Source organism: Denticeps clupeoides, chromosome 20, assembly GCF_900700375.1.
Source record: "Denticeps clupeoides chromosome 20, fDenClu1.1, whole genome shotgun sequence".
NCBI lineage: Eukaryota > Metazoa > Chordata > Actinopteri > Clupeiformes > Denticipitidae > Denticeps > Denticeps clupeoides.
Window position 1 is genome coordinate 8,044,402 of NC_041726.1, and position 240,783 is coordinate 8,285,184.

General features: G+C 45.5%; 4 protein-coding genes and 1 long non-coding RNA gene across 16 annotated transcripts; 3 read left to right on the top strand and 2 right to left on the bottom strand.

The window, feature by feature from the left end:
- Positions 1 to 8,023: 8,023 nt before the first annotated feature.
- Positions 8,024 to 116,274, bottom strand: runx1t1 (RUNX1 partner transcriptional co-repressor 1). Of its 10 annotated transcripts, XM_028963163.1 has the most exons (13): positions 116,170 to 116,274; positions 49,350 to 49,794; positions 22,231 to 22,900; positions 21,809 to 21,946; positions 20,585 to 20,826; positions 18,718 to 18,807; positions 15,708 to 15,889; positions 13,460 to 13,710; positions 12,876 to 12,970; positions 12,404 to 12,653; positions 12,040 to 12,108; positions 10,507 to 10,718; positions 8,024 to 9,541 (listed from the first exon to the last, which is right to left on the bottom strand). In XM_028963163.1, the coding sequence occupies exons 3-13, from the start codon at positions 22,232 to 22,234 to the stop codon at positions 9,263 to 9,265; spliced, it is 1,812 nt and encodes a 603-aa protein (XP_028818996.1). In that variant the 5' UTR covers positions 22,235 to 22,900; positions 49,350 to 49,794; positions 116,170 to 116,274; the 3' UTR covers positions 8,024 to 9,262. The 10 variants fall into 10 exon arrangements, with proteins under 10 accessions (XP_028818996.1, XP_028818993.1, XP_028818999.1 ...); XM_028963160.1 differs by lacking the exon at positions 22,231 to 22,900; XM_028963166.1 differs by lacking the exons at positions 22,231 to 22,900; positions 49,350 to 49,794; positions 116,170 to 116,274 and adding exons at positions 32,464 to 32,530; positions 33,388 to 33,693.
- On the top strand, positions 67,523 to 94,700 carry LOC114769866 (uncharacterized). 2 transcript variants are annotated; one of them, XR_003743277.1, is made up of 4 exons: positions 67,523 to 67,703; positions 68,197 to 68,256; positions 68,402 to 68,572; positions 94,548 to 94,700. It is a non-coding gene; the product is annotated as an uncharacterized LOC114769866 (long non-coding RNA). The 2 variants fall into 2 exon arrangements; XR_003743276.1 differs by lacking the exon at positions 94,548 to 94,700 and having other exon boundaries at positions 68,402 to 69,027.
- A 257-nt stretch (positions 116,275 to 116,531) lies between the features above and the next one.
- On the bottom strand, positions 116,532 to 132,783 carry triqk (triple QxxK/R motif containing). Its single transcript, XM_028963169.1, has 4 exons — positions 132,707 to 132,783; positions 128,666 to 128,737; positions 123,309 to 123,394; positions 116,532 to 116,844 (listed from the first exon to the last, which is right to left on the bottom strand). Exons 2-4 carry the CDS (start codon positions 128,724 to 128,726, stop codon positions 116,743 to 116,745), a joined length of 249 nt encoding a protein of 82 aa, XP_028819002.1. The 5' UTR covers positions 128,727 to 128,737; positions 132,707 to 132,783; the 3' UTR covers positions 116,532 to 116,742.
- A 70,928-nt stretch (positions 132,784 to 203,711) lies between these two features.
- On the top strand, positions 203,712 to 209,558 carry cibar1 (CBY1 interacting BAR domain containing 1). Of its 2 annotated transcripts, XM_028964192.1 has the most exons (9): positions 203,712 to 203,873; positions 204,929 to 205,163; positions 205,253 to 205,321; positions 205,491 to 205,592; positions 205,705 to 205,710; positions 205,789 to 205,893; positions 206,373 to 206,486; positions 208,026 to 208,145; positions 209,100 to 209,558. In XM_028964192.1, the coding sequence occupies exons 1-9, from the start codon at positions 203,845 to 203,847 to the stop codon at positions 209,202 to 209,204; spliced, it is 885 nt and encodes a 294-aa protein (XP_028820025.1). In that variant the 5' UTR covers positions 203,712 to 203,844; the 3' UTR covers positions 209,205 to 209,558. The 2 variants fall into 2 exon arrangements, with proteins under 2 accessions (XP_028820025.1, XP_028820024.1); XM_028964191.1 differs by having other exon boundaries at positions 208,026 to 209,558.
- A 22,680-nt stretch (positions 209,559 to 232,238) lies between these two features.
- Positions 232,239 to 236,620, top strand: trib1 (tribbles pseudokinase 1). The gene is made up of 3 exons (XM_028963995.1): positions 232,239 to 232,896; positions 233,299 to 233,591; positions 235,021 to 236,620. The coding sequence occupies exons 1-3, from the start codon at positions 232,615 to 232,617 to the stop codon at positions 235,484 to 235,486; spliced, it is 1,041 nt and encodes a 346-aa protein (XP_028819828.1). The 5' UTR covers positions 232,239 to 232,614; the 3' UTR covers positions 235,487 to 236,620.
- The last annotated feature ends 4,163 nt before the right edge of the window (positions 236,621 to 240,783 follow it).

Here is a 240,783-nt window from a genome sequence, read left to right on the forward strand (position 1 = left end):
TTTGTTGGAGCCAACTGCGGTCACAGTGACTGGAGGTAAAATCACATTAAAAGTGAAACACGTCACAGCACACAGTGACACAGCGAAACATGTCCTCTGCTTTTAACCATCACCCTTGGTGAGCAGTGGGCAGCCGTGACAGGCGCCCGGGGAGCAGTGTGTGGGGACGGTGCTTTGCTCATTGGCACCTCAGATTACAGGGCCACTTCCTTAACTGCTAGGCCACCACTGACCTCATTATATATTTTGCTAATATAAATGACAGCATTGTCTATGGCATTGGAGTGTGGCATTAGAGAGACCAGATGAGATACAGGGAGTGCAGAATTATTAGGCAAGTTGTATTTTTGAGAAATAATTTTAGTATTGAACAACAACCATGTTCTCTATGAACCCAAAAACTCATTAATATCAAATCTGAATGTTTTTGGAAGTAGTTTTTAGTTTGTTTTTATTTTTAGCTATTTTAAGGGGATATCTATGTGTGCAGGTGACTATTACTGTGCATAATTATTAGGCAACTCAACAAAAAACAAATATATACCCATTTCAATTATTTATTTTTACCAGTGAAACCAATATAACATCTCCAAATTCACAAATATACATTTCTGACATTCAAAAACAAAACAAAAACAAATCAGCGACCAATATAGCCACCTTTCTTTGCAAGGACACTCAAAAGCCTGCCATCCATGGATTCTGTCAGTGTTTTGATCTGTTCACCATCAACATTGTGTGCAGCAGCAACCACAGCCTCCCAGACACTGTTCAGAGAGGTGTACTGTTTTCCCTCCTTGTAAATCTCACATTTGATGATGGACCACAGGTTCTCAATGGGGTTCAGATCAGGTGAACAAGGAGGCCATGTCATTAGTTTTTCTTCTTTTATACCCTTTCTTGCCAGCCACACTGTGGAGTACTTGGACACGTGTGATGGAGCATTGTCCTGCATGAAAATCATGTTTTTCTTGAAGGATGCAGACTTCTTCCTGTACCACTGCTTGAAGAAGGTGTCTTCCAGAAACTGGCAGTAGGACTGGGAGTTGAGCTTGACTCCATCCTCAACCCGAAAAGGCCCCACAAGCTCATCTTTGATGATACCAGCCCAAACCAGTACTGCACCTCCACCTTGCTGGCGTCTGAGTCGGACTGGAGCTCTCTGCCCTTTACCAATCCAGCCACGGGCCCATCCATCTGGCCCATCAAGACTCACTCTCATTTCATCAGTCCATAAAACCTTAGTAAAATCAGTCTTGAGATATTTCTTGGCCCAGTCTTGACGTTTCAGCTTGTGTGTCTTGTTCAGTGGTGGTCGTCTTTCAGCCTTTCTTACCTTGGCCATGTCTCTGAGTATTGCACACCTTGTGCTTTTGGGCACTCCAGTGATGTTGCAGCTCTGAATTATGGCCAAACTGGTGGCAAGTGGCATCTTGGCAGCTGCACGCTTGACTTTTCTCAGTTCATGGGCAGTTATTTTGTGCCTTGGTTTTTCCACACGCTTCTTGCGACCCTGTTGACTATTTTGAATGAAACGCTTGATTGTTCGATGATCACGCTTCAGAAGCTTTGCAATTTTAAGAGTGCTGCATCCCTCTGCAAGATATCTCACTATTTTTGACTTTTCTGAGCCTGTCAAGTCCTTCTTTTGACCCATTGTGCCAAAGGAAAGGAAGTTGCCTAATAATTATGCACACCTGATATAGGGTGTTGATGTCATTAGACCACACCCCTTCTCATTACAGAGATGCACATCACCTAATATGCTTAATTGGTAGTAGGCTTTCAAGCCTGTACAGCTTGGAGTAAGACAACATGCATGAAGAGGATGATGTGGACAAAATACTAATTTGCCTAATAATTCTGCACTCCCTGTTCATTCACATTTACAGCATTTATCAGACACCCATATCCAGAGCGACTTGCAGTCAGTAGTTACAGGGGACAGTCCCCCAGGAGACACTCAGGGTTAAGTGTCTTGCTCAGGGACACAATGGTAGGATGTGGGATTTGAACCTGGGTCTTCTGGTTCATAGGCGAGTGTGTCACCCACTAGGCTACTACCACCATGTACGTATGAGAAGAGCTGGGTTCCCAGAGGTGGGTTCTCAACATGTAAATGCAGACTTAGTGACCAGACTAAATTCTGTTCTTGGATCAGAGCTAAATAAAATCTCTTAGCTACATAATTCTAGTCAACGTGTGCAACGTGCATGAATGTTGACGCAATTTTAATTCACATGAAATAAGCCGAGCACAGACCTCTAACTCGAACGGGAACCGTGCCGCTGAAGGAATAATCAGATCATAGGTCACCACACTGTTCTTCTATGTCGAAAGGGCTTCCTCATAAGCGCAGCTACTTTTTTCCTGCGGCGAAGCAGCGTGTTTTTTTCTCCACCAGGTACGTGGCCTTCAGCTTCAGCTCTACTCTGCCCTACCTGACACTAGCAGCGTTCTGTACACAGACCATTAAATGACATTTACGAAGTGCCAGACTGAAGCGTTCTCTCTCTGTCTTGCACAGACACACACACACAAACACACATCCTTTATATTTATCTCTTATATAAAAGCATATACCTATTTATCTTGCTATCGCTTTTTAACTTTTGGTCACATACTTAAACATGCATATAAAATAATGTCACAGTTACAGCACTGGCAAAGATGTTATAAAGATGTTATAAACAAATTAAGAAAATACTTTTGGAATACATTAGCTGCAATACAGAAAAAAAAAGCATTTAAATCCTTCTGTGCTCCCATGTGGATCATATTCTTAATCTTAAACTATATTTATGATGATATTTTATTCATGTATGCATTCATTTCTAACATGTGTAATAAATGTATGGTAAAAGTACTCTGAATACACAACCATTTATGTACTGTAATGAAATATGCGTTCAGCGTCCAGCCAACACTGGTATTTTGCTCAGCACTTCCCACGTGTGCATGCGTGCATACCCACACACTCCCTCTCGCTCGTTCCCTCGCTCAATTTTCCTCTTTTCTTGCACCGCCGGTGGCTCCCTCACTCCATCACTCCCGCTCATCTATTCTGAGACTCTGTGCAGGCCGACGCGGGAGCAGCAGCTACATGCATCATCCGGCCGCTGAATGGCCGCCGTCCCGCCACCTCGCCCCCTTAATAATGTCATTTTGGCTGAACGCTATTAACAGATTACCCCGGGCCAGGGCCGGCGGGGCATGTGCGCGCCCAAGATAACCTTGCATTTGATCGTCGTTTCATACAAAGTGTTTTTTTTTCTTCTCCTCTTTCCTCTACCATGCAAACTCCCGCTTCTGCAGCCCCAGCCGTGCCACCAAGGAGAAGAAGAAGAAAAAAAAAAAAAATGGATTACAAGATAGGGCGTCTCGACGATTTCCCAATGAAGTGTTACGAATCACTCAGGACTCCATCCACCAACATAGAAATGCAAACAGGCTTTAGATTCGATCAGCTTTAATTCTGTAAATTCGGCTCCGCCGCACATCAAAGAGGCACTTTCCTCTAAATGCCCAGGGGAGGGACCTTCTCCTCATGGCCTGCAGTCACATTCCCACCAGGTTTAGTCTTGAAAGCGCAGAGAAGGTGGGGGGACAGTTTTAAGAAAAAGGCAAAAAAAAAAAAAAAAACAACAAAAAGCAAACCATTTATGGGCCGGCGCTTCGTGGCGTTATGAATCCGGCAAGCCGAATTCATAGCGCGCATTAGCTATCATCACGCCGGAGTGCTGCTCGACTGTTCCGGGGCAGACCGCAGCCCTATCATGCACGAGCACACACACACACACACACACAGGCATTCCGGCTTTATCTCATCTCCCACAGCCAGCGCCAGGCCCGGCTCGACCCGCTCCGCTCCTCCGGGCTACTTTACTAATAACCCGCCTCTTATCAGGCGCGCCGCACCTCTGCCTGTGATCAAAGACCCAATTAATGGACCGGGGAAAGGTGAGGCATTCAAATAATGGAGACAGCTGTTTTTCTCTGTTTGAGAAAATCCATTTGTATTGTTATCGGTGGAGAGCAGTCCTCCAGACCCCACTTAATTCAAGCCCTGTCTATTCTGGCAGTTCGATAAGGAAATAAAAAAAAAAAAAAACACAGGGAGGAAGGGAGAAAGAGAGGAGACGGGAGGCGACAATGAATCTCGGCGGAGAGTGGCAGAAGTATCACGCCGCTCCAACTCATCCCGAGGTTTTATCGGCTCAAACGCGGTAATACGTGAAGATAAAGAGGAAGGAAGTCCGGCGAACGGCGGCCTTTTAGGGTTTAAAGGAAGCTTCTGGAATAGACATCTCGCTGGGTGCCCGTCAGCCGGGGGGACAGGGCTCTTCGCTCGCCTGCCATTTTGTGTCGAGGCCACGCGGTCACGGAACGCGGAGGTTAATTGCGATTTGGTCGAGGGGATCGCGTCTAAATACAGCTTTTAGAGAAGCCCGTCGGCAGCGCTAATCTAATTGCCTGTAAATGTGTGACCTGTCAGCGTTACCTTCACCTTTCCGGGAGGAATTAGACTGCAAATTGCACATTATTAACATTTTTTGTGAATCCGGTAGAAATAATCAAAAAAAAAAAAGTTGCCAATGAAAAAAATTAAGTGACAATTTAAATGCTGGCCTTTTCGCAATAAGAGAAGCAGTGCATGGAAGTTGGGCAAACATCATTTAAAAGAGCAAATTTAAATAATTGACAATTAACCTGACAAAACAGACACATTTTTTTTCTCCGGTAAAGGGCTTGAACAAACGTTTAACGTATAAAGATTTTTCTCTCCCGGAGTGTCAGCACTTGCACATTAGTTTTGTAACTATGCTAACAGAGGCGGTGAATGTACGACGGGTGAAGTACAGTAATCTCGGACATGTGATGCACTTTTCCACACTAGCGATGCACTCTAACGTAATTGCAACACTTTGGAACATCGCGGTAGAATCAACCAACGTCACAGGTCTAGTGCCCCCTGTTGGCTGGCTGACTTCAGTACAAGTCTTATACAAGAACAGAAGAGGACCAGGCTACTAAGCCCTGAGTGAAGCAGATGTGGATCACCTGATACAACAGGGGAAAAACAGCAAGCAATATAATTCCAAAGGACTCCTTAAGAGTCTTCACCATGGTTCACTGCCAAATGCTGCTGAATGGTCATGGAGGACCTCATCATTTCAACTAGGAAAGGCATGGTGGTAGTAGCCCAGTGGGTAAAACACTCACCTATGAACCAGAAGACCCAGGTTCAAACACCATTGTGTCCCTGAGCAAGACACTTAACCCTAAATTGCTCCAGGGGGGGACTGTCCCTGTAACTATTGTAAGTCACTCTGGATAAGGGCGTCTGATAAATGCTGTAAATGTAATGTAAATGTATATGGTGCATGTCCACCACAACATGAACACAAGCAGAACAGTCATGGCTTCAATGCAGGTATTAACATCTTTATTACACAGTAAAGAGTACAACAATACCAGAATCATACTGCAAAGATTCACAGAGTGACAGACCATATATTACAGCCCAAGAAATAAAGAAAAATAAAATTAGAATAGTAAAAAAAAAAAACAATAAACAGAAGAATAAACAAGGAACCACAATTCTGACATCGCAGACTCAAGAGTATACCAACAAAGCGTGATGAAGGACCACCCCCAGTGTCACTCTACCATTTGTCTGTGGTTCATGTTTCAATTAAGTATTGCACAACGACTTTTAATTTAACTTTCGAGTCTTTTTCACAAGAAAAAAACGAAAAACAAACAGAAAATTCTCAGAACCCTGTGCCCACCCTCCCTGAACAACACCCTCTGGACGTATTTCCCCTGTACACGCAGGCGAAATAGGCATGCGCAAGTTCACCAGTCTTTTTTAGATTTAAAAAATGAACAAAATGAAAGCATTATTTTCCTGTATACCCAATAACATGAACCTAAAGAACATCGACAGGTGGTCGAGCAGGTCTTACACCGGAGAGAAAGAAAAAGGGTGAGGGAGGGTGGGGTTTAAGAGAGGAAGAGGTGAGAAAATGATCACATTTTTTTGTATCTTCAACCACGGCTTAAAATCATATATATATATATTATATATATCAAATGGCGTCAACACATTCCCTAACATTTTACAGTAACGTTACTTAATTATTTTTTCATTCTTAGGTTTGTTATACCTACAAATCGAAACTGTCAATGTGACCTGTATATGTGGGAAAAAAGCAGAAGGTAACGTAACAAAAGTTCTTTTTTTTTTCTTCTTCTTCGTATTATTCTATTCATTTAGCTTTATGAGGTCTGCATTGTTACCAAGTAGTGATATGGTTTTGCAGCTGTATGAGCTTTACAACTTTGGGTTTTCTTTCCTGTTCTCTTGTGCCCATTTGGTTTGACTAGACCAGGGTCTGCTCAGCGACCGGTGCTCTTCAGGTACAGTCCGAGGTAGAAGTGAGACTTTTTGCCACCGAGAAGCTTGTAGCAAAACATACTGGAGAGGAGGAACCAAAAAAAAAAACAATACATATATAGATTCTGTTCTCACATTTATATTTTACCCAGAATGCTCCAGACCTATCACTGATATTTCACTACATCATCTGACAGACACGTCTGCAGACACTGCCGTGTCTCTCGTTTTTGGGACTTAAGAGAGAGATGGAGGGAGGCAGAAGGGACACCTGCCGAACCGAGGTCGCGGCACATTTGTTAGCACCATTTTGTTATTTGATTTATTTTTTGGAGAAAAGAGCTTTTTTTTCTGAGTGCAGGTGGATAAGTGCTCATGAAGACGTCCCTTCTCATTAACCAAAAAGGAGGTTATTCTGTTTTTATGTCATTTTTCACGAAACGAACAAATGATTCAGTTCGGTTTCACATGGCTTTGAATCACGTGAGTGTCTCTGTTGTGTTGGAGGACAGTCTGCTGTCACACCGTCCTCTCATGCCCTTTCTGGGGATCAATACCACAGATAAAAAACCTACATAAAATTAAACGTGTCGAATGGGGGAATGGGGGGACCTCACGTTTTTCTTTTGGATGACATGAGGATTTCTGCTGCTGTAGCTTATTATTGCTATTTAAAAAAAAAAAAAATTTTTGTTCACACTCCCTTATCCAGATGACCATTAAATTAATGGAATACTGCTCTCAACCAGTGGCTTCCCCTCCATAAAAAGAAGCTGAGCAGGGCTGGTCTGGGTGGTTCGGGACACTCGAGGGTTAAAGGTATTTCTTTACTATTTAAAACATAAGACATAAGACTGGTTTCCCCTGAAAAAGAATGAAAAAAAAAATCCAAAAATAAATAAATAAGACAACAATTAAAACCACTGTGCATTTGATTATTTTTTTTTCTTTTCTATTTTGTTAAAATCTTGGATAAAGTCAGATTTTGGTCCTTCGTGTCTGTCTTTGGCTGTCGTCCATGTTTTACGTTTTTTTTGTAATACTGTGTAACCTGGAACTCTGCAGTGTTAAAGCTGTCCATCAAAACCTCTGCATTTGGAAAATTAGTTTCTTGGTGTTTTTTGTCTGTCTTTTTTGTCTTCATTTTGTTTAGTTTTTTTTTTTCGTTTTTTTTTTTTCCGTTTTTTTTTATAAATAAAACAACATATACGTCAATGTTCAGCAATGTGCATGCACTGTCTGTAACTACCCAAAGCAAATGCGACATCTTGCTCTCGTGTTGTGGGAAAATGTTATAGAAGCAGTTTGTGGCATATTTACCTTCTTCATTTTACAGAAAAAAAAGGATTATCACAGATATGCAGATAAGCTCTACAGCAGAAATAGGTGAAGAATGGCTCTTTTGGGGGGCAGGATAGAGAGAAAGAGAGATAGATAAAAAAAAAAGACAAAAAAGAAGCATGCCAAGATCTGTGACAGTGCAAATACATTTATGTACGTCTCTTGTACAAAACATTTATGTTAGCATTCCATGTTAACATGCTAGTTCTCAGAAATATTTGAATTAGTGTCGAAGTAGCAGCTCTGAGAGATAGCTTGTCTTCTGTTGAGGACAACCCGAGAAAAAAAAAAACAAAACAAGAAAAAGATATTCATCCACTAGGGAAAAACTACCACAAAAACACATACAAATAGAAAAGCAGCGTAAGAAAGACTGTGATTTTTTTTTTTTTAATGCGCTTAAAGAGCTGTGGCCGTGATTTTTTTTTTTTTTTACTAGTATGCATTGTCACAACTGTCCAACACATGTACAATAAATAACCATTGAGGACCATACAGGACACGAGTGTTTAACACTATGAGAGCTACGAAAGGACGAAGAAAAGCGGGTAGGAGGAAAGAATGAAAGAAAAATCCAGAGATGGATGGCAGCTGGAGTCGGGCGGGGCTGTGGGCGGGGTCTGGATTCAATCCAGATCATTTTTCGAAAGGATTCCATCCCAGTCGCTGTTTTATAGTGTAAGCGCCTGACAGTCTTTAACTGGGAAAAGGGGTTGGGGCTACTGACTTCACTTCCTGTTTAGTTTTTTTTAAGGGGGCCAGTGGGTGCTTTTCGGGGGCTCGGGGTCAGAGTGCGTCCTTCGTCACCTGCGTGACGCAGCATTTGTGTATCTTTCGGCCCACTGACCTGGATATTATGAAAAGAACATCTCCAGAGGAACATCTGGGCTCTTTCACCACCTGGTGCACATCTTCGCGCCACGTTCGGGGCCGCGCCCCCGCGTTTCCGCCCAGCCCCGGGACAACCTGCACAGCGTATTAAGTTCATGTGATCCCCCTCATTGGCCGCCATTGTCACGCCTCTGTCTTTGTGTACAAGAAGCAATTTCCTTGGTTTTTGTTGTTGTTTGGTAAAGTGTCTTTCAATGAGGTCACCTAGTTTATCCCAGCTACTGGAAGTTATAAAAAAAATGAAGAATAATAATAACGAAAATAAAAATAGGGGGAGGTCAATGCAATCATCCGGAGGTCTCTGCTGTCTACTTTTTCTTCTTATTTACAAAAACATAACGTAGCAACGACAACGATGACAACGTGAACAACGAGCGATAATAGCTATAATAACAACAGTGACACTGAACGTTAAAAACAAAGAATATCTTTGCGTTCTTTATCATGGCAAGTCAATATGACCCGATATGGACTTCCTGCGCGTAGTCGCCACACTGACGTGAGTCCCATCTCTGGGTTAGTGCGGTAGCCATCTTTGAGTGGGCGAGGCGAGTCACGTTTTGGGGGCGGGGAGGAAGGGCGATGAAGGTTTGGTTATCTCGGCGGCTGCTGAAGGAGGGAGGAGTCAGTCTAGCGCGGCGTGGTTTCTATGGTGGAGGGCGTGCCCGGGGTGGCCGAGCGGGGCGTGGCCGCCGCGGGCGTGTCGGCAGGGCTGCCGGCGCCGCTGCTGGGGGTGGCGGAGGAGCTGACGGTGGCGGGGGTCTCGCTCTGCTGCTGGGCCTGCAGGGTCTGGCCGCAGACGTGGTGATGTTTTTCCCAGTCTTTGTGCTGACAGAAGGAGCCGCAGTAGCGCGCCGTGTTGCAGCCGCTGCACGTTTCGCTCGCCTTCCGGCCGCAGTTCCAGCAGCTCTGCACGGAAACAAGGCCAGATTTAAATAGACACACTGCGAATCAGTCAATATCCCATAATACCACCTCTTTAGCTCTTTCCTACAACCAGATGTCTGCAGACGAGCATTAACTAGAAAATGGCCGCGGCTCAGGTTTCTCGCAGGGCCCGTCTGTGTACATCGCGGCTTCCAAACAGGCCCAGAGACGGAAAACAGAGTTCTAAACAGCTACCGACGCAACCCACCAGGGAGACGTGGGCATAAGCACGACTGGAGCAATCAAAGGCAGATGTCTGCTGTGTTTTCCCAACGACTTGATTAGACGGCGGGGACCCCCACAGCGATCAGTGACTGTGCACACCCTACGCCAATTTCCCGCTCCTAAATTGGTACCACCATGAGGTGGAGGAAGGGCCCGATCAGGGCGGTTAGCGACGGAGTCTCCTTTCTGTATCGCCATGCATATACCTTTAATAATGCATAAAAACAATCAGTTTTTTTTACAGATGACTCCCTTGACAAGTACAGCAAGTCATTTGCAGCCACTGTCAATTACACAATTATTAACCTTTATCCATGTAAGATGTATTTTTTCTCCAAAAAACATTAGGAAAAGTCATCTTAAATTCAGAGTCTAGATGCCATCAAATAGGATATAAAAAAATCCCATCCCATGACACAATACACGGGTACAGTGCATGTGAGTGAAATTCTTGTTCTCACGTAGCAGTGGCGTGACAACAGACAGTAAACATATATGTATAGAAATAAACTATGTGCATATGTAGAACAAATAACAGTAACATTGACAATCTCTGACTTGTATTCAGCCCAACATGGTGTACAGTTAAAGCTATTATATTGTAGGAGTAAATTGACTGGTACAAATATATGAAGTTATTAGTAAATATAACAATTTTGACTAATGGCAGATAAATAATGTGATATATAATTTTTTGACACATCATGGTGTGGGGCTTATACCTCGCTGGAATCCTCCTGCTGGTTGATGACGGACAGTGCGTCTTCGGCCGCCTGCCGCTTGGCCTCGGCGACCGTGCGCTCCATCTTGGCTCGCTCGCTGCTGATCATGTCGTGCGCCTTGCGCTCGGCCTCCGACACCGCCTTCTGCAGCTCCGTCATGGCCTGGCGCTTCACCTCGTTCACGGCCTCTTCTGAAAGACACGCAGAGCGTCCTGAAGAATCAGATCAAGTCCTGCTTTACCCGGCCAGCCAACAGAAACACCATCATCAACAGTGACTGCTAACCTAATATAATGTAATAATTAAATATCAATTTTTTTTTTTTTTTATTGAACCAAACATCACATCACATTTTTTACAGGGGAACAGCGGGGAATGAAAATGTTCTTAATTCATTAGAATTCCAAAGCAAAGTAAATCTAATTAACGCTAATCATTGGCTTTTGTAATTCTGCCAGTAATTAAGCAAAACTTTTTTTGATATGCACCAACAGATGCACACTTTTAGATCTAATTAGAAGCTGCACCTCCGTCTGAAACCGAAATTGGCATCATTTCCAGCATTTGAAGGTAAATATCAAAAGACTCATTTTCAAAGTAGGAAGCAGGAATCGGAGGGTCCCTTAGAAAACTCATTATAATAATGAGATATTAATAACACTAATGAGTCATCATGCTCGTCGGTAGATGCGCCTCGTATGATTAAGACGCATGAATTCGGAACGTTTTCGACTCCGGTGCTCGTCCGGGCAACCAGGCGAGGCGAGAGTCTTCGCGTTTGCTCCGATCGAGGCTGGAGCACGACTAATTGTGCATGCAAATCAGGCAATTTATATTTAAATGATGTATTTCTGTTGTAATCCCAGAGGCATGTGGATCGCAGATCAGCATGTGAGAGACGGCTGTACGCTGTGCAAGAGGCTTGAATATTTTTCACAGACTGAAAAGGCGGTGTTTGCAAAAAGAAAATAATGAGAGGGAGAAGAAAGGTTTTTTTTTTAATTAAGGAAAGTCTCCAAAATAAGTCTCTGGAGGGTATTCTCTAAAAATGGGGTCTACGGATGGATGGATGTGGTCTGTGTTTATAACCCGTGTCAAGATGATTCTTGGCCTAAAATAATATGGAGCGTGGCAATGGAAGCAGAGAAATGAACAATACCCAGTATTTTAATGATGAGGGGGCGGAGCAACTGAGAAGGGGGGGGGGCACAAATATGCAGTGACAGAAGGGCTGATATTCCCACACTCTAGTAAAATAAAAAGTGGTATTTTCGTATTTTGTGCTTTTTCACTCTGTTAAACACTCTGATGATAGTACACACAGTGAACTATATTGATAATGCAAAAACATTTTTGTACTTTTTTTTTGTTTAGTGCCCCTAAAAACAAGAATATTTAAAGCATTTTGTCATATTCTATCCCTGATATGTATATCTCAGTTTTGCTCAAAATGTTTCTTATTTATAAGATGTTATATTTATATCATGATGTTATAGACATGCAGTGAAGTAAATTTTTGTAAACTGCACTCACCAGCTTTCTTCCAGATCTCCTCGGCCACGTAGCCAGACACCGGCCGGTGGAGGAACTCTCGCTGGATTTCTGAGGGAAGGGAGAACCCAAAGATCAGAAGATCAGTTGAATCAGATCATCACCAACTAATAAGCTGGTCCTCTGCATGTTCTAATAACGGGCTACTGTACTATACTGCTTTAGAACCCTTCGATTGTTGCCATTAAAATTACTGATCATCAACCAGCAGTGAAAACTGTATATTGCATGAACATTATTGAGTAGGTGATGTATGAGAACCTGGTACTACTGGTTCCTGAATCTGGATGAAATTACGGTGATTTTTGTTATTGATATTCTGGGCTAGTGAGTTGTTGTGTCTAACCTGGGGTGGAGCCCTCCTGGCTGGCTGGACTCTGCTGTCTGGACTGGCTGCTGCTGCCACCGCCGCCGGCACCACCACCGGCACCGCCGCCGCCACCGCCACCGCCGCCGCCGCCCTTCTTCAGGTCCTCGGCATCACTGTAGCGGCGGATCCAGTAGTTGAGCTCCTCACGGTCAGCCTCCTGGCAGCGGCGCAGGACGGTCAGTGACCGCCGCGTCTTCTCCACCATGTCCATGATGCAGTTCAGCAACTGTGGATGGCAAACATGCTGAGTACAGGCTCAAATGATCTATCTATCTATCTATCTATCTATCTATCTATCTATCTATCTATCTATCTATCTATCTATCTATCTATCTATCTATCTATCTATCTATCTATCTATCTATCTATCTATCTATCTATCTATCTATCTATCACATGCACACACACTCACACACAAAACCAGATTTAGTAATAAAAATGTTATTACTTTTCTTACATGGTCAAGGTGCTTCCATTCCTCTGCCCATTCCCGATCTGTGAGCCGATGATCGATGACCTCTTCCTGACGAGCCCCATGCATTCCTGGCCAAAAGAGAGCGAGGGAGAAAGAGGTGAATTAATAAGACATCAAGAAGTCTTTAGTTTGATCTCCCTCCTTTTTTCAGCAATTGCCTTGGGCGGCGAGGTCCATCATTGCAGCGTCATCATCATTCCCCCGGACCCTGACACCACATATCCGTCAGCCCACCCCCCCATACCCGAAATCATTCACAACTTCTAAATCCAGCTTAACCAACCCCATCACTATTACTTACCCATTTACCCCGCTTGCCCGTTTCTTCCTCCACCATCAATCCACCGATCTAATATCTCAGCCCCACACTCTCCCTCCTCCTGTTCCCGCTGTGCATTCCTCACCCCGTCACCACCCTCATCCTCATAAACATACATCACTGTGCTCCCATCGCCTGTATTTTTAGAGTGCAGCTCAGTGCCGTCATGAAATTTCTCATCCTGTGAACCCCCCAATAATAAAATATCAGAACCCTGATCTGTTTAACTAATTCCTACCCATTGGCCGGGCGCGCTCCCTGAGGTCTCTGTGGTTGGGGTGTCGGTAGGAGTCCCTGTAGTGGTGGGCGATGGCCATGTCGTCCAGCCGATATTGCTGTGGTGGAGGCGGGGTGGGGTGGGGCAGGCCGTTGGGTTGGTACGAGAGGCCGTTGGAGGGGCTGAAGCGCTGGCCGGGACTGATGGTGCAGGGCCTCTTGCTGGGGTGTTCCGGGTGCAAGGGCTCCCTCTCGAATCCGTTCTCTTTGGTTCTGAGAAGAAGAAAAATACAAAAAATAGGATTTACAGACGTAATAATTAAGGGACACACTGGAGAAGACAGCATCACATCAGGATGCACCATTAGATGGAGCTGAAGATGGTGAATGTCCCTCTTCCAGTACTCATGGTAGCCAATTAAAATGTTTTAAAGCGTTTTATACCTCCCCTCACAGAAAGCTTTTATTCTAAATTAAACAGAAGGATAACTGCAAGAACAAGGCTCATTTTAACATTGTTGTAATTGTAATGGTCACATGTAACACACCACAGCGCAGCACCCAGTGAAATGTGTCCTCTGCACTTAAGCCATCATCTGAGGGAGCAGTGGGCAGCCACGACAGGCACCCGGGGAGCAGTGTGTTGGGACGGTACTTTGCTAGGTGGCACCTCAGTGGCACCATGGTGGTTCGGGGATTCGAACCGGCAACCTTCCAGTTTTGGGTCTGTTTTCTTACCCGGTAGGACCATCACTGCCCCTATGTTTCTGCATTTTTTTTCTTAGGAGCTCGTCAAATTTCACGCCTAATATCCCAGAACCTTTATGTCAGTTTGGCATTTGAGCAACATTCACTGCATTCAGTTCATAAATATATGAATGTGTGTGTGTGTGTGTGTGTGTGTGTGTGTCAGGATCTTCAGAATGTTCCCTTTCACCGGCCACGCTCAGTCTCAGCATCAGCCATTTTCCCTGATCTTATAGCTTTCTAAGTGTATATGAAAGCCCAAATATTGTTTACATTATTAACAATCCCAAACAGTATTTTACTATGCATGCATGGTTGGGCTCTAGCCTGAAAAGGGCGGGCGCTTCTACTGACACGCCCAGTGAGGGTGCGGCTCACGAGCCATTCCAACTGCACTAAAATGCACAACTGTGATCCCGGAGCGGATCCCTCTCACAGGAAGGGAGGGAGGAAGGAACGGCCGCTGCAGATCTGATTCTCTGGTTTGTTCCTCTTTCCCCCGCCCCCTTCTCTCCGTCCCGCGATAACAAAGGTCCGCAGAGCTAAGCAGAAGCGGAAAGGCTTAGCCAGCTGATCTGGAATTGGAGCTCATCTGTAAGTGTTAACACCCTTTTCCCCAGGCACTGCCGGCAATGCAAAAATGCAGGTATTACAAAAAGAGAGAGAGAGAGACAGAGACTTTCCCATTGCCACAGGGAGCTGGAGGAGATGTTTATTAATACTGGAGTTCTCTTTTTTTTTTGTTAATAAAAGAAGTAAAATTTCTTGCGCCCACTGCAGGAAAAACAGAACCTGGTGGGATTTAATTCAATACAGACTGCAGAGGACCTTATGATGTGCCAAGAGGTTTCAGGGGACCGCGTTCTACTTCATCATGGGTCCCAACGTCTCACCGCACGACCGGCTCTCAATGTGTGTACGGCCTCTATCCACCCCCTGCGGGGACCAGGTTCTCCTCCATTAAACACAGTAGTCCACACTCCATCACACACACACACACACACACCTGAGACCTACGCGCTCAGACGGGATAGCCAGTGTCCACTGGAAGCTTGGACATGCAATATAGAACAGCACAATGACAAAAATGGAGTGGAGTCTTGGCGTGCGCATATGAAGGCAAAACCGTGCAGAAGTGTGTAGATGAATGTGTGCACATCTGCATTGACATGCTTTTCTGTGCGTATGCGCACATGTATGCATGCCTGCACTTGCATGTACAGGATTGTGTGTGAATGCATGTTTTTATACATATATAATGTGCACACATGGGGTGGTAGTAGCCTAGTGGTTAACACATTCGCCTATGAACCAGAAGACCCAGGTTCAAACCCCACTTACTACCATTGTGTCCCTGAGCAAGACACTTAACCCTTAGTTGCGCCTGGGGGGGACTGTCCCTGTAACTACTGATTATAAGTCGCCCTGGATAAGGGCGTCTGATAAATGCTGTAAATGTAAATGGAAATATAATTTTTGTGCATGTCTGCATGTGTCTCATTTCATGTTTGCGTGTGTCTCACCTGTCTGGCGTCCTCCTCTTGCCGTTCTCGTTGACGTCCAGCAGCAGTTCGGACGAGTCGACGGGCGAGGTCGTGCTGGTGTCCAACAGCAGCTGCTCATGCTGGGCCAGGTACTGCGCTGGGTTCTGCTTGGCCAGCCGGGCGCAGAGTAGCAGCTCGCGCTGCAGTAGCGGCAGGTTGGCCTGCAGGGGGAGACGGCGTGCGGTTAAAAAATCGCTCCGAGGAAGATTCGCTCGAGGAGGGATGTTTTTAACTCGACACGCAGGCTTTTGTTCGTCCATTAGCCTCATTCAGGATCAGCTACAGGCAGAGCTTCGCGGCTCTCTGTGACCCGAAGATGCATTAGCGCGTCCGAGCTTTCCTGACTGCCGAAAAACAAAACATCAAAAAAGAAAAAAGAAAAAGAAAATCAGAAATAAAATTACTGACCGCCTGGCTTCAAAGCATCGCCCCTCCTTTTCTCTGTTCCTTATTGCCTCTCTACCTTCTCTCTTGCTGCTAACTAGCGAGGCCTTTGCTCTCTCCTAAGACACACGGAGTCGGCCGTCACTTCAAAGACCGAGCGAAGCCGAGGAAGCGCATTTTGCGGCAGATGAAAGGTTTCAGTAATCCCCCCTCCGACACAAGCAGCCGGAGCCATTACTGCACAGTAAATGGCACGATTCGAGTGTCCCGTCCCGAGGCAACACTCAGGCGCTGTCTGATAACCTCCAAAGAAAGTAAACAAAAGTACAAGCATGCGGTAAATGTAGATTTTTAAAAAAGTGTCATACGCGGAAGCACCACTAGATGGAGCTGTCTGAATGTGAATGAGGATGAATGGATTTTACATTCATCTTACTATTACTCTAGTAATAGTAACCTATTACTCTAGGCTAATGTCTAGGAAAACCCACACATTAGGCGTCTAATTTTTTAAATTATCTGACTTAAACCAAATTATATTTATATTATAAATGATTTATTTTTATAAAAAAAGTATAGAAATATAAAAGTGAAAAAAACATATGCATCCAAATACGAAATGAGGTTGGTTGAAGAGTATCAAGTTCAGTACTGATGCCTCTGGGTTTAGCCGTAAATATGACAGACGTTAGTAATGATAATTGGCTGCGAAGCCCTGCATTGGTCACTGACTGTCTTGCTTTCTGGTTAATGGCCCGCTAATAGTTTATGATGTTAATTGCAGAGACAGAAAGACAAAGAGTCAGCGACCCCAGCTTTCATTAACTGGAGGTCATTATAATTACCCACAGTTCACTCTGTGTGGCAGCTCCGGCACTGCATTACGCATTTAAGCATAATGAGCCCAAAAAGCCGATTGGACCGAAGCTCTCGTCCCGCCGACCCCGACAATTTATCACCACCAACGTTTCTCAACACGCAATGCTAATTTCTCCACGAATCACTTACTCGGTGACATTCAGCAGTCCTATTATCCCGACCGCTTCCTCCTGGCCGTGCGTGAGTCATTAACACACACAACCATATTTCCCATAACCGTTCCAAACACAACACCAAAGCTATATTTCTTACACCAAATAGGCTAAAGCATATCCATGCTGAAGATGTCAGAAGATTTTTTTTTTTTTTTTTGCAGAGAATGAGTAGCGTGGCCGGATTTACAAATAAAAGTATTTGGTTTAATGTCCTAAGAAGTTGCACTGAATAAAATATATAGAGATATATAAAGGGCTCACCTGACATCCTTTATTTATGGGCTAATGGAGTGTTGGAGTTGGGAGGGATTTTTTTTATTAATCAGTGAATTAGTATAATTATTTATGTATCTATAGACACACACACACTAGAGATTGTAAATTCATCGATGGCGGATGCTGGTATTGTCCGCAGTACAGTGTACACAGCTTCATATCCACGTGTCCGTACGTCCAGCGTATTTTTTCCGAACAGGAAGGAGGGAAACCAATGAGAAGATTACATCATTGGCTGCGGGTGTAATGCACTTGCGGGGAGAGCGTCTCCACGAACGCACGCCGAGGGGGGAGGCGTGGGGGTCGCGAGGTGATATTAGCCTAATGAAAGAACAACGCTAATGCGCGCCGTTGCAGCTGCGTTTCGCCGCACTTATAAAAGCCCCCGTTCCCGCAGCCATATGGCATTTGTCATTAAAGACTCCTTTGAGGAAAAGCACTAAAATTAGATGATAGAAAGAGAGAGAGAGAGAGATATTGAGGGTGAATGAAGAAGAGGAAAATGGAGAGAAGAAGGGGATTACACACACACACACACACACACACAAGTTGCATCTTTGATTCTCCCTCTATCTCCAACCCCCACCCGCCTGGATGATACAGTAACCATATGGCGAGGACACAAGCGGGAGCCGGGGAAGGGTCCCCCGTACGCCTCTCTGCATCCGTCAGCGCCGAGTGCAATCCCTAACGGGACCAATTTCTGCAGCGCACAGCCGCCAAGGACTTCCAGTGGACAAGATGAAATGCCCGGCGAGTGCCACTTGGCGAAAAAAGGGACGCGCAAAAGGACCTCGTTCCACCGTGCTGCGGTACAGTGGGCCGGATAACACCAGAAATAATGCGTAATGGTTTAAAGCTGGTCTGCAAGAACAACGATACGCGAGGTTTGCTGTTACGGTCGTCGTTTACGCCCTTTTCTTTCATAAGTTGGACAAGGACGACTCGAGAGAAAGGCGGCGTGATGACGAATGGAGCTGGTGTTCTTCCACGGGGCCACAGCTGCTCGCGTTTCAGCGCTAATGGTTTAAAATGCGTCCTGAGCTCCGAATTCGAGCTTGCCAGAAAATCAATGGCTAAATCGGTGGAGTCCATCAGCCTCTGCCGACAAAAAGCCCGACTGGGCCGAGGCTGGGCGGGACCGGCGGCCCACTTTCCAGCAATATGAGGGGACGCGGAAGCAGGAACCGAGGAAATAACGTGGAATCCAGACCCAAGAGGCTGACAGAAATCTGCACAACTGCACCTTGGCCACGGAAGTGGATACACACTTTCGGGCCACGCCCGCGCCTTACCTTCAGAAAGGGGATGACAAAAGGTCGGAGTGGGAAGTTGGTGGCCTCCTGTAGTTTGGAGTGGAATTCCTCTATGGTCAGAGTGGAGTTCTGGGGAGAAGGTAGAGCGGGAAAGGCACGTTCAAATGCATGTGGAACACATCAGGCTGCATGTTGGAAAGAGAGCTACATCCTGCCAAAGTCAGAGTGGTTTTAGAACCTTAATGAGTGTCACATGGAGGCCGATGGGTAAAAGAAAAAAAAAAACTGATAAAAGACGCTGCTCGGTAACCGGACTGGAAGTCTGCAGATTCAAAATTCCAGTTTTTTACGATGGCACCGTAGTTCCATATGCATTACATATCTTGAAAAGCATATGCTGGTTGGCAGTAGCCTAGTGGGTAACACACTTGCTTATGAACCAGAAGACCCAGGTTCAAATCTAACTTACTACCATTGTGTCCCTGAGCAAGACACTTAACCCTGAGTGTCTCCAGGGGGGGACTGTCCCTGTAACTACTGATTGTAAGTCGCTCTGGATAAGGGCGTCTGATAAATGCTGTAAATGTAAATGTAAATCTTGGAAGATATTAATAATGTGTAAATTGACATTACTGATGCTTACGCAGATTTTTATTTATTTATTTATAACCATTTATGAATCTTTTTGGAAGTAGTAGAGTAATAGGTCTTTGTACTACTGTGATTTCCTCTTTCAAGCATTTCTCTTTTGAAGCTGTTAATAAACTGCAGTTCAAAACTTCTTCTTGAAATATTAGCACTTTTTTGGGTCACTAAGAACAGCCAATCGAGATGGTTTGGCTGGAACAGAGGCCTCGGAGCTCCAAATAGAGCCGCCACCCCTGACCTGCAGCAAGGTGACGCCAAGGAGAGCCACGGAGGGGCCGCTGCGAGATAGCGGGCGTAGCGCAGCGTGCGTTTACCAGCCGATCGTCTGTTTAACACGAGTGCGGCTGGGGTTGGGCCGGGTGGGGGGGCATTTGATCTGTTTAATAACGATAGCATGTGCGCCTGGATCTGTTCTCCGCCGAGCTGGCACGTATCTCGCCTTCCAGCTGGTCGGCGCCTGACTTGGCCCTCGTATCATTATGTTTCGCGAGCGAGAGAGAAGTGGGGGGGGGGGGGAGAAGACGGGAATAACTTCCATCTTTCCTCCTCTGCTCTATCGCGTTTTAACAGACTGACAGCGCGGTGACACTATTTTCAATTTCCGAGATGTTATTTTCCAAGATGAGGGCGGGAAAAAGAAAAAAAAAAAAAAAAAAAAAAAAAGCGAGTGGGGGAGTCGCGGTGAGAAACACACAGCCCTCTCCTTATTTCCCAGACCTGAATTTTGTTACATTAGGCTTACATCTGTTCGCCCAGATTGCAGCGGCCTGTTTTGACAGCCAGAAAGCCTCCCGAGCCTTTCGACTGCATCGCGAGTGCTAATTAAGTGTGTCACTCTTTTCAATAAGGCAGAGAGGAGTGGGGGGTGGTGGTGGTGGTGGTGGTGGTGGTGGTGGGGGGGGCGATTTAAAGAGAGGTACGGAAGCCAAGGGGATGGCGAGGAAGACTCGGCGTGTCGACACTGCGAAGAAAATAAACAAACCCCGGCCCAAAAAAAAAAAAAAAAAAAAGGGCTAATTAAAGCGGCCCTCCTTCATTAGCGGCGAGCTCGCCATCTTGAACCGTAAATTATTCCGATGAACGATGGCGGGTTCATCGGAACCCGCCATCGGCAGGATGCGCCTGTGCTGGCTTCTCATTGTTATGTGGTCTTGCTATTTCCATGGCAACCACTCCAATCAAAGTTGCACCCCCTTTTTCCCTGCCGAACCCTTTAAAAGTCTCACGGTAGGTCCATTTGTTGTTTTATTTCCCTTACCACCAGCCCGAGCACCAGGGTGCGCACCCGCTCGCCGATCTCGGGCGAGATGTCGTTCCCGAACTGCTGCAGGGTCGTCAGGAAGCGCTTCAGCTTGCTGAGCTGCCGGGCGCCGCACGCCGGCGGGAGCTGCTGATTGGCCAGCGAGGAGGACGAGGAGGACGACGGGCCGTTGCTGAGCCCGTTGGGGGGCGAGGGGGCGCCGTTCAGCGCTGTGGGAGAGTGGCTGGTGCCGTTGGTTACTGGGAAGAAGGCAAAAAAAACCCCACTCAACACCGTGCAAGCTGATGCTCTCACTCATTAATTGCTGGCTCGGCCCTAATTAGGAAATCATTTGACTCCGCCCTCCCTACGAAAAACAACCACGCCTCACACAAAACAAACAAATAAACAAACAAAGAAACACAAGGCGAGGTCGTTCGCTGAGGCGACCCCTGGAGATGCGACAACAAACCCCCGCATGGAGGGACACAACACAACTCCCTAATGAAATTAGGCCGATAACACACACACACACCATACCTCCAGCTCTGGCCTGTTTCCAATACTGAAGAAACGAGATACTTCACTTGCATCTGGTTACAATTACACAGGGCTGGAAGCCTGGGGTGTGTGTGTGTGTGTGTGTGGGGGGGGGGGGGGGGGCAGAATCAAAGCTCTTGCTTTGTTAAACCTTCAGCATGTATAATTAGAGGCTGCCTTTAAAGGGTCCTCCCCGCATCACAGCCACTTTTATATGTGCTAATTGCAGAGTCCAAGCGATCTGCGTGTTTTCCTTCTCTCCTTCTGTCCCCCCTCCCCCTCCCGCTGCGTGATTTCAGTCCCGCGTCCCGTAGTGCCCCTGCTCGAGGACGAGTCGGTTTTCCGGTTTTCCCAAAGGTCCCGCTGCTCCGGACAATCGCGCATTATTTGTTCGATGCAGAGAAGCCCACCCCGATGACTTCATCACAGCAGTGGTAGTAGCCTAGTGGGTAAGACACTCGCCTGTGAACCAGAAGACCCGGGTTCAAATCCCACTTACTACCATTGTGTCCCTGAGCAAGACACTTAACCTTAAGTTGCTCCAGGGGGGACTGTCCCTGTAACTACTGACTGTAAGTCACTCTGGATAAGGGCGTCTGATAAATGCTGTAAATGTAAATGTAAATGCAGCGCGCACATACTGTCCCAAATGTGCCTGCACCTTTTCAGGCCTGCACAGTGAATGATGTGTCCTGTACTCACGTGTGGTGGGGGTGAAGGAGCTGGTCCGGGGGGCTCCTTGCGTGGTTGGAGGGGGCGGCATGGTGGGGGGCGTTAACCTGGACTGCGTCTTCACGTCCGCCGGTGAGTCGGGCATGGTGGAGCGCTTCTCAGTACGATCTGCGAGGAGGGGAAAATGACAGAAATGACGACCTGCTTCCTCCAAACGTTCCCACCACTTCGCCCTGCGTCTGACAGGACGTGAGTCGACAGACGGAGACACACAGAACGGGGTCATTCTGAGCCAAAGTATTAAAAAAAATCGGATTTAGGGGCTCCTTGTGGCCCACAGGTAACGTCTTTTACGGAGCAGACGTCACGCCAGAGCCGGCGAGGGAGATAACTCAAGACGGCGCGTCTCCTTCCACATCCTCGCAGCGAGTGCGATGTGATTGATGACCCACCCATGCAGCTGGAGCGAAACTGGAGCAGTTCTGGAGAGACCTCCTCCAGATCCCAGCAGCTGCCGAACGCAGCCGCCGCGGGCTCCTGCCCGGCCCGAGCCTCGACCCAGCTGCTCTCCCTCCCGGCGCCGGGTGGCCATCGCTCCCGCCGCCGCCGCGACCCGCTACCTGCCTGACAAAACCCGGGAGGGGGGGCGGGTACAGAGGGAGGGACAGCAGGAGAGAGGTGAGGCCATCTGTGCCGCCCCCCTCGTCATCCATCCGTCCCTCCCGCGTTTTCGGCGCCTCCTGCGCCCGGAGATATGCTCTCACATCTGCTCAGGGTGGGGTGTTGGCGCGCTCTAATAAGCCCCCTGATTACCAACACAGCCCGGCATGTGACACACAATCAGCTTCGTCCAGGAGCTTCCTAACCAAAATGACCCCGGCAGCCAGAGTCTGGGGCGTTGGCGTGACCCGAGAACAGCCAGACCCCCTCGTGGTATCTCCCCACTCCTAACTCTATCTCCAAAGTCAACAGAAGATCACGACAGGGTCCCGGAGGTCTTTGAACCAGAGAGGGACGGGCGGGAGCGGGGACACGGAGCTCAGGCTGGAATCCGGGGATGAAAAACACGCCGTTCCCACAGCAGGGCGAGGTGGGGGGTCAGCTGTGTGTGTGTCTGTTTACCTGCAGATAAATAAGGGCAGTCAGATAAGCAGGGGCTGGGATGTCTGGCCAATGAGAAAGACCTCTGGTCAAACTACTGCCAATTCCACTAATTTTCACAATTATTTGTTCACAAACAATACTGCAATTATCTACATTAATATCGTCACCCATTTGAAAATGATCAGGATGGTGAAGGCAAAATGTGATTTCATGCTAAACTGGCAGGAATAATTCCCCAGTTTGTACCCAAATTCCACAAAAGTATGCGTACATCACAATAAAAAACGTAATATATAAAACGTACAGAACAATACATGGCTCTAAGTGTATGAATCTCACTAATATAGAATATTATCATCTTTACCCTGCTGTCCAACTTACTCTACAATAGTTAAACAACATAACATCCTTTACAACCTGTTCTAAATTCTGAAAGAAATATTCCTGATACATTTGTAAACTCTGTGATATTCTTAAATGTATCTAAAAGTACATTTAGAGGATCCTGTATACTATTATATAGGTCATTACGTAGTGGTCGTATGAGAAAAAGCGTCAGGGTAGAGGTGTGCTTTAAACTCACACGTATTCCTGCTAATGCATATCATCATGTAAGAATGTCGATTACAGACCACAGCAGCTCCACGCTAGCGGGGACCGGAATAGTCTGGGCCGTGTGGCAGAGGGCCGGGCAGGGCGCTGTGGTCGGGCCCTCCGGAGCCCAGCAGCAGGAGAGTACAGATAAAGCAGGGTGGGAATAGGCACGGCTTTCGGCTCCCATTTTCCAGGTCCCCAGAGCTCTGTGTGTATATGTGTGTGTGTGTGTGTGTGTACACATGTGTAGCCACAGCAGGCCAAATCAATTCCATTCCCTCCCTGCAGAGCTGAATCTAAGCTGCCTGCATCTCTTTAGCTCTGATAACACACACATGTACACACACGTTGGTGCACATTTATGCACCAACAAACTTTGGCAGACTTAACAGCAACATCGAGAGGTGGACAATACATACAAATGTTCCTGGTATGGTCATTATAACAAAATATAACAATCAGATGATCAATTATGCTGATTTATGTCTATATAATACATTTAATAATAATTATGGACATCATGAGAGTCTGATCACAGTATACATTTTTAACTAAATGACCAAACACTGGCAACATCCTAATCCTGATGGAATGCCGAACGTATCACACTGGGCCGAAATTGCGATCTGAAGATCCGGGATGGAGCGCGGGGAGGTGCTGAAATTGGGGATCAATGCCTGTGACTGAGAACGTGGAACTGGGACCAGACAAGTGTCCAGCCTCACAAATTCAGGTGACAATAAAATCTGTCATCACTCACTTACACACATGGGTTCATTTCTGTCCTGCGGTTTATTTTTCTCATCAATAACCAACAGAACTAGTAACAAAACCAAAACGCATGCATCAAAGAGCCAAACTCCTTACATCCCAGCGACGCGTTTGCTTGAGAGCATCAACCCTTGAAAACACTTCGCTTAAAGCCTACATCCATAATGCAAAGCCAGTGCATATATAATGAGCTGTAATGCATTCTTTATGAATTATTTCACTTGAAAGGATGAGTAATGTTTAATGACTCCTGAAAATTGGCAATGAATAATAAATTGATATAAATACACACTTTAAATAAAGTGTTACCAGTCCCACTGTTCAATAGTACTGCCAGAGCCCATACACCGTAACACAGCCTAATAGCCATGGATAATATTTCATAATGTTTTAAGAATGCACTTAGGATCCATTGTGGCAGCAGGCGGCGTTGCCTAATTTTCCCTTCGACGCACAAAGCCCGGGAATTGGAGGCTCTGAAAACTTGCGGAGTGCGGAGGCTGTGTCACCATCGAAATGATTATAATGCTCTTCGCTTTTAACAAAGGCCGTCGAACAGGCAATCGGCACAAATTCCGAAGACTCCACAATAGCAAGGGCCTCCGGAGAACAGAGAAGCCGTGGCGTATGGTGGCTTGACGACTCGTCAATCGAAAGCCTTTTTCCGTACGCATTACGCGCTCAAGTTAGGAAAATAATTGTCATTTGTCAACGGTGTTTTTACAAAAGGCTGGAAGCCAGAAAGCTCCAGTGTCATTAGTATTCAGGGAAAAAAAAAAGCAACATAAGTGTCCAGTGTCCATCCATACTAACACGCAACTTCTGTTCTCCAAAGTGGCTTATTAATAATCCATTGGCAAAATTCATTATTCAGTGGAAAAAAAAAAGAACATAATGATAGACACTAATAGTCCTTGCAAATCTCGACACATCAGACCGCAGAGGCCTTAGACCAGGTGTGAGGAACCTGATCCATGGAGGGCTGGCGTGGGTGCAGGTTTTTGGGATGACTGTATAGAGCCATGTGAGGAGCCTCTATTATTGGCTGATTGAAAGGTTGCCCCCGCGGATCATGTTCCCCTTAACCCCAGGAGTGTGTTTACACATGAAAATTGGGGCGAACAGTTCAGTAGGTGGGGGATAAATACATTTCCCTTTTGCCTTTTATTTTACCTGAAATGAAACCACTCGAGCGGCTTTGATTCCAAATCATATCTCTCCTTTTTGAAGGCAATATCAAGAGAATCAAAGGAATAGGATCATGGTGACCATGTTTCATGGAAAGATCCTGGTGAAACACCCCTCAGACTAGCTATTGCGTTCTGGGAGACCCACAGCGCTGACTCAGATGAAGAGTTTGTGCGGCAAATCAAGACCGAATGTGTGAATATTTGAAAACATTCCAAAACATTTAGTTCAATAAGAAAAGCAGGGCTATAGCGACCCCACTAGGACTCGAACCAGGACGCTTTTGATTACGTAAGAATGCCACAGTGCTTCTGTGTTGTCTTTGTCAGACTCCCCAGCACCCCCCTTTACGTCAAGGTCGATCGTCAGTGACTTTGAGAAAACACACAGTGGCGTTTGAAGTCCCTCACACTCCATCTAGTCTAAACACGCTTGCGTTTCGCAGTATCTGCCGCAAGATTCTGGGCTTTGGCTTATAGCTTCCAAAGGCTTGATCTTCTCCAGACTCAGGTCTAGACTGTCACCAAAGAGACGGCGCTGTCCAAAGGTCCCGTCTCCGCCTTGCTCCTTCACACCGAAGACACACTCATTTCCGCAAGAACAATGGGACTGGCATGGATCCTCGAGAAACGGAAAAGTGGGCCACTCCCCGCATCAACCGGCGCGCAACAAGCCCTGTTAGTTTCATCATCCTGGAATTTGCCGGATCCGTTCCCTTTACATAACGCCACAAGTGTTGCCGCCGTTCTCGTTTCGCGCCGCCGGCCTCCCTCCCTTCCCAACATGAAACGGCGAAACCCAAGACAGCCGCCGTGCCGCGCGCCCGCTCTAATCCCACGCTCCTGTACAGTTACACGTCAGTTACATCACTCAGGACCAGAGATGCCATCGCCGCCGCGGCTCTGATGATAATCATAGGGGACGAACAGGCAACTGCCACCGCAGAGAAAGGCATTTTGGGTAGAAGGCAGGCCTGACACGCACTTAAAGAAAGGGGACGGCAAAAGCATCCGAGCCCCGGAGGCCAAAGCCGACTCCTCGCTGCGTCTCATGTTGCCAAAACGTTGCGGGGAGATTTATTTTGGTCGTGGCCATGCGCTTCTCAAATTAGGCCCGGCTGTTTTTTTCCTAAACCCCAACGAGTTTCGATTTCCTTCCAAGAGACCCGAGTAGTTGAAGTCGTTTTTCCCCACAAACATCTTGTGCAGAAAAAAGCCAACGCATGATTTATAGAGGCGCATTTCCTTGACCCCCTTCCAGCCCTCGACACGGGGGTCACCCGTTGCTCCGTTGAGATGCGGCGTGATGCGGGGAGGCCACAGGGAGCCGACGAATGAGGAGCGAGAGAGAGGGCGAACTCATGATGACCCGCGCCACGGTCAGATTGGCAGAAACTGGGCTCTGGATGAGGAGACAGATGGACTTAACTTTACTTTACTTTATTCTGCAGACGCTTTTATACGACTATATTCTGATCAACCGGCTTAGACACTCCAAATCGATTTAGATTTTACATTTGCATTTACGCCATTTATCAGACGCCCTTATCCAGAGCGACTTACGATCAGTAGTTACAGGGGACCTGTAGCAACTCAGGGTTCAGTGTCCTGCTCAGGGACACAATGGTAGTAAGTGGGATTTGAACCTGGGTCTTCTGGTTCACAGGCGAGTGTGTTACCCACTAGGCCGCTACCACCACCAGATGACATTTCAATCGACTTGATCAGAACCATCTGACCTGAATCCATATCAGAATCCACGTAAACGTTTGCTATTAATTGGAATTCCGCTGATGTCGGTGAATCGGCATCATGCAATCAATCATGCCAGGCGGAGGCCGATCATCAGACTCTCCAGCCCCTGCCGAATCTGCCCACCAACCCCCCCAATTACCCCTCGTACGCACGTATTCATTTCAATTTCCCATCAGCAGGACGCATCCCTTTGGACCGCTCTCGTTCTCTCGCGTTCTTCGACGAAACCCTTGGTTTGTTTCCAGGCCGGTCCCCAGGCGCTACTCCTTCGCAGGCTCTGCTTCGCCGGCGCCAGGTGGTGCGCCAGCGTTCCATTCCATCCCACCAAATGATGCGCAGGCCGGGGGGAGGGCTGGCGTCGGCCCCGCGCTCACTCGAGGGTTTACCGCCGAACGGCAACCTGCGCGCCTCAATATTCCAAGCAGCTCAGCTCCGCCGCGCCGCTGACAGGGGTTCCTCTCCTTGTTTACAAGGCCGCGTCGCCAATGCGACGCAGCCATCTAATGACGCCGTCAGTCAGGAAAGTTGATCGCAGGAAACGCGGCGCGTGTGCGCGAACAGGTGTCATTTCCTCGCCGCAAAATCTGCTTGCGGCGCTAGATGCGGAGAAAAACACACACGCACTTTTCTGACTCGGATATGGAAGACAGAACCATCTGCTGACGAGTTTCAAAACGAGGTCCTCTGTTTGAGAGGGAGCGAGCGAGAGATTAAGAAAAAAAAAAAAAATACTGACCAATAAAACAGATGCAGCATTTAAGGGTGGAAGTCTTTTTTTTTTTTTTTTTCCTCCCTTCTCCCCTCCCCTCCCCTCCCCGCAATGGATTTATAGTAACGTCTGTTTTAACCATCTGTTGAAATAAGGCTCTGCTGCCATGAAGCACAGAATAGAAAAAACGAGTGTTGAGGAACAATAAAAAAGTGATTCAGAGTCAGAGTTACGCATCTGACAAAAAAAAAAAACGAGGAGGATATCTTCTGGCGTTTCGCCTTCCCTGGCAGAGTAGAAAACTAGAGAAATGACATGAAAAAGGAAGATGTTACCGACACCAAGTTCCACCAACATTCCGTAGAGAGGAAACTCCCCAATTCTGGGTTTCTGTGCTCGAACAGGAAGCAAATGTAAAAGTCTTATAATAATTATTTTCCCACATCTCATCTGGAGAGGCAGAATTTAGAGCATGTTGTCGATAGAAGCCACTTTTGTAGTGAGATTAGTGCTTTCAGATACTATTCTGATGCGCATCCAATGCTCAAGTCAGTGACTCACTCTGCTTTCTGGCAGGGCCAGCTGCCAAGCGAGGATGGTGGGGAGACGGGGAGCCGCGCCTGCACGCCCAGACACATGGCTTCGAGTCCGTCTCCAATTTTTATTGCCCGCGTAGGGTCCGATCACACGCTTTTCCGACCGGATCTGTGGAGGCGCCATCAAGTGCCTCCGTATTTGTGACGCCGCTTCCGTATAGGCGCGTGGTGCTGAAGTTCTGCAGTCTCGCATCAGCTTTAAACTGCCGTCTGTGTTCACGACCATAAGCAGCGGGCCAGGAAGGCTGAAGCACGCAAAGCTGACAGGTACTTGGATTACATTTCAAATACAAAAGTATACCACTCAAGACTACGTATTGTAAATAAACTCCTAATAAACTGTCCACCAATGCACTATAGGACAGTAGGGTACTGCACTACAGTACACAGCAACTATACTAAAGTACACAACCCCATTGTACAGGGTGGGCCATTTATATGGCTACACCTTAATAAAATGGGAATGGTTGGTGACATTGAACACATTTTATGTGGTCAGAAACTTGTAAATAACTCATGAAAGAATAAAGTTACGTTAAAACCAAGCATTGTTTTTCTTGTGAAATTACCAATAAATTTGATGTGTCACATGACCCTCTTCCTATTGAAAAAACTAAAGTTGGATCCAAGATGGCGACTTCAAAATGGCCACTATGGTCACCACCCATGTTGTAAAGTTTGCCCCCTCACATATACTAATGTGCCACAAACAGGACGTTAATATCACCAACCATTCCCATTTTATTAAGGTGTATCAATCTGTTGAAATATGGCTCACCCTGTACTGTACTAAAATGTACTGGTCTACGCTGCATTAAACAAAACTACATTAATAAACTGTACAGTGAAGTGTTGGGACGTAGTACATGCAATACACTCTAGAACCGTAGCACAAATCCAAAACCGGGGCAGTCTATTACACTTTTTAATTTTTTTTTTTTACTTCAGTTCTGTAGTACATATGCAGCAACGTACCAGACTGCACTGAGCACCGCCACTTGGTCTAGGGTGTTAAAATACTACGATATATTATAGTGCACTACTGTACATTACAAGGCCTCACTGTGCTGTACAACACTGTAAAACAATATAGCACTCTATCAATAGCAATATGCTGTACTACAGACTATACAGAACATGATCACATTGCAGGGTTACACTAAACTCCACTAAAGTACATCATAATACAGTACACTAAGGCAACGTACAATGCATCCTAGTACACACAACACAAGCACTGCTTTACACGGATCTCTGTTCTTCTCGTAGCACTCGACAGATCGATTTTTCGCGCCGCAGACTAGATACGCGGCGAAGGTCTGTCGCTCAGCAGGTGCGGAGTGGAATTACGCATCAATCGTCGGCGTCGATCCTTTGTTCCGCCGGCCGCGTTCGGAAGCCGGCAGCGGCTCTCCAGCGCCCGTCCTCTCGGCGCGCTCCACAGGCCGCAATTACGCCCCGCTTCTCGCGCACAACTTGCAAATTGCAGGCCGCTTATCGACCGCATTATTTCCCCGGCAACAATCGCGCCGCGTGAGCTCGGATGTTAAGAGGAGTCAAGTCCGCAGCAATAAATGCCAAATCAATCTTCGACAGATAATAAAGAGACTCGTGTTTTACATCAAGGAAATGCTATTTTACCACATCCAAAAAGTGAGCTAATAATATATTGGCCTCGCTAACTGAAAACAGAGCTTTGCGATAAAGGGAACCAGACGAGGGGAAGGACGGAGAGCGGGTGATAGAAATGGAAAGGGGGGGAAGGCTGTTTCTGCTGGGACCGAAACCCCCCCCCCCAAAAAAAAAAAACCATATCACATGATAGCAGCGGCCATGTGTTAAAAATTACGCCGAGTTAAGTCCTGTGCTCAGAAAAATATGTAGACAATTTATGAAATGTGGTCCAGAACGGAGATTTGGTAAGTAGAACCAGACTCTGAAAACAACCTCCTCCCCGCTGTTCCCAAACACACGCTCGCTCACCCGCCCTCCCGCTCTGCGAGGCCTTTAAAACGGGAAGGAAAAAAGAACCCGGCACATCTGGTGAGCAGGAGGGCACGTAAACGCTGGCGCGAGTGCGTGTTTAGGTGCGCGAGTGTGACCCGGCGTCGGGGCACTTCCACTCCGAGGGGGTTGTTCGCGTGGCCGTGGTCTGCTAATGGCTTCGGGCGGAGAGGGCACGGACCGTGCGGGTGGGGCGTAGCTCCGGGCGAGGGGTGCCCATGCATCAGGGCCCCGCTCCTTAATGACCAAACGTGCTCCGGAGACGCCGTCTTTCATGCTTAAACTCGGGTCGGCGCAGTCGTTTTCATTCTCGCCCGACCATTAAATGCGCCTGGAGATGCCTCCACTTGGAGAAGCTGACCCCTGGTGAACCTCAAGGTGAATGGCAACTTGGGGGCTGTGCAACCTTGTGACCTTCTGTCTTTCAAAGAAAAAATGTCCATTCCTCCGACTCTAAAAAAATAACACATGAGCTAATAAATGAGAGTAAATGTGAATGTGATTTATGATTTAAAACAAGTATACTACACTGTACTGCATATATTTATATGCTAGACTTCCATTTACTATTTATGCATAATAACATATTACTCCAACACTTTAGAAAGACTAAAATAAGTTGGACTATTCTAAACAACAGGACTATATTACTATATGGATGCTACCAAACTACAGTGTTCACTGCTACGTTGTCTGTACTGTATGTTTTGTCTACTCTGTGGCGGATATGGTGACTAAGATGGAGCCGTTCTGAAGAATCCAATGCAAGAAACGTATTTAGTATTCGTTGTATCAGGAGAAGGGGAAGTATGCTTGATGAATCTGTTTCTCTTTTTACCTTCATGGCTGCTTTGTTCACTATTGTCATCAAAAACCGCTTGATGACATGCTCATTAACATGAGTGAATGATAAGAAAGTGATCAGCATAATGAAAACTGTCACTGTTGTCCATCTTAAGGTGGTGGAGAGATGACGAAGAGAGTAAAATGCTGGCATCACAGCAAAAGCTCCCTGCTCTTGTTAGTTCATTGTCCTGTGATCTGTTCTATAGTGTAAAAAATGCAAGACCCATAAATAAGTAGGGTCTTTTGACAGGTAGTGTATATTGAGCTGTTTTATACTACACCACCCTAAATGTACCCATCATTGTATTGCCACTCTATTACACAGTAAGTACACTACAACAACACACTATACTGTGGAAGTCTCTAGAACTACATTGGAACTGTATTACTACCTGGCTATTGCTGAACTGCAATGGGAACCACTGCACTGTCTGGACTTAAACAGTATTATGCCACACTGCACTGACAACTACCCATCGCTGTACTACACAGTGCTACACTGCACAATCTGTGCGCTGTACTACGTTTCACTGTAGTACTCTGCTCTGCAGGGGACAAGATTGCACAACTGTATTTCAGACAGAGAGCTAGATCGATCAATAGGCAGATAGATGTATAGCTATATAGATCGATGACTGCATTGCATGCCAGTGATGCTAGGACAACTCTAGCAGCAAGAGCAGCAGCTCGCTCAGCTCTGGGAGCTGCGGTCCCTGCCACAGATGGACGCCACTGTCTCTGGAGCGGCGCCAGCCAGTGAACAGATTGGCCGTCGCCGGGGCCTGGAGGAGCGGTAGCTCGAGTGCAGATGGGTGTCCGAAATAGCCCAGTGTCAGTTCTGCTCAAGTGTCTCTGGCCTGGCACACACACCACCCAACAGCTGCTTCCTGCGCTGCTGCACCGTACACACACACACACACACACATTAATGCATAAACAACATGCACCAGTACACACACACACACCCACATCTGCATTCTTATACATATGCTCGCGTCTCACCATGCACTATTCAAAACACACATACACACGCAAACGCTCAAAAAAACACAACTGCATCAGCTCCTGCACTTTACACATAAACACACACACAGACAAAAAAAACATTTGGTCTGACACCTCACAGCTCCACCCTGCAGAACCAGAACTTGAGACCTGAGCAATGCACATTTCCATGGCAACGATTCTGCAACGAACCCCCCCCCCCCAAAACAAACAATCAAACAAACAAACAAACAAACAAAATCCAGTGGACAGAACTCAATACGATTCTCTAATGGAACTTAATGATGTACATTCAGAAAAACGTCAGTAGGTGAAAAAAATCACCAAAATGATATACATATATATATATATAGAGAGAGACACAACATGCAACAGAAGAGGTGGACATAGATGAATCACTTTTATGGAGTACACGGCCGGGAGACGGCGACGTAAACGAGCCATCATGCAAAAAGAGTTTCCGGCGACGCGTTCTCTGTTTCTTTATGCTCTTCTTGCCCTCATTGCATTATGGAACACTGAGTCCAAAATGTTCCCACACAGCAGGCTGGGAAGCCGGGAGAGTGTTTGTTTTCCGACTTTTCCCACTCCTCGGTGGCTTGTATTTGCATAGAGCGCGCTGTCCAGAAACGTTGTACAACGTGCATGTAGCCCACAACATGGAATGCGCAATGTTAAAAAATTACGTTACACATTAATGATCTAATCTGCAAATTTATTCATAGTCATACAAGGAAGCACTACTGGATGGAGCTGCAAAAACATTGTTGAGTGATCAAAGTAATGTAGCATACAAGGCCTATGGATTTTATATCGCCCCCTTGTGGTCTCCAAAAGCTACCATTTCAGATTGCATTACACAGGTCAACTGAATGAATTTGAAAAGATCATAACATAATTGCAGCATTAATGCAAGCAAACGTTATAAAGTAAATGCTGCTACTTTTATACTTTTTGTGACATTTATGCTTTTTATATTATTTATCATGTTTTCTTGTTATGATTTGAAATTAAATACATTTTTTAAGTGATACATACATAAAGAGCTGTTCCTCCTCAGTCCACATCGGACACGTTCTTCTTTCTTCTGTTCATCTCAGCCCTGATCCACATCTCCACAGTGGAACATTCAGGGGATAGAAGCCGAACGGACGGAAAACGAATGATAGCGAACGACAGAAGGAGCAGGAGAGAGAGCACGAGCGAGATGGTCACCAGGACAGGCTGGCACGGCTACAGTGCCCGCAACTCGGGGGAGAGCACCAGGGCCGGGCCTGCCAGCGACGCCGTCTCACAACACCATCTGTGCGGGGAGGAGGCCGAGCAGCTCCCCTCAGCCTTCTGCACCACTCAACACCGCCAGCCTGCCAGCTGCACCTCTCCCCCTCCATCTCCACCCACCCCCACATCTCGCTTTCTTCTCGCGCGCAACGTTCGCTTCCTCTCCCCGTTAGATGCTCACTTAGCCACTCGAGCGCCCCCCTTTATTTCCCCTCCTTCCCGCTCCAGCCTTTCATCACCCCCCCATTCACACCTTCATTCATTCATTCAACGATGCCGCGAGCCGCATTGATACTTCTATACAGCGCAGTGTGTATGTGTGTGTGTGAGTCTACAGTGTGTGTTGGATGTGTGCCATGTGTACTTTGTTTTTTACAATTCTGTTCACTGCTACAAGAAGGAAATCTTCTGGCATCACACCCGCACGCACGCAGCTACAAAAGAGGAACGAAAATCCCCAACACTCTCCATCGTCCTCTCTCTCTCTCTCGATGTGTGTAGAGGAGAGAGTCCCCATGTGCCCACACCCTGAGGCAGATGCCAGTGGTGGAGAGAGGTTGGGGGACAGATTTGTCGCAGGATTCTACCGTAACACACTCGTATGCACACAAACACAAGCCCCGCCCCCTTGCATAAACATGCCCCCTACCATGCACAGACATATACTGTCATGAATATTCATGATTGGAGATGCGCAGCAGGAGCAGGGAGGATGAGGTGATGAAAAAAGATGAAAGGTGTGGAAAGGAAACGAGGAAAGATGAAGGGATGTTAATAAAACGTGGGATGGGATGAAAAGAGAGAAGGGGCGGAGCATTAACAGCGGTGCTGGAACAACAACTGTTTATGAAGGCGCGTGACGGGTGGCTGCTCAGCACGACCTCTGACCCCATCTGGTTTAGTTTATCTAAACTCAACACACATTTCTGGTGCTGGACCTCAGCAGTAGCGTAAATACAGGGCATAGTTCCACTTCCAGGCACTAGACCCTGCGGAGTGGGTGATCAATAATATTTGATTGTTAATAACGGCAAATATCGGTCACAAGAATGGCTTTGAAACAATCAAAAGGTTAAGATGTTATCCCATGATATTCTGTCAAATTGAGAATGTGCTAGCTGCCGTACGCGGCACTAAAAACGCAACAGTCCAGTGTCTTTACAGCAGTTTAAGATTTCATTACAATCGATCTGATAATTATGGACAGAAAAGGAATAGCAACAATGCACACAATGGGATAGAGAAAAGTAAAAAAAAAATCTACTCGACTCCACTTTACCTTCCCGGCTCATTTATTCGGATGAAAAGATGGAATTTTTTGGTTTGGTGCCTGACAGCAACGGAAAATGATAATTGTTGGAAGGGAAAAAGTCGATGCCTCTGTGCGGCATTATTAAACACAGAGACGAGCTCCAAACAACGTGACGGTAAGGTGCCCGCAAACGGCATTCCGCCAGGAAACAGCATAGCCCTGCATTAAACACACAAGGGCGGAGGGCTCCTCGGCCCCCCCCCAACACACACAGCCGCCACCAGCAGCAAAAAAAAAAAAAAAAAATCAATTTGGAGAGTCCTAACAAAAGCATTCATCTACCTCAGCTGCAGTGATTTAGGTCTCTGGAGTGGCACTCTCCCTCCTCCTACACCTCCCTCCCTCCCTCCCTCGCTCCTCCTAGGCTGCCATCGCTGCATGTGATTAGCATATGTCTGGGCTTTCAGCTCCTGTCAGCTTGACGGCATTTCTCCCCGCAGCCCTAAACGGCAGATGAGCTCCGTCTGAGGAGAGAGCGCTGGAGACGGAGGGGAAGGGGGGAGGAGGGGAGGGGAGCGTTTTTTTTTATATATATTTCATTTATTTATTTTTTTTACTCTTCCCTTTGCTTTTAATGGCCTCCGTCTCTCCACCTCCCTCCCCTTCCCCATCTCTCTCTCTCTCTCTCTCTCTCTCTCTGGGTTGGTGGAACAGCATGTGGCTGAAAGACAAATGGTGTCACCACTCATACCAGCAGACCAGATACGGAGACGGATCACCCATAACGCAATGCAATTCGGACCGAGCCCTGTACTGACGTGTCTATTAATGTAATTAGTCCACACAATGTACTGGCTGAATACTTGATTGTGATTGGCCGGCATGTTCGTTAAAACTGTAGAACGTGCAGGTACCGCCGGCCACGTTTAATCACCGCTCGTCAGCTGTAAGGTGGTAAAGTCGACTCTGTAACCATAGTAACAACTTGAAAGAGCAGCAAGTGTGTGTCTGGAATTGAGTATTACATTTAATCAAAAAAAAAAAAGATGAGGGCCTTAAACAGACGCCTCGTCAGGAACCGCATCAATTTAATGTACTTCTGATATAAAATATCAAATACTATGAAAATAATGACATTTGTTGGAGACCAGGTCAAGTGCAATTACCTGAGACGTTTCTTCTGGAACGGCTCGTGACGCACGGTGTTGAACTGAACGCAGAGCAACGCCTGCACGTCCTGCCGAGACCGTGGGCGATGTGTGTGACACGCATCTGCGCACCACAACAGCGCATGCATATTTATTCAAGAGCACGCGCACACACTCAACCTGCCATGCACCCAAACCAGGGGGTAACGGCTGAGTTTAGTTTTGCTCATTACGTTTCCCAGACACTTTAACGGACTTCTACATTTTTACGGCATTTGCCAGATGACCTTATCCAGAGAAACTTACAATCAGTAGTTACAGGGACGGTCCCCCCCTTGGAGACACTCACGGTTAAGTGTCTTGCTCAGGGACACAATGGTAGTAAGTGGGGTTCTGTGACTTAGAGGTCTTTTGGTTCATAGGCGAGTGTGTCACCCACAAGGCCACTACCCCCCCTTCTGTTCTTGTCCCCATATAGAAACATGGGAGGAAAAGTATTACAAAAAAGCCAGTTGAAATATCTACGATCATGTGCATATTGTGTTTTTCTATCATTTTACATCACAGCCAAAAACGAGAGAATTTTGCTGTCGCCATGTTGGCACCATGTCCAACAGTGAACCGGAGATTCGAAAAAGATGCGCAATATTTCTCGTGGTTGTGGCATCAAAACTCACGAGGGACCTACGGGCCTCCATTTTGGGTCCAATAGAAGGTACACATGCAGGACTAGGTTAGTTTACATGCACTTTAAGAGATTCGTTTCAATTCAAACCGACACAACAATTCGATTTTCTTTGATTAACCCCAGTAAATGTCACTTTGCTGCCGCCCATAGCAGTGTGGCCAGGTGGGAGGGTCCTTGTTCCAGGTTCCTCCCTCTCCTGCCCTTTTGACCCCGGAGCAAGGTGGCTTCATGTTTTGTGGCCTCCATCAGCGCAGAACAAAAGGAAGAGGAGGAGGAATTAGCCGAGCCTTCCTCTCCCCCACCTCCCCTTCTTTCAGCTCCCTGTGCCGCTTCCCCTCCGCCGCCGAGCCCAAAGGGCCCGATTTTCCACGCAGCTGGAAGCCATTAGTGTTTTCCGACCAGCCGCGCGGCCGGGCGAGGGTCCTGGGCCGTGACAGAGTGGGTGGGGAGGCGACGCTCCGGCGGCCTGACAGGCGGCTCCTCACCGTCTCCACGGCCGCACAGCAATTTAGCTTATTTCCCTCCATGAATCAGGGGTGATATTGATCATAGGCTGTATCCTGATCATCTGAGATGCCATGTGTGATGCATGGAAAAAAGCAGTATTCTTCACATGTGATAATTAAGCGGCATTAATATGCGATGCTGGTGCTGCTTCACCTCCCAGTTAAATATAATTGCGGGCCTGAACAGGAGACAGCTTTCTGTCTCTGCCTCATGATGGACTAAACATCTGCTGTCTGATCCCAGACGGTCAGATTGTGTTGGTCTCAGCTCCACTGGCCAGATGTGTGTGTGTGTGTGTGTGTGTGTGTGTGTGTGTGAGATAGAGCCAGTACTGTACAGTCAGCTGTCTGTGTTTGGGTCTAAGTAAGTTGTTTTTTGCAATTGTCACAAGCAATTCAAATATTATAGTAATATTATTAAATATTATTTCAACAGTAATGAAATACAATTGCATGATATTAAAGCAAATTCCATGAATGCACATGTCCAGAGTTGGTATAGGTGATCATTAGAGCCGTCACCTTCCACATAAGTATTATAATAACAGTCTCGATTGTCATATCTAGGTAAGTCTGCACGACATTTTTTAATAATATGGTGCATAGTCTATCAAATGTAATTCTAATAAAAATATTGTTCTTTTTGGCAGTGGTGTGTGTGTGTGCCTGCATGAATCAGGCTACTCTATGCATGTGTCACGCTACGACTGTGTGTGTGTGTGTGTGTGTGTGTCTCAGGCCATCTGGTCACTCTGCTGTCCCTCGTCTGGTCTGCTATTTGCCTCCTCAGTCTGTCCTCTCACAACGATAAATGCTAATGAGGCCAACAAACGACTCCTCAGTCTGCAGGATGGGCGTTTCCCGCTCCGCGCCCTATGTGCCAGATCCTCCCCCACCCCAAGGTGACGCTTTATCAGTGTCATTGTCAAATTTATTAATGCTGTAATGTTGCGACTTGACCCGCTCATTTTTCTTTTGATTTAAGCGATTTATGGGAGCCCTTTATCTAATCACTCATAAATCAGCTCTCTCGTCTGAGCAGCAGCCAAGTCCCCGTCGTCATGCTGCTGTCGACTCGCGGCCGGCAGGTGACGGCGGAGCCCCGATTCTCTTTAAAACCGAGGGGGAAAACAGGGACAGGAAATAAAAAAATCTATTATGAAGCAAAAAAAAACAGAATTAAATGAGAGAGAGAGAAAATGAACGCTTCATCCCTTTTCATCTTCTCACTAGGTGGCACTAGCACGACGTCACTGTGCCAGTCGAAGGCACTTCCGTGTCCCTCGCCTGTCGTAGGGATAATGGCCCGAGTGTCCGTCAATAAGCCCTGTCTTCAACCCCGCTTCAATAATGTTCCACATTTTTACCTTCTGGGGAAAAAAAAACATTGTATGAACCAAGAAGATGAAAAAATTTTTTTCAGAAGTCCCCCTGACGGAAAATACTGAAAACAGGAGAAAATCTGTCAGTGTTGGGGGTGCGTGAGGCAAGAGAGCGACCTCAACAGGAACCAGCCATTCCTGGTCCAGCCCTGCGGCACACAATAGGCCGGAGAATGGAAGGAACCGCGGGCCCGGAGGAGATAGCCCGCTGTCAGGAACCGGGACGGGCAGGATGTCGCTGTGGCGGGGACTGGACGGGCCAGATATCCCCCGTTCACACACTCTCCGGCCGGGATGTTTTGCTGTTCAGGTAATTAAAGTCGGAAGGCCGGCGATGCCTGTGACCCCCGCTGTCCTGACGCCGAGGCTGGAGCCTCTATCTGGCTTCCTCCGTCCCGGGCCGGGGGGCATCAACAAGCCTCCATCGGCCCGGCGGGCAGTCCCACACCTCCGCTCCTGGGCGAAGAGGAACGCCCTGGAGCACTGACCCTGGATCAGGATTTCCCCAGCGCAACGCCTTCGCTCCCGAAAACAAGCCACTGTCCTGAGGTCAGGGAACCCCGCCCTTTCCCATGAAGCAGTGCTCAGGTCACCGCCATGCAAGATTCGGGGTGGTACGAACCCAAATTACATAATAACAATAACTGCCAACAACATACAGGGCAATCTTTCCTGTTTTTCTATCGTTTCAACAGTATGTCTAATAATAAGAAATAATAATAATAATAATAGTATTAACATATTAAATGGATCTGACAACCTGGCGGTATTCGGGTGGTGAAGGTGGTTGGGGGGGAAGGCGGGAGCGCGGCTAGTGGGGCCTGCTGCTGTTTCCATGGTGACCAGCACTGCAGATATGTGCGCCGAGCCGCCAAAGTGCAGGAGTAACATGCGGGAGCTCGCATCACACGCAACGAACGCTGCGAAGTTGCTGCAAACGTGCCGATTACGGTGAGAAACGCAGACCGCAGGACGAAGGAAGGAGAGAGGGAGACGTACGAGAAACGCGTCTCCATTAATAAAATATGGACGCGTGATGCAATGGATGAGTTATGCTCCCCTCGCCACAGTGCCGGTCCGACTCGTAAAACAAAGCCCTGGCTGAGAGCATACGCCGAGCATCAGCCCCCGCGGCCCCCGCTAAAAACGGCGGGAAAGGGATGGAGGGCGGGAGGACGGACTGCGAGGGGGAGACGGGAGAGGTAGTAAAGCGAAGATTTCGGGTTTCGGATTCCACCGGCCCCTGTTGTGCAGCTGCGGGGAACTCGGGACACCATGTGTGCGCTTTTCCAGAAAGGGAAATAAAAAAAAAAAGAACCCAAAACACACACACACACACACACAACACTGGAGCAGCTGCAGACACGGTGGTATGAACGCACAACACGCCCTCAGCAGTGCGGTAACAACGCCGCGCCATGCGCTGACCTGAAAGCTGCAATCCCACTGCACCCATGTTACAGAGTTACCATCAATCCATAACCTTTCGTCGGCATATTTTATCCATATAATCGATATGTCAAAACTAGCATCATGTTTAATTTAGTCTGGTAGCTTTTAAAGGCCGCAATATGGTGACGCCCTGTTCACCTGTCATTACACATATTTGTTGCACACTCGCGTCGATTCATGATGAATTCACCGCACGGAATCACTTGCTAGTGAATCAAGTTGAACAAAACCAACACACTGCAACATCACACATAAAACGTATATTAATCGTAGCGTAACCAATCCATAACCACGAACAATGAAAAGGAAACGGTGGAGCAGGGTTTAAAGCGGCGCTTGTGGGCCAAACAATCCCAGTCACGGTTCCTGAATGTCCAGCGAGAAGAGAAGCCCTTTTTCGCAGAATCAGCCACACGAAGACACAACAATCCTGTGGGATTTTTCCATGTTTTCCTAGAAATGTGCAGCGCAAGAAGTAAGAAGTGCACCCAACGACATTAAAACATGGTTTTAACAAATTTTCTGCCCGAATAATCATCATTTCGCACGTAATTCGTTTTCCCACTTGCTATTGCAATAGCCTGAATCTTTAGACCCCTGCAGTGATCTTAAACTTGCATGCGTTTAGAACACTGTGGGTCGGCTGGACCAGGACGTCGGTGCCTTCAAAACGACGTTAGTAGAAGAAGAGCAGTCCACAATGCCAAATGTGCATAGAGTCCACGGGAGAGTGGGTGCTCACGGGTTCATTGACATGCATTAGAAAGGCCGCAAAAGCCTAATGCTGATCCTGCAGCAATCAGGAAAGGCGTCCGATCAGACCCATCTGATTTTACTCTGACAGGGCTGCGTCCATCTCCCAGCAGCGAATCCCCCCATGCTCCACCTCAGCTGTTGTCCAAGCCCCTCCTGGCTGGTGTTGATGTTGCCTTGGCCAGCGGAAGCGGCCATCAATCTTTGCATTAGTGACAGAAGTGGACATGGCCAGGTACCACCCAACCTTACGCCCCCAGAAACTCCATTCGCTCGGCGTCTTTTTTTTTCTTTTTCTTCGAGGTGAGGTCTGGTCCTCCGTGCTCCGCTCGCTCCGGTCTCCATTTACCTCCTGTCATCCCCTCGCTCGGCTCGATTCGCGTCGATTTCCAGCCCTCCGTCCTGAGCCATGCGCAAACAATGGGCCCCGTCCAACAACCGTCCCGGAACAGGCTTTCAAATCTCCCTCTGTCCACTCCTCATCGACCCCTCTGTACCGGTCCATAACCCCGCCCCCCGGATCGCCATTCCGATATGTCTTCGTAATAATCATTTTCGGAGATGGAGACAGTCCTTTTTCTGTGCGCCGGAAAACAATTAAAAACAAGTGCGGGGATTTGCCAGACTGTACGTTTCCTTTCATATGTTAATTACAGACAAACAGTTGTTTTGAATAAAAGGCATTTTCGGCGACTAAGACCCCCCCCCCCTCGCCTTTCTCCCGCCCACCCCACCGCCCTCAAAAGCCCCATCCTGCAATCCTGCGTGGAGGGAAATGTGGTGCCAATCTGAGATAAACCCAACTCCGCATTGATAGCGGTAATCCATCACACGTCGGTGCCCTGGGCGCGGAGCCGGCGTCGCGCGAGGGAGCCCCGTTTTTTTTTTTAAAGAGTCTCGCTTGGCACGCGGTGGCGGCAAGGCCCGACGCCAGCCCCAAAAAAACGGGATCTTAATAACCGCGCGCCGTGTCCATCTCTTCGATCTTCAATCAGCCGCCGAACTTCTCCTTTCCCGGCGTCGTTAAAGGCCGTACGCCTTTTCTGGCGGACGTGGAGAGCGTGGCTTGAGAGGTCAGACGGAGGTCAGACTCTTTCGCGACCCTGCTCCCCAATGGACGTATGTTTGCGTGTGCGGCTGCGGTAGCGGGTGATGCGCGGCGTATCGGACAGGTATCGCCCACCGCTGGGACGCGGCGTTTCGCAGCGCGGAATGAAACCGTAATGAGGCCCTAATCCCCCTCCTTGCCGTATAGCGCGAGCGTTGCTGCGTGTCACTTCGTAACGTCAACCTATCAAACGGCAAAAAACAACCCGCCGCCGCCGCCACATGTGATGTTCAAAACGCGCGGCTCGGATTGGCAGCGTGTCCCATATGGCGGTGGGAAGAAGGAGGCGGCGGGGCGGAGAGAGGGAGCGAGAGCGAGCCGAAAAGAAAGAAAGAAAGAAGGTTACCTTCGTAAAAACACAAAAATTGCAGCTGCGCCGCTATATTCCGTCCCGCCGCAGCTGTGAATTATTACGTGGACAATTTAATACCGCCAAAGAGGAAATGGCAGATTAAGATTGTATCTCTGCGCCGCTGCCAGAGCGTACGGTACACCTCGGGAGCCGGGTGTACCGTACGAGCGGGCGGACGAGGTGGGCTACGCGGGCACCGGCGGGCCACGCTTTAGGGGGGCCGGAGTGAGAGCTCAGGCTGCACCGAAATGCTCTGCGAGGCAGTAATTTGTCCAGTCACCGGGGGAACATTAAAACCAGACCGAAGAAATTCTTTGCAGTTCTGGAAAAAGTGAAGTGAAGGGACGGGAGGAAGAGAAGGGGCGGGGGGTTCGGCGCGTACAAACACACGCTCGACTCAGAAAGTTATTACATTTTGCGAATGGTATGGAGTAATAGCAAGCACATGTGGGAATCTGCGCGGTAGTCCGGGAGAACCCGATAGCATGAACAGCGCTAGAACCCGGACCGTATAAAGGATACTTGTTACTGGGGCCCGCTGCACAAAACCAGATGTTGATAAAGAGACATAAAGACAGATGGGAAAGAGATTACTGGCACACACAAAAATGGCCTAAAACAACTTAAAACATTTCTGCCCTTATAAGGCAAGATGGATTTATACTCGTTGCTGGTTCATTGCTTGGAGACCCTGGCCTTGTTCTGTGCCGAGTCTTAATATTGCCATAGCCGAACCGTCCAGCCCACAATCTGTAGACATTTAAAACTCTGGCAGCGGCATGCGCTTTGAAACAAATAAATCAGGGTTTCAGCCGCCATGGCGTGACTTACCGCAGGGGGGATTCGGTCGAAAGCGCAAACTAAGGGAGCCAGGAACCGCCCCCCCCATTCACCAGGGACCAGTCGGCTGCAGACCCCCGGTCTCTTCATGAGGCCACAACACAACTATGGCAGCGAGAGCTGGCAACAACTTGGGGACAGTGTCCTGGTTCACATTAAGGAATGATGGTGATCCAAACCAGGAAAACTGGAAATGGGAGTCCTGCATCCTTCAGAGCGACTTTTAGTCTGTCCCCCCTGGAACTCCACGGGGTTCAGTGTGTAGATCGGAGACACGATGGTGGTAAAAGTGATTTCGTGGAATTTTCTTTCTAATCTGTGAAACTCGGCATTTGCAGAATTCTTAAAGGAATTGTTGTAAATGACAAAAGGTAACCAGGGAGACAGGAGACAGGAGGAAGCAGAAGAGGGAAAAACGGTCCTCCAGTCCACGAACCCTTCACGTATCTCACTGTTAACGACCACCACCAACGAAAGAAGCCAACATTTGGGCTAATACCTTCTTCTGTTTGGCTAATGAAGTAGGATTTGTAAAAAGTGTCCAAACTTTGTTAAAAATCCTATTTGGTTCCCACGGACACGCTCGGTCTCTTTGGTGTCTTTGACCAACATCCGTCTCTTCAGGTTTTGTAGTTCGGGCTTTGCAGGAATGGGCTTATTTGTGTCCACCAGGAACAGGGACCCTAGGAATAGCCGCTTGGCGACTCTGGGTATGAAGGAAGTGGCGGACGTTCGGGAACGGTTCCCAGCTGGACAAATTCCTTCCCATCCGTTCAAAAAAAAGCCGGTCGCTCGTAAACAGGATCCGAGATGGACTGCGCCCACGCGTCCCTTTCCACAGGGTCCGCGGCAGGACCCTTGAGGGGGGGGGGGGGGGGGCTCTTAAGATCCCTATCGGCTCAATTGCCTCACCTCGTCCACGCTGAAGTGGCCACATCTGTCAGGATCCGAGACGTCTGGTCGAGGACGGGGAGAAAGTGGGAAGTGTGTGTTGGGTGGCAGCTACGTGAAGGTATCCACCGCGCGGTCGCGTCGTTTGGTGCACGTGCGAGCGTGTGTGTTTTTCCTTTTTTGGACGGTGTGTTAAAATGGCGCCATTTAATCTGCCTCCGGAAGATAATGTTAACCAATTCGCCGTCTCCCCCCTCCCGTCCCCTCTCTCTTTGGCTACAAACACTTAGTGTTCGGCAGGGGTGCCGCGCCTGGTTCAACCCATTCACAGGCGGAGCTGCACTTTAACAAAATGCCTGCTATTTATTTTGTACCTGTGTTGAGAAGTGGAGGTTCCTCGCCCTCCTCCCTCCTTCATTCCTCCTCCATCTCTCGCCCAACGCTTTCATTTCTTTCTTTTTTTCTTTTTTTTTTTTTTTCGTCCCCTCTTACGAATCGTCTCTCCTTGAAATAATTGACACCGGCCATTTATCTCCCGGAACACCTGCTGATCACTCGGCAACAACACAATCTTCCGCCGGCTCGCTCGCCGCTGCCTTTGTCCCGCCACCGTGTCTGTGACACTAACTGCCCACAGCAGGGACCCCCATTGCACCCACAATACAATTTAAGTCAATAGAACGAGCGCGAGAGGGACGGAACGAGATGAAGGGAGAAAAACCACAAGCCCGGTCAGCAACGTCTTCTTACTCTTCTTGAGCATCTTGAGTATCTTGTAGCATGACGTCTATTGGCTGGCCACGCCCACCTCCATCCATGGCCATCCATGAAATGATACCTCCAGCTATTATTCCAGGTACCCGCGGTAAACGGAAAAGCGTCACGTGGCCCTCCGGCGCAGGCTGGCAGCAACAACAGTTCTCCCTCCCTCCCTCCCTCCCTCCCTCTCCGGCTGTAATTGACCGAACGTGTCGATACGTGAAGTGAAAACACGGGGCCCTACTGTCTCTGCCTATCGATTCCTGGGCTCTTGAAGGCGCCGGCCCCCGGGGCTCGAAACCAATCTTAATTACACTCCTCTTCACTGGGCTACAGAGGCCGCACTCGAGTGGGTGCCCTTTTCATAAATACATATCAAAATCCATAAATCAAAATTAATGAGAGGGAACGGCTCCATAAATCAAACGCTACCGAGCAGGAAAACAGAGACCCTTTAAAAAAAAAAATTTTTTTTTTCATCGCATGCAGAATAACAAGATTACAATTAAAACAGGGCGGCAACGGGCGGCATACAAGATGACCCCAAAAATCCATCCAATTCCTGATTGGGAATCTCAAACATATAACCGAGGCGTGAACAAAAAATGCGCTGAATGCACTGTCACTATTTTGCTTTACGTTATGGTCTTTTCTGGAACATCCAGATTTTTATGCATATCTGAAGGCTGGCATTCAATTCGACCTCAGCCATCAACGCCTTTGTGCCACGAACTTTTCGTTCATCTCTTCTCTCACCCGACAATGAAATAAACAAATATACTTCTTTTTATTGAAGGGTTTTATGAACTCCCAGCGAGCAGCTGATTCCGTTACTCAACAATTGTCACCTCATAAAAATGAGAAGTAACAAAACCCGTCAGTCACGCTAATCTACCGACACGGCGAAATGTAAGGGACCTCCACCGCTGCTCCTCACCTCCGTCCCTGCCCAGAGATGCCCCAGCTCCCCGGACAAAACCCAATTACAGATAACCGGCCCGTAATCTCCCTTTCCCAGGGAGCCGGGGGGGGACGCGGAGAGATAGCGCCGCCGCAAGGCCGGGGACCGCCTCTCCCTCCTCCTCCCCGGCCGTCCGCGCCGACTCCGGCCCTGCCGCCCTGCCACCTCCGCCGCCCCAAATCTTTTACCCTTTCGCGGCTAATCTTTAAATGTAAATTCTGTGACAGGAAAATAGAGGAGGCGCGAGATAACGGGTTACATCTTCACTCCGGCGCGGTTATCGCGGCTCTGCATCGCTGAAAAGCACCTATTCAATAAGATTACCTTCTGGCAGAGTGCGCGGCGACACGCCGCGGCTTTGTATTCATTAAACACACATCCCCGGCTTATCTGAAATAAAAAAAAGGAGGGGGCTTGTCAGGATGGCACATTGTGTGTGTGTCTGAGGGGAAGGCAGTGTGCATTAGGGCGATTACAATATCAGCCCGGTCCAGATGGAGGCAGGAAAATAAACAGAGAGGGAGCGAGGGAGGGTGTGTGTGTGTGTGTGTGTGTGTGTGTGTGTGTAGGACTGAAACAGACTGTGTGTGAATCTAAAACAATAAGGGATGTGCAGAGGGAAAGAGAGGGAGAGAGGAGTTAATTGGCAACTCAATCCAGGGTTGGAAAAAAGAAGGGCCGAGGGAGGGAGGGAGGGATGGGTGGATGAATGGAGGGGGGGTCGGTGCAGGAGTCAAGGCAGGCAGGCAGGCAGGCACCCAAGACACCTGTCAGCTGGACCCGGAGGCTGTTTGGTTGGTTAAGCCGAGAAATCTCGGCAGGAAGTCACACCCGGGCCTGGCGAACTCGCTCGTCTTCGAAAGCAGTTCGACGACGAACCTTCACGCCGTTTGATTATTTTTTTTGAAGACTAAGAAAAAAACGCCTTTGTGCCCCCCCCCCCTTTCCACAATTGATTTTTATAAATGCCGACTGGAGGAGATGGCGGCGGCATCAATAATTCATCTTTGGTGTGGCAACGTCGAAACAAATGAACGAGCGTCGGGGAGAGAGGGATGGGAGGTGGTGGCCTAGTGGAGCCGTATATCAGAAGGTTGCCGGTTCGAAACCCGAACCGCCATGGTGCCACCGAGCAAAGCACCGTCCCCACACACTGCTCCCCGGGCGCCTGTCACGGGGTGATGGTTAAAAGCAGAGGGCACGTTTTGTTGTGTCACAGTGTGCTGTGCTGCAGTGTATCACAATGACAATCACTTCACTTTCACCTCACCACAGCTCATTTAAAAGGGGGGTCAACTCGTCTTGCCAAACGTGGCCCTTCAATGAATACGGAACAAAGCCGAAATACTGATGCACCCCGCGCAAACACACAAACACACACACACACTGGAGCTCACAGCTGGAGGTCAACATAATGGACCACCTTCTAGGCAGTCATCGTGCGGCACGGCGAAGACGAAGGGAAAAAAAAAATACCCACGAGTCTCCTCGTCTGCCCATCTGGATCGATATCCATATAGATCTCCCAAAAGCTCTCCCCTCGCCACACGCTCGGCGGCACAGAGCAGACGGATAAAAATAACCGCAGAGAGAGAGCGGGGGTGGGGCGGAGGGGCGCGGTAGGGCTCCGGCGGCGGGGTTAAAGCCGGAGTGTCATCGCCGATGCGGCCGCCTGAGTTCCGCGCCGATAACACAGTTGGCTCTCGTCCAGGAGTCTGGAGTTCATCGGCTCGACAGAAAGAAAAAAAATACGGCACTCAATAATTATTCCGCGGCATATGTTTTCCCGCTACTCTGCCTTCTAGACTAAACGGCTGAGCCAATGAAGGGTCTACAAAAATAACACAAAGAATAATCTAGAAAGTTACTTTCCACTGTTCCATATGACACCTATATAACAATGTAATATCAATGTAATAGGTCATCATAACAGATCATCACTTCCTGTTACGATTTTATGTTAATAGTAACATCCACACACACACACACACACACACACACAGGTGTCTGGCTGAACTGTGTGTGTGAGATCTTCCCATTAGACCTTGGCCATGTCTGGTTTTATGTGTTTGACCTCACGCCAGCGGGTTCTGCGGCGAGGGCGGGGTGGCGAGGGAACAGGTGTGCAGCTGGCGGGCCGGTGGCCGTACAGATGGCCTCGACCGGAGGAGCGGCGGCACCGCAGAAGCCGCCGCGACGCAGAGCAAACAGCCGCTGGCCGCTGATAGCCCGAGCACACAGCACTTATCACTTACTGTACACCTCCACCTCCAGCCGCCCGGCCGCGTGTTTGCTTTTAATTAAGCCGCCCAGATCCCTGACCCCTGCTCCGGCGTCACGAAAAATTATTAAAAAAAAAACAAGAAAGCGACCAGATCGGGATGCCTGATGACATCACACCATGATAAACACAAAGAAAACTAGGATGAACTGTCACAGTGTTTCCATGGCGATCTGGCTTTCCTTGACCCCAGCCGGAGAGAACCTGGATCTGCCGGTACACACGGCGCCGGACCAAAAGGACAAAATGACCCATTCAGGTAGGTTTTTTTTTTTTTCTAAACGTGACTTAATTATATCATGCAGTGAAGAGTCGAACACAAAGAAGACCAGGATAAACCGTCACAGAGTTTCCATGGTGATCCGGCTTTCCTTGACCCCAGCCGGAGAGAACCTGGATCTACAGCAGAACCAGCCCCCTTCTTTCAGAGACATTCCTCATCAACTTCAGCCCCACTTCGGGGGTCGCACGAGTCTCGCAGGCTCAGACCGAGTACGCCGCGGACGGGCGGAGAGAGACAGGTTACGGTCGATGCTCCAGACCCGTGTGACACTTGGGTACCGATGGGTGTTTTATTATTTTTTTCCCCCCAAATGCAAAGAAGCCCTCGAAGGGCGCCCTGCCCCGGAGAACGAGGGGGAAGTTGAGGCCACCCTCGGATGTGACAGACAGGGGCCGGCTGAGAAGCAGGGACCAGGCTGTTCAGCGGTGCTTCCTGTGCCTATTAGTTCAGCTCTGGGGCCATTTAAAAAATAATTATCTATATATATTTATAACAATCTTCTTTTTTTTTCTTTTGCCCTGGGTAAAAAGAGGACAGATGACATGTTGGCTGAGATTCGGGGGGGTCTGCGGGCTTCTTATTAAAATGAATTCCAATTCGCATGGAAAGAGAAGTTGTAAGGCCCACCTTTACACCCCCCTGACTTCCTCATAACCTGCGAAAAACGTCTAAAAACATATGCAAATAGCAACAATCACGTTGGATAACCAAAAAAAAAAACAAAAAACGATGCATCTGAAGCAAATATGATTTCACCAGCAAGCAATATTACGCCAACAAAGCACGACTGAAAATACAAAATATCGCTGCAGACCATTTTCCTCTTTTTTTTTTTATTCTCGTAAAAATAACGGGACCCCAACGCGCACGTGAATCCCGAACCTTCAGCCTCCGATCCGTCGATTATTATAATTCATAATCCCAGCATGCCACTATTCAAGTTGAGGAGGAAAATAATAACGCTCTACAAATAATGTCGTCACAATAAAAGAAACGCGCCGGGCTTTTATTGTAATAATTAACGAGAAAAATAAAAGATTTTCTTTTTTTTTTTTTTACTTACACTGAAAAGAGGCAGAAATTCCCACCATGCGTTACGGTGTCGTGAGGGACAAAAATTAATTTCCTGCCGTGGACTCGGATGGCCGCGTCACAGTCCGGTGGAAATACTTCCCAACAAGTCCGGTCCGGTCCGGTCCGTCCGGGCTCCCGCGTTCGGGATGCTGCCGACGGTCCCCGCGGCGACTCGGTGCTGCTGTCGCGCCTTTCTCTCCAGGAGACGCACGGCGGCGTGTATCCCCGCGCTCGGAACCGGGAACCGACGCGTCTGCAGGCTGAGCTCCGCGAAGAGCGTCTCCTACGTCCGTCCGTCCGTCCGTCCGCGGCGGTCGGCTTGGAAGTGTGATGCGGCGGCGCTCCGCCCGCAGACGGCGAGCCTCGGGAAACCCAGGTGCAGAGGGGGCGGGGCGGGGCCTCGGCGGTGGGCGGAGTCCGGGTGTGGGCGGGGCCTGGGAGGGAGAGAGAGCTGTGTTGAAAACAAGGCAAGAGGTCAGGCAGGTAGCTCTATGAAGAGTGGATGGACAGACAGACAGAGAGAGAGAGAGAGAGAGCACAACCTAACCTACAGTAACCCAAGCCAAACACTTTCTGCAACCATCTGGAACCCATCTCGGCCTGCCGAGCCAGAGAAAGCAGAAGCTCCGTTTACAGGCCGATGATAACAGTGCTCTGTTTTCTCTGTCTTTACCGTTACACAGATTTACTGTATTAGTCCTGTATTTTCTCCTCAAGTCGGAATGTGGGGGGACAAAAGGTTAACCAAAGGTCGTGGTACCCCATGTTTACATTGCATTCATGTTTAATGCAATTTTTTACTTTGTTTAATCTGTCACTCCAGCTCATTTATGGGTCTTGTTTAACCAGTTGCCGCCTTTCCTTCGCTCATGTTAATCACCATCTTATGACCATGCTTATGAAGATGTGGTCGGGGGGACCGGGAACGTGAAAAGAGACCACTCTGATCAATCGGTTTCATCTTTCTGTTCAAAAACTGTATTAGTGGGGCAGTGGTTTGCCTAGCCGGTAAATATCTAGGATCAAATCTCGAACCGAGAGGTACTGTCCCCACAAGGTACTGTCCACACAAACTGTTCCCTGGGCACCTGTCATGGCTGCTGCCCACTGCTCACCAAGGGTGATGGTTAAAAGCAGAGGACACATTTCGTTGTGTGACCGTGTGCTGCGCTGCAGTGTTTCACAATGACAATCACTTTAAAAAAAAATAAAAAGAAAGATTCCATCATGGTCTGCCTTTGTAATTTTTTGGTTTAGGACTGTGTTCGGCTTTCATATGGAGGTGAATCCTGTTCGGTTGAGTTGAAAAAGTAAACAAGTGCCCGCCACGCTTATCACAAGGACCTCAGAACCGGCGTGGTTGGAAAAAGCCTCCTTGTGGCAATCAGACGCGAACATCTTGACACCGGAGGCGCAGGGACGGCCATTGAGGAAACCTGCAGGGGAAGAGACGGGCGCGTGAGCCGTTTGTCCTGTCCACTGATAACAGCGGGAGAGACCAGGAAGCGCCGCCGTGCTGTTTTTGCTGCTGGGGTTCCTGGAAGTGGTCCACCCTGGGCGACCAGCGATTCTCACACACACACACACACACACACACACATGCAGGATACCCCACCTCAGAGGGAGGAAAAACACACTGCGGCCCGACGTACACACACACATGGCCACAGACTTCCTCCATTTCCCCACCTACTGGGTGGCCACCTGTGTCACACTCTCTCTCTCTCTCTCTCTCCTCCACACACACACACACACACACACTCAAAACGTGCTCGAGTTCAAGCGACCACAGGGTCCGTCCCCACCACCAGCTGCCACAAAAACACCAATCTTCAGCCACGTAACATTTACTGCATCTGTGCCAAAGCAGCCACATGCTACAAAAATGAAAGTGGCATCAAGATTTTTGGGTGGTGAGCTTGAAGTTTTATTGTCATTTCCGCCACATGCATGATAGACGGTACACAGTCAAACGAAACAACGGGCCTCCGGAACCCGGCGCTACATGTAACATTTAAACAAAGCGAAGTACTGACGTAAGGGGCACGTGCGCGACATCGAGAACCCGGGCTACTTAAAGTGCACACATGGGATAGGTGCCATCGTGTCCCTGAGCAAGACACTTAACCCCGAGTGTCTCCAGGGGGACTGTCCCTGTCACTTCCGAGTATAAGTTGTAAATGTGAACAAGGCATGCGCAGGGGTCGTATGAGGACACTTAGGCCGGGAATGTACTTGCTGTTAAAGACGCATACGTGAACACGTCCTATGGCCGACTACGCATGATACCGCAGTTCACAGCAATCAGACCCGGACTTGTAAAGGAAGGCGGTCTTTCACCCTCGTCCCTGGCCCCTAAATCCAGGGTTAGGGCAGCTTCGTCCTGTGAACTCATCATCAAGGGCCCCTAGTGTTCATGTTTACATTTACATTTACATTTACATTTACGGCATTTGGCAGACGCCCTTATCCGGAGTGACTTACAACGTGCTTTCAAGTTGCCATCGATGAAGAGATCAATTCCGGTTCACTAGGACCCCCAACTATGAATACAATCTTTTTATTCACTCTGTTGTAGATTCTGTACAACGTTGCGTCTTTCGGACATTTTCTTTCTGGAAATGTATTTAACAGCGACGCACACCTCAAACGCACCAAAAAAACGTAGGCCGAGCATGGCAGCCATGATGAGTTGTTAACATCAAGCGAAATACATGATGAAGGTATTAGCATTTTGAGTGTTTAAACCCAGTTGGGACATTTTTCAATCTACCTTTCTGTCCCGATGGGAGGATTCACTTCCAGAATGATGATGATGATGTTGGTGCTCCCATCCATAAGACATGAGATGGTTAGTGTGTGTTTGAGGAGTGTGAATATGACTTCCAATCACCCATCATAACCCAAATCATACGGCTCCAGAGATTTTTGAGAAGCATCTCATGCTAAGACTTTCAAAATCTTCACTTCTCACAACTCTCTGAATTTTTCAAACCCATCTGATCCGTTGGGTCTCCAAAAGGTTTTGTCACAAAGAGAAGTGGCAAAGGAAATGGGGTGGTGTGGTTCACTTCCTATTCAGAAAGAATTGGAGGTTCTTCGTTTTCATTGGCTGCAAATTGCGCTAGATATTTGGTTGCAGTCAGTGACAGCACTACAATAAGAAATCGTGTTGGACCACGTTTGCATGCTGACTGGCGATTGCTGAACAACCACCAGTTTAACTCACTTTGGTTCCTCTCAAGGTTCCTCTCACTGGTTCCTCTATTATTCAGTTTTTTTTTTTGAGCTCTTTACCTGATATGACTGAAAATTAATCACGATAAAACCTGAGGTGGCGCCTAATCACTCACTATTCATCATCGCTGATTCCTAATCAGGGGCGCGGCTGCTAGAACCCATCCCAGGACATTGGGCGCAGGGTGGGGGACTTGCCCTCACCATTCTCTCACACACTGACACTCACAAATAGTTCACCCAGCGAGCAAGTGTGAGAATCCGCCCGCACAAGAGCCAGAGCTGGGATTCAAACTCACAACCTTGGATGAGTGAGGCCATGACGAACGTCGTCTCCTAATCTGACGAATTTATACTATCTGTCCCATCCTCCTGTTTTTATTCAGCGTTTGGCCAGTTTCACCTCTGCTGTGCACGTTTCCTATAGCACAATCTGATCAGGGGAGCGGCGTGAGCAGCCTCCCTGGCTCCAGTCCATCACGGGTGCAGTCAGGCTGCGCGGCGAGCCGGCGAGCCGTCTGATCGCTGTTTCTCCCATACGCAGGGTGCACTTTCAAACAGCGGGGGGGACATTTGTCTCATTAGGGGTCGTGGAATTGGCCCAATGCATTTATTTATTTACCCGCCAACATAGTGGCCGCTGATCAGTCGGCCAGTTTGGATTCTGTGGTGCATTATTCATCTTGACTACAGGGCAAAATACTAGATAGGTGGAAGCCGACAAGAGCAAAATTCCCACGCAGAGAATCATATGGAAATGATACGTAAGGATATGCATTTGCTGACCGATCACTTACTGTGCGAGCTCAACCTGACTGAAGATCTGAAATGATCGAAATTGAGCATGTTGAGTTGGGTTCAGGCCAAGATTTACAGCTCTAATCGGACGTGAAGATTCCTTTCTACTGCTAGACACTGCTTCTCTTTGTGGAATCGTATCTCTCCTCTGGATGCTTGTGGAGGCAGATCAGTCCGCAGTGGCAGAAATATGTCTCTCAAAGCCACAGTGGCGGGACCTGGGGGGCTCCCATGGCCCTCCGGGCCCCGGAGTTCGTAAAAAAAAAAAAACACTTTGTAGTGCGCGCATGTGAAAAACACATCTCGCCACCTCCCCGCCACCCCTGCCGATAAAAGATGACAGACAAGACACGTGAAGTGTGTCCGGGACTTGGCAGTCTGCCCCCTTTTTAAACCAGGCCCCCCGAAAACACAGCCTCCCCGACTACACATGGTGACGAGACAATGGATTAATTTGCAGAGAGCGGCGACAAGGAAACGGCTGGAAGTGCGCTCAGCACCATGGCTTTTCCACACACTGGTGGAAGGAGTCTGTCTGAGATGAATTAAGAAGCTGGATACACACACACACACACACACACACACACTTTCAAACACAGTAATAGACATGCACGCCCACAGACACATTACCTAATGTGTGTTATTATACAGATAATATGATTTGTAATGGAAATGAGAATTAAAAAATGTCTTTTTGCGTTGCAAAACATTGAGGAACAATATAGCATTTCCCATTATAAATGATATCATCAGTATAACATACAGAATGTTATACTCCTAAAGGTTGCGGACGATCCATGTTCTCCCAGCACGATGCAAGAATATTCCAGCGAGTTATGCTACTGAATATTTTTCAAAAAATGAAAGACAAAATGTCATTACATTAAGGTCACTGATGACCTCAGTGGGGCAGAGTATTCTAGAAAAGGGCCAGATTTTCAATGTGAACCCAGGTTTTGGACACCACTGTATGTGATCGGCCATACTGAAAAAAAAATTGACCTGGCAGCTTACAGGAAAATCCATCTTCGTCATCTTGATGACATTTGTCATCATCAAGAAAACACACGACCATAAAACATGTACGACTGCCGAGTCTACAGACCTCATTAAATCAGGCAACATAATTTAATCACTTATTTATTTTCGGAGAAGCAGCGCATCTTGGCTCTGAAACTAAATTTCAGATTTGCTGTCTACCTGCCTTCTGCTCAGTGGCGTCTTGTCATATTCAGCAAGCAGGTCTAAATACATATAAAAAAAAAAATCCCAAAAAACCAAACAAAACATTATATATATATAAACAAAACATTATATATATATAAACAAAACATTATATATATATAATAGTGACGTCCTACATTGCACATTGTTTCCATGCTAATTGTTCATTACATTGGCAGTGGCATTTATCGTTATTCCAGTTAATATGACACATACAATAAACATATTAAGAACATAGCAAGAAGAAGCTTTCATCAATGTTCGAGATGTTGTGACCTTTCTTTAGAAATACGCTGCATGGCTTCCATCTTTGGTCTATCACTGGCAACTTCAAAATACAATTAAGAAAGCTTTATTTTACTGTTACCAAGTAACTCCAAAACACACCAGTAACTGTCCCATTGTTACATTACATTTACAGCATTTATCAGAGCGACTTGAAATCAGTAGTTACAGGGACAGTCCCCCCCTGGAGCAACTTAGGGTTTGGTGTCTTGCTCAGGGACACAATGGTAGTAAGCGGGATTTGAACCCGGGTCTTCTGGTTCATAGGCGAGTGTGTTACCCACTAGGCCACTACCACCCTTTGTGAATAATAGATGCCAAGATAGCTTGAACTCTGTAAATATCTATACTAATTATCGCAGAGTTTAATAGTATCACTAGCTGGAAGTCGCTAGCTATACGGAAAACCACAAGCTTTGAATACTGGTGTTTTTTTTTCTATACCGCAGCGCTGAACGCCGGTGATTGAACAACAATGGCCGCCGGCCGTGTACAGGAGTCATTAACGGCAGGCCCTCCTGCACCCCAGGCACCAACCCATTGTGCGGAGACAGGCAAGTGATGGAGGGAACATTTTTCCGCCAGCGTATCAATTGCCCCAATGCTGTTTGTTGGCAAAACAGCAACGTCGAATCAAACCGAGGAAACCCTTTAAGTCGCTGGCAAAAAAAAACGATAAGACGTGGGAAATAAAAATCCTTATGGGCGTCATGTAATCAGGCTAATTTGTTGGCCCCTGGCACTGAGAGCTGCTGGCATTTCTGGTGGCAAATTTGCCAGATTTGGACTGAGCCCCGAGCAGGGAGGAGTAGGAGGACGGGGCAAGCGCACAGCGGCAGAAACCAGAGGCGGCGAAAGGTCACGGTGACTGGCAGCGGCGGTCCTCGCCATTCGTCAGCCCGAGTTCCCAGACTTCCCAAATCCTCGGGCAGATGGAGCGGCCCGCCCGGTTTAAACACCTGATACGGAGCCATCCGTCATGCGGTAATGCGGCAGTTGGGTCCGCAGCTGGGTCCCCGGCGCGGCGCGGCTCCGCCGGCTCGCCGCGCAGCCTGACTGCACCCGTGATGGACTGGAGCCAGGGAGGCTGCTCACGCCGCTCCCCTGATAGCATTCACAGCCCTCCACTGGACCATGGAACAGGTGGAGGCAGAGAGGGGTGGGGGGGACAGGGTAAGACAGAGAGAGCGAGGTGGGGAAAAAATTACCATGTGTTGCAGAGGGAGGCCGGTGACGGGGAGGGGGGGGGGGGGGGGGGGGTCTCAAAAGCCAGCGCCGCCCGCCACTTCGCATGAATACCAATGATGGCACAACCTTGAGAGCAGTGCAGCACCTTCCCTGTGATTTGCCCTCCAGCAAGAAAACCCGCGCCCACGTATTTTTCTGTCTTCTTTCCAGAAGTAGCGGCAGAGAGAATGAAATCGCGGAGAAACTGGAAGCGATCTTGACTTTGCGAGCCTTGAAATTGGAACGGTAGCGCAAAAAAAAAAATTCAACCTTCTCACACTCGGACACTCTCATTAGCTAACGGGGGCCTTAGGACCAATTTGTCAGTGAGAAAACAATTAGCGGGGAGCGATGCGTTACATTGCTTTTAATGAGTACAGTCGGGTCACTCGGCTAAAAGCGGCAACATGGAAAGGTCACCGTGGCGACTCCTCAGCCCACCGCCCCTCTCGCATCGACAACCGCAATTGCCACGAGACGGCCGATGTGCCACGCTCCATGAGACGTCATATTACTAAAACGCCATTTAACCGTTGTTTACTTCTTGTTTGCTTATTACTGGTTGCTCTGTAGAGCGGCTGCAACTACGGAGATGATTGGTGTCTAGGCCACGCCCACATACAGTCAGTATGGCGATTACAGGAAAAAGGAATTTCAGAAATTCAACTTTTGATCTTGGAATCTTTGATCTTTCCTCCTGCACGTATTTTGTGATTGGAATTGCTGTTGCTGTGGAAACCTTGTAGCGCAAGTTGGCCATTTATAAAGCGGGGATATAAACGTTTTACACATATTGCATTTGACAGACACTTTTATGAAGAGCAACCGAAGGCCGACTGCACAAATTATTACACGTTCCTGGAGCCTTCGCATGTCCTCAGGGTTCTAAGGTTTAACTCACATGACAGAGTGTCCATTAGTGCTCATGGCTTGAGTGCATCGTCACTCAGTCTTCGTCTACTGACCTGTTCAGAACTGGGAATAACCCCCCCCCCCCAAGCGCCAACCCCCTCCCATCACTTTTGCTGTCCTTGTCTCCCCATTAAGTGATGTCAGGCTTTTAACTGCGTGGAAAAACGAGTTGCTTCGACATGGGTCACTGCTTGACCTCCGTCACCATCTCGACTCCGCCCAAAGACCACCAGCCTTCATTCTGAACGTCCTTTCCTGCTCCACTTCTCTCTACAGACCGAAGCTGACAGTCAGTGACTCGTAACCCATTTTAAGGACCGTAAATAAAAACTTCACATCATTAACTTGTACAATTCACAGCTGGAACGGCACTTTTTTTTTTTTTTTACTCAAAAGTGGTGCTGGGGGCAAAATATGACAAACCAAAGCATCCAGCAAAGGCACCTTACCGGCCATGAACCATAGGTGTCAACACAGCCTGCGTGGCAACGGGCAGCTTCAGGCCCCAGCTGCGACACAGCCTCTGGTCGCCATGGCAGTGGAGGCAGCACTCAATAACCGCGGACTAGAGGACAATCAGAGCAAACGGTGCATTTCTGCTCATCCGGTGGTAAACTGCAATGTTAAAATGCGAATTACAATCAACTTTCTGCAAAGTTTCTCCCAGGAATTCTTTAGCTCCATGTATACTTCAATATATCTTCCACATACTGTATGTATGCAAAGCAAATTCAAATTGGTGATCAGTTATTTACAAAATAGTCATATACAGTATATATATGCTAGAAATGTATGTAATATATATATACACCAATGTGTTTTCTTTATTTTCATGACCATTTACGTTGGTAGATTCTCACTGAAGGCATCAAAACTATGAACTAACACATGTGGAATTATGTACTTAACAAAAAGAGTGAAATAACTGAAAAAACACTCTTGGCATTCTCTCGATGAGCTTAGTTTTTTTAACAGAATCTACCAACGTAAATGATCATGAAATTAAAGAAAACACATTGAATGAGAAGGTTTGTCCAAACTTTTTGGCCTGTTCGCTTCAGAATCACAGAATTTACGCTTGCTTGATACTATTTTACTTTCCATTTTTTTATCCATTAAACTTCTGTTCACATAATGAGATTTCATTTGATAATGCGTAATTATCTATATACGAATATAAACCTTGATGCATTTAAAAAATCAGCTACTTTAAGATAATAATTGTACAAAATGTGACACTCTAAGGGCAAAAAAAGATGCCTTGCAGTCTGCTGGCTTGAGCTGGTAAGTTCTGGATGTTCTATGCCTGACGCCAGTGGAAAGAGCAGGTTTTTAACTGTGCAGCAGTTATGAATTGCTAACAAATCATTGCCAAACAAACAGCGTTTTGAACACACTTCACAGGATGTGTGTGTGCTGTGTGTGTTTTGTTGGTAGTCCTGAGGTCCACCGCAGCCTTTTATGAACTTTTTTTACAGGTACCATTTATGACAGCATTATAGCAGCATTCTGCTGGATGTGGTGCCAAGTCTGGTGCGTTTGAGAGGATTTATTACGAAGAACGGGCCACACCCCGAGCCATCACAACGGACCCCCCACTTCCACACGACAACCCAACCGCATGAAGAGCCCCACCCACTGGAATTAAAAAGAAAAAAAGCCAAGGTTGTTAGTTGACGCCATGTCCCTGTGACGCCCTGGTACACATTATCCGCTGAAAGGCTCGAAAGGCAAACATGGCGAATTCTGCTCATCTGTGACCAACCCCGGCGGCGCGGGCTTGTTTATTTACGGGCAGTCGGCTCTCCGCAAATGAAGACACGGCTGGCTTGCCTGGTCAGGGAGTGTTGGAAGGGTGACTGGAGCTGTCAAACAGGCGGCTTAGCAATCTGAGGGGCGCAGCAACGTATGAAAAGACGTGTCATCGGAGCCCGAGAGAGGCCATTACGTGGCGAGGGCTGGGAAGTGCTTGGCGGTAATAATGCGCTCTGTAATTACGGGAATATCACTGCCAGGCACTCATGCCACTTTGAAAGAGTCGTTTGTCAAAAAAAAAGAAAGAAAAAACATAAAAAAAAGGATCATGCAATCATTGTCAAGCGAGTGCGCGCCGGAGTCAGCGCGTCGGTGTGAGGGAGCGAAGCGGGAAAGATCACGGGGCGGATCCCATCAGTCACTTCGCGCTCGGCTGCGGTCGCATCGCATGAAATTCCTTCCCGATTGCTCGACAAATCAACACATCTGATTGGTTACCGCTAATGCATTGTGCACGAACGCTGCAGGAAGATAAATGGCAGCAGCTGTCCTCGCTTCTTCTTTTCTTATTACGGACTCCCGTGATATAGGGAAGCAGAATTCCCGAAGCGCTCCAGAACGGGTTGCCGCTAGGTGCACTGCCAGTCAAGAGCTCCTACTCTGTGGCGGTGATGGTGACTAAGATGGAGCCATTTGGAAGAATCCAATGCAAGAAACATATTTAGCGTTTGTTGTATGAGGGGAAAGTGAAGTAGGTTTGATGAATCTGTTTTTTTTCCTCTTTTTACCTTCATGGCTGCTTTGTGCACTGTTATCATCATCAAAAGCCACTTGATGAGATGCCCATTAACATGAGTGAATGATAAGAAAGTGTTCGGCATGAACCTTCAGGACTGTTGTCCAAGGTGTTGAAGAGAAACAATGCTGCCCTCACAGCAAAAGCTCCCTTACTTGGAGGCTTTGTGCCTCGATCTGGATAAGGGTATCTACTAAACGCTCAAACAGTGAATCATCTGATTGGAAACTGGAGGAGAAAGCAGAAAGACATTTTTGATCCATTTGACCCCGTAAGTGTGGAGGGTCAGGATGTAGGTCAGAAGAAGGTGATTGTGATCCTATGATGGACCCTTTGAAGCCCTCCAGGATGCTGATGATGCCTTCATCATCCAGGCCATGAACATCACTTAAGGGTGTAAATACACATGGTATGACCTCCAGTCTCCAGATCTCAAGCCGACTCAAAACCAATATTTAGATAGATGGGTTCTGCACAGCCGTCATCACCGGATCAGTAGAGAAGCATTTGAAACGAGTACCAAGTGGGTTTTCTAAAGAACGTCGGAAGCTAATGCCCCTTTCCAGGAATGAGGAGCGCCAGGAGAACACGACAAAGGGAAACGTCTCCCCCACATCGGTCCAGTCCACTGGTAGTGACTGTTGTGAATGTTATCAGAATCGAGCAAAAGGCAAAACAAGAAGCAGACAAAAGCGGGAGGCGTTGTGTTAATGAGTGGCGCTCGCAGTGTGACAATGCCACCCTCCCGGTGTGATAATTTCCTCTCAAAATCACAATCAAGGCTCGGGGACCACTTCAGAAAAAATAACTCTATCCGCCATTAACACACCAGTGGCGTGCGTGTCTGACTTTTTTTTTTTTTTTATCAATCTCTATAGCTTTCTGATGCCTTTTATTAATATGCAAGCGATCTGTGATTTGAAGATGTCTTTACTGTTCTGGAATATTGCAAATTTATTTTCGTTTTTTAAAGGAGACGTCTGGACCTTCCAAGGTGCTGGTGGAGACAACTCCTCAGACAGACGGTGGATTTTAAATCAAGTGCTCTATTTGTCATAATTATGTGGTTGTGGGGGAAGTCTAGGAAAGGTCTAATCAATCTGATTTAATTAAGTGCAGTCAGTCATTTGAAATGAGCAGAAAGGAATTAATAAGCACACTTAAATCTGCATTTTAAACTCTGCTAATTATACCAATTCAGAGCACTTAAAGACCTTCTATTCTCAGAACATTTTTTTTTGAGAAGTAAGTGAAAGATTTATTTTTTCTATTGCCCTCGCCACAAAAATCTGAAGGATGCAATGCCTTAGCGTGGCTTGGATGAAGGAATACTCTCACATTCGCCACTCGGCCGTGCAGGAGCCCAGTGATCTTTGGCTCTTGGAGAAGAAGGGGAAGGGGAAGAGCGACTGGAAAAGGTCGAGTGGAAGCTGAGCGCGGCGGCGCAGAGGCGAGCTGCACGCACCATGACTAACCCGAAGAGACAGTGGATCAGCGGAGACCCCCCCGAGCCAAGCAGGGGGAGTCATGGAGAAAGGAAATGCTCACTGGCTCCCGAAAAAGCTGGAGAGTCAAGGTGACTGTTACAATATTGCCTGAGCAGGGCTGCCTGCCTTCCTGCGTCCTCTCCAAAAATGGATAAAATACATATGGAAAACGAACAAAATCAGTATAATTATGGCAGTAAATCAGTATAGTGAGAGTGATCATGATTTCTTAATTAATGAAGGGTGCCATTGGGACCAATATTGTTAAGATATTTGAATGGAGCCACCCATTTTTTTTTTTATTCCAAGATGATTATTATATATTAATAATTTCTAGACTAGATCATTGGGTCTAGATGGATTATTTTAGTTTACTTAGTTAAATATCATTCTGTTGATACACACATCAAATAGTAAAATAAAACAGAAATGGATTCTACTTTTAATGCAGCTATTTTTTTTTTTTTTTACAAAAATGGGCTGGATGAATACGACCCTTTACAAATGGTGCATTGTTAGAACCACGAGAACAAAGGTTCTCGAGAGAACATGTGAACCAAAAAACAAACCTGTCAGGTTCTAAAAGCATTTCATTTTCCTTTCCAACATGAGAATGTTCTAATGTTCTAAAAACTGAGGAACCTGACAGTCAGGTTTGAAGACACATAGATCTATTTGAAACATCCATTGCTCATGAAGAACAAGAGAAAGAAGAACCGGACCAGGATGATACAGTTGGACTAGTTTAGGATGCAAAACATATGCAGGTTTTATCCAGATGTTTCTAGAATGTGAAACGCTCCGTAATAAAGGAACATGAAAGGGGACAATGGGGAACATGCAAGCATATGCCCTAAATTACCAGATCAAGACATGTTTAGAACATTGTTGTCTAAAACCTAGTCTGTGACCGCTAAAAGCTTTTAAGGAACACTGCAGAATGTTCTCCGACTGTTCCGAGTGAGCGGGGGTCAAAGTGGCGAAAACAATGGCGACGGATTCTGTGTGCTAACCATTTATTCATTTCGCCTGTTTATTTTATTCCTCTCAGATGAATGGAAGGCGCTTTAATGCGCACTAGATTTCCCATGTGGCGAAAAAATCATTCTCCGCCGAGGTTCCGGAGTCTGAAACTAATCAGCGCCTTTAATTTGTTTTCTACTTTATTTATATGAATTCCCTCAGCAAAGCAGCATTCACAACTTAACAGTCACTTTTCTCTCTCTCTCTCTCTCTCTCTCTCTCTCTCTCTCTCTCTCTCTATCCCTCTCTTCATTATTACCAAAACGTCTCATCGTCCGATGCCCGCATCACCACTCCTCTTATCTGTGATGAATCTCGAGGCTCAGGCCTCCACCAGCGCTGAATGGCGCACGGCAGCGCTCTGCTGCCGCGTTCCCTAATGATGCGGGGGGGGGGGGGGGGGGGGGGGGGGGGTCACGAGACTGCAGTGATTAAATCAGTAAATGCAGAGCGGCGCTTGCGGCCGGCGAGACTTCTGGGGATGGAATTTATTAGAGAGAGAGAGAGAGAGAGAGAGAGAGAGAATGTCATTGTTGGTGATGTGGAGGCACGCATGCTGCCCCCCCGACCCCCCTCTCCTGCCAGCGCTCGCTGAATTATTGAGTGGAGTCCGATTGTGCCAGGGTTCCAGTTAACGGCACAATGCCTGCCAAACAGTTGTGTTTCTGTCTGTGTGTAAAGGCCCGCGCTCGACTTACGGTGCCCCGGCGGCCCTTTGAAGGCCGCGGAATCAAACGAACCGCGCTTACACAGTCGGTCGTAAATTGCGCATCTAAATACAAATCATAAAGGATCCAATAAACTAAAGAGCTCCTGGGCCCGTGGGCTCTTCATCATCGGCTCATGTTTGGCCCCCCAATAAGCCGAAGATGGATCTGAGGTAATTATCCCTGAAGCCCTGTCGGAGATGGCCAGCCTGCTGTACTGCTTATTAAACATAAGTACCATGTAACCTCCCCGCACTAAATCAACCAGCACCGTATTGGTCCCCGGAGACCCTGCAGAGGTCAGGGGGCTTCGCACTCCAAAGAGAAGAAGTGGTGACAGCTGCCAGAAGGACACAAAACACACACACACACACACACATGCACACACACACACACAGAAAATCCAATATACTCACAAACTCGAGGCAAATTTGCGCGGTGTGCAGGTGCAAACAGAGAACATGCACACAAACACACACACATTGACCACACTGTCACACACCCTTTAAAAGAATAAAAAAAAAACGTGGTCCCAGCCCGTCAGGCAGTGCAAGGTGCGGCGCTAATGTGGCCGATCGATAATCGTTGGCCGAGAGCAGCGGGGGGTGAATAATGAGGGGCGGGCCCGGGGGAGATGGCAGTGGACAGACAGGGGGGCGGGTGTGGGACCCCTGGGGCCCGATTCAGCCCCTCCCGTCGGTCTCCTGCTCTGCTGAATATTGCAGAGGTCCACTGCCGCAACACAGTCAGGGACTAGTTTCGGCTCGGTGACCCTTCGGCACAAATTCTCCCGTCCTCCTGGTATTTGTGCTCAAACATGGCGTTCGACCTATAATCTATTATGGATCAAATATGTGCATATTTGTTGCAACATTATCTTGCTTATTGTTCTTTCAGTATAGTTTTAAAAAACACAAATGTCTTCTAAGCAATACACCCTTCATTATGATAATGAATTATACGTTATCTTATCTTGTCATTTATATTTTGTTCACGTCTATCGACAAGATCCCATTTGTATATTGTATATATTACTCTCTACTATTGGTTGTATTGTATTGCAGTGTTTGGCTGGGGAGACACCAATAATTCAGACATGATGTGTAGATGGTGTTGGCAAGAATTTCATGGGAATATATTTTGCAATCACCTCGGGTCAAACCTTGCACCATACAGTCACAGGAGTGGATAAGCTTGCTATTAACTGACTAATTCTTGCAATTCCAACCTCCACCATTGTGTCATTATTTAATCGAAGTCACTTTGAATATGACCTTCAGCTAATTAAGCAAATTTAATTAAACATTTTTACGTTACAGCCAAAATAAGTGCATATGCACAGAGCACATATCAGTAGTCACTCTATTATTAATCATGAAATCATAACTAAAAAAACGTGTTTCCCATATCAGGAAAAATTTAAGTTGTGAGATTATTTAACATTAATACGAGTCCCCTGGCCTGTCTATGGCCCTGCAGTGGCTAGAAATGGCGATATGTATAAAGAGTGCTTTGGTCATTCTGCTTCGCCACTCAGAAGGTCGGATCTGGAAATTGCCCCCTTATGTCGTCATAAGGTGAGAGGTTACCTCCCCTTTCTCATGCTTCGTCCACCGTGAATAAAAAAAAAAAAAAATCAAGCATTCCTGTACTTGAACTAGAGAATGTGCCTTTTGTGAATGTGGCCCATGTGCTGGGCCTTATTTATTGGTGGGAAAATATGGCCCCGAGTCATGCAAGATGTTTCACCTGTATCAGGCTCTCTTTAACCAGGGTTGCCAGGGTAGGTCTCCCTCTCTTGGAAGGGCTCGTACCTTCAAAACCAAGCCTTGTCAACATCTGGGGTCATATAAGGTCATTGGGGGGGGTTTATCTTAAAAAAAACAAAACATCTAATGGTTTATTGGGGTTGGGGGCACGGAGCGAACACGCATGGGACATTTGTCCCAAGGATTCCTGGAAGCCAATTTTCGAATTCAAATACAGCCCGAGCAGCCATGGGATTTAACCGGAGTCAGAAAGCTCTTTATTAAAGCCCACTTCTGCGGTATTATACATTCCTAAATCAATTTTTCACAATGAAGGGTTGCTTCAGCACGGCCTGGTTCTCATTGCGCGCATGTGTGCGTCAGGGAAGGAAAAAGGGACCAAGGGAAGAGCGAATGAGTTCCCAGGTCGTGAGATTAGTGTTTTCTTGGCCTCTAACTGAGCACATCTGCACTCAAGACTCCACATCTGGTTCTCACATTTTTCGGCCGCGGCTGCTGAAGGGGAGAGGGAGGGTGGGAAGGGGAAGAGATTACCAGAGAGACAGAGAGAAAACAATTTCTCATGGCACTGGAGACCCCTCGCTTGTCCACCTCTTTCCTCCCTCTCGTATCCCAAAAGGCGTCCCTCTCACCTGCCTGACGGACCCGTCTGGCCACTTGTGAGCGCGGCAGCCTTCCCACTTCTCTGATTTATTGGTCAGAAAGTCAAGCATCCTCATGTGGGCTCGGCTTTCACCCCTCTCACCCAAAGCAGATGTTTTTAACCCTGCGCTCTCTTCGCTTTCTGCGGGCTAAGGCCCAGGACGCTGTGACCCCGAGGAAACTCTTTAATTGGTGAGATGATTTGCCCCGGTTTACATAAACAGTCCCTGAAATGCCGATTCGCCAAGGGATCCGGGGCTTGCGCAACTGCAACTTCCAACCAGGCTCACGGAAAAGTTCTGGGGGAGTAAGAATCGGGCCTTGCTGAAGAGCCCAAACCCCAGAAATCCCCTGATTTTCATTGGCTAAAGCAACGGCAACCATGTCCAGAGACCGAAGAACCGTTCTACTTGCGCTTCTTCAACATAATAGACAGAAAATGTAGGCCCAGAGGGTCAGGGCAAATCTGAATGGTCTGCTTCACTCTGTGCTACTTTGATCAAACTCTTATATTCACTTCCTAACTCCCATGGAAGTCGGCTCTACTTAAACCAGAGTTCAGACCAAAGGGCTTGGAGTCCTCATTACCCTACAGGTAAGAGACTAATGTGGCCTTGGTACCTAAAAGCTGGGTCTCCTGTCATTTGAGAGGAATTCAATTGGAAACTTAAGCCCTGTCTTGTAATCGGCTTAGTCTCTTGGACACATAGGCAGAGATAAGGATGGACAGATTTCTGAAGTTGGACATCTGACCAATTATTTCCGGGTGATCCTGAAAGTCCATATTAATTCCACCGATAGGAACGAGCTGTTCATATCAGTGTTTTCATTCAGATGCAGCGATCAGGCCGTTTATTGCCAGAACATTAGTGTCCATGTAGCCATAATGTGCGTTAGCTTTGATGGGATTCTATAAGTGTCCACAGCCGGGGAAGCATTAGAGATCTGGAGGAGAATGTCTTCCATATGGAGGAGCTGGGCCCAGACGCCTTCATGCTCTCGCTCTCTTACACTAATTACTGCAGCGATACACATGAAAAAGCTCCCTTCTCTGGAAAACTCGCATTGTGGCAGAAACATGCATGGAATTAGCCTCTGGAGAGGGAGGGAGAACAAAGGCATTGCAAGCTGCAGATCCTTAAAAATCCCCATCAAGCTTTGAGCCTTTTAGGAACTAAATTATAATTGCCTTAAAACAACATATCATATATAATATATCTAAATATATATTTACATGACTTTACTTTGTTTTAGTTTTTCGTCAAAAACTTATTTTAGTGTAAAATGTTCTAAATAAAGAAAGTAATTTTCTTAGAAAAACAATCATATATGTGAAAATTCAAATAGTTTAAAATAGATTTTTAATTTCATAATTTTATATTCTACAAACCATTTCATTTATTCCGCCATAGCACCACGATAACGAATGAGATCTGTGACTCTCTCCTTCGCTATTACCTTTTCCTTGATTACCCTTCTTTCCACGGTAGACGGCCCGACCAGCCAGTTCGTAAAATATTAAAGAGCCCCGGTGTCTATTAATGCTGCTGGGCCAATTGAAATGTGTGTGATGGATTTATGCCGCTGTAGCAGAGGGCCGTCTCGCAGTGGCCCCTGGAGACTTCGCTCCAGCTGTTTAAACCACGTCTCCATCATGGGCAGGAACGGAGTGGGGTCGACCTGCACCAAATGTCTTCATCTCCCCCTCCCCACCCGCTACCTCGCACTAATGGCTATCGAGGGCCGCTTTGGTAATAACGCTAAAACACAGAAAATAAACTCTTGTAGGAAGGAGGGGGTTGATGGTGAAACTAGTGATCGACGGCAGGGGCACATTTGTCCACTTCAAAACGATGAAGACACGCACATAAATATCTTTTATGGGCACTTTAATGTCTGAGCTGCCTGTTTGTGATTGACGTTGCTCAGACTTTCAATAATGCATCACAGCGATGGGATATTTATCTTATGTAAAAACGACGAGCTTTGTTCTAAAGTCAGTTTTTTGAACATTTTGGGTTGGCATTAATTCCGAACGATTCAGTTGGTCAGAACTATTAAATTTGCTCCTCAGAAAACTGGATGCCACGCCTGACAGATGGAGCAAACTTGAAACGACTTTAATAAGAGCAAGATGTTGCGAAAGGGGAAAATGATCAACAGCGATTTTCACATAATGACACATGCAACCACTTCCCATCTTGCTCAGTAAACACGAACTTTATGACTTTATGAACATGTGACTGTTGATAGAGTGCTGTCGTGGGTTCTGGTTTTGTCATCAGTCGCAGCACATCGGAAGTACAGCAAGCTGAATCGGCGTGCAGCAGGATAAGTGACAGAGCAGATGAGCTTGCCAAGAAACCGAGACACTGGAAAGGTACTACAGATCCCGAAACAGGGGGTACAAATAGGGTACTTTTAGTATTAAGGAAGAACAGCACTTCATAACGATAATGGACATGTCTGTTTCCAATGTTGGTGAGTTTAACCCTCTTCTTTGCTGACTGACACCGCATCCATGGATAATAAAAATAGATTAGACTGTCTCGTCAAAGGACAGCATTGTTGTTCTGGAATTCCTGTCTTACAACGAAAAAAAATGTATTCGATGGGAAATAGAAACTCTGTTTTAATGGTGTGGGAATGTAGCTTCACTCTTTTGCCTCACCGTGTTGTAAAGGTGATCAAAGTAAATGCTAGTTAGTTGTACTACCGCAATGGAACGTTGAACGTTTTTCTTTGCTGCAAATTTAATGAGTAAAATAAGGACAAAAATGCATTGATCACTGACTAGGTAATCTGGAAAATTAGCCTTGCACCAATGACAGAATATCAGAGCGAAATTAGCTAGACCCCTTTCCCCATTGTCTGGTATGTCTAAATAGCCAATAAAAGGGAATTTAATATTACACATAATTTAAACAAGTTTTTGTTTTTTGCCTCCACATTTCTTCATTCCTTTGTTTCCGAGGTGGAGAGAGCCGCGTCAGTAGCACGCAGTTAAGAGGACGCAGAAGGCCACGGCAATTAGGTGAGATTGATTTACCGGTGCGGCACCACCCACACTGGCTGTGGCAGAGGAGTCGAGGCGGGCAGCTGCGCCAGGCACCAGGTTAATTACGGGTGTGTGTGCACTGCACGCTAATAGAATCCCCCTCTCTCCCTGTGCATGGCAGATGTGCGCTAAATCACACAAGTTATTAATTCCGCACCCCACTCCTCCGGCCCGCCAGGCAGGGCGGCAGGGCTCCCATTGGCTATCGGCCCCTCGGCATTGTGGGGTCAGCGACCTGTGCGCGCCAAAGGAAGAGAGGGAAATAGGAGCACCTCGGAAACTCTAATCACAGGTGTGCGTGCAAGTGTGTGTGCATCACTTCTCTGTCTGCGCTGCAGCTCTTCCCCAACAATTAAACACCAATTCTGCATGTCATTAATCAGCAGGCTGCATGGCAACATCCAATTCATATCTGTCAGATGCAATGGGCAGAAACTAATAGGGGAGCAATTACACAAAAATGGGGAGCTCCCACTATCATGCTACAGCATGAGACCCGCAAACATAGGCTTACATGTGAACATAGGCATTCGAATATACATGTGCTTCCACTTCTTGCAGGCATGCACATAGATACTCAAACACACTTACAAGTGTATACTGAGTATGCATTTACGTGCATGCACACAAATACATTTGCACACAAGCATTTGATTATGTGCACATACTTGCATGCATTTAGATTCTCAAAGACACTTACATGCATGCATATTGTTTCAAGTACAAACTTGCATGATACACATTTGCAGGCACACAGTCAGTTTACATTTACATGCATGGACTCACACGTAAATTAATTTATATAATCATGCATATTACCATAAAATATCCTTTTACACATGTATAGTTTATATTTCAATGCATAAACAGTTAACATTGCAAAGTCATTGTGTGCAAAACACACAGGACTGAATTAACAGCTCTGAGATCTTATTTGTGTTTGTTCCTCATGAATGACAGAGTGAGGTAGAAAGGGAGGGTGAGGGAAATGGAGAGCAGTGGAAAAGGGGAGATGGGTTCCAGACCTTTGAAAAAACAGGAATAAAACGAAACAAGATGTTGACCCCTGGAAAAAAAGGGTTGGTCGAAACTAGTTGTTGGAGAAAAGCCAGAAAACTTACCATTAAAGGACAAAAATGCTTCTATGCTTTCCTCAGATATCCTTCTTGTGGCAACCCAGATTACCAGATCTTGCGAGCCTACACAACGTTTGTGGGTCGACAGTTGTGCCGAACCTCCGTTTAATTAGTGCTACGCGTGACGAGCATTTCATCTGCAGAGCTGTGCTCCACAGAAGAAAGGCATGCGCCAAAATGATGCAACTCCTATGCGGCCTGCGCCGGAGCTGTGGCGGAGCAAAGGGCCCATAATTGCACGCAGATGCTGTACAGTGAGCAGGGCGGGAGTGATTCTTCGCAAATAAACAGAGTTTATGAGTCGGTTCCCGGGGAAGACAAAGGAATAATCGGAAGAGTTCCCCTTTTGCACTTGGATAAGACGCTCACGGTAGCATGTGGTTTTTATTAGCTTAACAGCATTAAACGACCTTCCTTCTGAGTGACTGGGCGCTCCGCATTTGCCCGGGAGGTATTAACGGCTAATGGCGGCGTCCCGAGGATCTGAAACCCTGGGACATTTTACATGCGGTGGTTACCGTACGTTTCCATTAACGTCCAGCGCATTAGAGCATGCATTAGGGTCTCCCCGGACACCACAATGTTCTAAATAATGCATGGATTTTTCGTTCAAAGCGCAACCCTCTTCTCTCCGTCAATCAATATTCATGTATCATTGTTTTTTTTTTTTCTGTTTGGAGTGCAGAGAGACAGAGATGTTCAGAACGTTTCAGTCAATTTGCCGAGATTCAATTTTATTGGACGTGCAGGTAATGTTAAGTGATTGCCCTTGTTGGCCACGGCATTGTTGCGTGGTTAAAACAATGCAGCAGCGCACGTCTGATCCAGAAAATGCAATTATCTACTCCACCCCCATCCCTCTCATGAAAAAACGCAGAAAATGACATGCATGCCATCAGGTAGAGTTCTAACCAAGAACAAATTACAGCAATTCATGTGCGGATGGACAGTTGTTAGGCCTGAGAAGAAAGGGGAAGGGAAGGGAGGAAAATGGAATGGGAAGGTCAGGACATTGGCATCCTGGCATCCGTATGCACTGGGGAAAACTGAGAAGTGGACATTTTCATCTGATACATCTCCTCGAACATCATCTCTCTTTAGCAACGAGTTATAGCGTCACAGGCAAAACGTAATAATTGTAGCAGCAGTTGGCAAAAAATTCACAACCTAACTTTCAAAATCTTTAAATCCAGCTGCAGAGCCACAGTCCCAAGGTCTCAACCATTCATTCATGGAAGAAAAGGTCTTTTTGAATGGACCGATGGGCCTTGGAGAGAGTATTTTCAACAGAAGTGACTGCAAGCATGTTAATTAGGGGGATAATTCCTCCATTCAGAATAAAGGTGAAAACGTGAAAATACAATGAATCAACGTGTGTGCCCCAAAACACAGGAAAGGTGTTATTGTACAGAGAGATAGACACATTAGGGCTTAGTGGTTTTAATGTGGTGTTTACAACTATTAAATAAGATAACGTATGTCATGCCATTTACATTTTGCCTTGATTTTGAGATATGCAATGTACCCATACTTATTTAATCTAACAACTGTTTACTTTTGCTTTAAATGTTTTTCTCCAGTTGTGATGTTACATTAAGAGAAACTCGGTTAATCTGTCGTTTTAATAAAGACTGGATGTTCAATGAGTAATCATTTTAAATAACCTAGATTTTGGTAATCAAATTGTAGATTTTAGTTAGCAGATGGGTACAGATATAGAATTCAAAGTAAAATTTATAAAGTAACTGTAATGTGAACTTGACACATCATGCTACTAGAACCGTATCCTTGATCAAAATGCTGTTATAGAAGGTAATCTTGACTCCAGATATCCATCAAGTGTGTGTGACTGTAAATTATCGGGTCGTTGTGCATTTGGAGAAGGGAGCGGATCTCCAGACGGATCTGATGGGCCTGTGAGTGCTGAGCTAAAGCAGATGTCCTATAAGAGCACGACGCATCTGAGGAGTGGTGGAAAATAAAATGACACCAAGCCGATTGAGTCTCACGTGAGCCAGATATTATAAATCGGCACCCGCCACCTTGCATTAATCCGGCTGAGAGCGGACCTAACTCGTGGCCGGGAGCGTTTATACGATTTGAAAGTTTCACGCGCGTCCGTTGCCGATTGACACAACCTCCACACTTCCATTGACAAAAGCAAAATAATTATTGCTTAATTATTATATAATTATCGATCAATACAACATCATGACCTCGGTAGAGCAATACAGTAAAAAAAGAACTTCGCACGGTGCCGCCTGATAGGCCGGGCTTGGGAAGCGGAGAACCGGGGCCACGTTAAGATCTGTTATTTTGCCGTCAGGTGCCACTTTTGAGGGCACAAATGTAGCAGCATCAAATGGGAAACGAAACAACTCCTCAGGCTCAGAAGCACATCCAGCCACTGACAGGCGACAATTTTCCGCTCAGAAATGCGGCTTTTTGCCACGGGAGAGAGCAAGCAGCGAGGCGCCGGCTAGCGTTTTTCTCTCTCATCGGACTCAGATGCTTTTCACGGTAATGCGGTGGGTTTTAAATGGACAGGGCTCGCCTGAATGAGTTGTGTTTCATGGGTAACAGCCACTTAGCCAGTAGCCTAGAAAATAATAAGCGGTCTCGATCGGGCAACTGATATTTACATCATTCACTTCGCTTAGCTGGTTCACTTTTCTTTTTTTATTATTTTTTTTCCTGCTTCCTTTCTTCAATGCTCGGTGGCTTTTCCGAGAGCATTTTCAGCAAATAAGCAGTTCACCTGGCCAGCACCTTGACAAATTAATGACAAATAATTTCGGGGGACAACGTGGAGGCATTGTGCCGGGCCCGACTCCTGCTAAAGAAAGAGGAAAAGGAAGCGTTACTTATATAGTTCCTTTCATCCATAAGAGTGCTCTAGGTAAAAGATATGACCATGTCAAAAGACAAGCATAGCAGAAAATGGATAACTCAAATAAATCAGATACGTTATAAAATGAATAAATTAATTAATTGTCGCAATCTGACTTCGAGGGGGTGATGGGAAGACTTTGGAGGGACTCCGGTTCCGCGATTTGGCCCGGAGTTTTCGGATTGTCATTGATGTGTTCCTGATTGCCCTGATTGTGTCCAGCCGTAGTATTGTGGAAATGGATGCCTCATGTCCTCGTCGGGTCATGGAGCGTGGTCCTGTATTGGTGCTTCCTGGAATAGATACTCTGTTGTACGAATGAGTCCATTCCTGTACCCTGTCACCATGACATTAATAAATAGTGGCGCAGTGGTGGCCTAGCGGTTAACGAAGCGGCCCCGTAATCAGAAGGTTGCCGGTTCGAATCCAGTTCTGCCAAGGTGCCACTGAGGTGCCACTGAGCAAAGGTGCCACCGTCCCCATGCACTGCTCCCCGGGCACCTGTCATGGCTGCCCACTGCTCACCACGGGTGATGGGTTACATGCAGAGGACAAATTTCACTGTGTGCACCGTGTGCTATGCTGCTGTGTATCAAGTGACAATCACTTCACTTTCAAATAAAATTAGCAACATAAAGTAGAAACAATAGACAGTTTGGACAGATCTAAAATGTCTTGGTAAAAGATAAAAAAAGGAAATGCTTCTGTGTCTCTGACTTCTATAAGTAAAGTAGTTTTTAAACAAAATACGTAAATTGTCCCAGCTAGATTAACGGCATTTGCAAATCTAAAATTCCTTAAATGGACTGCAAAAGGTTAAAAGGTCAAAATACTGGGAGCCAGCAAAGCTCACGTAGCCTTCGTTCGCAAATAAAACAATAAAACGGGGCATCACTTGCGTCGGGGTAAACATGCATCGAAAACCCCGCACACAAGCGCACTTTCACCTTCCCTACGGTCACGTCAACACACAGCTGCGCGGCATATGGAGCCTCGCGGAGGGACGGCCTCCCCGGGCGGAGCCAGTGTGCCAGGATCTCCATGCTCTGATTGGGCTCCCGCGTGCTTGGCCGGGCACCAAGTCGCGTAGCTATTTTAAGCCGCTTCTCCCTCATTTTTTTTTTTTTTTTGGGCAGATCGCAGCAGCTACTGACGCAGATGTTGGAGAAGGGATTTCTCCGCAGCTTGCTCTCCCTCTTTTTCCCTTTTTTCCTCTCCCCCCCCCCCTTCCCCCCCTCATGTTGCACCTGTGCACGCTCGGTGCCAAACTCCTGTTGTGCCTGAATGGGAGGTCCAAAACATCCCACCCGTTTAAAGCGCGAGCGCAAATATCACATTATTACTTATTACGAATGGGCTCCGGGGGGCGGGCTGTTGGCCGTGTCCCAGACTCAAAGTAACGAGAAGGGGGCCACATACAGCGCGTCTCAAATTACGCACGTCTGTGCTTAATCTTGTTGTTCTGAGCGCTCTAACGGCAACTTGCGCCACACTCCGGTTAAAGTAATAAAAACAAACAACAACAAGGCTGCGATCAGGTGAACCACACCCTCCACATGGAGACATTGATGGCACTGGTGGTGACCGTTTCGGGTCAAACTTTGCCAGCTTTCTGTGTTGATAAAAAAAAAAAAATGCTGAAATGTAAGTTTTATCCAAGAAAGTTTGTAGTCTACTAATTGTACTACGGGAGGTGAGTACCACCTATGCCAGGCTACGGTTAAAAAAGCCAAGACTCTTGTGATTAGTGGCTGCTTTTGGAGATTTAACAAAGTTCATTCGAGGTGATTGAGATCCAGATTTACTTGACCACCATCACACCAACCAGGCCGGCTCTTTGGTGGATTTACAATATTTACAATATTTAGTTGAAGTAGCTTAATTAATTTTAAAGAAATGCGGTTCTATCTGGGTACCGACATTCTCTTAATCCCAGCGGACATTCAACTTTTTACGGGATGGACCGCCATGTTTAGAAATGCAACCAACCACAGGGCTGACCATCAAAGGCCTTCTCTTGCAGCATACGGATGCAGCCCAGCGCCTGATATATCGCTCACTGATAATAATTACATTGTTCTCTTTTTTTCTTTGCAAGGAGTCGCGGGAACGAACAGAATGCACACAGGGCGTCTGTGCCGTCTTTATACGATGCACAATATGTTGCGAGCTTCTGTGAGATAGAGAAAGGGACGAGGCAGGAAATAATGCAGCAGATGGACATCAGAGCAATAAAACACGATCGAGAGAAAAAAAAAAAATGTATATATACACATCCTTTGTTCTCCCTGCAATGCGTCTGCAGACGTGTTAAGATGCTCCCCTTTACCTCACTCTCATCCCTCTCTCTTGTATCGTCTGAATCAGATTCTGATCCGTAAAGCAGTCCTTAATCCCGCTCCCATGGGCTCCAGGACACAGAGCTCCCGCTCTGTGCAGATGTCCCAGGCACATTCCATTGCACCTACACGTCATTAAGCTTAATGCCTCACGCCCATGAACAGACCTCATCTGTGACGGGGAAATAGCCCCCTTTCCACACACGACCCACCGTAACCAACTCCTGGAGGGGAAGCTGGAGGGGGAAGCAGCTACACATCTTCAAAACCGTCCTGCCGAATTTACCCAATCGGGGCCTTGGGGTAAAACTAATGAAATTTGTATCGGCAGCGTACAGTCGCACAGTTCTCATTTAGCCCCTTATCTCCGCATTCAGTTCCATTTTCCTACCCGTGGAAGCAGAGTTGGAGGCATTCTAAATTTGCGGAGATAATGCTCATGATTATTCATAGCGCTTTCCGCCCGGCACACACCTAAGTGCAGCTGTCAACAGACGAAAAAAAAAAAAAAAAAAATCCCTCCATCCCCCTTTCAAGTGAGACAGGGTCTTGCTGAGTGTATGCTCCGCAGCAAACAAAAGATTAAGGATGGATCGAGGGGCGCAGGCAGGCGCTATCCCAGGGCCGCCGGGGCGCTTCCATCCATCCCGCCGCCGCTATCATCATATTAACATAGATGACAATCTGGCGAGAAGGTGCTGATCAAAGATACATTTCACACCCTGGCTCAGCTCCCTCTGATTACGCCATCTGTGGCGCATTCCTCCGAGGCGCGCCAGGCGCAGATCTGTCAAACGGCGCGTGCCGGCGGGAATGCACCGGAGACTAATCGCCCCTGAACCCGGAACCATGACACCCTGCTCCCTCATCAACCGCTCTGCCGCAGCGGCCTGAGGACGGGAAGGTCGGCCAGAGAAAGGCGAACTCGCGGCCCCCTGTTCGGAGATGGACCACTGGCTCACTGCTACCTCCACCCATTCCAATCCACCCCACATCCTAAACTGCCTATTTATGGCACAGGGATCCAATATATACAGTCTTAGTCATGCACATGTGGAACAGATCATGTAGCATGTGCACGTCTTTATTGAAACTTTTTAGTACAAAGATATTCGTAAGGTTGATTCGCATGTAAAGTTGACATCAGCTCTGTTGCTTCCAGTTATTGACATGTTATATTGTTTGACAGAGCTAGAACACAATAGGCATGTACTGGGTCCATCACATTCATTTCTGTGTTTATTTTAGATCATAGTATTATGAATTTATGAGTAAATACCTCTATTTTACACTCTGCATCCAATCTTCTGGGAATTTCTGTGAGCTTCTGTGTTACGTTTTGTATTACATTAAATACATAACTGACCCTCTTTAACCATTTTACATTTAGTGCAAAAGTGCAACAATAAATACATTTTATAAACTGTAAACTGTGTGGAACAATGCAATTATGCAGTATAAACAAATGCACATACGTTTAGAAAGTATTATGCAAAATTAATGTTTTTTGGGAGTTTGGGAGTATTGCCAGTTTATGCATGTGGAAAAGTCTATAGTCTACAAAAAGTATTTATACCATTAAATACTGTATAAAAATTGTACAACACAACACAATGTTCACAATCATCTACCACGAACCTTAACCCTGTGTTTTGCATGTGCAGATTGCGATTACTTTATTCTACTGAATACTGTAATACAGTACAGATAGACTGTAACAGGGCTCTGTAAAACAATGATAATTATATATTAGAGCAAGGATCGGGAACACACAGGCCGGGTTGGAACATGTGTCAAGAACATGATTTACTCAACATGTAGCATTTAGGCGGGTGTATGAACGTACTCGTGCTCACAATATGCAAATAAATGCGGTTGCCTGTTTTTCTCGTATGCATAGCTTTTTCCACAGTATTTTAATTCTGAAACACTCGTCACAAACAGCACTATTCATCAAGCCATCATTAAATCAACGGAGTAAAAGAACATAATTATTTTTTTGGTTACTTAGCAACCGTGGCAGTGCATCAGTGTATCTTTCGAGGACAAAGGGCTTTGGGTTTGAATCAAATAAATGACCCCTAAAATTAAAATTGTTCTAAAGATGCTTGTGGTTAATTTAGAAAAAGGTGGCTTTGTTCATGTCGGGAACAAAAAAATTAAAATGGAGCCTTCTAATGCGGTCACACCTCCCTCAGAAACACCTTGCTGTTAACCAAACCCCATAATGAAGAAAGGTGTGGAGGTGAGGGGGGGTATAAGCGTGCCACAGCCCTCCCCCAGCCTCCCCACATGCCCGTCACCACATCCTACGTCGAAGCAGGAGGGGTGCCAGATGTGTAGGGAGGGGTTTTTTTTGTCAGAGGGGACAATACAATGTGCCACAGCAGCGCAGAGATACAAGCCATTAATCCCCGGCCCTTGGGAGCTTCTTCACACCGGTTGGCTGATAGAGGGCGCGTGCCAAGGTGCCCCCCCCCCCTTCTAAACCCCTCACCCTACTGCACCCTCCTGCTCCCCAAGCCGAGGCAGCCAATGAAGTTGTCACAGCCTGAGAGCCGCGTAGTGGCCAATTCAGATAACACAATTGCGATTATTGACTAGATTAGCGAGAGGAGTTGCTGGAGTGGAGTGTGGCATTAACTCTGTTACTGCATGATCAATAGACCCCAGAGTGGGGCGGGGGGGGGTCGGAGGGCTTGCTCCACCAGAAGAATGGAGCATCTCAGGGCGGTCACGCTTCCAGCATGACACTGGACCAGTAAAGAGCCAGCATGAAACCAGTATTTGTTGGTCTGAAGACAATAAACCAGATATCATAACTACTCTAAATGCGTGTCTATCACGTTGTGCAATATTCACCTCTTTATATGTGCAACATTATTTATACTCACTCAGCATAAATAACTGTTTCATATATTGTAATTTGTTCAATTAATAATTATATCTATTGTCTACATTTGTATACTGCTATATCATTTTTGACAAACATACTATATATTTTATACTTAGACTTACGTCTAGACTCAATCCACTACTCGACATCAGTTGATCAAGAGAATAAGAGATGTAGAAGCAGAGCTTATTTAAACAGCGGGGCTGTTTATGGTGCTGATCCCTATTAAATTATCACAAATAATTATTAATATTAATATCGAACCACCAGTCATTTCACGGCAGACTTTTCAGACGGGTTGTGAACAGATTTGTTATTTATTTTATCAGGACGATCTCTACACATCTTAAAAATTCCCTGCTTTTTTCCACTTTTACGTAAAACTAGTTTCCAGTATTAAATATAAAAATGTGTCAGTTAATTAAGAGCGATATGATTTAAACATTTTTTTATTCTTTCCCCCAGTAAAGCATGTAACCTTGCACTCTAACATGATTATGTATTAAAACGCATTGTACTTCTTTAACTTCTTTTCTTTTTGAACTAAACTTCTTCTGTCCTCTATATGAAATGGTGATGAAAGGGTCACTGCATCTGCAGCGAAAGCGCGTGCACGGGAGGGGGAAAATGAACGGGTGTTTGTGATTATGGTGCAAACCCGAACCTGCTGATGAGTGTGATGCTCTCCCAGCATCTCCTGGAGATATCCCAGATGGCCCGCACCACTCCCCCATCCTCCGGGCGGCAGGCAGTGCCAGCAAACAGGGCACAGGCTTGGCACGCTGCAGGCCCAGGACAAAGGAGGAACTTTCTAGAGGTCAAAGCCACAAGTTCGTGTCTGAGCTACTTTCCCCGCCCTCCCCTGCAGGGCCTGGCAGAGGCCCGGAGCCTCGCAGGAGTTGGCGGAGTCATGGTGGAAATGAGCTCTGCGCAGTTATTAGCATTAACATTAGCATTCCGTTGTCTGCTCGCTCGCTTAAGTGTCAGTGCACGTTGACAGTCGCAGAAACTTTCCTCAACTGAATTTAAAACATTGTAGGCTACAAAACATGCGCAATTATGGGAATTATGGGACTGAGCTGAGTCAAGTAACTTTATGGCGACAAATCAGACCCCCATTCTGAACATTCCATACTAAATATGATCAGGAGTGAATTTGATTTGCAAATTTCTGTATTCATTTAAATGAGGGGGGAAATGGTTTTGCAAAAAAACGCACAGAATTGCAGAATTTGGGCAAAGTCAGGAAATAACTTTGCTCTGCAGAGTAGCATGTCCCGGCACAACGGTGACCTTAGACCCTTTCCTGTACTGTCTGATCGGGGTCGACAAATGATCAAAGCATTCTGACAAAGTGTCCACTCAGCGTCAACAGCACATTGTCCTGCCAGCCTTCCGACGCGTCCAGCTGGTCACAAGAGGCGGAGAGATGGAAGGAGATAAGGAGACGAGAGGCTGGGGGGACACTTCCTCACGTCTCTCCTACCCTCTCCGAGTCCAAGACGCTTGGCAGGCTGGACCGGGCGCACCTGTTGGACGGGCACCATCTGCTCACCAAAGTGCTTTCAGCGTCCCTCTCCAGGGCTCTGCTGGGCTGAGGGAACGCTCGAGAGTTTTGCCCCGGAGGCACGGCGCAGAGTGGCGCGGCGCGAGAAAAGAGGAGTAATGAAAGGGAGGAGGACATAGAGGCAGGGCGTCCGGCGAGGGAGACGCTAAAAGAGCATTCGGGGCCAGAGAGAGAGAGAGAGAGAGAGAGAGAGAGAGAGAGAGAGAAAACCATTGATCCTGGAGCTTGAGCGGAGGAGCGGATAATCCCCCCCTTTCTTTTCACCTCGACTCGATTCCTCCTTCTTAACCTGCCGAGGGCTTCAAAAACTCCAGAAAACGGACAGGGGAAAAAAATGGCAGCGGGAGGGAGAAATGGCCATTAAGACATAAATTAACACAGATAAGAGGAATGCTCAGTGTTTTTTTTCTCTGCGGTTTTGGCCAAAGATTTCAAGCTTTTCTCATGTGAATGTAGAAGCGTTGCCATTGTCAATCAGATCCCTCCCTCAGCAGACGGTGGCAAATGAAATGAAATTGAAACGACTGAGATTGTCCCACCTTACAGTACACTGGCACCCGGCCACACCCAGTCGAACTTTTGACCCTGTTGATTGCCTGTCCCTTGTCTTGGTTGTTTTATATCGGCCTTATTTCGTACTGGCCTGCCTTGTGTGTCTTGTATTCGCAATTTATCTTTTTTTTTATCTGCATACATACAGTACAGGCCAAAAGTTTGGAACCACCTTCTCATTCAATGTGTTTTCTTTATTTTCATGACCATTTACGTTGGTAGATTCTCACTGAAGGCATCAAAACTATGAATGAACACATGAGGAGTTATGTACTTAACAAAAAGTGGAGACCTGGCCTCCACAGTCACCGGACCTGAACCCAATCCAGATGGTTTGGGGTGAGCTGGACCCCAAAATGTGCTAAACACCTCTGGGAACTCCTTCAAGACTGTTGGAAAACCATTTCAGGTGACGACCCCTTGAAGCTCATCGAGAGAATGCCAAGAGTGAGCAAAGCAGTAATCAGAGCAAAGAAACTAGAATATAAAACATGTTTTCAGCTATTTCACCTTTTTTTGTTCAGTACATAACTCCACATGTGTTCATTCATAGTTTTGATGCCTTCAGTGAGAATCTACCAATGTAAATGGTCATGAAAATAAAGAAAACACATTGAATGAGAAGGTGTGTCCAAACTTTTGGCCTGTACTGTATATACATGATGTACAATTAGAATATTAGTAGGTTATATTAGTAGGTTATGTGCCATGATTATGATTATGATGAGGTTATGTTATGATTTTCGGTCAGTAGATATCAAATCAACTTTGGTATAAGGAGCATTTGGAGCAATGAAAACTGAAATATTTTGTTTCGTTAAGCCGACTGAGCCCTGAAGACACCAAGCACTCTGCTCCGGGCATAACCAAGGAGCTGAATAACTGCCCTGATAATTGTATTATCAAACTGCAAGGTTTCCTACTGGTTTCTATTATTTTCAAATTACGATCAAAATAGAATAATTACTCCTGCAACCTCTACAGGGAAAAAAGTTCCCAAAGTAAACGTTCCTGCACCCCAGGTACCCAAACCCCATAGAGCCTGAAATGCAGTGGGAGCCATTTTAATTACATCTCCCCTTTCCTGTTATAATACCTTTATTTCATTACCCTGATGAGATTTATATGCATATCTCTGACATAATTTAGATATAACAAATTCTTTCTTATCTGCAGTTACCATGAGGCGCCCTGCATGATCGCGCCTAAAATCAATTATCAGTGCTCATCCCCTGGTGAGTGTATGCAGGGACTGCGTGGATCTCCAACTTTAGAGCATCCACATGTTCCTCCCCTGAAGGTCACCGTCATATTAATGACAGCTATACTTGTTTGGTGAAGAGAAAAACAATATTTAAAAAAAACTGTGAAAAAATTCAAAAAACTTTGAGGCAGTTCAGTGGAAAAAATGTATATAAATACATGAAACGACCAGTTGCACTTTGAAATAAAAACTATCCAAATTAAATAAATTTAAATATGTATTCATTTATTCATTTTCAATTCATGTTTTACTTTTTCTATTATCTGTCCCTAGTAGTAGACCTTAGGTCTAAGATAAGATAAAATAAGATAGTAATCTTTTATTAGTCCCACAAGTGGAAAATTTGCAAAGACACAGCAGAAAGTGGACAGTAGTGAACAGCAGCAAAAATAAATAGAATTAAAAAAGCTATATTAAAAGTACAGTATCACACTATAAAATCAGAAAAACTGAAATGTGTAGGGATGTATTGAAAATATAAATGTACATAAGCGAATATAAAAACATACATAAATTAAAAAAAATCTGAAAGTATGTATATAGTGAAGTGAAGTGATTGTCACTTGTGATACACAGAAGCACAGCACTCGGTGCGCACAGTGAAATTTGTCCTCTGCACTTAACCCATCACCCTGAGTGAGCAGTGGACCTACTTCTGATTACGGGGCCACTTCCTTAACCGCTAGGCCACCACTGCCCCAAAATATTAGTGTGTGTGTGTGTGTGTGTGTGTGTATATATATATATACATACACACACACACAAATATATGTATGTATATATGTACAGAGTGTGTATATATATATATATATATATATATATATATATATATATATATATACACACACACACACACACACACACACACACACACACACACACACATATTGCACATAAGCAAACACACTATGTGCATTGAATGTGTGTGTTTGTTAGTCTATGTATGTGGGGTCAGCTAGTTGATCACATATTGTGATGAAGCAATATTATGGTATTTTATTGATTTCTGTTGTCACTAAGCAATCACGCTCTGATCAATCATGTTTAATATAATATATGCAAAATTATTTGATAATTTTCCTGCAGTGTTGCCACAAAATGTGTAAGAGGCAATGGCCACCATCTTGAAAAAAGTGCATACTCTCTGTTATCACTGAAATGCCCTGGTTGGCTAATGCAGGTTGTATAGTGCATAAAAAAATAAATAAAAAATAAACATAGGTGCATAGATTGTAACAAAGAGATTGCAGAATCATTTATTAGGGACAATTAAAGAATTAGACTTCCAGTTTTTTCCCCTTCCCCTACACCAGAATCGAGAACATGTGATGATCTTATTTGTTGTGTTTACCAATTAAATCCCCATTATGAATACAAAGCTATACACCGAGGTGTAATGACCTCACTTGCTTGAGCTGTGATATGGCAGCATATGGCTGAAGTACACAACATTAACCATTCTGGAGGCCTTGGTGGCACCGTGCCTTGCTAAGTAAACCGTCGCACATCCGAAATGAATTAGCGACTTGCGCGACACAGACAACGTTACTTCTGCCCTGCCAGCAAATTGTGCACTGCCCTATGGCGTTGAAAAGAGAGGAAGGTGGGGAACTGCCACCCGAAAACAGGAACTGGCGTGTGGCGCACCGTAGGTGACAGCAAATTACCGTGATGATTTACACCCGTCCCGGATACAGTTTCCTCTGGGCTTTATTTGTTCGTTCTCTGCGTGCAGATATTGTTCTCATGGTAAATCTTTACTGTGAATACGCCCTTCATTACGGTACACGTTCAGTGCATGGTGAACGACACACACAGAGCCATACAATGACAAGTATGATGTTGTTTTTCCTTTTTATGCTCTATGGATGAACTGCGGCCTTGAATGTGACTTCATGAACATCATAAGCATCATCGAGAGGCTTTTAGTGAAGCTGAAGAGCAGCCTTGAAACTTACATCCTTAATTGACCAAATTCTACTTGAATTGAACTTCTTTTTTGCGATTGCACAGCATGGCAAGATTCAGCATGTATCCTCCCCTTGTAATAGTCATGATAAAAAAAATAGTATGTGAATTTTAGGGCTGTCAATATTAATGTGTTAACATATTAAATATTTAATGTGTTAAAAATAAAGAATTACACAGAATGAAGTTCCTGGCATGAACTGTTCTGTAGAGTTCATGGGTGTGTAGGGTCCATTCACAATCTGTTAGCCTTCCTGAAGCATCTCACATGGTTTCATTTAACAGAAGAACCATATACAATGTTCCTATATAAACACTACCCTTTATACACAAAGTTCCTTTAAATGAGCAGAGTAATAGCGATTTTATTGGAATTCTCTTTTATTAAGGATAATAAATGGTATAATCAATAGAAAGCACCTCTAGGCTTTACGTGGGAAAACAAACATGTTTATGAATCTGAACAACATGTACAGGTCATTATAAGACTACAAACGCCTTTAATCTGCTTTATAATCTTTTTATGTGGAGCAAAATAATAAATGCTTCTAATGTTTTGTATAATTGCTTATTGAGCTTGAATGGGCAGAAAGAACGGAAGTCTGTGGTGGGTAAACGTCAGCGCGGTCAGATCGCCTCCGGAGGTCAACCAGTCCTACCTGCATGTCCCCCTCCCCCCAAAACGTCTTCCATCCCACCTGGTGCTGCATGCGCAAACCCCCGCACCCCCCTCCCCGCCCAACCCACACTCCTCAGTACCTAATTATATCCCGGACTTGTAAATGTATTCATATTCATGAAGGCACAGATGCTAAATTAACAGTGGCAGGGACACATCTCACTGTGCCGACTCTGCAATCTGCTTCCTCCAGTTACGAAGGGGGGGGGGGGGGGGGGGGCACAGAGAGAGAGAGGGATGAGGGCCAAACAAAGGAGGGTAGATGAAGAAGAAGAATAGGAAGGCGGAGGTATGGTGGGTAGCGGCGGTGTCAGAGGCGACAGGCGTGTGGTGATGGCGGTTATTGAAACTGAGTAGCACCTCGTGTCATGAGAGAGCAGCCAGGTCCTGCAGGAGAGAGAGAGGGAGAGTGAGAGGGAGTGAGGAGGGAGACAGATGGAGATGTGGGGGGGGGGGGGGGGGGGGGGGGGGTGAGAGAGAGAGAGACAGGGAAGGATATGGAAGCGGAGACCACAGAAGGAGGAAGAGAGTGAGAGAAAGAGGGAGGGAGGGCTGGAGGGAGCGGCCGCTTGGCTGAATCACTGATGAGTGACAAATCAAAAAGTCGGAGTGAAACTTCCCCAGCGTCTGAGCCGGTGCCACTGCAGCAGCGCGGGAGAGGGGCAGATGGAGGGAGGTGCAGTGGCGCGGTGCGAACAGATGGCCGTTCCAAACCTGATATATGAAATTAATAACGTTTCTCTTTTGGGGCGGGGGGGTATACATTTGCATGTCAATGAGGGTAGAAAAAGGAGAAACAAATCTGCAACGTTTAAGGAAAAAGAGAAATTCTCATTTGTGTATGTGGTCAGGTGTGAAATATTCAGGAGAGTGGGGCATTTATTCAGCATTTTATTCAGTATTTACAGAAATAAGCTACCCAGCCTTATTTTGTTGGTATCTTGTTGTTTCTGACGCCCCCAGAAGATGAACTTTAATGATGTTTTTATGAACAGATATGAGGAGGAGAACTGTGTTGGATTGACAGCTCTCACACCCCCTACTTCCTCATTCTGGAGGATTTAAATCTCCTCGGTCAATACGTCATATGCCCAGGTGTGGAGCAGCGTCCACCTCCTCCATGTCTCCTCCGTTTCCCTCGAATCCCTGCACTAATACCCCTTGTCCATAAACGTTACCACGGCCACTAAATATATAAACGGATGAATGTAAAATAGGAGAACATGTCCCAGGGTCTTCATTTTCACTCACTGTGCCCACTGATCACAAGCAGACAGGAGGATTTATATAAGCTTTTTAATGATGTGACGTCGCCAATCAGATGCAGCAAATAAGCAACCGTCAGGCTAAGAAAAAAAACCTTGACAAGCATCCAACAATCCAGACGTTGTCCAAATCACGTGCATCTGCACAGCAGTTGGAAAAATTAGAGACGGAGAAATAAAAGCCCATTTAAGTGATAGAAAGCAGAAGGTGGAGTAATTGAGAACATTTTTTTTTTTAATACTAGACAAGAGGCAGAAAATGAGGTCAAAAAGTCTAATACTGCATAGGCTGGTCCTGTGTGTCACAAACACAGTTACGGTTTATTTAAAAGTCAACATGGGGTGGAAAGGAGGTCACAATATTCCACGTCTGCCACAGCAGGAACTTCTTTCCAATTCGCTCTCAGTTGGAACCAGTTTCTTCTCTATGTCACTGGTGACAGCACTGATAGTGAACAGTCGTGAGAAGCCTGCCGGAGCTCAACTGTGGCAACGCAGCAAACCAAAATCAACCAATGGCTCAGATGTTCTCTCCGGATTGAGTGTCTTATTCTGGAACCACGAGTGTTTGATGTGTTAATGTATCAACAAAAGAAGAAAAGTGTGAGGATTGTGAGCTGTGAACCAACCCTAAATCTAACCTCGAACCCTGTCTTCTTGATGGAATACCAGGATGTAAAGCATCCCAAGGACATTATTTAATAAACCAAGAAACTTTGTGAATTAGCATATTCATGACCTTGTTGAAAGTGAAAGTGATTGTCATTGTGAAACACTGCAGCACAGCACACGATGACACAACGAAATGTGTCCTCTGCTTTTAACCATCACCCTTGGTGAGCAGTGGGCAGCCATGACAGGCACCCAGGGAGCAGTGTGTGGGGACAATGCTTTGCTCAGTGGCACCTTGGGATCGGGATTGGAACGGGGTCACTTTTTTAACTGCTAGGCCACCTCTGCCCCCCCACTGTTCATCTTACAAATGTTCACAAAGATTCATATAAAATGCAAAGTGCAGAGTAACATCCCCAATCTGAGCATTAATGTGGTTGTTGCAGTGCTTCAAGTCTGGCTTCCTCGTGTTCTAGGTCCAGGTTTGGCACTAAGTAGACTCAGGTCAACATTGATGGTGTCAGAAGTGGGAGGACATGGCATGAGGTTTTTACCATTTTTGAGTTGATCCCTGAATGATCAGGGATGAGTGAAGCAGTAGAGGGAACGATGAGAACTATAGTCAATCTTCGCTTTATGGGTTCGACACTTGCCTATGAATCAGAAGACCAAAAAGTCCCAGGTTCAAACACCACTTACTACCATTGTGTCCCTGAGCAAGACATTTAACCCTGAGTGTCTTCAGGGGTTAAATGTTTTAGGCTCAGTGCTGCTCTCTAGCTTCACTATTGTCTGGAAGGATCCATTATGTTACAAATGCCTAAAGCCCTTGTCAGAAATTTGACTGTGGATAGTGTAATAGAAGAACCTAAGCAAACATGAATTCGTGCTCTATAGTTCCTATCCTTTCTGTATGATTCGATGGTGGTAAAATCTGTTTTATTAATTTTTCATTTTTAATAAAACGTTATTTTGATTTGCAATTCTCGGCCTCCGTTGTTGGGTGATGCGTTTAAGTTAAATGCGAACGAGATGTGAAAATGGATGCTGAGGAGGAGAAATGGAGGTTAGCATCTGGTGATTATATTTTAAACCTGAACATTTTCCTGCACATTTCCTTTCTCACTTAGTCTAGTGCTCATAGCATGTGCAAAGAAAGCCAGGCTTTTAAAAAGCTGTACTTGTTGGGTTGGGATTGAGCTGAATTCTTTTGAATTCTAACTTTTTAGGCACGATTAGAGCTCTAATGTCACAGCAAAAGCGCCTTGAATATGAATGATTTCACTTTGTTTATATTGTTTTTTATCATCCTCCAAGTGCGGCTCCACCGTCAGTCGCAAGCAAGTGCGGCAGCATCGAGGTACAGCTCAATTCGCAGGGTACCATGCGCGCACCCGCCCTAAAAAAAGACAGAAGGTAAAGTTGGCTCGGTGCGCCTCGCACAGAGAGTGTTACTTACTGGTTATTGTGGTGGTCATACTGTGTCCCGTATGGCAGTGTATTAACGAACAGCATGCAAACACCTTCTGTTAAAACATCTGCGACAGGCACATTTTTAGGCTGCCTTCCAAAAGTGAAAAAAGAGAAGCGATGAGACATCCTCCCTCTGCCTCTCGCTCTCTTTCTCTCTCCGGCTGACACATCGTCCCTCACAATCTCTCCATCCATTTCACTCATCACCTCGTGTCCTTCATGCACTTCTTTTAAACCTCTTTAATCGAACGTGGGCCTCATGAACAGCAATTCTGTGACTATGGTAGCAAAATTCGATGCAGGGAAAAATAATAACGTCTGCCACAGCGGGGCCTTGCCGTGAGTGCCAAGTGACACAACGGAGGTGGCAAATCATAACGTTAACCACAGTCCCTAAAAAATAGAACGTTTCAAACTTAAGCTTTGAATCAATACACGTTAAAAAGTTAACTCAATAAAAAAACACGTTCAGCCGCACACTCCAATTGGTAAGGAAATTAGGGTTGACAGTTGCTTTACATCAAAACTGCCAGGCAAGCATTAATTTAGACACTCTGCTTCTGATTGGCTCAGATTCTGCATGAGAAAGCACACTCTGTCTATTTCTATTTCTGCGTAAAATACTCTGGATTTATAATTTTTTTTTCCAATAATATGTTACTTTTGTGAAGTTCACAGTGTGTTTCAAAGCTGAATGCACCATCAACACCCAAATCCAACCCCAGGCCCCACTCCCTTTCCCAAAAGTGTTTTTGTTGTCATGTTTCCACCCGGTGGTCCGTTTGCGGGGTCTGAGCGTGCTCCCCCCTGCAATGAACACATAGCGGGTTTGTTTACAGCCTGTTCCCACCAGCAGCCCTGGTGGCAGCAGACACATTGCGTGGTGTCAGAGAGAGTCACGCTTTTGGAGACACTCAGGCATCCTCCTGGCAGGGGACCTCGGCAGATCACTTTTATTTATTTATCGAAGCTGAAGCTGAGATCGCAGTGTGGGGAATCGACAATCTTGTTGGACTTCCTCCATACGCGGGGCGCCACTCGCTACTCTCCCTTCACTCAGCGTGATCTCGAAACCATCAATGCATACATTTAACTACAAAAACATTGGACAATGCAAGACATTACTGAGTAAAATTCATATCACAAGACAAAAGGCTGCTGATATCTAAATGAGTTATATTGAAATACTATGATATTCTAGGTTTAGATCTAGCTATCATCATCTTGAGATGTTTGTCTATATACTATATAATATTTCTTTGCCTCGACCCACAGACCATGTATATTATTTATTAGTATTTTATACAACTATATACAGAGAACTATACAGAGACCTTAAATAAATCTGAATTTGTTATGTTGTTACTTAAGTATTACAATGCAAGAAAGTGAGAAAGTAATTAGAGTTATTTTAGTTAAAGTTATGAATCTATAAACCAAAAGGTTGTTAAAATTTTATTCCTTCAGTGTACACAGTGTACATGTATGGTTGCTTTCGTCATAATGAATACAGGGTTCAGGCAGACCGTTGATGGCAGGGATCATGAGGGATCATAAGAGAACTTAACGAAACCAGACCACTGTTGACACTGGTCCTGTTTCTTACCCGAATTCTACAGAAACGTATCAAACATGGCGGTTCCACCATAGAACACTGTTCTTAGCGTTTTTTGCCTTGGGCTTGCCTATCTTGACCCACAAAAGAGACACAATTGTGGGTTTCTGAGGACCAGAGTCCCGGCAGATTTCTGAAGAACCTCTCTGAGTTTTCATTCTTCCATTCTGAAATTCATAAGCTACTCGACCTGCATGATGCTGTGTGCACAAGTACTTGGCACCACCGAGAGTAGCTGGCCAAGGAGGCGCCTGCTAGAAAAATACACAGTGCTGCTGGAGTGGAGTCCTTCTCCATCTCAGGGCATAACGTCATGCATTCCTTCTGTTTCGACTCATTTTCCAGGCCTCCGCGCTGCCCCCGAACAAGCCCTATAAAAGACAACCAGCGTCGGGTGATTATTTTTTACTTTGAAGGTCATAAATCAAAGCTGACTAATAAAAAACGAAGACAGCCAAGCACAATTTGGTGTTTGACTCTGACCGGACCCAAGTGAAACCAGATGGACTGGGACATGGCCACCGAACGTAGCTGGATCACTGCAGTAAAATGCCGGTCTTTTCCGTTTTTGTGCAAATTACAGAGTTACTAGGTTGTGTATGTCAAACCAAACTCAAAGGCTCAGGTTTTCTAAATCCGCATGAGAACAACTGACCTACGTTCATGCTTAACCCATCCTCACAACAACAGCATTAGATTTCAGCACCAGATTTCCCCAACACCTGTCTGATTTTTGGCATAATCCAAGACAAAATCCAGGCTGATCAGATGATTTACAAAGTTTTCAATTAGCTATGTCTTCGTTCTGCAAATATTGCAGTAAAATGACAAACTCCCTATTCATGAATTAAAGTGCTCACATTTGAAAGAACATGAAAGCACTTTTCAACTTTCATTGAAATGGTGGTTTTTCCACTGTTTTTATCATCTACTACCAAGGTTCCTGTTAAGGTTCCTATTTGTTCCTGTTCATCTTTGGAAAAAGTAATGCCATAGTAAGCTTTCTCTCAGATATGTGGTTAAAAAAAAGGCAAAAATCTAATCCAAAGTGCTGTTGGTTCAATTTGCTTCTGGTTGACCCCTGTTCCTGTGCAGTGCTCAGTCCAATGCTGTTCACCCTGCTTTGCAGCAATGTACAGCTCCGACAACATAATCAAGTTCGCAGATGAAACAACTAATGGACTGGTGTAAGGTCAACATTCTGTTTCAGAACGTGGACAAAATGAAATAGATGATTGTTGATGTCAGAAGAGATCGGAAGGGCCACACCCCACTGAACATCGACGGATCTTGTGTGGAGATCATCAAGAACACAAAGTTCCTTAAGAGAGGAAGGAGTTCCTCTCCTGGAATCTCAACCGCTCACTTGATCTTGAACTGTTATATTTCATATATAGTACAGGCCAAAAGTTTGGACACACCTTCTCATTCAATGGTGTTATATTCTTAACAAAAAAGGTGAAATAAGTGAAAACATGTTTTATATTCTAGTTTCTTTGCTCTGATTACTGCTTTGAACACTCTTGGCATTTTCTCGATGAGCTTCAAGAGGTCGTCACCTGAAATGGTCTTGAAGGAGTTCCCAGATGTGTTTAGCTCTTGTTGGCCCCTTTGCCTTCACTCTTGCCTTCACTCCAGCTCACCCCAAACCATCTCGATTGGGTTCAGGTACGGTGACTGTGGAGGCCAGATCGCCACTTTTTGTTAAGTACATAACTCCACATGTGTTCATTCATAGTTTTGATGCCTTCAGTGAGAATCTACCAACGTAAATGGTCATGAAAATAAACTTTTGGCCTGTACTGAGACTTTTGCCATTTGCGTCTTCACCTCAGGTTCTTGTGAAAGCTAAGGGATGGGATCAATGGCCGTCAAAGTGTGCGAGACCCTTTATAAAATGTTCATTTCCCAGTCTATAATGGCATCACAGAGTCTCCAGAACCTGATTTTCTCATTGAGCACTGAGGCTGAAACAGAGAGGCGGCTCTGTGGCTTCACAGAGCTTTCAGGATTTATGGCAAGTGACCGTAATATTTTTGTTCCCGGTCATTCTGGAGCTGCAGCCGAAGAAAAAGGCTAAAATAACAGCCCTTTCTGGATTTATTAAAACTTGGGAACGACTCAGGCCATTTTACGCTGGGTCTTGATGAATGTGGAGGTCGGGGGTGGCAGCGCTGCCAAACAAAACACAATTTCTCCATCTTACAGTTACAACAACGTTTTTATTTTTTTAAAGACTGAACGGTGTGCCTCTCATTTGGTAGAAAAGAAGCGAGCACTCTGACCTCTCTGCCATAACATTCCTTCAGGGAAAAATAGACGTTTTGACTGGCTCCACTTCTTGCCACATTACTTACAATTTCTGCAAAAACAGAGGCAGTAAGAAGAAGGTGAAAACCCTCTTATTCCAAAAATATTACAGACAAATTTAACACATACACATGCATACACATTGAACAAACAAATACAAAATGTATAAATACATTATAATTTTTCTTAGTCTAGCACCCAACACTCTCCGAGCATGCTCTTCACTGACAAGTCTAAGCCTTATCAGGGCTCTTAGTTTGTATACTTGATATTCTATAGAAATCGAACGAGAATTGCGGGTGTCTTCCCATTGTAAGTCGCTTTGGATAAAAGCATCTGCCAAATAAAGTAAAGTAAAGTAAAGTAAAGTAAACAGTCAGTCAGAGGGGAGGGGCATGTCCCTGTCAATCATCCATCATCAGAATTGGACTATAGGAAAACTTATGTACTTAAGTTGTGTATTTAATAGTATTAAAACTTTTATAAAAAAAAATATATGTAATTTTGTTTAAAGCAGCATTTGGAGGGAAATAAAGATGTTTCAGGGGCAGGATGTCGGTTTGTTTTGGACTGGAGTAGCATGAGAGACCCGCCCACTTCCAAAAAAAGTGAAATAGTCACATGATTTCAGCATGATTGAGCATTCGTGCAGAAAGTGGCCGTTTGTCTTCATTGCTCGGAGAGAAAATGCCTCTACTGGGGATTGATTATCGGGTGGTGCTGATTGGTTGGAAATATGTTGCGTTCCCTTGTCGAACAGTGCATTCCCTCTCCCTAATTCGGCTCAATGTACTGTAGCGGAGACAGTCTAGCAGCCCGCTGGGACTTCACATGAAGCTCGGCTTTCACGTCTCTCTCATGGAGGAACGTGATGCTCAGAAGGCTGGTTGGATGTTGTCGGGACTCATCGGGGAACCTCTGGCAAGTACTTCATCTTGGCCATTTTCAGACTGACTTTTGGAGGTAGAGTGGGCTGAAGGGAGGCTAAGTTGGAGCGGCCGTTCTGTGAACGTAAAGCAGAGAGACAGAACGGAGCCCAGTGGTTCTCAAAAGGAGAAAAAAAATTAATGAATTAAGACGACAAAGAAGCCAAAGCCTGCGTCTTATCACAGGGGACGGTTTAACACAAACCAGACCACAGGTCCGCACAGCAAATTAGGTCTGGGAGCCACAGCCAGCCCTCTGTATCACGGCTTCCTGATGAAGTCCAGCCCTGCTCCTTTTGTGTGCAGAACAGTGATAGGGGAGGAATGCCGGACAGCATGGAGGTGGGGGCTAGCAGTCACGGGGGGGGGGTCCCCACCCAAACGGTTGCCGTCCCTCTGCCGAGTCTCGTGGAAAGCAGAGTCTGGAGGTCAAACCTTGGTGTGGCTCCTGGTTTTCTGTTTCGCCCCCCCCACCCAACCCGACACCCACTGACATGAGCAAAAACATGCCCCGCCACTATCACAACACTGTACACGCCCTTCACAACACCGGCCTGCCATCACTCAGCGGCACGGCGCTCACGAAGCTCTGGACTCAAGTGTATTTTTCCAGCCTGTCTATTCTCCAACACTGAAGTCAAATCAGCAGCACGGAGGCCTATCCTCTCCATCATGCATCTAGAATATTCGTGTCCTGCATGTAATGCACCACTGCATTGGGCTGCGTCGCAACAATAAGGTTGCACACTTACTCAGTTTAGAGCCTTACACTGTTCCACTCTATGCAAAAAATATTGTATATGTTGCCTATTTATTAGTATAGGATGCTTTGTACAGTTTACATATTCAGCCATATGGTTTATACTGGTTAGATATTTTGCTACTGATCATATATTTTTTTTCATGATGATTATTGGCTCATTTAGCATCATGTGAAAATTGCCAACTTAATTTGTTCCTCTGGTATGCTGACAATAAAGAAATCACTTTAAAGAAATGTATGCACAGTCCCCATCAGGTTTTATGATTTCCTATAGAAAATGCTTACATTCACGGTCCATGACTGTGGACTAAAATGCCTAATGACTTCAAACATAAAGAACAAAAAAAAAAAAAAAAAAAAACAGATAATAAGTTTGTTTCTTATTTTGTTTGTTTAAATTTTTCATATATAAATGCATGCATTGACTATTTTAGGCTGAGCCGTCTACGGGCTCCAAACTTTAAATCTAAATAATTTAATTGGCTGTACTAACAGCATTAGCATTATGTTCTTTTTTGTTTTAATTTGCTACACTTAACACCCCTGGAACTATTTTATTTTATTTTTTTCTTCTCTCCATTCTCAAGCTGGAAGGATCAGAATGCAACCAGAGCGCAGGCTGTTTTAGACACGAACACGAGCCCCCATAAATCTCCGAAGCGCCGCACATTTGTTTGATAAGAGTGACGTTTAAACACCTGGTCCAGACCCGGTGAGGTTCCCACAAATAAAGCGGACGCGGACCTTGTGGCTGTAAAAGCGGCATGCCGACGTTCACGCTTAACGCCACGCTAACGGCAGATGACAGTGATGAATGGCCGCCACCGGGGAGCACAGCAGAGGCTTCCAACTCCGATTCCTGCAGACATCATTGTCCCTTAAACTGCGAGGCTGTATCACAAAAAATTCACAAAAAGTACTGCTTTGTACGTAAAACAACGGAATTTTTATATCTAATATAACATAATTATTTCCATGCAGGGATGCCCTGCTATTTCATGATGAGGAGTGCTGACGAGAGTCACGTCTGTCCTAAAGTCCTGAAAAAGTCTATTCTGTCATCAGATTTATAATTAAGATAATTTCATGACTTCTTTGATTGTGAATTCCTTTATGATGTAAAAAGGCACGATGATGAAGGTTCATACAGACCCTTTGTATTTTAATACTTTTGCAACTAAGAAGAAAGCAGTTTACTACCCACCACAGGTTGGTTGATGGGCGGTTAATGTTTCAGTGAATACATCATGGTGATGCTGCACATCAAATGTTTGATATCTGTATTCTAATCAGATTTGGACAAGGGCATTCCTCTCCCTCTTCAAGACCCTCTTAAGCAGACCCTCTTCCAAGACCCTCTTCCTTTCCCAAACTGAGCCTCCTACTTGACCTCCGTTCACCGTGTCCAAATGAAATAGATTAGCACCTTCATTCTAAAGTCACTGAGCATTATTCCTCATTTGTCCGTCACAACATGTTAGCATGTTGCGGGATGACGGGGACAAGAGGAACCAAGGACGCCAAGTACGGCAACTCCAGGGTGATCCATTTTAAAAGAAGGTGATGAGTAGGTGCAGGTGAAGTGCATGAACCGCATTTTTCATGCATCAAAAAATAAAGTTTGAGATGCTTTTAAAAATAGAAATAAAGAGGTGCAAATAGACAAACAAACCCTAAACTCTCAGATGCAAATGTATTCAGTGTCATTTTAGCAAGCGCCACTAGATGAAGCTGGATCTAGAATATTACAATGTATTACATATTAGATTTTATATTGTCACTTTTTTCATTGGCAAAAATATTAGTAGTAGTGGTAGTAATGGAAGGACAACTGATTGAATGAAGTGAATATATGGCATTTTATTTCATCGTATTAATGGCACAAAATCTATATATTAGATCACATAGTGAACCAGTAATCAATATGTATAGCTTTGTTAATGTAATTCAAATGAGCTGACTAGCTGCGTGGACTTTAAATGAGATCTTGTCATGATCTTGTTGACTTGCAGCTGAATGTGAGCCGGCACTCATATGACCCTGCCCGCCCACTCTATCAGGAACACTTTGTCTGCAGCGCCAGCCGCTCAGAGCCGCACGTCCCCACCACCTCCATATCGGCGGCCAAAATAAACCCTGTCCAGCGTCACAAGACCAAACTTCGCCCTCCTGCACCGCCTGTCATCTTCCCCTGCTCCTCGTCACCATCACCGCCCTGGATTCGCCCTCACCCGGGGAGCTCCTGGGCGTGTCTGCCAACCGGATGCCAGAGACAGGCCTGTTGCCTTCCCAATTAAGGAACCGGAGAAGACGAGCGGCGCGGCGTGAGGCTCCACGTGGCTCCTCGCTCCCTCAGGCTGTTTACACATAACGTGTGCCGACTGGAGGGCGCGGGTGGTGTCTGACAAGCAGACGAGAAGTGTGTGGGGGGAGGTGCCACGCCCCCTGCCTCTGTCTGCATCACTGACCAGGCCAATAAGCATTCGGGCGGGGGGGATGACAACTGTCTGTGGAGCGTGGAGGTTGCCTGGGGTCGGGGGTTCAAGGGTCGCGCTGCAGGCCTGCTGGGGCGAGGCGGGGACCTTGTAACCAGAAGCTGCGCCGTTTGTCCCATCCAGACTTCGCATGCGTCCGTGCCCTACCCTGCCCCGCCCAGCATGAGCCATATGCAGACGTGGCTGAGGTCCGTCGATTGTGGAGCTGCACTTCACATCAAATTAGAGCGGCGCCCAGTCATCGCCGAGAGAAGGAGCACAGCAGCACGTGGTGAGAACGGAGACAGTGGGATGCGGTAAACTCACGTAACCACACACACACACACACACACACACACTGAAACCCTCACAAATAAACAGGCATACTGCAACAGATACAAAATTCAGATGCATTCACAATCAAAAATATACACTAAGAACAATAAAATATACAATAAGAACAAGAAAAGAACAAGAATATAGATAATATTTAAACACATTAATATGCATACACACACACACACACAAAATACATGCAATACAGACATGCATAGACACAAAAATTAATAAAAGCACAATTTAGGGAATATGGAGATATTTAGGGAATTCCTCTTCCCACCCCACCACTGGATTCAGCATAGAACCATTTTCCCGCTTTATTGTAATATGTTGTGCATGCAGGTTCTGTATGATGCTCTACATCAACTCTGTATGAAGTAGCCAATTAAATCCCTTCTGCATTGTGTTTCATAATTGATTTCAAGAATATAAAAAAAATATATTGTTCTGATGCCCAAAACACTCCACGTTAACGCTGCATGTTGCCTTTTTAAAAAATATTTAATCAGATAAGTGCACCCAGGGGTAATGAGACGTTTTTTCTGATTTCCCACCACTTGCACCAAAATAGCTGGAAGCAGCAAACAGATTTTTTTCTACTCTCTCCATGTCGAACGCCTGCACCTCAGAGTCAAGTTACATTACGTTGGTTTACAATGCATCATAAACAAGCTGTCAGCCCACCTAATAAGCCAGACTTGTGCAGATGCATTCTGACCATTATTCTACAGCACAGGACCAGCAGGGAAAGAGCAGACTCAAACATGAAGACACGTGAGATCCAACACATGACACTGTCAGCGGATGAAACGAAGGGGGGAAAACGTAAAATGTTCAGTTTTTGCACCTCTGACACTAACCAGGCCGAGATAAAACACTGGCCGGCGGCCATGTTGCTCCGCCCAGAGCCAGGCTGCTGTCGTGCATCCAACATGCTTAAAGACGAGCGGAAAATGGAGGGAAAGCGAAATTGTGAGTGAGACGTTACGACTGCGGAAGCACCTGCGGCATGTGGAAAAGATCGACTCCGCTGACCCCAGAACAGCCGTTAAAGGGCCAGCGGCCAGAGCAGCAGCACATAGGCACTTTGGGATTGTTTTACACCCGTGATGTTTTCTTCAGGTTACTTTACCACTTAGAAAAGTTCACCGCAGTTTGTCTCTGCATGTTGTCTTTAATATGTCATTTCAGTGCTTTAAATTGAGAATGATCAAATAATAACTCAGAATAACTCCAAAAATAACTCAAATTTATATTTGCATGAATAATAAAGTAAATAGAACTACAATTCTGCAGATATTTATTCATTAACATGGTTTATTTCCTTTTTAGAATAAATAGAAGTCATTAAGAAAAAATAATCTATAACTGCTCAATTATTAATGACAAAGTCAAACAAAAGGGGCAGTGGTGGCCTTGCGGTTAAGGAAGCGGCCCCGTAATCAGAAGGTTGCCGGTTCGAATCTCGATCCGCCAAGGTGCCACCAAGCAAAGCACCGTCCCCACACACTGCTCCCCAGGCGCCTGTCATGGCTGCCCACTGCTCACTAAGGGTGTGCTGTGCTGCGGTGTATCAATCACTCAAATTAGTAGTAACCTATCATCAGGGGATTAAAACAAACTATTGTTCAATTAAAAAAAAATATATTTTATTTTCCAAAAACCTCCAAATTTTTTAATTTTATGATTTAATAATAAAAATGTATTATAAACTAGTTTATAATACATATAAACTGGAGTCAGGTCAGGGTATTAGTATTTAAAATTTATTTTTTAGACCTGTATCATTATCCTGTTGAGCAGGAATGAATCAGACATTCATTTGTCTTCGAATCGAGTTGCTACAGGACGGCGTCCGCATGAGCCACCTAGGCCAGTAAAGTGCCGGAACATCTGCGAAGACACTTCCAGTCATAATGTTTCAGCCCTCCGAGATAAAGCAAACATTGTGAGCATATTGGGAAGGAATTAAGGTCAAATCTCTGACGGCTGCGCGGCTAAGCCTTCACCAGGAGTTGTCTGTTCCAGTCAGCGTCTACAGATTCGGCGAGCTGGCAGGGGACGCCGCTTTTTTTTTTCATCTTCTTTTGTTACTACTTTGAAGGTCTCGGCGAATCGCCACGTGCGGGAACGGGTGCTTCTTTTTAGCGGGACGCCGGTTAAGGGCTAATGAGTTGTTTTTAAAACAGCAGAGGTGCCGTTCCTCAGGACGCGGCCTTCCTTCAGAGCCGCGGAACAGATGACAGTTATTCCTCGCAGCGCTGCGCTCATTCCACAAAATCGAGCCAGATGTCCCCGGGCTGATAAGCAGGTGGGCCCGGGCTGCTGTGCCAAGCCGTGCTGGCAGCGCTTCAAAACTGGTGGGTATAACCTTTAATTTGCATGCTTTTTCCTGGCACATGGGCAAGGGGTGCCATCTGCCCAGGCCGCGAGAGAAGCCTGTGTGTGTGTGTGTGTGTGTGTGTGTGTGTGTGTGAATGAGTGAGAGTGGCATACAGAGTGTTAGAGGCGTCCAGACCGTAGTCCAGACGGCCGCTGTGCACTGGTGGCCTGTCAGCTCTGCCCAGCAGAACTCTTCTCCCTGGCCCATATGGTCATGTCCACCAACACACACACACACACACACACACACAGAGAGAAGCACCAGCAGACGCACTCTTACCACTTGAACAGGTACGTAACAAATAACAGACGGGGCGGGGCTGGGCCCTGTGTCGTGTCCTTGGAACCCAGCAGGGTTCCTTTGTGCTGCGGAGAACCTCGGCACGTTGCACCACCGCAGACCTGGGCTTAATCAGGCGGCGTGAGCCTCTAGCACGCAGAGGAAGGTCAGGAGCGGAGCGTAATTAGCGCTCGGATGACTTGAGCCACGGAAAAACGGAGCTGCGAACGAAACCAAAAACCACTTGAGCTTTGCGCCGCCTCGGGCGAGCGCCGGCGTCTCCTTGGCATGGCCTCCGTCTGGATAGCTTACCCCTCGACCGCGCCCAGCCATTTTCCCGTCAACCGTTACCCACTTATAATGGCATTTGGCAGCAAAGTGGCCTAATTGAATCGCGGCCCTTTGACTCCTTTCGCTCGGATCTCTCCCACCTGCCAGAGCTTTTAATGGGGCACCGTGGTTCAATCATTCGGCAATATCCTCCGGTGCCAACTTATTACCACGCCCGGTTCCAAACCCCCCATCATTTCCACCAGCATCTCGTATTGTTTGATTCAGCACACGGCATCGTTCCTCCAAATTATGCCGAGCTTCCACACGTCCCTTACGAAATAGTCCCGTATGAAAACGTGCGTCCCATTTTTCCATGGTCTGCGGTGGCCTGGCAACTGTCCATGTCAATTTCATTATAGAATTTTTGATTCTGTTTATTTTTATGTCTAATGATAATAAAGTATTTCAAATATTAAGTATAAATGATTCTACTTTCTTGCATTATGATTTATCACCACTGGTACGTCGCATGTTTCTGCATGCGCCTGCGTCCCTTGGTGCAGTCAGTGGCCAATACCTGGCTGATATGGCGACTCTTCTGACTGCCAATGACTTGAACAACAGCCAAAATGTGAAAAAAGGCTGCAGACATAATGTTATTTTAGATTTAGACATGAGGCCAAGGTTCCACTGAGGTGCCACTGAGCAAAGCACCGTCCCCACACACTGCTCCCCGGGCGCCTGTCATGGCTGCCCACTGCTCACTAAGGGTGATGGGTTAAAAGCAGAGGACACATTTTGCTGTGTCACCGTGGGCTGTGCTGCTGTGTTTCACAATGACAATCACTTCACTTTCACTTTCAGAATGACTGCCACAACACACAAGGACACAGAAAGACACAATACAAGGATAGAATAAAATGTTATAAAATTAAATCTGTAGAATTGCACAGTATTTGCAAAAAAAAATGCATGCATCGTTTTTCACACAATGATACTTCAACCCATAAAAAAACAAAATCCACCAAAAAAGCAACAGGCTATTGCACAGAATATTGTGCGGGTGTGTGACTGAGGGAGGAGTCTATGGCTGTGGGCAGGAAGGCGCCGCCATAACCCAGTACCGATGTTTCGCAGCTATGGCGAGGCGAATCTGTTTTCAAACTAGGGCCTAATGAATGCAAATGGCAATGTTTGCTGGGCTGGTTTACACATCCATTCGGGTGGGGAGCGTCTGCGGAGCCACATTTGGGCATTGTGCCACCACTCCAGGTGGGGAAGCAGATAATCGGTGAGGTGATTCCACAACACGACTCCGGCAGACTCCCGAACGCAAGTGTTTCTCAGCTCATTTCTTAAAGTTGCGACAGAGGGATGCATTTCAACTCGTCAACCATGACAAATTGAGTACATGTTAGATACATATATGTGTAAGAGTGACACATATATGTACCAACTCAAGTGACTTTTTGGTTACACATATCAAATGAAATGTCGAGGCAGTGGTGGCATAGCAGGTAAGGAAGCGGACCCGTAATCAGAAGGTTGGCGGTTCGAATCCTAAACCACCAAGGTGCCACTGACCAAAGCACCGTCCCCACACACTGTTCCCCTGGCGCCTGTCATGGCTGCCCATTGCTTACCAAGGGTGATGGTTAAAAGCAGAGGACACTTTTCGTTGTGTCACAGTGCGCTGTGCGGCAGTATATCACAATGACAATCACTTCACTTTCACTTCTTTCTACTGGCTAGGAATGGATAGGAAAAATGTAAGTTATTAAACAAAAACCCAATGACTTAACACTAAACACAAAAAAGCAGTCAGTGCCAAAAAGGTTAAAAATGTAGACTTATATACATATAACACACACACACACACACACACACACACACACACATATATATATATATATATATATATTGGTCACTAAGTTATAGAAATTAGTTTTTTAAACAATGAAATCTACACACAGCACAAGTTATTTCAAAATAATTTTTTGCTTATGGTTCTTACCCCATGCATGCATGTTTGAACGTGGCATGACCTCGGTATTATGAAGTTACTTCCTGTTCCCAGCACGATAATTTACTGCACGCATTACTATACACTTTATTATGTATGCCCCGCGCTATAGATGTGCAGAAATTGCCCCCCAGGCACTGAGAGAGAAGAAGCGTCCTGTTTCCAGGGGGAGGAGTGAGGGAGGCGCGGCGAGAAGTGAGCCGACACCAGCCTGCTGTGCGGAGCATCACAGAGCCTCATCATCGGGCTAATTATGATGAGGGTTCTCCCCGCAGGCGGGTGCTGCTGGAAATGTAAAGCCTTTGTTCTCCAGCATCCTGATGGAGCTGATGGGGCGTGGAGAGACACAGATGAGCTCTCCACCCCTCCGCCCCTCTTCAAATGCGCGCCACCGGCGCACCCCCGCTACAACAGCACCGCCCAACCCCCCAGAACCACACCCCCTCCTCCTCAACACACACACACACAGATCATATAGTAATGTTGTTATCCCACCACTGTAAAGCAGCAGCTACAATTTATGGCTGTGTTATAGTGAGAATTCAAATTCAACTACCCTTACATACACACACACACACTCACACACAGTCTATTCATTGTTGCTTGCTGATAGTGTGAACACATCTGCCTTGTTATGGAGAGCTGGTCATGGTAATGGTGGTGATCTTACAGACAGCCCATCTACACACTCTCACAGGTGTATGTGTGTGTCTTTGTATGACTAACAGCACAAGATGCAGGATCATTGCACATCTTGAACAGCTCATCACCCCCACACACCAACACGGGAAAAAAATACCCCCCAACTCGTCTTCCATGTGAAACCAAATGATCGCGCCATGGGTCGTTTGGCGATAAAAGAACCGGAGCAATTAGAATAAAACATATGGAACAACATTATTTGAATGCACATCTGTCCTGTGCTCCTCCATCAGAGTCTGGTTTGAAGCAGCCACCAAGCAGGATGGGAACAGCCTGCGACGAACAGTAAGTACTGCAGAGAGAGTCCTTGGTGCCCCCACTGCCCTGCGTTCATGACTTGAACACTTCAAGATCCGGGACATGGCCTCACGCCCTGGACAAAAGCTTTTTGGACTCCACCCCTCCAGATAAAGAACCAGACACCAGAACCCTCCGGACACGGGAACAGCTTCTAAACAGCTAATCTATAAAACCATGTCCCATATCCAACGCTACTTGGTCTAAACTCCACACTTGCACCATTGTTATTGAACTTCATATGTCCTGTTCTGTCATCTGTAACTTGTGTACATCTGTAAGTAAGATTCCGATTGTATATTGTGTATATTTTTATTCTGATTTTGTGATTTAAACAGGGATCACAAACCCTGGGCCAATTATAATTACATTTTCGGGGTTCTTCCCCAAGAACAGAACCAGACCGTTTGATGAGCTTGTCCACCCTGTTGGTCTGAGCCATCACTCGTTACAACAGAATGAAAGAACGTGTGCAATGGTTCCTCAACCAGCTCCGCATATGTCCCTCTGATGGCAACAACAGAACAGTCAGTATGTACGATGTACAGATTATACACAAAGCGTACATGATTGTACACGTTCTGTTCAGAACGGCAGTTTTAAAAGGCACGACCCCAGTAAAGCACTGGCAGTTCATCACAATTCTGACAGTGGTGTAACCAATCACACCATCTGACATTTCGCTTCGAAACCAGAATTGTCAGTGCTTGACCTTGGTGTTATTATTTCAAAAACTAAATAGAATTTAATGAATTGCCAGCGCTTGCCCTTGAGTTGCACCATGTGACCTTTTTTCGATTACACCACATTGACATTTTCTTCAAACTGAGTGAATGCATTTTTTTTTTTTTTTGCATGGAAATCATGTCGAAACAAAATCTAGTGCTATGTCATGGGAAACCAACGTGGTATACGTTATTTTTGCATGTCAACTGATTTTGAAATGCAGTAAAAAATAAAAGAACATTTTGAAATCAGTCATGCTACAGTTTTGAAGATGTGTTCTTGTACAATTTTTGCAATAATAGTTGTTCTGCAGGAAAAATGTAGCACTTAGACAGTTGTTTGGCAGGCCACGTCTGGTTAACTCCTCTTCTGAGAATTTGCCTCCGCCGCCAATGTGTGCAAACGTCCCACAAGCTGGGCTCGTCACCTGCGAGAAGTAACACCGCGGTAGGAGCGCTGCAGCTGTTTTCACCAGCGCCACGCGGCTAACACCGAGGTTTCGCGCGAGAATATGCAAAAAAAAGAAAAAAAAAATACAGATGGCCCCCATGTTCACAACCTCGGCTCAAAACGAAGTGGGACGAGTGTTAAAGATTTTAGTGCTGCACGTGATTTTTGCAGCGCTGGATCGCACGGACGAGTCCGCGCCAAATGGACACAGCAAACGCTTAACAACCTGAATAAATTGCAGGACGAGAGCCAGTGGCCAATTGTCACGCAATCTAAGGCCCATATGCTGCAAATCAAAACCAGGTGTAAAAATGCGCTAAGCAGCTTAGCGGCACCGCCGGCCGCTCACAATGCGGTCGCCAGGGTCGTCTTTTGTCCCGCTGACTCAATAACGACTAAAGCCACATTCAAGAGCGACACTGTGAAGTTAAGTGTCTCTTTCAGCTCAGCGGCGATGGAGTCACGATGGACTGGGGCAACCATTCAGCGCCCGGCTGGCTTCGCTTCGATGGGGCGGCAGGTTTGGGGGGGGATTAGATCAATCTTGAATGGGACAGGCAGCTCTTTCTCAAGAGTGTCAATGTGTGCGTTTGTCCCAAGCGCCAGCTGCTATAGAACAGGCAGACAGGGTGCCTGGGATCGGCCATTCGTCCCCTTCACCCCTGCCCACCAGAACGTCCCGGATCCTTCTGCCAACTGCCAGTGCCGCTGTTCACGCTCTGTTGTAAGTATTGCTTACAGGTCTTTATATACCCCTATCGAACAGCTTTAATTACAGCACCCCCCCACAACAGTCCCATCAAATCCAGCCAGACGCATTTTAGATCTTATTTACAGACAAATGCTCTACAAAACTAACTAGACACATGAACGTTGAACAATAACGTACCATTGTACATCATGCTAAGAATCAACTACAGTTGCGGTATTATTAGGCTAATAATAGCGAAGCATCAACCAAAGACCAAAGCTTTTCCCGTGTTCAAGATCTGAGACAGTTTGGGTCCTCCTGATTGCACGTGTGTTGGTCATTGACTGAATGAACTCCCATTTTCAAAGCATTTTTCATTTTTTTATACCGCTGTGCAGTAGTCCATACTGGCTTCACGCCGACTGATCACAATGACGTATGCAATCATTCCCTCTGACCCCCCAGGAACGTGGTTTCTTCCAAAGATTCCAAAGGATCAACGGGATCTTGACTTCTTCCTCGGCGTGGGTGTCTTGTTTAAAATGACCCCGGCTGGGGTCCTTGGGCGGAACGCCAGTGTATCTGTTGCCCCCTACCTTTGTGCCGTCGTATTAAACTGATTTGTCAGAAGTCAGCCGGAGTCAAACCTCAGAGAGGCTGAAAGCGGAATAACGAGGCGCAATTGCTTTGCTTTCTTCCCCCCGCAGATCCCGGGGCCTTTTAAGTGCCTTTGTGTCTGAGCGCCTCGCGCAAACGCCCGTAATCCAGTTTCATTGAGGGATGCAATTGAGGCTTTCAGAGTAACAACATTAACAGAGATGAATAGGACATCAATGGCGCGCGGAAATTCGCGGCGCTCGCTCAATCGAAATTGCCTCGCGAGCCTCAATTGGGTAAACATGGATTTCATTTTCTTTCTTTTCATCCTCCCCATCTCTGTTTTTTAACAAAAGGCCTGGAAACTGTTAAGCAAAAATAAATACAATCCGACAGAAAACAAATTCAGTAAATATTTCATAGAAGCAAACATTTTGTGAGATGGAATAGCTGGAGATGGGAATAAATAGGGCTGAATGGCGGCTCAGCGGAGCTCTCATTGCCACTCGGCGGGAATCTTCTAGAACGCGGTGCGACGATGACGGAGCCGCTGCGTCCATGTCTGTCTGTGACTAGGCTGTAATAAATCCAGCCAAATGAAGGTTTAAATCGATTTCCCCGGTTTATTTCAGGTCGGAGATGTAACAGAGGGATGTAAGGCCAGGTGTGTATGGAACTTGTCTCGGAACTAGATTTTTTTTGGACGCCCGTGAAGAGGAGTTTATAATGCGGGGTGGGAAAATTTGTGCCACCTCTGGGTGTAGTAGCCTAGTGGGTAACACACTCGCCTATGAACCAGAAGAACCAGGTTCAAATCCCACTTACTACCATTGTGTCCCTGAGCAAGACACTTAACCCTAAGTTGCTCCAGGGGGGGAGTGTCCCTGTAACTACAGAGTCCCTCTGGATAAGGGCGTCTGTCAAATGCTGTAAATGTAAATGTAAAACAAGCAATAGTACGAAACACAAATCAGTCAGTGGATATCTAATCATAATCCAAAAAGAAGTGCAATATTTTGATAAATGCTTGCACAATTCTTTGTTCTACGTTCATGATGTTCACATGCATGCTCACAAGAGGGATAGTTTAATATATCCTTATAATCATAAATGGCCATATAATAAACCAATCAGAATTGGGGCAGTCGTGGGCTAACGGGTACGGAAGCAGACCCGTAATCAGAAGGTTGACAGAATCCCGAACCACCAAGGTTCCACTGAAGTGCCACTGAGCAAAGCACCATCCCCACACACTGCTCCCCGGGCGCCTGTCATGGCTGCCCACTGCTCACCACGGGTGATGGTTAAATACAGAGGACACATTTCATTGTGTCACCGTGAGCTGTGTTTCACAATGACAATCACTTCACTTTCATGTAACAAGGCACAAGGTCAATCTGGGCCTATGGCAGAAAAATAGGATGCGGATGACAAAAACTGGAGAAAAAAACACATATTGATGGTAAAACCTGCTTTTAATGCTCAAGGTGTCAAAGATGGGAAATTTGTATTTCGATTCTCTAACCATGATTTGTGAAGAACCAGGGATTTGATGAGTACAGTTTGAAGATGTTATATAGACATGTGAAATATTGGAATGTAGGACCAAACCAAAAAGGAGCCACCAGAACATCTCCATAGCAGCGGGACCCTTCCCATCTGACGATGGAACCAAAATGCAACCCAGATGTTTTTCTCCACTTCACTCATTCATATTTTTCATTTAATTTATCACTAATTGGTATATTTTCATTACGTGGACGAGTTCCATAAAACACGTATTTTGCCGGTTTTGTTCCATAGATTCATAATGAATGTTGGTTAGAAAAATAAAGCTCCACTTCAAACCCAGAAAAAGAAAAAAATAATAAACTGAGTGACATCAAGGCGAGAAAGAAAGAAAAAAAAGTGGCAAATTTGCAAATTATCAATGCATACTAATTAGAGTGCGAGAACATATGCTTGGGATTTAACCCTTTAGTGTTTGGCAGAGGTCTCATGCCCAGAGAACCGGCCCGCGGATAAAAGCCGTACAGTACGGAGAGTAACTGTCTGGTGCTTGTCGGGCTGGGAGGTGGTGTCAGAATTCGCATGGCTTCACCTTTAAGCGCCAAGGAGATTAAGAAAGCGAGAGACGAACGACCTCCACTCCCACTGCCCCGGCGGGTGAATCCCGGGGCAGGAATGCAGGGGACGCGCCCCGGTACCAGCGTGAGAAGAGGCCTGGGATCCGTCTTCCAAACCTAATCTTCAGAGGTCGGGAGGGAGGGTGGGGGTGGCGGGAGCCCGGGACTCTCCCAGGAGAGGGAGGCGGCGTCATGTCAGCCAAACAGGCCACACCGCAGGCTTCTGTTCTGCCGCTGGGTCACAGGTGGCAGTCTAGAGATGAGCCCTCGCTCACTGCTGATTGGCTCGCCGCCGAGCGTCTAGACGGAGAAGGAGATGCAGTGTTTTTTTGTTCTGCCGCCTTGCCGAGATTATGATTATGAGGCAAATTAAGTGAAATGAAGAAGAAAAGGAAAGATTCCAGCTGTAGGAAGTCTCACGTTAGAGAGATTGTGTGTGTGTGTGTGTGTGTGTGTGTGTGTGTGTCCCAGCGTTGCAGGGAGCTTTCACACGGTTAACGTTCTCGGGAAACAACATTCACACAATTCCAGGCGCTGTTGTACATCATGTCTAGCGTGAGGTCACGTGATCTGCATTTTGATAAACAAGGACGAGGAGAGATAAATAGCGGTGGTGGTGATGGGTAAACTGGTTGAACCCGGAGTCACGTAGCCTCTGCTGATTGGCTACGTGAGAACTAGTGATCTGAGGACAGATCAACAGCAGGGGCTGGTTGAACCCGGAGCCGCGTTATTGGGCGGAAGGGGGTCGGTCGGTCAGGAGAGTGTGATTACGGGGCCACAGGTGTGTCGTTGGCGCTCCCATCATTAGCCGGGTGCTTGGCACAGATAGATGCTCACGGTCTACCACAATGTCTGCTGCAGCTGTCAAAACACATTACGTCTGTGGCTGCGCCGCACACACACACACACACACACACACACACAAAGCACTATCTCACACACATACACTTATAACATACGTAACAATAATACACACATGCACACACACAAACAACTATCTCACACACATACACTTATAACATACGTAACAATAATACACACATGCACACACACAAACAACTATCTCACACACATACACTTATAACATATGTAACAATAATACACAAACACACACAAAGCACTCTCACACACATACACTTATAACATATGTAACAATAATACACACAAACACACACACACACACACACACACACACACACAAAGCACTATCTCACACACATACACTTATAACATATTTAACAATAATACACAAACACACACAAAGCACTATCTCACACACATACACTTATAACATACGTAACAATAATACACACATGCACACACACAAACAACTATCTCACACACTTACACTTATAACATATGTAACAATAATACACCCATGCACACACACACAAAGCACTACCTCACACACATACACTTATAACATATGTAACAATAATACACACAAACACACACACACAAACCACTATCTCACACACATACACTTATAACAATAAAACATATGTAACTATAATACACACACATACACACACACACACAAACCATTGTCTCACGTACATACACTTATAACAATCATAACAATAACACACAGACACACACATACACACAAACTACTGTCTCACACACATACACTTATAACATACGTAACTATAATACACACACACACACATACATTTACATTTAAGGCACTAACAACGCGCTTCCATGTTACCGATGAAGTGATCAATTCTGGTTCACTAGGACCCCAACTATGAATACAATCTTTTTATTCACTCTGTTGTAGTTTCTATACAGAAGTCAGACAATAAGAAGGTTACAAGTTCATCTAAATATTCTCTAAAGAGGAAGGTCTTGAGCTGCCGTTTAAAAATACTCAGTGACTGAGCTCTTCTGACATCAAGAGGAAGTTCATTCCACCACCGAGGGGCCAAGACAGAGAAGAGTCTAGATGAATGTCTTCACACTCATCTACACACACAAACCAAGGTCTCACACACATACACTTCTAACATATGTAACTATAACACACACACACACACACACACACACACACAAACCACTGTCTCACACACATACATTTATAATATACATAACTATATTACACACAAACACACACACTAACCATTGTCTCAGACACATACACTACGTAACAATATAACACACGTAACAATAACACACACATAAACACAAACCATTGTCTCACACACATACACTTATAACACTTATAGGGGCAGTGGTGGCCTAGCGGTTAAGGAAGCGACCCCGTAATCAGAAGGTTGCCGGTTCGAATCCCGATCCGCCAAGGTACCACTGAGGTGCCACTGAGCAAAGCACCGTCCCCACACACTGCTCCCCGGGCGCCTGTCATGGCTGCCCACTACTCACTCAGGGTGATGGGTTAAATGCAGAGGACAAATTTCACTGTGTGCACTGTGCTGCTGTGTATCACATGTGACAATCACTTCACTTCATACTTTACATACGTAACAATAACACACACACACAACCCACTGTCTCACTCTTATAACATAACATATATAATACAAACAAACACACACACACTCACACTACATAACAATATAACATTATATAATAACATATGTTATATATGTTATATCTATAACATTCACACACACACACACACACACACTCCCCATACATGCATTTATTCATATTGAAACACACACGCAGGTACACAAATTTGTTTTAGCAGCATTCTTAAGACCAAGATAATAACTATGTATTATTAATATGTAAGTAATTATTTGCAGTAAAATAACGTATATATAAGCTCTTTCGTAGTAAAATGTCACATGCACTAAACTCACACACACACACACACACTCAATTCCACCCGCCTCCTGCCCCCACTCCTCACACACCATCCAATGGTGTAATTATGGAGAAGGACAATGGCCTTCCTCCTGAGTCCAGAGGCTCTGGCCGCTGCCTGATGAGCTACCTGTCCACCCACATGGGGGAGAGGGAGGTGGGGCGGGGGTCAGCGCCAATCCCAGGAGGCTGTGGTCAGGCGTGGAACAGTTGGCTGCTTTCTCAGGGTCTCTATCCTCCAGTGTAATGAATGAATGTAGATGTCCTTCAGACACCTGGGGAAAGGTGGTAAGCGCACAGAACACACACGCACACACACAAACACACACATCCTCCACCCGCTTCACCCGTGAAGCTTGGCAGGGTGATGGAGGGAGATGAAATGTCCTGAATGAGTCTGATTGCAATGGTACAATAGGAGTTAAATGAGTTTATTCCACCACCGGAAGGAAGTTTGTTATTTCTGAGTCAGTGGGCCCTATTTTTTAACTGAGTAAAACATGGAACTCTGGGCCGAGTTACATCAAATTCACCCTGTACACATTTTGCATCACTGGAAATGAACGCATGCATGTGTTAAAGCACACGCTTTCCCATATCTGTTTACTCTGCAAGGGCTTGTTTGTGAGGTGAATGCAAATATTGGCTGCAGCTTTTCTTTTCTGTCTTTTTTTCTTCTGTTTTTTCAAAAGGATGGGACGAGACACCTGTGCAAACTGCCACGTCATCGTCACGCAGAGCACCCGGCACGGTCTCACACCAGCCCCCACCCACCCCATGTCAGCTGGCACCGCCACTTTGCCCGCTGCTCTGAAACAATGACCCCGCCCACGGCGGCCCACTGCTCATCCACTCGTCTGAGGAGATTGAGAGTCTCGCCGATGCCACCTGGCCTTTGATGCGTTTGCCAAATGCTCTTGCTGAACATAATGTGCATAAATAAGACCAACACACACAAACATACATAAATAACACATTATGCTTACCGTCAACAACATATAACCAGAATTGTCCAGAAACATGCGCATGTGAAATAATGTGCGTACTGCAATAAATGGCTATATTACAGCCATGAAACACCCAATAACAACCTGTAATGCGAAATTAATGCACCAACGAGGGCTTTTAAGTTGCTAGGCAGACGCAGTCTGTTAATGAACGACATTACTTGACAGAAGAAAGCTTAATCAATTGTTGAAATTGTCAAATATTTCATGAAAGCAATGTTTTACAAGAGGCCAGGAACGGGCTGCAGTTAGACGTGGCGCAAAGGAGGGTTTTTATTATCATTAATTACAACAAATAAATAAACAAATAAATGCAATAGAAATTTTTCTTCTGCCAAGCAATGAAGTGTAGTATTAGGGCAGGGTTGCCTAGCAACACTGGCGCTGTAACATATAGCTGTAGTGATGCATAGATGTGCATTCATTACGGCTTTTAATGTAATAAACAAAGTTTAGCACCAAAACGAAATATTTCTAGAGATGTAACGATTCCCAGATTTTAAGTTCATAGTTCTCATGATTTAATCAGGATGAGCTGCAGACAAGTTACAGAGAGAAAACACTTCCCTCAAACAAAAAAAACAACAACATATAAAACAGTGAAATAAATACAAAAAATAAATTGGCCAGACAAAACTAAAATATCCCAACTGGTTTTAATTCTCACACATTTCTATCGATTTATAAATGATTCACAGTGCATTGTTACAGCCATAATTATTTTATATATTTCCTTAAAATCAATAAACATCTTCAATGCGCTGTTCAGCCTCTTTACTCCGTCAGCAGTAACATTAGTAGCCGTCCTTAAGGCCATTTTGGGGCAGATGAATGCCGCTATTAAAACAGACTCCTTGAGAAACTTGCCCTTTTGCCATACATCTTGACCGACCGCCAAGAAAAAGAGGAGCGGGAAACCAGAGGCGTAAAAGAAAGCCCTTCATTCCCTCGCCTTTTCTTTCGGAAGGCTGGAGGATATCGGACTTTCTGACCTCTGCTCACCCCTGACCTGCCGGCGGCCTGGGCCGTTTGGGAGCAGGAGGGGACAGTGGACTTACTGTGGGTCACTTTCAACCACCAGTCCCCTCAACCGCCCCAGGCCAAGGTTCCTACGGACATCGAAGAGAGGCGGCCAGTGTATTTAATGCCATTAATTACGTGCTTAGTGCCGGGGTCCCGTCATGGGACAGTGCCCTTTCCTTTCATCCTCAGAGAGGTTCTCATGCCCTGAGTTCGGCCCCTGGGGACCACACAGGGCCACGGCTGAACTCTGAGGAGACCCTTGTCCAGGTGAAAGCTATGGCCCTATCGCGTGTCTTCTTGTATTTGTCTGTTGGCTCAGGCTTGTCCGAGGGCGGGGGGAGATTGATGCCCCCCTGCACCATCCATCAGCGACCCGACGTCGCTGTTGCCAAAACAAAGTATTCAATACTCCATCAATACTAAATCACGACACCAGCTCGCCAAAAGGAGCGTCGGCTGCTTGCTGTAGGCAGAGTGTTGTATCCTCCACCAGGCCTTCCAGGTTCAAGCTTTAGTGCTCCTTATGACAGATTCTCCAGGATCTTCCCTCATTTGGACTACAAAATCTCATTTGGTTGGGTTGAAAAATGGTGACTGAACATCATTTTGCAGCCTAGCAGGTAAGGAAGTGTCCCCGTAATCGGATGTTTGCCCATCTGAATCGCCAACCGCCAAGGTGCCACTGAGGTGCCTCTTAGCACCAGCCAAAGACCACCAAAGAACCAGCCCCAACCGGGCGCCTGTCATGGCTGCCCACTTCTCACTACAATGATGGTTTAAATGCAAAAAATGAATTATTTAAAAAAATGTGCCATAATGATAAAATAGAGTGTGCGATTCTAAATACTTACACAGAAGGGATATTTACTTGCAGAAAAAACTGTATCAATACACAGCCATTGATTACGAAGATGACGATTCAGGGCTAATCAATGGACTGCATAATATATTCAAAGACCTGGTTTAAAAAAAAAAAAAAAAAGCAGAATTTGATGATATATCTCAGCATTTTTGGATCCGCAGAGAAAAAATATGCAACGTATAAGTGTTTCAATATCACTGCTGTCTGGTTAAAAAAGATAGTTAACTAGCTAGCTAGCTAGACAGACAAATAGACAGAGTCAGAATCACAAGCAATTTCGTTCTGGCCTAGCAGGTAAGGAAGTGGGCTGATAATTGAAGGGTTGCCGGTTCAAATCCTCAACCGCCAAAGTGCCACTGAGGTCCCCTTGATCAAGGCTCCGTCCCAACACACTGCTCGCCAAGGGTGATGGTTAAAAGCAGAGGACACATTTCGCCGCGTCACCGTGTGTTCACAACGACAAACACAACCGGCTTTGACACAGATCGATTTTTGGTGTCTCCGTGGTTTCATGCACCCTCGGTTACTGCTGCCTGGCGTGTGGCTGGTCCCCGCGTTCGTGTGCGAGGCCCGCCCGCCCGCGGTAGGCGGCGAGACCAGGAGCTGGCGCCGTGCCACTTGGCGCCGGGCGGCCAGCCCAGGTGCGCCGAGCCCAGGTGTGCGTCTATGAATAACACAATGAGAGCGAGAGAGTGCAAACAGTGGGAGAAAAAAGATCTGCAGGCAAATGGAAAGCGACTGGTATCTCGCCGCACCTGTTGAACACCTGCAAGAACGTGACAGGCTGTCCTCACACACACACACACACACTTAACCACACACACTCTCATACTAGCTTCTGGTTTCGCATCCAAACAAGCGCTTTGTCGTTTCTTCTTAATGTCATACATTCTGTCTCCGTTTCACCTCTTCGCGAAAGGGACGGGTGGGATTACGGAGCCAATCAGAGGACGGGACTCAAGGTGCGACTGGCTAAGTCGGGAATTACCACACACCTCACAAAGCGCGGAGGCCCTTCTAATCCGTGGCGCTGCGAATCCCGCTAATGTATTCCCGTCATATTCAGGACGCGTACTCCTCTCCCGCCGAGTCCGCCCCGCCCGTACGTTCAGCATTCAGGCGGGAGCACACACACACAGGTAACACACGGAAACAAGCACAAATCTAATATGGGTTCGACTGCCGGCATTCCGTCTCGTACATTTCATTAAGGCCCACAGTGCGTCTCACACTCACACACACTCGAATTACAGCCGTCGCGTACAGGGTGCCGCACCACTAAAGACCCCGAGAAAGATGTTTATTAGCTGTGCGATGTGCATCGCATCTTTCATTTGGAGACGGTCTATACAGACATTCACTGTGCAGAGTGTGAGAGGGAAGAACGAGCACGAGGAGCAGAGCAACATGGTGTCCTGTAATGGAGGATGGGGGGGGTTCTAGTGCTTTTTTTTGTTTTTTTTTCTGAGATTCAGTGCGCTTAACTGGTGAGTGAGGGACAGAAGAAAATGGAAGGCAGAGAGGAGAGGGAGACGGAGACCTTCTGACTCGTCTCCTCTGTCCATCATCCACGCCTGCAGAGTCACTGAGAGGAAACGCATCATTGGAGCATGACGCAGCTCACACACACACACACACACAGCTCTGCATACTGAAAACCCACGGAGTAAAAAAAACAACACACACACACACACACACACATGCACATCAGCCTGAAAAAACTAAATATCCACCATAAAATCTACGCAACAAACACATTGAACCCACAGTGGGGTTGGTACGACTGGGTCCCCGCCTTTATATTACAGTTCTTCCTGCTGACAGGACGAACTGTGTACACTGATCCAGTAATTAAGGTGATTAGAGGGATTACATCATTAGGCCCGCGTACTAGAATCAGGTCCGTATTGATATTTGCACATCCTGTGCATACAGGCCGTAGTCCAATGCTGGCACTGTAGGTGTGTTTGTGTGTGTGTGTGTGTGTCGTAATGACGCTGGATCGAGATGTTAGCCATCTGAAAGGTCGATGGTTTGTAATCTGACTTTGACAAACTGGTAGACAAACGAGCGGCCATTTGCGGGAGTGCGGAGAGACGAAAGCGTGAGCTCATGTGGGAGCTCGGCCCGGGCACTGGGCGGGGCAGCGAAGGTGTAATTACTCTAGGAGACGCACTGCACATGAATTACGAGAAAGCCCCGGGCCGCGGCAGCGCGCTCCATTTGTCACCAGAGGCAAGATTTCGACGGCCCCGGCTCCGGTGCGGGGTCAGCGAGTTCATGCTAAACGCTACGCTGTTAGCCTCTGATTAATTCCCATGTAAATGCGCAGAAATAAAATTCGATAGATCACTTCCAATTAGCCCAGATCTGCAGGATGGCATGCGAGCCAAGGTCAAAGGACCTTACGTGAACCGCATTAATTACGGCAGAGTTTTTAGCTCGCTACTTTGCCTGCTACTTTGTTGATGCTCTGCGCAATCAATTTAGGCAGCGACGCACACGTATAATAGATCAAATCCCAGATTGGGCGGCCACTGACTGAAAGCTGGAGCAGCAGCATTCATTACCCGACTGGACAACAGAACGCAAGGAAGTAAAGCGGTCCACATTCCCAGGTTCAGAAGAGACTGCTCAGCTGCCTAATCCATCACTCGGAATTCTCGATTACGGCCTAATTCAAAATTCAGGATCTAACAAAATACTCCATAAATAGCAATCCCACGCATAAGACTGCAAAACAGAAAAAAAAAAAAAACGAGTGGTGGAGACCCAGAGCTGTAATAGAAACAGTCACCACATTCCCTTTGCATTGCTTGTGCCAGAAAGCCATTCATTTGGGCGAGTTGGCTGTAAAACAACAATTGGTTGCCGCTCCCGTGCTCCCTGCATGGCTGTAATTCGAGTGCGGACTCAGCACGAGTGAGCGTACACTAATGCATCTTTATTTGTAATGAATCACAGCAATTGTTGTGTTCATTTATAGATATGTTGTGTTGTGTTCATTTATGTTTTATATGTGTGTGTGTGTTTTATGAAATGTGTAAACCAGCTGTACTGTTTTTATATATATATTTATATATACATACATACATACATACATACATACATACACACACACACACACACACACACACACACACACACACACACACATATATATATATATATATATATATATATATATATAAAAAAAACCTTTTAAAAGACTCAGTTTTTGTTCTGGTACATACATTCTGTAATATTCCTGTAACGTGCATCGTTGTAATCAGTGTTGGCGGATCCAGATCAAACCCGAACAGCTACCACCAGGAAGCAGATAGTTGAACTTTTGTCACCGGGGTGGAAAACAAACCTTCTCCTCCTGCATTAATATTTCAGCAGCATTGAGAAGAAGTGTGAGCCTTACATGTTTCAGTAGCAGCGCATCATTAGTTTGACTCGAGCAATGCTGCTGCCTGTCTGCTTCGTCGGGGTGGGAGGCCGACACACTCCTGCCGAGTCTCATTTACATCGGCACCGATATGTGCTGGTGTTCAACGAGGGAGCCTCAGGGCTACACCGGACACTCGTGTGCTGGTCTCCTTTTTAAAGGACCAAATAGTCTGGCCAACATTATATTTTTCGTCATTTAAAACAATCAAACTTGAACTATAATGTTCATGGCCATGTTTGAGTCTGGGGACCGATTCTTGACAAGGCTGTCACAGAGAATTCCTTGGAAAGGAAGCATTGGCTGTGGAAAACACATTTAAACTGCATGTTTCTCCAGGATATGAGAAAATAGAAAATAAAGAAAATGATTATTTAATGCTTTATTGAAATTTGCCTGTAAGTTGCTCCCGACAGAATTTCAGATCGCCTCATTTGCCAAGGCTGTGATGGATCGGGAAAAATTAGAACCTCCTGTCAGTCAAGCTGAAGGTATGCAGGAATTCCGCTCAACATTCATATGCTCCCATAAATGAGCCGAAGCAGTACAGTGAATCAGCGACGCGGCGCAGCTTATTCGTCATTATTCGTCTGCACCGCCAAATGACCCGCACTGTTAAAAAGTCACCGACACGCAGTGGCCCTCGTCAGCATCCGTCATCCCACACACATTGAGCTGGATGCATTCAAACTCGGGATCAGACAGGGTGCAGATGTCGAACCGTGGGTGCATTTCTGTTCTGTAGAATGTATTTTATGATAGTGTAATGTAATAGTTATTAAGAGGAGCGCGGTTGACTTGTGCTCAAAAATGCTCCAAAAAAAAAAAAATAAGACACAGAGTGGACGAAAAACAGACATAGAGACAGAGAGATGCTCACAGGTAATCTTTGCTTTGTTCGTCTGAGGTCAAACTTTCACCCCGGTCCAATTTATTCCATTTTAAAACCCTTCTACTGACGCATGTGAAAAGCAACAGTTAAAAGGGCCCGAATGATGTCGAATCCTTTGTGTATGTGTGTGTGTGTTTTCTCTCGCTCTCTTGATAAAGACACACGTAGAACAGAGCGGCATCAAGGCCATCGCTGTAAAACCGGGACGTTCCGGGATTTTACCTCCAGCTTCTGTTCTTTCCGCCTTTCGGAAAAAGAAAAGAGGGAGACCGTGCAGCGTTTGCCATGCTAATGACGGATGGCGCTCGCTTGAGTATTCCGGACACACTTTCAATCAGGCGCCTGGCTTTCTGTCTCTAATCTCCGGTGCTGTGATTCCTGGCGCCGAAAAAGCAGGCGTCTGTCGAGGAATGCAGGTGGTGAGAGAAAAGTTCGTATTCTTTTTTTTTTTTTTTTTTTTACATATATAAATAAATAACAGGCGAGATTTACATATTTGCGTTTGAGGAGAAGAGGGAACAGCAGGAGACAGAGTAATGAGACGGGCGGCGCTCTCTCGGCGGACAATAGCACGCGCACAACAGCCAGTTCAAAATCCTTCATTCAGCCACTCCACATGCATCAAAATAGATTACACGGCATATTTCCCTGAGGAAAAATGAAAAGAATATGACAAGAAGGGAAAATTAAGTAAAACAAACTCCTGTGACACAATCCCTACGAGGGTAGGTTCTAAACAAGAATGCAAAAAGAGTTTGTTGGAGAATTGTTCGTGGCAGCGGCTCCAGCCATCTGCTAATCAGCATCCAGGTTGATCTCGGTGCTCAGGTTCAGGTAGAAGAACGCGTAGATGCAGAGTAAGAACAGCAGGACGGCCAAGATGACGAGAATCGTTTCCTGGGGAAGAAAAAAAAAAAAAAAAAACTCACATTGCATTCAATTGATCATTTAGACACATATTAACAGTCATTCCCGCTCAGGGTAGCACATTGGGATTAGAACACGCAACTTTGTGGTCATGGGGTTCGTTAGCAAGTGTATTATGCTCATCCAAAATTAACCCAAGTTTAGGATTTTGCCAAACAGTGAGGTAACTAGTTAAGTACTGTATGCATAGGAGAAAGGGACCAAGTAAGTGATGTACTATGATTGGCTCAAAGCCTTTCTCAACATCAGCTCTTTATGTTCTCGTTTACGCTCCCTTTACAAAAAAACCCCAAGAATTTCCTTTTTAAATGTTTCAATCTACACCGTCTATACAGTTGCATACATTGATTTTACATTGTCATCTATGTTAAGCAGTACAAGCATTAGAGGGCAGTTCTAAGTTCCAAATCGATATCGCACGGACCACCACCCCTTCGCTACCATCCAAGGGACATTTCATTCTCGCCCAGCCTCTTCATAGCTAGTCTGTACTTCTGTTTCAAACTTTTATTTGTCTTGCGTAACTGGTCTTCCAAAACCTCCCCCATTTCCTGTCCAGCAATGCTGCTTCATGCTTTCCATGGAACGTGCACAAATGTGATATTTTTGTGTGGATATTGTCACTAAAGGCCTGGCATTTAACAGTTTTCTATCTTATTTCACACATTATAGTACTTTTCTGTAAGGTTCTGTGATCTAATCGGGGAAGTTTCTAATATTACATTGCAACTGTGGCTATTAATCTCCTGCATTTATAAATCTATCTGAAATGTACCACTGACACGACACAAGTTTGGCACCAGGAGCAAAGCACAACTTAATGTCTTTATTTCCACAAGAGTTGCACAGCCTTTAATGGCGGAGCTGGATTGATGATGTCTGGTGAAGTGGCGTTCGGCTCTGGGTTGCATCTTAAACAGTCATTCATTACACTTCTTGTGGAATTACGATCCTCATCAGCTTTCGATTCCATTAAGCGCACTCATGTATTTAACCAAGCAATTGTTCTTCATCTTGATAACTCATTATCAAACTTTCTAATCAAAACTTAAATGCTTAAAGCAATCGTTTTTATGGGAATGTGCAATGAGCGCATAAGAGCGCTTCGGTCTGCAGTACTGCGCCCATAGCTGTAAACAGTTGCAGCGTAAGCAGAACCTGTTTCGAGACTTTTCCATAAAATGCCAAGAACAGTAAGGAAGAGGCAGACTGGAAGTCTTTTATTCACTGATCTCGTAATAGAACTAACTGCCCAGTCCTGTCAGAATTGCCCTTTTGGTATCCATTTTGATAACAGTAAGACACAATAAAGAAAAAATAAGAAGGATTGTCACCCCACACAGCCTCAAACCTGGGTCACCAAGTCTGAAATGTTAACATTGGAGTTCAGTTGCATGTTTGGTACCATGGAGCCCCAGGTTATGGGTGGGCTGACTGTTGACACCATTCTATACATAAGGTGTCTTTTAGTGTTTACCAGAGAAACTAAGAACAACAAACGTATTATAAACCAGTAAAGGCATATAACAGGGAACGTGTTACATATCACGTAACATACTACATACAGGTAAGGTAAATTATGTTCTGTTATTGGTTGTAACAGGTTCTCTGGTAAGTTCTCTGTAATATTTTTCAATTACAGGTTCTCATGTAAGTTCTCTGGTAGATACGGTACCTGATATGTTACAGCTGCATATATATTTCCTCTGTTATAAATGCTACCTGTCACATTGCAGATTCAAACATAGGTTCTCTGGTATATTCATTTCCTGATATGTTACAGCTTCATATGTAGTTCCTCTGGAAAAAATGCTTCATATATACAGCTTCATATATAGTACTTCTTGTAAAAATGTTACCTGATATGTTACAGCTTCATATGTAGTTCCTCTGGAAAAAATGCTTCATATATACAGCTTCATATATAGTACTTCTTGTAAAAATGTTACCTGATATGTTACAGCTTCATATGTAGTTCCTCTGGAATAAATGCTACCTGTTATGTTATACCTTCATATATAGTTCCTCTTGTATACAGTAAATGTTACCTTTTATGTTCCAGGTTCTTAGGTAAGTTCTCAGAATATTTTTGTATATTTTGAGGACACAAATGTTATAATTGGGCTCTCACGTATTATACACCCCTCTGGCATAATTATAATTTCTGCTTCAGAAATGAAAGAGAAAAAAAGACAGAAGGAGGCTGAGTGAGTGAGTGAGAGAGAGAGAGAGAGAGAGAGAGCAAGAGAGGGAAACAAATCGGAGAGCAGGAACGAGTTGAAGCAGACACAGCTATTAAATGAAAGAGTTCACACACATCAAATGAGTGGCGGCATAATTCGGCCTGGACCCCAGAGCCGCGCCAGAGATAAGGCCCACAACAAACAGTGAGCTAATAATAATTCTGCCAGATAAATGCGAGGGAGGCTATTAAAGCCCACCATGACGACCATGACTATCTGTGTACAAGCTGTAGCCACAGTCATCAGCGCGTACGTCCTCATTAGTGCACGCCGGCCACCGCATTTATCTTGTTCCAGGCAGGCTCCAAAGAGCTTAAGTCCCCCTTAATTGGAAAACTTCTACATTTCATGCACTTTAGTCTCGTACATTAGCACAGGCCCGGGATGAGTTGCTTTTCTATTTAGCCCCCGCCTCTTCTTTTTTTTTTTTTTTTTTTTTGTGGACACGCATAATTATTATCACATCAAACGGCAACATTTTCCCTGAGTCGTTTTTCTAATGGAAATTTCTCCGGCAACTTTCCATTTTAAATGTCAGCCATTAATCGAGCTCAGCCCACGAAAACCCAAAAAAGGTGACCTGAACTGGCAACATGTGCAGACGCGGTTGAGGTGGAGCCCCACGTTTAAGGTTATTGGAGAGTGTGCAGAGACGTCTGGAGATGTCTGTTCATGTCAAGTTCTAAGCCTGTACAAATGGAATGGCCGTGTTGTAAAAGTAGTGCATCAGCGGAGCTGCAGATCTACGCTCAGCACGGTGGGAATGGCCAGTTTTTTTTTTGTTTTGTTTTTTTGCCTTCCACATTCTGATGGAAAATTCTGGAAGGGACCCAACTGCATCATGTGGCTCCTAAGTAGCAGCTGTGGCATGCTGGGAGTGAGTTCCCAGTCATCTGGCGGGAGGCCACCAGTCTCTCTTATGCACACACACACACACACACACCTCATCTGTCCTCACTTTTGTTATCACAGTCTAAGTATTTCAGGGCGCTTCCTGCTACATTCATTTACATTACAGCAGACCTGTCATGTTGCGAGAGCCGCTCGGCGGCCTGGCCTGCGCTGAAGCAAGCCACACACACACACACACACACACACACACACACACAGAATGCACACACAACAGTGGTCTAATGGGCTGGTAACAGTAGCTCCGGGCTCCTCTGCACTTTAACGCTTGTGATAGATCTACTCTGACTGCTCTCTCAGCCTGGAGAGGGTCGCGCGCTCCTCTATGAGCGGCTGCTGTTTCTCATGATTCAGTGTAGGCAGGTGACTTTTCACACACACACACACACACACACACACACACACACACACACACACACACGGTGCTTATAAAGCGAAGAGGTGTGAATGGGCCTCATAAACACATCTCGGTTAACAGAGCCCACGCTGCAGCGAATGGCTCCATGACTACCGAAACATGACAACAGGACAATGTGCTGACCCGCGCAGTCATAACTCCCCGCCCCAGCCCAACAAATGATGGTAATACCCTCATCCAACACACTTCAACACCGTTCAACACTGTAGACATGCATTGGTGACCCACCATAGACCCACAAAACGGTAGTCAGTTCGTTCAAAATCCTGCACAAGTAGTTGCTCAAACATTTGAGTCGACTTCCTGCAGGCGAGGTCACAGTGACGTTGCCCTCTGACCTTTCTGACCCAGCAAAATTTAATCCGTTCATCCCAAGTGCCCAAGTGAGAGTCTGTGCCACCTCTCAGACAAAATTCCTTCAAGGTGTTAATGACGTGTGCCAAGAGGTCTCAATGACCCTCGACAAACAGACCACCAAAGTCTAATCAGTTTGTGTTTGAACCTTTGCACCAAATGCAATAAGTACATGAGGTCATAGTGACTTTAAACTCTGACCACAAAAACTGAACTATTTCCTAGTAAATCATGTGATTTAAGTGAAAATCACAGTGAACATGACTAGAAATCAGTTCATGTTTGAGTCTGAGAGAACATTTGTATAAAATTTCTAATGAACTTCCCTCATGGTGTTAACAAAGCAGAAGAACCTGTCGTAAACACACACATACACACACACACACACACACACACACACACACAGTATGCACAAGAACGTCCATCTAAAGGAAGCCCTAAGGGCTTTCTGCAGAGAAACTGATTATTTTTCTCTGCCGGGCTGTGCCCACCAGCTCCTGCTGACTGTGCCAGGCCGTGCCATCCGTTGAGCCGGGCGCAGGGGGGACACTGGGACCAGCAGCAGGTGGCGGAGGTCCCCGCACTGGGCACCAGCCTCTCAGCACCAACTGTGGCGCCGGCCAGAGATGCCAGGCTGCGGCGCTGGACACGGGACAGCAGGCGCGTGCCCGGAGAGACAGCAGGCACAGCTGCGACCGGAGAACCAGAGAGAGAGAGAGACAGATAGAGAGAGAGAGAGAAAACACTGAAATGAGAGAATATGACTTGTTTCATGTCCTTAACGTACCTGTTTTGCAAGAAATCTTGAATCTTGAAGGATAAAACAAAAGGACAAAGGAGTCAGAGGGAGAGATGAGAGGATGACAGAAAGATGGTGGCATTGCAGCAAAGAGGGAGAGACAGACAGGCATTGAGCATGAGGAAGAGAGAGAAAGTAAGACAGATGGAGGGAACGGTCAGAAGAAGGTGTCTGCAGTGAAAAAGCACCTGCTTACAATCCCACCACCAAATCTGGGCCAGACCAGAAAAAAAACACACAGCAGAGCGAGGTCAACCAGGTCCACACGGTCACCTGGGTCATGGGACCGTCCTTAACACACACACACACACACACACACACACTCAAAAAAAACCTGCCGCTCTGAGATAACAAATTATTCAAAACGTACAAAGACATATAAAGATGGAACTCATTAATGTTCTCATTTTAAATACTCATGAACATTCCTTTTTATATCTGCAGAAAAAAAAAAAAAGGCGGGACTAGAGTCTAATTGTTTTTTCCCCACTCTCTCTGTCCCAAAAGTGCATTTATACTGTTCTATAAAATCCCCTTTTTAACTGTCACACTGATGCATAATTCATGCAGAACTTCAATATTTTAAAGATATAAGCCGCTTTAATTGGATTAAAGAATTGCTATAAATGAGGCCCCCGAGAAAAAAAGAAGACCAAATTTAGGGCCGTCCAAATGGCGTGACATAATTAACCTTCGCTAATGCAATTTTCGGACTAGACCCATGATCTTAATTCGGCGGCGTGCTGACGACCTGCAGCGGTTTAAAAAAAAAAGCAAACCAATCAGCATGTACGAAGGTGCAATTCATTTCATCACAAAAGCTCTAGATCTGTACTGATGCCGTAAAACTGGCCATGATTCATTTCAGTGGACACACAGTCACGGCCACTTTATTAAAGACACCTACCCTGAAGGTATCCGTATATACTGCAGCCAGCTAGTGTCGTGTGCGGTTTGTGGTTGAAGGTGTCTCTTATAATGTGGCCAGAGAGTTAATGTGAATTAAGAAGCTTTGGCACTCCAGCCAAAAGCCTAACAATCCCACGGAAAACCAAAGTCGACATTCATTTCCTTACAGACCATCTGCATATCAACTGGAACCATAGGTTACTTTATTAGAATGTATAGAGACAGAGACTGTAGCCAAATGAATGAAATCTACAGATAAGCATCTCCTGTTTCATGATTGGTCATCTTTGAATTTTAAATAGTAAACAGAGAATATATTTTATTTTTTAAAAAGTGTCTGGAGAGTGTGAATTTATAAGCTTCACGTGAAGAACTGTGGGCCACCAAAGAGCCAGAGCCTCTCCTTGTCCATAATAACAAAGATCCTTGGAGGGCCCTGGCTCTTTGTTAAAACCAGGATGGATGCAGCATGCCATGCCGCAGCCGGAGCGGATACCCCGGCGCCATGATTGCCGAACCCACCCACATAAAGTGATCACGGATGTAGGGCACGGCGAGCGCTGGGGAGACGAGGGGGAGAATTTGGGCACCGACTCTTAATCACGGCGACTCCGGCAGCACGTCTCACCCCAGAGAGCGTTAAAGAGCGGGCCACAGCGCTGCAACTCATCAATATGGAGGCCTGCTGCGGCCGCCCCGGGTTCCGTGAACAATATCTCACTGTCCCAACATCTGTAGTTGGTGTTTGGGAGGTATGGCGATCAGGGTGACTGTTATTGTTGGGGTGGGATAAAGTTCTCACCCGGATGCCTGGGGCGCTTCTCTTTGCCTCTGCCTTCAGCCGGTTCAGTTTCAAAGCCACTTTGGTCTTCTTATAATCCTGCTTTCCTATTAAATTTTAAAAACAACAGAAAGAAGAATCACATTCACAGAATAAAAGTCACATTATTCACATTATATGATAAATTAACACATATATAGACTATTAACAATTTTTGCTTAAATCTACAATATAGCATTTTTTTTCATTTAAATGAAATGGATGTTAAAAATAATAGATTTTGTTTAAACATTGTTTTATAACTCATTTAAATAATCATTGAAATAAATTATTTAAAAGGGTTTTTAAAAAGCTTCTACATGCAGAACAGCCTTTTAAACACAACATTCATTAATACTTCATTAGGCTTCATTAAACTAATGCATTTGGCTTAAAATAAATAAATAAAATAACATACACTGCCAAGTTTTTTTTTTTTTGCATTTAACCCCTCCTAATTGGTTGTAATGTAAGGAAGTGACTGGGTGCATTTACCTTTTAAGCTCTATGAATAAGTGATATGTAGGCATTTAATTCACTGCTGATTTAAAATTCACATAAATGCACCGGCTTACAGTTGCACAAAGGTTATTTGCATTCTGAGTAAATACGTTCAGTCAACACACACACACACACACACACACCCCATATGACCAGTCTCCAGTTCACCAGAATGCCTCTCACCGGAGTCAGCGTACAGGCCAAAGCAGCCACCTGGCAAACGGTGCGTTGTGTTAAGAGTGTGAATGCGTGTGTGGGGAAAAAAAGGTAAAAGAGAGTGGGAGGTCTGTCTAATTAGAAACAAACAGATGAAGAAGAAGAAGAAGAGGGAAAAAAAAACAGGAGAAGGTAACAGCTTGGCTGTGTGTTGAGGCGGCTGTCCTTGGCGGCCGCTCCGAGCTCAGGGTCGAGCTCAAGGTTCTTCCTGAGTGCTGTCGACACGAGAGGGGCCATTTCAAGTGCAACTCCTGCCTAATTAAACCTCATTTCCATACAGGATGAGACACAGAGAGAAGAGAGCGGGAGAGAAAAACGTGGCCCTTATCCATCTGGATGCGAGAGGAGGCAGGAGGCGCAGAGCTTTTTCCTCCGGACAGCCGCGTTCCACGCGGAAACCCCTCCCCCAGGGGACCACGACTCTCCTCGCCATAAGGTGCACCTTCTGGGGGACACAACGGGGACAGGCCCTTATCAGACAGAAAGATGGTCCTCGCGTTTAACACTGTCCAACGGTGGCAAGTGGCCACAGGGGAAACAATCAGCGTGACAGGCGGCCATAGAGGAATCAGGGCAAAAGTCAGACTTTTGTTTCCAAGTCCACGTGCAGCTAGCACAGACAGGCCACTCAACGCCCATCCCAACCTACTCTTATTCCATAACTTCCAGTAAGGGTCCATCTCGTCTATCCAGAACAAGGAAGATTTACATCAGTAACCAACCAACCAATGCATCAACACTTCCAGGTCCCTCGGGACTAAGACAGCTGAAACTAAAAATAAGCAGCATTGTGTCCCCACCTCTAACAGAAGTTCCAGGAGTCTCCAGCATGCTGATAACATACTGACATCTGTGTTTTTAAATGGAAACAGAAACAGATGTCAGGGGCAAAAGTGAAAGTGGTCCCGTCAATCCATTTTTCTAAGCCCCTCCCATCCAGGTCAGGGCCAGGAACGCATTTCCCATTTTCCCAGTGGACCTGCGTACCTGTTTCTGGCCCGAACACGCAAGAGTCACATCGATTCCGGTTAGGGAAAAAAAAAAGATGGTCGTGTTGCTGAAACCGTGGCCTTTCTTCGAACACGGCTCGCCGCATTCCTGCTTTCCGCGTGAAATCCCACATTAGCGGCAGAACCTCTCGTTCTTGTCGGCATTATCCTGAGACGTTCCGCCAGTTTGCAGCATTTCGCACCTGCGCCTGAAATGATTTTACCGCGTGTGAAATGCAGTTTCCGAGTCAGCTGGGAAAGATTAGGTGTATGTCTTATTTTTATATACACTTCCCGCCGTAGCGTAAATATGCGCGGCAAACACACTCTGCCATCTGTTCCAAATGAATAGTTAATTGTTACCAAATCAAAGTAATTACTCGGAGTTGGTGAATTAATTGTTTACGCGGAGCGACTCGGTGGCCTTGTGCTTGTTTTGAACGACGGCACAATCAGATTCTTGCCTGGTGACGCGCTGCCGTGTTTTTTTGTCCTGGACGTTTTTGGACAGGCCGGAGGCCTTTAATGAGCCATCGTTACCTGGGGCCATTATGTACCTGCAGGGATGAAAGCGCGGACGTCTCCTTTGGACACGGACAAAAGCAACGCCTCTGCGCGCATTGTGCCGAGAGACAGGAGCCCGCAGAGAATCGTCCCGTGGGGCCCGAGGTTGGACCTTTCGGCGTTCAGACGATCTCGCTTCTCACCCACGTTTGTTTAGACGCATCTTGCTTTTCTCCTCCTGTCTTCTTTCATTTCTGTTCCGATAATTAGTCTCGATTGTCAGAGAATAGCTCTTACCTTAATCACAGCTTCCGAATAGTAGGGGAGCCGCATAACAACTAACTTACACCAAGGGCCCGTCCCAGTATCCATACTTGCATACTGATGTCGGGTGTTTGTCGATTGTTTTGCTCGTGAGATTAGAATTAGAAGTGCTAAAAGTTGCGATCCGTGGCTCAAATCAAGTGCAGTACTGCACTTATACAAGGGAGCCGAGGCCACTTTCCACAATGCATCATGGTTCTTACAAGAATGATCACATCTGAACAAAAGCTACCTGGGCTGTATTTTTCAGGCACGAATAAACTGACACAAATATGTTATAATGTTGAATCATGCAAATATGCTTCTGAAACATCAAATTGAAAGAAGACACAACCATCACCCTTGGTGAGCAGTGGGCAGCCATGAAAGGTGCCCGGGGAGCAGTGTGTGGGGATGGTCAAGGGGACCTCACCCACTAGGCCACCACTGCTCCAATTGCATATGTGAGGGTACCATTATGGCCTGAGCCTCCTTCTGAGACTTGTCTTTGTAATTGTTTCTGAATGGTCTAAAAAAAAAAAACCCTGATGAATTCTTGACAAAGTGAGCAATTAATTCGCTAAAAAAATATTTGATTGAAAGCCCAAATAATTAGCAATAAAAACTCTCAGTTTCTAATTTAGTGGCTCATTGATGGGCTGGACCCATGTGACAAATGTATAGACAGGCCACCATCCTGACACATGCAAAAAAAAAAAAAAAAAACAAGTGGGGAAAATGCAGCATGGCATGTGTTGGAAAGACAGCTCGACTCTGCAGTGGGGGCACGGCTCCACCGCACGGTGACAGCTCTGGTCCCCGGTGGCCCGGGCGGGTGGGCCTCATAAAGCCGCCAGGAGCAGAGAGCCTGTCAGAGATCACCAACACACGCCACGGGCAAACGGAGCACCGGCAGGCCGACTAGAACCATACGGGCATCATTTGCCACATCACGTCAAGAGCCTGCCGGCGAGGGGGAACAACATGGAAATACGCACGGAGCCCTTCTGGGGACAGAACACACATGTTCACACTCTACAAAAAGAAATTCAAGTGAAAGTTGGAGCTTTTTTCCCCCCCGCGGCCCAGCAGATAACAATTTTTTTCCCCTCACCGCGATCCTAACTCATGCAGATTGACCCAACACAACAGCAGCATTTCCAGCAGGTGACAGCGCACTGCAGTCGATTAGAAGTCGTAATGATAGTATTTACGGACGTTGTGTCAACAGCCGGCTAAAAAAAAAACTCCCGACCTGTCAGCACATGAATTACATTCCCATTACGCTTCAAAATTATAACATGCATTCCTCCTCTCAAAGGGACGGACACTATTTTGGAACTTTTTCAATATCATTTTTAATAACAGTATACTAAATTATACATACCAAATATATGATACAACTGGTTTGTCATTTGTGGTGCATATAATGTATATTTTTTGTATATTAAATAAGATAGGAAAAGGGTTGCCAACCGTTCTGTATTGTCCGGGACATCCTGAAATATGGGTGATTTTTCCGCTTCTCCAGTCCCAAATTCCACATCAGCCAATAATAGACTACTGTGAGCAAAACTCAGGCAAACGTTGTGTCAGGGGTGTCAAACTCACAAGTTTACTTTATATCTAAAACATATAGATCCTGCGAGATGATTTATATAGATCTATTATGATGACCAAACGATATGAAGTGCTGATAACACAAAAAAATACACGTCCAATGATGCAGTACTTCAGTTGCCTTGCCGAACACGACCTGTACACTGTAGCTGAATCTGTACAGGAGCAGCTTCTACTAGGAATGTACTATACCACTGATTTCCTTTTCGATCCGATACCAAGTCAAATTTAGGATGGTACAGGCGATACTGATAACTCATACAAAAAATACATGTGTTTGAAAAATCTAAATAAAAAGTTTATGGCCTGCGGGCCGTGGGATTTTCCGGAGGGGGGGGGTCAGCTGCTCTGCGCAAGCACCTGCAAGATAGTTTCCAGCATTTGGGGTTGAGGTAGTAACCCTAGATAGGAATAAGAAGTGAAACAGGAAATCGCTTAATGTGCAGTAGTCATGAAATTCCCAATCTGATGAAAACGTGAGGACAGCACAAAAATATGCCACAAAAGTGGATTATTTGGTCCTGTTTCTATTCCCTCGACTGCAAAACACTTGCCACGTAGCTCGGAATGCTTCAGATTGCATTAATGATCCTATACGCGCCGTCTGCCGCACGAAGTGTGTTTCTTCGAGCTAAATTGCGGCCCAATATTGGATAAATGTCAGCTGTACAAGCACAACAACAAGAGCTACATTTTCTGCCATGTGTTTCCAGCACAAGTTCCCAGTCGTGCCAGTGGCAAGCGCTGTGTTTTCCTTGATGAAGCCCACCGGTGCGCCCGCTACCACAGCTGGCACGCTAAAGGGGGAGATCAAGTGATTGATAGGCAGCATATTGCCTCGGTTAAAAGAATGGTGTTAAAAAGGGAGGGAGAGGAAAGGGAGCACCAGGCCGGAATGCAGCGTTCATAGAAAATAGAACATGGGGGAAAAAGAGGAGAGTGGAAAAAGACCTTCGTCAACGTTGACCTGTGGAGCAGGAATCTGAAAAGTTGAATGAAGCTACTTCAGTCAAGGGGAGAAAGCTGAAATCTTTTTTTTAATTAGTTCTCTCTCTTTATTTCGTCCAAGCCTCACAGCAACTGCTCACTAGACTGAAATTTTTTTTTAATACGGAATGGAACATGAAAATTTGATAAACACATGACTGGGGCTGAATTTTTCTGCGAGAGAAATAAAAATAAACCCAGCAGAGAGAAGGGACGTACCGATCTGTTTACGGTACTGATCGACCGGCAGCCTGGCTGTGCTCGCATCCTTCTTCCCCATCCTTTCTTCACCTGCAGAGGAGCCAGAAACAAACAGAACAGAAGAAGATACACGCTGTCAGTCAAAAGTTGTTTCTTTTCTTTTTTCTTTTAACTAGAACTCAGGTTTCTAAGGCCGCATTAGCCCAAAACTCTCCATTTTCTTCATATTGCCCCCTCAAGAAATCAATGGCAAGGATTTGTCCTTTTGTAGGGATTTTTCAACGCCATTAACTGCCATTCACTGCCATTTTATCTGCTTAAATAAGAGCTATGGGGTGGTAATAGCCTAGTGGGTAACATACTTGCCTATGAACCAGAAGACCCAGGTTCAAATCCCACTTACTACCATTGTGTCCCTGAGCAAGACACTTAACCTTAAGTTGCTCCAGGGGGACTGTCCCTGTAACTACTGATTGTAAGTCGCTCTGGATAAGGGCGTATGATAAATGCTGTAAATGTAAGCTATGTTTTAAATCCCAAACAACGCAACTACAAATAAAGATGCGACAAAACCACTAGCATGACCAACTCAAGCTGGTGAAGATGGTCAAAACACAACAACAAAACGTTTCTCTTCTTCCAGCAGACAGCAGAAATCTACCGAACCGTTCTTGTTTCATCCTGAGGACAACTTAGCTCACACTAGCAATCGCGTTGTGCACGTAGCGCTGTGCTAAATTAGCGCCCTGCGTCTTAATTGTTCACTTCAAAAATGAAGTTCAAGGTTCCTACAGCATGATCTTGTTTGTGTATTAACATACCATACAAACGTACCAAAAATGTCTTACGCGACCAAAAAAAAAGCACAGAACAAAGGCTACCTTGTACATTTGGGTGTAAAAGGCAAAAGTTTTACATCATGTGGCCGTATGAATCGTTCTGCGGTTCTGGTGTTAAGGCTGTTAGCAGCATTAGCCAAAAACTCTCCATTTTCTTTATATTGCCCCCTCAAGAAAACAATGGCAAAGAAGTCATTTTGTAGAGATTGTTCAATGCTATTAATAGTTTATTCCAAATAATGTAACTTCAAATAAAGTCACCACAGAACCAGGACGTTTTGCGTCATGCGGCCGTATGAATCGTTCAGCTCTCTGTTAATGGACTAGTTTAGCCGGTGACAGGTTAGCGCTGTAAACACTTCATCCATGATTGTCACTGATCCGAAATCTGTAAAATCTGTGACAGGCGCGCAGAAACCCTGTTTTCGCACGGCGGAGCCTCTGACGTGGTAACTTTTGAGATGCAGCGGTTTGATCTACAGAACAAAGCGCTTGAATAAAGCACACGCGAGAATACAGACATGCGGGGTAAACGTGTGAAGTGAACATGAGGAAAATTTCTTAGCACATGAAAGGAAGCTTTTTCTTTTTTAAATAATATTCCTGGCGGTGTCGAAATACTTCAAGGAATTCAATCAGCACGAGGTCACGCGGGGTAGGCCCGTAAAAATCGGCCCGTGCCTCCGAGCGAGCGTAACACTTCCTGTGCAGCCAGTCTTCGGTCATTTCATGGTTCAGCTCCTACAGTGACTCCGCTAAAGAAGAGCAGTTTGACGTAAGGCCGGCATTGCCTCAACCCCACAGGGTTTATTTGATGGTTTTTTTTTTTTTTTATTTACAGGCAAGAGTTGCAGAACTCGTTAACAAGCTCCTCCTGAAGCCGGTGAGTGTTGCCGGAGCGATTACGTCCCATCAGCAGCATCGGAAAACTGTCACTCTGGAACACTTTGATGATATTTAGTTCTACTGCGTGCTGAGCGTGATCTCAAGGCCAAGAACTCCTAACAAGATTCTGACTCCACCACCTTCACTGTAGAAATGTGCAAAACGAGCCCCAAAAAGAGCCTCCCAGTAAGTAACAAACCAGCATCTTTATTAAAGGATTTCTGCACAGCTGCAATATTAAATGCACATTAAACCATGATTCCAATGCGTTCATTCATTGGGTTTCTTGCCTCCTCACACTTTGCTAAAAACATAATAAAACAGGCAGAAATGCAGTCAAACGTATTTCTGTAACAGATTTCTGCAATGACACCGGAGTTGGGGATTAACATAGGAAGCCAGAGAGAGTGAGAGGGATTAAAACACGCACTGTAAGAGTCGTCTTATATTTAATGCAGCGCTGGCCTGCATCACCCTGGCCTGCTTTAACAGCGGGGCTACAGTAGAACAGATCAGCCTGTTATTTTTCCTCGGGCCACAGGGCTCATCCCTATTAAGATTCCAGCCTTGTTCTCCGCAATGCAATTCTCAATCAATACGGCTCCTTTTGTTAAAGATTGGGAAAAAGCAAGTGTGAGCTAAAGGGCAAGCCTGCGCCTCTGATGATGTTTAAACCTTTTCTGACCTATCCTCTCAGAGAGAAATCATGCGGCGGACCTCCGACCCGGTCTACTTTGGCTCATAAAACCTGCTCTCTCCAGAGGAGATGTCAGCGTGCTCCATCAGCGAGAACCCACCGGAGCTGTTTAGCATTAGAAACGGCGCGCTTGCACGGAGGCGGCGAGGTGAAGATCGCTGAGGAATTGCAAATGCCTGTTAGTATGCATAAAAAGCCTGGTGATGTTCACTGATAAAGCCCATGGACTTGCAGTGTGGAAATGAGCATAGAGCTCTGAGCCACAGAGCTCCAACCCATTTGTTGGTGCATTTATTTTACCATCAATGAAAATTCAGGAGGTTGCAATAAATACATGGATTTTGTAGCATAATTCTTTGACATTGATTAAGTACTATCTCGTATCATAGTCATAAAGAAAGCAAGCAGAAGAAACATGACATCATTATTACACCATAGTGACACTGGACATAAAACAGAGGAACTGGGAACTGGTAGTGTGTAAATAAAGGTCAAAGTATGAATAGAAATAAGTAAGTTTTCCTTTAAAGAAAAGCCTTAAAGCTTTTTCTAAATACAATCAGCTGTCTCTTTTGAAAATTGATATCGTCTGATATTGTCTTTTAAAAATGGATTAGATATCTCTATATTACCCAGACCCAATTACCTCTAATATTTAGACTGGTTTCTTAATTACTAAGCCTATAACAGGTAGGATACAGGACATTTCCATAGCTATGATCTTCAAGTGAATGATGTGTGATGGACTGTGTGATGTGTGAATACAAAAGGGAGAAGTTCAATATTTTAGTGCAGAAATGCTTCAGTACTGCGATGAATCATTAACTGCTTTCCAAATAAGGCCATTAGAAAAACGTATTGCATTTAGGTTTGCACTTTATACCAGCTCAAAACCAGATAAATCGGCAACATAAAAACCAGAGAGGAGGATTGCAGGCAAGCAGAAATTGCCAGGGGCCGGGGCTGTTCTCTTTTGAAGATTCAGATGGAGAGAGCTGCTTTTATGAGGGCTTCAGTGTGGGGGGAAAAATATGAAAGATTAAACAAGTACTCCTTGTAAAGAAAAAAAACTCTAGACAAAGTACACGGCCATGTACAACATTTTGATGTGCCATGTAGGAATCGGAATAAATAATAGAAACACAGAGAGCCATCTGAAAGATAAAATGAAGAACAACCCAAGACTGACAAGTTTTATAATACTATGGATTCATAAAAGTCATTTGTATATATCTCAACAATATATATAGTAACAAATCACAAAGACGTTTTGAGAAAACCGTGATAAATGACTTTTTTTTCACTAGGGTTACTTATAAGTAAATTAATATGATATAGATACATCAGTTAACATGCCAACACATCACTTGCACAGAATTTACTTCCTGTACCGACCACTTCAACAAGATTGATGTCTTTAGCGGCCAATCAGAACGACGGCCATGAGGAAACATCCAATAGAAGACTAAAACGCGGACGCGTCACAGCTTGAAAGAAAAACAGCGCGTCCAGAAAAGAAGACCAACTCAGCGACAACATCATTCTGTAACTACACAAAACAGAGCGCTGCGATGTTGTTTTAATCGATGATGACGAGTAAACATATAGTTTAAGACAGAGCCGTGCACGTTCACCTACCGGACTAAACAGCAAGCAGGCGCTTGGGCTTTGGTTCCTGTTTCAGTCGCGAGGCATGGTATGGTACATCGGCCAATCAGCGGGCACAACTGAATCCCCGCCCACGGATGCGGGGAAGATTTGCGCACTGATCTGAGATCAGGCCGTTTCAACTATAACGGGCATGATTAGGATCTGGATGGGAAACATATCTGATCCTGGTTCTGTACAGAAAGACTCTTTTACCGTGAATTTGTGTAGTTTTATAACCAAATATTACTGTCATTAAGCAACCGGTAATATATATACTGCACATATTGTTTTTTCACTAGGCAGCATTTTGTTTTTTAAAAATATTGCTTCATAAGACAGATACAACCAGTTATAAACAGGTAGACAATGCAAAAAAACAGCATTAATTATTTAAATCACAAAGTTCCATAAAACTAGCTACTGTCGATAGATTACAAGATCATTATCATCGTTACATAGATTTTATTAAAACCAATTCCAATCGCATCAATAAACACAGTAATCGAATATTAAAATAATAAATAAAGTTAATTTAAGAAATATCATTTTCTTAAATCTTTTAGTAGCTTTGAATACACGACAGTTGAATAAAAATAATATTTGGCTTGCTACAAAAAGTCTTGTGCCTCTTTATTTGTCTCTTTATTTAAAGAAGTAAAGAAAAATACTCCCAGAAAGGATTTATTAATACAATCACTTGTCTAAATCTGGTTGAAAATTGTCTTTTCAAGTTTACAAGTGGCACCCCATAGGTCCCCTTCCCCTCTTTTCTTCTCGTCCTTTTTGGAGCACTTAACAGTAATTTACATTTCCTTTGTTTACGGTGTGGAATTTTGTTGCTGTAATTGCATCCCGGCTTATTGCAGCCCTAGGCAGCCCGCGGATTACAGAGTGGTTTGCCACTGCTTGTAACTTATTGAAGTTTAAAATGATTTTCTGCTCTCCCACGGGCAGCTGATTTGTGAGGCGCACAGCGGTAACTAATAGATGTAATCTGCTTATAATGTGCCTGTGTAATGCGTTATTTACTCTGCGGAGGACATCGATATCGAGCACTTTAACACCTCGCTTGATGTGAAGACATGCGCCCGGCGACATTTGGCAGCGCCACGCGTCTTCTGCTTCTCTTTGAAAGGATGCCCGGGAGCAGCGTGTCACGGTCAGAGGGGGCACACATTTTCACGGGTGGAACGGCAGGGAGTGTCCAGATAACCGGATGTGTTTGAAAAAATGCAAAAAAAACCTATTTAAATGTTTCTCGTCACAATTGCAGGCCCCTGTTTGGCGGGAAAAGAGCAAACAAAGACACCATGCGGCATGGAGCTCCAAAATGCCTTCTCTTATCACCTGTTTTGCATAATTAATTTTCCTTTCATTTGCATTCCGCAGCCAATCTTGCTGCCGGACAGAAAAATACAAAGAACATTAGCCTAAATACATTTGCGTGGAGGATTTGCCTGCGGTTCCGTCACATGGTGATGGATACAATATTTATATGATTTAAAAAAAAAAGAACAGAGGGGGCTGATCTGTCTGAAGAAGGTGTGAGAGAAACTGCTCTTCAGGTGAATAGAAGTATTCATTCATTGGTTTGTTCATTTGTGTAATTACAGTCAAATCAAGGGCATCACTATCTTTATATCAGATCGATATAAAGTATTAATGAGGAAAAACATTTCCAGGACGATTCCGGACCGGTTCAGACGACATGAGCTTCAATGGCTGGCTAATGAGTATGAAGATAATGAAGATAATCTGGTGGTTTGACCCTCTGTCACCAGATCTCCGCTCATCTTAAATCAGCAACTAGAAATCAATCGATCCAGTAGAGAAACACAGACGGCAGAATCAGGGACAAGGTGATCTAAAGCTTTAATAAGATTGTCACCTCACTATAGGTGAACACTACTTCACCCCAAAAGGTTTCAGATCTTTAGACCAGGCTTCCTGTGCATGAATAGAAGAGCACTCAGTGTTCCTCGGCAGTTTGCATTTTAATTCATCCCACCCCCCATCCTTCCCTCCCTACCCCTCGATCCATTAGTGATGCTAAACTGATGAAATCCCACTGGGAAAGAATAGTCTGCTAATGACACACGGCGCATGCCGATGGAGCGCTCATCAGCCGGCGCACTTCTCTCTCTAGAACTCTTCATGCGCCGGACTCTTCTGTTGCCGGACTTTCTTTTACTCCCTCATGCTCCATGACTGGTGACATTGAAAAAAAAAAAACATGAAAATGGTCCCAGGGTGCACAGAGATGAGGAGCTTTATGTAGTAAATACATAAATAAAAATTCAGATTTGTTTAAAAATGTTTATTATACTGTTACGTCATAATCTGGTTATACAAGAGTCTGTAAATACGTCCAATTATACATTGAATTACTACATTTATACAGATAATAGGGATACGGCTGTGTACTACCTAAAATGTATATTTATTATGCACTTATTATTAAGTAGTATATTATTAATAAACCACTAAATATTTCATAACAGCACTTAAGGAGCAACTAATCTGATGATTGATGAATTATAAAATCTGTAACAAGATTGATTCTTTCTGTATTTGTGAATTTACAATGCTCCAGAGATGTTATTAAACCGGTCGATGCAAATTGCTTTTTTTTTTTTTATAATCCACTAGGACTGGAATGTTTAAGTTTTTAAAACAATCCAGTCCTGAGCGGCACTAAAGTTGGAGGATGTTGCTCGGCTCCAAACGCTCCAATCCCATCCCTGAGCGGCGCGCCAACACATTTCCCTGTTTAATGTCCTTATCTCCCCTCTGCGCCGCGCCCGGGGCCCGTGGCGAATCCTTCCCCTCTATCGGCGTGGCGCAGGGGTCCCTCATTGACGGCGGAATATCAGCACAGATAGCGGCAAAATGAATTTGGGTTTTGTCAATGGGAGCCGCTCATGAAAAGCCTTCTAACTGCGCGATGACCTGTTATCTGCCACCGGCCGCTTTAATGCTCTCCCTGTGCTGCCTTGCGGGCCGCTGAGTTCGCCTGTGATGCTGGCAGGTAAATGCATGCTGACATTGGCTGCTGGGTTACATAATGTGGATGTTTCACATCCACCAATAATAATAACGCTAATGGAAACTGGTGCCACGTACAAATCAGATACCGTTCAAATCAGAGAGCCTCTCTACTTTCCTATGAAACTACATGGACATAAGAAACCCGCAGAAGCAGAAAAGCTGGAATATGATGCACCCATCAAACGTGATTTCACCTGGTTTTATCTTGCCAAATATACTATAATGAAACCTACATCAACTAAATTACAACGGAAATCATACTGGTTCATCTGGTTCCATACATTCTAAACTTAAACCACCACAACTGGCAACTATTGTGTGTTGCAGTTTTTATGTAAATAGTTAAGAAGTAGGGTGGTAGTAGCCTAGTGTGTAACACACTCGCCTGTGAACCAGGAGACCCAGGTTCAAATCCTGCTTACTACCATTGTGTCCCTGAGCAAGACACTAAGTTGCTCCAAGGTGACTGTCCCTGTAACTACCAATTGTAAGTCGCTCTGGATAAGGGCATCAAATAAATGCTGTAAATGTAAATGTAAAAGTATGTGTTTCAAAGGTCCACCCAGACTTGGGCTGTAGAGATGAAAAATACCATTACAAATAATTTAAGGTATGGATGTTTAATCATCACAAACACAATACCTGCACCTTACAAGGGTGCTCAGGTCTGTCTCCAAACAATAAAAATGCTACGTCTACAAGTTTGCCGGGTCTTAATAAAGCATGCATTTATGCATTCATAATCCCACGGCCCGTTAAATTATTTGCTTGTATAAATCTTATTGGTGTTAATTAATTAAGAACACATTTTTTATTTAATTTTTTTTTATCATGCAGCGCCCATGTGGACAGTCGGCCTAATGAGCGAAGCCTCTGGTGTACCAGAGTGCGCGGTAGGAGCGCGTGTCTGTCTGAGATAAGTTGCTCCGGCTAATCCTGGGCAGCATGGGTTCTGGAGCTGCGCTGACGTCCTGTCCTCCCCGGACCCCCAGGCCCCGGTGTTTACACAGGTGCAGTCTGCAGCAGGGGACACCGCCATGCTGGGCGTCTTGGACTGACTGTTTGCTCTGGCAGATCGGCAGCTCTCTGTCGACCAAGGGCTTTTGCGGTGCCCCGGAGCCCCGGTTTAACCCAGCATGCACCGATGCATTTAAAAGTCCGATCATGAAAATGTACCCTTATACAAGCAAACCACCTTCATATGCAATAAAATTACACCGTAAAATCCATACTAAAATTTTTAAATAGTCAAAATACACATGAGCGCTATATAAATGTCTTATAATATTATTATTTCTATTATTACAAAATAATGAATACAATATAAACATACTTATCTTACAATAAGTAACAGATTAACTTTTTTTTAGGAATAAATGTTCTCATAAATAAAATAGGTTTACAAGACAAGTTAAAAGACAACTTTTAATTGGATTTATTTTTTTTGCATTGGAGTCTTGCCAACATTACCTATAAATATATACCTATATTTCAGAGTTGATATAAAGAATTAAATATAATTGAGGACTGCGGATTCCAGCTAAGACTAAAATAGAATTGAAATAGAAATTATATACATTGTTACACTTTTAATATCTTTATGTTTTGAATGACTCTATTATTGGGTTATTTCTGCTGTAAAAGACAGATTTCAACACAATGTGGTGTGTCCGTCTCTACACATGGTGCACAACACACAACACAGCTGTACAGCGAAGTTCTTTGCACATCTCATATAACAGATGCAACAATAAGCGTTGTGGCCATCTGGATCGATAATAGCAAATAATTTTTATAAGGTATTATATATGGTCAACACTGGTAGCATAAATTTGCGCCTCCCTTTTTAGCAAGTGTATATTAGCATAGTGTATATTTTTTAGATTCTCTTGACACCACTAGCCGAAGTGAACCATCAATCTGAGAGTGAAGCTTCAGTTCCGGCATTCAGCATCCTGTTGGTGGACCAATGCTTTACGAAACTCTTTTTTTTTTTTGGATAAGCACCAAGACAACAAAAGCCATTACTCTTCATTTCGGCTGCTTACTTTTTATATTGATTTGCAGAGCGCGCATCCGTTGGGGTTTCTTGCCAACTGCGCCGTTGCCAAGGGGAGCCACGGGCGCTGGGTCTCCTCGAACAGCTGTGGCACTTATGCCAGGGATCGATATAAACAAACATGGCCGCCCTTGTGCAAGACACGATTGACAGGTCTGATTCATCTCGTGCCACCAGAGGGGAGAGGAATAATAGGCGTGGATCATTTCCCATCGCGATTAGAACAGTTTTTGGGGGGCGGGATAGTGTCGGGCCGGGGGTGAGATCATTCACTTCCTACGGCACGCGGCAGGACTCCCCGTTCGAGCTGGCCCAGCGGGAGCTGATTAAAACTTTCGTTTCCGAAGTCGGACGCAGGAGCACCGCCGCTGAGATGGATTGATGCGCATCGCTAATCAGAGTCGAGAGTGTTCAACAGAGTCGGTGGGGAGGAGTGTTCAAGTGTCAAGAGGAAGCGGCTGCCTAAACATGCGGTTCGTCGCATAAATTGGAGGAGACTGAGCACGCCGCGCCAACACGTAGCCACCGACTGTGTGAACAGCGGGGGGATGGAGATTTTTGCCATGATGAGGAGTAATGGCTCGAAACGATATTCCCCCCAAGCCCAAAGTCACCGTGTAATTTGACACGTCAAAACAACTTCAGCAGAGATCATACGAGATTTCCAGTGAGATGCAATGGGCAACGGTGGAATTTACATTCTTTCAATTCCACTGGTCCAAAGATATTACAGATCCAGTCCATTTGGATCACCTTTCGGGTTGGGTATGTTGATCAGGGACAGAAATTGCAAACAGTCACTGGGTAAATCCCAAATGGATGGAATGCACCATTCTAGACGTTTCAGTCCTTCAGTTTCCACCACACCAGAGTCAACTGGGTGGAGAGTGAGTGAATTGGGACGGTTAGATGAGTTTAAATCCAAAGAATGTGCAGGATCAGTGTCCGCCAGGGCTTGTGACCCCTACCCTAAATGATTGCACATTATACATTTCCCAGGGCCACACATTGATAAATGTCATTAAAGACTATGTTCCTTCATTCAGTCACCCAATCTATTTACTGATAGAAACCGAATAAGAATGCTTTTGTCAATGCTTGTCAATGCAAGAATGCTTTTGCTATTGCTCAATATAGGATCAATACCACATCAGGTATCCCAGGAGGCTGGGGTCAGAGGGCATAGTTGGCCAGCTCACTCCTAACCATCCAATCACGAGGCCAATGCGCTAACCAGTGAGCCCCTGCCATTTATGGTGTGACCCATGATGGCTCAACCAAGTCCGCACCCATGGTATCGTCTTTGGCCTCCTTGAAGGAAGATGAGTGCATCTGGACACACTGTCAGAGGTCTGATGAATGGTCACCTACCACCAAATTATAATTGATTCCTAGTGCATCATGCGATCGAATGTGGTGAAAAAGGTCATTTGTTTTCATAATTTCATTCATAAGTGTAACCCTTGAACTCTTCAGCCCAAACTAAGTATTGACTGCATGAATGGGGACATTTTCCAGAAGTTGGACACTGATTGACATCGATTGATTGTAGCTACTGGCCACCAAAATCAGCATTTTTTTTAGATGCTCTACGAGTTTCAACTGCAACTGCACTGGAAACGTCTGTGTGGACTCGACAAATGCTAAACCACCCCCTGTCCCTGACCTGACTCAAGCACACACTGCTTCCCTTTGTGCCTGTCCTTGATTTTTACAGGCGTTTATTAACAGAGTGTCCCTCTCGGCTAAGATCGGTTGCATAATTAATGGAGTGTGGCAGTTAATCAGGAGGCATTTGGATATCTCTGATTAGTTGACTGAAATCAGATCCATTGTATGCAGGCTCTATCATGCCGCCCATCCCGACGGCTGGAGACCACCGACACGCTGAGCACTCATTGTCTATCTGGCGTCGAAACGGCGCCTTTGTTTGCGATGATGACACGCCGCAATCAGAACGCCGACGCATTGTGTCTCGCGCAGATGGGTGGCCCAGACAAGACGAAATGCGCTCTTATATCGACCGAGCCGTTGGGCTGATGATTACTCCATCTTGATGGACACATTCTAGGGCTCAACGTGCCTGAACATTTTCCGACCTGAGGGGTTGTGGACTTTTCTTCCTTTGTACATGTTTGTTGTCGAGGTTCTGACTCCGTTCCCAGCGTTCCTGCGGACCTTCTTGCCCACACCAGTAGCCCGGGCTTATAATGAGCGCAGGCTTCAGCATCCCCGCTGGCTCTTCGCTGCAGGTCAGGGCTCCGGCCCATCCAGAGGTGTAAACATCACCTCGGCAACGGCTGCGAGGAAGGCCAAGGGCTTCTTCTCTGACAGGGGAGGAGGTGCAGCATCTTGGCTACCTCTTCCCAACTCTTCCAGAGTTAACTTTCAAACCTCGGCCGCTTCTGAGCGCCCGTCTGTGCAGCTCGCTCATTGTTAATTCATCTGAGGGAAAGGTTTGTGCAGTTGTGTTGCAAGGTGTGCAGCGAGTGGAGGAGTGGATGAAGGGTACTGAGGGATCAGAACAATGCCAGGACTAACGCAGAACCAAAAGCAGACTTCACTCTTTATTTTTTTGCAAAAGGAAGTTGCGCTCTTGGTAGGGCTTTTTGGCCAATTTCCATGAAATGTGGTGGACAGGTTCAGCATGTCATGGGACATAAAAGAATTTCTTTTTCTTTCTCAAAGCCCTGCTTCTTTTGACATCGCAGTTCCATAGATGGCTGTTAAATGCAAGACTTTCACTCTGTATCACAATTCATATTCTATGACAAGGCCACATGTATCTCGGTCGTCTTGGAGCACTCGCTCTATTCTTTTTTCAAAATATACGCAGACGTATAGACTGGGCTTGCATATCAAGAAGGCTTTGTTCTGGAACCCGTGCCATTTTCTCCAACTGAACAAATGGTGGGGGTAGTGCAAAATTGGCACCAGAACTTTGCTGGCCTATTCTAATGGGCAAAAGAAAAAAAATCCCAACTCTGCAGTAGCGGTGTTGAAACTAATCTCATAATCGGGTTTCTGCATCGATGCAGTGCCGGTAGTGTCTGTGGCGGCACGATCGGAGCGCAGCACCGCTCCAGGCAGGAGTTCGGACTCGTCCACACGGGCATTTCAAATGAGCGCCTTCTAAATGCCATACATGTTTTGCTCCAACACGTTCACGTGACACCACGTATGCCAGAAAAACGCCTGGTTTGGGCTTCCACGTGAACAAGGGCTCAACGTACAGAATGTGAAGTAATGTAGAGAAATTAATGAGATTCACAGGCATCATGATGCATCGATGATCGAGACATCGATAATCGTAATAGAATCGAATCATGAGACCAGTTAAGGCACACACAGTTCATTGGGCCATGTCCACGCTGTCCCTTGCTGGCGGCGGTTGTGTTCCTCTCTTTCACCTGTGCTTGTCCCGTTGCGTTCAGTATCCCGACCTCATTTATCCACATGCATAGTGCATGGTCGACTGAATTTTACAGTCCCAAGTTCAAGACAACACGGACAGCATCTACGACAGACGTTTCGCATACGGCATTAATATTTAACAACGTTAAAATTTAACAGCGTGGTGCAATGTGTCCAGTCCGTGCAACAGACACAGCAAGCATACTTTAAAACAGCAGGATGTAATTACATTTTAATGCGCACTATATATGTGTCTTTATGTTTGTACAAGCTTTGTATTTCCTGTAACATTCTGCTTGAATGCGGCCACATCTGCTGCGTTGCACCTGCAACCGGGGCGCAGTGGCGGCCTGGTCGGTAAGGAAGCAGACCTGGAATCAGAAGGTTGCCGGTTTGAATCCCCGAACAGCCAACCAGTGAGGGGCCACTGAGCAAAGCACCGCCCGGCAAACAAAAATGTAGCTTGAAAATTGGCCACCATCACATTAAAGAATCATCATAACATGGTATCTTGGATTTTCATTTTGCTGTTGTTTTTGCACCAGGGGGCACGAGCAGAACGCAAAACTGCAATGTATTCCTTTATTTGCTCATCATTGTCTAATGAAACCACACCGATTACGCTTTAATGCGACTTAATGCACGCATTCTGTCTCCAAATCGGCTTGTGTAATGGCTGTAATATACATAAGAGACAGTTTAATTAGATGTCACTGGAATAGTCTACATGCAGTCCCCCATTAAACGACCCTTCGATTCTTTCTATCATGAGGGGAAGGTCTGACAACTCGTCTTCAGAAGGGGGAATAAGCTTAATGTGACCCCATTTAAAAAAATCCTGTGCCTATTGAAATAAACACATACAGTATTTGATTATAAATAAATGAACATTTTAATTACATGTTAGTTGCAATTATCGTACATTGGTCATTATGGGAAGTAGTTAGTAACCACAAATTACTCTAGAATTTTTACAAAACAGTTAATTCTAGTAAAACAAAATTTTATTTTATACACAGTGGTTTTGTAATGTTTATTATTAAAAATTATTATTATATTATTATTAAAAGCTCATAGAATAAATGTGTCAAGGTGCAATTGCAAAGACAAAAGATATGTTTACCAAACCAAAACCAAAAAAAGGTATACACAAAAATGAGTTAATCTTATGTGCGTGCAACCACAGTACGTGATCGCAATCAGGGTCAAAATAAGGCGTGGTCAGTCACTCCCTTAGTGTAGCTGGAGCACTCTTCAGGCATAAGTGTGAATAATTGTCATTTGATGAAGTTATCATATTATTATTTTACTTTGCTACTCATTAATGTTACTTTATTACTTAACAGTTTGCGTTAGCAACGGAAAAACATAATGTCCACAGTAAAACTTTCTATCCCTATTAAGATATAAATACAAGAATGGCCTTGAAGGAGTTCCCAGAGGTGTTTAGCACTTGTTGGCCCCTTTGCCTTCACTCTGCGGTCCAGCTCACCCCAAACCATCTCAATTGGGTTCAGGTCCGGTGACTGTGGAGGCCGGGTCTCCACTTAACTACACATGTGTTCATTCATAGTTTTGATGCCTCCAGTGAGAATCTACCAATGTAAATGGTCATGAAAATAAAGAAAACACATTGAATGAGAAGTTGTGTCCTTTGGCCTGTACTGTATATATACACATATACATATAATTGTTAATCTTATTCTTATTCTTATTATTATGAAGGCAAGGCCACCTTTGGGTCCCTGACCTCTGGTCTCATTCCCATCATTACTGCAACTGCCTTTTCACTCCTAAACCCACCTTTGTTAGCTTATTAAAGGCACATGAGCAGCAGCTTTTTTTTTTTTTTGCTTCTGCTTTCTCTCTCCTCCACATTCCGCACACAAAAAGAACAGTTCTGCACTGCTGGGCTTGTCCTTAATGCAGGGGTAATTAAGTCTGACCTTCTATTCGGATGGCGCCGACCATTGCTCGGCCTTTTAAAAAGGTTCATGTAGAATGAAACACACTTGCATGCTGGAGGATGTTTTTTAAGTGAAAAAATGGCATCCATCCCTGAACTTTCTTTAATTGGTGCATAACTGCCTGGAAGGATTCGGTGGTGCGGGTCTGTGTAATATGTTTGGAAAGCGGCGAAGACAAAGTCAGCCGTAAAAGTGCTCTCCGCGAAGAGGAGCCTCAGTCTGAATGTCTTTGTTGTGGGCTCACCTTGGCAATGCGTTGCGCCGTCCTCTTAAATCAGCGTCTGTGTATACACAGCCACAGAGTCCGGCCTCACAACCATGAAAACACACGGTAAACACACTGCTGAAAGCTACGCGCTCGCTGCGTTCCCCCATTATACTTGCACGAATCCAACAAAACCATCCATAGAATCGAAACATTGAAGGGACATTATCTCAAGCCAGTTTCTGGTTCAACTTTCTGTCCAGCCATTATTGCACTTAAACTGGTTAATTTAAGATGAGATGATCCTTTATTAGTCCCACAAGTGACACATTTACAAGAGATCTGTTTCTGCCCAGTATTATATTATTATTATTATATAAAAATATTTTTTTCTTCATCCTGTTTTCGAAAGTAAAAAAATTGGAGTGGAAAAACACACACATACACACACACTTGTCTTTATAGCTTTGCGAGGACCACTGTGTACTGTGTAAAGTCAAAATGTGTAACTCTCTACACTACCGGTCAGACGCCTGGATGCCCCACTCCATGGTGGTTATGGTGACTAAGATGGAGCCATTTAGAAGAAGCCAATGCAAGAAACATTTTATTTGTTGTATCAGTAGAGAGTGAAGTATGTTTGATGAACCTGTTTTTTTTCCCTTTTTCCTACTTTCATGGCTGCTTTGTCAAAAGCCTCTTGATAAGATGTCCAAGGTGGTGGAGAGAAGACAAGTGAAGAGAAGACTGTGAAATTCTGCCATCACAGCAAAAGCTCCCTGATTTCACTGCATATCATACACTGCATGTATGACTGTGTATGTGACAAATAAAATTTGAATTTGAATAAGGGCGACTGAACTTTTGATTGGTCGTGTATGTAGCAAATCTTTTGTTTCTTTCTTTTTTATTTCCAGGGAAAGATAAAATGTCTCAAATGTTAGTATTTCCTACAACTAAGTTACAACTAAGACCTGTCTGAAAAAGATCAAATATGTGTGCTTAAATTAATGTAATTTATTAACCTAATAAAATAATATAGATTACAGAATATCCTGTATAAAGACGAATAGACACTTCTTCATTGGAGCAGCACTATTAAACTCTTTTACTCATGTGGACTTTACATGTTTCAATTTGGGTTAATGTCATACCAAAACCTTTATAAATGCAAGAAGACATAAAGTTTCCTTCAGGCCCCCTTGGTAAGGTCTTGGTCCATCCCTACTGAGGCTCCTCTTTCGTCTCTGCGTGATGCCATTTATTATTCCAGTGTCAGAGACCTCGCGACTGAGGCCCGGCGCCTAATTAAACTGACATTTCCAAACATGCACATACACACACACACACACACACCACGGACATCACTGTCATTGCTTCCACCGGGCAGCAATAACGTAACTGTCCCACGGGTCCCCACTCATCGCTCGCCCCTCCACGGCCACCTCTCGCCAAACAGAGAAGGCGGCCGTCTGGCGCCGGAGGTCACATCCGACAAAAAAGAAAGATCGTATAAATGTACTTCACATGAAGCCATCCGACTCGGCCTATTTGTTTTAGTCATCATGTGTTTTATGGCCCGAAACGTCCTAACCCCGCCACCCGGCAAGACCTTCAGCCTTCAGCCTGCTACTTCCATCAAAGTGAGGAGGAATGGGAGGCTTCTTTCCGACTTCAGCGAGCCTGTTCAGCTGATCCTTGGTGATGGGTGAATTGCTGCACGCCGATAAAGGCCTGTGTGAAATAAGTGCGCTTATCACGCAGGCAGAAGTCGATGTCTGTGAGACCCTATGGGCTGCGACTGATAAGACACTTGGATTCATTTTTGAAATCTCGTTTTGTTAGATAGATTTATTAGAGAATGGAAAAGGCTGATGCAGGAAACTGGAAAAGAAGCGTGTCCTGTGCCTTCTCACAGCTGACGGACATGAAATACGGTAAACAGATGTCGCTGGGAGTTTTCCTGAAACGTATCTACCAATTTCAATGCAACTTTTGTGATGTCCTGGAAAAAAAAAAAAGTTTAAAATGTTCAACTTAAAGCAAAGGCTGAGTCACGTTGTCGCTCTGATTGAATCCTCTTGTCCTCAAAAACCTGGGACGTCACACATAAAAGGTGCTCAGCACCAGAGAGAGATTTGGACGGCGCTGGAAGGACCGGCTCAATCAACCTCCAACCGTATAATTAGTAATTAGATTGGGATTAAAGTCAGCGCGGAGTGGAGGAGCGTGGCCAATTCAAATCAGCATATGAAATGTGATTAAATTAATGCCGGTGAGGAGAAAAAAATTGAAATATTAATGTTTGGATTCGAAGCTGGGTCCCAGGTCACGGGCGTCAGTCATGACTTATTTGAACTCCCTCTAATTGTGGACACACTGGGAATACTGGGGAAGGGTGGATATTAGGATTTTTGTCTCTCTGTTGGACAATGTCAGAAAATCACCAGAATCACCACTGCAGGGTGGGTCACCGCCAGCTGGCTAGCATGCTAACTGCAGTAAGTATCCCAGCAACACGCACAAATCTTGACATCTTGTCCCCTGACCCCTTCATGCATTTCAGTTCATTTGGGGCGGTTAGTAAATGGCCGGATTTCGGATCCAGGCGTCATCTGCAGACATGCCAGACTGCGTTCCGTGCTGAAGAATCAAAGAATATTCCATCCGATCTTCTGTCAGTGTGTTTGATATCTTAATTGGACCAAAGATTTCATTTGTGTCGCGGCGTCATTGTAAATTCAACTTAAATTCGATTTATTAGCGTTGTGAACCTCCGGAATGTTCTTTGCTGGGCCATCTGCGGCGCTTTAGTGACTTTTTGTGACACGCCAAGCTTGCAATACATCACGGTCCTGAAGTTGCAATTGTTAGCAAATGTGCGGATCACAAACAGGAGCATGTACGGCAAACATCATTATTCAGCGATACTCCCCTGTTCCGGTTTCGACGCCGAGCTCCGACGCTGTTGCTGGAGGCCGCTGGTTCCTGCCCATGTTAGGTGGCGGCGAGCAGTGGCCCTTTCAGCGAGTGGACGTGGGGGACGGAGCACTAAAGCCCCTTTGATTCAAATCAGTGGGGGAGCGATCGGTGGAACAATCGGCCTCTCTTTCATTATTTCCAATCTGATATTAAGTTCCTGTCAAACACCGGCAACAGCGCAACCTGAAAGTTTCCCCGGCTGTAAAGTGCACCATGGGTGCTTTAAGATAAAAGGACTATCATTAACATATACACTTTCATTTGAATTAATACGTGGGCCTTTGAGCGAGTGAAACTTTTCACAAGTGAAAGTGACAACCATGAATTTCCGAATTGCCAGGCGGCGTCACTACCCGGATATTAAAATAACAATTTGTCATCTGATTAAATTGTGCTCAATGGAAAACTCAAATTTGCCCCTCCGGCCACAAATAATACAACACATGACAAGTTTTCAAAAAGACTGTTGGGCCTGACTGTCGAGTACAAAAAAAGAGCAAGACGTGTTGCGGTTCTCCCCCCATCTGAGTGATGTATTAATCGTGCGATAGCCAGTGGGAGTCTGTCCTTATGCGCACTTTCGCCTCGGCTCGCCTATTAGGCGGCGGTGGAAAACTGAGCCTTAAATGTGGTGTCACTGTGAGAAGAAGAATTTACGGTTGACCTGCAGCGTTGCAACGTGGTATGGAAGTTGAGGGGGCATGTAAAGACACAGCAGAACTAATACAGGTCCTGTTTGGAGATGGCCTACATTCTTTGACTATATTGTGTGTGTGTGTGTGTGTGTGTGTGTGTGTGTGTATACATAAACACTAACCGGCCACTTTATTAGGCACACCTGTTCAACTGCTCATTGACGCTCATTGATTGCTGATCAGCCAATCACATGGTGGCAACTCAATGCATTTAGGCATGTTGACATGGTCCGAATGAACCGTTGCAGCTCAATCTGAGTTTCAGAATGGGGGAGAAAGGTGATTTAACTGGCTTTGAACGTGGCATGGATGTTGGTACCAGACAGGCTGGTCTGAGAATTTCAGAAAGGGCCAAGGCCGAAAATCTGTTGTTGGTGAGAGCAGAATGGCCAGAGTGGTTCGAGCTGAGAGCCACTCATTACAACCACGTTATGCAGAAGAGCATTTCTGAATGCCCAACATGCCGAAACCTTGAGGCTTCAGCAGCAGAAAACCACACCGGGTGCCACTCCTGTCAACTAAGAACAGGAAACTGAGGCTACAATTCGCACAGGCTCACCGAAATTGGACAATACCTGGTCTGATGAGTCTCGATTTCTGCTGCAACATTCAGAACTTGACATCAACATAAAAAGCACATATTCCATCCTGCCTTGTATCAATGGTTCAGGCTGCTGGTGGTGGTGTAATGGTGTGGGGGACATTTTCTTGGCGCACTTTGGGCCCCTTAGTACTAATTGATCCTCATTCCAACGCAACAGCCAGTATTGTTGCTGAACATGTCCATCCCTTCATAACCACAGTGAACCCATCTTCTAATGGCCACTTCCAGCAAGATAATGCACCATGTCATAAAGCTCGAATAATCTCAGACTGGTTTCGTGAACATGACAATTAGTTCACTGTACTCAAATGGCCTCCACAGTCACCAGATCTCAATCCAATACATTTACAGCATTTATCAGACGCCCTTATCCAGAGTGACTACAATCAGTAGTTACAGGGAGAGTCTTAGGGTTACGTTTCTTGCTCAGGGACACAATGGTAGTACGTGGGATTTGAACCTGGGTCTTCTGGTTCATAGGCGAGTGTGTTAACCACTAGGCTACTACCATCCTGTGAGAGCACCTTTGGGATGTGGTGGAATGACATCCATCATCTCGCATCATGGATGTGCAGCCAACAAATTTGCAGAAATGAACAGATAAAAAGAAGCTCATAGAAAAAAAAAAAGTCCCATTGGTGTCAGGACAGCAAACGGAGAGGCGGCGCAGCTCGGTGGGGATAGCTGGTACCCCGTTGGCCACTCCGGGGAGTCCCGGGTGCGGTGACCTGGTTTGGCCAGACTGCACTGGCCCTCTCCCCCTGACCCAGTTACCGCGATGTGGCATGATGAAGTGTCGGGGCAACCCCTACATGTCCTCAACCTGTTCCGTCCACAAAACTGACCCTGAAAACGACCCACAAATGAACTTGCTCTACACTCGCTATATCTATATATATATATATATATACTAATCATTGCAATCTTTTTAGGAAATTAGTTTTTTTAATGATTGCTGCAGACCCAGTTCCCACTTGTGCGTCTCGTGCATCTGTTTTTGGATGCGATCGTGAGCCTGAAAGGCTCAAAAGCGGTCGTGGCCATGTTTTATTAATGAGCCTCGGAGAGGCAGCAAAGGGAAAAACGCTGCACCAGAGGCGCCTGATCGCTACCGACATTAAAATGCATGATACAGGGGAGCTATCTATGCAAAATAAAGAAGGGGGTGTGGAGAGAAAAAGGGGTAAATAAATATAGAAACTGTTTTATGAAATATTAAAGTCAACACAAACAATGAGAGTGGCGGAGGGATTTTAGCAGCGGCCAATTCGGCCCAGGGGGTAAATTTTCAGAGACGGCAAGGAGCTGTGAGGAGCGGGCGTCTCCGAGCCATTACTTAGCGCCGAGAATGAGTGCAATTTTCTGAAGCATCTGAGTCAGCCTCCTTCCCAGCATGAGAGAATAAACACTTCTTTTAGATCACCGTTTTTTTTTTCCCCTTCCCCACGAAACCGCGAGCCCAGTTTTTTTTTAACACCTTCGCCACCGTAGCACGTCGTTAAAATGTGATGGTGCGTGATTGAACCGTCCGAAAACTGTACTGAAGTGCCCTGCACACAGGCCTTTGACTGCTGGGTAGAGGTTCTGTCCTGCATAATGTGGCGTGTGCCGGTGACTCATTGACCATTAATGGGCTTTTAGCGTAGCATTAGAACGGATGCATAAGGCCATTGTGAGTTACAGGAATTGGCCACTGAAAAACTTATTTCTTCTTCCCTAGAGTATTTTTGTTATAGTGTAATACCAAATCAGTAACACCACAATCACGTTCTGGCCTTTACATCAGATTATTAGTGTAGTACAAATATTATTTTCCAAACCATGGCAAACTAAACTGACCTGGAATATGACACCACTTTCATTAAAGTAGCTGTAAAAAAAAACATTTTGCCATTTCGTGGGATTTTTAACATCCTCGCTGCGTGGAGTTCATGCTGAAGAGGCAGCATCACGAATGAGGGCATCTGAAGTGAGTAAACATCCTTTGGTGAAGGGCGCCCTGACATCCAGGGAGGCCAAGTGTGCCAGATGAGGGGACTTGGAGTGGCATTGTTCTAATTTGTCTGGGTCGCTTTATATATGTATATATATATATGTGTGTGTGTGTGTGTGTGTGTGTGTGTGTGTTATATATATAAAACCCCGCGCCTATATATATATATATATATATATATATATATATATATATATATATATATATATATATATATATATATATATATATATATATATATATATATATATATATATATATATATATATATATATATATATATATATATATATATATTTATTTATTTATTTGTTTATTTATGAGTCGGAAGCCTATGAATAATATTTTTTTGTACACAATTGTATTATTTAAGTATTTTGAACTTTATTCTTCAATTATGCTGGATACAGAAAATTTATATTATTATTATTACATATAGCACAAAGGAGATTTTTGATGGATTATGTTGTACTAGAAACAATGCCATTTAATTAACTGTACATTAATATTTTTTTACCTGGGAAGGGTAGGACACATTTTAATCCAATTCTCAACAGTGTGGTAACTCCAGCATTTCCCTGTGATTACAGAAAACTTTATCACGTTATAATATATTTGCAATCTTATATTTTCATTCAGTAAACACATTCATCAGTTTAATCTAAATAAATCTAAGTTTAATCTAATAGGTTGCACGATAAGCAATGTTCAAGCAAAGTAGAACCTGGACAGATCTAGTTCTAGCGGTATTACTGTAAAGAGGGCACCATTTATAAGTTTACCATCCTTGCACTACATGTACAAAAAAAGTTGTAGGCCCTTCACGACCTTTCTTTTCTAAACTCATGAAGGTTTTTTTTTTTTTGCCACGAGAGCCTTGAACGGCTTTCTTCACGCGACTTTGTACTGTCAGCGCAGGAGACAGAGATAATACAATCGATGTGTCCTTGGTCCTGCAGCGGTGGCGTTAGTTAGCGGCGGAAGAGCCGCCTGCCACTCGCTGCGCAACAAAGCTTCTGACCTGTGACACCACACTCTTACCACGCTGTTTGCTTCTTGGCAACGAGTCTCAAGATGACCTTTAACCCCTGTTGCTGCACATGCCTTGGCCTAACCCTTCTTTGATAAGCACGTTGTGTGCTAGGTGCACAAGGACAAAAAAGGGTGGTAGTAGCCTAGTGGGTAACACACTCGCCTATGAACCAGAAGACCCGGGTTCGAATCCCGCTTACTACCATTGTGTCCCTGAGCAAGACACTTAACCCTAAGTTGCTCCAGGGAGACTGTCCCTGTAACTACTGATTGTAAGTCGCTCTGGATAAGGGCGTCTGATAAATGCTGTAAATGTAAAAAATAAGGTTGTTTGGGGCAAAGAATTGGGATGAATTCCGACGTTGGGGAAGAGGGATCCCCTGAAACACCGCGGCTCTGACAGATCTTGCAACGTTTCGTCAGAACTCAATTTACCGGTTCGAGCATCCATCATTTTAATGCAATTTCACCGAGACACAAATAACCCCCCGCGCCTACTCCCCCGTGTGCTTTTTACGTTCCAAATCATCGTGAGGAGGTTCCCTCTCATGCATGTCCCCTCCACCTTGCGGTCCACTCGCCCGTCGGCCATGATTGTGTGGAGGCGTGTGTTTTGTTTACCTGTTTACTCATTTCCATACGAAGCCGCAGCCAGTGAGCAGGACACCTGTCCAGCCCCCCAGGCACCCCCTACCCGGGTCACATCTGCTATCGTCGCCACACTGAGTGTCCTCGTACTGGTTGGGAGGACAGGTGCTCTACAAGTGCACACGCGCACACACACACACACACACACACACACAAAGCAAAATCACTTGCACGGAATAGCATTAATAACACAATAGTTCACACACACAAGCAGCATAATGGTACTGAAAGCTATACTAGACTGCTAAACACGCATGCAGCACAACACAAATACACCTACACACAGCTCATGTAGAACTAGGGATACACAATATAAATATTCTACACAAAAATACACGAGCATTGAAATGCACATACACAAAATTAAATCACTTGCAAATTCATCAACAATCAGCATTAATAAAACAATACTTAATGCTAATAGTGCACATATGACTATGGATATATACACTCCCCCCGGTACAAATTGAGACAAACACACATAGAGGCTTATCTGCACTGTCTCCATGATGTCCCCGCCCTGAGCTGGTACTCGTCTCCCTGGTTACGAGCCAGCGCAGCCGCGGTGATGCAGCTGTAGATTCGGACCAGGCGTCCACACCTCCGCTACACAAACATACTCCTAACCCACACAGGCCTGATGTCCTTCAGGGGTGACTGGCCAGCATTTAATTACCGCTGATGATCCGATCAGTGTCGCCAGTGATGCACCCGCAGCGACCATTTCCACGCCGGTTTCTATTTTTTTCTTCTTTCGCTTATTATCATTATTATTATTTATGCAGACCTATTCTCTGGCACCCAGCATTTCCCCATAAATTGAGTCGAGATGCAATATTCATGAAGGAAACTCTAGACCGCTCCTAGGTTAATTCCCCTCTTCACCTGATGGAAAAAAAATTTTTTTTAACCTTTTCTTTCTGTTTCAAAATAGAGTTTTCAATTAGTTTTATATGACTGGGACACGATTATAACATTGTACTTACAAATCATTTATATAATATTGTGATATTTATTGAGTTATGCCGCATGTTACAAAATAGCACACAGTAGAATAGTGACAAATTACATACATTTTTCATTGAATATTCATACAATGGTATAATTTACTCAACGTAACACAAATCACAGCATTCACACCCCTATTTCCATGACAGTTTTTTGATCAACAAATCAAATTGATAAATAATCTTAACATATGGTGTAACCAATAACCTGTAGAATAGATTTTGAATAAAAAAATGAATTTGTTGGGGTGAAGCAAACTGAAAAATATATCATTATCATGCATACCGTTTGATTTATTTACAGCATCCAGTCTTCTTAGCCACTCACAAGAAAGGACAAGACAAACACAGGTCATCAAGGCTGCCAAGAGACATACAGCAGCACTGAAGGCAAGTACTGTGTTGTGAACTTGTGACTACAATCTCCTGCATTCTCCACAGTGTCTGCGTGGCCTCTTCTTACAAAGGAAAACATCTGTGCATGTGGTTTGATGAAAGCTAAAGGCTGAACTTTGGCCACATTGGCCACAATTCCAAAACTGTTCTGGGCGTGGAGCACAGAAGCAGACATAAGTACGGTCTTAGGTGGACGAGGAGGCTGGAAGACGCGGATGGGGCGAGCTGGCGCTGGCCTGTGAGGGAGGAGAGCTGGCGTGTGAGGAGGGAGAGCAGGGAGAAGTGACGGCCTTTACCTTGATGGCCCAGAAGAGGAACGTTGTGTGCTTCAAAAGGTGAGCGTGTTGCGAGCATGACTCGGCCAGTTGTGGGGTACAGGCAAGGGCAATATGAAGAGAAGGTCGAAAAACAGGTGAAAAGAGGTTCAGCAAACAGGCAGCAACGTTGGGAAATAAGCCACGAGCGATGAGCAGGCTTTGGATTCAAGATGGTGGCCGGAGTTTATAACACTCCGGTCTCCTCTTCTTCCTTGTCACCGTTTCCGGGATCGCCCCTGAGGGCGTGGCAGTGGCGCCGGGGTCGTACTTTGGGGGTTGGTTTTCTTCTGCTGGAACTGGGGATTTAGTCGTGGTGCAGCCATTTTAACAGGGGTTTTTACACTTTTGTATCCACTGTATGTTTAAAGAATGTGCCAAATAGGGCAAATTGAGATAAGTTATGCTGCTGATGACACTGGAAATGCCGGACTAAGCCATCCATACATTTCAGCTTGTTTCATTTCACCACATTTCTATTTACTCTGCCTAATACAACATAACCAGTCCACTATGAACATCAAAGAAGCACCATGCAAGTGCAAAAATGTTGACATCAGACTTGTACACGCTGTTCAAAATGATTGATTGCAACATTTAAAAATCCATACAATGACTTTCAGATCGATGCGTCCTGATTCATCCTCGACTCGCCGGTAATGAAGCTGCAGCCCAGACCCTATAGAAGAGTCTCTCTCTCTCGCTCTCTCTCTCTCTCCTCTCTTTCTTTGTCTGTGACAGAGCACAATGGGTAAAGGTAAAGTGCCGAGAGTAAAAGCGGACTGGAGTGCTTTCACTTACAAACAGATTGAGTCACCGGTGTGAGAGGGATGGAGTGACACGGGGGAGGGGGGGGCACACATACACTCTCTCGCCCTCTCTCTCTCTCTCTCTCGTCCAGGGGGCCAGGTTAAATGGAAGCGTACGAATGCAGCAAGGTGTTTGCCTTCACGGGCGGCTGCATGGTGGGGGAGGAAGCATCTGCAGGAACAGCAGCCACGCATCGGGTGGACGGAGACTGTTGCTAGGGCCGAGAGAAATTTCGCATTTCTGCATTCGGGAGGCGTGTGCGGGAAAAATGAAGTCTGTTGTTCGGTGCGCAGATAACACCTGTTGACCAAGCGGAGGTCAGCCACTCCGACTGCGAGCCGAGATGCAATTTTAACCTGTTCGAATTGTTTATGGACAGTTACATCACAGAGCATAATTATGCGCTAAATGGCGTCCCTATTGTGTCTCGTGATGCAGAGCTGTCGGTGCAGTGCCAGTAAATTGGCGTAAAGATGCCAAGTCCTGCAATCATCCCTTTATGCATGAAATTTAGACCCTCAACATATAACTGATTAAAAAGGTAGCAAACCGCTTCAGCGGTAATGGAATTCTAGTTCCCAGGAATCTTTGCGTTAAAATGACGGATTATGGTAATTGGTAACGAAGGGAATTAACATTCATATGGATAATGCTGCTCCACTGCATCTGCTGCTTTCTGGGATCTGCAGTACACTCTGTAAACAGATACAGCTTTGTTTTTTTTAATGGAAACGGATTGTCACAAAAACGTATTTTGGACATCATTTGAATGTGGACAAGGATGTTGAGGTAAAAATAGCCAGAATATGTGATAAGAAACATATGCATTGAATTCTGGTAACTCATGACAGCAACATGGAGAGCACTACATGTGCCAGTATGTGTCACTTTTACGTAATCTTGTGCATTTTTACTACATGTCTTTCTGTGTGTGTATGTGCTCGCATGCATTTGTGACCTAGCTGTCGTGTTAGTGGAGAGTGTCCATTTGCCGTTGGTTGATTAATTGAATTCAGTTCCTGAATTCGAGAGACTGATTCCAAATTTACGAATTTACATTCAGTCGTTACTTTTCATAAATATTTTTGTTCTACTTTTGTGGTTTTGTAGACAATGCAAGCAAAGCAGTTGCAATTTGAACAATTTGAGCCAATATTATTATTATTAAACTGACAATTTGTATCAATGCAAGACATAACCAAAACCATGTCAACATTACATACTGGTCAGGGGCATTGACTGTTGGTCAACCACCAGTTTCATTACAATCATTGATATATTATAAATATGACAATGGCCCTTTAAGAGACAATTTACCAAGAGTGTTACCAAGACAAATGAATTGATTTGAATGAGAACACAGAGACCTAGGTTCATCAAAACTTACCCTCAGATCTATATTTCATTAACTCCTCCATTCTTCCAGGTAGTTCATTTAACAATTAATGACACCAAATTGACAACAGTGTCGTGACACAGCAAGGGGAGGGGGTTCTGGTGTCGGCACTGAAGTCTTCTCAATCCAATCCCCGATGAAATCACGACACGTGGTGAATTTGAAACATGGCAACTTAAGATATTTGCATTACCATCACAATTCCAAATGAAGCTTCTTATTTAGCCGGTGGGGGGAAAACACCCCGGGAGGAGGGGTGATGAAGTATTGCTGTTCTAATGGAGCGCGACGTCTCATATAAGATCCCATCTTCTGACGGAGCGTGCCTATTTTCACAGCGCAAACTATTTTCTTCCTCCCTCATCAATCTGGGTTATGCAAATGGTGTTTTAATTCGGTTAGCAAAAGTCGCGGGAGAGGAGAGCGCCACAATCTTGTTTACCTTAATGGGGAATGTTTTCAGCGCAGTTAACCAATGATGTAGCCCCATTAAGCCCCATTGCCGTGTACTGTACAGTATCAGGTATATGCCAACATGCTTTTACAACACACACACACACACACACACACACAATGTGGCAGTGGTGGCCTGGTGCGTAAGGAAACGGACCCATAATTGCAAATCAAGGTGATACTGAGTTGCCACTGACCAAAGCAGCGTCCCCACACACTGTTCCCCGGGCACCTTTCACAGCTGCCCACTCCTTCCTAAGGTGATGGGTTTAAGGACAATTCATTGTGCACAATTTCATTGTGTTTCCACCATGTTGAGCAACTAACAATTAAACGTTGTCTACCAGCAATCAAACTCACTTAAAAAAAAGATTCTCTATATTGACTTTATTTTACTTAAAATTAGGGCTGTCAATCAAAATCTTGTGATTAATTATTGCGATTACTCATGATAAAGGTTAAGCCATTTTCCCTGCAAATGCGCTGGCCAATCAGTGATATTTATAAGCCTTGTCTAGTGATGCTACAGTCCTTTTTTTTTCATTGCATAAACATTACGTAATGTTACAGTGTGTATGGGGTGTATAGGGTGGTAGTAGCCTAGTGGGTAACACCTTCGCCTATGAACCAGAAGACCCAGGTTCAAACCGCACTTACTACCATTGTGTCCCTGAGCAAGACACTTGATATTATGTGTCTCCAGGGGGGGACTGTCCCTGTGACTACTGATTGTAAGTCGCTCTGGATAAGGGCGTCTGATAAATGCTGTAAATGTAAATGTTACAGTCTGTAACCCAAGACACGCACAGACCTAAAACAGCCAGAGTATTGTGTTATTGATTATAAAATGATTAAATGAATGGCAGAAGAGAAAAGGGTTGGAATTAAGAGACAATTTGGGGGACCACTGACCCCCGACCACACCAGACAATGACTAGGAAAATAATTAGATCCCCAGTGTGGGAGAAATTTATGAGTGTACAACAGCGTGTTACTCGCCTCGATTTCCCCGACCTATTCTTCTTTCCCACCTACCCACCCACTAACCCCCCATCCACCCCCACTCTTGCTTTATTCTCTGACTGGTGACAGACTCTTTCTTCTCCCTGACAGTTCCAGCAATCACACACGCCGCTCTCTCTCCACAGGCCGAAGCGCCGTGGGCTTTAGGTGGCCCAGGCTCCGCCCGGCGCGTTCACACTTCACTTGTCAGGCACAGAGACTCGCGGCCCATCATCAGCATGACCTGGCACCCGCAGACGTCCCCCGCCCCCCCATTCCCCGCTGACAGGTATCCTCTTTTATGGTGATTCATCATCCATACGATGGGCTTCATCCCTCATTGACGTGGCTGGGGGTGGCGGGGGGTGTCGTATGCGGATGGCTGGACAGTGTGAAAGGAAGGCTGGGTTGGGGAGGGGGGTGCAGGCAGGTGAATGGACAGCAAGGTCGACCCCCCCCCCCCAGTCAGACCCCCACCAAACATGAGCACTCAGGTGCCACTAGACTGCAGGCCTGGAGCAAGTGTCTGCCACACACACACACACACACATACGCAAACTGTCTTTTGCGATCAATCGTTCACAATTCAGTACACAACGACACACACAGTTCCTTGATCGCATACATGCACAAAACACACACAAACACACACGAACAGTGTCTTCTGCTTGAAGTTCACACATAATGTCCCGCGCTGAATAATGTAAACACAGGGAAAATAGCCTGTCATGTTTCATTATTCATTTAAATCCCTATTCATGTCTGAACACGGCTGCACAGAAACACACTCATGAACACACTCTATAGGTTCTGAGCGTGTGTGTTAAACTGTGTTTATTGGGTGAAATCATGGGAATTTAATAAATTGGCCCTGAAAAAGAGAGTAACCGGGCAAACGAAGTGAGAGCTAACAATGCATACAAATCCCCATGACGTCCTGCAAGTATTTTATTATGGAAATTGCTCCTCACAAGCCTGATCATTAAAAGTTGCTCCTGGTTCAAACCATGTTGAATTGATAAGTGTGGGATTATTTCCTCTGCGAGAGCATGAACGTTGGCGTGGAACGGCAATCTGCGGTCTATCAGAGTCAGAGGAACCTGCACACACAAATGCTTTCTCTCCAAACTCCAGGCAGGTGTGTGATACACGCTGGATGCAAATTCGCTTCTCTCCACACTCCAGACCTGTGAGGTACGTAGTACTGGTACGTGGTTGACCACGGCCAATGAATGAAGCAATCCTCACGTAATCCCACCAACACAACGTCCTACAAGTGCCGTCACAAGAGGGGGTCTGATGGTATTTTTGCACCGAGGTGTAAATAATAGGGCGGTCTAATTAATCACACATTTTGCTGTGAGTTTAGGCACTGGCCAACTGAATTGTGGGTCTCTCGCTTTGCATTGCCTGTGTCAGAAAGCACCAGCCAATCAAATCCTTAGATGCATTTCCCTGCAAATCCCATGGTCAATGAGTGGCATTTATGCAAATTTCCCAGCACAGTTGGCAGCCAATCATTCAGGTTTATTTTGGATTAAACTGCCATGTTGTAGCATGAGAGAAATGACAATCGGCTGCCTCTAGTGTGCATCTTGCTCCAGAATGATGAAACGAATATAATTTGGTGCATATTAAAACTGTAAGTTCACATATTGTAACGAACTAAAGGCACTAAGGCCCTTTGCACTTGATATAAACACCCAGGCTCCTTCAATTATGGAAGCATACAAAAATTTAAATTCGGGGAAGAAGAAGAAAGAGGGAGGAAGTCACGTTACATAGGGACCAGTTTATCAGCGAAAGCATCCGTTATCAATCTCACAGGACGTTCACTGAAAAATAACCAACACCATCATGGGTATTAAAATCCTAAAACTAAAAAGAACAATACGTCCATCTCACAGTGAAAATGTGTCTTTTATAAATATTCATCATTATCAGGCTGTTCTTGACACTGAAACTACCGTGTGTGTGTGTGTGTGTGTGTGTGTGTGTGTAAATGCTGTAATTTTACACAAGCTCGTTATTTATTTTGCGTGTTTGCGTGATTAGGTTAGCTCTGATTGGATGTGCCAAGGTCCCGGGTGACTGGTAGGAGCTGCCATTTAAGCGGCAGCCGCGGGGCAGCTCCCCGCTCCTCGCCCGGCGTCCTGCTGAGGGATCCGCACATTAACTTCCCTAAATGCTGGAGGTAATCAGACACCTGCCTCGCTCCGAAAATAAAAAATTAATAAAAGACGAGCAGTTAGTGCCGCTCGTTTCCATAAACAGCATCAGCAGCAGACGTCTGATCTGGATAATCAAAAGTTAATCAGATAAATAAAGAAATAATGCCCAGGCAGAGATGTGTGACTTTAGTGTCCCCAAACTGAAACCTGGGCATGACAGGCTTTTCAAAATGAGATTTTGGTATTAGCCTAGCATAGCAACCAAACTTCTGAACAGATTTTGATTGGAACTTGACTTCCTTTTAACTACTTATTAAATTGTTTTCAATTAACAGGAAGTCAAGTCATTTAGAAATGTACTTTAAGTGGTCTATTGAAGCGCTGCTATTCTATGAGCCTGATCCACAACAGGAACATCAAAATATGACCCAGAAGCATTTTATCACAAAACACTGAAACCAGCCACTAGGGGCACTAGACTTGTGCTGGCTTCATAGCATAAGAAAAGTGTACAGTACATGCTTCTTTACGGTCATTTCTGTAAGTGTAGTAGAATTTGCAATTATAATTCTTTTTTAAAAAAAAGATCAAATCTTTCAAGGTGTACCTTGAATTTCAGTCCTTTACTTCATACGTATTTCCGTCTTGGTCGTCTTAAGTTCAGTTCTAGGGCCTCCTCCTCTCATCTCAGCAACAGCTGGCGCCCTTCAGCCGTTTCCATCAGCATCACACCAGCTCTGGTCATAATGCGTCAGCAAACACACGTGTGGCGGATGCTGGGTGCCGGATGACACAAATAGACTGATCTGCACAGTACGGTGATGAGTTAGATTTGTTTGCCTCCATGAAATTTTCTGTTTCGCTCTGGGTTAAAGCACAATTACTTACTTGCAAAACACAAATCGATTAAATAAGCCGCTCCGGATCCGCCGCCACCTGCCCCTTTGCTTGCTTAAGTCGGAAGCAGCATGACGGAGCATGTGATTTGGTGATCAACGGCGAGCACGGACTGCCTATCCAGGGGTGAGGGCGCATCTGCCTTTTTTTTTTTCCCCCCCTGCAACTCGTCTCAATGACCTGAACCCTACGGTCAGAGGAGGCGGTTCTTAGCTTGATCCGAACGGATCTGCAGCGCCTGGAAAGCTCACTGGTTCTGCCTCTTCTTACACCTAGCTGAGGGAAATGTAATGCCCATGACCGTCCTGGGTAGAACAGGTGCAAGAGCAACAATTTTAGTACCAGAGAGGGCAACATTCTGTTTTAACAAAAATATCACCTTAGCTCTATACAAATCTGTGATAGCAATGCAACTAATGCAACTCGTGCTGTTAACTAATACAGGTCCAATATCAAAAAAAGCATGCTGACAGCCTGAATGTGCAGGAGATCAGCAAGCACTTGGCGGAGGAACTAAAAAACTTTTTTTATATTGCGCGCGAGATACCATTTTACACGTATTGTATTCTCATCGCACTGTGACCTGCATAATCTTTTGCTCACTCATGCCAGAAGTGGAGATTACTGTGTGGCATGGACGGTCATGAACATCTTTTTTTCTCTTTTTTCTTTTTTCCTGCTCCTCTCTTCAAATGAGACTGTTTGCTAACTGCTACAGCGGTTGCGGCTTTTCCACGTCTCCTTTCTTTTCTTAAATTATGCCTCGGCTTGCCTCGGCGCATGATGAAGCTAAATAATTACGATATGCAAAACCATGCTTAAGCTAATTAATGTGGGCAGAATCGGAATGAGCGCGGGAATACAATTAATCAATGGCTGTAGGGGGTTTGAGGGGCCGAGGCCGCATGTGGATCTTTGATGCTTTTTCACAATGTTTAAGCCTCTTGTTTTTTTTCTCGTCCATGGCTGTCAGAATAAATGCATATGCATGCAAGCATATTTTGCAGACTGATCAGAAAAAATTAAATACTCCACCGACTGGAGCGGCTCTTGTTATCCCGTTATTGATTTGTTCGATTTAGTTCGCAGTTTATGAAACGCGGTCATGGAATTACATCTTACAAGCGGAAAAATCCCGCACTTAATTTGACACTGAGTCAATAACACACTCGATTGATTAAGCCCAATCGGACTTCTTGGCAGGAGGCGAGAGTTGGTTAATTACCGAGCAGCAACGGGCGTTCGGCGGTGGAAACGGCCGTCTTGGCAAGTGATAACACTAATCTGTGTGTTTTAGCAAATACTCCCATGCCCCAAGAGGGGCCTTGGAAGTTGCTAGTCTACATGAACGGCCAAAATATAGACTTCTTGTGTCATTTGTGTGTTTTAGGCAGTAGAAAGATATATTATTCTGGATACACTAGAGTTTGCTAATGAGAATTCTGAATGGCTAAAAATTGCTGAAAATCTATTTACATGTTTGGGTTGGTTCCTAAGCTGATTGAAACAGAGGTTACATTTGTGATGTCTTATTACTAGGACAGAAACAGGAGGTAAAGAGACAGGTTTTAACATTATGCTATTTTGGGGAGGACAGGTATTAAACAACCCAGTCCTCATTTACATATATTAAGTAGATAAAACATAGTTTTGACTGTGTGAGCATAGTTTTGTGATACATTTCTGGACACTGTTTTTGCTACTTTGTGACAAATTGACCGGAGGGGGTTTAAGTCATCACAATTTATAGCTGTCAATTATGACTACATGCTCCATCCTTTTTAAATTTAATTCATAAAAAGAGATTAAAAGATTCTGTTCGGGGTGACAAAAAAACTTCAGTTTCCTTTATTCAAGTCAGATAATAAGTTACTTTCTTGCCTTTATCTATTTATTTATGTTAATCCCAAGGACGCTTTTGACCTTACACAGTCCCATGGACAAAAAAGTTCTAAATGCTTGAATCGCTGGAAGAGAAGTGTGGTGTTGATGAGGGTGAACATGCTGAGTGACCGTCATTTATGGGTCAGACCAATCTCTAAGGGTACTTCCCTGTCCAGAAAGGTGGGATGGTGGGGGTCCAAGCACATGCTTGACCTGTAGCCGGGTTGGTCATCAGCACACCGGAGTGCAGATGGGACTGGACAGACCATCATCTCGTCTCTAAAGGGATGCCGTGACCCCAGTGATTTGTCCCATTTACTCACCAAGGCACAGGTTCAAACCAATTCTGATGTCCCCCCTCACCTCAACCCTTCCAACTTCAATATATTTTTAACAGGGGAATGTACTACCTGTCTCTGCAAAGCACAGTTCTCATCATAGAGCTTTTGTTAAAAAAATGTATAATAATAAATTTAGCTTTTGTTCATCGGCCAATCAAATTAGTTGTCACTACACCCAGGCGTAGGTACTCTACGAAAACATCTTTATTCTTATACCGGACAAACAAACTAGGGCTCTACTTTGGGAAAGGGGAAGCGGAAATGTGAAAAGGGAAGGCTCACACTCACATGGGACACTCTACACATGACCATATCTGAAAACACAAAATCCATCAAAGTCACATCAACTCAGGCCACGACTGTGACCAAACTGACTTCCCTGTGGCCACACTGGAGGAATTCTGGCCGTGCCAGCACATTAACGACACATGACAGCAACAGAACAACAAGACGTTTTTACAACAGAAGGAATTCACACTGCTTCTGAAGGACGGCACCATCGAGATTTCACTTGCAGGACACCACTTACATGGTACACGCCTGATCCCGCAGGGTCATACATAGTTTTTATTGTGACAAAAGCATTTATTAATTTCACTGGCACGGTGAGGGCTCATTTGCATTTGACGTCGGTCCACAGCAATGCATAAACTGTGCTCTAGGCCCTAATAATAAACAAACAGCAAAATAAATAAAAAAATTCATACATTGGGGAATATAAGTGTTCATTCATAGCTTTTGTGGTGACTGCATTCCTACTCCGCCTTTTTGAGAGGAGGGTGGGGGTCTTCTTTCGTTTTTTACTTTTTAGTTAAGGTTCTTAGATTTGTCAAACGTAACAGACTTTCATGAGCCGTTAGACATTTACGAGACCGTACCAAAGCATTTTAATGAGATGAAATGACTCACGAAAGCAATATTTATGCCTCAACAACTTAATGTGGAGGAAGGTCGGTTCAGTGTGGCAGGCAGCACATGTCCAGAAGACACAGCAGGTGAGATGCAGATCCAGAGCAGAGGCCAGATGAAGCTTGGAAGTGCCATAAGGCCTGTGATGGGGAGTTCATGTTAATTACAAGTGTGATCTCGTGACATAGCTAATAAAAGTTGCAGAGACCATGTCCTACCTGCTAATCCTGACTTGGACCAACAAACAAAAAAAAAGAGCCACCGTTCAACCCATATAGACTGACACAGAAGCTACAGATGGACATGAGAGTTGTTGACTGGGAGATCTGTGGGTGAACATGACCCAGATAGACTTGATGAGCTCTCCAGGTTCACGGTTCCCTGGTAGGGTGCACCATGTTTCCCTTTAACTCTTTAACTCTTCACATCAAGAGTGACCTTCCTCATGGTGGATCTAGGTGAGAGACGCTGCCCTACATCCACTCTAGGAGTGGTGGACTACCTATTCTCAGATGGACTTCAAGGTCACCAACTTTATTTGCCTGTGGGAGTTCATCTTTAACAGGTCTTTCCACAAATAGTTGTCATACATCAACGTCCATCACAGGCAGCCTTTTTCCACCACGTGAGCCAATATAAAACCACCTGTGATACTAAAAATTAATCTGAAGTACTACCTTTAGGATCATCTAACCAATGAAACACAATGAAACAGGTCTCCATCATCGTGAACTTAGTTTGCATGGCCACCATAGACCAATGTCTTTTGTATAATGTGACCTTGCCAGCTGTTGGTTCTAGACCAGATTTGGTGGTAGAAATCCAAGATCCCGACTTGACGTTTGGTGTTGGACATCAAAATACCTTGGTGGAAAAAGAGGCACCGCAAATGGTTCTAAATTTGAGCGTTTATCTGTCTGGAAGCTGCTTAGAAACAAGTTTCACCATTTATCCAGTCCTTTAGTATGTTCAGCAATCACCCTTCTTTAAATTATCATGCCTTATCTGAGTCTGAATCAGTAAAGGTTTTCTTTTCTTTTCTTTTTTTAAATCAGTCACTCTTGCTGTTGAGCAATTTGTTCATTCAGGAAAGTAAATTTATTCCGTTTTCTTTTTTGTTGTCAAGTTTTTGCAATGGCAAACCGAGACGAGCTGAGTCACGCTGAGGTTCCGTTCTTACAATTTATTCCCCCGACCTTGTCCTCTGCTTCCCTTAATGAAATTAATTACCAACTGCATACAGGGCCTTTAATTTATCCACACGGCAAACTCGCAGTGAGAAGGAAAAAAATCATGCCGGGGAAACAAAAGGTTGTTTTATGCTGTTGGAATAAAGCATATCCAACTAGGTCTTCTCTTCCACTGCTCTCAAACTAAAGACTTAATTTGTCATAGTATGGTGGCAAATGGCTGGCACGGGCGAGGAAGAAAGAAAGAAATAAATCAGCAAATTCAGTTCATGTGAAAGAGCTGCAGCGGAGACGGTGAATAGAGGAATTAGACAAACGCGTCTTAATGGGCTTTTCATCCTGGAGGTTCATAATGGTCACTGAATTTCACCGGCATTGACAATTAGCAAAACTTTTTTTTTTTCTCCTCTCCATCCTTTTTCTTTCCACTCTTCCTTTAAAGTGCTGAAAGAAGCAGTGAAATTGCGACCAGTCGTACAAAAGCAAAGCCTTTTATCACATTTTTCGCAAAGTGTAGAAAAAAAACCTCTGCTTTAAAAAAAACGAAGGCAAAAAATAGTGTTCTGTTCACTAATTTTTCTCTGACTGAGGGCCGAAAAATGTCAGTGGGATGACTTGTAAAAGAGCCAGTGCCTCCTCCCTGCCCCAGTCCACCCATGTCCTGGCCTTTTTTTTTTAGGAAAGGGGGGCCTGAAGAACCCATTGTCCAGTAAAGACGGGTGCTTTTCTCCACGCGGATTTAAGCCATTGACGGGGAATAAAATGGTACTTAAAAAGATAGAATAGCCATCATTATATCTGGCTCCCCTCGTTTAACACGCTAAAAATGATTCAATTAAATTCAGTTTCTGGGTTGGCATTGGTTCTAGATACAGGGCTCTAGTACTGTTGAGCAAAGAATTGTCACTGAAAAATGTGAACCTGTAAAAAAATAAAAATTATTAGTGCAATTGTGATTACACCAATAAACAGTGTAGAAAATGAAATACATTAATTTATTATGCCAATGATATAATAAACATTTATATAGACAGATACACTATGGGATACTGGTGGAAAATTATAAATTTTAGCTGATTTCTCAATTGTATCATTTGCTGTGTTATTGGATATGAAAACATTACTAAATATTTAACTATATATATATATTTATTTAGACCAATCACCCAAAACAATCTCACAGGGCTCATATCATTCCTCAAATCTGTTCGGCAGTCCGTTCCCAGAGTCTCCCTCACAAAGGGAGCTCTGTTCCACTCTCCCATCTGCAGTGGTGGCAGCTGACATATTGTTCATGCCATATGCCAGCCCAAGAGAGAAACACACACACACACACACACACACACCATCCTGTATCGATACACCCACGGATGACCCACCTTCCACCCAGTTGTCAAGTCTTGTTATAGCACATCACCATGGAGAGAAAGCCACCTCTGAGCCACCATAATCTCTCTCCCCTCCTCTGTCTGTGAGTGGGTGGCATCTAAAGTGCGACCAGCCTGGGCTGTGGGTTGTCCTCGTCCTCGTCGTCGTTGTTGTTGTTGTCCAGTTGCCACTTAAGATGCAAAGAGGTACCAGGGGTAGAAAGGATGGCGTCCATTTGCTGCTCACCTCTGACCACAGAGTGTGCTAATGCACTCCTCTCCTCGACAGTGTCACGGCTGTGTTGGAGAGCCGTGCCAGGTATGCAGCCTAGGCTTTTTCACCTAGACAACTAAATCCACCCGGTTTCCTACCCAGAGACCACTGCACTCAGCTCCAGTACCACGGTTTCCTGGCGGGTGTAGTGGAATACTTTTACAAATATACTAAACTTCAAAGTAAACTTAATAACGTAAAGGTCTCCTATCATGAAAAGTTGACTTTGTGAGTTGATTTAACATTAATACGAGTTCCCCCAGCCTGTCTATAGTCCTGCAGTGGTAGGTATAAAGAGTGCGTCGACCATTCTGCTTCGCCGTTCAGAGAGCGGCAGCTCAGACGGTCGAATCTGGAATTTGCCCCCTTGTGTCGTCAAGAGGGGAAATTTCCCAGAATTTCCCACCCCTCCCCTAAAAAAGTAACTCCACCGACCGTCATGGCTTAAAAATGCATGGAGCCATCTAAGATGGAGCCATTTTGAAGAATCCAAAAACATATTTAGTGCTTGTTGTGTCAGGAGAATGTGAAGTATGTTTGATCAGTTTTTACCTTCATGCTCAGTTTTACCTTTTCTTGCTTACCTTTTGTGTGATATTTTATAGTCCTGTGTCTTCAGTTTTGTTCTATAAGGTAAAAATGCAAGATCCTCAAATGAGTAGAGGTGTCCAAACTTTTGACTTGTAGTGTTGTACACTTAAATGACACAATACACAAAGTATCCAGCAAACAGTAAACCCTGCACATTAACATTTGAGAAACGCTCAAAGAACATGAAGAGGAGGATGTTACCTTGTTGTGCATGTTTGGTCCTCACAATGCATTTTACACATTATCAGAAGTGAATGCAGCATGAAGATGTCTTCACCTGACGCGATGTGAGCAAACATGGTACCGCCACTTATTAAACACATTTACATTTACAGCATTTATCAGACGCTCTTATCCAGAGCGACCTACAATCAGTAGTAACAGGGACAGTTAAGTGTCTTGCTCAAGGACACAATGATAGTAAGTGGGATTTGGTTCATAGGCGAGTGTGTTACCCACTAGGCTGCTACCACCCACACCATTAAACACCATTAAAATACAGTACAGAGGTGGGAAAAAAAACGCTTTTTGGTCGATGAATGATTTATAAATGCCTTTGGAGACATCATGACAGATCAAATTCTTCTTAAATGCCAATTTCACATGGCAACAGTAACAATAAGAGCTTTTTTATTTTTTATCCTCCTCCTTTTCTCCGCCAAACGCACGCACACAGAGATCTCACAGTCAATGCAGCCCTTCTGCTCCGGCACTCGATAGCGGCGCATTGTAATTCCGATAATCTGTACAAAGCCACTGCCTTCCTCTACGATACCCCCCCCCAAATCCCTGCAGCCAGAAGCTGCACAGCTGCTTCCCCGAGCCGCGCACCGCAGTGTGTTTTAAGGCATGCGGGAGCAGCCCTGGGAGTCCTAGGCAGTGGTTAATGCCAAGCAGGTGCTGTTTTTCGCCCGGGTGTGTGTGTCGGGTGGGTAAAGACGCAGCTGGTCACCAGCTCTGGGGCCGCGGCTCAGCCCCAGGCCAGTGATGAAAGGCCCGTTTGAGCTCTTGGGAGTGCTAAGTGTCTTGTCAGCCATTGTGGCTCTAATGGTCTCCCGCCATCGCACTCAGCATTCATGGCGATCCATTACGGAGGGGCCGAAACCAATCGCTTCATTCCGCCTGTTGCAGTTTTCAGTTGTTTTTTTTGTTGTTTTTTTTTCTCGAAAAGAGCGAAAAGCAAGCCTGTTGAAAGTCAGGCTCACAGTTGCACATCTGAAGATGTTCTTGGGAGGGACGCCCGTGCTTTTTTTTTTTTTTTTTTTTTTTTTTTTTTATCGCCTTGCCCTACTCGTCTCTTTGAGACGTTCACAGAGCCCCATGCAGTGATGGAGCCAGCAGGTTCCTGCATTCCAGAACAGACGCCTGTCATCTCTCAGGAGAAAGCCAGTTAGACATGGGGAGCACCACCTAACCACATCCGTCATCCATGCTTGGAAATGAGTGACGCTGTTAAACTAACCTTTCTTTGTCTGTCTAGATCTTCGAAAGCTCTTTTTCCTTTAACATGCAAATGGGCTTTTATGATGTTTCACTTACGGTTTGTCGCGCAATACACATTACAAATGACAAATTTTAGGGTTCACTATAGTTTCTAGCCCTGGGATTTATGCATTTTTCATGCACTGATCATTAAAAAAAAAAGCTTGTATAAGGAAGCACCAGAACTGGTAAGTGTTCAGGTGCCAGCGGATCAAGATAATTAGTATATAATGACCATAGATTTTATATCGCCCCCTTGTGGTCTCCAGATGAAACTGAAAAGTAGGCCCTTTTATGAAAATATGTCAGTAATAAAGTGTTCAGGTTTTACGAGTATTGTATTAATTATTTGGAGACTACAAATAATCATCCATACACAAATTGCTGATTCTACTTAACCTGGGGCGACAATTTCTATTTCCCTGTTTTGTGATGTTCTGCAAAGTTTGGGTAACAAACTAACTTTGCACTTACTCCATCCAATGCTGGTGGTGACAGGCTGTGTGTATAATAAGACTGCGGGTACTCGGATGCTGCCACGCTGAAGGTTCTGAACACTGCAGTGTTGACGCATCAGTGGTTATGGAGGGAGCTTTCAGCCCTGTCTGGCGCACCTTTAAAACCAGACCGGCCGCATCAGCATCCCCAGTGGAGCATCTCTCTGTCTCTCTCTCTCTCTCTCTGCTTCTCTGACTCACTCCTTCCCTCATTTTTCTCTCTTCTAAAAAGGCCGGGGTTAAGTCAGCCTGTCAGGCACGCAGTCGAGATGTGGAGACAGCCTCTCCCCGTGTTTTGAAGTCGCGTCGGTCTCAAGGTGCCTCCGCCGCAGCATCCCCCCCCCCCCCGCCCGCACGCCAATTAACAACCGTCCTCTCTTTTTTTTTTCCGCGCAACTTTTCACCGCAGTGACCCACCTGCCCGTGTCAAACCGAGTTCAAAGGCCTGACAACGCGAGGCGCCACGCCCAGAGGGACCCATGCCACGCTGCACGTTCATCTATGCAAACAGCCTCCCGTATACCCCAGGGTGGAGGGGAAGCGGGGCGCGCGGAGACGGTGAATTTGAAATGCCTGAGTGCAAAGGGAGCATGGAGCACAAAAGGGGCGCAGTCATTACGCTGCCTGGTACGAGGAACGAAGGGAAAATGGAAATGCGCAGACCTCACATTCTCAGTGGTGTGTTGCTCATTAGTGGGGGTCCCTGACATTGCCGGACACACGCGGCGCTCCCGTCTCGACAACCTGGCCAGCACCTGCAGCCATTAAAATTCAACAGCCGCCCTCCCCGGCACTCGACACGGACGTTCTGACCAACTCGCCCTCGACCAGATCGACTTCCACCTTCTCCGTCCTGAACAAAGCACACCATCCTAATGTGAGTGCTGGACACAGGCGCGCGGGCCACCATCTCATTATGGCCACTGTAGCGTGCCGAACATGTGCCACAAACGGTAATGCATGAACCTGGAAGTCTTGTCGAGGACATCCGGACCAAAGCAATCAGGAGAATGGCGCAGAGGGCGGTGTTTTCTCTGCGCCGAAGGGAAACTGCTGAGCTCGTTCCTTTTGCAGGACGCCGAAGCGCCATTAGTTAAAAGCGACACGCCAGTAATTCAACATGAACGTGACGCAGCCGAGTGACAGGTGACATGGGGCGCAGCAGAGATAGAGCACGGCGTGATGTCAGGGCTGCCAGACGTGCAGAGAGCAGGGCAGGTGAGGGAGTGATGGCGAGTGCAGGGCCCTGATTATGAAAATGACTTTTTTTTTATACGTACCGGAATAACACGAAATAACTATACATTTGATTGCTAGATGGAAAAATGTACATCAGTGTCAGAAACTAATCCATCAGGAGCACCTGCCATGCTAAAAATGGCAAAGAAGGCTATCGGTGGAGGTGTCACATTGATTTTCCAGAAAGCTCCAAAAGTTAATTCCTTGTGTGTTAGGGTTCTTAAACACATTCATAAAGCTATTCATTCAGCTGCTTGCAAAAGCTGTAGTGTGGCTATAAAAGATCTTCAGATCAATCATGATCTTTTGACATTAGATGTTATTATACTTAAAATGAACCAATTAAAAAACCACAAAAAGGCCAATGCACTTAAACTTGTCTGTGGAGGCATACTGTCTGTTATCATGGTGGATATGGATGTGATATTGTGATATGGATGTGGTGCATTCTAGCCAGATTCAGCACTAAACATGTGCATGTCTGCATGTCTGTTCTTTCTTCTGAGTCGTGTTTATATTCTTCAGATTAAACCATTTGCACAGCTACACATACAGTAAATTGCACTATTGCTCAATGGCATTTCAAATATGTATATTTGATACATACGTGTGTGTGTGTGTATGTATATGTTACCAAAGATAAGTATATCTTACCATATTTTTATTTACAGGAGTTTGATGGTTAAGCTTTTTTAATTAAATATCCTGATGCCAGTACCATGACTCCATTTTAAAGTGTGACCCGCCCCAGCCATAGGAACTAATTAAGGTGTATGGGACCATTGCCTGTATTGCATGTAGGCGTTGGAACACTGACAGCTTTATGGTGGAAAGGCTGTCTACGCTGCTGCGATGTACACATCTGGCCCATAAGGGGAAGGGCCATCCATCTTGGGCACTGTCGCCAGTCTATGAAATATTTATGATGCTCGGCCATGAGCGCATAAACATGTCCACCGCATGGTGCATGCACCGGGGACGTCCCCGTCCCGAGCAGCAGTGTTCCTGCAGAGAGGTGGCATGCAGAACGCGGCGTACCGCGAATAACAGGCAGAGTGGAAGCAGCACTCCGAGACAAAAACAAGACAAAGGAGGAGACGCACTTTCCCAGAAGCCCTCAGTTCGTTATAGTGCATTGTTTTGCTTTTTTTTTTTTTTTTTGGTTCTTCCAGACAACCAAATCAAAGCCAATCAGCCTGAACACTTCTAATTAGTCCCTGTGGTCATGATTATGAAATCATGTCTGTGAAGGCTGCCTCTCAGGCAGCTGCACACAATGTTAATGACCCCACCCACCCACCCACCCAAAAAAAAACAACCCATATCCTCCCAACGAGGTCCCTCAAGGAGAGGACGAGGAGGAGCTGGAGGTCACGGTGCTCCACCATCCACCTCCTTTCAACTTCCGTCTCTTTCTTCTCTCTCCTGCCCGTACCAAGGTCGCAGCGCTCTTCACCAAGACCCCGGTGTCGTTTTTATGAGCTGCTGCACACATCTCAGACGTCGGCGTGAGAGGAATGCATGAATTAAAAAAAAAATAATTCCTTCACCATGGTGACACAAGGGAACGCATGGCCATCAGCACCTTCCTCAAACACAGGCCTCCCCACGGGCGTCGGAGAGCAGACTGGAGGGAGACGATTTCTGCGACGGACCCATCAGCAACAGGAAGGCCGTCGGTGTGAGCGTCACCGCACCTGCCAGCACCTGGCACACATCCCACAAACTTCCAAAAGAGTTTATCTGTGCGATGAATCTCAACAATGATCTGAACTGTCGCATCACTTCAAATAAAGCTGAAAAAAAATGTCAATTGTAGTGAAATTTGAGATTTTGTGTTTGTTCAATTAATCGTGATTCATTCTTAAAACTTCTTTCAATGCATTCATAATGCGAAGACACTGAGTAACATTACGCTCGCATAATACTTTTTGTCATTGTGAAATGCCTGGGAAGAAACTAATTCTGGTTGCACAGCAGATCCTCAGGTCGAGTTGATCTGCAGCCCTTGAATTTACAAGCCTGTAAATGTCAGTGTACAGTCAGGCCAACAGTTCTTTTTGTCAGTCGTTTCTGTGGTGTATTAAAGTATAATTACAAGAATTTTATAAGAAACAAAGGCAGTTATTGATAAATACATCAGGTTTATGCAATATTTGCCCGTTTTTTTTTTCTAGATCTATGCAATTTGCCTTGACATGCTGACAATCCACTTCTGATGATGGCAACCCATTCCTTCATAATCGGTGCTTGGAGTTTGTCAGACTTTGTGGGGATCGAAGTTTCCTGGCCATGGATCCAAAATTTCAATGTTGTGTACCGCAAGACACTTAGATCTCACTTTTGCCTTTTGCCACATTGCTCCCTCATGCTGGAAAAGGTCTTGTTCTTCACAAAACTGTTCTTGGACGGTAGGGAGAAGTCCGAGGACATTTTGGTACCATTCCTTATTCATGGCTGTGTTCATAGGCAAAATTGTGAGTGAGCCCAACATGACATGAAGTGTCTCATCGCTTAAAATAAAGCTGTAAAAGGAGTCACTCGAAGTGAAATTTGAGAATTTTGTCCTTGTTCAGTGTCAAATCGAAATACTACCACACAAAATCACACATTTGTTTATGAATTAATCACAATTCATTCTTAAGACTTCTTACAACATATTCGTATATAGTGCACATACTGTTGTGAGAAAGAGACGTTATGTATCGTTCGCCTTTGGACACATGAATGGCTAGGAAGAAATTTTTTGGAACGGACGAAGACATTTTTTTAGAATGGACCCAAATATTCTGCATATCGGTTTTGGTAGCAGGCGTGGTCACATTTGTGTACAATACAAGGGGTATTGCGAGTGTAGAGAGCCGAGAGAACCGGACGGGTAAGGGAGGAGATGTTGATACGACGGGGTTTAATTCGTTGAAGATGTAGGGTGCACGAGAGAGCTGTCAATCATACCTACAGGCTCCTCCCCCTGTACAAAAACCTCATTAAAGTTCATCTTCTGGCTGTCAGAAAAAAAAATTATACATCAACAAAAAGGGCTAAGTCTTTGGAAAACATTTCGAATCATGAAATGACAGACATGGCAGATACCGGAATATAAAATAAAACAGGGAGACGTTTGCGAGTCGATGTCGCGGGTTAACGCCCCCCATGTGAAGGCACGAACGAAAGCTCGCCTTACAATGCAGGCCAGCATGGGGGAGAGCGAGAGAGAGGGGGAGGAAAATAGGAAGGGCAATAGAGAGAAGCTGATCACAGAGTGTTCTACAGAGACGGGGGTGGGGAGGATGAACTGACAGAGACGTGTGTGCTCCTCATGAACATTTCAGGAGCCTTCAGTGCATTCGAAATTGTTCTTTCAAAGGAACCGCGGCGTGTTTCTATCCATATTTCATTTCTATCGCTCTGTGCCTGCTCTGCGAGGCGAAGAGAATTATTTATACGGTCCGGCGTGAGGACGAGCGAGCGGAGGAGGAGAGGAGGGCCAGACAGCTCTCTCTCTCCCGGTTTCATAGCCCCAGATTCCAGGGCAGAAGCCGTCCTGATACACATTAAACTAATTAAAAAGTCTAAATGAAATCGTTAGTTGGAAGGCCCTTTTGCCCCCCCCTCACACACACCTGACTCTCTAGCTTCCCAGAATCCCCTGCTCCGTGATGCAGTGGGCGACCTTTTCTTTTCTGTTCTTTTCTGTTTTCCTTTATACTTCTCCCAACCACTGGCCTCCAGCAGGGAGCGGGCGCTATATTTAAAGTGCGTAATTAAAACGGAGCGTGGGAGTAAACATTACTCCCCGAGTAATGTACAGATTGCTGGAACAGCATCTGGTGACATCCACTCCAATTTGTGTGTGTCACCACACAGCCGGCGAGGGGGGGGGTGCAGGGTGTGCGAGTGTGGTGTGTACATTTGATATACATCGACTTTGGCTGACTTTGGGGCTTGCGTGTGTGTGTGTGTGTGTGTGTGTGTGTGAGGAAGGGGGGTGCTGAGGGTGTAGGACTGATTGCTGGTTGTGTGTATGTGTGTGTGTGTGAGACGGAGGGGAGGAGGGAGTAGGACTGATTGCTGGTTGTGTGTGTGTGTGTGTTTATTGTTATGTGTGCCATTGTTTGAGTGTGACAGCGAGCTGGAGTGTATGCGTCACTGTGTGTGTGCGTGTATGCAGGTGCATGTGTAAATGTATGTGTGTATACCTGCATTTCTCTCCCTCTCTCTCTCTCTCTCTCTCCCCCTCTCTCTGTCATTCTGTGGTTCTTCTGCTTTATGAGAAATCGCCTTTGTGGAAGTGTGTAGAGCTACATGGGTTTATTTTGTGAGGTTTGTGTGTATGTGTATATAGCCAAGTATCTTACAGTAAAATGCATCGATTCTGCCATTCGTGTGTTTATTAGCATAGAGACACAAATTTTCCTGAAAGAGTTTGTGTGTTTCTGTGTGTATAAGAAGTACATAGATAAATGGTGGAATAGCCTTCAGTAAAGTGTGTTCAATGCATGTATGTACGTGTGTGTGTTTGTATATACCCTTAAAAATGTCTAGCCTATGTCAGTGTGTGTATGTGGTCCCTTATTAAAAGTCCCTTATTATGAGAGATGATTAATGACATTAATACGAGTTCCCCCAGCCTGTCTATGGTCCTGCAGGGACTAGAAATGGCAATAGGTGTAAAGAGTGTTTGGTCATTCTGTTTCGCCATTCAGAGATGAGCAGCTCAGACGGTAGGATCTGGAATTTGTCCCCTTATGTCGTCATGAGGGGAAAGGTCACGTCCCCTTTCTCATGTTTTGTCCGCCCAGAGAATTTCACACCCTTCCCCTAAAAAAGTAACTCCACCGACCGTCATGGAGTTACTGCACAAATGCATTTGTTTTGTCTCTTTTGTTCTTAAGAACCAGTGGGTTCATTTGATTTTTTCTGAAAAAACGGCAACACGACTTCCTGCCTGCGCCAAACATTGGTGAATGCTGTTGATGACGTCATTTTCGCGAATGGCCACTCATCATATAAAGTTACAGACACCGAATCGGCGCGTCCTGGGGAAATTCCACTGTGGGACTGGATCAAAGTGGCTGTAGCTCTGCACCATGGCTGAATTTTGGAAAGAGACTTCAGGGGAACACTAAGACCGATATATAAGCAAAAGAAATGTTCGTGTCAGGGGACCTTTAACAGTCTATAGGACAGCATGTGTGTGTGTGTGTGTGCGTTATGAGAAATTGTTTATAAGATTGTGTGTGTGGGAGCGTGTGCCAGGCCTTTGGGGCGGCTTGTTTTGCCTGCTTGACGTGTTTTTCCATTGGCTGAGCAACAGCCTTCGTAGCCCCACCCCCCCATCAGCGTTGATGATGCTGCACAACCAACACACCCTGCTCTGACTTAGTGGGTTGTTCATTTTAAATAAAGTTGCATTTGAATTGCTGCCATAATTTAATTAAAAAAAAGCAGTAGAGGAGAGTAGAGGGGGGAAAATGTCAATTAGTATGCAAATGCATGCGCACGACTCCTTCAGAAATCCAATCAGGCTGTCACCTCAGCGGGGAGCGCGGTTATGAAGTGTGGCTCGTGAATTGCCATGCAAAATAAGAGGCGTCCACAGATGAGCAGACACACTGGGACTGCCACCAGGGCGCTGGAGTTGACACCAGTCTCACACACGCACAGCAGCCTCAAACATGCACACCCACGCACATTCAGGCATGCATATTCAAACATAAAAACACACACATGCACATTTATAGAAAGCTCCACACACAGACCAAGCAGACACAATTCACGAATTATGGAACGGGTGCATACTGTCATTTAGCATGAACCCCACACATGTGATGAAAATAAATAGATAGAAATAAATGAATAAATCAGTGCTGACATTAAAATGCGAGGCAGAAATGCCGCAGAACGAGTCGTTAGGTTCCTAATGGCCCTTGCGGTGCGACATAAAACCGTCAGAGCTCCCCTCGAATCTGACGGTCGGCGTGATGGCTTCCCCTCACCCTGTCCATGTACAGAACTCATGGGTTGAGCATTAAAATGATACTTTTGGGTGACAACGCCTACATCGCATCCTCTGTCCATCAATCCAACAGAGGAACTGAGACTTTAAAAAAAGAGCCCCCCTTCCCGTGAATAAAACCCCAGACGATATCGCGGACGTGCGTTCATCAGCGTGCATTACCCAGAACCCTGCTGTGCTTGCCGCTTGTTTTGCCGTGTTTGTGCGACAGTCCCATTTTTCTGATGAATGCTTTTTCCCAAGGTTGTTTGTGCGACGGTGCAATGCTGACACACACTCGTTATTGTCAGGAGGACGGCATTAGTGTCCGTTCAAGTGACCCCCCCCATGGATCCTCTTCCCCCGGGGCTCTGGGCGGATCGTCGCTCAATAGGCCGGTTGTGGGAGTAACAACTCAAGTTGTTTACTTAAGTGAAGTGATTGTCATTGTGAAACACTGCAGCACGGCACGTGGCGACACAGTGAAACGTGTCCACTGCTTTTAACCATCACCCTTGGTGAGCAGTGGGCAGCCATGACAGGCACCCGGGGAGCAGTGTGTGGGGACGGGATTCGAACCAGCAACCTTCAGATCAGACCTTACATCAACAGCGAGATCGGCGTAGCGTTCTCCTCCAGGGTCAGTCGTTTGTCAGCCCAAAATTGGCCAAGCATGTAGCGGCATTTCACAAAGACGTAATAATGTGCCGAATGAAATTAAATTACATCGGCTCGACAAATGAAGACGTCTCACCCACGGCCATTGCCTCTTCTTAATGGATGAAATTGTGACAGTCAGTGGGGTGAGCGTGGTCTCCTTCCAGCCAAGCAGGAACCTCTACGGCCTCGCCCACAGCATGGCAGTGACGGCTGTGATTTGATTAAGGCTTAATGCCTGGTGACTAGAGGGGAGTTGGTCAGAGATGACCAACGTGAAAGCATCCGTCACGCCGGCGCGCTGACGGGGGAGGGGAGCGCAGAGGCGGGTCATGCTGCAAAAGGGGTTTTTATTATAATAATAAACAAATACAAATAAACGCGGCTCGGTGGCCGAAAACAGTTCAACTTAAGGGAAGAACGTAAACAAACCGGCAGGCTTGTGGCGATTGGCAGAACTCAAAACGCAAACCATTCAAGTTCATGACCGAGTCCAGAAGGGGCGGAGCCCCAGTCCTTTATAGGCTGTCGGGATTGGGCACAGGTGATAAGACCAGGTGCAGTCAATCCTGACAGCATCCCACCATCTCCTACTGCTCTTTGTCTTAGATTCCAAAGCTGCCCGATTTCACCAGAAACAATAATCATGATACATTTTTGCGAAATTTGAGTTTATTCCTGGTTTCTTTTTTTTTTAAAGATCATATTCTCCAGTCTCAGTTCCTCTGTTGGATTGATGGACAAGTCAGATTTTCCAAGTCAGTTGTGCTGTGATGTAGGTGTTATAATTGTAATCCTCGACCCTGCACATGAGGCATCAAGATAGTGCTTCTCTATAAGCTATTGATTGGAGAGCAAAAATTCTTATTGTATATGATTGTACATGATGCCTTATTTACCTACATCATGATGTTTGCTCCACACCTGATATCAAAAGGCACTATAGAAGAAATAAATGCACACTGAGCCAAGAGAACATTCCAGAACATATAGTAAACTCATGTTCTCATATGAGTTATTAAAACGTATAATTGTAATTTTATGTTCCGTGTAAAGGCTGCCTTCATGCTCTGTCCGTAACCCCATACCACAGCTCCCCCTAGTGGAAGCAGCCCATGATGTAGCCTTGTCTTTATCTGTTCCCATCTGAGAGGGCTTTCTGCCCTTATCTTCACCGCCTTCGCCGGAAGGCAGAACGAAGGCGTTCATCCGAACAGAAAGGTACAGAACAGAAACTCAGGTCTCCGTTCTTCTGAACAGACGTGTCTCTCTGAGACCCGGGCCTTCCTCACAGCATCTGGGTCGGTGGGGGTAATGAAGGTCGTCGGATCACAGCCCCACTTGCCGACCAGAACTTTTCTTTTAACCTTGATCCAGTTGTGCGGCATCGTCTTGCTGGCCTGTCGTTCCCGCCCCACCAAAAGCAAAGAAGGAGAATCCAGTTCTCCCGGCAAATCACAGCTCGCGGGTCTCATGGGCACCTGTGAAAACGCTGAGGCCGCAGCCACAGCTGCGAAGTCCATTCCCGCCTCACTCGCATCCAGGGAGGTGAGGCTGCGGCTCCGGCTCGGCTGTATTTCACCTCTGGCTGTGGGGTGGGAGGGGAATAAAATGGCAAATTTATATTATGGATTCTCCAGACCGCCCACCACAATGGCCGCAGTGTTGCTGGATGCCGCGCCTCCCTGGATAACCGCGGTCGGCCACCGCGATTTATGTGAAGGCCGGCGCTCGTATTTACTTAAAATTTAGACTAAAGACATATGAGGAGAACAGGAGATAAATATTCGCCTGATGACTCTTCTTTTTCAGTGACCTTTGAACTGGAGGGTCTTCTGGTTGTGAGAAGAGTAAAGAACAGAGAACAAAAACAACAAAGATTCTCATTTTTTTCATTCTCCATCTTTGTCTTCATCTCTTTCGCTCCCTCAGAGGGGGACCCCTGCCGTGACGGAACCTTGGCGTCCCCTCGTCTCCCCCAGGCTACGGGAGGAAGCAGCCTGGAAAAGCTGCAGCGAACCCTGCGCTCCCTCCCGCCCTGAATTCACCCCTCGGTCCTTCCTGCACCACCCCCTCTTTCAGCACTACCACCAGGAAGCGTGCGTAGATCGGGGCCTGCCGCAGGAAACAGTTCCCCACCGTGCCGTGCAAGGCATGCGCAGGGGGCGTGGCCTGATCAAGGTCCCGCCTGCAGGGAGGAAGCGATGCAAACAGCATCTTCCCTCAGATTCAGAGTTGGGTAGCTGGTGGTGGCTGGTACTAACATTATTAGCCCAGCTTTTGTACATTTAACATTTACATTTAAGGAATTTGGCAGACGCCCTTATCCAGAGCGACTTACAACGTGCTTTCATGTTACCATCAATGAAGAGATCTGTTCTGGTTCACTAGGACCCCCCAACTATGAATACAATCTTTTTATTCACTCTGTTGTAGTTTCTATACAGAAGTCAGACAATAAGAAGGTTACAAGTTAATCTAAATATTCTCTAAAGAGGAAGGTCTTGAGCTGTCGTTTGAAGGTGCTCAGTGACTGAGCTGTTCTGACCTCAAGGGGAAGTTCATGCCCCCACCGATGGGCCAAGATGGAGAAGAGTCTAGATGAATGTCTGCCTTTTACATTCAGAGATGGAAGGACCAGGTGAGCAGTACTGGAGGCTCGGAGTATATGAGGTGCAGTGCGAGGTGTAATAAGGGCTGTGAGGTAGGATGGTGCTACTCCATGTTTGGCTTTGTAGGCCAGCATCAGTATTTTGAATCTGCAGCTACTGGGAGCCAGTGGAGGGAACGTAGCAGAGGTTTAGGAGAATTTGGGAAGGTTTAAAGATGCCAATGGCACATTAGCCCTTTAGCAAGTATTGGTGAGCCAGTGGCAAGGGGTCAAGGGAGGTCACCCAGGTCCAGGCTGGATGGTGAATTAAAACAAGTAACATTTACTTCAGTTAAGTAAAAAGTCATGCACAGTTAAACACTCAACATCCAAATCTGACCAGCTAGGTTTAGAGTTTTTACATTTACAGCATTTATCAGACGCCCTTATCCAGAGCGACTTACAATCAATAGTTACAGGGACAGTCCCCCCCTGGAGCAATTTAGGGTTAAGTGTCCTGCTCAGGGACACAATGGTAGTAAGTGGGATTTGAACCTGCGTCTTCTGGTTCATAGGCGAGTGTGTTACCCACTAGGCTACTACCACCCTTAAGCAGATTGCCTGTTTTTTTCTGTGAGATCCTCTGAAAATCAGCAGTATCTTTGTACTTTTCTTTAGATGTGTACATTCTACGATTGTCAATTTATTAAAACTGTTACAGAGAGTTTGCGGGAAAGAGGCTCAGGCCGAATCAGTGTCATCGGAGGTGTCACTTGGAATGTCACACACAGCCAAACTAAACTATGGGTGTGGCATTTCATTTACATTTCTGGCTTTTATTAGACGCCCTTATCCAGAGCGCCTTAAAATCAGTAGTTACAGGGACAGTCCCCCTGGAGACACTCAGGGTTAAGTGTCTTGCTCAGGGACACAATGGTAGTAAGTGGGGTTTGAACTAGAGACTTTGTGGTCTTCTGGCTCATGGGCGATGGTCTTAGGACACTACCATCCTGATGGTTGTGGAAGAAAGTTAAAAAATGTTGAACTCCAAGAACGGCAACAAAATCATCCCATCGCTCCCTGCACCCCAAGCGTACCTGTGAGTGTACAGCTAATGTGTTTAATATTTCAAACAAATGGCAGAGAATAACACATGAATTTTGACAGCCTTAGTACAAAAAAACACGTAACATGAACGAAGGACAGTGAACAACGTTACGGTGGCAAGGAAAAGTCGCCCTGAGCAAAGACTCCCATCCCCTGTTCAGCACCAGTGAATATGGTGAATATTGCAAACAAACCTCATCAGTAAAACACATAAAACTTCTGTATTCATCACTTGTATCATTACATAAATATATACTTTGTCAATGTTTCTACCTTTAGTTTTGTCCCATTTTGCTAATGGTCACTGCAGAATTTCGTCACCGACTCACTGAATGACACCCCCCCTCCCCCCACCCGCCTGCCGCTGTGCCTGTGCTTTCAAAGCTAAGTTCCCAGTACACCGCTGTCCAAACACCGCGCTTCTCACTGACAGGCCAGCGACAGCGTGGAGTCTAACAGCCCTGTATAATGCATTCACCGCATGGCAGGGAGTAACACTGGAGTGAAGCTGTTGTGTCTCGTCGTCCCCCTCTCTCTCTCTCTCTCTCTCTCTCTCTCACTGTCTCCCTCGCTCGCTCGATCCGCTGTCATTACTATTTTACAAGCTGCAGCTTCATTACCAAACCATATGCTTGGTAATCATGAAAGCTGTGGGTGCATTCCTTATATGATGTGGGACGGCTAAATTATTAAACAAGCCGTGCCAGCAAGCCCTGATTCCGAAGTGGCAGAGAGCCCAGTCGAGCACACACACACACACACACACACACGCACACACACACAGAAACAGAACAGAGGCACAGAGCAGAGGGAATTGGGGGGAAAAAACTTCAAACACCTTTCCTGTGCATTTAGTGTAATGAACAATGCCTTAATTGAGATTGCCTAATTACCCTATTTAAAGATAATTAATATGATACTAATTAGCATATGTAAATGACACGTTGCATAATTGAGGATGCCTGTTTTGAATTAGAAGACTTCAAAAAACGAACGCGTACACTTTCAAAAGAGAAGGTGTAAATCATAAACCCTATTCTTTTGCTCAAGTTACGTGTGGGGAGGTTGCTCCATTAATTCCGTTCCGTCTTAGGAGGATGTTGATTCAATTTAGCAAATGAGGAGTCGCCATATTTCCCCTGGTGCAATCCTTTGTATTGAACATGTTTTAGGAGTGTTTAAAAAGGCTGCATTAACTGTATTCACTATGTACTCAGAATACATATAGATTGCATTTAGAATACGTGCGTATGAACATTATTTGTGTTACACACAGTTCCACAAAATAAAATACAATCCTCATCATCAACATGAATATTATTTATTACTGACTGCGGTCATATCACTTTTATGAACTATTAAAAGGGACATTCTGTATGGAACAAACCACTATAACGGCCAAATGCAGATGTCACATCTAATACATTAGGGGTGTTGAAATTAATATCATAATGCAGACGTGGATGATTGCAGAATGCAGAACATATCTGCTTATTTCATAATGATGTTGCTTGGAGATTTTTGGCGGCAGAATAAAAATGCCAGGCGCTCCATAGGAGTTTGGCCTAGTCCAAACGGGCGTTCGAAATGAACACCCTCTGAACGCCAAACACGTGTTTTTGCATTTGCCAGTTGCTGTTAAGGCTTGTTGGAATTTTAGTAGAAATAGACGCTGCATGCATGTGTTTATTTGACGTCATCTGAATGTACAACTGACTGAACGCTGGTGCTGACCCGCCATGTGGACACTTTTATTTGCTCCAATGAGCACAGAAACATATTTGAAAAAATATGTGAAGTAATAAAGAAAAATTGATGGGATGCATCATGATCCATCAATAATCAAGGCCTTGATAGTCGTAATTGTGACCCCAGTGAAGGGTCACACCTTTATTTTTCACTGCATCTGTGAACCTATAAATACCCGGCCTGCCCTGGCTAATCTGGAGATTCCAGAGGATTCCCGACTGGTCGATTTACAATCACCTCACCTTTTGGACTGGTTAGGTTGGGAAAAGTTCACATTATCTATCATCTTTGTATTCTGATTACAGTTCGCTGTTACAGTCCGTGTTCCGTGTGCACAGTGTGTGAACTGTGTATGAATGTATAACACACACACCAGGAAAAAGTGAACACGCTTTTAAAAATATGCCGGGTAGCGCATGTCACTGATTGACAGGCATCTCTGTAGCCCCGCCCACCGCGGGCTAAATGTATTTTTACACCGCCGCTGAGGTTCCCCGCAGGAAAGGTTGCGTGGGGCTGTGAGCCGCAGAGAAAGCGCCGCTTGACTGGGCTGGCCTGCAGGGCAGGAGGTGCCACGTGGCACCTGGGTAACGCAGCTGCGCAGCTCCAGAGGCGCCACATGTGGGCGTGTGCGCGGCGCAGCCAATCAAACGGCTGTGCAAACACGCTGTACACATGCCTCAAAACAGCATTTGCAAGGTACAGGATATATTAAATATATTTTAAGGCTGGGAACAATTATACAATAAGCCTGTTTTTATTTGTATTTTTGTTTCATTTGAATTACAGGTCACATGAAAGGTGGCAAAAAATTGTTTATTGTAGTCTCATTAGTTTAACATTACAAAAACCTGGCATTACAACAGGGTTGTGCACAATTTATTTTATATCCAGTGTACTAATGCTGGGAACATCGAAAATAACACAAGTTCCATTTGAAAATCATTTTTAAAAAGTCTTAACATGTTTGCAGATTTTGATCCCTAATGATCAAATATTTAACTGTCGAATTAAACTCAAACCCAGCCTCTCTTCCTCATGCCACATGTGCTGGTTTTGTCAGCACCCTGCAGCGCCACAATGCCAGTAATGAGTAGTGATGTCAGTCAGAAGCCCACTAACCGCCCCGAGCATCGCAGTGCCCCGCCTGCTCATGGCATCTCCCCTTCATCCGCTCGCTCCTTCGCTCCATCCTGCCTGTGCCGCTGCCTTCCCCATCGTATGGCAGCGGCCATATGGCTTGCCCCCCCTAACCCCCGTCTCCGTGTCCCGCCTCCCCAACGCCTCACCAGCAGCTGCTGAGTCCATGTACGCTCCCAACACCGCCGCCACTGTCACCCCCGGCAACCGCGTTCCACTTCCACTACGTCCTGCTCCACCAGGCCCCGAGTGTGCATTTCCCCCACAAAAACACACAATTCAACTGTTCATCTCAGGAACATGGTACCAATGACGTCATTTTAACCTTTAACCGAAATGTTGAGTTTGTATTTTTGTGTCTTTTTTCTTTCACTGAAATCTGATTTGTTCCTGTCTTCTGACATCTGATACTCAGAACACACACACACACTTACAGAGACACCTCATCAGTGCTGGGTATTAATAATATGACAAATAGTAATGCTGATTATTATTTACAATAACTGGGTGTTGGTCTCTCCCAACTCTGTAAACTAATGGATGTGTCATGATCCAGACCGGCAGGGGTTGACTCCGGATCCGGAGTCCGGACCGGAGTTTCATGTTTGTCCTGTGTAATGTTCCCTGATCGTGTTCACCTGCTGTATATTTATATAATTGTATAAAACTATCCTGTTCGTGTCTGTTCGCCGTCGGGTCATTGTGCGTGTTCATGTTCCCTTGAAGTTTGTATTAAACCCCTGTCCTGTGATCATGCGAATGCGTCCTCCTTCATGCCATGTCCAGCCCACCTGTGACAGAATGTCTTCTACAAGCAAAAAGTCGACAGGTGGAGAACAATATTGAGAACGTATGTGTTTTCTTTATTTTCATGACCATTTACGTTGGTAGATTCTCACTGTAGGCATCAAAACTATGAATGAACACGTGTGGAGTTATGTACTTAACAAAAAGTGGAGACCTGACCTCCACAGTCACCGGACCTGAACCCAATCCAGATGGTTTGAGGTGAGCTGGACCAACAAGTGCTAAACACCTCTGGGAACTCCTTCAAGACTGTTGGAAAACCATTTCAGGTGACGACCTCTTGAAGCTCATCGAGAGAATGCCAAGAGTGTGCAAAGCAGTAATCAGAGCAAAGAAACTAGAATATAAAACATGTTTTCAGTTATTTCACCTTTTTTTGTTAAGTACATAACTCCAAAATTTTTGCCTATACTGTATACAACACACACACCGAGCCGGGACAAAAACCGTGCCACCTGTACACCCCCCTTCGCCTGTCACTAAAATCCATATTGCTAAAAGCGAATGTCAGGAGTTCTGTTGAGCTGTCAGATTCCATCAGAGCAGATTGGAGTCTGACTTGGCCGAGAGAGAGAGGGGTGGAGGGGTGGCGAACGGGTGATGGACAGCACCACAGTCAACTGGACGAGAAGAAATGTCCCCCTCTCGCAGGAAGTCAGACCGTGACAGGATCAAGACTGCAGCGGGTAAACGCTAAAGCGCCCTGATTGCTGCTTATGACTCTGGGTGAAATGCTCTTAATATCTGCCAAAACACATCTGGGTAACCGTGAGAGCTGGTTATCACCGGCGGCCAATTACCTTCCTCTTTATCTTTTACTCAGTCGGAGCTCAAGGACGCCAGGTCTGGAAAGGAGATTTCCAACAAATTAATGATTTTTTTTCTTCCTTTCTTTAAGCTTGTTAGGTGTTCAGATTCATTTGAATAAAAGATTCCACTTAATGAATACACATAAATACGTTTCAATACGCAGAAGAAAAAAATCTGCACCTTCTGTCAGCTTGTATGACAGGTCCATTGACTGGCAGCTTGTAGGCTGAAATAAAAAATAAAACAAGATGAAATAGAAATTTCCAGGGAAGGGGGAGCGGTTTCTGCTCTGTTAATTCCATTAACGCTGCAAACGCTGCGCTTTCCGTACCCTCCCGCCACCGGCAGCTTGTCCGTCACCATCGTTATTGGCGGACATAAATCCGCAAATCTGCATCATAACCCAGACTGGCTGTTTCATGCTTAGGGGGAGGTGAGTAGGGGGGGGTGTAGGCACGACCTCCACCCCGTGGCACCGGTGCCTGGGTGGATGGGGCGTGGGCATCAGGGGGTGTAGTAGAGAGGAATTAATGGATAATAATAACGACTGCTGGCCCATCATCGGCTCCGTCGCCCCCCTGGCCCCGCCCCCTCCCAGTTGTCTGTCAAATGAGGTTTAAATATGAATGTTATTATCCTCCTCCTGTTGACAGAGGCCCGGGTTCCACAGACAGATGAAGCCTCGGAGGCATCCTCCGCCCGGCATCCACCCTTAGCGCCACAACATTTATGTTAATGCCTCGCATATGTTTGACAAATGAAGGTTTGGATAAATGATAAGCTTTCTCCTTTTAGAACGACATGATGTATTAACGGTGAGGTGACACCTCCAGAAAAATGACTCACTTTTTCACCATTGATTAATTTTCCCTAACATCTTTAGGCATTGCTCATTACTCACACTGTGTTTTATTGACCAATGGGACGTATGCTATGGAATTAGGTGTCAGGTAAGCATATAAAATATTGATTGTTGATTGACACATTTTTTTTATCAAATGTGTTTGAGGCATTGATGCATTAAGTAATTACTTTTTAAATTACTGTATTATTATACATTTATTAATTGAACAGAATCTGGAAATAATTGCTGAGACCATAAAGGGGGCAATATGTAAAAGATGTAAAAGCCTTACAAGTGCTTCCCTTGGTCATGCAAGGACCCTTAACAGGAGGCATTTAAAAACTTGGATCCTATGCAAGTATTCAGCAGCGGGTAAGAAAACGGACACGTAATCGTAAGGTTGTGGGTTTAAATCCAGAGCCGCCAAGGTGCCACTGACGTCCCCTTGATCAAGGTACCTTGCCCAAGGGTGATTGGTTAAGTGCAGAGGACAGATTTTGCTGTGTTACCGTGTGTTGTGTTGTGTGTAAAAACGACAAAGACGTTCACTTTCACTTTTCTAAAAGATGCACTCTCTCCAGACTTTTCTTTGTAGTGTATTTGTTGTTAAAGGACCTTTAAACACCCAAGAGCCTAATGCTGTCAAGGAAGGAACAGACATCTAGTGGTGATTCCTTAAATCACACCGAATACCAATAAGCTCGTTTATGTTTTTGTGCCTAAACATTTTTAAATAAAAAAAGATGCATTTCATTAATCCCAACCCTCATGTCAGCTCTGTTTAAATGATTCTGCTCATTTAAACAGCTCATATCCTTGAAGGCTCAATGTCTCGTGTTATTCTAACAATTCCTACTTATTTATTAAATGGACATTTTGTCCAAAAAAAAAAAAACCTTCTCACTGCTGGCTTAGATGTTTAAATTAGGGCTGCCTTAGACTGGCATCACTGCTGCTTTGGCTGCATTCAGGTGCCTATATTCAAACTGGCGTCAAACCAGCGAATAACTGGACGATTCGCGGAGATGCTGCGTTTGTTGTGTGCGCTTTGTATTCGTTTAATGGCTTTATCTCATGCTGCACATACAGCCTTATATTATATCTTATGTAAATTACTAATGCCATCATGCTCAGAGGCGTCTTGGAAGATTAGTGTGCGTCTATAGGCAGCGGGGGAGGCTCTGGGTATCAGCAATTGCCAGAAACATTTCCAGCCGGATAAAAAAAATTATGCGCAGATGTCCCGGTTACTGTGGAGCTGAGTTTAGGGCCTAATTGATGTACTGAACTCTTCCTTTATTATTTGTATGGCTTCATGTAAATTATATTTCTCTCTCAGCTCAAATCCATTTGACAACACATACATTTGGCAACAGCATATAATTAGACAAAAGAACTCTGTCCATCGCGCTCCTGAAATTAATGGTTATTTATAACACAGCAACCTTCATATCAAAGCTAACCAGGACACGACACACCTCAACCGTCACTATCCACCCATCCACCCACAAGCAGGTACAACAATATAATGCCATAATCCCCTCATCGGCGATAAAATATTCAGTGCTTTCTTGTAAACGTGCTGGCGAAGGAACGGCAGCCGTGTATATTAACGCAGCTGTGCATTAAGGTTAACACGCGATACGCCGGGGAGAAGGGTCCAGCGGAGGACCGGCCGCAGGTGGTGCGATAAATAGGAGGGAGGGTGGGGTAATCTACAGCTCGTCCATGAACACACCCCCACAGTCACAGAAAATGGGGAATTACACAGGCTTACACAGTTCATTCAGAAGCATATATATATAAACTCATATATTCCATTATTATGTAGTTTTTTATTATTTATTGATTTGTTTAATTTTTACATAATGGCAGGCATATACTTTTTGTGTATGCGATTTTGGGCTTGTGGTGATCCATCGAATGAACCCTTGGTCCAACACATCCCATAATTCATTACACAGATTTTGTTCAGAGCTAAAAAAAAAAAAAAACAAATGTGACTAAAAGGGAATTTAAATAGATAATTCCAAAGTGTATTATTTTATATGATGTGCTCTTGCATCATTTTAAGGGGGGGTGCTTCATGATGCAACCGCTACAGATGGAGTCGCGTAGAGGAATATCAGTTCATTTCTGTAAATACGGCAGACGACCTCGATGGCACATTATCGATCGCGCCCCATGCACTTTTACGCGGTGTTGTGAAAACCGGACTCTCGATGTCCAATGAATGGACGGATGCAGTCTGGACCACATTATGGCCGGACAAGCGTCCGAACTGAGTCACGGTGGCGTACGAGCAGCGGCTGCCGTGAGCCTTTAACAGTTGTGTTTCACCTGAGCTGTTTCCCTCTGTTTGTTAAGTGTACATGAAAGCCGGGTTGGTTTGAGAAAGCAGAGGCCTTGGCAACGCTGTCTGGTCGCCACATAATCAACTGTAGAGCAAACAGCTCTTCTGAAGGGCCAAAAGATGCGCGTCTTGATTCGGCACACGCTGCACCCTACGCTGCCGTATGCCAAATATTCCTTTCTGTTCTGGCCGCTTCTTTATCTGCGATCATCAAAGCTACCACCCATGGTGAGGCTCGAGGTGTAGGTTTTTTCACTACATCTCTCCTGACTACGTTGAAACAAAGTACCGCACTTCGGACTACAGCGGAGGCCGCAAAATAACGACCCCCGCGCCCCTTGCCGCGCATCCGTCCATGAATTATAAAAGAAAGGCCTCCGTCTGAATTCGCAATGGCACTGCAAGCAATACATAAATAAGTGAATCCGCGCAAATAAACAAAACCAGGAACACTTCCCAATTGTGTGTCGAGACGTTTTTGTTTTTTTTTGCGGCAGTGCACCGGTCGCCGGGGGAACCTGCCGCCTTCACACGGCTTAAGCTGACCTTGCATCCACGCCGCCGTACCTGGAGACGGGAAATGAAAGCCCAGGGACCCCATCTGCTCGGCTGTAATGACTGTGCTATTTGGAGGCAGGAAAGGTTCGTCTGGAGCAGCTGGTATCTTTCCCCGTGACCTTTTAGCATTCCTCCTCTCGCCATCTGACAGATGTGTCAACTTGATTATTTCAAAGGGGCTCCTAAATAAATAACCGATCGCGAGCGCGGCCTAACCTACGGCTACGGCGAAATGTTTCCGCCCCAAGCCCCCCCACACACGGAGTGCTACGGTAAAAGAAAGGCCTGTTTCGCTCTCTCTCTCTCTCTCTCTCTCTCGTGCGTTCTTGACTAAATGGCCTCTTTTTTTTTTTTTTGACTCGGCTCTCCTGCCGTAAAAAGGGGACAATGGAGGTGAATTGAATGCCATTGTGTTGTGTTTGCCCTTGGAGCTGTGCTATTAGCTGTTTTGGGGACGGCCTCAGGTGTGGCTCGGCGGCGCTGAATGGATTCCCCCTGCCCCTCGGAGAGCGCAGCTGAGGAGGCACGCCGGGCCGAGGGTGGGGGCTAATTGACTCACTGAGTGATTGGAGGACTGTGAAGAGGCGGCCGCAATCAGACCTGCTCTGATGGAGTTTGATGCCTCCCTAAATAGTTTTCAAATGGAGGAGCAGGTGCTGTTTTCAGGCAATCCAATCCCGGGGCAAGGCGTGTGAGAGTGTGTTTGTGGGGAGGGCGGGAGCGAGGGGGCGGAGGCGCTTGCGTGGGATGTGTGCACAACGTTGAGCCGGTGTGTGTGTGTGTGTGTGCGTGGAATACTAAGCATAAATCTCACCTCGGTGCGTTGTGACCCGTTCTTCTAAAGCCCTTCATTTGTTTCATTCTGTCCCTGAAGGTTCCCCGCCATACAGAGTGGCCCTCCTCTGGAGTGTACAAAAGGAATGATTTTTTCAGCACCCTGCATAACAGCGACAATGTGCCACTATTAAAGAAGTGTGACATTAGCACACACGCAAAACACTGCATCAGCATCAGATTACAACGCTGCCATTGTTTAACCAGCTGAACAGAATTTTTTTTATACATTCCAACAGCATTATACAGGCCCTCCTAAAGTTACTCAAAGACCTAAATTATCTTATCTGTATTTAGGGACATATAAAATAGTGCAAATAGATGGAGCTGTATAAATAGATGTTAGATTTTATATGCCCCCAAATATTGCATATCTCATTAAAATATGAGCAATCTGAAATAGCCAATAAATAAAAGAAAAATAGTAAAGACAAATTACGTTAACACCATTTTAAACCCACCAAAGGCATCATCGTCTTTTTAACATGGAGCTGTCTATGGTGCTGATTCCTTCACCATTAGTTCAGAACTGAGCCGGTGTGTGTGCCTATACAACACTACACGAAATTATTAAAACAAATAATAATAATATTAACAATACTAATTACTAATAATGATAATAAGAAGAAGAATATTGAGCAGTTATTGTTATTGGTAACCTTGGATATGGATGTTGGATATGGATGGGATGGTAGTAGCCTAGGGGTAAGACACTCGCCTATGAACCAGAAGACCCAGGTTCAAATCCCACTTACTACCATTGTGTCCCTGAGCAAGACACTTAACCCTAAGTTGCTCCAGGGGGACTGTCCCTGTAACTACTAATTGTAAGTCGCTCTGGATAAGGGTGTCTGATAAATGCTGTAAATGTAAATGTTTAGACCTTTTACACTCTAAAAACTGCTGGGTTAAAAACAACCCAATTTGGGTTATTTTGGTAACCCAGCGCTGGGTCAAAAAGGGACCAACCCAACGCTGGGTTATTTTGACCCAACAAGTTGGGTTACACGTTTAACCCAGCATGCTGGGTTGTGATTATTAACCCAACTATTAGTTAAAAATGACTACGCTGCTGGGTTGAATAGAACCCAAAATGGGTCAGAAATTTAATATAGAAACTTGTGATTAAAATTACTAAAATAAAAACAATTATACAGCAATACATATTTCAATAATGGAATTTTATTCATGACAAAACATGTAAAAAATGTGTCCATATGAATTTAAGACTTTTTTTTCCATCTCCACCTCAACATTAAGACAATTTTTATGAAAATGATATAAGAGTCATCTGTAAGAAACACACAACAAAGCAGGCATTAAGAACATCTATGCAGTAAGGATCAGATTTGGTCAAAATAAAATTGCAACTTTCCTAAAATGTGCCCTCTGTAAAAAAAATAATAATACAATACTAGACACATCAAGCACAAGAAGAATCAGATACAAAATGAACAACTGCAAGCCTATTTGCTCTAAGTAATTGTCCAACAATCAGGCATGAAGAGCTGTGCTATAAGCATAATTGTGTCTTACCCTGCTAGCTCATTCTTCAGCTTCTGAACCTTTGGAGGTAGCTCACTTCTACCTTAATTTCACATTGCCTGCTGAATGAAGGTAAACGTGTTTTCAAGCACTTTGGGTGCTGCAGGTGAAGTGCGTAGGTTAAGCCAAACAAGAGGAACATTGCTTGAGGTAGGTTGGTGAGTGCTTCCCTTGCCCTCTTGGTTGATGCCCAGTCTTGAGGGGTTGAGTTATGGCAATGCTGGGCTTGCTGAACTGTTGTGCAAGAAACAAGTGCAAGAAACAAGACAAAAATCAGTATCAGTTTATTTGTCCATATAGAGAAATACCACAAGAGAACAGTTTATGTATTGAACTAACCATCAATACCATTATGAGAAGAAAAGAGAAATATCAACCCACCGTTGTGTTGTAGCAGGTGAGCTAATTGCTTTCCTATCCGACCTGTCTTCCTCTTGAAATTTTCATCAAAATTGGACACAACCCATCAAGAACACCAAAGAACTCTTCTTTAAAATTTCTACCAACAATCCTGAAAAATATTAAATATGCTCAGTTTTGATATTCAGGCAGAGTTATTTATAACACAAATAAACCTCTCTGAACATCATGTATGTAAAACAATTAAGAAAAAAAAAAAACATTAAAGGACACATCCACAAACCTGGTTTTCAGTGAAAAGCGCTGGCCAGCGTTGGATCATCTGGTTGATGTCAGGCTCATCCTTTACAACCTCCTCTCATCTAAGAACAAACATGATTCCTGATGCAAGCAAGGAAAGGGCTTAGTTCCTTCTTGCATAAGTTCCATGTTTTAGCCTGTAACGTTTAAAAAACTGTGCTCTTCTCGCAGATAGTACTTGCATTTAAAGTGGCTTTAAACAAAACTACTAGTGCAAAAAAAAAAAAACTGGCATATGTTGAAAGTGGGTGTTTACTTTTTCAAACCTACATTGAAATAATTTGAATTCTACAAAACTGTATGTAGAGAAGTAGAGAGCTACTCTAAAACCACATTGCTGCAAGTATCAAATGCTCACTGCTCCCTTAAGATGACCTCATAATTAAATGCATGTTTCAAACTACAAATGTTCCAGCAGTTTCTAATTTGAATAGAGAAAACAACTCACCTTGTTCATCCACAAAATGGTTCTCGTTGCAGCAAGCAAAACTCCTTTAAAAAAAAGTCCAAACTTGAGAGAAACAAATGTAGACAGAAAGGTATACTTCTAAAATACAACATTAAACCCCAAAACCCCCTTTCACATTGTATATGCAAAATAAAGCTTACCGATCTCCGTGTGAGTGAGTACACACAAATTGGTGGCTCCAATGCAGTCGCAAGATATTAAGCATTGTTAGCATAGCAAGTGTTAGTTAGCAAGATATTAAGCAGTGAAGCTTGCAGAAAAATTTCTCCTCTGTCCTTCTACCCGCAGCTTTTGCCTCAGATTTTTTTTCCGCCCGTCTCCTAACCCCGCGGCTTTCGCTCATAAAATAATTTTTTCGCCCTTCAGAAAAAAAAAAATTTTTTCGCCCCTCAGAAACTAAAGACGGTGCAAAGACAATGGCGGCTTCTCTCGCTGATGTCCCAGGTAGTTGACGTGACGTGCGTGCTCTCTTTCAGGTCCGCGTTCCCAACCCAGCACCGCTAGGTTACAGATCGAGACCGATTTTCAACTCAAATTGGGTTAAATCAACCCAACAGCAGCCTCAACCCAGCATTTGGGTTGAAAAAGCAACCCAGCGTTTTTTAGAGTGTAATATACACTGCTCATTTACATTTACATTTACATTTACAGCATTTATCAGACGCCCTTATCCAGAGCGACTTACAATCAATAGTTACAGGGACAGTCCCCCCCCCGGAGCAACTTATGGTTAAGTGTCTTGCTCAGGGACACAATGGTAGTAAGTGGGATTTGAACCTGGGTCTTCTGGTTCAGAGGCGAGTGTCTTACCCACTAGGCTACTACCACCCACAATTGCTAAAAAAAATAAAGGCAAAAATTAGACATCCTAGATCTGAATGAATAAAATATTCTTCATTTTTTTGTTCTTTACATAGTGCTGAAATCACACAGACAATAGCAAATGGAAATCAAATGTATCAACCCATGGAGTCGCACTCAAATTCAAAGTGGAAAAACACCCCACAGGCTGATCCAACTTTGATGCAACATCCTTAAAACAAGTCAGAATGAGATTCAGTAGTGTGTGCGGCCTCCACGTGCCTGTAAGACCTCCCTACAATGCCTGGGCATGCCCCTGATAAGGTCTCCTGGAGGATCTCCTCCTGGTCAGAAGCATCCACCAACACCTGGACAGTCTATGGTGCAACGTGGCAGCGAGACATGATGTCCCAGATGTGCTCAGTTGGATTCAGTTCTGGGAAACGGGCGGGCCAGTCCATAGCATCAATGCCTTCATCTTGCAGGAGCTGCTGACGCACTTCAGCCACATGAGGTCTAACATTGTCTTGCATAACAACCACACCAGCACAAGGGGTCTGAGGATCTCATCTCGGTACCTACTGGCAGTCAGGCTACCTCTGGCGAGCACATAGAGGGCGGTTTGCACCTTCACAGAAATGCCACCCCATACCATTAATGGCCCACTGCCAAACCAGTCATGCTAGAGATGTTCCCATTATTTTTGGAGCAGTGTATATATTTGTTGGATAAATAATTAGAAAGACCAATTAAATGAGAGTAATGGACAAACACTATGATATATGCTCATTTAGACCACAAGAATGGGCAAAGCACCAAAGCGAGGTGGACAGATTACACCCTGCATACCCATTTTGGAGGATGGCTCTCTCCATCCATCCCAGTCGGGAGTAACAACCACAAACTAATTTACCTCAAAGACAACAGCCTCCCCCAACTCATTAGATCGATTAAACCGGCCCTGGGTTACAGCCAGGCCAAAGTTCAACAGACAGCCAAGAATTGGCCTGGAGGAGCAGAGAAGGGAGGTCCACCACTGGGGACTGCAAACGCGGAACGAGGCCAGAATGAGCCTGCAATGAGCCCAGGAGAGCCCATGGGAGTCCAGGGGAGAGAGCGCCAGGACTCTCCCCTCAGCCTGACTGTCAGCAGGGCCACCTTTACTCATTTGTCATTTCTATTGATTCGCAGGAATGACAGATGGCCATTATGGGTGGGTGAGACAGTCCGCCTTTATGAGAGCAACGCTGTGTGCCAGCGGCTCTCTGTTCTCCCTCCACGCCAGGGTTGGGCGGCCGTATCAGCAAAGCTCCATGCACCGGGAGCCACACAGTCAGCAGCACTGGGCAGCACCATCCCTTCAGCCGTAACTTGGCTGATGTGTACTGTAAGCAAGATCAGCAAGATCAATAAGAGATCATGTTTGGGTAAATTTGAGAAATGTCACTGAAAGGTAGAACTTGAACGGTGATGCTGAGGAATAAATGAGCACAGCCAAAGCATAAAATGGTCAGATTTTTGACAGATGTAAAAAGAGAAATAGACAACATGACAGTAATCACAGTCTGTCTAGCACCAATTGCACTCCTTTTGCCAAATTTGTCTTTTAAAAACGTGTTTTTATTAAAGACAGATTTCTGCCATGTTTGTGATGTTATACCAATAAAGAAGAAATGTGTATGAGGGGTGGGGCAGAGTGGGGTGATAGCGATGTTAATCTGATGGGCGTTTGGCCCGGGTGGGAGGGTTAGCACAGCTGGATTAACCAAATATGCATTTAGGCATCTGCCCAACTGGGCACCCCATGTAAGTAACTGATGAAATTGTAGTATCCTCTGAACAAACACAATTCAGAAACACCAGGCTGAATTTGAATTGTGCAAATATCACATATTTTTGAAAAACCCAAGATGTCATTAAAATATAGCCCTGGGCTTTGTAAATCACTGTTGGGGTATGGTGACTGATGGCTTGTACACTTTGCACAAGACTACATTTACATTTACAGCAGACGCTCTTATCCAGAGTGACGTACGTGTCTGTGATTGTAATAGAATAGGAAATATTTGAAAGGCAATTAGTTTATCAACTTTTGTAAATATATATATATATATATATATATATATATGTGTGTGTGTGTGTGTGTGTGTGTGTGTGTGTGTGTGTGTGCAAGAGCCATATTTAATTAAAGTATTTCCTGAAAAGGACATTTTTCAGGTGTGACTTACTTTTAAGTACACATTGATTCAACTGGACTAATTAATACCCCTAGGACCAATTCCATGTCCTTGTTCTATGTAGTCATTGCATTATTAAAATACAGTTAATGAATCATAAAGAGTCAAGGTACTCAGTCATGAAAAATGTTCAATTCCCTTCAATATGACATGATATTTTTGTTAGGAAATAATAGTTTTGTTTTTTTTTTCCCCTAATAAATCTATGCATATTGTGTAGTCTAATACCTATTTTGAGTGTATGTATACTATATACTTGAGAGGTTGTGGTCCCTTGCCAGCAGTATGTGAGGAGTTTGGCCCTCCTCACATGTCCTCATATTTATATATAGTTCAATTGTTATACATGTTTGTACATCCTTATTTCATAATGCTTGGTACTCTATCTGTTTGGGGACCACAAAACCCTTACACACACATTCTCCCATCAAAACAACAGCCATGTAAAGCAAAGATATGACACTGAAATATCACAAGGTACACAAGCTCTTGAATCCCCTTGACAACAATACCTGTTTTGTTTGCCAAGGCAGCACCACCACAGATGGACAGCAGGAAGAATGCAGGTGGCGAACACGTCTTCACCCCCTGACCGCAGTTTTTGCGCGGCTGAATGCTGCAGGCATGAGGGGCTTTTGTGGCTGAGAGCAGCCGGCTTGACAGGCCTCCGTTCAAAATCCTGTTTTCCGAGGAACATCTGTCTGCACTGGCATTTGATTCACGTCCGTTCTTCCCCCTCCTGCCCATAAAAATCTCATTAGAGAATGTGGGTCACTAACCCATTCAGTCATGTAATTCATCAAGACATTGTCCAGCTGTGTGGCGCGTACGCTAGCGCGGGCCCCGGGATGCGATCCTCGCCACGCAGGGGCTATTTGTCGGGATTGTGGGTGATGCATATTGAATGGGCCACTTCGGCGAGCGCATCTTTGTGCCACATGCATATTTCAGAGGTGGCGTCGCATGAAAGATGAATAGCGCGGCTCTCCGTCTGACAACAAGGGTGGCCATTGTGGGCGAGGTCAGCACTTCCTGGCGCTTCGTGCAGGGGTTTGTGGACGCTGCCAGTGGGGAATGCAGCCAGAGCACACAAAAGCGGGAAAAAAAGCAACAACTGCCTGTTTTTTTTGGCTGAGGTCTTCGCTCAAAAGGGTACTTTGCTACCAAAAGCCATCCGAACTCAATGGGGCTTGGCAACAAAACAGTTCCACAGAAGCATTTGTACCTATTTATAGACGAGTGTATGATTGGCTAAAATGGACAAAAAAATTATTAAAACTTTTTTCTTCCATAGCAAATAACTTGATGAAGCATAATAATACCACAGATTACCACACACTTTGGTGTAATAAATATAATGAGCGGCGATCAAGAAAACAACATTCTGTCCTGGGTTGCCAGTTATGATTTATGTGCTTGCCGATGTAGCTGCATAATGGCATGTCACTACAGCTCTGCAGGGAGGGCAGTCAATATCAGATCAATAGTGGCGTATATTTTAATACGCCCAGAGCCCCTTTGATGACCTGTGTCCGTGTCCTTTATGCCGGTCCCTGGTAGATAAATCAAGATGATGCAACTGTCGCTACGTACAGGGTGACTCCACTCAATGAGCTACGAAACCGGGCATTGTTAACACAAACCACCGCTGAACTAGCGCATCATTTATTTAAGGGGACTATCAGAGTCAGCACATTATGATTCACCTTGTAAAACAGGTGAACCCGAACCATAAACTTCCTAAATCACACTGCATAAAAAAATATATATGTGACCTTATAGGTCGATTGGAAATAGAATATATATTACGGCTGTCAGAGTTAACTGGTTAAACGCTGCGATTCATTTTAAACATGCATAAACAATTTAGCTGCATTTTGTTGAATGTACAATCACACATAGGGATCACATCAAAACTTAAGGGTGGGCGTGTCCACCGTGCAAGGTGCACTGGCGTGACAACCAATCCTTGTTTCTCGCTTGCAACATAGCCGCTTAACACACAATAAACCTGACTGATTGGCCAATTGGAAAATAAGACTAAGTTCAGTTTTTCACTTTTTGATGCAAACTAAGGGGAAAAAAGAGTTAATGGAGAGCGCCTCCATTGAAGCCATGTACCTGAGCCTCGTTTCCACTCTCTGTATTAGTTTTAAATATTATAGCAACTATCAGTATTACAAATTTGATCTACCAATCAAATCTGCTAACCAGATGCAGTAGAGAGGCTGGGGTGTACTCCGCCTGTTCAGTACAGGACATCACGTAAAAAATATGATTCAAATCATCCATGTGAAAATTGTATTTGAAAGGCACCAACAGCATATGGATTATTAGGGCACATAAATACTATGATCATGAAGAGAAACCAAAGAGACGTATTGAAAATGTCTTTTTGCTTAACTGACCTTTACTGACCCCGCTAGCTCGTTTGAACGAGGAAATAAAATCAGTTGTTAACACTGCAAGCCTCAGCCACGAACTTTTATGGGTCTTAATTTAGCCACACTTTTTATTAACAACCTTTAATTTTTCAATGTGCCATGTCCACAAAGGGAGACATTTTTCAGCTCAGATGCTTCAAGGTTTGCGGAGGTGTAAGAGGACAGACAGACAGACACAAACACTCACACACACTCAGACCCCCCCATCGATTCCAAATCTATCCTGGATGGGTATAGGGGATGGTGAGATTTTGTTCTGCCAGAAGAGAGCACCAGTGCCATCTTGTGGCAGGAGAGCGCTGGTAAAACTGGCGAAGGTTCAAGTCCTTCTTAACGAGCTTCCTCAACATGTGGTTATGGGCCGGCTGCTCCTCTTTAGGGGAGCTGTTGGCATGTGCCCGCCACGCAAACAAGTGTGTCAGGTGACACCACAGTTTATTTTGTGTCCTCCAGACGGCCATTTAACGCCACGCCGTGTAAGAGTTAAAAAAAAAAAACTTTTTTTTTTCAATTTATCACTGGGTATTTATTCAGATTCTCATAAAGTACCATGGTTGGTTGATCTGGGTCTTTATTTTTGAGGCCTCCAAACCAATACGACCCCACAAGACACCCACCAAAACACATACCTCACCTTTAATAAGCCTGCCAATTACAAACAATTAGTGCCAAGTCACATTCAGGTCAAATAACATTCAAATAACATTCCTAAGACATTCTTGCATCGTAATTTTTTATCCGTCTCTCACTCTCTCTCTTTCTGTGTGTGTGTATGTAGGTTTGTGTGTCTGGTTGGCTGTATCTTTTATTCATGGTTGTCTGGTCGTGCCATGTGCTGGTTCACATTGCTATATAGAACTTAGTGGACTCACAAGATTCACATTTTTTATTGGTCATGTGCATAGCTGTAACAGATCAGCATGCAGTGAAATGCATCCTGAACCACTCTGTTTAGACTGAGCATGGTTAGAGAATAAAGTTAGAAAAAAAATCAAATAGAACAAGGGGGGAATGTATTCAGTCTCACATCAGGAACCTGACTGCCTGAAACAGGTGTATACTTATGAATCCTCCGAACCCCCAAGAGCGACCCTCAACACACACACACACACACACCTCCCACTCAATTCACCTCCCACATGAGGGGTGGGGATCCTAAAAGTTGCTGTAGTGCAGCAGTTGTGCCACAGAGACAGATGAGTACTCAACACTTACTAACACACTACCTCTCAGACAGCACTTAACAAGCAGTACACACACACACACACACACACAATCTGCTCCAAGAGCCCCCGCAAAGCACTAATAATCTGCGGGTGCATTAGAGGTGAATCACTTTTGCGGATGCTGCCCCCCCCTCCCCTAAGTGGGTGCATTATAATTCCAGCCTGCGCTGAAAGTGAAGAGATATTAATATGCGTTTACATCTGTCTTCCATTAATATTCATGCCTCAATCCACATCTCTACACAAAGGCAATTTTCTGGCCATCTGGGTTACGGCTGCTGAAGGTGATGAATCCCTTTTTATTTGCGAGGAAGTGATATACGACTCTCCTCCCCGCTCTGCCCGCACTGGGCGTGTTGGATCAGTCACTCAGGGACCCGCCCCGGCTCCGGAGCCCGGCAACACCTGCTGTCCAGTTTAAGACCTGCAGTCTAACGAAAGCAGCGAGAAAGATGTTCAAAATGCTTTTTTTTTTTTGGCTTTCGAACATATTGCAATTAGCAGAGGAGGTGAATGGGGAATCAAAACTGATGACTGAATTCGACAACACTAAAAACACACTTTTAATACTTTTCTGGTTCAAAAAGCACAAATAGAGTAATATTTTGAACTTTCTTTATTCCTGCTGGTTTGCTGAAGGAGTTTACTTGACTGATCTGTAAAGTGTTTCTATAGAATTATGTTATTTTAACAATAAAAATGTATGTATATAAAACTTATATAGGAAACATATATAAGAACAGTCCATCCACGGACATCAGGAGAAGACATGATGGCTTGACGGAGGCAGCAGAGGAACTTTCACCGCCCCCCGGTGTCACGGTACCAAGGGCAATGGGTGTCCTGCAGATGACGGCCTGCTGTCGTGTCTTATGCTCTCCGGTCCACCGGCCACCAGCACCACTTAGTGGTTTACGATGAAACGAGCGTGAACTTGCGGGGAATGGGGGCTTGGGGCGGCTCAGAGAGTGGCCGGTTTTATCGCAGTGCTGGGAATCAATTATGCTAACAGCTCGTAATGAAGGCGCCTCTGCACCCCTGGCCTTTTCGGCCATTTGCATATTGATGACACAGGGGCAGTTGTGGCCACCGGAATAAATCCCGCCTCCCAGGCACATGTCCCGTGCCTCTGCAGTCGTTTTCAATTAGCCAGCCGGAGCGGACAGGGCCCTCGGACGGGGTCCAGCCGGGCCCCGGGGGACGCCATAGATAGTGTTGGTTCAGGAGGGGCGGGGCACGGTACACTACAGGCGCAGAACCGCGTCCGGCGACACAAAGGAGGCGCGAGGACCCAACATAATAAATATTAAATGTGTGATGAATAAATGATGAATCCATAACACTTCCGGTGAGGTGAGCTAACCAGGCAAAACACTGAGGATGAAAGGCAAGTGCCGCGTAATTCGTTAACTCTAATTATGCTGAACAACAAAAATCGATATATTTGCCTGACAGTTGAAAAGCCAAAGATGGCATTAAAAAGACAACATATTGAAGGAAGTTTAATAATTCAGCCGTTTAGGCAGAGGAATCTTGAGAGGTGAAGGGCAACAAAGCAGTGTGTCAGTGTTAAAAAAAAAAGGGGATTTAAAATGAATCAATCCAATCAATTACTTCATTCATGCAGCGGCTTTTGTACAAAATAGCAAAATAAAGTTATGTGCCGCCGCACTGAATTGTGGGTCTGCCACTTTGCGTTGCTGGCGGTGTTAACTGCATTAAAGCATTTTTCCTGCGTAGCAGTAAACAGACCTTTACTCATAAGGCCATGCAGTTGGCTAATTTTAATCCCTGACTCAAGTGCTATTAGACAGAACTGAAATAATCACTTATGAATGTATTAATAGGCCGTGGGTGGGGTGGGGTGGGGTATTGGGGGGAGTCAAGTAGGGCCAACCAGTGTAAGCAGCAGAGCGGTGGAAGCGGGTGACTGACAGGCACCAGAGAGCAAATAATGACAGCGGCAAGGCAGGCAGACGGCCAGACGGGTCGGGCGGCTGGTGGCTATCGGTGGGGGTATCGCCGCTGATGAGGTCTCTCACCTGGAGGCGAGAGGGCCGGCGCTCACGGCCCCCCGGTTCCGCTCTCGCAGGGGCCAGGCGCGTCCCCGGCTCTTGACATATGTCACTCCCAATCTGTTCAGCGGGAGCGCGCCGCTCCGACATAACCTGTCACCGCCGCGCAGAAGGCGACCAACACAAAGCACCCAGATCCGCATGGATGCAACTCACTTCCTGCTAATTGGTGTTTTTGTAATAACACCATCTGTTCTTTAAGAAAGTCGGGCGGCAGTCTCCAGGACGACGCGCTCCTGCAGAATAAATTTGCACATGCAAGGCAAACAATGGTGCCGCCGCACACGGGGTGCATCCCAGAATTCAACTGCAGCACAGCAAAATGAGCAGGAGAGTTATTGTTAAAATCATATTTTGTGATTTATGCATGCAGATATGCTATAATAAACAAAGAGGACGTTTTCTGGTGCAAAAATAAATTTAAAAAATCTACGAGGAAAACAAAACAAAAGTAAAAAAAAAAACCTAAAGAAAGAAAGAACAGACTATGGCAGTGTTTGACCTTGGCGACCTTTTCACAGCTGTGAGCAGAGCGCCGCAAATGCAACTCGGGCTGCTGCCGCTTTTTAAAGACAGCCGCAGCCTGCCACCAAGTGGAAGATGCAGGTTACTGCAGGTAATAACGCAAAATCATTACCAAAAACAATATGTTCGTGCAGGAGAGTAAGTTGTTGTCTCTTATATTAAGGTTGGAAAACAACATTAGCTTTATATAGTATTTAGTTGGTATGATTTTGGGGTAGATGGGTTTGGGGGGAAAAAGTTAAGATATTTAAAGAAAAATACTAAATGTCGTAAGAAGTGGTGCCCAAATGTTTTAAGCATGCTGTTGTTTAAAAAAAAGGTCTCGACAACACTGCATTATCAAGTTTAAGGCCATTAGTTACATTTTACTTCTAAACTTCTTGAAAAGGTTGAAAAGGTTGATTCTGGAAACTCTGTATTACTTGTGCTTTTTGATTGAACAGCAGCATTGGATACAATTGATCATGTTATTCTTGCTTCAAGGCTAGAGCATTGGGTGGGAATTAGGGGTCCAGCCCTCAAATGATTCAAATCTGTGTGATAGAACCCTTTGTGTCTATTAAGGATTACTAAGGGTACCACAGGGCTCCATTCTGGGTCTTCTTTCATTCTCATTGTACTTACTTCTTCTTGGAGCTATTTTTCTAAAACACAATGTTTCTTTTCATTTCTATGCAGATGACTGCCAAGTCTACTTTCCCCTTATGTCTAACAAGGGGTGCTCTATCCAACCGCTTCTTAATTGTCTGACTGATGTCAAGAGATGGATGGCCTTAAATTTCCTGGACCTAAATGAGAGTAAGACTGAATGTATGGTTTTTGGTAGTGGTGACCCTCCATATTGACCTTGCTTCCCTAGGCCCTTGTGATTCAGCTCTGAAAAAGGTTAACAATATTGTAAAATTGTGCTTTGTTGGTTCTTATACGGTGGTTCTTATGCAGTGTTTTATGTGGTTTCTTGGGTTTCTTACTATGTTAAATAATTTCTGTTTTATTCATTCAAGTTCCTGCATGTTCTCTCTTTTTTTAAATTATATTTAATTAACTTTTTGTCAATGTCTGTCCTGGCCCTGGTAATTTATTTATTTATTTATTTATTTTAAATGTACAGCACTTTGGGCAGCTCCCTTGATTAAGTGCTTTATAATTAAATATGGTATGGTAGAAGCTTTTCTTAGCTGGAATAGTAAAAAAAAAAATTCCATAATGTTGCACTGGTAGGTTAAATAATACAATACAGCCACGTTCCCGTCTAGAGGGGAAGGAACGTGGACAATGTGAATGTGGTGGACATGGACAAGGAGGAAAACATGGGCCAAATCAAAGTGCACAAAAGTGTTTTTATTTACAGTGCGGGACGTGACTCAACAAAACCAAGAAGTGCCATGTACACCACCATAAACCCCTCAACCAAATACACACCACTATATACAAACTAGAGGGGGAATCCATGCTCATACAAACACACGGGCAGAGGAGGGGACACATAGAAGGGAGAGCCAACACTAAATACAAGAACAAACACTTTAAAATCCAAACTCCAAAATCCAAAATCCTCCATGAGCACTAAACTGTTTCAGGCCCCTTCTTATGCTGGCAGGGGCAGATTAGCCACCAGACCATGGGCAAAGCCAGAAATCAGGCACATACCTAAAAAGGAAAGGAAAAACACACAGAATGGGAAACAGACATTCTCCCTTTACTACTCCGGGGACGTAACAAATACTATTGGTTTGTATTTTTCTGTTTTTGTGCATATGCCAGTATACGAATAGCTGCAAATAGCTAATAACAGAGTCGAGATGAAAGGAAGGTCATTAGGCAGCGGCACACTGCATGTTAGGCCTGTAGGTGAGCACGGGCCACCCGAATTATACTCCAAGCACACGGCTAAATGCCTGTCTGTTACAGTGGAATCTCCTCTGCCTCAATTCCACAGATGATTAAGCAGGATAATGAAGGTTTCTGGACCTTCTCCACCGAGGCACAGGCCCAGCAGCTGGTGACATTCATGCGTTTGAAACAGGGGAACACGTCGTGTACCATTAACAGCTCCTGGCAGCAGTGCGCGATGAGTCAAAATCTTTTACTGCCTCAAAAACCTTACGTATTTTTATTTAGTTATTAGCAATTAAACTCTAATTCGAGAGATAGCAGGAAATCATAATGCTCTGCACTTCAGGGTACTAATGGATGCAACCATTATTACAGAACTGATTATTATCATTATTATCCATATTTGAGCAAATATGTGACTGTTTTAAATTATAAATTACTTTGAAAATGAGGGAAATGAAATTACTAAAAAATATATATATATTTATCTTCTATTGTAAATATAAAATATAAACATTAAACATTTTACATTTATGTGTGTGTGTGTATATATATTACACACACAGTACAAGCCAAAAGTTTGGACACACCTTCTCTCATTCAATGTGTTTTCTTTATTTTCATGACCATTTACATTGGTAGATTCTCACTGAAATGTAAATTGTCATGAAAATAAAGAAAACATATTGAATGAGAAGGTGCGTCCAAACTTTTGGCCTGTACTGTGTGTGTGTGTGTATTCAAATTTGAGCAAATATGTGACTGTTTTAAATGATAAATTACTTTGAAAATGAGGTAAAAGAAAACTATATATATATAGTTTTGTTTCTCTTTTTTTTTTTTGTCTGACCGGAAGGAAGTTTTACATCTGCAGCTCCATGGCAACGGCGTAGCGAGATGCGCTAGCAAGGAAGCTACAATTCACGATAGCCACATAAACAGAAGGGTTTCATAACACCGATAAACAATAATAGTCCCGTTATTCCACGTGATCATGAACCGCACTCCCGACTCGAGGACCAGGTAAAACCTCCGTTGTAACTTGTAACCTGTAGCCGTGGCGGAAAACACGAGCTAAAGGCTAGAGCTAGGCAGTGTTTTGGCTGTAGCACCTTAGCATGTTAGCTTTAGACGAACAATTGTTGCGGCTGGGATTTTTCTAGTTAGCTACCCGTGATGTTAAATAAATGGCGACTGGTGCTTCAAACAAGCGTGCTACCAAATAGCATCAATATCATTTTTAATAAAAAAGCTGTTTGCACTTGCTTAGCTGTTAGCATGTGGCTAACGTCAAGCTAATGGTAACCAACATCCAGCAGTAATCGCGGTTGCCAGGTCTGTGTTTCCAGTTGTTTATTGGAGATCCATTTTACGGTGGACAGTTTGTCTAACGTCACACCAGTGTTGTTACTCAAAGTACGTGGATTCATGACGAACTTGAACATTTTTATTATATTGGGGAAATGCATTTATGGATGCATGCATCTACCTCGGGCAAAGTGTTAAAACTACTTTTCTCTCTAAAACTGCTTGTATTGATATGTTAAAGTCATTTTGAATTTTGATTTTTAAAGTGTATAGAATCACATTTTATATATGCAGTATTGTCCAAAATTCACTGTTCAAGTAAAGCTATTTTGTTAATGTAACATTGTTACATATGTAAAACATTGATCAAATATTGATTTACATACAGCTTTTATGTGTGTGTACACTGTGTGCTGTGCTGCTGTGTCACATGTGACAATCACTTCACTTTTATTGCAGAATGTGTGACATGATGTGTGTAGAGAAAGAGACTCTGAGCTGCAATGCAATATTGTTCTCCATCTGTAGACTTTTTATTATTTTACAAGTTCAATTATTTAATCTTCTAGAACATGTCTACATATCAACATCGACATTATTACCACGATCACTTTTTAATCTGTATAATTTGTGTGTTTTACACTTTTCGATAGTCCCTTGCTATTTCACTGCTAATATTGGTGAGGTGAAAATAAACCTCTTTCTCAGTGCTGTATGTTTTAAATCCAGATACTGAAAAAAAAAAAAAGTGCTGCACTTCTGAATTTTAGAGACACGCAGACGAGGCAGATTCAGGACAACATCACCAACGTGGAGAAGCACTTTGGAGACCTGTGCCAGCTGTTTGCTGGGTACGTGCGCAAAACCGCCCGGCTGCGGGACAAGGCCGACCTACTGGTCAAAGAGGTGAACGTCTACGCTGACACGGAAACGCCAAATCTGAAAAATGGCTTGAAGCTCTTTGCAGACCAGTTGGCCAAAGTTCAGGATTACCGTCAGGCAGAGGTATCCGCTTCTTACTTTTTTCGCAAAGACGTGAAAAATAGTTAAAGGTGAAAAATTTGCATCTCGCTGTCATGAGTTGTCCTTCACAGGTTGAAAGACTAGAAGCCAAAGTTGTGGAGCCTTTGAAAAGCTATGGGACCGTGGTCAAGCTGAAGCGGGTGAGTACTTTCCTACGACGGGCACAAGAGGGCAGCGTCTCGTCACATTCTCTCAACACACTTTCTCCTCGTTCCACTTTCCACTGGCCCACGTAGGCACACGTCTCACACACCATGTGGGATGTCAGCTGTAGCCGAGTCTGTGTTCCGCTTCTTTTCCATTCATTAGGAGGACCTGAAAACCACGCAGAATGCCAGGAACCGCGAGGCCAAACAAATGCAGCAGTTGGAGAGGATGAGGCACCGGAACCCGTCAGACAGGCAGATCATCGTATCCTTCCTCGCCGTTCCTCTCACTCACAGCCATCCAATTAAAAATAAAAAAATAAAAAAAAAAACTTTTAATTATCATTGAATTGTCTTTCCTTAATGGCCCTGTACAGTCCCAGGTGGGTGTGAATGGCAAATGTTCGGTTAGACACTCTCGTGTTCGCTCTGTTGTTTGAGTGGCTGCTGTGTCGTGACAGGCAGAGAGCGAGCTTCAGAGAGCTTCAATGGACGCCACGCGCACAACTCGCCAGCTGGAGGAGACCATTGACGACTTTGAAAAGCAGAAAATTCTAGACATCAAGGTCTCTGTGACTGCTTTCTCTCATTTCAGTCTGTGATGTCAAGAGGGCTTTTTTTTTTTTTTTAAATCAGACAGTATGCATGTGACCAAATAACACAATGCAAGAAATACACTACAATATTCAGTTTGGTTTATTGCAGATTGACAGTGTGAAAATGGGCAAAACAATGCAAAACATAACATGTGCGAACCAAAACATTACAGGGCAAAAAAAAATTCTCCTTTCTCATCAAACACCACAATCACACATAACACATGACTTGATCAATTAACATGCGGATCTGCATGCTTGGTTGAGTGGTGGGCGGGGTACTGCCTGACATTAAGCCACACCCACAAGGGGTATAAGCAGTGGCAGATTTAGGGAAAGGTGCAATGTGAAATAAAATGATTTATTTAGTAATATGTGAAGGGCAGCACATTTTTTAATAATTTCTCTTTTTTTTTTTTTTTTTTTTTTTTCTTTTTCCTGTCATATAGAAGATCTTTGGTGAATTTGTGACTGTGGAGATGGCGTTCCACGCCAAAGCTCTGGAGGTTTACACCACAGCTTTCCAGCACATACAGAACATAGACGAAGAGGGGGACCTGGAGGTGAGGATCGTGGTTTCAGTTCTGTAGGATCTTCAGTAGAAGCTCAGCCATCCCCTAATCCTCACTTCATTGACATTTTGAAGAATCTGATTCTTGAAATACACACTACAAGTGTCACACAGGTTTATGAAATAACACATTTGAGGTTAAATAATAAACACAAAAATAGCAAACAAGGCATAAACTCTTGTATTCTCTCCACCACCTTAAGTTGGACAACAGGAACAGTTTCCAACAGGTTTATGCTGAACACTTTGTCATCATTCACTAATTATAATGAGCATCTTATGAAGTGCCTTTTGATGACAATAGTGAACTAAGCAGCCATGAAGGTAAAAAGAGTAATAAAGAGATTCATCAAACATGCTTCCCTTTCTCCTCATACAACAAATATTGAATATGTTTTTTGCATTGGATTCTTTAAAATGGTTCCATCTTAGTCTCCATAACCACCACAGAGTAGGGCTTTTGACTCGTGGTCAAAAAACATATTTGCAGAGTTTTTAGAATATTATGGCAGAGTTAATTCCTAGTTCTATCGTAGCCATCATTTTAAATGTTTTTTTCTGCTTTATTCAATCGTACAGTAAAGGTAACATGTTAGTGAATCATGTTCACCAATGTTTTTGCACGTCTTTAAAATTAACTGTTCAATGGGATTCATGGGCATTATTCTGATGATTTAGTTATGTGTTTGAGTGAGGAAACTTGTTCTGTTTTTTTTCCTTCAGTCACAGTTATCTTGGAAATCTGTGACCTTTAACCCCTGACCAATGTGTACTTCTTAAACCAAAGATGTTTTGCACAACCCAATCAGGCATTTGAGGAATGTCCACACGCTGTGGTGTTTATTTCCTCAATTCATTTGTGTGTGTCTTTTTACGCTGCTGTGATTTTACACTCACCTGTACACCTTCAGAGGCAGATCACCACTAGACACAAATTATTATGCTAATACTAATTAAGCCGATCTTGGATTGATATAAAAAGAAACTCTGTTGAACTCTAGAGTGAACTGTAGGAGTTCAAAGTTCAGAAAGCGTGACCTCCATGAGAAATGAGGCTATAGTTCAGGTCATGTGTCCGTGTCCTACTTTTAAACGAATCATTTTCAAGCGTTTGATTACACAACGCTGGCAACAAAATTGCAAAACATTATTGCACTATAAAGCTCCAGGCCTGCATTATTAGGGATGTAAAAAAAATAGCACACAATTTATAGTACAAATTGAGCCATGGGCTTGTTGAACCTTTGAACTGTTGAACCCGTACTGTACATGCCTGGTTAAGACCATGCGATTTTACGGGCGATTATAATAAACGTGCAACGCAAGGCTAAGAAACTATACAAATCTCAGAAATCTTGATATGAAATTATCAGAATTGCTGATATCAGCAAACTGTTGGTAGACTATTCTATTATGTTGGCAATAATGTAGGCAAACAATAGATTCCACCATTTGGTCACATTAATTTATTTTATTGTCTCTAGTCTCCAAAATTCAGCCCTGTGGCTTTGTTTTCACTTGGTCTTGGCAGGTTTTCCGGAGTCTTCTGCACCCCCCCAGCTACCAGTCTCGGTTAGAAATAGTACGAGCTAATTCCAAAACGTCCCTGAACCAGACAGCGTCAAGCCTGGGGAACACTGGGACCCTGCAGGTAAGATGCGCAGAGATGTGTGACCCTGGCCTACGGTGTGTGCCACAAATAAAGCTCAAAATCACAAATCGTAATAGTTTATTCAACAGTTTTCATTGGAATTATTTGCGCTGCGCACCCAAGCTGCAGCTTCAGTGAATGTAGCCCCATGTGACCAGTCTTCTGAGGAATGAATGTAAACATGTTTTACAGGTTTGATGAAATTTCATGATTGCTTTGTTAGGTCAGGGTGAGTAGTGCATGACAGTAACAGGCGGGACTTCCTCGTGCTCGTACCAGAGATTACAGTTACGTGTGTCATCCTGCTGCCATCTCAGCACTGAACATCTCTTCACCCAAAGACAGCAACAATGAGCACAGGCTGTACGGGCTCAGTAAACGCAGTCATGTGCAGCATCTCTGCTCGGGTTTGAAAGGTAGACGAGAGCCACCCCTCTCCTTAATTTGCATATATACTAAGCCCACAGTGAAAGAATCCTCAAGGAACTTCTGACGCCCCAGTCAACGCTGAAGGAGCTTTTCTCACTTTAATATCTCTTTTTTAAAATATTTTAATAATATCTTTAATTAATATCTTAAAAAATTCACTGTCCTCTGATAATGTTTGCTTTATTCATACCCATACTCCTCCAGTATAGTTTGTTCCAAAGGTGACCAGGTAAAACAGGAAACGTAAATCAATAGGGGTGCGGCGAGAAATCGATGTGATAACATATTATCATACTTCTTCAGTGATACATTATTATGTTCGTATCCACTATCGATGTGTGAAGGTTTAAGTTGAATAAACAAAGGGAGGAATTGCAGACATATTCACCAGACGACAATAATTTTATACATTTTTGCTATTAAAATTCAACATTTTTAATTGTGAAATCGATCATATAATAGAGCATCACAGATTGCAGTAGAAAAATACCTTCACTTCTGATAAAGCCCTGATTCACTTATCAGCCACCAAGGAGGCCAAAGAGACAGGAAGAAGCGGATGAGGAGGACGACGACGACGATGAAGAGGATGATGATGATGAGCTGGAGGAAGTCTCAGATGAAGATTAACTAGACTATTTTTAATTTTTTTTAACCATTGTTCAATATAAACTCAGTGTTAAATGTTTAATTGTCATAAAATCAAGGTCTCTTCGGACAAGAACAGCACCCATCATTTTCCAGTTGTTTATATTCTGTGTTTATGAATCGTGAATACCATAAATTAGTTCTGAAATAACGTTTGAGTAGGACCAGTGAAATGTAACAGAGGGACCATTTATACTTTGACATGAAACATATATTGCAAGGTGATTCACACAACAGTGTAAACTTTGTGGTGTTTTCATTTTATTTTGCAACATTAAATGCCAAATAGTGTTATCAATCATGACTGTACCACGAGGAGCCTTAAAATTGAGTCATCTGCCCATTGCAACACTTTTGGAAAAATAAAGATGTGAGTTTTTGCAATGTCGGGAGTGGTGTGCATTATTTATTATTATCAACACATTTCTGTATGGATTTGTTTGTTTTGTGTATGTATATATACATATATATATGTGTGTGTGTGTGTGTGTGTGTGTACATATCTCATGACCTGCGTGTCAATAGCGCATGAGTCACACGCATCCATCCCCAGTCGCCTCGACCTTAATCCCTCCCCCACCTATAAGGGCCCATCTGTACGAGTTAAGGGGTCGCTTGCAGTCTGTGACGTCCATTACTGCAGTAAAAGTCGCCGCCGCCATGATGCTGCCATACGCCTGTGAGTCACATGTGCGTTCGTGTGCACGCCAGGCCCGGAGGGTGTGTGCTGACATTATACCCATGACTTTCTCCTAAAACGTCAACTTTGAGTCGTGAGGAGGAGGAGGGGGATGATAACCCTGGTTGATTGCGCCTTTGATTATTGTAACATAACATGGGGCAGTGGTGGTCTAGCGGTTAAGGAAGTGGCCCCATAATCAGAAGGTTGCCGATACGCCAAGGTGCCACTGAGCAAAGCACCGTCCCCACACACAGCTCCCCGGGCGCCTGTCATGGCTGCCCACCTCTCACCAAGGGTGATGGGTTAAATGAAGAGGACAAATTTCACTGTGTGCACCGTGTGCTGTGCTGCTGTGTATCACAATGACAATGACAAAATGAATGCAGGCGGCCCCCGATAGGCGCCACGGTAGGATTCCGGGTGTAGTGAAGGAGCACCATTAATAATCTGCATTCAGCACCGCCGTTGCTCGCACGTCCTTGAAAATGAGCCTTGATTGCACTCCTCTCTTCAAGCGAGCGCGCCTCGGCGCTAGAAGATCGATGACCTCCAGTGGAACTGGAGGGCCGAGGATCTCCCTCCCCAGACGTTCTGACTCATCTTCAGTCCTGATGGGCCTCCATGGAAACCGTTTTCGCTGCATGATAAAGGGATGCCTGCCTTGCCCAGGGGCAAGCGGCATAGCTGCAGCGTGAGTCACCCTGAGTCATTAACGGAGCCGGTCGCGGCGCTGCTGGGGATCGTGTGTTTCTTTCCCATTCCTTCCTTTCATTATTGAAGTTCTAGGAACTCTCGGTCCCGGGCCGCGTTCCCTGAATGAATCTCTTGCAACACCGCCGTTTGAGTGGGTGCGAGGTCCTCGAACCAGTGGGTCGCCTGAACGCTTTGCGTACCCACAGCAGAAATTGAGCATGGCGGGCCGGGGCCGCGGTCTCCCTCGTGTAGTCATGTGTCTCTGCACGTTCGCAACGGGGTAATTACAGACTCCGCACAGAGGAAATTAAAAGTGCGTGCAAGTGCGGAAAAGGGGCCGAGCCTGACAGCCGGGTTGGCTCTCCCGCCAAGGAGAAGCCCAGACCGCGGCACCCTCTCTCTGTTCTCTCTGAAGGTTTCAACATCCCATCCCGCGACGCTGCCGCTTCTGCCACAGAGGGGGTTGCGCAAGCGCTTATCTTCGGTCGGGACGATACAATCTGTCAGGCAGCCTCGGGCTCGCGAGCTCGCTGTCGACGGAGACGACGAGCCAGACGTCTGTCAGGTAGAGAGGGAGAGAGCGTGTTGCACTCGGCGTTCCAGCTGATCACAATATGTAGACAGCTACCACTGTTACAGTTTGACTAGGTAATTTAATCGGACCATTGTCCTGGTCCCAACCAGGGTGGTAGTAGCCTAGGTAACACACTCACCTATGAACCAGAAGACCCAGGTTCAAATCCCACTTACTACCATTGTGTCCCTAAGCAAGACACTTAACCCTGCGTGTCTCCAGGGGGGGACTGTCCCTGTAACTACTGATTGTAAGTTGCTCTGGATATGGGCGTCTGGTAAATGCTGTATATGCAATATGCAAGCACAGGAGGGGAATTTGTCGTATCATTGTTAGTATCATTGGCAATAATGCCACAGTCAAAAACTACGTGATGTTTTAAAAAAAAATACACAAGTACGATTTCATTCGCATTAACATGTTCACGTGCATTTTAGGAGACTAACACACATTTCCATTGATTTTCCCGAGGGAGAGAAGGAAGCAGATTGTAAACCCCACCACCATCACCTCAAGCCTGAGATAGCAGAGTGAGGGGCGGAGGCGTTCCCGGCTCAGCAGTGAGAACTCGGGACTCCTCGGGCCGCAGAGCTGTGAAGAATCTGCAGCGCGAGAGTGCGCGAACGAGTGTGAGAAATTCTCACAAGTTCAAAGGGGAGCTCGGCCCGGGACTGGCCTTCACGAGCAGAACGATGTCACGTGGTGGAGGGACGGGAGGGATTTGTCAGTTGCCAAAACACACACATCTCTGTCTTGGACAGTTCTGCTCAGTCAAGGCCTATGAGGATCCATTAACCACATCTAACTGCAGGGGCTGACAGCTGATCCGGCCTGAATAAGTGTTCATGTTCAGTTCCAATTCTTTATTACCTTGGATGCTTCGCCATTACACACTACACACACTTCCCAATGTACTTAAATCGCTACTAATTTGTATTTTGGAGTATATTATAATGTCCCTTAATACATATTGTAAGTGGAAACATAAAATAACCAAACGCAAGCATTAAAACTCAATTTAGGGACATTTTTCAAAGTAAGGTTAAGGGCCAAGTCTTACTGTTCACTAGATCACCCACCTGCTTGTTTGGTTTAGGATGGTAGGAGTCACCATCAAACACCAGGAGCTGCATCAATAAATAGATTCATACACCAGAGAGCAAGCCCTATACTTAGTGCCAGTTCAAAAACAGTGCCCTTTCATAAATTATGATATTTACGAAATTCAGTGTCATGGCCATATTTTCCCGGTGCTAAATAAGACCGAAATGTCAATCACCTGCATACATGCATTATAAAAACCTCATTAAAGTTCATGATCTGGGTGTCAGAAATAAACCAAAAATCCTGGGTGGTTAATTAGTTCCTCTTAAGAGTAAAAATTTTAGATTTTTGGGCTGGTTTTGTACAATCCATGGGAAGCACGGCAGCAGACGTAAACAACATTTCCCCGTCGGCCTTATGCAACAGTTTCACTTTTAATTACACACGAAAAAAAAAAAAAAAAAACTGTGGGTTGGGCTGAGAGGACCTGAAGAACTCTCTGTGCTGCATTGCTTCCGCCTGACTCTGCAGCCTATTTCAAACTCTGCGCCAAAAGAGGAAATAGTAGCCGAGACCGCTCATCTGATCTGCGGTTACAATAAGCGCGGCGGCTCAGGGCCGCGAGTGCTTCCCGGCACCCTCCACAACCAAACACGGAGCTAGCAGGAATAAACAGAGCCCGGTAATCGCTGTGACTGACAGCGCCGCAGATACGGGGGCCGGGGAAAAGATACAGGCGGCGGCGGCGGCCTTGTTTTGGAAAGTGTGGGGCAGTTGCCATGGCGCCGCTGTTTGATCCCGTGATGATTGGCCAAGCCCATTGATTGCACAACCCTTTCCCCATTGGCTTGGAGGTCGCCTCATCAAACAAAGAGCACGCGGTTGTTTATGTTTATGGTGCCCGCCGTGCCCGTCCTTAGATGGTCCTGCGGCTGGGCCGGCATAAGGGGCGGGCCATTAAAGGCGCTCGGGCCTTTTTCTTTTTCGTTTTCCAGATGCGGAGCACATTTGTCTGGTGGTGGCCTCATAACCCTCCTCCACGCTTTAAGGTCATTTGTCCTCCAGCGATGGCCACACTCGCTATCTGTGACGACCCCAACGAGGTGCTGAAGAGGGTTCTTGCGAAGGACACCGCCGGTCTGATCCCGACATGTTCAAAATGCGCTCCGTCGGGAGTTTTCATCTTTGTTTCATTTGAAAAGGTCAAAATTTACATGTACAAATATATTACATAATTTCTTTTTATGATGAAATAGTTAAGCACAACACATTTTTTTATCAATTAGGGGGAGAAAACATTTTGGCCACGATCTGCTAAATATTTTCTCCGAATTCATTACAACGTTTTCCCCGTAATTATTCCATGAAAAGTATGTCACGCAAGTGTTAAAGTTATCAAATTAAACTACACCACATGGGCATAAACTATTTATACTCGTATACATTACTAATGCACATAAAACTCAGAAAACATGAATATGCAACCATGCAATTTCATAACCATATCTCCTCAAATAAGCAGCATGTTTGAGTTAAAGAAAGCTTGCAGAACTGGTGAAACCATGAAGTAGTTGAATTTCATCATTAATTTACAAAGTAAACAGGCATTTTCCGCTGGCATTCAGTCAGCCATGGTTATTGACTAAAAAGTGTTTAGGGAAATGACCTTTTTAGAAGAGGTACACTTAGGGGTCAGGTAAGTGGAATTGGCATTCTGTTTTAAAAAGCACACACACACACACACACACACACACACAATTCTTCCTTCAAAACCGCTGATATCTATCGAGGACATTTAAATACAATAGCAATGGGAATCGACTCTGTTTGTTCTGGAGAAGTCAAAAAAAAAAAAAAAAAAAAAAAACGGATATCTACACTGGTGTTCATGGGACATGACCATGGGAGAATCTGGACTTTTTTTTAAGCGAACCATTGAGCTTAACCTAAAGCACCCAGCGTGATCATAGAAAATAAATTCATTAATAAATGAAAGACTCGCTTAAAAAAAACTGGAAAAAGTCGTTATTCTGAAAAATGACATGATGCCCGTCAAATATATTACATTTAACAATGATAAACTGTCGTTTTTGGCCTCTTCACAAATAATGTGTAAGCATGCTATAATTAGCTAAACATCCATATGTACGAATTCCCCAAAAAATTTCTAACATGCTAGACCATATTTCAGTTTCATTCTGACAAACCTGGTGTGTGTACAGCCACTCTAGATCATATTTGTGTGTAGCTCTCTCTAAAGTCATGTATATATTTGTATGGGACTTTTATTTAGCAGGGATTATTTGGTCTCAGCTATGACACATGGAGGAGGGTGTGTGACCGCTGACCGCCTCAGGGCCTGGAGGTCCTGTAACCGCTTAGTGACTAATGGGCTGATGTGTTCTGTCAGGAGGTTCTCCGGCGATGTGTCGGGACATCCACCAGTGACCTGAAGCATGCGACTTGATCCAACTCCCAGGGTCTACACAGCGATGCACCGTTTCATACACTCAACCTCAGTCATGTTATAGACATACAGCAGTGCAACATGAATGGCTGGATCAGAAATCACAAATCACACAGAATTAAACAAACATGCACATTTCTGCACAACCCGATCAATGACTATTTCATAAATAGATAATTGAATAAAAAATTTGCTGTGTATATTGTATTTTAGGTCAAATGTGGCTGAGCCTGTTCAAAATGTGCTGTGTGCACCATCAAACAAACCAATAAAACAGGCAACAATTTAGGTAAAGTATTAAAAAAAATGGAATCCAGCATTGATTTACATAAAGCATTTATTGCAGAATTTTCTTATTTTCATGAAACGACGGCAAGAGACTCGTAGCTGCAATAAAATATTGTCCTCCATCTGTAGGCTTTTGCTTGAAGTTTAGAGAGTTGGAAGAGACTGATGCCCAGTTCTTCTACAACATCTCTACACATCACCATTGACATTATTCCCACCTTTTAATCTGAATTATTTGTGGGTTTTACACTTTTAGACAGTCCCTTCCTGAACTATTTCACAGCTTCTTTTGGGAAGAAGAAGAATCTTTTAGCAGTTAACCAAAATGTGTGGTAACAGTGGTGTGTGTGTGTATATTGTCAAGGTGACGCTACAGAAAGACCTCAGATTCCGTTGTAGAAATAAAAAAAACATTCGTTTGAAATTGTTAACATGATGGGGCAGGAAGATGAGTGTTATTTAGAAATGCCCGGGGGAGGGGAATCGCTCTTTTACTACAGGAGCTTATGAGAGCCATTTGAACAGCACTGGCTGAACAGTTGTGCAACTGGCCCATTTGCCCAAAAGCAAACAGAAGCCTTCTGAGAAGGGAGGAGGGACTCTTTTGCTCAGAAGTTTTTTTTTTTTTTCCCCTTCCACCGCCAATGTCACTGCTGTAATCTCCGGCGCTTGCACAATTTACAAATTGTTTGAGACCTCGGATTGTGCAACGTGGGACCTTGATGAAGGTGAGAGTATTCACCAAACACCGCGGTTACGCGGCTGTCCTCTGACTCACGACGCAGGCCTTTGTGATCCACAAAACAGCCGGTTATTCTCGCAGGAGAGTGACCTTTTCACCAAGAACGCCACCTGTGATTGAATATGAAACCATAGCGCCGGGCAAGGGTTGTGCAAGGGGATTCTGGCTTGTAAAGACCTGCTCTGTTACCTTTCATATTACTTTTCATAACATTTGTCCCATTTTGCACAATATACTGTGGACATAAATAACCGGATGGATCGTCGGAAAATAAGAATTTAAAGAGATAAAACATCAAATAAGATGTATTGATAACACGTAAAGTTGATTACTTTCAATTAATCAAAAATTAATCAAAAACTCTGAAAGTTTATTGATGTACTTTTATGAAAAATATTACCTTTTCTACCAAATTTCCTCATATGCAATGGTAATTGTAATACTAAATATTGGCAATTCATGATCCAAAAATTCACAGTTGGGAACAACGAACTTGTACTAGAATGCAGGTAAAAAATTGTATTTCCATTCAGTAGAAAGCAAACAAGCTGACCTGACACTGATCCCGAGCGGGGAGGCCGTGGAAACAGCTGTAGCAGGAAACAGCCTTTCCGACGAACGGGTGTCACAACATTGACGAGCGCAGATCTGTGTCAACAGCAGCGAGCGGCGTCGCCGTTTACAGGCCGACACCACGCGGCCTTATCGAAGCACAAGGTTGTTGCTCTGGGTTAATATGGAAATGTTTGGATGAAGCTACTGGGAATCCCGTGTTTATCTAACAGCCGCCCGGCACTTGCAAAACTCACAGCGCTGCGAACGGCGGTCGCATGGGGGCAAGGTTCAAAAGCGAAGGGGGCTACAGGTCACAGGTCATCCAGATCACCTGCAAACACAGCTTGAGATTCCGTGTCCACACTCAAACACAGTGCCTGTACGGGTCGAAACGTTTTGCGATTTTTTTGGGACGGGTTTGGGATGCCAAAAAAAATCAACAGTCCGATGTTAATCAATTTTCGATATTCATTTGAAACGGTATTGATTAAATGTTAACCTGACTGTGCAGTGCACAGACTATTGTTAACTGTTTAACTATTAGTATTTAGCTAAATGTTTTTGCACTACATACAAGTATGTTATAATATTTACCATATGTTACTTAAAAATTTTAAATGTTAACTACAAAATTGTGTTGTCTTATCTTATTGTGAGTATTGTTCTAGTTATTCTGTTCTAAAACTACAGTATTGTTATAAAAAAATTTTTATTTTTAACTGTTGTAGATATTGGGATCGAGTCTGCTGTCACAACACTCCTTAACCATTATAAAACAGAATCCCATTCATCGCATTCCAGAAGTGAAAGTGAAGTGATTGTCATATGTGATACACAGTAGCACAGCACACGGTGCACACAGTGAAATTTGTCCTCTGCATTTAACCCATCACCCTTGGTGAGCAGTGGGCAGCCATGACAGGCGCCCGGGGAGCAGTGTGTGGGGAAGGTGCCTTGCTCAGTGGCACCTTGGCGGATCGGGATTCGAACCGGCAACCTTCTGATTATGGGGCCGCTTCCTCAACCGCTAGGCCACCACTGCCCTGCTAGGCCACCACTGCCCCACTACCACTCATGCTTTCTCCACCAGGTTGGCTGAAAAATATTGTTATTGTGACACATTTTTCTTGGGCATGTCACCCGGCTCAAGTTGGGTTGCTTTTTGCAGGATCAGACAACTCTGCTTTGAAAATTACTGCATCATGTTTCGCATCATTTTTGAGGGACTTTCTAACAAAAAAGGAAGTTTTTGGGAAACCGTGTGGGTCTTGGAGACCCTACGAACCCTCGAGGTAACAGGCGTTTCCAACCTTCGTCTGTCATCTGACTCGCGTCGCCATTTAAGCCTTTGTCTGCATGTCCTCAGAACAGAGCCAGCCTTTGAAAAAAAAAAAGCTGTGAATTTGAAATGTAAAAATGTTCTTTTGGCTCGCCCGTGTGATTAATGCACGGGACGGGCGCCCCCCTCTAATCAGCCGCTCAAGTTGAAACAGGCCACGTTTCATTCATATTCATGTTAAACTGTCTGCGAAGCCAGGCTAAATTAACACGTATCGCAGACAGATTGCTCTTCAAAGTCTGGGCGCAGGTACTGAACAGGCAGGGAAGAAGAAGAGAGAAAAAAAACAGAAAGTTGCCATGTACCTTGTCAAATTTCCATGTCACATACCTCATAATGGCATTCCAAGCTTGTAAATCATATTTTATCTCAAACCTCGCTGACAGATGCTGTATCGGTTCATGTGTAATTAGTCTGCGTGCACGGGAAAATATATTATCACCAAAATGTAATGGAAATTTTTTTTTAGTCTTTTCTTCAAAATGCGAAATGTTTGCTGTCTTTGTTTGGTGTCACAAGTTCAGACGGGTTGCCATGGCCACAGGGCTCCTTTTCTCTCTAAGATGTCTGATGTTTGTTGAGCAACATGGCTCATGATGAAGCTGACATGCAACCATTTGATTTATTTTTTTTTTTTTTGCTGCTCGTCCTTGAATAACCACGACCGTGTTGTGTGCTTGTGTGAGAGAGAACTTCAGCTCTGGCAAAATGAGTGAATGATATAGGCAAGACAGATTTCGAAAAAGCTAAATATTTCTTCATGGTGGTAAAATGACACCAGGCTCCTGCACACGTGGAACGACCACAGTGGAAGCTCAAACGGGTTTCGTCCACCCAAGACAGCCCACTCCTGCTAAACGATGAGGAACAGTGATATACAACAGGACAATAAAGCGGTTCATAAAATTCTCCTTTAATCGGCCAATGAACTTTTCACTCAGGTGAAGTTCGCTGTTGCACAGCCACAGTCTGTATTTATGAAGACGTAAAAACACGACTGGAGGTGCTTCAATGGCTGATGTCAGAGGTCACCAGATGTGGCCATAGGGAAAGGCTGAAATTGTGCTTATGAAATACAGAATGTTATGTAGGCAAGGTGCGTGTGTGTGTGTGTGTGTGTGTGTTAAATGAGGCATTTTCACTCAGAACAGACCAGAGCAGAGAATATCATTTCTGGCTCAGGTAACATCTGCCAAGTATGTTACAACATTATCCATTATCCATCCTGTCATTGTCGACTCGCTGAGAATCCTTGTGTCCAGCTGTGTTTTTTTATGTTGCCAGATTGGGTGTTTGCCAACCAATTTTTAAGATGGACATTTTAACACGTTTTCACCACAAAAACTGTTTAATGTGTGGAAGGTTGAGAGAAGCAGTCGTAGCAGTTTTTATAGCTATTGCACCAGGAATCATTCTGTGCTGGAATTGATAAGGATGCCAAGGAGAGCCAGAACACGGTGTTCTTCTCCAAAAGAGGAACCCTGGTGTGAACGCAGTCCCTCTAATAACCCAAACACACAAGGCAAGGACAGAAACGAGCTGTTCTGAAGATGATTCATACCCGGGACGTGGGGACGCGTCTGTAATTTGATGCACCCTTTTTCAGTGTCCCACGTTCTGACAACTGCCATCTCTCGCCTGAGGTGGAGAATCTTGCCGCTTCATTAAGAATTGAACTCATATGGAGCGACTCGTGTTTATTCTCGTTGTGTCAGTGGATTCATCCATCCATGATCTAAACCTCTGGCATGCAGCAAAATGGAGCACCAGTTCCTCTCTGGGGCCAATTTAGAGTTTCCAGTAGACATCATCTGCATGTCTTTGGACTGTGGAGGACACACATAGAACCCAGAGGAAACCCACAGTTCTTACAGAGGTGAAGAGCATCTTCTCAGTCACCATACTACTCTATCACCTGTTATGTGCTGCTGGAGAAAATGGGGAATGTCTGGGTGATAACATCAGCAGAAGAACAAACAGTCCCAAGCTGACTGCCATTACAAATGAACACGCTGTTGCCTCTCGAGCTCACAGATGATCTGGTTTCAGGAGGTGGGTGATGCGATCCACCTGATCGAGATTGTTCCTGCATCATTTTTTCCTTTTTAAAACATTCAGCACTCGAGGAGTGGCCTTTCCGATCTCACAAGTGTTTTGAACTGGCTTTATGGCATAGTTATGTTTATTGTATATTTTGATATTTTACAAAAATGTAAGTTAAAAAAACTGCATCTCCAAACATCACTGTTAGACAAAGAGAAACGAATACAGTTTACCCACATATGCACCAGGACCCAGCGCCTAATGCTGTCTGGACCTTTGCATTTGGGACAATAAAGACGTCACTTCGATTATGTTCCACTCTGCATTTATTTACTATATGTTGCACGACATATATAACAAGTGTCACATGATCCCATCATGTGACCGGGAGTAACACGGAAACGAGGTAACGTGACTCCTATATATTAGGCTGGAGAGCAGCTGCCAATTGCTCAGTCATTGAATGACGCACGCCATTGGACTCGGCTCCGAAAACCCGCTCCCAGTAAGACCGTACCTGTCCTCTCTGTTCTCCTGATCCACGAACTCCTTCCTGTCACCCTGTTCGGCCCTGTCTTGTGTCTTAATACGCGAACGACAACATCAGTGTGGTGTTGCGGCTCGCGCCGTCCCCGTTCGCAGATTAACGCGGAGGAACTTACCTGCCTCCCTGCGTCCCACCGCACTGAGGTCTCTCGTTTCCTCCTACACGTCTCTCTCGTTCTGGTCCCGGTTCGCGTGTCAACAAGCCTCCTTCCAAATTCAAAATCTGAGATTGTACTCATTACATACTGACAAGGCAGCCACTGAAACATGTACCCAGTCACTCGCACGAGTGTAAATATATGTGCTGAAATACGATTTGCATTTTAAAAGTATAGTAGATAAATAAATAACAACATTGCTTTCTATTCCATTGTATTGGCCTGAGTATATATATATATATATATATATTTTTTTTTTTTCTTTCAAAAAACACGTAAAGAGATTCTCTTAGGGTCAGGGTCATCTTAAAAAAATATTTTTCGGTGTTAGATATGATAGTTTGTCATGATAGTTTGATTTAATGTGCCATTTCCTTTTTTTAACAACTGAACAATCGCTGTCTTCTTGTTCTTCGGTTAGCGCCAACGTTGCCCGTTGGGCTCACGGTCCATGCAGAGTTCAGCACCTGAGCAGGTAAACGCGAGGTTTTCGCCGGGTGTTTACCGCGTGCGCCGCAACAGGGCCGGCTTGGCCTAACATGCGGACGGTAATGAGATCCTTAACGCCGGCCTACAAATTCACAGCGCTTTCCCAAGGCGAGCCGAGCTGCTGGGCTTGTGCTGTCAGGCCCGCAAACGAGCACGGTGGTCTTCCGTATCGCCCTCATTCTTTCACCGTGAGCACGGCAGAAGCGGGACTGTTATATTGGCCCTTAAAACAAAAAAACGGCCCGGTGGGAAACATCCAGCCGGCTGCTCCCGGTTACCTTCCAACGGGACAAAATATTTACTCCTGAAAAACAAAAGGGGGGTCATTTTCCCCGCCTCGGCCGCGTGACAGGCACATCTGGCTTGCGTTAAAACCCAGAACTGCGTCGAGGGGGAGCCTCCCCCGTCCACTCTCACACCAAAAGGCGACCCGCCAGGCCGGCCCGCGGCGCCACGGCCGAGTGTTTCCTTGGCTGCCGCTCCGAGTGTGTACAATAACTCCCCGACGTAAAGACCGATGCGAGCTGCTGGGGGCTTTGTTCTCGTGCGCAGCCCCTTGTATGGGTCCGGCCCTACAGAAGAGCTGGAGTGTGTTGGTGATCCGTCTCGGGGCTCTGAGTCACCCACGCACCCCGAGCCTCGCTTATCCTCACAGCGACGTGGCGCGTCTCACACACAGGCTGTCGGGCGAGGGCTGGTGCCATCACACCAGGTTTTGGCGACGTGGGTCAAAGAGAGGACTAGCGCACGGATGCCTCGTGTTCGTAAGGGAAAAAAAGTACAAGGTTGTGTGTCCATACGAACCTCGCTTTTCTGCTGGTTTCTATCACGTGATTCCAACACGTCGCGTTTAGAGGGTGAAGTGAAAGCAACCGCTGCAGCTGCACTGAGGGGAATGTTCTAATACGCCTTGGACACGTCCCATCTCACACTAAACAGAAGGCCCGGAAATGGCGCTACTACGCGAAGGAGCTGTTAGACGCACAGCGAGAGCTGCTCGACTCAGGTGGCTTCAGTTGACAGCGGTGAATAAGTCAAAATCTCGCGTGGACATCCGATCGGGGCATGTCCACGCACAGTGTAGGGGGCCACGCTGAAATTGGTGTTTAAAATCGGACCACTGTCCTTGTTCCAGTGTTTGGGGATGTCACCGGGCACTTCATGTGCCCAGACAGAACGAGCGCCATACAAATTATGACTGAAAATGTTACTCTATTTATATAAACTGTGCAAAAAACTGTGCAATAGTTTCCCTTCATTAAACTAAGATAATGTCAAACTAAACTACTTAGTCTTAGAGTAAGTGTTGGACACAACTTGCTGGGAATTGAAACCTGCAGTGTGTCGATGTTTAACATGTTAGTAAAACACTTGATATGATGGAAGCTTGATATGATGTTTTTGTGCACTGTAGTTTAATTGAAAAAGTATAATGTTCCTCAAGAACTCGCTCAACGTGGTTGATACTTCGGACACGACGTAAACTCAACGTTGGGCTAACAATAGAGACTATTTTAGTATATGGTGTTTCATGCGTGGTGCAAATCATGCAGTGATGTTGTTATTGCTGTTGTAATTGCGGGTACTTTTTATAAAGAAAGAAAGTGAAGTGCTTGTCATTGTGAAACACTGCAGAACAGCACACGGTGACACAATGAAATGTGTCCTCTGCTTTTAACCATCACCCTTGGTGAGCAGTGGGCAGCCATGACAAGCGTCCGGGGAGCAGTGTGTGTGGACGGTGATTTGCTCAGTGGCACTTTGGCAGATCGGGATTCGAACCGGCAACCTTCTGATTACGGGGCCGCATCCTTAATCACAAGGCCACCACTGCCACCAGTGGTGGCGCCTAGCACCGCGCTTACTGCCAGTTTGAAAATAGATTATTACAAACACCCAAAGACTGAACAGGTCATGGTCTGCTCACTGTCTTCTTACATGGTTGACCCAACACTTGACCATACCTAAACCCAACGTAAAATCGGACCTTGGTCTGATCTCTTCCATACATGAGGAATATAAATAAGGCCACAAATGTTTTCCCAACTAAACACAAGACTTGAATCCAACACCTCTCTCCAACTTTTACCATACTAAAGCTGTCAGGTTGAAAAAGCAATTATGAAAACTCTTGTTTCATTAATAGAGTAATGCAGTTTTGGTATAAACGCTCCTCATTTTTCATTTAAAAACCCAATTTGTTAATGTCAAACCATACTGCTGCGATTATGGAAACCTTAGCCCTCATGTCTTTTTTTCTATTAACGGATTGGCGGATTGATTTAGAGGATGTTCCTGACCCGTGCAGTAATTGTTCTGTCCATCAGTTCTGTCCACCCGCCGGAGGAAGTCGTTACAGTCACTCCTTTATTAAGAGATGGATATCGGTTGTCCATGCGCAGGCACAGTGAAAATCCACCCCCATTTAACTTTAATGGCAATTTGTGTTGGACCCCCAACCTGCAAGAACATGCCAAAGAATGACCTCGATCATTCAAAATCTTTTTGTGACCTTCAGTGTCGTACACACGGCATAAACATCCTCTGTTGATGTTCCCCCAGACTGGTGATTTATATGTGGTTGTGTGTGTTATTTGTGGCGACGTGGTTCTTATTTTTAACCTTGCTCAGGCATCACGACGTGCGCATCTACACGCGGGCGACATGACAGATCACGCCGCGGACCATTATTATAACCCATTAGCATTAATAATGCATGCTTCCTGTGCTGCTAATTACCTCCGCCCACACGACACCTTCCGAACCCATAACTCACCTCATGGTGCCTGAGCCCAAACCATGCAGGACGCATTGCCAGACATTTCCCTGAAGTTTCTTCAAGTCTTTGGAATCCATTTGCAATTAATTAATCTGTTGGAGAAATTCTATGCAAATTAAACCAATTAGATAATCTTGTATGTGTATTTAAAAAAATAGAAAAGCAGTCATATTTTTTTTTTTGGTTCATCTACCTGATTAAAAATATTTTTCCCATTAGGAACCTAATGGGGTTTTTTTTTTTAAGGTAATTCTTTTTGTGTAAAGTTACTCTCCGAGCAGGCTTGTGCGCCTGCGCAGTCCGCACCCCTCCTGGCACCATGTTCCGTATGGAATAATGGCGCGTTCCTTTCATGGGATTATGGGCGCAAATCGCCTCGGTGGCAGCGCGGTGCCGAGAGCCCCCCGAAATCCTATTACACGGGGGCATTATCCACCAATTAATTGCTTTTTGAAATGCTAAGCCTCGTGCTGGCTTTGATAAATTTCAGAACAGTTGACTCACCATGGAGCTGGAGGGACTGGTGCTACGGGGCTGGTGACAAATAGAAACATAAAGCCTCCCTTTTTGAACTCCCTTGATGAGTGGCATTAGCGCTTTTACTGGCATGAGAAGGTCTCACTTGAGGAACATATTCACACCTCTTAAGCACAAGTGCAAAAAAAACAAAAAAAAAACGTTTGAAACGTTTAATATTTCGAGAGTGTAGAAGGTCCAGCATAAGTGAGTGGGTGTGTCTGTCTGGTGGGGACTGTGAAATATAAAATGAAAAACATCACTGTCCACGGCGTGAAGGCCCGACTGCCGCCTGCAGCGACTCCACATTCCACGCCAGGTCGCGGAGGCCGGACGCGCGGAGGGTGCTGGAGATCACATGGCTGTCCTATCTCATGTGTGGCCACCCCGAATGACCCCCTATCTGTACCAACCCCCCTCCCTCATTCCCTGACAGCGACAGGAAGGAGCCACTGAGTCATCGCGCAATTGCCTGTCGGTAGTCTGGCGATAACACAGGACCCTTCGTCTCTCCAACAAGCCGCCCTGTTCACCCCTAAATCCCACCAAATCACCTCCCCGCTGTCACTAACCTCACACATCGCTGCGTCACGTCCTGAGAAGCTCGGTCCCCATGGTCTGGAAAACATCCTGACTGCCTTTCCCCCTGTCCCTGCATCCTTCTCTTGCAAACCAACCGCCTGCGTGTCCTCTCTCAGCACGTCCCTTGTCCTCCTGCTTTGTAGCTCCATCCTCAGCGTTCTTCTCCCAATACACTCTTCTGTTCGTGTCCAAACCAACGCAATCTCGCCTCTCTGAATTTGTCTCCAAATCACCCCCCCACCCCCCTTGACCGTTCCTCCAGTCCTGTCCATCCTCGTCACCCCCCAACATAAATCTCAGCATCTCCAGCTCCATGAGTATCTGACTATAATAAATGGCGGTGGAGGAATTGTGAAAGGTGTGAAAGTACCCCGTGTCCTAAGACCGCTGTGCAGTTCACAACCAATCCTCTCTTGATGGGGTCACGATGATGCAGGAGAATATGCAACCACCGTGTAGATCAGGACGAGTAACAAAATCAATACGCTGTGTATTATACTGAATTAAAATAAATGGCTGTTTAATCCAGTAGTTGGTGGGTGTCTTTAATTATGTTTACATATCAGCATGTTTCAATCTGAGCATTGAATCATGGGATAGGCTGAAACTGGGATAGCCAAGTTGCATTACTGTGATGCAGTAGAAGACATAATTATAATATTCTTACCCTCTTCTCAATCTTTTCCACCATGTTTTTTCCCCACCACCACTTCATATAAAGTGAAGTGATTGTCACTTGTGATACACAGCAGCACATCACACGGCGCACACAGTGAAATTTGTCCTCTGCATTTAACCATCACCCTTAGTGAGCAGTGGGCAGCCATGACAGGCGCCCGGGGAGCAGTGTGTGGGGACGGTGCTTTGCTCAGTGGCACCTCAGTGGCACCTTGGCAGATTCGGGATTCGAACCAGCAACCATCTGATTACGGGGCCGCTTCCTTAACCGCTAGGCCACCACTGCCCCTATGGTCTCGTCCCTGCTGGCTGAATTGGCAACACTGCCCCCCAGTTTTTCCGTGTTACTGCAGCACTTTGTCCACATCTGTAATCTTTCTGAACACAAAGTACAAACAAAAGGATTTGGATTTTGTATACAGATCTGAGATAAGCGCTCACGTCAATGTCCTACCAGACCAGTTCTCCATGCTGTGGTCATCAAAGAGAGCAGAGTGGAAGCCACTCCCCTGAGTCAGCAGGTACATTGAGGTGACTTTATCACGTCCTGCTTCAAGCGAGTGTGGAGGACATAAGCAATGTTAGTCCAGGACTACTGAGCTGTCCGACCCAGAGCAAACCGCACACGCTCCAAACGCCATGTTCCGCAACGTCTGCGCCTGGAGCGAAGCCACCGGGCAGATCGCAGCCAGCTTCCTTAAAATTCTCACCTCAAAACACTCGCTTCTCTGGGGGGGGAGGGGTTCATCAGGCCCGCAGCGGCGAGATCTCACCCTTTGACGTTCTACCCGCACCAAATGTTCTCATTCTCAACAGAACGTGCACTAGTGTGACTTCCGATCGCACCGGGGAAGTCGCTTTTTGTCTTTGTCACCTCTAAAGGTCATATGCCACCATATTGTTGTCATCTGAAGTCGCAGAAACAAAGCAGGAGTGACACGCCACTGACAAACCAGTTCTGAGCCATTCCGCTGTACAGACCCGTGACGTTATTAGGTGCCAGGCGATTCGGACGTGCCAGAGAAGTCACTTTTAATTTCTGACACCTTTAAAGGTCAAGGTCATATGCCACCACATTGTTGTCACCTTATGTTGCAGAAGCAGAAACAAAGCAGGAGCGACGTGCCACTGACAAACCAGTTCCGAGCCGTTCCGCATCGTTCACCCCTGACCAGGGAGGGTTCGCCGGAGACCCACGACGTTCTTTTCAGGAACTTCCAACCAGGAACGTTCGATGAACGTGTGGAATGCTTGCCGTTCGGTGCGCTTCCGCGTGTCACGATCGCTTCTAGGCAGGGCCGTTGTCTGAAGTTCCGACAGAAGCCCAATGCGGCGTTTCCCTCGTGGTTCTTCTCAACACCATTAAATACGGGACTGTGGGGTTCATCATCTGTTACCTGCAATAAACATCCCAGGGTTCCCAACAAAACTGGAACTGGAACCACAGCTTTCTGGTACAATACCTGTGCTCCAAAATCATCATTGAAAAAAAAACGAAATATTAAAAATATAAATATGAAATATTACAAAATAGAATAAAAATAAACATTTGGATTTTTTCAGGAAATATTGGAAGACAGGCAACCACCAGGTCACCGAAGTTCTGTTGCTTAGACCAACCAGAACATGTGATCAGGCAGTCAAGCGCTGCACCAACCTGCCAACCAGTCTAGAATTCGCTTTCCTGACATTTTCCATGAACATGTGCCGTGCCGCATTGTGTCTTGTCCTTTGTCCCGTCATCACGTTCTCTGTTCAATTTAGATCATGGTGGGTTAGACCATTTGCGTTTCCTTTTGTTCTTTTTAACGGATGCACCACAATGCCCCACAATGGGTGGCACATTATTTCTGTACCGGCATGTACACGACAACAAATGTAAGATGTTCATTTTAAAAAAAAAAAAACTATCATGCTCTAACCAAGTCGGTTTGGTAAAGCTCCCTTCACACTTACATTCTTCGATTGGTTCTGGAATATTGTAATTCGGATTTCCACCCCCCCCCCCCCCCCCCGGCCCTTCAAGTGACCGACTCAGCTGAATCTGACACCGGCCTGCCGTCCCCTCCCGCTCACACACACACGTCAAGCGCACACCGCACTTCCTCACACCTGTTCATGTAACTACAATGCGGGCGCTTTCCCACGGAGGCCTGCAAGCGGCGGCTCCAGAACCTGTTTGCCGTCTGCCGCCCGTCACACTCGCCCGTCACACTCGCCCGTCACACTCGCCCGTCACACTCGCCCGTCACACTCGCCCGTCACACTCGCACGTCACACTCGCCCGTCACACACGCCCGTCACACTCGCCCGTCACACTCGCCCGTCACACACGCCCGTCACACTCGCCCTTCACACACGCCCGTCACACTCGCCCGTCACACACGCCCGTCACACTCGCCCGTCACACTCGCCCGTCACACACGCCCGTCACACTCGCCCGTCACACACGCCCGTCACACTCGCCCGTCACACTCGCCCGTCACACTCGCCCGTCACACTCGCCCGTCACACTCGCCCGGCACACACGCCCGTCACACTCGCCCGTCACACACACCCGTCACACTCGCCCGTCACACTCGCCCGTCACACACGCCCTTCACACTCGCCCGTCACACTCGCCCGTCACACACGCCCGTCACACTCGCCCGTCACACTCACCCGTCACACACGCCCGTCACACTCGCCCTTCACACACGCCCGTCACACTCGCCCGTCACACACGCCCCGTCACACACTCGGGCCGTCCACACTCGCCCGTCACACTCGCCCGTACCCTCGCCCGTCACACTCTCGCCGTCACACACGCCCTTCACACTCGCCCGTCACACTCGCCCGTCACACTCGCCCGTCACACTCGCCCTTCACACACGCCCGTCACACTCGCCCTTCACACACGCCCGTCACACTCGCCCGTCACACTCGCCCGTCACACACGCCCGTCACACTCGCCCGTCACACACGCCCTTCACACTCGCCCGTCACACTCGCCCGTCACACACGCCCGTCACACTCGCCCGTCACACTCGCCCTCACACACGCCCGTCACACTCGCCCGTCACACACGCCCGTCACACTCGCCCGTCACACACGCACGTCACACTCGCCCGTCACACACGCCCGTCACACACGCACGTCACACTCGCCCGTCACACACGCACGTCACACACGCCCGTCACACTCGCCCGTCACACTCGCCCGTCACACACGCCCGTCACACTCTCCCGTCACACTCGCCCGTCACACTCGCCCGCTCACACTCGCCCCACCTTCAGTCCACCACGCCCCGTCACACACGGCCCCGTCCATCACACGGCCCGTCACCACACGCCCGTCAACAACACGCCCGTCACAACTCGCCGTCACACACGCCCGTCACACACGGCCCGTCACCACACGCCCGTCACACACGCCCGTCCAACACGCCCGTCACACGCTCGCCCTTCACAAATGCCCGTCACACGCCCGTCACACTCGCCCGTCACACTCCGCCCGTCACACGCGCCCGTCAACATCTCGCCCGTCACACACGCCCGTCCCACACTCGGCCCGTCACACTCGCCCGTCACAAGCACTCCGCCCGTTCACCAACTCGCCCGTCACACACGCCCGTCACAAACGCCCGTTCCACACACCGCCCGTCACACTCGCCCGTCACACTCCGCCCGGTCACTTACGCCCTTCACACCTGCCCGTCACACTCGCCCCGGTCACACACTTCGCCCGTCCACACTCGCCCTCACAGACTCGCCCGTCACACCACTGCCATCACTCCCGTCACACACGCCCGTCACACTACGCCCGTCACACTCGCCCGTCACACTCGCCCGTCACACTCGCCCTCACACTCGCCCGTCACACACGCCCGTCACACACGCCCGTCACTTACGCCCGTCACACTCGCCCGTCACACACGCCCCTCACACATGCCCGTCACACTCGCCCGTCACAGGGTGAGTAATCCGCCAGGATGGAACATGGGAAAAAGGGGCGCAAAGTCACCAAGAATAGATGCACCAGCTGCTGGCCTGATTAGGGTCCACAGTGGCGGCTAACGACAGCGTTTACCCAGCAGCCGGAACCAGGCTGTCATTACAGTATCATAACCCCCCCCCCCCCCACACACACACACACACACACACACTCACACATTTTCCACTCCAGGAATTATTAACTAGCGTGCCTCCCTTTTCCAGAAATCTTCGCCCTGTCACCCTGGCAGAGGGGCTTCCTAGGAGCTCCCGGTGACCTCCCGGTTGTGTGTTGTGTGTACGGTGCGCAGCTTCTGTGCCAGGAAGGGTGTTTGCAGGGGTCCGCCTCTCCCCTTCATGGAGATGAGTCATGTGGCCGAGAACGCGGCCCCCAGGAATTCATGAGGTCCCGCTCGTTCATCACCTCGCCACGTGTCAACTGCTCATCAAGACGTGCACTGTGGGACTGTGTATATATATATATACAGTACAGGCCACAGGACACACCTTCTCATTCAATGTGTTTTCTTTATTTTCATGACCATTTACGTTGGTAGATTCTCACTGAAGGCATCAAAACTATGAATGAACACATGTGGAGTTATGTACTGAACAAAAAAAAAGGTGAAATAACTGAAAACATGTTTTATATTCTAGTTTCTTTGCTTTGATTACTGCTTTGCACACTCTTGGCATTCTCTCGATGAGCTTCAAGAGGTCGTCACCTGAAATGCTTCTCCAACAGTCTTGAAGGAGTTCCCAGAGGTGTTTAGCACTTGTTGGTCCAGCTCACCCCAAACCATCTGGACTGGGTTCAGGTCCGGTGACTGTGGAGGCCAGGTCTCCACTTTTTGTTAAGTACATAACTCCACATGTGTTCATTCATAGTTTTGATGCCTTCAGTGAGAATCTACCAACGTAAATGCTCATGAAAATAAAGAAAACACATTGTGTCCAAACTTTTGGCCTGTACTGTATATGTATATTTTTTGAGTGAGAGAGCCTGTAGGAACAAATCAGCTGTCTGTGCTGCACGACCACAAAAGAAAAACTGTGGGAAAACAAGCCGGTTAATGATTGGCGGCTTATAAACGTGCATTTTTGACCGATAAGGACAAATTACTAAAGGCCGCAAGCATCAAATATCGGAAACAAAACTGTCTGGATGAATGGTCTTCTTGTGCTTTCACTGTCATGAATGTGAATAATATGTGAATAATTTATTATGTTACGTGAACATTATTAATATTATGTGAGCAATATTTGGAAAATGGCACTATGTGTTGTGTAGTCATGTCAAATTGTATCGTTGCACTTGGTTGACTCGTTCTGCTGTTCTGCTCTGTGTTGCACCGTGGTCCTGGAGGAACGATATTTCATTTCGCTGTATACTGTACGTGTATGGCCGGAATGACAATAAAACCTACCTGAACTTGAACGCCGCAGTGCGTGATGGGCCATCATAAGACTGCTGGCCAATCAGCAGCCGGCGGGGCCTGCGGTCCTTCAGGAACCATGTCACCAAGCAAACAACAAACAGCTGTCAGTACCGCGCAGCTGTAAAACTTTCGCAAGGATGCCAGGGCTGCAAAATAAAGCGGATTAATGATTGTCCACGTATTTTGATTGATAAGAGTGAGACGTTAAAGGGCAGAAAAAAAAAAACGGCCCGCATTTCCTGCGCCTTTTTACACAGCGAGAGCTTTGTTAAAAAAAAAGCAAGCAGAACATTATTTTGGGCATTTTTGTTTTGTTTAGTTGTGTTTCTTTCGTTGTGTCTATGTTACAATGAAGGGGCGTGGTTTCACATAATGACCTATAAATAGCACCCAGGGAGGCGGGGCTTGGGGTTCAGCGGCATCAGTGGAACTCGTGGCAGCAGTCAGGCCCACTGCTGGATTATATGACAAGATTAGCACGCGATCCCATCTCCTGACGGCATGTGCGACTATTTACGCAACTTGACGGCACCAAGTCCGGGCACCGGGTTTCAAAAATCAAACTCGCCCTTCATATAAATACACTTACTATAGGGTGGTAGTAGCCTAGTGGGTAACACACGCGCCTGTGAACCAGAAGACCCAGGTTCAAATCCCACTTACTACCATTGTGTCCCTGAGCAAGACACCCTGAGTGTCCCCAGGGGGGGACTGTCCCTGTCACTACTGATTGTAAGTCGCTCTGCATAAGGGCGTCTGATAAATGCTGCAAATGTAAATGTAAATGTACTTTATTGGTCTGGTCATATTGACCAGTTCTCAGATACTCATTCTTCAGTCTTGTTGCGAGCTACAACTCCGGATATAACAGGTACGTTTTAAATACACTCTATACAGTCTATTTCTAAAAGTGAGTACACCCCCTCACATTTACTGTAATCATTTTATTGCATCTTTCCTTGGGGCAGCACTGCAGATATAACCCGTTAACGCAATGACCCTTTGATCGGTGTACAGCTTGTATAACAGCGCACACACACTCGCCTATGAACCAGAAGACCCAGGTTCAAACCCCACTTACTACCATTGTGTCCCTGAGCAAGACACTTAACCCTGAGTGTCTCCGGGGGGGGGGACTGTCCCTGTAACTACTGATTGTAAGTCGCTCTGGATAAGGGCGTCTGGTAAATACTGTAAATGTCAAATGTAAACCTCTTGCAACAAAACTGTGCGCAAAAGTGAAGATATAATGGGCAGAATAAATGTGGAAGCGGGAGTCAGCGTGTTGCGGCTTCTCCTCCTTCCATTCGTGCGCGTCCGCGTCGTCGACGCTGGTGTCGCAAGCCGCGCGTCCGCGCCGCCGATAGCGCGCGTCACCGGAGAGGCTGGTTCTCTGGAGCGGGCGGAGCTCCGGCTGCCCCGCGCCGAACAGCGGCGCCGTTCGCTCCGGGGATTCTCTTTCTTTCTTTTTCTTTTTCTTTTTTTTTAAATCCTTTTATTCTCTCTTTTTTATTATTATCTGGCGCGTCCGGCGTCACGCACAACTTTCCGCGGGGACCTGGGACGGTTCGCAACCCCCTGGGAGATGGAGGCACAACTGCCACAATTACCGTTCTAGAGAATGTTTGATATTTAAATATATAGATATAGATATATAGATATATAGATATATATATAGATCTAAAAAAAATTCCGCCTCGCGTCCGACTTCCACCTGCGCACGATCGCTCCTTCCATGAAGTCGTCGTGAGGAACCGGCGCGTCGCGACACGGACGTTTTTTTTTGGCCACAAAGTGATCCGCCGCGATGAGCCTGCGGCGCCGGGTCCCCGCGCAGCCGCGGTCCGGCCACAAGCGCCTGGACCCCGAGCAGCCGGCGGGTAAGTGCGCCCGGCTCAGCGAGTCGGCCGGCGACGCGGGGCTCCTGGGCAGCTCGCCGGGGTGCCCCGCCAGCGCGGCGCCCTTGGGTGGCGCCCCGGGCCACCAGGGTCCCTCCCGGATCTGCCAGTTCCTGCTGCTGCCCGTGGCCGACAGGAGCGGGGTGCACAGCGCGCTCAACACGCACACCGGAGAGGAGCTGCTCTGCAAGGTGAGCTGCGGGTTACTTTACGGGCGTTTGTTACGCACGCTGCAGGTACAATGATGGAATATGAATATGGAAGGACGTGGAGGTCGGGATGGAGGGGATGGGGGAATATGGTGGTAGTAGCCTAGTGGGTAACACACTCGCCTGTGAACCAGAAGACCCAGGTTCAAATCCCACTTACTACCATTGTGTCCCTGAGCAAGACACTTAACCCCGAGTGTCTCCAGGGGGGACTGTCCCTGTAACTACTGGTAAATGTAATGTAAATTGAATATGTATATGGAAGGATGTGGAGGTCGGGATGGAGGAGATGGAATATGATGGAATATGTATATGGAGGGGAGATGGGGGGTCCTGGTGTAGTGTGAGCAGAAGGTCGTGACTCACAGCTGCTGCTGTCTCCAGGTGTTCGACATGGGCCTGTACCAGGAGAAGGTCCGGCCGTACGGCATGGTGCCGGCCCACCGGAACGTGGCGGGCCTCCGCGACATCGTGCTCGGGGAGCGCCAGGCCTACGTGTTCCAGGAGAAGGACTTCGGCGACATGCACACCTTCGTCAAGAGCTGCAAGCGCCTCCCGGAGGAGCAGGCCGCCCGGCTGTTCCGCCAGGTGGTGGCGGCGGTGGCCCACTGCCACCAGGCGGGCGTCGTCCTGGGCGACCTGAAGCTTCGCAAATTTGTTTTCGGGGACGAACAGAGGTGAGGAGGAAGTAATGCACTAGCAATGCAATATGGTACCAGCGGCAACAGAGGTCAGAGGTCATAGCTGGATAATTGCACTAATTAATACACCCTGCAAGGACAAGCATGGCAGTGTGTGTGTGTAAGGGTCAGGTGTGCGATGGTCACCTGCTTGCTCTATCGTCAGTCCCACTTCCTGCTTTTACACGAGGGAGGGTGTGGTGACTCTCACTTCCCCCTCTGTCACTTCTGGCCTGAACAGGTGACCCCACTTTCACGCGAAGGGACCAGAAAGTGCCGCTGCGGCTAATTACAGGATCGCAGAGACGGATGCGGCGCGCTACAGGAACCAGTCATTTGCACTGAGTCACGCGGAACAAACGGAGCGCGGTTCTCAGCCAGCCAGCCAGCCCCGACCGCGGCCCGCGGCCTTTGAGAGCCCCGCTGCCAGGGTTTTTTGCCTCCATTAGTCATTTCTGGGGCAGCATTTCTGAACGTGACCTTTGGGAGTCGGAGCGCAGAGCGCGAATGGAAGTGGACAGCGGCGAGCGAGAGGGGAGCGTGTCACCTCCGATAACAGCCCGGGCGCAGCGCGGTGACTCACGCTAGTGCAAACAGAGAAGGGGGGGCGGGGTGGAAAATCAGAACCGGAGATCATGAGCCTCCACGGCACTGGATGGTCCTGATAGATGGCGGCCAGGTGACGTTGCGTCACCTCCGTCGCCACCAAACCGTCATCTCCGTGAGCTCGACCCAGACGCTTCTGTCACGCCGACATTTTCTCCGGTTGTTGTGGGCAAATGCTGACCTTGCAAAACCAGCTAAACTGAACCGGTGGTTGAATTTAAGGCCTTATGCTTTGTTTGAAATATTACTGTAATTAAATACTCCAGACAGCACTTCCTGTTCATCCCTGCATGGTGCAGTGATCACTTTTGCAACAATGCATTAAAATTCAGTTTGTCGTATATATATATATATATAGGAGAACACAATGGGGGCATATAAGTTTTTAAAGTTACTTTGATCACCTTCAAACATGTTCACGCACTCAGAATCTAGCAGCGCCGTATAGTGGTGATTCTTTATATTACACTGAATAACCTTTCGGACTATTTTGTTGGTACATTTTTAAGCCATCAGAGTATGAAAATTTGATGCTTAATGTTTGCACTTTTACAATACCACACGGAAAGTTGTGGTGTACACAAAAATATGGGTAGATGGCACCAAATATTACATTTTCTTGCAATATGTTAATAGGGGATTTGTCTTATTTTCAGTCCAATGTGGACATTTGGTTGTTTGCACATACATAATCAATTCTTTATATGACACCAGTATCCATAAACATTTGTCGCTGAGATTTGACTTATTTTGACTTTATTTCTATCTGAATAATGCTGATCCAAGTAATCCAAGTGATTTTTTTCTCTCATTATGACAGGACCAATGTAAAATTGGAAGGCCTGGAGGACTGTCGAATCCTGGCAGGACAGGACGACTCCATCTCAGACACCCACGGCTGCCCAGCCTACGTCAGCCCCGAAATCCTCAACGGCAGCGGCTCGTACTCGGGCAAGATGGCGGACGCGTGGAGCCTCGGCGTCCTGCTCTACACCATGCTGGTGGGCCGCTACCCTTTCCACGACCCGGACCCCGCCACCCTGTTCTCCAAGATCCGACGGGGCCAGTACTGCCTGCCCGAGGGTCTGTCGCTCCGGGCGCGGTGCCTCCTCCACAGCCTGCTCCGCAGGGAGCCCAGAGAGAGGCTGACCCCCGCCGAAGTGCTGCTCCACCCGTGGTTCCAGGGCAGCCAGCAGGAAACAGGAAGCGGCGAGCAGGAAGCCGGGTCCGCGGAACAGACTGTCCCCGCCATCGACTCGGACCTGGAGGACGATTTCTTCCTCTAACAGAACTTGATTCCTTCTGTCTTGAATTCTGGGACCAACGTGCACCTTTGTAACATTTAGTTAATCCTCATTGTTCTTGTGATGTCCCCCCGTATACGTCAAGTATACACTCACCCGTGAGAAGTACTGTAATGTTGATTTTATTTTAAGGGCATTTGTGCATAACGAGCAGTGTTCGTCGTAGAAGTCGTACGGTGCTAACAAACTGAAAAAAGCGTCAACGCAGTGACTAATCTGGGCCGAGTCCTCGGGATTCAGGACACATTAGCTAAAGAGGAGCTGGAGACGCCTGGGCTCCTCTTACTGAGGTCCAGAGGCCATGCTGACTCACCTCCTCGCTGCACCAGAGAGTGTGTATTCTCTCACACACACACATGCACAAGCTGTTCTCTATCAGGTCCACTGCTCTCCCCCTCTCACCCGCATTCTCTGTCTCAGAGTCGTTGCACATTCTCGCTGTGGAGTGCCATGTGTCACACCAGCGTTTGACCTTTCACGGTGGTCTCGCCGCGTCCATCTGGGTCCACCTTCTGCAGCAGCCAGGGCCGCGGAGTCCCAGACGGAGAGAGACCGCCGTCGGCGCGCTCCTCTCTCTTTCACACACACACTGAACCCTGGGTTCTCATAGTTGGCAGGAACGACAAGCTGCTAGTAGTAGTACTGGGCGACGTGCCACAAGAAATGATTTTCACGATAACGGCGTTTCAGAAGAATGAAAAAATGGAACTGAAATGTAAATATACAGGAACGAGAAACACACACACCGGTCTAGGAACGTGAAAAAGGTCAACTTGGTGAAAGGTGGAGGTGACACCCCCCCCATTCTCCTTCAGGGAAAACAAAATGCATAATTAGTAAGTTGTGTGAGACAGCTCTAATGGTCATCTGTGGAATTATGCAAGGAAATTGGCGCCAGGCCACTAGGGGGCACTGCAGAATGGCAAGAAGATGAATGATAAGTGGCTTCATGAAGATCAGGGACTGGATTACCTCAAGATAATCGAAAAGTTTGCAGGGCCTAGAGCAAGGAAGGTCCTACTGCATTAATTAATTATGCATCTTCAATAAAACAGCATCATTGTGTTATATTTTTTATTTACCTATATTGGTAATAAACGCTGGAAATAAACGGAACAGAAGTTGCTCTGTGACAACCATATGGGTACAACTGACATTTAGGCAACTTTACCGTAAAGTTAAAACCAAAACCTGTATCATAAAGACAGACTTTTTTTTAGGATATACTGTATATACCAGTATACATAATGAACAATATTTAGTATATGTTTAATATCTAATATCTTTATAACATTTTTACATCTGAAAAGTGGCACCGGCTGCTTCTGTGTTTTGTGCTGGGTATATTTGTTTGTTTGCTTGTGTAATAACTTTATTCATATCCTCTTGCCAGTAGAAAGAGCCATATAGGAGCTTCCATTTGATAGGCACATCTCAATTTTGTCCAAAATGTCACTTACACCCATATGGTCCTCGCCCCTCGGAACGATGTTGTTGGTGTTGGGCGAACAGGTTTTTTTGTGAGTCGTGTCGGTGACTCAGCTCTAAAAGATGGTGACGAGTTCTGTGTGCGCTCCTTTTGTTTGGTTTACCTTCCACAGTTACGCCGCTGACAGCCTCCTTCCTTTGTCCCTCCGTCCTCAGCTGGACTTTTAGACGTCACCCCTGGTGTCACGCAAAATTTCACTGCATTGTTTCGCTTCTTCATTCCTGAAAAGCTATTCAGTGGCATTTTTTTTTGGCAGTTCAGCGAAGGAAACAGGACGGGTGGCACCGAAGGTTATTTTGCACTGTGAATTTCAGATTTGTGATCGGGTTAAAAAAAAAAACGAAATCAGCCTTCATTGTATAAAAATAAAATGATGTAAATATGTAGACACTGTGTGGACCTGATTTCTCGTACTACGTGTACATGTTCGCCCGTCACACTATAAAAATTCAGCCCTCGCTGAGTCACCTAAGTCCGGCTGGCTTATCGCTCCAGCACTGGTGGCCTTCCAGTTAACCCGGTTTTCCCTCCTGCTGGACGTGGCGGGGGGGGGAAGAGGCATCTCCTGTCGGCTGTGATCTGACAGGGACCTTGCGTAAGCACCTGGCTGCGGGTGGATGAGGTAGGAACAGGGTCGCTGCAGCGTCTGGGCTGTTGGGTAGAGGCCAGGCCGAGTGGCATGCAACATGTCGAAGCCGGCCAGCGCCAAGTGGCGCGCTGGTAAGAAACTGCCCTCCTCTTCCTAGTGCTCGTGGGGTGTTTTTTTTCTCTTTCTTCCTCTGGCACCGGCAGTTATTTCACAAGCCATTCTGAAGTGGGACCCTGGTCTTGAAACTGGTGGTTTGGAATGATGGAAAAGGCAGCAGTAGAACTAACAGATGGAAGCCATGATAGGTGCATGCTTGGTGCAAGTGAGTGAGTTATTGCAAATTGTAAAAAAATTACACTAATAGTACTATCAGTGTTGAATAGAGAATGTAGAGCATTTTCTACACGACAGGCAAGACGTTTGGGCCCAGCTTTAGGTTAAAATCATAATAGTTCTTAACAAATAGCTGCAAAACAGCCTCCGTCCTCTACGATCACATGCTTTTTTTTATCTTATACATTGTCTTTCACTCATTTGCACACCTTCACCCTACCTGTTACACATATTTTATGGTCTGTAGCAGTCGCAAAAAGCATTTCACTGCATATCATACCGTGTATGACTATGTATGTGACACATAAAATTTGCGTTGGAATTTGAATTTATCTATCTATCTAAACGTGATGTTTTATCACACCCACGTGGACAAATACGGTACTGCAGCCAACAATGCAGTGACGTCAGGATTCTTACATTAGTCTTAAATACAGAGCTCCTCTTGACAAAAACCAGGGGCTCTAGCGCTCTGTTCCGTCTATGTTCTTATGTGCAAAGATGCCAACACTGAAGTGAACATGGGCAAAATCTGGTTACTTTTTTCTGTTAAGAAGGTTAAATTAATATAATTTTGAAGGATTGATAATATAACACATCATAACATAACAAGGACATCAATACAAAACTTAATATAATTATTTTAAGTTTAAGTGCACCTTTGTCCTAATTGAGTAACGCAGAACAATGTGCTGAAGAGAAGTTAATCTTTTAATATTCTTAAGATGTTTATCCTCAGCGGGATGTGGGTCGGTGGTGCAGCTTTTTAGACTCTCTCTTTCTTTCACTTTATGGCCTTGCGCTAAAAAGTGATGTAATTTCCCTGCCACTGTCTGTCCATCAAAATGTCCCCTGCTTTCATCCTGCACAGAACTTAATGGCAGCAACAGAAAGAGAACAACAGTAATGACCTCTGCTCCCCCCAAACATTCTTTAGAATGAACCAGTTGATAATTGCATGAATTTACTTTAACGACTACCAGATTTGATGGTTAAAATAACAAGATCTTTTTATACGGTGATTATCTGTGAGTAAGAGAAATGGGCCCGACTCAGAACCGTGTTCACCCACCTTCAGCACAACAGTGTTGCAAACAGATTTGAAAGAAACATCGGCCTGCGCCAGCGGCTTTATCGGCCGTGAAAAGTGAATGCGATTCCTGGCACGAGATCTGAATTGAAAACTAGAGAGAGAATAAAGAGGAAAAAAAAAAAAAAAAAAAAAAAAAAAGAAAAGAAGAGTCATAAAAATCCAGCTGCCAACGTATCAACAACGGCCTACGAGCGATGTAAGAATGGGGGGAAGGCTGAGGAGGGAAGGAACGAAAACGTGGTACCACCTAGCCACGCATCGCATAATGAGTTTCAGGCTGCTTTAAACAAGAAAAAGAAAGAAAAACAGAGTCGTAAGAGATTATGCTGTCAGCACACAGAGCCCTTTGTCCTTCCCCACAGTCTTCAGATCAGTTGTCTCAGCAACAGCCTTGGCTGCGGCTCTGTATGGCGTCCGCAGACGTGCCGCTCTCTCAACCTCTCCTGCTCCGCCGGGAGGCGAAGGAAGTTCCCTGGGGAGCGTCGCCAACAAAAGAAACATTCCTCCTCCTGGTCGACACGCCCACCACGGTAAAAGCCAGCCTGGAGACAGAAGCTCCTTTTCTCTTTTGGCTCCCTTGCAGACACCGACGGCCTGGTGGTCTGTTTCAAGAGGGCCGTTACGTCCGGGAGGGTTTCGGGAGGGAAGCCTATCGCGCGTTGTGCCGACCCTGCCGAGGCAGGAAATACGAGGAGTTTGATTTCCCGAGGGAGCGCAAAACGGTCGGAAATAAAAAGCGTGCACTCAATGCACCATGCATCACTCTGCATTAAAGCGTCGGCTAAATGGCATATATTATCATATTTATTGAAATGCACCCCATTCCTATCCAAACTGTACAAAACGATGTTGCTTGTTGTATCCAACAAGGAACATTTCACCATTGAAGCCTCATGACCTCATGACCTCCTCTGCAACATGGGTGTATCACATGGGACATGGGAGTGTTTGAAACCTACCAGAAGTGTTTCTTCTATTTAACACACGTAACACGTGCGCAGCCTGACGGCAATTGGAAACGGTCATTAGTCGCATGAGAAGAAGCGTCTGAAGAAAGCGAGCTTCTAGTCGCGAAGAGGCCTTTGGACGGCCAGACGTGCGGCATCAGGTTCAAAATGATGAGACCGCGCGGCACAGCCACCTGCAGCAATGCTGGGGCCCAGGCCTGGTTATTATGGCCTTTGTTGCGAACACCACGTGCCATTGGATAGTAATTATAGCCAAACCTCCGAGAGCGGTCAGTATGTTCAGAGGAGCGCAGAACGTTTCTTTTAAACTGCTAATTGACAGAAGGTGACTGAAACCAAAGGAAAAAAATAACCACGTATTAAATCAACATTAATGATTCACGTATGGCGTGGTTCTCAGCCTTGGTCAGGCTCCCCTCTACGTTATCGTCTGTTTATTTACAGCATTTATCAGACTCCGTGAAACAGAGCGCCGTACAATCAGTAGCGACCGGGCCAGTCCCCCTGGAAACACAATGGTAAAAACCTGGGACTTTGTGGTCATCAGGTGAGTAACTACCATGCCTCTTTCACAAGAAAATGTGAAGCATGGAGAATTGAGCCCAAGAGTTCCTCCCAAGTACCACCACCGTGCAGATTTCACAGCTCTTACACCTGACGGCCAAGAAGTGTGAGACAGAAATAATTAGCATAACTTACACATGCACAGAAAGTATGTAAAATGTAAATGTGATAAGATCAGTCTTAGGTCTGAGGGTCCTGTTTTTTGTGGCTCTAAACAAAACATAGAATGCGGAGAGTGTTTAT

Coding starts and splice junctions, on each gene's coding strand:
- runx1t1 (XM_028963158.1), bottom strand. CDS start 47,238: ATGGATATCGATCCAGATGGGCAGACGAGGAGACTCGTGG. Junction 18,808..20,584: donor CCCTGGTGCTCGGGCTGGTG/GTAAGGGAAATA, acceptor CCTTCTCCCCAG/AACTCCACTCTGACCATAGA. Junction 9,542..10,506: donor AGCAGGAGGATTCCAGCGAG/GTATAAGCCCCA, acceptor GTTTCCGTGCAG/AGCTGCTGGAACTGCGGCCG.
- triqk (XM_028963169.1), bottom strand. CDS start 128,726: ATGGGGAAGAAGGATGCGAGCACAGCCAGGCTGCCGGTCGATCAGTAC. Junction 123,395..128,665: donor TCAGTACCGTAAACAGATCG/GTACGTCCCTTC, acceptor AAAATTTAATAG/GAAAGCAGGATTATAAGAAG. Junction 116,845..123,308: donor GAAGCGCCCCAGGCATCCGG/GTGAGAACTTTA, acceptor TTTCTTCCCCAG/GAAACGATTCTCGTCATCTT.
- cibar1 (XM_028964191.1), top strand. CDS start 203,845: ATGAACCGCACTCCCGACTCGAGGACCAG. Junction 203,874..204,928: donor ACTCCCGACTCGAGGACCAG/GTAAAACCTCCG, acceptor TCTGAATTTTAG/AGACACGCAGACGAGGCAGA. Junction 205,894..206,372: donor AGAAAATTCTAGACATCAAG/GTCTCTGTGACT, acceptor CCTGTCATATAG/AAGATCTTTGGTGAATTTGT.
- trib1 (XM_028963995.1), top strand. CDS start 232,615: ATGAGCCTGCGGCGCCGGGTCCCCGCGCAGCCGCGGTCCGGCCACAAG. Junction 232,897..233,298: donor GAGAGGAGCTGCTCTGCAAG/GTGAGCTGCGGG, acceptor TGCTGTCTCCAG/GTGTTCGACATGGGCCTGTA. Junction 233,592..235,020: donor GTTTTCGGGGACGAACAGAG/GTGAGGAGGAAG, acceptor TCATTATGACAG/GACCAATGTAAAATTGGAAG.